This window comes from Panthera pardus, unplaced genomic scaffold (assembly GCF_024362965.1).
Source record: "Panthera pardus isolate Hobbes unplaced genomic scaffold, ASM2436296v1 HiC_scaffold_12, whole genome shotgun sequence".
Taxonomy (NCBI): domain Eukaryota; kingdom Metazoa; phylum Chordata; class Mammalia; order Carnivora; family Felidae; genus Panthera; species Panthera pardus.
In genome coordinates this window covers 72,402,495-72,690,852 of record NW_026526677.1, presented here as the reverse complement: position 1 = coordinate 72,690,852, position 288,358 = coordinate 72,402,495, and the positions used below count along the sequence as shown (strand labels likewise).

The following is a 288,358-nucleotide window of genomic DNA, read 5'->3' as shown; positions in this document are numbered from 1 at the left end:
CTATCCTTATTATATCTCTACATCTTCTATGTCTCTTCCCTTTGTCGGTCTTAAATCCAATCCACCTTGTCTAATAACTGCAGCTTTAAATATCTTAAAGTCAAGAATTTTAAGTCTTCAAAATTATTCTTCATTTGCAATATTATTTTGGCAATTTACATTGCCCTTTACATTTTCATACTTAAAAAACATTATTGGGAGGCGACAGAGTGGCTCAGTCAGTTAAGCATCCAACTTCAGCTCAGGTCATTATCTTGTGGTTCATGGGCTTGAGCCCTGGGTCAGGTTCTGTGCTGACAGCACAGAGCCTGTTTGGAATTCTCCCTCTCCCTTTCTCTCTGCCCCTCCTTGAGTCATGCTTTCTCTTTCTCTCAAAATAAATAAAAGTAAAAAAATATATATTATTGGATTTTGATTGGCATTATTTTGAAACTATCAGTTTGGAGAGAATTGACATCACTACAATATTGAGTCTTCTGACCCCTAAACTTAGTATATCTCTGTATTTATTTAGGTCTTCTTTAATATCTCTTAAAAATGACTGTTTCATTCAGCCTACAGGTCATGTGTCTCTTGACAGAGGTGTACCTAAAAATCTCATATTTTTCATATTACTGTAAATGGCATTGATTATTTCTTTTTTTTTTAATTTTTTTTAATGTTTATTTATTTTTGAGACAGAGTGAGACAGAGCATGAACGAGGGAGGGTCAGAGAGAGAGGGAGACACAGAATCTGAAGCAGGCTCCAGTCTCTGAGCTGTCAGCACAGAGCCCGATGTGGGGCTCGAACTCACGGACTGTGAGATCATGACCTGAGCCGAAGTCGGCCGCTTAACCGACTGAACCACCCAGGTGCCCCTGATTGTTTATTTCTGAACTGCTGATTGTTAAGTGATGCTACTTGTAGAAAAACATTTGAATTTGTAATAATCTTGCATTTTATAATCTACGTAAATGCACTTATTTAGTTTCCATAGGATTTTCTACATAGATAATCATGGGATCTTCCTTTTTTTTCTTTTTTTTTAAAGTTTTTATGTATTTATTTTAAGAGAGAGAGAGAGAGAGAGTAGGAGTGAGCAGGGGAGAGGCAGAGAGAGAAATCCAAGTAGGCTCCATGCTGTCAGCGCAGAGCCTGAGGCAGGGCTTGATCTCCTGATGTGTGAGATCATGACCTGAAAGGAGATGGAGAGTTGGACCCTTAACCTACTAAGCCACCAATGCACCCCTGATCATGGCATCTGCTAACTAAGATAGTTTTACTTTTCCTTTCCAACCTAGGTACTTTTTTTCTCTTGCTGCCTTATTATACCAGTTAAAATCTCTAATATGAAAGCAGATATCTTTGACATCTTCTTTATCTTTGAAGGAAACATGCTGCCAGCTGTAGGTTTTTCAAGGGTTTCCTTTATCAAGTTGAGAAAGTTTCTTTACCTTTCTAGTTTGCTGTCTTTTTATCAGAATTAGATGTTAGAGTTTATCAAATGTTTTTTTTTTCCTACATATATTGAGATAATCTTTTTCCTCAGTTTAATAATACATGAATTGTATTGATTAGTTTTCATATTAATCAAATCTTGCATTCTTATGAAAAATCTCACTAGGTTATTTATTGTTTATATACGGAATTGAATTTACTGAATATGTTAAGAATTTTGCATCTATGTTCATAAAGGATATGAGTCTGTAGGTTTCTTTTTTTAATTATCTGTTTTGTAATGCTGGCTGCATAGAATCAGTGGAAAATATTCCCTTATTTTTAATTTTCTAGTAGAACTTTAAGAATTTTTAAAAATATTTGGCAGAAATGAACATAGACTCTGTCTAGAACTTTAACTTCTTTAGTAGTTATAGAGTTGTTTAGGTTATCTATTTCTTCCTGAGTGAATTCGTTAGCATCTCTCCAGTGATTTGTCTATTTTATCTAGGTTGCTAAAATTATTGGCAAAAAGCTACCATATTCTTCCCTGTGATATATGTATAGCACATATTCATCCTAACCACCTTATCATCTCTTTGATTTACTCTGTTTCACAGGTTTTTTTTCCTGGTCTGATTTCTCTTATTTCCCTTCCTTTATTTAATGTAGGTAGTGTTAGATTTTGTGAAACATTTTTTCTGCATTAACTTAAATTCTCTTAATGTGTTTCTCTCCTTTATTCTGTTGAAAGATTAAATTAATATTTGAATGTTGAATACAATTTGCAGTTCTGAGATGAATCCCACTTGTTAGACTCAAAAAGTTAATATTTTAAAATAATTTTTGTATTTATGTTCACCACATATAATGGTCTATATTTTTCTCTTCTTGTAATATTTTTGTCTGATTTTAGTATTAGGGTATTGCTGGTTTCATAAAATCAGCTTTTATACTATTATTTGAAGTATTTTTTAAGACTGATATTATTTTATTCCTTAAGTGTTTTAGTTAATTCACCAGTGAAGCAATCTGGCTTTGATTTTTTTCTTTTTTTTTTTTTTTTTGTATGAATGTAAGAAGGTCATTTATATTGAATTTAATTGCATTAATAGATATATGGCTGTTCAGCTCTACAATTTCCTCAAGTCAGTTTTGCTACCGTGTGCCTTTTAAGGAATGTGCCCATTTAATTAAATTGTCAAAAAATTTTGGTATAACTTTGTTCATAGTATTACTTTGTTGTTCAGTTAATACCTATTTGATCTGTAGTGGTGCCCCCTCTTTAATATTTGCTGATAGATGTCCCTTCATTTATTCCTGATTTGTAATTTAGAATATTCATTCCCTCTCTCTCTTTCTCTCCCCTTTATCAATGAGGGAATTTCTCACTATTGTTGATCTTTAAAAAAAAAAAAAAGTTTTTTTTTTCCCCTCTGTTGTACTTTGTTTACTCATTGTTTTTCTGTTTTACTACTTTATAGTCCTATGACTTTCATTTTAAGATTCACCTTTACTGCCTCCTTCATTTTAGGTGCTTTGGGTTAATAAGTTCATTTCTACTTTTTACAGATGGTAGAGTAGATGCTGATTTTCAGACTTCCCTCTGTTCTATTATAAACATTTAAAGCTTTGGACTTACCTATAAGCACTATTTAAGCTGTATTTTAATATTATGGTATGTTGTATTTAAATTATCATTCTATTAAAAATATATTCTAATTACATCTGTGATTCCTTCATTGGCTCATGGGTTATGCAGAAATGTGCTGCTTAATTTCAAAATATGTGGTGATTTTTTCCCATTATGTTTTTGTCATTGTCTACTGATTTTGCTATGGTCATATATGAATTCAATCCTTTGAAATATATAGATTTATTTTATGTCCCAGTGTGTGGTCTGTTTTGGTGGGTTTCCATGTATACTTGAAAATAATGTGTATTTTTCAGTTTTTACTTTATAATTTTCCATAAATGTTGATTATACTAAGTGTGCTTTGTTTAAATCTTCTCTATTATTACTAATTTTTTATTTACTTGTTTTGTTTCTTTATTTATTGAGGGAGGACTATTAAAATTTGTAACTAAGGATCCAATAATGTCTCTCTTTAGTTTTGTTTTATTTTTATACATATAGATATTCTTTTATTAACCAGATACTTTTAAAGGATTGTTATGTATTCTTTTTTAAAGTATGTTTAATTATTTTAAGAGAGAGAGAGTGTGTGTAATCACATGTACATAAGCAGGGAAGAGGCAAAGAGAGAGGGAGGGAGAGAATCCTAAGCAGGCTCTATGCTCAGCATGGAGACCGATGAGGGGCTCAATCTCATGATGTGAAATCATGACCTGAGTGGAAATCAAGAGTCAGACACTTAACTGCCTGGAGCCACCCAGGTGCCTCTGGATTGTTACGTATTCTCAATTTATTGACCCTTCATCCTAATGCCCTCCTTATCTCTGGAAATAATTTGTGCCTTAAAATCTCTTTTTTGAAAATAATGTAGCCATTCCAGGTTTCTCAGAATGAGAACTTTCATAGAGTATTATTTTTTATCATTTTGCTTTTTAGCCATCTATATCTTCATAATTAAAATTTTTCTGCTTTAAGAAGTAGTTACATCTTCTTATTAATCAGTATGAAAATCTGTCTTTTAATGTATGTGTTTAACTTATTTAATGCTTTCAACTGTATTACTTTAGTATTATTGAGTGTAAATTCATTTTATTGTTTTTATTTATTCTTTGTGCCAACTCTTCTTAATTCTTTCATTTGTTTCTGCCTTCTTTTGGATTACTCATTTTTAAGACTGTGTTTTTAGGTCAATTTTTAGGCTCACAGCAAAGTGGAGGGGAAGGTACAAAGATTTCCCTTATATTCACTGTCCCCACACATGTATAGCTTCCTACATTATCAGCATCTCCCCTCAGAGAAGTACATCAGTTACAACTGATAAACCTATTGACATATCATGATCACCTAAAGTCCATAGTTTACAACAGGGTTCATTCTTGGAGTTGTGTACTCCATAGGTTTCAACAAATGTATAATGACATGTATCCATCATTAACATATCATACAGAGCATTTTCAATAGCCCTTTTATTTTTTAGCATTCTATTTTATCTCATCTATTTGCTTTTCAGTTTTACTTTATTTTTTAATGTTTTCTGGAATTGCTATATCGTCCTTAACTTATTAAAGTCTATATTGAATGAACATTGTGTCATCATATATAATTAAAACATTGAAAACAGAGGTCTTCCATTTACTCTGTCCATTCTTTATGCTATATTTTCAGACACTACTATACACGTTATAAATCTCACAGCATATTGTCATTTATTTTTTCTTTATTCGATTGCCTTTTGTTTTTAGTGTTTATTTATTTTTGAGAGCGAGAGAGTGCATACTCTTAGGACCAGGGGAAGGGTGGGGGGCAGGCACCAAGGTTCTGAAGAGCACTCTATGCTGACTGCAGAGAGCCCAATGTGGGGCTCGAACTCATGAACCATGAGATCATGACTTGAGCCGAAGTCGGGCACTTAACCCACTGAGCAACCCAGGTGCCCCTAGTTAATTGTGTTTTATCAAAATAAGACAGGAAAAATGATTTTACATTTTCACACATTCTATTCTATTACGAGTTATTCATGCTTGTAGATCTGCATTTCTTCCTGATTGCAGTTAGTTTGATATTTGTTCTGGCAGTGAATTTGGTGATCGGTTTGATCCTCCAAGGATTGTTTTCAGACTTCGTTAAAGTATATATGCAATAGTACTATAGCTAAGCCATGGCCTTTTTGAGCTATCAGCTTGCTTTACTGAAATCCCTACATTCTGCTTCTGAGAAGTCTCTAAGGAGTGAGTAACCTCCAGAATATATGCTTATCTCAAAGATTCCCAGTAGCTATTCTTTGCTGAGCCTCAAATATTTTCACTTAAGTATATGCAGTTTAGTATTCTGACAAAATCTCCATGCGGACTTTATCCTACTTCTCTGAGCCTCTTGTTCTTTTCTAAAACCCTGACCCACAAATACCACCTACCTCAGTAGCCCTGAGCTTCAATTGACTGTTGATACCTGTTTTGGTTCACAATTTTGTGCCATAACTTAGAAAGTGTCCTCGGGCACGTCAGGTTGAAATTGAAACTCACTTCATGTTTCCTTTCGATCAAAAATTACAGCTTTCTGTTTTTTAAACCATTTTAATTTTTTTCCAGTTTATTTTTTTTAATGTTTATTTAAGGTTTCCAGGACCTTGAGGGGACTAGCTATTATTGTTAGGAAAAGGTCATTTGTTACTCCCTAGTAAAACCTCAATCATGAGACCCTTCAGATGTGTATCAGGGAGCCATATGCTTGGAGTATGATTGCTAACATATATCTTGGGGGGTAGAGATAAAGCAAGTTTCCAAAGGAATTTTTATACGTTAAAGGAGAATTACAGGATCCTAGGGTGTCAGGATAATGTTAAGCTAAGATTTCCTTTTGCCCTTAGCAAAGTGTCATCATCGAGGCAGCTGAGCTCCTGGACTATGCCTGTCTCAAAGACTTGTCAATGGGCTGTAGGCAGTAAGGAAACTTATTATATTTTTCTTCTGCCTTTGTTTCCCACATCAAAATTCATAATGGGTTTTCTATCTTCACTTTGCCTTGTGACCCACTAATCCTTGTTTTCACAATTTATTTCATTCTATACACACTTCCTGTGTGTCCATGCTTTATCTTTCTGTGTAATGCAGGACCGCTATTCACCTTGTGTAAGTAAAACATAAAATATTTCCACAAAAACCAGTCTTCAGGAGCGCCTGGGTGGCTCAGTCCGTTAAGTGTCCGACTTCAGCTCAGGTCTTGATCTCGCAGTTCCGAGTTCCAGCCCTACCTCAGGCACTGTGCTGACTGCTCAGAGCCTGGAACCTGCTTCAGCTTCTGTGTCTCCCTCTCTCTCTGCCCCTCCCTCACTAGTTCTCTTTCTCTCTCTCTCAAAAGTAACTAAAAACATTAAAAAAAAATTTTTTAAAGCCAGCCTTCATCTCTAAGAATGATGTAACTAATAATTTATGCACATGTTTGAATAATCTAGGCCAAACAGTCTTGCTAAATTTTAAAAGCTTGTAAAGCAAGGAGAGAGACATAATGTTTTAATTCTACTTTAATTTAATTTTATTTATTTACTTTTAGAGCCTGGTGGCCTTTATTACATTCAAATTAACTTTTAATATAGAGCATTGTAATGGATGGAACTCATTATAATTTGCCTTTATTTAAAAAAAAAAAGGATACTTTTCTTGCAGATATACTGAAACAGGTATCCTGTTATTCATATGCTAAATTCTGCAATTTGATCTATTTAAACATGAAAGATCCAATGGGACTTGAATGACCTGTAATTCTCCTTTAATTTTAAGTGGAAGCATGCGTCAGTAGTACAGTGAGTGGCCCAATCCTTAAAGATCTAGAATCTAAAATGTATTAGCGTATTTAGAAGTTATCAATTACTCTTTGGCGTGCTTATAATACTTGAATTCACATAAGATTGATCTATCAGTCAGGATACAACTCATTAACTTATTATGTAAGATAGTAGGTAGAGGATTGCCTTTATCCTATATTTCTCTATCCTAGATCCTGATACACATACATCAAAAGAAATTGCCTTCTCTGTAACATGTTTTCCTAGGCTAGCTATAGTCCTTCACTGATAAATGTGTCCTTTAACTTGGTTAATATCATCGATGAAACTATAATTCAAGAAAATATTCCAAGCAATCTAGTATAAATTTTGTCTCCAATTAATGCTAGGTATTTATTTAAATTATTTAACGCCAAGAAGAATTTTTTTAAGTTTGTTTTTATTTATTTTGAGAGAGAGAGGGATACAGAAACTCAAGGAGGTGCTGTGCTCTCAGTGCAGAGCCCAATGCAGGGCATGAACTCCAGAACCAGGACCCGAGCCGAAATCGAGAGTTGGATGCTTAACTGACTGAGCCACCCCGGTGCCCCTCCAAGAAGAATTTTTTAAATCTTCACTCCAAGTTCTTGGATTTAACCATCTTCCTTGATAATCCCAATATGCTACCAACTGCCCAAGTTAAAAAATCATCAGTGTAAGAACTTTGCCATGATGACTAAAATTGGGGTCTTTTACATGAAAAGATATATTAGTGTTCAATATTGTGGCATTACAGGAAGGGAACTTGACTAAAAACTGAAAGTAAGGTATAAATCAATTACTTCAAACATTTTTGCAAACATTCAAGGCTCATAGCTACAAATGCCAAAGAAAGAGCATCCTTTTCACTTGTACATTATGGAAATCAGTGTTGCTTGTGAACTGGATTTTCTTAGTCAAATTCTAAGATCCCAACAAGACTTGAATCACAGCTAAAAAATGATCATATTTTACTATTACAAATATTTCTCAGGGCACCTGGGTGACTCAGTTAAATGTTGGACTCTTGATTTTCGGACTCGTGATCTCATGGTTCTGTATGTGGGATCCAGCCCTGCATTGGAATCTGTGCTGATAGCACAGAGCCTGCTTAGGATTCTCTCTTTCCCTCTGTCTCTGCCCCCCAGCCCTGGGTGCCCACTTATGCTCACTCTCTCTCTATCTCAATAAATTAAAAAAAACTAAAAAAACAAATAAACAAACAAACAAAAAAAACTATTTCTCAGCCACATACACATGAATACATATGCCCTTCAAAATAAATTATAAAAAGAAAAAAAAGTATTTTAAAGGTAAACATAAAGCACTAAAACCCCAAAGGTAAAGATATTAGGACAATTTCTATGCATTACAAGGGGAATATAGTTTTAAAAACGTGAAATATTATGTGTACGCATATTTTCTATTTAAAGGAACATCATAGAAATCCTGACAGAACTGTAGCAGAATAATAGTGTCCTAAAACAAAAAGAGTGCTTGTGTATTTTCACTATTACAGGCTGGTAGACCTGTATGAGATGAAATAGACTGAAACATGACAAATGCAAACACTAGCCCTAAAAACAGGATGTAAGAGCTTTTGGTCTAATTTACGGGTCCAGAGTAAATCTTGCTGTTTTTATGGCTTTAATGTAAATCCAAAGCACAGAGCAAAAATATTTATTTTCCAACCTGAATAGAGTTTGATATAACTTACTGGATTTTAAGGCATAAGGAAATAATGGCTATGTCACTGTTGAGCTCTTAGCTTAAAAGAAATGAAGAAAGGGAAAGCTTACACAATCCCTTTAAAGAGCTCTCCGTATGAAAGCTTTGGATAGTCGAAATTATTTGCTAATGAATTTATTTATAAATGAATCAATTTCAAGGGTAAGATACTTTGCAATTCACAATAGTCATCAGAAAGTTCTCTAAATTACCTGTATGACATTTGATCTAATTGCCAAATATACTGAATATCCCCTTCTAAATTTAATTTTTAACTTTAGTATTGTGAGCTACTTAAGTCTTCTCAGTATATTCATTCATTCATTCAATAGATAATTGTTGAACCTCTTTTCTGTGTCAGGCAGAATCCTTGTCCCCCCGGGGAACTTTCAGTCAACCATGAAACAACTTGGGTGGTTTTCTTGTCTTCATAAAGCTTTCATACTACCTGGAGAGACTGATACTATCCAAAGGATTTTACACAAAATTTAAATTTCAGCTTAATATTTTCCGATAAAGGAAAGTCCGTAGTTCTATGAGAGTGCCTAATAGGAAATCTGGAATTACACTTTTCTATCTCAGTAAATGTACAACTCTTTCAAATTCAGAGAAGTGATCTGAAAATTATGCTTATTTTATAAGGAACTTCTGATGATTTGTACCACTGTCCTTGTTTATTTGCAAGTTCATGTTAATTAGCAGAGTGAACAGCACAGAGAAATCAAACAATCTAAAGTTCAGTAGGACAATACTTATGAAGTGTTTCCTGTTTGCCCACTATGTGCTAGGCATCATTGGATGCTCTAAAAAATGTATAAATACATAAGGTAGTAACAGAACAGGTGACAGCCAGAGTGATTCAGGAAATGGGAGAGGTATAAATAAGAGATGGAATGGGTGCCTGGTTTCATTTAATTGTTCCAGAATGACAATGTCTTGATTATGTTTATAGGTTGAATGGAAAGAACCAATAAAGAGAAACATATTGAAGATTTCGGAGAAAGATTATATACTTCATGGAGTATTTGTGATTTCATATAGCAAAATGCAATGCAAAAGCAGAGGGATTCTTCCTAAATTCCTATTTCTTCCATAAGTTCCTACAAGAAACAAACCATCTAATATATTACAAAAATTAGCCCAGGGACCACCCAGAGTGATGACGGTTCCAAACAAGAATACATTTTTTCTTTTGTTGTTTATCTCACTTTAAATATTTTTATTTCAAAGTTATGGTAATAATTGCTTCAAAATATGCAACAAATACTGATATGCATAATGTAAAATGTGGAACCCCTCTCAAGCATACTCTTAGAGTTAACCCAAGCTAATGTTTGTTTCCAAACCCTCCTCCTAAACATAAACTTTGAGGTATAAAATAACAGTATAAGTCAACAAGTTTTGTTATTTGCACAGTGAGTTTCAAGAAAACTCTGAGGCTACAGAAGACACTGATTATGGCTGAGTTTTGAGTACCAACCAAATCAATGGGTTTTCCCATGCAAACAGAAGTAGAAAAAAAAAGACAGCATAAGTTAATGAGAGAGTATTGCATGAATCACTGGGACCCTGAATTCCAGTCCCAGCTCTGCCATTGATTTTCTGTATGACCTTTGGTGAGTCACATATTCTTCTTGGTCTCTATTTCCTCTTTTTCAAAATGAGTGGGATTTGCTGGGTGCTCAGTATGGTCATTCTCACATTCATGATTGATAGATTTTTAGAAGTTTTATTACTTCAAGTTGAAATGTTGGGTTAAAGCTTTCAAAGGTTTGGGCATTATTGGAAATAGTACTTTCAAAGGTCGTGATCTTAGATGATGAATATCTTAATGACATTTACCCTAGATGGTGAGTCAAAGGAACTAAACATAACAATGGTGTATATTTTAAATTCAATTTCACTAGCATTTTACTGTAAATGATATCTCTATATAAAACAAAACTCTGTCATTGGCTATAAAACATTTAAATATAAGACATTTATAAAACATTTGATGTAATGTATCCTCAAAAGATTTCTAATATCATAAAATAGTTTGTATAATCTATTTTCATTACTGTTAATAAATTATGCCATAAGAATTCCTCTCCCCCTTAAAAATTACCAAAAATATGTTGGAGTGTTATTATAAGGCATTCTAAATCACATTTTTGTAAAACACTAATATCACAAAAAGTTACATTAAAAATGTTTAAAGCATAAAACACTTAACTGATCTTTTCTCTTTGTAACTACCTGATTTATCAATTTAGACATAGTTCCAGAATGGTAATTTATTCAATCATTCATTTAATAAACATTTATAAAGGGCCAATTAAAACATTTAACACTTAGACTTACCTTTCTAATTTGATTGATTTTTATGGAAATACATTTCATAGAGGACTTATGATATAAATAGATGTTCTTGCTCTCTTGGCTGATTTATACAAGGAATTAAAGTAATCAATTAGAGAAATAAAGGTATTCTTTGGAAAATTAGATGCAAAAATTACCAAACTATTATTTTTAAAATATGCTTACTATTATAATGAAGTTACATTTGTTTGATACTCACAAACTTCCTGCTAATTATCATAGACTCATAATTAGCACTTATAATGTCAACTATGTTGTAAAATATGTGAATGTACTAGATTGTAAAACATCTGTAATGAAATTCAACAAATATTTATTGAGCATTTATCATGTGCCCATTAGTATTCAAAACGACAGTGATATAAAGATGAAACGTGTGTGAATATGTATGTATATGTGCTTCAACAAGTTCATAATCTTTGTTTGTTTTTAGTTTTTTAATGTTTATTTTTGAGAGAAAATGACAGAGACAGCATGAGTGGGGAGGAGCAGAGATGGGGACACAGAATCCAAAGCAAGCTCCAGGCTCTGAGCTGCCATCACAGAGCCTAACACGGGGCTCAAACCCACAGACCAGGAGATCATGACCTGAACCAAAGTCGGATGTTTCACTGACTGAGCCACTCAGATGCCTGTGGCAAGTTCACAATCTTTAAATGGGAGAGGTCAACAAAAACATCATGATATCATGAGATGGATGCTATAAGAAGTATAAACTCTTTGGGAGCATAATGAAGGAAGTAATTAATTCTAATTAAAAGAAATGGCTTTATAGCATGGGTATCCTTTAGAACCAGCTCCTGAGCTGGTTCCTTTTCAGTACAACTTCACTGAATACAGGTGATGAGATACAAGAGTATCCTGGGAAAGGAGAATTATATATAATTACTGGGAAGAATGAAGATTATTTCATGTTTAGGAAATTGCAAGTAGCCTAATCAGACTTGTGCATAGAGTTTAATGTCTTAGGAAAAAGAAACCGGGGCAATAATTGGGGTCCAATTTTGAAGTGTCCTGAGTGCCATATCAAGATATTTTGACTGTCTTATTTTAATTGAAGTGAATGTTTTCAAAACTGACTGTGATTAAGAATTACTTCTAGAGCTGCTCTGCTGTCCCCAACCAAGATCAAATGGAGGGGAATCACTGAGGGTAAACTCATAACCTAATATAATTTTCAGCTCCCTAAGATATTTTGATGGATATTAAAGTTTGAAAACTGTAAGAGAAAGGGGGCTTTAGGCTTGCAGGAAGGAAATTATATGATCAGCTTTTAATTTAGAAAGATAATTATTGCCCCTGATGGAAATCAAGAGAGACAAATTAGGAAGTGACTGTGTTATCCATGTGTGAACATTGAGTTTTAGAGGAAAAGAAAACCAAGACATTTCCTGCTTTCATGAAGCTTACATCTTAATGGAAGAGTCAATAATAAACTATTTTGTACACTATGTGCAACTGAAGATCAAAGTGCATTATTTAAATAAATAAATGAACTTATCTTGTATACTTTTTAAAATATATTTAGAGAGCATGAGTGAGGGAGACGGGCAGAGAGGGAGAGAGAATCTTAAGTAGCTTCCACACTCAGTGTGAAACTGGACATGGGGCTCAATCCCATGACCTTGAAATCATGACCTGAGCCAAAATCAAAAGTTGGATGCTCAACCAACTGAACCACCTAGGCACCCCTATCTTGTATAATTTTTAAAAATTATTTTATTTTGAGGCGCCTGGGTGCCTCAGTTGGTTGGGCGACTGACATCGGCTCAGGTCACGATCTCACAGTTCATGGGTTCGAGCCCACGTCGGGCTCTGTGCTGACAGCTCAGAGCCTGGAGCCTGTTTCAGATTCTGTGTCTCCCCCTCTCTCTACCCCTCCCCTGCTCATGCTCTGTGCCTCTCTGTCTCTCAATAATAAATAAACGTTAAATTTAAAAAAAAAATTATTTTGCTTTACCTAAAACCAGTGTTTGACAAATCTGGATGTGTATCAGTAGCAACAGGGGATCTTATTGAAAACACAGGCATCAGAAGGTACAATGGAGTTTGAGGTCCATGAGTATGGATTGCTAAAAAGGTTGCCAGGCAGCTTTTGAAGTGGTTTCAGCACGAATTTACAGGGTGGCTTTGGGCATATGAGAACATAGAACTTGAACACCCAAATTTGCTAAATAACCTCCATTCTGCACTTTCTGCTTTGTAAAAAGGACCTGAGAGTTATCTGGAAATTGATTTAATTCAATGTAAAGTTAGCAAAAACCACACACCCACCGTGTGCCCGGTACTTAAGGTTCGTGGGTGAGTGGACTTAGGTAAAAAGATGCTTTCAAGGATTACAGTTTAGCACAGAAAACAGACCTACAATTGACTATCATACAGAGCACAAGTAAATAGTGCTAAATTGAAGGACTAGTTACACACTGGGAGAAGGAAAAAGAAGTTGTAATTAATTCTGTCTAGGGGAAGTAGACTGGGGGTGGGGACGGCATGGAAATTAGGGAAGCTTCACACTGGGGGTTGTAGCGAAGTACCTGGTTTTTGCAAGATAAGGTGAATTTCAAAAGGGGATGCAGATGGCCTTTCAGTAAAAAGGAAAAACTTAGATTCAGAAAAAGTTTTGTTTTAATATTAATAATTTTGCTTGGCATTCTCAAGGGGTAATGCTTTCCAGAATTCTTGTCACATTGAAAGACAAGTGTCTAGTTCCTTTGTATTCATGCAATTTGCAAGATAAGAAGTGCATATTTCAAAAGCTGAAGGACTAATCTTACAAGAATAGAATAACCCTGAGCATTTGACTGTGATTTTTTTCAGTCACAATTTGCTCAGTTCATAGAGTTGTCACAGTCCCTGATGCCTCCCCACATTCTTCTCTTGGTGTTCTTGTTCTCCTTTTGAAGATCACAGAGATCTGCATCATAGACTGCCTGTCCTAAGAAGAGGGAAAGTGATAGCAAAACCGACTGTCGCAACTCTTGTTGAAACAGAGTCATAATAAAAGAAAAATGAAAGAAAAAAATCAAATTTAAAGAGCGGGGAATAGTATCAGTTAAATCTCACAAGAGGCAAATTTCACCATCAAGATGACATTTAGAAATGTTTTCATTTGTGAATTTATGCTCAATGTTGCTTTTGGGCACATAATACCAGGACTGAATTGTGAGGGGTTTTTTTGTTTGTTTGTTTGTTTGTTTCTTAAATTTTCTTTTATCCGTATGTCCTTTCTTTCTTAGGGCTGACAAGCAGACTGGTACATAATACAAAAGCTGTTAAAATATATGCCAAGATCCATATAATGAAACATAAATCATGCCCATGCAATACCAATTATTTCACAATTTTGAGTTAATGTATAAACATCATTGATTTGTGCCAAATGTTTTAGTTCTTGAGATATTGGAAACAAAGTTAGCTATAGCTTTACATGGCTCCAACTAGGAGAGCTGGGCTTCCTAGCATTATATGCACCATTCAAATAAGGTCAGAGTATTTATTATAAAGTATGGTAAATTTTACTCAGAAATGCAAAGCATTTATCAAAAGTGTACTTATGCAGTGCATCAGGCAGAAGATTTGTACAGGGAAGATTTTGAAAGGAAAAACAAGCAGCTAGCCCAGTTAATAAGTAATCTCCTCCTCTTTGTAGCACTAAAATAATATGGCATAATAAAAAGACTTCAGGTTTTGGCATCAGACACATTTAGGTAAGGATCCCATTGCCACTAGTAACTCTGATCTTGGACGAATTATTTCATCATTCTGAGTATCAGGTAACTTCTTCATAGACGATGGAAAATATAGGTGAATCTCAGGATTATTCTAAGGAATTGGAATGACATAAATTAGCTTATAGCAATCACAGAGTAGCCTAGGTATTCAAGTATCTTACAATGGATAGTAAAAGGAGCACAGACTTCCATCACTTCAACGTTCGTGATTACAAATATCCAAAGAGTAATTCTGTGAGTTCAGAGTGTTAAGTTTTCCTTTTGATTCACTCCCTGGAATGTTAGAGTTTATCATTTCGTTATCTCCACTAAACCACAGGTCCCTCCCGTGACACCAGCAATACTTCGCATTCTACTGGTAGCTCTTCTGCCCACATGATAGAACACAGCCATTTGCCCAGCATTTCTTGCTATAGGACTACACACAGATTAACTGTGAACTCATGGTTTGAGACAAAATAGCAAGGAAAATTCTCTTGAAAAGAAGTGTGGCACTGCCTAAGTATGCAGTGTGCACATAGTTTAATGACTAATTTCCCACGTCATGAATCCTGTCACAGGAGAAGAGCTCTTCCCTCTGGACTTTCTCCATTGTGGCACCCCGCCCCTGCTCACTTCCACTCACCCTGCCAAGTACTCTGTTTGTGAGCCAGTCACAGGGAGTTACCAAATTACTGCTATTCTGAGCTCAAGTCTGCAAAAGCAGACAATGTCAGAGACACTAAGGTCTGGTTAGCATTATAATTTACTGGCTTTGTTGGAGGTAGAAAGATCCTGAATCCAAACACATGCAGTGTGAAAAGACTATGGCCAAAAGAAAGGATTAAATTGCCAACATCGTCTTGGAGCAAGAGAGGGACATGTCTTAAATATAACAATGCTCTGTGCATTTATACACATATGTAACAAAGTTCAGATTATTTCATTATGGATTTTTACTCAGAAATGCAAAGCATTCCAGGGCGCCTGGGTGACTCAGTCTGTTAGGCATCTGACTCTTGGTTCCTGCTCAGGTCATGATCTCATGGTTCATGGGTTCGAGCCCTGCATTGGGCTCTGCACTGACAGTGTGGAGCCTGCTTCAGATTCTGTCTCCTTCTCTCTCTGCCCCACCCCTGCTTGCTCTCTCTCTCTCTCAAAATTAAGAAATAAAAGAATAAATTAAGAAAAAGGAATGCAAAGCATTCTAGATATCACTAAAAAGAGAATTCTATATACTACCCCTATGGTTCACCAATATTCACCCTGTATAGTAACACATAACAATAGGTGTGTCATCCAAGGGCATGTTAACTATATATAAAATATAGACCCTTTATACAAACCTGTAGAAAACCCTTTACACAAGCCTGTATGTAATCTCTATATAAGCATATAGAACCAAAATGCCATAAAAGAAAATGACAAGATATTTTGATAGAATGAACATTGGGTTTGTTACCATTTTGAAATACTGCACTTTGTCAAATGGCTGTCTGATATTTCTTTATAATTATCCTCACTCTCCATATGAGATCTTTGTTTCTATTACCTCTATAATTCTCACTCATGGAAAACATTTCTGCCTCCTATTACTGACGTTTAGTCATTCTTCCCTTTATCAAATCCATTAAGTTGGGGGCCTTTTTTTTATATGACTTCCTTGCTCATCTTCCTCACCCCCAATAGCTGCATTTTTTCCCAAAATTTCATTAAGAATGTTTTCAAACTGAAAAGCTTTTAGATGAATACTTATTTATGCATTATCCAGATCCTACATTTAACATTTTACTAAACTTGCTTTGTCCCAGCTTTCCATCAAACCATCCCTCTATCCACCCACCGATCAATCTCATTTTATTTGATGCATTTAAAAAATTGTTATCGAAATATAGTTGACATACAATGAGATGTTAATTTGAGGTGTGCAATGTAGTGATTTGACAATTCCATACGTGGAATTAGAGGTTCTTCTCAATACTTGGAGCTTCTTAGGGCTGCCCTCTGTAGTGATAACTCAATGTAGCTTAGGTCTTACTGAAACAGCAAAATCCTCAGTGCAGAGAATTCCTCTATGACAAATTACAAAAATTATGTTTAAGGAGACATGTAAAATATCTTGGCCAAAATCTAATAGGACAGGGTATTATGCAACGTATTAGAATGCAGGCATTGGGAGGAGATGGTCCAAGTTCCCATGCTGGCCCTGCCAGTTACTGCCTGCCTGAACCCATGCAAATTACTAACCATTCTAGGTCTGTTTCATCATCAGGAGTGAGGAATATAATAATATCTGCCCCATAGGATGGATTTGACAACGAAATGACATGATGCATTTAAAACACTTTACACCCATGGGGTGCCTGGGTGGCTCAGTCGGTTGAGCGTCTGCCTTCGGCTCAGGTCATGATCTCACAGCTATGTGAGTTCGAGCCCTGCATCGGGCTCTGTGCTGATGGCTCGGAGCCTGGAGCCTGCTTCAGATTCTGTGTGTCTCTCTCTCTCTGCCCCTAACCCACCCCCATTTTGTCTCTGTCTCTCTCAAAATAAACAAACAAACAAACAAACAAACATTAAAACACTTTACACCATGCTTGACACAAAGTAAGTTCTCAATAAACATCAGCTGTTCTTGTTGCTAATTTTTAAATTAATATATGCAAAACCAGATAACTCTAATGCAATTCTGTCTAAGGATGTCCCTCTTGCATATGAAGATTTAATGACCTCCAAGAAAGTGATTTTACCCCAGCCTGTCCACAGATAAACCTTACTAGGTGTAATTCCCCCACATGAGTGATAGCAGTATGTGTGATAAGATGTGACAGACAACACAGATGTTCTTTTTTGAGCAATTAAAGGCATGAGCACCATATAAGTGGATTCCCTACAGATAAGCTGACACAAAATAAGAAAAATAATCCACATCCTCCTTTTTTTCCAGAGTAAAATGTCAATGTCTTTTAGATTTCTCAGACATCAGCAGAACATTTGTGTTGTTTAGAGTTACTACAGTTACTACTACTGTCAGCAGAAGCAGGATGATGCTGTGCTTGCTTTGCTCTTAGTACAAACCTTAAGCACTCATAAAGAGGGCATCTTAAAAACATGTGCATATGCACAAAATAACATTTTGTAGCCTTATTCACTTAAAAATTATGTTTCCTGGCTTCCCTGTGCTGTTCCTAACTAGTTGACTTAAATAATTTGTTTTCAGGAATAATAATGTTATTTTGGAGGGAGGAAGGATAGAAGGAAAGGGAAAGAAAGAAAAGGTTATATATTCTTTACACGTGTTTTGTAGGATGTCTCAGTGTGTGAGTGTGTGTGTGTGTGTGTGTGTGTGTGTGTGTGTTTGTAAAATGAGGGACCTTTGTCTGCACCTTGATAAACTGTCGAATACTTGTTTGAACACTCTTCTCTTCCCTCCTCTTACTCCCCCTTCTCCATTTCACATTGCTCATTGAAGCGTGTTTATGTCAAATGAATGGATGTGGATGAAAACTTTATTTGAGCAGAACAAATAGCACTACGATGAAAAGATACCTAATTTGCCTTGCATGGTGGGGAAGTATGGTCTCAAAAACAGCACTGTTTGTATTTCATTTTAGATTCTAAATGTACAATATACACACTACAGAATTTTTTAAAATCTAATTTTGTACATACACAATATAAACATCTTTGTCCATTTAATATGCTTGCTTGATAAATTTGTTTCCTCTAGTCTTCTGTATGCCTTAATACTTTGCAATATCACCATAATTAGCAACACCTGGAGTTCTTTCCCCCCCCACTTTGGATAATGTGAGGGTATTGGTATTTGTTTATTTTCATCAAGCTCACTTAAACCACTTGACCATAATTATGGCACAGAGACATGAAAATCCCACCATCTGGCAGAATTGGGCATGTTTTTGTTGAATTTGTCCTGTTTTTCTTTTAATTAATTAATTAATTAATTAATTTTAATGCATCAACTCCCCCAACCCCATTCAGTCTTTGTTTTAAAGGTCAATGCTGTTGTTTCAAGGGCTAAAGGAGAGGAGATGTGTCAGTGGCTGACTCTGTTGGCAGGGCTGTTTGAAAAAGCTGCTGCAGCTGACTGAATCTATTTTATGCTTGTCCAGGACCATTAATCCTTTGGAACTAGGAATGGTCAATTAACTCATCTAAAAAAAATAGTTAATCTCATTTGAATTTTTCATGGGAACAATGATTTTGTTCTTAAGCAGCAATGTGTATGTACTAAGGGGAGGGACACATGCAAGAAAATGTCTCCTGAATATTGCAAAGCTCTTTCTTTGTAATATGTCAAACTAACTTCTGTGTAATTATTTGCTATAGTAAAAGTAAGTGATAATGGGTGTGTGTGTGTGTGTGTGTGTGTGTGTGTGTGTGTGTGTGTGTGTGTATACACTGCTACTTATGTAACATTTGGTAATTTTCAGTGAACCTGGAAATGCATGTCATCTTTGCCTTTGATTCCTAAAGTAAGAACACGATGCAGGTTGACAAGGAGACATTACTCAGATACCAGTGACTCACTAGTAAGATTCAGATGTAACAATATTTGCTGACCACATACATGGAAGGGAAATGCAAAGGTCACTTTGCTGGTGGTCCCTCTCACACCACCCTCTACATCTTCATGATCTTCAGCTTAATTGTTTATTTATGTTAGTACCAAAGATTTATTTTATCTTATATGAAATCATGGATCCTCTCTTGAAGGGTTGATACCTCAGGGTTTTCTTTCTTTCTCCTAGTACCTTCCTGTATGAACTTTCCACAATGATAATATCTTCTCTAGAGAATGAAATGAATTACAGATAACATCTGATTTTGTCAACCACGTATCTTTTCAGTTAAGTTCCAAGACTTTTTCAGATACTATTTTCATAATTATAAGTTGCTTTTTGAGGGCATCATAATTTCTCACACTATATTTCAATGAGTACAGAAAGATAAGTCTTAAAATCACATACTTCTATGTTGAAAAGGCAATTACAAAGAAGAAATAAATACATTTACGTGGGGAGTTTTACTGTAAACTGGAAAAAAATTAGTCCTACAATGATCAAAATGTTATTTTTATCCTTAAGAAGCAATGTTCCTTTTTGTTTGTTTGTTTGTTTTACCTAAATGTACATCTTTGCAGGAATTCTGGTTAAAGATGGCACGCTACACCTATGTTTTTATTTTTTCCTCTTCCTAACTATGAAATTGTAGTTAAGGATGCATAGATGTAAATAATCATAAGCAATCCTGAAAACAAAAATATCTCTCATTAGCACAGAGAAGTTGATTCTTTAGAACAATCTTTAATTGGATGGGATTATATTGACTGAGAAACCAAAGCAGGAGGAGTTGAAGCCGAGAATATGATCAGCCAAAGCAGGAGCTGTTCACCCTAGGGGGCTTGAAAGAGGCTCAAGCCCAGAACCGCAGCTACAGAAAAAAAATAAAATATTTGCCCATAATGAAGATAATTAGTGACTGTCTATAGAATAGCTTGATCAAGTGGCATCTCCTCTCCTCCTAAGGGCACCCGCAGAGGAGGAGGTGTCTGGCTTTTGTACCGGATAATAAACCCGTAACACTGCTTTCTGTAGAAACTACATTGTTTGTCTGGGGGAAAACTGCTGTTAGTCTTTTTGCCTAAGAGACAAGCAAAAACGATCAAAGTAACTTAAAGTAAACTTAACATAGGTGGAGGCAATGAAGGATAAAAGGTAAGACGTTGCTGCTGACTGTTCTGTTCCTGATACAGTCCTTCTTGTTTCATATTTGATAGAGCCCCCAGCTCATCTGACTACTCTTGGCATTCCATGCCTCCTAAAAACATTGTCAGTACATTCCTGAATTCTTTTGTGTAAATTACGTTAGTTCATTTCAGGGGCACCTGGGTGGCTCAGTCAGTTAAGCATCCAAATTCAGCTCAGGTCATGATCTCACAGCTCATGAGTTTGAGCCCTGCATCAGGCTCTGTGCTGACACCTGGAGCCTGTTTCGGATTCTGTGTCTCCCTCTCTCTCTGCCCCTCCCCCGCTCACACTTGCATGCATGCGCTCACTCTCTCTCTCTCAAAAATAAACATTTTAAAAAAATAAATAAGTAAACAAATTAGTTCATTTCATTCTTATAACAGCCCTGTGGGGTGGGTACCATTATTATCATCATCTAAGATGTAAGGAAACAGGGACACAAAAAAGTTACGGAATTTCCTAAGTTCACACAGCTAGAAAGTATTAGAGCTGAGATGTGAGCAGAGTATGGTTCAGGAGTCCCATGTACTTAACCATTATTGCAGGTCACCCTGGTGCAATGCCTGCCATCCGATGTGCCACACGAACTCTCTAGGCAGCTTTCCCACATAGAGGAAAGGACTTGAGAGAAACAGAGGAACAAACCTACAGGGAAAATCCATGTGGTCTCTATTTAGCTGAGTCCCTTGTTCATACCTATGAATTTGTCTAACCAAGAATCATCAAACATCATCAAACATTTGAGGAGATGCAACAGCTAGCGAGAGAAAAGATGAATAAATGGAACAACTGATGGGGCACCTGGGTGGCTCAGTTGGCTAAGTGACCAGCTGTAGCTCAGGTCATGGTCTTGCAGTTCGTGGGTTCAAGCCCCGCATCAGTCTCTGTGCTGACGGCTCACAGCCTGGAACCTGCCTCAGATTCTGTGTCTCCCTCTCTCTCTGCTCCTCCCCCGCTTGTGCTGTCTCTCTCAAAAAAATAAATACACATTAAAAATTAAACAAAAAACAAAAAACAACGGAACAACTGATAACAAAAAAATAAAAACAAAACAAAGAACCAGAGACATTTTAAGGAACAAAAGAGAACTTTAAAAATTATACTGATTACACTTAGGGAAATAATAGAGAATGTGCTATCAATAAAAGGTAAATACTGCAATGGAAGAAAAATAATTACATAAAACTAAAGTTTTTTGGAAATTTCAAACATGATTCCTAATATTTATAAAAGTCCATAGAGTGGCTGAATAATACAACAGATTTTGTTTAAATCAAATTATTCATCTTAAATGACAGAACGATGAACTTTCTCAGAATATGGAAAAAATGATTGAAATTAAGGAATACAAAAGATCAAGGCAAGCATTCCTACATCTATTAAATAGAAATTCTGGAATAAAAGAACACAGAAATTTTAAGAGAAAAATGATAAAATTACAAAATTATAAATTCCAATAATCTTAAGCCATTTTTTATATTAAGGATTTGCTAACCATCAAATAGAATGGGATAAAAATATTTAAACATAGAAATATTTTGGCAAAATTTCTGAATGTGAAAGGAAATTATGTAAGCTTTCAGAATGGAAAAAAATAAGCAATTGCTTCCAAAGGAATAAGAACTCATATTGGTATCACATTTGGCTATCACCCATGACAAGGTTGATGATAATGGGGCATTGCCTTCAAAATTCAGAGTTAAATGATCTTTTTTTTAAGTGTCCCTATTTTAAGAGAGAGAGAGCACGCATGCAGGAGTGGGGGAGCAGCAGAGAGAGAGGGAGAGAGAGAACTCAAAGCAGAGTCCGTGCCATCAGTGCAGAGCCTGATGTGGGGCTCAATCCCACAAATTGTGAGATCATGACCTGAGCCAAAACCAAGAATCAGGCACTTAACCAACTGAACCACCCAGGAGCCTCCAGAGTTAAATGATCTTCAACTCGTAATTCCAAATCCATACAGTTGTCAGTTAAAAAAATAATAATAATAAAATTTAAACAGACTCAGGTATTTTATATCTCATAGGTACTTATTTCAAAAAATTTTCTTGAATATATATTTGAACAAAATGGTAAATGCATCCATGATATAAAAAGATATTTAATACAAGGTCAGTAGGAACTAAAGTAGAAGACTAAATATTGAAAACCGGAGATGACAATGTGCAGGCAGGCCTAGAAAGCAATAGATCCAAACTAGACCAAAAAGTGAATTCGTAAAGTTTGTCTACAAGAAGAGAGGGTTTTTTTTTTTTAATTTTCCACAATTCATTTAATGGCAATTGATAATCATTAAATTAGCAGTGGTTATCTGAAAAAAATGTATTGCATTAACTGTGCTGTCATTTCTCAAGAATGATCAGATACCTAGAGTCACAGATATTTCCCACATAAGATGCATCATAAAAATAGACTTGGTTTATCACCAGCATTAAAAAATCAGACTAGGGAAAGAAGTAGGTCTGGGGACACATTCATGGTCTTTTTTTTTTTTTTAATGTTTATTTATTTTTGAGAGAGAGACAGAGCGTGAGTGGGGGAGGGGCAGAGAGAGAGGGAGACATAGAATCTGAAACAGGCTCCAGGCTCTGTCAGCACAAAGCCCAATGTGGGGCACATGTGAGACTCATGGACCGTGAAATCATGACTTGAGCTGAAGTCGGATGCACAACTGACTGAGCCACCCAAGCGCCCCCACATTCATGGTCTTAATATAGTGAATATTTAGCCTGCCCTGATTATTACAAAATCAGAACAGCAAAAATATTTGCAGGAATAAAGTAGGTTTACTCAATAGATTAGGTGATTAGAAAAATAAAGATCTTCATTTGTCTCCTTTATCAACAAGAAACAAAGAGAACCCTGGAAACATTAAAATTCAAAAAAAAAAACTAAAAAATAATAAAATTTTGTATCTAATATGAAATAAGCTGAAAGGTGGCATAATTTTGAGCAAATACTTAAGTATAAGAGAAGAGAATTCTCTTTAGCTAGGCATGTAGTAAACTCTTACCTGAATGCCAAGATTTCATGAAATGGAATTGAATTTCTTTTGTGAAATCACAGTATTGTTTATTTAGAGATATATTTTACCTTTTCATAATATTGTTTTCATTAGTTACTTATCTTTAGAATGGATTGTAGGCTAAATATTCAAGACAGTTAACGTTAGTTACAGAACATGAATGTTGTAAATCATGGAAGCTTGAAAATGGCTACTTTGTGTCATAACTGATAAAAGTCAGACACAGGAGAAGCAGAAGGGAGAACCTATGTGTTAGTTGACTTCCTCTTCTTACATAGCAAGGAATTAGTAGACACTGTTTGAAAATTATGGGCTAAAAGGAGAGCTGTATATGGTTTTACAGTTAAGAAAATAACTCCAAGAAGGGCAAAAAATTGTAAAAGCAATAGGCCCCTGGGTGGCTCAGTCGGTTAAGTGTTCTACTTCAGCTTAGGTCATGATCTCATGGTTTGTGAGTTCTGACCCCGCATAGGGCTCTGTGCTGACAGCTCAGAGCCTGGAGCCTGCTTCGGATTCTAGGTATCCCTAGGTTTCTGCCCCTCCCCCATTCACACTCTGTCTCTTTCTTTCTCTCACTCAAAAACAAATAAACTTTAAAAAATTATACAAAAATGAGGCATGGAAAAGAGAGGAAAATAGAGGTCGTAGGTAATGTAACTGTGCTAAATTTCAGCTACAATGGAAAGATGCCTAGTGATAGCACCCAACTGACAAAATAATAGCGACACAAAAAGATAAAAGGTGTAATAATGTTTAAGTTTGTGGTTGTAAACATAACATTAATTTTTAAAAACTTATATCAGAAGTAGGGTAGTGTGCCCTGCTAGAAAGTGGGGTGGAGGGAAGAACAGAAAGCATTTTAATCTTACTTATACCCCTTTCTACTATTTGAAGTTGTAAATCAGGAACACATATTATTACTATAACAGCAAAATTAAAAGAGAAAAAATTATAAAATGTATGTGTACATATACACACATCTGTCTATGCATGTATGTACACATGTTCATAGATACATATACGTGAATGTATGTGCATATGTATATACACATTCATACTTCCAGATTTTTCTCCTTTGAGAGTGTTTGTAAAACTCCTATAGGTACCTATTGTCAGACATCTAATGCTGTCTTTAATTAAGATATGTATGCTTTCTGCTTATGCAATCCTGCATCATCAGTGCCCGTACTTCTCCCTAAGGGTGAAGCAAATTCTAGGGATAATAAATATATATGGTACAATAATTTATAATCTCTATTAGAGACACAAAGTTAATCTCATTACTCTAAGGATGGATCATATATTCAGTTTCAAGAACTTTATTATTTTCTCATTGATCATTAGGGCTTAAAATACACAATTTCTCATGGAAAAAGCTGAACTGTCACCCATCCAGAGGATTTCTTGCGCACTGGTTGCTGTTCTAAAGAGTATTTAAATCACTCTGTAGAACACATTTTGAGGGTAATTACTTTAAGATGCTAAAATCCCACAGCACAGAAATTTGGCCAGATCATGATACAAACTTACAAAAACTGTGCGGCTTAGAGGAGGCCAAACTATTTGATCAGAATATTCCCTTGCCTCATCCAAACTATTCCAGGAGGTAACTTGGATAAAGCATGTGTGTGTGTGTGTGTGTGTGTGTGTGTGTATCTTTTAATATGTAAATATATGCATACGTACATATAACATTTTCTTTATCCAGTCATCCACTGAAGGGCATTTAGGTTGTTTCCATATCTTAGCTATTTTGAGTAATGCTACATCAAACATGGGAATGCATATATCTCTTGAAGATGGTGATTTCAGCTCCTTTGGATATATACCCAGGAGTGGAGTGGGATTACTAGATCATAGGTAGTTCAATTTTTAATATTTTTGAGGAACTTTCATACTGTTTTCCGTAATGGCTGTACCAATTTATATCCCCCCCTTCCAATGGTATGTAAAATTTCCCTTTTCTCTTCATCCGCACCATCAGTTGTTTTCTTGTCTTTTTGATAGTAGCCCTCTTTATAGGTGTGAGGCAATGTCTCATTGTGGTTTTCATTTGCATTTCCCTGATGATTAGTAATGTTGAATACCTTTTCATATACTTATTAGCCATCCATATATCTTCTTTGAAAAAATCTCTATTCAGGTCCTTTGCCCAGTTTTTTCAATTGGATTGTTTGTTTTTTGTTTTGTTTTATTTTGTTGCTGTTGAGTTGTATGAGTTCTCTATATATTTTGGATATTAACTCTTATCAGATATATGGTTTGTGAATATTTTTCCCCATTCTGTAATTTGCCTTTTCAATTTATTGTTTCCTTTGCTGTACAGAGTTCTTTAGTTTAATGTGGTCCCACTTGTTTATTTTCATTTTTGTAGCCTGTGCTTTTAGTGTGTTATCAAAGAAATAATACCTAGGACCAATGTCTAGGATATTTTTTCCTTCTAGAAGTTTTATAGTTTCAGGCCTTATGTTTAAGTCTTTGATCCATTTTGAGGGTTTTTTTTTTTTTCTGAGTGGTATAAGACAGTGTTCAAGTTTCATTCTTTCACGTGTGTACATTCAGTTTTCCCAGCATGCTTTGGGAGATATTACGGTACCTTATTTCAAGATATAGTACAAAATTGTAGCAATCAGGAAAGTATGGCAGTGACATAAAAACAAGTACATAGACCCATGGAACAGACAGAAAGCCCAGAGATAAACCCAAGAAGATACAATCAACTAATTTTTGACAAGGGCTAAAGAACACACACTGGGGAAAGGACTGCTTCTTTAATAAATGGTAGTGGGGAATCTGGTAACACCTTCTTCATGAAACCTTTCTATATCATCACAATTCACATGTATTTATGCAATCAGTCATGAGTGCCATGAAAGAACATTGTTTACTCAGCACTAATTATTTGTCAGGGAGTAAGATACACATATAAATAAAAGCTACAGACCTTGTCCCATAGTCTAGTGACCAAAACAGACATGCAGGGCAGTCTACACATAACACAGTAGAGAAAATAAAGTGCTCTTGATGGAGGGAAGTATAGAATGCTTTAGGAACACAGATATTCAACCCAGTCTAGTGAGAAAGGAGAAATGTACTAGTCAGGATTCTAGGAGGAATATCTGAATTCAGTTGTAAAAGACGAGTGAGAGTCAGTCAGGCAAAGAAGAGTGCAGTTTTCTAGGCAAAGGACACCAATAAAACGTATTCACTGTACTACTGAATTGCATGGTTTTTTAATTTGTGTTTCTTAAGATTCCTTGGCCACTTGTAGAGAATGGGTGAGCAAGTCAAAGCTGAAAGCAGAGAACCACATGGAGGCTTTTTGCAGTAATCTGTGTGAGAAGATTATGGCTTGGACCATGGTTGCAGAAGAAATAAAAAGACTAGGAGGGATTTGTGATATATTTTGGAAGAAGAAATAGCATAAATAGGTGATGGTTGTTTGCTGGGAAGTGAAGGAAAAATAGGAACAAAAAATCATTCCCATCAACCAGATTAACAGTGTTTTTTGTTTTTGTTTTTGTTTTAACTGAGAAAGGGCAGTTTACTGAACAACGTGTTTGGCAGGAGAGAGATAATTAATAATGTGGTATTTTCATATATTTCGTATCTCTAATAAGTAAAACAGAACCCTTAAGAGTCCTAAATATGGCATGTTGTTAAAACAGTAACTCTTTTAGGGTTTAGGGAATAGTACTAAAGAAATTAACTTCATTTAGGTTATGTAACTTAGTATCCGTTATATAGTTAAGTATAGAGGGAATTCATGGTCATAAATAAATCAGGAGTACAGGGACAATTTCAACCAGGGTACATGGTTTTGCCTGAAACAGCCTTTGTTCTGCTGGAATGGTGGAGGCAGAAGTTGAGAGAGGGCAATGAGGGTATCCATGCCTCTGCTTCCTGGAAGTGCCATAAGCCTGCTTGAAACTCCTTGAATGGCTTTCTTTGCTCTTAGTAGAAGCTGCAAACTTCTCTCAGACCTCACACAACACCCCAGCCATATTGATCCTTTTTCTGTTTCTTGAATAAGCCCCTCTTCATGACTCTGCAATTGCTATTTCCCCTGCTGTGAGCGCTCCTCATCCAGCTCTTTGCTGGTTTGGCTCAGTCCCATCTTGTAGGTTTCAACACAAATGCTCACTCTTCAGATCAGGTTTCCTTTAGCATTCTAGCCAACCTCGACAAGTTGTTTCTGTGTATCGTGGTGCTATCACAGTCTACGTGTTCATTTTTCATTGTTCCCAGAATGTAAGCTCCATGAAGGCAAGCTTTGGCTATCTTCTTCACTGTAGTTCGAGACCAGGCAGAAAAGGTGATGAATAAGCTTTTATTATGTGTCTGAAAGATAAAGATTAAATATTACAAAGCAAATCAGAGGTACACTTAATATATCCTTTGATGATTTCTTCTGCTTAGAAAGCTCTTTCCATTCTTCTTTGCACGATTAACCCACATTGTTCCTCACAAATGAATTCAGATATTACTTCTAAAAATCTCTAGTTACTTTTTCTCCCCTCTTGTTAGACCAGGTTACATGCCCCTTTGTGTTCCTGGAGCATTCCATGTTCTATCAAAACCCCTTGATTTATTTTATTGTGTTATACACTCTGGATTTGTCAGGATTAAATAATTTCCATAGGTATATAAACACGCTGTGATATATATCATCTTAAAATCATTTTAATTCCCTCCTTTACTACCACATTCATTTCCAGTGGTTACCCTATTGTATGCTTTCCTTTATAATAGAGTTTATTTTTTTTAACGTTTTTACTTATTTTTGAGAGAGAGAGAGAGAGCACAATCAGGGGAGGGGCAGAGAGAGAGGGAGACCGTTTCAGAAGCAGGCTCCAGGCTCTGAGCAGTCAGCACAGAGCCCAACATGGGTCTCAAACTCTCGAACTCATGATTGCAAGATCATCACCTGAGCCAAAGTCAGACGCTTAACTGACTAAGCCACCCCGGTGCCCCTATTTTTTTAAATTTTTTAATGTTTATTTATTTTTGAGAGAGAGAGAAAGTGTGAGCAGGGAAGGGGCAAAGAGAAAGGGAGACAGAGGATCTGAAGTAGGCTCTGCACAGACAGGAGAGAGCCTGATGTGAGGCTGGAATTCACAAGCCGTGAGACCATGACCTGAACTGAAGTCAGATGCTCAACCAACTGTGTAACCTAAGAGGTTTTTATAAAGTTTATTTTATTTATTTTGTGATGGGGTGGGGGGTGTGAGCAGGGGAGGGGCAGAGAGAGATGGAGAGAGAATCCCAAGCAGACTCCACACTGTCGGTACAGAGCCCAATGTGGGACTCCATCTCAGGAGCCATGAGATTATGACCTGAGCCAAAATCAGTAGTCAGTTGTTTAACCAACTGAGCCACCCAGGCACCCCTACAATAGAGGTTTTTTTTTTTATTTTTTTTAACGTTTATTTATTTTTGAGACAGAGAGAGACAGAGCATGAATGGGGGAGGGTCAGAGAGAGAGGGAGACACAGAATCTGAAGCAGGCTCCAGGCTCTGAACTGTCAGCACAGAGCCCGACGTGGGGCTCGAACTCACGGACTGGAAGATCATGACCTGAGCCGAAGTTGGCCGCTTAACCGACTGAGCCACCCAGGCTCCCCTAGAGTTTTTTTTAAAGGGTTGCCTGTACTTCCGGTCTGCTTTCTCTCTTCCTATTTACTCTTACCTCTATATCAATCCAGGTTTTTCTAAAAAAAAAAAAAAAAATTAAACAAACATAACTCCCCAGACACTGCTCTTGTCAAGGTCACTAATGACCCCCACATTTCTAATCCTGGAATCAATTTTCAGACTTCACCTCTGTCAATATATCGGTAGTATTTTCAACCAGGGATTACCTCATTCCTAAAACACTTGGTTCATGGCCTTCAAACCACACTACTCATTGATTCTCCTACTTCATAAATGCCAGTTTCTTCTTGTGCTTCTAAAGTCTAAATGCTGAAGACCCTTATTCACTCCTTAATGAGTGAATTATTCCCAAATTCATACCTTTAATCCTAGTCTCTAATGCCATTAATTTTCTAATTAATGTTACTAGTCCTTAATTTTCACTTAACTTGCCCCAAAGTAAAGTTTGTTTTTTTTTTTGCTCCTACAAACCTGCTTCATCTCCCATCTTCTTTATCTTAATAAATAGAATCCCCATTCTTCTAGTTGTTCAGTCCAAAGTCATTGGAGTTATATTAAATTGCTCTCTTTTTCTCACCACAGCATTCAATCCATCAACCAACCCCTTAGATTATATCTATAATGAGACTACTTTTATCCACTCCATCAGTGCCATCCGAGATGATGCAAACTTCATCAATAGCCTGGAGCACTGCACTGCAATAACCCCCTAAATTACACTGTCAGCTTCTTTGCCTGTTTGGAGTCCACTTTCGACTCAGCAAGCACAATGAAATAATCCTCATAAAGAGAATCCTCCACTCAAAAGCCTGTAAAACATTTGATATCTCTCATAAAACATCCCCTGATTAAAAAATATATATATATGTTCTAGAGCCAGACGTGTAGGTCTAAATCATGGCTGTACCATTGTCTTCCCCTACAATTTTGGTTATTTAATTCTTCGTTGTCTCAAATTCCCATGTATAAAATGTTAATGCATCAAATTTGTAACATTACTGAGAGGGTTAATTGACTTAAAACCAGCAAACCTCTTAGGATGGTGTCTGGCACGAAGTGCTATATAATGTTAATTGTTTCTCATTGTTGTCTGCTGACCCTACCTGGTGTAGTCCCCAGTCACCATCTGATCTTCTCTCATTCTCTCTCTTGTTCATTTGCTCCAGTCTTGATGATCACTTGCCATTTAACTGGCATGCCAGGAAAATCCACTTGCAAATCTCTCTACCTATAAGATCTTTTACTCATACATTTACATGGCCAACTATTGTAAATTCCTTGGCTTTCAGCTCAAATATTTTATGAAAGGCTCCTTTGTTAATCCTCTTACACAAAACAGCGTACCTGGTCACATTCCATCTTCATGTGCCATTTTTTATATTGTATATTTTCAAAAGCATGTTTTCCACTGTTTGTCTGGACATTATCTATCTGTGTTAGAGTTAACCTCCATGAAGACAGAAACTTTGTTCAGTGCTCTATGCCACGAGCCTTGAGATATGTGTGGCACATAGGAAGGGAACAACAAATATTTGTTAAACTTGTCCTTCAATAATCATAAGCATTTATAATTCACAGTGAGGTGTCCAGGTGACAATTAACATGTAAAAAGTCACCTTATTAGCAGGTTATAATAACAAAGCCTAAACACAATTAATCAACATTTATTGATTCTTTTTTAGATTTCACAAAATAACTAATTTGGCCATAAATTGATGAATTAGGTACTTTTCTTTCAAGAACTTAATTTCCTGGATCCTTATTGTGATTAACATTTATTCAGGTCTGAGTCCTACAATAAGTATAATTATAGCAATTTTGAGAAAATCACAACTGTAATGGCCATATGTCCATAAGTAAGTTATTATTTAAAATATAAATTACATTTAGCAGACTCCACATAAGAAGGTAGAAGTGTGGTTCTAAAGTACACCTTCCCTGCCACCTAGAAAAAGTCATTAACTAGAATATCGCTGTTACCAGGCCACATCATTCTCCTTTTTAGTTGTGTTTTTTTTGTTTTTTGTTTTTGTAGAGAAGACCTAGAATATGTTGAGTATTGTAGCTCTTTAGAAAGAACACTTACCACTAAGAATCTTAGGAGACTTTTTTAAATCACAAACCTACTATCCCATTGCAATCGGGAAGTGTCCCAATACAAACTTCATGCAGAAACGAAAAGAACATTTTTGACAAGGCAGTTTTAATTCCGTAATGCCCCAGCACCTCTTCCATACTTGTCTTGCAAGTATGTCTTGCCCTCTTCCTCCCATCATGTGGACAGAATGGGAGAAGTGGACAGAATTTTTTTTTAAGTTTTTAAGTTTTATTTATTTATTTTGAGACAGGTGTGTACATGAGCAGGTGAGGAGCAGAGAGAAAGGGAGAGAATTCCAAGCAGGCTCCACACTGTCAGCGCTGAGCCTGACATGGGGCTCGAACTCACAAGCTAGGAGATTGGGACTTGAGCTGAGATCAAAAGTTGGATGCTTAATCGAATGAGCCACCCAGGTGCCCCAGAAGTGGACAGAACTCCAAAGAAATCTTGTTAAGAAACTTGTTATCTCAGGATAAACTGAACAATCAATACAATTAACATTGTGCTTGAAGCTTCCAAGTTATGCAAATTTTTCTTTTCAGCACTCCTCATTCAGCACTCCTCATTCCTATCAGATCCTGTGTGACATGTCACTACAGGACTCTAAAGGCAACAGGAAAAACAAAGCGAAAGCTAAGGAAGCATTATTAGTGGAGGCTCAGTTCAGAAAATATGCACCGTTTAAGCAGCATGGACTTTAACACAAAAGAATAGTGCTTATACATGCTTTGGAAGGACTAGCAGAGAAACTTCAAAGCTAAAGACTCTGGCAAGTACACAGAACACTATAGAACTTGTGGTCCAGTGAAGGTACTACTTCTGACACAATCAGTACCATGGACGATCAGGACGCCACCACTGCACATATTAAGGTTAAGAATAAACCATAGTAGATGAGATCGGGCTCATTAGTAGACAGAATCCAAACTAATGTGCTGTTAAATATGTGACAACCAGCTGGGGTTGTTCCCGGTCTCCTCCTGGTTTAAAGTATTTGCCAGTAACTGTGGTAGATCGTCCCACCATGGCCTATTATAAGCACTGAGGTGCAATTACTAAATGTGAAGTTGTGAAGAGATGAGCAATAGTAACACACCATTATTTAGTCTTTCCACAATAGACACAAGAATGGTTAATAAGTTCAAGAGCATAGAATAGAGTAAGATGCAATAATTAGGAAGTGATGAGTTTTAAGTATGTATTACCCTGATTTTTAATATAATGTATTTAATTGTAAATTTATATATATATATATATATATATATATATATATATATATATATATATATATTTATTTTGTTAAGTTTATTTATCTATTTTTGAGAGAGAGAGAAAGAGAGAGAGAGAATCCCAAGCTGGCTCCATGCTGTCAGCACAGAGACTGATGCGAGGCTTGAACCCACAATCCATGAGATCATGACCTGAGCTGAAACCAAAAGTCAGACACTTAACTGACTGAACCACCCAGGTGCCCCGTAAATGCATATAATTTAAATTTTAATAATTATAGTGTTTAAAAACCAGCTTGTACAGAACAGGGTAGTTTGGGTATGTGTTTGGGGCAAAAATGGGTAAGAGAAAAAAATACCTTCCCTGATAGAGATTACAGTGTAGTAGAGGCACTAAAACACAATTGTGGAAAGGAAGGAAGGAAGGAAACAAGGAAGGAAGGAAGGAAAACAGATATCTGTAAGAACAAAGCATAATTTGAAATTGTAAAACAAGCACAGCTGAATCAAGGAGAAATCAGACCACAGATCATCCACGTTTCAGTTTGCAAATGAAGAAAGCCCTCAAGGAAGATATGGTTTTCGATGTGGACCTTAAAGGATTAGTAAGAATTTGAGAGTTGGAAGAGTATGAGCCATGATTCATGATTTAAAACCACATAAACTGACCATGTAGCTTTAAGCAAAAAAGTAAATATATTACAAAGTTATTGGGAACTGAGGTAATCAATAGTTGGCTGACCCAGCTCAGAAAACAGGGAAGAAAAAAGGCAGTTTAGAAAACTGGCAAGACCCTTGCTAGGCAGCAAGAAAAATCTAGCCAGAAACCATCTGCTGTATCATTAATCCATCACCATATAAAAAACCACAACAACAAAAATATGACTTATAAATGCTTTTTAATACTTATATCACTCACCAGAGTCAATATCCTAGGCAGGAATAATCTAGAAGCATCCATTCAGTTAGTCTATGTCATGGACTAGCAGCCTGAACTCAGAAATTCAGAAGTGAAGGCGAAAAAGCAGAAACCTGCTTTGTAATATCATAAGTAAGAGAGTGAATATTGCCTCTAGTGCTTTTGGATACCAAATTTTAGTGATTTGTATTATGGAATATTGTGCTATGTACATGCACTAAATTTTTTTTTTTCAGTTTAAGCTGACTTTTCAGTATTTTTTAAAACGTAAACCTTGAATAATTTACATTTTGGATCCTAACCAGAGAGCTATACATGGCATTGATATCTTGAATAAAAAAATACTCATTTTAAAGGCATCCTTCATTGCCTCCATAATGCTCAGCAGAAACAGAAAATTTCTATTGACAGTGTATAGTTTCTCTAGAAGAATGATGCTTAATCCAAGTTCAAAGATTTTCTGAACAAGTAGAATATAAAAGTAAAATACTGAAAATTATACCCATACCTCTGTACTGTAGTCTCCAGGTTTCCATGATTAAACTGAAGGACAAAGGTGAACTGGAAATATTATCTCTGAAGTGAACTATAGCTCACTATCCATAAGAAAATGGTTTTTCAAAAATGATGCCCTTAAAGTTCTCCAACAACAGTTTATTTTCTTGTTAAATAAAGTCTAGAGTTAGCTAACAACTATCTCTTCACCATTTTCTTGACTAGAGTAGAATCAGAAAGCCTGTTGACCAACTGAAAATTAGTATGCAGAGACATTATACAGATGCAACAATGATCGAACACTGATACACTTTGCTGTTTGTACCTTTTTAAAATGCTCAAATCATGTAATTTCAAATAATATTCTTTATTCAGAGGTTAAACTCTTCAGTTGATTTATGTTTTCCATGTATACAGTTTTATTATAAAGATATTGGTCAGAATATATAACTTTTGTTAACTTAATTTTGATTGTTTTATAAAATGTTACTATTTTCATTTTTGTATTTATGAAATTTTTAGTTTATTGATTTAAAATTCTGAGCCCTTTTAAAATAATGATTCTTAGGGCACCTGGGTGGCTCAGTCGATTAACTGTCAGACTCTTACTTTTGTCTCAAGGTCATGAGATCAAGCCCCATGTCTGGCACCACACTGAGCATGGAGCCTGCTTACAATTCTCTCTCTCTCCCTCTACCGCTTATTCTCTCATTCATTCATTCTCTCTCTCTTTCTCTCTCTCTCTCTCCCTTTCTCTCTCAAAATAATAAAATAAATAAAATAATAAAATAAAATAAAATTTATTGCACATAAATACCCAAATACTACTAATTTCATTTCACTGTAGTATTGTCAACAACCATGTTATAATGGCACTTCCCACAATGGAAGAATTTCCCCAAATAAAAATGGCTGTGTGAAGTAGAGTAGGAGAAAAATTACCTGAGAAATAACAAATGTAGGATCAGAGGTAGAGAAACATACTGGGGAATGGTGAATTATTTAGCAGGAAGTTCAGTTGTAGAAGGCTTACTGCCTTATATTCTTTGCACATCTATATTTTAGTCATGCAAAGCCATATTCTGGAAAAATCTGAAGTGCATTATAGACAATTTTTTTTTACTGGAATTCAGATGACTTATTGATTTTTAAAAAAGCTTAGGAATGGGGCAGATGTCATTTCTGAATACTGTAGCTGACTAGATCATATGTTTTCATCTTTATAGAAAGTAAGTGTACAGACACAACATGGACCATCCAACCAACCATATGTACAGACTAATTGCATCAGAGTCCAGCTGAGTCAGCAGTTTATGATCTTTATCATGAAATGTTTAATTATGCTGAAACCTTTCCAGGAAAGTGAAAGTTATCAGAGGATCCTACAAGGTAAAAGAGTATGCTTCAAATACAAAACAAAACAAGTGATTAAATGTATTAATTCTTCAGGCAAGTGGTAGGAAATGATTTTAATGACCACTCAGGAATGAATAAGAAAATATTTTTTAACATGATCTCATACCAAACCGTTGGTTTTCCATAAGAAGGCTAACTAGTAATCCAAAATAATAAAATCTTAATAACAATAATAACACTCAAAACTTTGCTATTCGCTGAATAGTAGTTCTATTATTGTCTCGATTTAGCATTACAATATGCAGTCTGCTAGCAACACATAAAAGCCATTGTCAGTAGATGAAATATACAATCACTTTGTGGAGGAAAACTCCTGTCAGGTAAAGATTCTACTCAGTTTTACAGATCTTAATGTGCATATAGTAATTCCTTCATGGAGGCTGTTTAACAGTCAATTGCAACAGCGTAAAGTCATTTTTCTCAAGCAATCAAGCAGATTCAGCTAAATGAGACAGAGGATGTTTTTCAATTCTGAATTTGAGCTGGAGAAGAATTAGTAATCTTACTTCACATAAAATTACCAACTTTTAAGACCATTTATAGCTAAAACCTTGGTTTTAAATCCAAATGAAGAGCCATGGATCCTTGATACCATACTTTCTATACCTTGATGCAATACTTGAAGTTTCCTGAATGAGAGAAGAGAAAATGGTCCAGTGATATTTGAAACTACTTAGAGGATTCCTATTCAGTAGGGAAGTGGCAACAGCTGAAGACTGACAGTGCTAGAGCAGCATCATCTGATTTGAGACAGAATTATTCCATTTGAAGAGCAAAACTAGGAATAAGTGATACTTGACTGACACATTAGAACCTTATATCTTTTTAAAAAAACCACTTCAGTAACTTTGCAACATCTAACCATACTTGCTGCCAACATTCTCCATCAGCAAAATAGCACCTCATTTACATAATAAGAATGCCATCAAGAAATGTATGAAACATTACCTTAAAAGACAGGTGACTTGGAATCAGGTTCCCCTTTTAGTACCTACAGTTATGTGACCAAATCTCACCAAATATTTGCAAGCCTTAGGGGCTACATATACAGACTAGAAGCAATAATACTCCTGTCCCTGAATATAGATTGGACTGGAAATAATAATAACTTCTGGTACCTAAATATAAATGGAACTGGATGGTCTCTTGGGGTTCTTTCACTGATGAGATTCTTGATTCTGTGATTCAGTATGTTCATGCTCCCATAGAAATGAAAGAAAATTAAATTATTTTTCACCCTCTTACCTGCGACACCAATGAATTAAATACTATCATTTTAATTATAATAAAACGACCATTTTGAGCATTCACAATATGCCAAGCGCTGTGTTAAGCAGCATCAATTAATTTGATCCTCGGTACATTGCTGAGAGATTGCTGTTAATTTCCCCATTTCACAGATGACGAACTAAACATTAAAAGGATTCAGAAATGTGTCGGAGGATACATATGTTCTGAGTAATAAACTGATTTAAACCTGGGTGTCTCAGGTGCCAAAGTGCTACCTTTCCTCTTTGTGGTGGTTTCTCGTGCTTATTACCACAGAAAGACTTGAGCTGCTGCAACAGGCAATATACATTTTTGCTTCAATGGGTTAGGAGGATTCCACTTTTGCCCTCATCTTACAAACGATTTTCTGCTTAGAAAAATTGCAACAGCCTGGTGTGGTACTTTTACCTTTTCCAAAACAATGTCACATGTATATTATTATCCTGGAAACTATTTTTTTTGCCAGATATCACGACTGTCCCATTTGTCGTAAAAAAATTACAAGTACAATAAAGAAAAGATAAATGACTTTTCCAGAGTCAGGGAGTATTGATGGTGTGGTAGAATGAGATTTGCACAGTGCCAGTTACCTTCCAGGTCTCTTCCCAGTGCTTGCTTCATAAATTTTTACTCCCTGGTCTTCTGCAGATTTTGACCTTTGTCGAGTTCCGCACTCAGCAGTAACAGCAACAGCAAGCCCTGAAGTGGTAATGTGTGGCACATAGGCTCCGCAAAAACCATTTTCCAGTGAGTCATACTAGCCAGTGAAGATCCATCCAGATTTGTGACAGACATCCAGAAGAAAAGTAGGTGGAGTTGAATATCATGTAGAAGCTGGGAGTGAAAAAGCATCTGGGAAACATTTTTATATGTATTTGGTAACTATTTCTAAGCAAGAATCGAAGACATTTTGTCAAGTTGAAGATTAATAGTATCTAAAATGAAAACAAAAATAAAAAGATGGGCAAGCAACCTGTTCAAAGAGATGTTGCAGACAAGAAGACAGTGCCTGGGTAATGACAACAGCTGAGTCTCCACGAGGCTGCTGCTGATGTTACATGTCGTGAGGGTACCGATGTCTAGTGGCCACCTATGCAGAGGCAGCATAGCCTGGAGAGAGGAAATCCATTGCACTCACTACCTACGTAACTTGCTCAGCATTCAATCTTCTTCTTACCTCTTCAAATAATTCATCTAACCTGTAATTTTCTCTGGTTTCAAAAATTGATTTAAAATATGGTGCGATGGCCAAGATGATCACTACTGTCATGTTTAAGAACATTAAGGCCTCATAAAATCTAATGAATTATGATCATTAAGAAATCTAAGAGTTAATGATAATGCCAACTAACATCTATGGAGACCTACTATTTGCCAGGGATCATACTTAATGTCTTAGGCGACTAGTGCATGAAAACAGTATTTTGTAGGGAAGGAAAATGAGTTATACAGACCTTAAGTCTTTGCCTACAGTCACACAGATGATAATGAGAAGAACCAGCATATGAACTATAAGCTGGGCTCTAGACTCTGAACTCCACTACTGCACTAAAAGCAGCTTCTTCTCACAGAGCATTTCCTATGTGTCAAGAACTAGGCCAACCACATTATTGTATCTCATCCTTGTATTTATTATTATTCCCATTTTCCCAATGAGGAAACAGAGACTTAGAGAAATGATCTGAATTATTCATTTAACACAGTTGGTTCATAGTGAAACCCAGATAAAATCTATTTTTGTTTTGCTTTTGTTTGCTTGTCCATTGCCATATCCATCTAAGCACGTATGCACTTTGCCATGTTGCCTCTTGTTGGAGAGCAGCACTACAAAGTAACAGAGAAGAAAAGATCTATTCTTGCCCCTTCTTTGTTCACCTAGAAACTGAGGCTCAAAATGAATAGGGACTAACTCAAGATCATACAACTATTCACTGCAAAGCAGTGACAAAATCTTTCAATTTATCCAGACATCAACCAAGTAGATGATCCTTCCTTTCTTATTCTTTCTGACCTTTTCTCATTAGGTTGTATCTATTATGAGGCATTCAACTTAGAATTCTATGGTATTACTTATGGTTATTGTCATTATTTTGTGTTTAAAGAGAAAATTTCTCTCTGAGGAGCAAGTTTCACCTATATTATTTTTTAATCACCTGAAAAAAAAATCCATGAAGGGAAGGCAGTGTTCATTTTCTTCTCATATCTGGGTTCTGAGTCTACATCGAATTTTAAAAGATAGACTCTGTCAACTTAATTACTCATCTAATCAAACCAATAGCTTGTTGAAAAATGTTTGGACAGATTTATGTATAATGAGGTTCATCCCAAAGATTGAATGCCCCAGCAAGGTTTGTTTCATATGAGAATTTCTAATATTTGTAGGGCATATTTGGGCATATTCATAGCATCTTCAGTTGAAAGCACTGGAAAGTAAAAATCTATCCCTCAAGTATACTCTTACTTTCATAGAGTAGTTTTGTTTGCAAACCACAGGACAATTTTGTGGCAGAGTCAAATTATTTGTTTTTAATATTCGTCTTTTGTCAGTAAGGACTCAAACCTGCACAAGGTTGGATAGCAGGTAGGAGTTTTTGACCCAAAGGATGTTGTGGAGATGGTTAATAGCAAATAGCAATAATAACAAAGTGTTTCTAGAATAAGGAAGAAAGATAGCCAAAAAATATACTGCCTAATTTATACAATAAAAAGAGATCAAAGATGGATAATATGGAGACTAAGGATAGCTACCTCAATAACCATGTCTTGCAGTTTCCTGATGTGAGTCAGTTCATAGACTTGGAACACACTGACTAAACAAGAGGCTAGCTATCCAGAAGGAATCACCACCATGCAATTATATCCAGTAATGTTTCCCCCATATCTCCCCAAAAAGGATATTTAGCCATTTAGTCAGATATTCATACTATGTGAAAAGATGAACCCTCCAACAGTCCCATGACTATTAGACATAGGGAATCAGAAACCATAAGCACCATCACAGCTTGAGGTAGAGATCAAATCAAGATGTGGATAGATAATGAAAAATTTACATGATTGTATCTACTGCTTTGTCCCCCCTTTATTTAAATTAGAAAGTACATAGAAAGTTTAGCTCTCCTGTGTCAAGTTTATCATAATTTTCAGTTCTAGAAACCATATAAACCATAAAGAGGTGTCTAGGGGGCAAATATAATTACTTAGGTTAGAATTTTTTAATAAATGTTTTCTGCAATACTACCATGAACTATTCTTTTTAATATAGAAATACAATTTTATTTTTGAATTTTGATATTATATATAGTGATCTTATTAAATTCACTTATTCTAAAACTGCTTATTAGTTATTTTGGATTTTCTAGGTAAATGATCACATCATCTGTAAATAGACTTTTATTTATTTTTTTTAAATTATTTTTAGTGTTTATTCTTTGAGAGACAGAGACACAGAGTGTGAGCAGTGTGGGAGACTGGAGAGAGGGAGACACAGAATCCGAACCAGGTTCCAGGCTTTGAGTTGTCAGCACAGAGCCCTACACAGGGCTTGAACTCACAAACCACAAGATCATGACCTAAGCCAAAATCAGACACTTAATCAACTGAGCCACCCAGGCACCCCAAGACTTTTATTTCTGATCTCAGAGTAAAAGCCTTTGGTATTTTACTATTAAATAAGATATATGCTGTAGGCTTTTTGTTGTTGTTTAATTGTTTTTAATGTTTATTTATATTTGGAAGAGAGAGAGAGAGACACATAGTCTGAGTGGGAGAGGGACAGAGAGAGAGGGAGACACAGAATCCAAAGCAGGCTGCAGGCTCTGAGCTATCAGCACAGAACCCGATGCGAGACCCGAACCCACAAACCGTAAGATCATGACCTGAGCTGAAGTCAAACACTTAACTGACTGAGCCACCCAGGTGTCCCGATGCTGTAGGCTTTTTATAGACTTTTTTTTTTTTTTTTTTGCCATGAACTATTAATAATAAGTATTGGGAAATTGGAAGTGGTGGACCTCAGGTCAAATGTTTGAATAAACTTTTAATTCAACAACATTAAATACATTTATTTTTGTAACTATCTCACATAATAAATATGCAGTTGTGCATTAAATTTTTCCATGAGACCATAGAGCATGTTATATCTGCTAGAATCCCATAGATATATATTTGGAGAAATCTTAGCCCAAGAAATGACGTAATTAGTAAAACAGCTACATCACAGGAAACCAAAAATGAGAGAATTGAAGTTATTTGGACATGCTGGTGAGGGTCTTTGATTGTCAGAATGAGATATTAGAATTATTCTCCAGAATGATAAAATTTTACCACAGGATTTGGGAAAGCAGAAGGAATGATAAGACCAATATGAGGGAGGGAGAGGGTAGCTTTGTCATGTCATGACAAATTCGTTGAGTGGCTGAGGTGTAAGGAATTAGCATAGAAAAGGTAGAACTCAAAGAAAATTTTATGAGTTAAAGGCAGTATTTCACTTTAAGTAAAAGTAAAGAGAGACATTTATTGATTAATCCTTATTTTATGTGGTCTCAATTGAGGAGTCCATCAGAATGTCCATGAAAATTAAAATATACTGTGGAGTATAATTGGAAATATATGGATAAGATTCCCTCTCCCATTCTCTTTGTCTCCATTGACAGTGGTCAAGAGGAAACTCAGTGTCCCCAACATGTTCCAAAAAAAAGATTTGCTTCCCTGGCTTTCACACCACCATTGGCAGCATGGAAGGGAAGCCCCAGAACTTTATGTTTTTCTGTCAAGACTTCCACCTTTTCCTCCTTCATAAAATGTATCTTCTTGCCACCATTAATTCTGCCTGGAAATTTTCATTATGACATCAATCCCTGTAACAGTCAGTAGTCACCAAAGGAAGCCTAGAGTATCCCTCTTCCCCAGACTATAATCATAAGGTGTCATGGGCAGTAAAACAACTCACCTTAGGGTGAGCACTGCCTTTCATCCTTCCCTGATTTATTTTCTGTTCAGCACTTAATCCCATCTGATATAATTTATAATTTACCTATTTAGTGATTTCTCTCTCCCTCTTTCTCTGTCTCCTCTACAATAAAATCTCCTTGAGGGAAAGAATTTTTTTTTTCTAATTTTTTCTGTCTAATTTTTTTAAGTCTAAACAGTTTCTAACACATAAGAACCACACATATTTAATGAATAAACAAATAACTGAATGCTCTACTATCCTCCATATTATCAACTAACATGAAGCCTGACTAAAGAGGATTCATGGATTCTTCTAAGTAGTATTGTTCTATATTTCCTCTGTATTCCAAGAATACTATATGTAAATTCTGTATGTCTTATTCTTATTTGTTTCTTTACAAATAATGTCTTTAGGAAAAAAAAAAAAAAAACTCCTTGTGGAGAAAGATCATGTTTATCTCTATATTTCCAGGCTCTTTGGCAGAGTCTGTCATATATTTATTAAACTGGTGAATGAATATATAAAAATAAATGAGGAAAATGACGTATGAGTTATTAGAAAAAGAACTTTCCTTCCATTTTTAATAGTAATGTAAAGATACACAATGATCTGGAAAAGAAAAACAACATTACTCGCAGTTAAAGAAATCTAGTATTTTTAAAGTCTCTACTCCTTTGTCAGTATTCCCAGATCTTTATAATCAGATATTCTCCAAAGTCATGCAGGCTACTTCCACTTTTGTGGTCTAGTGGTATCAGAAAGGGGAGGGCATGGGGGATGGGCAAAATGAGTGAAGGGGGTGGGAGGTACAGCCTCCAGTTATGGAATGAATAAGTTATTGGTAGAACAAGTATAGCATATTGTAATTATGTACAGCTATTGTAATAGTGTTATATGCTGACAGATGGTAGTTACACTTGTGTTGAGTCTGGTATGAAATAGAAACTTTTTGAATCACAATGTTGTATATCTGAAAATAATTTAAAATTGTGTATCAACTCTACTTAAAAAATAATTAAAAAGGAGAATATGCCAAACAGGCTATAAAAATTTTAGAAATTTACACTCAATGCATTAATATATTTAAAACAAAATACAATGGAATATATTGAACGTATAAAACAATATGAAGACATAAAAATATATACACATGGACAAGGGAAAGAAGATAACTTGAAAAACACATTCATTTTCAGGATGGTCTCATCAAAAATTTTTCTTCTTGGAGAATTGCATAGTAAGTTTAACAAACACAGATGAAATTTTAAATAAAAAAAATAATAAGTTAAAAAGTATGTTACAGATACCATGGTAAATTTTACATAGAATAAATTCTTTAACATGTACGATATAAATTAACTAGGCTATGCACAAGAAAATTAGAGAATTTGTGAAAAATGTGAATTCACAGTAAATATAAAGTGTTGTTCCAAACTAGCACATACATATGAGTATATACAATGAAGACATTATGTTATTTGGTAAGTATATATCTCTGGCTCAATATGTAATTCCCTTGGAGAAAGCATTAATAATCCACATTTTAGGCCTGTTATTGTCATTGTCATGGTTTAATGTCCTGACCGTAATGCAAGAGTAAGCCACAAGACATGCAGAATCAAGGCAGAAGTAATATTAATCTTCCTAAGATTTATGACCCTGCCATATGGGAATTGTATGGGAATAATTCAGGATGAAATAAGGAGTTAAAAAAAAAAAGAGAGAGGGAGAGAGAAAGAAACTTGAATCCATTCTGTAAGTGAAGTAATCTAGGATAGTTTGAGACTCAAGAAGGATTTGTGAGGTATCTATTAGCTAACATAAATCCAGGAATATTTGGAGAGTATGGAGCTGGACATGATGCATAGGAATTATAAATGAAGTCTCTATGTATTTCTTACTGTCTTGAGCAGAACCATCCAGATGTCAGACCTCCTCCCAAATATCTGGTTGATGTGTAACCCCAGCTAAATTGGGTATATAATCCAAAATTTCTTGGGAGAATAACCTTAAATTGCTTGAAGTGATAATAATGTTTCCTTGATGGGAAAATATGTTTCCTTAGTGGGCAAATCCATTTAATTTTAACTAAATTATAAAAATTTAGAAGTAATAGAGCTATAATTTTAAAGTTTTTATGTTAAGCTTAAGAACAATTTGTGAGTCTGTGTGTACACATATATAAATTTGTATATACTACTGTTTAATAGAAAATTATACATTATAACACCTAATAATATATGATGATAATTAAAATATTTAAGTAAATGATGAAACTTTTTATTTTAATGTGAAAGGTTACAAAATTGCTAAATTTGATAACAGTATTGAGTAAAAAATTAGTATACTTATAACTTTTTTTTTTTTTTTTTTTGCTTGAGAGAGAGAGAGAGAGAGAGTATGTGCAGGGAAGGGGCAGAAGGAGAGAACCTTCAGGAGGATCCACGCATGGCACAGAGCCCATTTTGGGGCTTCATTTCATGACTGTGAGATCATGACCTGAGCCAAAATCAAGAATCAAACACTTAACTGACAGAGCCACCCAGGTGCCCCAACACACTTATGCCTTTAATCTATTGGATTTACAAGACTCATTTAAGTACTTAGAGAGATACTATTTGTTAAGTAGTTAAAGTACTAAAGGAGAAAAGTTGATTAAAGCCAATCGTTAAAATTTGATAGGTTTATTAAATAGAATGATAACATTTGTAAGTGAAAACTAAAAGTTTAAGGGTTAAAAGGTTCTAAAATTTGAATATAAAGCAAGAATTAACCTCAAATGCTAGACTAGCTACAAATTTTACTTTCTGTGCACAAAAGCCACCCTCAAGGACACCCAAAATATTTCCCAATGATAATAATAAATGTGAAATTTGGCAAACTTTGTAATATGTTCTTACAGCCCTAAGATGCTTACAAATTTTTCTCATTCTGAGTACCAGATTCCTGACTGGTAATTAATCAAATTCCACAAAGTAAAATTACCTACATTTTGCTGCTTGTAACTTGAGGAACATTTGACTCTATAATCCAAAACTGGTGATCTACTTTTTAATACATAACTTTTATACCAGAAGGAAGAAAATAACTATAAAAATATAATTATTACCTAGCTGCATTCTCAAAGAGGAGCAGAGTTACCAGGGTAAGTAGTTGTTCCTTAAGGAGATACCTAGGTATGTAGTGACATCAGCAAGATGACCAAATAAAACCTCCTTTGTTTGTGTCCCATTCTCAACACTGTTTGACATTACTAATCATCTTGAAAATGCAAATCCAAATCACAATGACCTGACACATCACACTCACTTAATAAGACAAAAGAGCTGTTGGTGAGGATGCCTAGGAAACCTGTGCATCTTTGGTTGGAAATGTAACCAACCAAATGGTTGTTACAACCTCCTGGAAATAGTATGAAGGGTTCTCAAAAAATTAAAAATAGAACTACCATGTGATCCAGCAATCAGTCACACTTTTGGGTGTGTTTCAAAGGAAATGAAATCACTATCTCAAAGAGATATCTGCATTCAATGTTCACTGCAGCTTAATTCACAATAGCCAAGACATGGGAACAATCTAAGTTTCCATCAGTGAATAAATGGATAAATAAGATGTGGCATATATAAACAATGGAATATTATTTTGCCAAAATAAAGAAATACATCCATTTGCAACAGTATGGATATATCTTGAGTGTATTATTCTAAGTGAAATAAGTCAGACAAGGACAGATACTGTGTGATGTCACTTATATTTGGAATCTTAACAACAACAACAACAACAACAAAAAGCTGCACTCATAGAAACAGTAGAATGGTGATTTTCAACAGCAAGAGGGTAGGGGAAATGGGGAGATATTGGTTAAAGGGTAGAGATCTCCAGTGATAAGGTGATTAAGTTCTGGAGACCTAATGTACACCATGTTGTTTAAAGTTAATAATACAAGGGGACTGGGTGGCTCAATTGGTTAAGTGCCACCTTCAGGTCAGGTCATGATCTCATGGTTTGTTAGTTTGAGCCCCTCATCAGGCTCTGTGCTGACAGCATAAAGCCTAGAGCCTGCTTCAGATTCGGTGTCTCCCTCTCTCTCTCTGCCCGTCCCCCACTTACACTCTGTGTCTCTCTTGTTCTCTATCAAAAGTAAACATTAAAAAAATTTCCTTCTAAAGTTAATATTATATTATATATGTAAAAGTTGCTAAGAGACTTGATCTTAAATGTTTTCACTACAAAAAAGGAGTAGTTGCTACACCAGGGTGGCTCAGTCATTTAAGTATTCCATTCTTGATTTCAGCTCAGGTCATGATCTCATGGTTTGTGGGTTTGAGCCCTACATCAGGCTCTGCACCTACAGCTCAGAGCCTGCTTGGGATTCATTCTCTCCCTGTGTCTGCCCTGCCCCAACCTGTGCTTTCTCTGTGTCCCAAATAAAAACTTTATTTAAAAAAAAAATAATTTATATAAAAAAAACAAAATAAGGGTAGTTATGTGAAGTGATAGATGGGTTAACTAATCTTTGGTGGTAATCATTTTACAGTATACACATGATCAATTCATCACCTGTACAAATTAAATTAATGCAATATTATATGTTGATTATATATCAATACAACTGTGTGAGTGGGTAGAAAACACCTAGATGGATTGCTACTTAGTTATACAAGGTGATTATTATCCTGTGTTGTCTCCTACAAAATGTGAAAGGGGCTAGTAGCAACAGAAATCAATAAAATCTCATGAATGACAAATAGCAGACATTTGGAGTTTTAGAGAGAAAAATAGGAAAAAAATAGAGGGAGAGTGGGTCAAATAAACATGGTATCAGGCAGGGCTATAAGGAATGTAGCTGTGAAAAAAATTGGTGAAAGGGGTGGACAGAAAACTGTGGCAGGTATGGCCAAGGGGCCAAAGCATTGAGTTGCGTAATTATTCAGTTTTAAGTTATGACCTGTTCTGTGCTGTGCTAAAATTTACCTTGATTATTTTTTTAATATTTAGTGAAACACTTTTATCTAAATTAGTATTACAGTGGCTCTGGGGTCTGAAGAAAGGGAGATTTTTTCATGCTTGGAGATATTAAAAAAAACAAAGAGAAAAAGTACAATACTAGAATATAAAATTGAGAATTCAGCAGAAGCCAGAAATTTGATCAAGGTGTGCTTCCCAAACCCACACAAGACGCTGGAGAGGTGCCTGGACTTTCCATATGAAGTACAGTGGGAACTCAAGGCAGTTTGTATTTAAAAACCAGATGGAGAACAGATAATTGGAAGACTTAATGACATTCTGGTGACAAACATATGGATTACTTTTCCATGTAATGAAATGTAAAAGATATACAGTAGACTCTTTGTCCTCAATGAGGAATTGGTGAGACCACTTACTTAGTGAATCAGAGAGAGTACTTGTACTGGCCCATACTGTAATCTTCTCTTAGCCTGGTCCTGGCTCTTTATAAACTCTCTGCTGATAGCCCATGAAATTGAGCTGGGGTCAGATACCTGTCTTGAAAATTGCCCAGAAAATACTTCTCATTTTCTCAAAAAATGTTCCCATGTTTGTATCCATGGCTCTATCTTTGGTTTGGAAATTGGCTTATACTCTGTTCTTTACGTAATCCTTAGCTGTACATGTTTTCTCAATTTCACTGTTATCTTTTGCTTCAATACAGATATTCCTCTGTTAGCAGAGCCTGTCTCAAAGCCCTGCCCCTTTCCTTCTGTCCACTGAAGGATAGGGATAAAGACATCATTTCCATGTTTCAGGAGACTCTTTTTCTGAGTTTTTCTCTTCACCTTCTCCTCCTCAGATATCTACCCTTTAAGACATAGCGCTCTCTCTCTCTCTCTCTCTCTCTCTCTCTCTCTCTATATATATATATATATATATATATATATATATATATATTACACACATTTGTAACTATAACTATGAGCTCAAGGCAGAACTTTTTAAGCTGAAGGATTAAATTCTCTAAATTACATGAAATTATTTGTCATTAATCATCAATGTTTATGAAAACATTTTTTCCTAAAGTTGATTTATTTAAGAGAGAGAGAGAGAGAAAGAGAGAGAGGGAATCTCAAGCAGGCTCCACACTGTCAGGGCAGAGCCCAGTGCAGGGCTTGAACCCTTGAACCATGAGATCATGATCTGAGCCAAAATCAAGAGTCAGATGCTTAATGACTGGGCTACCCAGGCGCCCCCAGAAAACATTTTCAAATGCCCTCCATCCATTGGCCTCTAGCTAGAAAGTGACAGGTTAGAGGAGTCAGTCATTCTGAGACCATGGCCAAGTTTTCCAATCTCAGCTTGTCTCCCCCCAGCTCACTATAATTAGTATTCATCTTCCAACAGAGATACTTGGAGAAAAAGGTGAGACAAATCAGCAGGATTTCTTACTAATAATTAAAACAAAAATAGAAAATGTCATTAAATAAAAACTCTTACAGAATTGTATGGGCTAGAAGCTAACCCTTTAGTTAAAAAAAAACTGAAGCATGAATAAAAGTAATGATTAGTTGGTATCATTGCTTGTTTTGCATAAGGAGCATCTAGCTGTGGAAAGAGGTGGAGATGACCCAGTAGGTTGAGTTGTTACTGAGAAAGAATCACAGATGGAGAGAGAGCCCCTCCCACTTCCTTCTCTATGAACATAAAAGCAACAGTGTTTCTCTGGTGGAATGAAACCTCTTGTTTAATTACAATAACAGCCCTGTTTCCAGTATAGCCTCTACTCCCCTTTCAGGAAGCACTTGCTTGAGCTATTTCGAATAATTTAACAAATTATTTGGTGGTTTAAATCAATTCAAGAGAGTGTATTTTTCTGTAGAATGAGATTAAACCAGCTGCATGAGAAACATGGTCAGGCACAATGAATCAAAGAGAATAGGACTCTCAGTTACTAGCTTTAATCAAAGCAAATTCCTAGGTCTAAGCCTCATAGTTATATAATGATTAAATACCTGTTAATATTGCCTTCATTATTTATCACAGTGTTGTGCCCTTTCATGTCCTTGTGAAAGAGTCCCAAAGTCCTTTTCTCCCAACTACAAGAAATTATGAGGGCAAATAGAATAATATTTATGTCTTGGCCTTTTCATCTACCTTGCCCTATTTCCAGTTCCCATAAGTAAGAGATTTTAGAGGTATTATATAATCTTCACTTGGTCCTAGGAGAAGCAAATAAACATACATGTATATCTATTATATGTCAGACAAAATCCTAAGCACTTCTGCACGTATTGTCTTTTTGAAATGTTTCAACTTTGCTACAAGATGTCATTATACCATTTTGCAGGTTATAAAACTGAGACTTCACAAAAGATAAAAATTACTTGCCCAAAGGTCAAATGGCTAATATGGCGCAGAATTAAGATTTAGAACTTGGTATTTCCTTGGATAGCTTGATAGGTAACTGAATTGGAATTTTCTTGGGGAGAGAAAAAGATAATGTTTTTATTATACATTGACATACACAGAATGCAATCAGTAAATGGTTGTATAGTAAATCTCAAGTCATTACTCCTTTCATTCCCTTAGCCACCTCTTCTTGTCCCTAATCTGTCTTCTGTCACCCAGTGGCAGTTCAGTGTAGAGTAAGTCACAGCATTGAGCATAAAAGTTTGTAAATGTACTGAGTGGCATATTTCAAGAAATACTCATTTATACTTCAAGCAGTTATATTAGACAGGGGCAAGTCAGATACAATATAATAGAGTTTTTTTGTTTTTGTTTTTTAGTTTTTTAAAGTGTTTTACTTATTTTGAGAGAGAGAGAGAGAAAGAGAGAAAGCATGAGCAGGGGAGGGGCAGGAAGAGAGGGAGACAGAGAATCCCAAACAGGCTCCAAGCTATCAGTGCAGAGCCTGACATGGGGCTCAATTCCACAAACGGGGACATCATGACCTGAGCAGAAATCAAGAGTCAGACACCATACTGACTGAGCCACCCAGGTGCCCCACTAGTAATATCATTTTAAAAATAGTTGTCTAGCCTGATAAGATCTTTATCCACTGTCTTCATTTATAGTGGCCTCTTGTAAGTTTCTACTGTTTAGTAGTAGAGTTGAATACCTCCAGAGGTCCCTCACTGGGATTAGGTACTACTAACATCAATGACATTGTATAAACTCTTGAAAAAATGGATTGCTAGAGCTGAAGTAACATAATCATTGGTAGATATTATTTTCTCTTTGCCTCTCTGTACAAGAAGGAACTAATCAAATTATCCCATGGAATAAAACAGAGACAAATCTAATCGGAGCTAAGCAGGCAGTGCACAAAAATGTAGATGTTGTTCCATCCTTGTACTGCCCTCTCTTATAGATGTGTGTGGTTTCTTTTACTTAATTGAAAACACAGAGCCAGCTTGCATGATGCCAAATTACAGAAAAGTATAATCGCCTTTCCACAATAGCTTTTGGTAACAATTTCCAATTAATAATTCACCCCAGCTATGTGTAAGTGTTACATGATTTTTTCTCTCATGGTATTATTTTGGGTTTGACAGTGAGGGGAGATATTGGAGAGGAATTCAGAATGTATATTTTGTTGAGGATATTTTGCATGTTTCCTCATGCAAATTTCGTCTTAATTGCATGAAGAGTTTAAAAACTCAGTAGCCTTGTTATGAATATATAAGTAATCCATAGATGTTACTGGCACAGAAAGCGAATAACTTTTCACTGAAAGGAGATAAGTGAACTTTTTGGAATACTTTCATTTTCTTAAGAATGTGCATTTCACAAAGCCCTCGGGCCACACTGATTATACCTAGACAATAAGGCTCCCCCACCTCTGAGGTGACACCAATAGTGTTTCTGCTAAGTACAAAAGAGAAAATTGACTGTGTCTTTTCCAAGGCAATTGGCAATAGGGATGTAGTTATCTTTTATTTTTTTTTCCTTTTTTAAAATAGCCAAAACCAGAGGAACAGCCTGACCAGCTAACCTGCCTGCACAATTGCAGGGCAATGATGATCACATGTCTTTGGGGCTGGCTCTGCCTCCCCCCAACTCCATTCAGCAAAGGTACCATCTTCTAAGTGAAATGACACTTACACAACTGCAGTCATTATAAGACAAATGCAGTTCTCAGGAATTGGAAACACTTTGCTGTCAGCTTCCTGGCTCAGGATGTTCCCAGGCTTATGATTATCTCCCAGCTGCAAACCTTGGAGGAGGATGCTCTGTAGTTAATGCTCAGCTAGGATTTCTTCTCTGGGGCACCCAGGCGAGCTGCTGGGTGCATTTCAACTCTTCTGCCACATCAATCTAACTAAATGAACAAAGGAAAGAGGAAATGTCTGTGACTTAGACCATTTTCTCCTCTCAGGTTTTTGAAAGTTCTTCTGTAGTTAGACTTGGTATCTTGAATGACTTATCTCCACACCTAAAAGGATTGTGGGACTGGTTCAGCCTTTCATGTGGACATTTGTGACAAAATGGGTGTCTCTCTCCTGGCTTTGTACTGTGATTATAAAGCGCACTACACTCGGAATCAGGAGACTTGGGCTGTATTCCAACTCCATCACAAATTATTTAATTTCTCTGGATTTCACTTGCTGTGTCTCTAAAATGAGATGTTTGGGTTTGATGGTCTCTAAGGTGCCCTCAATTTCAAGTTTCCTTAATTTTTTATAGACTTATTAATTCACTTCAAGCTAATGATAGTTTGAGGTGCAAACCACCATCACATTAGTTGACATCATATTGTAAACTATCCTTCACCCCATACAGACACACCATATTTAAGGACGAGCACTAACATGATTGAAAATCTGCTAAAATGTCAAAGCACTATTATTTTTTTTATCTCATTTAATCCTTGTTTTAATTATTTTATTTTTTAATTTATGTACAAGTTAGTTAGCGTATAGTGCAATAATGTTTTCAGGAGTAGATTCCAGTGATTCATCTTCTATGTATAACACCTAGCGCTCATCCCAACAAATGCCTTCCTTAATGCCCTTGCCCATTTAACCCATCCCCTCACCCACAAACTCTCCAACTACCCTCAGTTTGTTCTCTGTATTTAAGAATCTCTCATGTTTTGTCCTCCTCCATATTTTTATGTTCTTTTTTCTTCCCTTCCCTTCCCTTATGTTCATCTGTTTTGTATCTTAAATCCTTCATATGAGTGAAGCCATTGGGTATTTGTCTTTCTCTGTGTTGCTAATTTCACTTAGCATAATGCCCTGTAGTTCATTCCACATAATTGCAAATGGCAAGATTTTATTCTCTTTTATTGCCGAGCAATACTCCATTGTATGTATGTGTGTATACACACACACACACACACACACACACACACACACACATACACACACACCACATCTTCTTTATTCATTCATCTGTCAATGGACATTTGGGTTCTTTCCATACTTCAGCTATTGTCAATAACACTGCTATAAATATTGGGATGCATGTGCCCCTTTGAAACAGCATACCTGTATCCCTTGGATAAATACCTAGTAGTGCAATTGCTGGATCATAGAGTAGTTCTATTTTTAACTTTTTGAGGAAATTCCATACTATTTTCCAGAGTGCCTGCACCAGTTTGCATTCCCACACGGGGTGCAAAAGAGATCTTCTTTCTCTGCATCCTTGCCAGTATGTGTTGTTGCCTGAGTTGGTAATGTTAGCCATTCTGACAGATGTGAGGTGGTATCTCATTGTGGTTTTGATTTATATTTCCCTGATGATGAGTGATGAGCATTTTTTCATGTGTCTGTTGGCCATCTGGATGTCTTCTTTGGAAAAGTGTCTATTCATGTCTTTTGCCTATTTCTTCCCTGGATTGTTTTTTGGGTGTTCGTTACACCCAAAATCTGGGTTCATTACAGATTTTGATAGTAACCCTTTATCTGATATGTCATTTGCAAATATCTCCTCCCATTCTGTTAGTTGCCTTTTACTTTTGCTGATATTTCCTTAGTGATACAGAAGGTTTTTATTTTGATGAGGTCCCAATAGTTCATTTATGCTTTTGTTTCCCTTGCCTCTGGAGATATGTTGAGTAAGAAGTTGCTGCAGCCAAGGTCAAAGAAATTTTTGCTTGCTTTCTCCTCTAGGATTTTGATGGCTTCCTGTCTTACATTTAGGTCTTTCATCCATTTTGAGTTTATTTTTGTGTATGCAGTAAGAAAGTGGTCCAGGTTCATTTTTCTGCATGTTGCTGTCAAGTTTTCCCAACACCATTTGCTGAAAGACTGTCTTTATTCCATTGGATATTCTTTCCTGCTTTGTCAAAGATTAGTTGGCCATATGTTTGTGGGTCCATTTCTGGGTTCCCTATTCTGTTTCATTGATCTAAGTGTCTGTTTTTGTGCCAGTACCATACTGTCTTAATAATTATAGCTTTGTAATACACCTTGAAGTCAGGGATTGTGATGCCTCCAGCTTTGGTTTCTTTTTTCAGGATTGCTTTGACTATTCGGGGTCTTTTCTGATTCCATACAAATTTTAGGATTCTTTGTTCTAACTCTGTGAAGATTGCTGATGTTATTTTTATAGGGATTGCATTGAATATGTAGATTGTTTTGGGTAGTATTGACATTTTAACAGCATTTGTTCTTCCAATCCATTAGCACAGAATGTTTTTCCATTTTTTTGTGTCTTCAATTTCTTTTATAAGCTTTCTACAGTTTTCCATGTATAGATTTTTCACCTCTTTGGTTAGATTTATTCCTAGGTATTTTGTGGTTTTGGTGCTATTGTACATGGGATTGATTCCTTGATTTACCTTTCTGCCGCTTAATTATTGGTGTATAGAAATGCAACTTATTTCTGTGCATTGATTTTATATCTTACAACTTTGCTGAACTCATGGATCAGTTCTAGCAGTTTTTGGTGGAATCTTTTGGGTTTTCCATATAGAGTATCATGTCATCTGTGAGGAGTGAAAGTTTGACTTCCTCCTTACTGCTCTGGATACCTTTTATTTCTTTGTGTTGTTTGATTGCTGAGGCCAGGACTTCCAATACTATGTTTGAATAACAGTGGTGAGAGTAGACATCCCTGTCATGTCCCTGACCTTAGGGGAAAATTTCTCAGTTTTTCCCCATTGAAGATGATATTAGCGGGGCATCTTTCATATATATGGCTTTTATGATCTTGAGGTATGATTCTTCTGTCTCTACTTTCTTGAGAGTTTTCATCAAGAAAGATACTGTATTTTGTCAAATGATTTCTCTGCCTCTGTTGAAAGGATCATGTGTTTATTGCCCCTTCTTTTATTGATGTGATGAATCACATTGATTGTTTTGCAGATATTGCTCTGCATCCCTGGTATAAATCCCACTTGGTCGTGGTGAATAATTCTTTTAATGTATTGTTGGATCCGGTTGGCTAGTATCTTGTTGAGGATTTTTGCATCCATGTTCATCAGGGAAATTGTTCTGCAGTTCTTTTTAGTGGCATTTTTGTCTGGTTTTAGAATCAAGGTAATGCTGTCCTCATAGAATGAATTTGGAAGTTTTCCTTACATTTCTGTTTTTTGGAACAGCTTCAAGAGAATAGGTGTTAACTCTTCTTTAATGTTAGGTAGAATTCCTCTGGAAAGCTGTCTGGCCCCGGAGTCTTGTGTTTTTGGAGATTTTGTATTACTACTTCTATCTCTTTACTGGTTATGGGTCTGTTCTAATTTTCTATTTCTTCTTGTTTCAGTTTTGGTAGTTTATATGTTTCTAGGAATTTGTTCCTTTCTTCCAGGTTGCCCAATTTATTGGCATATAATTGCTTATAATATTCTCTTGTTGTTTGTATTACTGTAGTGTTGGTTGTGATCTCTCTTCTTTCATCCTTGATTTTATTTATTTGGTTCCTTTCATTTTTCATTTTGATCAGACTGGTAAGAGGTTTATCAAGTTTGTTAATTCTTTCCAAGAACCAGCTCCTGGTTTCATTGATCTACTCTACTCTGTTGTGTGTTTTTTTTCTTGTTTGTTTGTTTTTGTTTTTCCCTGATAGCATTGATTTCTGTTCTAATCTTTATTATTTTCCATCTTCTGCTGGTTTAGAGTTTTATTTGCTGTTCTTTTTCCAGATCTTTAAGGTGTAAGGTTAGGTTGTGTATCTGAGATGTTTCTTCCTTCTATAAGAAAGCCTGGATTGCTATATACTTGCCTCTTATAACTGCATTTGCTGCATCCTAGAGGTTTTGGACTGTGGTGTTATCATTTTCATTGGCTTCCATGTACTTTTTAATTTCCACTTTAACTTCTTGGATAGCCCATTCATTCTTTAGTAGGATGTTCTTCAGTCTCCAAGTATTTGTTGTCTTTCCAAATGTTTTCTTGTGGTTGATTTCAAGTTTCACAGCATTGTGTTCTGAAAATATGCATGGTATGATCTCGATCTTTTTGTACTTGTTGAGGGCTGGTTTGTGTCCCACTGTGTGATCTATTCTGGAGAATGTTCCATGTACACTCAGGAAGAATGTGTCTTCTGCTGCTTTAGGATGGAATGTTCTGAATATATCTGTTAAGTCTATCTGGTCCAGTGCGTCATTCAAAGTCATTGTTTCCTTGTTGATTTTCTGTTTAGATGATCTGTCCATTGTTGTAAGTGGGATGTTGAAGTCCCCTACTATTATGGTATTATTATCAATGAGTTTATGTTTGTGATTAATTCACTTATACATTTGGGTTCTTTGACATTGGGGGCATAGATGTGTACAATTGTTAGGTCTTCTTTGTGGATAGACCCCTTAATTATGATATAATTCCCTTCTTCATCTATTGTTACAGTCTTTATTTTAAAATCTAGACTGATATAAGTATGGCTACTCTAGCTTTCTTTTGGTGACCATTAGCATGATAGATGGTTCTCCATCCCCTTTCTTTCAATCTGAAGATGTCTTTAAGTTTAAAATGGGTCTCTTGTTAATAACATATAGATTATGGATCTTGTTTTCTTATCCATTCTGTTTCCCTATGTCTTCTGATTGGAGCATTTAGTCCATTGACATTTAGAGTGAGTACTGAAAGATATGAATTTATTGCCATTGTGTTGGCTATAGATTTGTAGTTTCTGATCATGTTCTCTGGTCCTTTCTAGTATTTGTTGCTTTTGGTCTTTTTTATTTTGTTTAGTCTTTTCTCCCCTCAGACAGTCCCCCTTAAAATTTCTTGCAGGGCTGGTTTAGTGGTCATGAACTCCTTTAGTTTCCATTTGTCTGAGAAACTTTTTATTTCTTCTTCTATTTTGAATGACAGCCTTGCTGGATAAAGAATTCTTGGCTGCATATTTTTCTGATTCAGTGCACTGAATATATCCTGCCCCTCCTTTCTGGCCTGCCAAGTTTCTGGGGATAGATCTCTGTGAACCTGATCTGTCTTCCATTGTAGGTTAAGGACATTTTTTTTCCCTTTGCTGCTTTCATGATTTTTTCCTTGCCTATATATTTTGTGAATTTGACTATGATATGCCTTGATGATGGTCAGGTTTTTTGTTTGTTTGTTTCTTTATTTGTTTGTTTGTTTTTGAATCTAATGGGAGTCCTCTGTGCTTCCTGGATTTTGATGTCTGTATTTTTCTCCAGGTTAGGAAAATTTTCCACTGATTTGCTCACATAAACCTTCTACCCCTTTTCTCTCTCTTCATCATTTGGGACCCCTATGATTCAGCTGTTATTCCCTTTTTTTTTTTAATTTTTTTTAACATTTACTTATTTATTTTGAGAGACAGAGAGAGACAGAGTGTGAGTGGGGGAAGGGAAGAGAGAGAGGGAGACACAGAATCCGAAGCAGGCTCCAGGCTCTGAGCTGTCCGCATAGAGTCCAATGTGGAGCTTGATCTCATGGACCCTGAGATCATGACCTGAGCTGAAGTTGGATGCTTACCCAACTGAATCACCCAGGTGCCCTGTTATTCCTTTTTAATGAGTCACTGGCTTCTCTAATTCTTATTTTGTGCTCTTTTGCCTTAATTTCCCTCTTTTTTTCTGCTTAATTATTCTCCATAAGTTTGTCCTCTGTATCTCTGATTCACTGCTCTGTTTCATCCATTCTTGCTGCCATGGCATTCATTTGAGATCGTAGCTCAGTTATAGCAGTTTTAATTTCATCTTGACTAGATTTTACTTCTTTTATATCTGCAGAAAGGGCTTCTATGTTTTTTTTCAACCCCAGCTGGTATACTTACTATCATGATTCTAAATTCTGGTTCAGACATCTTGCTTGTACCTGTGTTGATTAGATCCCTGACATTCATTTCTTCCTGTTCTTTTAGGGTGAATTCCTTCATTTCATCATTTTGGAGGAAGAAAAAAAAATTAATAAAATAAAAATTAAAAAATAAAAAGACAAAAAATTCAAATAAAGGATGTTAGCTCCTAAGTGTGTTTTGGTCTAGTTGTTGAAAGAAGCTTGATAGAATAGAGGAAAAGGGGAAAGAAAAGAAAAGAAAGAAAAGGAAGCAAAAGAAAAAGAAAAAAAAGAGAAAAGGAAAGCATTTGAAAATTTTAAAAATGAGTACAATAAAATAGAATAAAATGAGATGATGAAAAAACAATAAATTTTGTTTTCAAAAAAAGTAAAAAATTTAGTGGAAAAAATTTAAAGAAAAATCTTTTTTATAAAAAGGGAAAATAAAAATAAATTTTTTCTCTTTCTGTATTCAAGAATAAGAAAAGAAAAGAAAAAGAAAAAAAAAATTGAATAGATGGATCAGTGAACAGAACGGAATACAATTGAAATTACATCCAGTTTCCCCTAGAAGTCATACTATGAAATCTTTATAGTCCACAAACTGAACAGGAGGGGAGACTTGTGGTGTTCCTCTAGAGCCCCTTCTGCGCAGTTGGATGGGGCTTGGTGTAGCAGCTTGTTCTCCACCAGATGGTGCTGCTTAGCTTACTGAGGTGGATCATTGTGGCACACATATGTGTGTATGTGCATGCCAAGGAGAGGTGAAAATGGTGTCACACAGCTACCCAGTCTCTGGTATCAGAACTCTGTGCTCCCTCTACCAACAGTCAAGCACCCTCCTTTGTCTCTGGCCTCCATCCACTCCCTGCTTCTACCCTGTCCACGACCAAGTTGTCAGCCTGCCAGGCGGCATTTCCTTCTTGAGTTTTATCTCAGATGGGGCTTTGTTTCCAAACCTCTCACTTCTGAGGGCCCTGTGGCTTTGACACATTCAGACCCCCTGGGGAAGGATCTTGCAGAGCAATGACTGGGTGCTGGCCCATCCTCAGGAATATTTGTGAGACTGTGCTGCTGCCAATGCCTAGAGACTGCAGCTGGGTGTTCGTGCGATCATGTAGCAGCAGTGTTTCAAGGATTATGGTAAATCACAACACACATCTAGTGTCAGGATTCACTGCCTCTTAACGTCCTTGTTCCCACACCAGCAAATGTGGCTGCTCTCGAGTGTCCACTGGGACCTGTGCCTTTGGGGAGACCACATAGCCTCTACCAAATCTCCTCCCAACAGGGAAACCTCCTCTGCCCCTGTGGCCTATGGACCCTTAGACCTCACTGTCTGCTCCTAAGGATTCACCCTTCCCACCAGAGCTCTGCCAGGTATTGAGCTGTAGAATTTTAGACTCTGTGTTCCCCTGTTCATAGAGACTTCATGGTATCAAAACCCTCTTCTCTCTCCCTTTCTTGTTAATTCCCTTATATGTTTCCACTCTTTCTCTTTCCTTCCAGCTGCTTTCAAGGGAGTGCTTTTCCTGTATTCTCCCCCATTTCTTTCCTCTCTCCGCAAGCAAAACAGCTCCCTACCCTCCATGGCTTCTCACTCCTCCAGTTCACCTCACTGCACCATGTACCTGCCAAGTTCTGTGGTTCAAGTTATGCAGATTGTTGATGTTTCATTTAATCCTTATGCAAGGATTAAATGTAAAGGGAAAATAAAATGTAAGGAAAAATAAAAATAATTTTTTCTCTTTCTGTATTTATAGAAATTTATATCATTTATGATATAAATTTGGATCATGTAAATCTTGCAAGTAAAGAAACTGATTATTTAATAGATTAAAAATCTTGAGAAACTGGCTTTGCTTGCAAATAGTAGTTTGGGAACTATGAAGCCATCTTTATTCCACATTTTTTATGGTGCCTTCTGCTTTGTATCTATTTAGTTCATTCACTGATAAAAAGTCTTCTTTACTTTTTTTAAAGATTATTCCTCAGCAATTTATAGAATGACCTCTTGTGTGCCAGGCTATATTCTAGGTATATAGAGAGAATATAGAACTGCCATTACAGAATTTATGTTCTAGTGAAGAGGGACAATACATACAATAAAAATAATGACTAAACATCTAGCTACCATGCATTAGACAATGATAAACACAAAAAGAAGAATAAATGATGGTAGAAGGACTAAGATATTAAAGTGGTGATGAAGGTGAGGAGGATGTGCTGTTTGAATGGAGTGGAAGGACAATTGTCATTATGAATGTGACATCTGAGGAAAGGACTCACAGAGGAGAGGGAATACGCTGTGCAGATAACTTGAGGAGCAGCATGATAAGCAGAGGAAACAGTGAATGTACAGTTCCTGAGGAATAAGTGTCCCTGTAGTGTATTAGGAGCAACCAAGGAGGAATGGGTGATAGGAATGTGGGAAAGGGAGACACAAAATAGAAGTTAACATCAGAGAGTTAATGAGGTAATGGGTGATGGTAGAAAACAGACTATATGGAGTCTTACATGCCATTAGAAATTCTTTGCCTTTAGGGGTGCCTCGTGGCTCAGTTAAGTGTCTGACTTTGGCTCATGTCATGATCTTGCAGTTAATGAGTTTGGACCCTGCATAAGGCTCTGTGCTGACAGCTCAGAGCCTGGAGTCTGCTTTGGATTCTGTGTCTCCATCTCTCTCTGCCTCTCCCCTACTCATGCTCTCTGTATGTCTGTCTCTTTCTCTCTCTCTAAAATAAATAAACCTTAAAAATTTTTTAAAAAGAAGAAATTATTTGCCTTTAATTTAAAGTGAGGCATAAAGCTATTGGATGGTTCTGAGGAGAAGAATATCCTATTTAACTCACATTGTGAAGTATCATTCCGGGTGCTATGTTAAGTTTAGAATATATGAGAATAATGGAGGAATCAGGGAGAGCACTTAGGGTCTAATGGTGATAATGATCTAGGTAAGAGATGATATTGGCTTAGACCAGGCCCACAATGGTGGCATGGGGATAGTAAGAAGTGGTAAGAGTCTAGATATTTGAAGGTAGGGCCCACAGGACTTCCTGATGAATTGGATGAATAGTAGAATAAAGAGAAGACTTAGGAAGGGGCCCATGTTTTTTGACCTGAGAAACTGCAAGTTTGTAGTCACCATTTACTGAGATACAGAAGACTTTTGGGGAAGCAAATATCGGGAGGAACATTAGGGATTTTGGACAATGAATTATTTGAATATTTAAAATTAGATTGTAAGTTTGGCTTGTTTATGAAACACTCATGGAAACATTAAGTGGTTCAATATATGAGTTCACACTTTAGAGGTCTGAAATAGAGATATAAAATCTTAAATAATCAGCATATATATGGTACTTCAGTTTTTTGAGAACATATGATATTTCTATGGATATAAAAGTAAATACAAAAAAAACTCCAAGAATTCCAAGAACTAGCCCTGATGTATTCTAGTATTTAGGTAATGGGGACTAAGGGAGAACCGTCAAAAGATTATGAAAAGTACAAGCTGAAAGGTACGTAGAAAACCACGATCTGTAGTTTCCTAGAAGCCAAGCAGGAATGAGAAATGATTCTGCCACACGTCAGTGATATGTTAAATAATCTGCCATCTGGAAATTTACTATTCAATTTAGCAATGTAAGGATCATGGTAAACAGGATCTTGGTAAAGTTCCCCACCCCACCACCCACCCCCCACCCCCAAAAACTGACCAGATTGAATTTAGAACATGCAAGGAAAGAAATTGAGACTGCAAGGCTAGACAATTCTCCTGAGGAATTTTTCTCTAAAGAAACAACAGGATCAAGGTTGATAAGCACTATCAATTCACTCAATTAATAAGTATTTATGAATGCCTTCTTTGTGTCGGGTACTGCTATAAGGTACCGGATATATAGCAGTGAACCTTAAGATCAGGTCTTTGTTTACCAAGGAAAAAGTTCTGTGCAGAGAATTGAAACAGACTTTGTATAAAAGGAAGAGTGACCAATGGCTATTTAGAGATTATATGTTCAATAATGCAGTTTGAGAGATCCCCAAGACTGCCTTTAGGTTAAATAATTCTCTAGAAGGACCTACAGAATTCCGGAAAGCCTTTATATCTTGACTGCAGTTTATTATAACAAAAGGATATAGATTAAAATGGGCCAAGGGATGATTCACATAGGGCAAAGTCAGGAGATAACATGTGTAAGTTTACTGTTGTCCTCCCCCAGTGGAGCCATTCAGACAGCAGTGTCTACCAGCAACATCTACCTACAACAATGTGTGGCAATATTTATGGAATATTCCCAGTCAGGGAAGATCACTCAAGCCTTGGTGTCTAGGATTTTTTTTTTTTTAGGTTGGTCATGTAGGCATGACTGGCTGCCTGGCTACATGGCTGAGCTTAGTTACTCAGTCTCCAGTCCTTCCAAAGGTCAAGCTGATACCACTGACCTAAGTCCCCCTCAAAAATAACATTGTTCAAATAAACTATCTGCTGTAGCCCAGGAACCCAGGTAAAGACACTCTTATGAGAATATTCCAAGAGATTAGAGGTTGCCTTCCAGAAGCAGGTCAAGGGTCAAACCTTTCCTTAGAAGACGTTCTATCATCCTGGAATGTACAATTTTAATGTTTTCATATAAATATCTGTGTCTCAAATACCTATTGTAATATTTAAAAGGATCTGGTATTGTCCTACTTAAACAACTCTCTTAGCTTCCAGAAGCTCAGACAAAATTTCTGAATATTTCTAGCCATTTAATCTGATTTTTCTTTCTATTCCTTTGACTAAAAAACTATTTGGTGGTTGACATTATTTGATTTCAGGAAGACTCTGGGCTGAATCAACTGTGTCCAAATTGGTAAACAAATTATTTTTAATTACTGAGCAGCTTGAAATAATTTAACAGTTTTCATTCAGAAGATGAAAAGATGGAATAGATTTTGTGACAGCTGAAAACTAGTGCCATATCAGATGATCTGAGAAAAAAAAATAATCTTTCATAGACATGAGAATATTTAATTTCAACCCCATTGTTTCTCATAGTATAAGTAAATATTTCAAGTTGTAACAAATGAGAGATTTTAAGCATAAACATCTATTTATGGCCCCAAAAGAGATAACTAAAATGCACAAAATAAACAACATTCAAGATATAAACTATTTTGTCACAATGTTTCAGGGAACTCTTAAAAATACCTCACCATAGCAATCCATATATATTTTCCTGAATATATTCTGAAGATTTAAAATTTGCCGTATTACTTTCATCAATAACCAAGAAACAAAAATGTGATGGTTGCATAATTTTCACACATGCAGTTTCAGCTCTGACATGGAACACTTATTTTATTTACAAGCACATGCTCAGAAATCAAATATGAAGGGAAGAAATACTGATTATTTAATCTGAAAAAAACATGTTCTGTTTGAAGAGGAAACATAAGCTCAGTAGTTTTATCACTTTTGTCAGTTTGGGAGAAGAAAGAATTGGGGGGAGAGATTGGGGTTGAAGTGCTTGATATGGTACCTGCACCTGTGCTATATTTTCAAGAGTTCTTCATTAGAGCAGCTTGCTCTTTATTTCTAAAGGCTATCCTTCATCAGATCACTAAATCAGTAAAAGAAGGATAGTCATTAATTTATTGTTTACTATCTACTAGGTAGTGGGAAATATATATTTTAATATCGTCTAATTGTTAAAAAAAAACCTTTAACAATGGTATTATCATGCCTATCTTATAGAGAAAGAAACGAGCACTAGAGGCACTAAATAACTCCCCTAAAGACAGAGGGTTAGTAAGAAGCAGGAATGAAACCTGAATCTTGATCCATCCAGAATACTATTTGAAACTGTGAATATATTTTATAGAGATTCAAAGGGTAGAGATTCAAAGAGATTAGTAAAGGTCATGGATGAGTCCACAGAATAAACACTTAATGCTTTTTCTCATCAAAAAATAATCATTTAGCCCCCAAAAATGCTTACTGAGCACTAGAACTCCTTGGTGCTGGCCTAGAAAAAAGAGAATAATGCTCAGGGTGCCTGGGTGCCTCAGTCGGTTAAGTGTCCAACTTTGGCTCAGGTCACGATCTCCCAGTTCATGGGTTCCAGCCCTGTGCCAGGCTTCAGCTCAGAGCCTGGAGCCTGCTTCGGATTCTATGTCTCCCTCTCTCTCTGTCCCTTCCCCATTCATGCTCGTGCTCTCTCTTTCTAAAAAATAAATAAAAATTTTAAAAAATGCTTTTAATTATTTAAAAACAATCATCAAGGGAACACAGTCTAGCCAGGAAGAAAAGATTCTCCAATCCATGATTATAATCCACTCTGATGAGTGGTGTGAACGAGGTGGGGTTGTGGAACATAAGAGACAGAATGCTGTTCTATTTGGGACCTAAAGAGGACCATATGAGAGTTGTGTTTAAAGCATGAATTATTCAAGGACATGAACCGTGGGAGGATATTCCAGGTGAAAGTGGCAAGTATAGAGAGAGGCACAAAAGCATGAAGATTCCAGGCTGGCTAAGGAAGGAGGAATTTACGGATTTGACCATAGCATGACACGTTCAGAGGGATTTAAGAGCCGATAAAACTGAGAACAGATTAGGATCATATTGTCTATTTTAAGAAATCTGGAGCTTATTGAATAGTCAAAGGATAATCACTGAGTGGAAATGTATGAATAGATATCTGTGTATCAGAATATTTAAAATGCTTGCTTCTATGCCTTAAGGATTGGAACAGTTTCTGGAGTAGATGGCTTTTATTTAGAAAAATACCTTGATGAGTTACTTTGAATGTGAAAGATGTTGGATGTTCTCTTTTTTTCCTGCTTCCCTTCACCGCGATATAGTTTAGAAAGAGGAAGTAAAGCAAAATGATATAAGCTGCACTGCATAATAAATTTATAGGAATATCATGTACAGAAAAGAAGACAAGGAAGAAAAAGGCTAGGCAGCATCACAAGGACACAGAGAAAGAAATCACCGTAAAGATTTTTAACTTTGAGAATCGTCGAAATATTCTTCATAACACCAGAATCTAACATTCAGTCTTATGGTACTCCATTGTAATTTTTGCCTCAGGCTCTGGTAAAAATTTACATATATGCTTTGTGTAGATGTACTTGAGAAAAAGTATTGAAAAGGGACTATATTCCGTATCACAGTGGCGTATGTCAAAGCAAACAATGGAGAGGGAAAATTTGAATTCTAAATGAGTTAGAGTCCATTGGTGTTTATTTTTAAGAGACAGAGAGAGACAGAGAGACAGAGTGAGAGCAGGGGAGGGGCAGAGGAAGGGAGATACAGATTTCGAAGCAGGAGCCCAAAGCAGAGCTCGAGCTCACCACAAGATCATGACCTGAGCCGAAGTCAGACACTTAACCGACTAAGCCACCCAGGTGCCCCAAGTTAGAGTCCATTAGGTATATGAGAGAGGAGTTAAAATGGCAGAGAAGGGGCGGGGCGGGGGAGACTCTGGGCTTTTCTTTTCCCTCAAACACAGCTGTATTGAGGTCAGATTACTTGAAACACCCAGGAAATTGATCTGTGGAGTGACAGAAGGATCTCCAGAGTTGGAGACAGTGTGGCAGGTGTGGCTTACTTCAACAAACAAATCAAAGCACACCTCTTAAAGGTCCAAACAGTCCCCGCTAAGAGCAAAGAGGAGCTCTGTAGAGGACTGACCAGTGGGAAAGAGCAGCCAAAACGCAAGAGCAGAGTGTACACGGCATACACCAGAAATACTACCTGAAGCACCAGGCCCTGGACAGTGTGTGGCCCTTCTTAATATAGCAGTACTCTCAGGTACAGGACACATAACAAGTTATTAAAACACACAAAAGACAGAAACTTAGCCAAAATGACAAGATGAATGGAACTCTCCCCAAAAGAAAGGTCAAGAAGAAATCACAACCAGGGACTTGTGCAAAACAGATATAAGCAATATATCTGAATTGAGTCTACTAGGTATACAAGGTAAGGGACAGAAGAAACTATGAGAATGAATTTCCACACAGTTTTGCAGATACTGTGTGGAAAGATGTTGATGGTAATGCCTTTACTGAGACAGAGAAGAGTAGAGAGAAATAAGGATTCAAATGAGAGATCTGTTGGGGCACCTGGGTAGTTCAGTCAGTTGAGTATCCAACTTTGGATCAGGTCATAATCTCATGGTTTGTGGGTTTGAGCCCTACATCGGGCTCTGCGCTGACAGCTCAGAGCCTGGAACCTGCTTCAGATTGTCTCTCTCTCTCTCTCTCTCAAAAATAAATAAATCAACATTAAAAAAAAAAACCCGAGAGATCTGTTTTCTGTGTAATGTATTTTAAAGAACTAAATGGAGATGTTGCTACCACTCTCTTGATAATCACCTAAGAAAATAGTATGTCTGAAGAGTAGTGGTGGATGTTGGATAGAGCCCTCATGCGCTACAACACTTAGAGGCCTAACAGAAAAGGAGAAGCAAGGAAAAGAGACTAAAATGGAATAGCTAGTAAGGTGGGAGAAAGAGTAAATTAAGCATGATGTGACGAAAACAAAACAATAGTATTTCAAGAACATGGGAGTCTGTGTCAAACACTGTTGAGAATTTGGCTAAGATGAGAGCAGATAAGAAATCTTTGAATTGGATGTTTAGAAGTGAATGATAATATTCACAATAGTATTTTTAGTGGAAGCTAAGTATGCTGAGTAAATGCTGAGATTTTGCTGTGAAATTCCAGGGGGGAAGAAAAGGTAATAGTTTCAGAAGGAATACTATATTATGAAAGTACGTTTATTGTTTAATATGAGATATATTAGAAAGTGTTTGTATGTTCCTAGAACTGTTCTAGAATGGAGAGATAAAGTATAGAGAGTATGTAATTATCCGAACTGTGCCTTAAAAAAAAATAAAAAATAGTATCCTCCAATTGTCTTGCAAAGATCTACTTATCATCATAATATCTATTCTTCCCCAGACATTGAGGTTCCCAGGTATTAAAGGTTTGCAGTTGGCTCAATAATACTTTGGTTCACATTCCTTGGAAACAAAGCAGTCCTTTTATTTTTGTTTTTGTTTTCTTTTTTAAACAAACTTATTTCAGAATAGTTTTAAATTTCCAGAAAACTTGAAAAGATACTGCTGTTTCCTCATACCTATCCTATATTTCCCCTTTTATTAACATTCAGTATCGTATAGTACATTTGTCCCAGTTAATGAATAAATACTGACATATTAACTAAACTCTATACTTTTATTCAGATTTACTTGGTTTTTACCAAATGTTACTTTTATGTTCCAGAAACATCACACCTATTTAGGTCATTCTTGGCTATTGCAATATCTCAGAATAACCTTGTTTTTTATAACCTTGAGGTACAGTAGTCAGATATTTTGTAGAATAAGCCTCAATCAGGACTTTTCTGATGGTTTTCTCATTACTAGACTGAGGTTAAGCTTTTTTGGAATGACCACAGAGATAAAGTGCCAGTCGTATTACATCATATCAAAAGAACATTCCATTAATATGATCTATTACTGTTGATGTGGATCTTAATCACATGCCTGAGGTAGGGTTTGGCTAGATTCTCTACTATAATGTTCCTCTTTTTCCACCTTTGTATGCTGTAATCTTTGGAAAGAAATTTGTACACATAGCACACACTTACAGAGTGAGGAGCAGTGTCTCACCTCCTCAAATCATAGTAGCTACATAAATTAGAATTCTTCTGCAAGTGGAGCACCTGGGTGGCTCAGTCAGTACAGCTTCCAGCTTTGGCGCAGGTCATGATGTCTGAGTTCCAGCCGGCCTCAGGCTCTCTGCTGACAGCTCAGAGCCTGGACCCCGCTTGGGATTCTTGTGTCTCCCTAGCTCTTACCCCTTCCCCGCTCACGCCCTGTCTCTCACTGTCCTTCAAAACTAAATAAATGTTAAAAAAATTAAAAATAGAATTCTTCTGCAAGAGATTATTCCCCGCCCTTTATTTTATATTTATTTATTCAATTATTTATTTACCTTGATATAGACTTACTGATATTTGTATTATACATGGAGTTATAATTCAGTACAAAACCATTTATTTTGTTGTTCAGCTTTTAGCCATTAGGAACTCTTTCAGTTGGCTCCTGTGTCTCTTTGACATATCCCCATCATGGGGTGTTTGTTTATGAGGACTTATTTTTTGGCACTGTAAAATGATCTAGGCACATCTTGTAAATTTCCTGTTCCAGTCCTATAGTCAGTCAACTCCAAGATTGTAGCCCTGGTTCCTTGCATATGAAAATAGTATAATAAACCAAGATCAGGGCACTAGGTATGCTCATTGTTAATGGGGTGTTTTCTTCTAGACACTGTCAGCTGCCAGAACAGGAAAATATATGTGTGTATAAATAGACATGCATATATGCGTGTATAAATAGACATGCATATATGCATGTCTATGTATATTTTTAAATTTCAAATTCCATCTCTTCATTTTGGGTATATAATGAAGTCATTGATTCTTATATACTATTTGTGTTTCCTGTGACTATCCTATACAAGATTTTGTTGCTGTTGTTGTAGATTCTTTGATGTTTTCTACATAGACAATTATCTGTGAATACGGTTTTGCATTTAATTTCTTTCTAATATGTATACCTTTTATTTGCTTATCTTGTTATACTGTATCAGCTAGAACTTTCAGTATGATGTTGAATAGGAATGAGGAGAGAAAACATTCTTGCCTTGGTTCACCTGACCAGAAATTTACCAATTTTATTGGTCTTTGCTTTTGGCTTTGATCTTCTTCTTTCCTGTTTTCAGTTTCATCAATTTCTGCTGTATTTTTTATTATTCTGCTTGTTTCAAATATAAATTGTTCTTTTTCCCCCTCTGGTTTCCTAGATGGGTAAGCTGGAGTTACTGATTTTATATATTTCCTTGTTCTGCAATCCGAAATTAATATAGCCTACTGGTTGACTTTTCTCCATTTCTTTATTTTTAACTTATTACCGTCTTCCTTTCAAAGAAGGATTTTGTATACTACATAGAGGTGGGTTTTGTACTTTTATCTACTGTAAGAATTTCTGACTATTGATGCATTTAGACCATTTACTTTGAAATGGATAATGATATAATTAGGTTCAATATCAACTATGTTTGTAACTATTTTCTATTTGTTGACAGACGTTTGTTTCTCTGGTATTAACTGAGCATTTTATAGGATTCTATTTTATCTTCTTTCTTAGCATGTCAATTATACTATAAAAGTTACTGATTGCCCTAGAGTTTATATTTTTTTTTATTAATTTATCTCTGTCTTCCATTAACATTATTCTGTCTCACATATAATTCAGGGACATTATAACAAGCATTATTCTCAATTGCTTCCTCATGTTTCTTGTTATGTTGCTATTATTTATTACATGATCTGTCTGCTGTGATCATCTAATATATTTTAACACTTATTCTGTTAAACAAAGTTATCTTTTAGATCAATTAAGAATAAGAGAAATAAAATATGTTACCTTCACTAATACCTTTTCTGATGCTCCTCTCTGTTTTTGTAAATCCAAGTTTTAGTACCATTTTCCTTTTGCCTATAGAAAATATTTTAACATTTCTTGCAGAGCAGATCTACTGGCCACAAATTACCTCAGTTTTTATTTGTCCAAGAAAGTTATTTCTCCTTCACTTTTGAAGAATAATTTTGCTCTTGCTAGAATTCTATGTTGTTAGGTGTTTTTGTTCAACCATTTAAATCCCTCACTCTTTTTGCATTAATGTATTCTGACAAAAAGTCCTGTGTGATTCTTATTTTGTAGGTGAGGTACCTTTTTTTCCTCCAGAATTCTTTCAACAGTTTTTGGTTTTTGGAAGGTTGAATATGATATGCCTAGGTGTAACTTTTCTTGTATATAAGTTTTACTTGGTGTTCTCTGAGCTTCCAGCATCTGTGGTTTGGTGTTTGGCATTAAGTTTGAAAAATTATCAGGCATTATTACTTAAAATATCTCTTCTGCTCTGATCTTTTATTCTTCTCTTTCTCATATCCCAATTACTTTTGAAATTATCCCATAGATCTTATATACATTGCTGTGTATGTGTGTATATGTGTGTGTGAATATATATATATATATATATATATATATCCATCCCCTTCCTTTTCTGTGTCCTCTCCAGTCTACTGATGAGCTCATCAAACACATTCCTTATTTCTTTTTTTTTTTTTTTAACGTTTATTTATTTTTGAGACAGAGAGAGACAGAGCATGAACGGGGGAGGGTCAGAGAGAGAGGGAGGCACAGAATCTGAAACAGGCTCCAGGCTCTGAGCTGTCAGCACAGAGCCCGACGTGGGGCTCGAACTCACGGACCGTGAGATCGTGACCTGAGCCGAAGTCAGACGCTTAACCAACCGAGCCACCCAGGCGCCCCACACATTCCTTATTTCTGTTGCAATGTTTTTGATTTCTAGCATTTCCTTTAAATTTTTAGAATTTCCACCTCCCTACTTACATTACCTGCCTTGTCCTTAGATGCTGTTTACTTGTTCTGCTAAAGCTCTTAACATATTAATCATATTTAATTCTCTTATTTAATTTCAAACCTGTTTCATGTCTCAGTCTGGTTCCGATGCTTGCTTTGTCTCTTCAGGCTGTATTTCTCTTGCTTTTTGGCATGTCTTCACTTTTTTTGTTGAAAGATACTGTATTAGGTAATAAGAACTAGGGAAAATAGGCCTCTAGTGTGAGGATTTATGTCAACCTAGCTAGCATTTGGACTCTGTTTAATGCTTGTCATGGCTACAGGTGTCAGAGGCTTTGGATCCTTGTCTCCTTGTTTTTGTCTCCCCTCTTGACTTGGGGTTCTCAGTGAACTCCTCCTCAGAGAGTACCTGTACCTTGCAGCCCTTGTAGCAGTGATCCACTGTTACGACACTGCAGCTCTGTGGGAATGGTAGTAACGTGTGGAGGAGGGGATCATTCTACTATCTTATGATTAAATCGGTCTTTCAGCAGACCTGTGTCTCTGACCCAGGAGCTTCACAAGTGTTTCTTTTTGTATAGTTATATAGTTTCCCATCCTCTTCCCTTCCTTTACCATAGCCTTCCCTGTGCTGGAAGGCTAGCACAGGCTACAATGCGACGTATGTACTTCATCCACTGTATTAGGACTCCAGTAAAATCTTTCCCACTGGAGAGTATGCCTTTGTTATAGAGAAGATTCTAGACACATTTCATAAGAATTTTTTTCTTTTCTTCCCCCGCCAGAGCCACAGAGTGATCTTTCTCAGATCTTTACCATGAGAACCTGGTGTGGATTCTGGAAGCATAGCCCATTAAGGTGCAAGGACCCCCCTTTAACTGCTGCAGTGACCAACACACTGGTTGACACTCAACCAAAAAATTACCATTGAAGCATTCCTATCATTTTATGGCTCTAGGAGCTTCTGCCTTAGGTAATAAGATCTTGCCTGGGACTCTGAGTTCACCTGTCTCTCAGAATTTCAGGATGGCAGTTTGTCTTGCAAATTTAGTTCTCTGCTGCATCCAAGAAAAATTATTGATTTTTAGTTTGTCCAGTTCTTTCTTATTGTAAGGACAAGAATAATGATTTCCAAGCTCCTTAAGTATCAGAGCTGAAACCAGAAGTCAGTTGCTTTGTGTTTAATTTATCAACTCATGCCTGTCCTGTTTTCTATGTCATCCAGGTCTTTTCAGGTGAATAACCTGAGATTTATCTAAGACTTCAGTGCTTGAGTGATAATGTTGTTAAGTGTCACCATTCTGTGGAGTTATTTAAATTTTAATGTGGCATACAAGCATATGTAATAAGAAAAGCAACAAATTTGATACCAGAAGACCCAGGTTAAAACCTGGCTGGAGCCCTTGATGGCCATGTGACTTTGGCTATGTGTTAGGGTTATTAAATGGATCAAATAAGGTGTATGCTCAATCAATTCTAGATTTTATTAGTGTTATTCAGATGTATTTCTTTAATTCTTTATTTTTATTTTTTTTAACATTTATTCATTTTTGAGAGACAGAGTACAAGCAGGGGTGGGGCAGGGAGACAGGGAGACACAGAATCCGAAGCAGGCCCCAGGCTCCGAACTGTTAGCACACAACCCGTCGCGGGGCTCAAACTCATGAACTGTGAGATCATGACCTGAACCGAAGTCAGACACCTAACCGACTGAGCCACCCAGGCGCCCCCGGATGTATTTCTTAAACTTTTAAATTGTGTATTAGTTGTTAGTAATAATAAAATTATTGTTTAAAATTAAGTACTTGACTTCTATAGGAGAGACTTCTAGACTCTTTAGCAGGCAGATCAAAGAAATATTTTCCAGCTGATAATCATACAAAGAGGCTTTTAAATTTTTACCAAGTAAGTTACTCCTATTCACAATGTATTTAAGAGTAGTTAAGAGTTGTCCAACATTGAAGGCTCAGGGCCTATATGTGTCTGAATCATTTGGTTGTTATGTTTTGTTTCGTTTTTCTTGTAATAGATGAGATCCTAAGAGACCAGGCCTTATTTTTCATCCATTCACTCTAATTTGTGTGTCCGTTCGCTCATTACATGTGTTTATTGAGCTTGAACATGTTTCAGGCATATTATGGGTATTGGAGATAAGGAATATATAACCCAAAGCTTCTCTACACAAGGTGTTTAAAGTGTGTTTGGGAAAACAGCTATATAAAGCAATAATTATAATCGATTGAGGAAAAATTTTGTTGAAAATAAGGGTGGGGCACAAAATAAGCCAGATCATGAGAAAATTCTCTAAAGTTTAGACTTGATCATGTATATAGTAATAAACAAACAGATGATTTTTTAAAAAGAGAAGTACATGATGAGATTTATTTACTGTTTTTCTGTAGCTGAGTGAAGGATTCCAAATAGAGACTGTAAAAATTTACATATGAGATTTAAAAAGACTGAACTAATATAATAAAGATGATGTAAATAAGATGAATTTGGGAGTTCTTCAGGAAATTGAATTGATAAATGACTTCTGAGAGATAAGTGATAGAAAGGATTATGCTAGATCTCTCCCTCCTTTACTTGACTGAATGGTTAAAATTGAAAGCAGTAGATAGGAATTAAGCATACTCTCTATGAGGGCATAAAGTATAAAAAACTTTTTTGGTCACTAAATGCAGTGTAGTGAAAAGAAAATTGATCTGTATAAACAAAATTGTATGTGTAAACAGAAGACCAAAAAGGAAGCATAATTTAATGGAGAATTTTTAAATTATTATTATTTTGTCCAATCCCTCAATGCATTCACAAAAAATTCTAACTGATTCTAATTCTGAATGGGAATTTGTGGCTTTTGAAGGCCAGAAGAATAAAAGGAGAAATTTTTTGAATATCAAAGACATCTTATGGAAGCACAGTATTCACATGAAATGTCATTAGCAAAAGAAAATCTGGCAAAATTTTAAGAGGTAACAACTAAAGAAAAGAAAAATCGAATAATGCTTAACATGAACAAGGCACTATTTAGAGGGCTTTACAAATACTACATAATTTAATTTTTGCAACAATCCTATTAGGTAGATAGTGTTATTTTTCCTATATGCCAGAGAATGGGACACAGAGAACTTAAGGAACCTGCCCAACTTCACACAGCTGATAGATAAGTAGCAGAACTGAGATTTAAGTTCAGGCCATTTATTTCAATTGTACTATATTACCTCACAGTAATACTATAAATATAGTATGACACTATAAATATATTTTTAAATATTTATTTATTTTTGGGAGAGCGCAAGCAGGGGAGAGGAGTGAGGTGGGGTACAGAGGATCCTAAGCGGTGTCTGAGCTGACAGGCTGACAGCAATGAGCTCAATGTGTGGATGAACTGTGAGATCATGACCTGAGCCAAAGTTGGACACTCAACCAACTGAGCCACCCAGGCGCCACAAAGTTTTTTTCAATGATCTGAACATCAGAGCACTAACATCAGCTTTTGAGAGAATTAAAACCTTTAAATATTTTTTTCAAGTTGACAGTTTTTATGGGCATGATGAGAAAGTCCATGTGAAGATACAGATGATATTTTCTATCATTTTTAGAATTACACAAGAATACAAATATTACTTAATTCATTTTTGCTCTAATTATGATAGTGTCTGAGTGTTTACTGTGGATCATAAAATATTCTAAGTGCTTAACGTATTAGCTCTTGTCACTTTGATGACAGCCTTGAAAGACAATGCAATTGTTATCCTTGTTTTACAGAGACACAGAGAGGTTGTCTCTGAGGTAGTGTAAGGAGCTGAGATTTGAATCCAAGCTGACTGATTCCATTTCCCTCTACTTCTTGTTTGGCTTTCACCGTAAGTTTATAAAAATTCTACCCTTCTTTCTGATATTTATTATTCTATATCATGAAGACTCTTTATAACATAAACTCACCACAGTTTCAGATGATAAAGTTTTCTCCATCTCTCTGTTTGAGACTTGTCAATATTATAATACAATAAAGGTAAAGCGTTAAAAAAATTCTCTTTAATTTGCCATGTAGACAGTGATCTGAATAAGCGATCTTTCTTTTTTCCTTCAGTGTACATGTATAATTCTTCATAATATTTTTAGCTACTTATGATTTGTTTATTTATGGTCTTGTGATACTCTTGCTTTGGGAATTGGAACTTTGGGCTGGAACTAGCAAAATCATAGTCCACAATAGAATTAAATGTATTATTAGGTAATAATTCTTTAGAAACAAAATGGATTGTTCTTACTACTTAGCCATGATTTGAGCCTAGTTAATTCAAATAGAGATGCTTTGAAGATTAGTAAGCATTATCTAAAGTTGATTAAAAGCTGAGGTCTTACTTTCTCACACCATTCACAAAAATAAACTCAAAATGGATGAAGAACCTGAATGTGAGACAGGAAACCATCAAAACCCTAGAGGAGAAAGAAGGAAAAGACCTCTCTGACCTCAGCTGTAGCAATCTCTTACTTGACACATCCCCAAAGGCAAGGGAATTAAAAGCAAAAATGAACTATTGGGACCTCTTGAAGATAAAAAGCTTCTGCACAGCAAAGGAAACAACCAACAAAACTAAAAGGCAACCAACAGAATGGGAAAAGATATTTGCAAATGACTTATCAGACAAAGGGCTAGTATCCAAAATCTATAAAGAGCTCACCAAACTCCACACCTGAAAAACAAATAACCCAATGAAGAAATGGGCAGAAAACATGAATAGACACTTCTCTAAAGAAGACATCCGGATGGCCAACAGGCACATGAAAAGATGCTCAACATCGCTCCTCATCAGGGAAATACAAATCAAAACCACACTCAGATATCACCTCACGCCTGTCAGAGTGGCCAAAATGAAGAAATCAGGAGACTATAGATGCTGGAGAGGATGTGGAGAAACGGGAACCCTCTTGCACTGTTGGTGGGAATGCAAATTGGTGCAGCCACTCTGGAAAACAGTGTGGAGGTTCCTCAGAAAATTAAAAATAGACCTACCCTATGACCCAGCAATAGCACTGCTAGGAATTTACCCAAGGGATACAGGAATACTGATGCATAGGGGCACTTGTACCCCAATGTTTATAGCAGCACTCTCAACAATAGCCCAATTATGGAAAGAGCGTAAATGTCCATCAACTGATGAATGGATAAAGAAATTGTGGTTTATATACACAATGGAGTACTATGTGGCAATGAGAAAGAATGACATATGGCCCTTTGTAGCAACGTGGATGGAACTGGAGAGTGTTATGCTAAGTGAAATAAGCCATACAGAGAAAGACAGATACCATATGGTTTCACTCTTATGTGGATCCTGAGAAACTTAACAGAAACCCATGGGGGAGGGGAAGGAAAAAAAAAAAAGAGGTTAGAGTAGGAGAGAGCCAAAGCATAAGAGACTCTTAAAAACTGAGAACAAACTGAGGGTTGATGACGGGTGGGAGGGAGGGGAGGGTGGGTGATGGGTACCTTTTGGGATGAGCACTGGGTGTTGTATGGAAACCAGTTTGACAATAAATTTCATATATTGGAGGAAAAAAAAAGCTGAGGTCTTTATTTTTTTTAAGTTTACTTATTTATTTTGGTAATCTCTACACCCAATGTGAGGCTCGAACTCAAAACCCTGAGATCAAGGGTGGCATGCTCTAACAACTGAGCCAGCCAGGTGCCCCAGGTGCCCCAAAGGTTTCAAATATATATATTTCTATTTTTACTCATGCATAGATATTACCTGTATATGACACATTCATAAATATGCACATTATGTATGTATATATATATATATATATATATATATATATATATGTGTGTGTGTGTGTGTATTTAATATCATATGATATGCTACAGTGTTATATATATATATATATTTCAAAGTTTTAATTTCACTCCTCAAAGTTCTGTAACGGAAATGTGTATATAAATGATGTTAGAAGACTCTTACCTTTTTCTATGTATACCTGATATCTAAATGTTTGATTTATTTTGGCAGGTATCTTGATCTTCCTAAAACAAAAAAATCCTGGGAGATTACATTGGAATATAATAAAGGCTTAAAGAAAATGAGAAGTTTTTGAATAAGAAATATTTATCTTCCTGGGGCACGTGGGTGGCTCAGTCAGTTAAGCATCTGACATTAGCTCAAGTCATGATCTCACAGTTTGTGGTTTCAAGCCCTGTATTGAGCTGTGTGCTGACAGCTCAGAGCCTGGTGCCTGCTTCAGATTCTTTGTCTCCCTCTCTCTCTGTCCCTACCCTGTTCGTGCTCTGTCCCTCCCTACCTGTCAAAAATAAATAAATGTTAAAAAAAAAAAAAACTTAAAAAAAAGAGAAATATTTATCTTCCTGAACATTCTTTTCAGAAATCAAAACTGTGGGGCACCTGGGTGACTCAGTCGATTGAGCATCAGACTCCTGATTTTGGCTCAGGTCATGATCCCAGGGTGGTGGGATTAAGCCTGGCATTGGGCTCTGTGCTGAGTGTGGAGCCTGTTTAAGATTCTCTCTCTCCCTCTCTCTCTTTGCCTCTCCCCAGCACTCTCTCTCTCTCTCAAAATAAATAAATAATTTTTTTAAAGAGTCCGTTGTATTCAAAATAAAATATGGAGGGAAAGTCTGAAAAATAAAATAAACAGAGCATCAGTGAACTTTGGGTCAACTTAAAACAATATAAAATAAGTGTCATTTGAATCCAGAAATAGGGCAATGAATAGAAAAGATATTTTAAGAAATGTGTCTTTAATTTTTTAAAATTTTGATGAAACTATAAAAGCCATAGTTCAATGAGCCCCAATAATAAGGAAAAAAATAAAGAAAATCAAGGCAGTTAATTGAGTTGATTAAACAAACTTAATTAAATCAAATTGATTTAACCTAAAAACCAATCTGACAAGAAAGACAAATTACACAGGATAAGAAGATAATGATAGTAGACTTTTTTATGGAGGCATCAAAAGCCAGAAAAGGAGTGTCATCTTTGAAGCTCTGAAAGAAAAAAAAAAAAAACTCAATCTAATATTTTATATTCATCAAACATATCTTTTCAAAAAAGAAGATGGAGAAAACTTCTCTTTTCATTAAAGTGCCACTGAAAACTGCTATTTCAGCTTTTCTCCTTGCTTTTTAAAAAATATCTTTATTGCAATGTAATTCACATAGCATAAAACCCACCCATTTAAAGCGTACAATTAAGTGGTTTTATCATATTGACAGAGTTGCACAAACATCACAGTCTAAGTTGAGAACATTTTCTTACCACAAAAAGAAAACTCCAGTTCCATCACTCCCCAGCTCCCCTTACCCCAGCCCCAGGCAGCCCCATGGCTGATTTCTTTCTCTATACATTTGCCCACTGTAGACACTTCATATAAAGGGAATCATAAAACACATGGTCTTTTGTGACTGTCTTCTTTCACTTAGCATAATGGTTTCAAGGTTAATACATGCCGTAGCATGTATTATTACTTCATTCCTTTTTATCACAAAATAGTGTATCATTGCATGGGTGTAACACATTGTATTTATTCATTTATCAGTTGATGGACATTTGGCTTGTTTCCACTCTTTGGCTGTTATGAATAATGCTCTATGAATATCTCCATGTGAGATTTTTTGTAGCTATGTGTTGTCATTTCTGTTAAGTATATGTCTAAGAGTGGAATTACTGTGTCATATTACAACACAATTTTTAACATTTGAGGAAATGCCAAAATATTTCCAAAGTGGCTATACCATTTTACATTCCCATGAATAACATATAAAGGTTCCAATTTTTCTATGTCCTTGGCAACATTTGTTGTTCTTTTATCGTTTTTATTATAGGTGTCCCAGTGGTTACAAATTGGTAGCTTACTGTGGTTTAGATTTGCATTTAGCTATGGCTAATAACGTTGACCATTTTTTATATACCCTTTGGCCATTTATATGTTCTTTGGAGAAATATATATACAATCCTACCCCATTTTATAATTGTGAATTTACCTCCATTATTATGTATTCTGAAACTGGTTCTTTATCAGGTATACAATTTGCAAATACTTTCTTCTGTGAGTTGTGTTGCTATTTTCTTTTGATTGTATGTTTTTAGCACAAAAGTTTTCATTTGAATACAATCTGATTTATCTATTTTTTATTTATGCTTTTGGTGCCATGTCTGATGCAAGATATGGAGATCTACTCCTATGTTTTCTTCTAGTGTTGTAGAGTTTCCACTCTTAAATTTAGGTATTTTACCCATTTTTTTTAAACTTTTATATATAGGGTGAGGTCATGAAAGGTCCACTTCATCCTTTTCCCTTTGGATATCTAGTTGTCCCTGAACCATTTGTTGAAAAGACTATTCTTTCTCCATTTAAATGACATCCCTGTAAAAAAAAATCAATTTACTATAAATGTAAGGGTTCATTTATGCACTGTCAATTCTCTTCCATTGATTGATCTATATGTCTATCTTTATACCAATACATCTTGATTACTGTAGCTTTGTGGTGGCTTGTGAAATCAGAAAATATAAGTCCTCCTTTTTAAAATATATGTATATATATTAATATATTACATATATATCATATATATAATGTATATGTTATATCTTTATAATCAGGTTGTCAAGGTCATGATCTTGTGGTTCATGAGTTCGAGCCCACATTGGGCTCTGTGCTGACCCCTCAGAGCCTGGAGCCTGCTTAGGATTCTGTGTCTCCCTATCTCTCTGCCCCACCCCTTCTTGCACTCTGTCTCTCTCTGTCTCTCCAAAATGAATAAATGTTTAAAAAATAAAAAATAAAACTATTTATGCAAAAAAAAACTCACTATAGCTTTGATGTTGATAGAGATTGAATCTATAAGTCAATTTGGGGAAATATACATCTTAATAATATTAAGTCTTCCACCCATGAATATACGATGTCGTTCCATTTATTTATGTCTTCATCAAGTATTTTTTTAGCAATGTTTTATTGTTTTTGGTGTACAAATATTGTACTTCTTTCATTAAATTTATACCTAAATATGTTTGCTCTTTGAAGATTTTGCAAATGCAATTGTTTTCTAAATTTTGTTTTGGAAAGATCATTGCCAGTGTAGACAAATACAGTTGATATTTGTATATTGATCCTGTATGATGCGACCTTTTTTATTTTAATAGTTTTAGTGATTTCTTTATGATTATGATTTCCTATATATAATATCGTGTCATGTGTGAATAGAAATATTTTACATTTTGCTTTTCAATTGGGTGATGTCTTTTTCTTTTTCTTGACTAACTGCCCTTACACTCTTCAATACAATATTCAGTAGAAGTGGTTAGAGGACATCCTAGTCTTATTCTTGGTCTTACAGTGAAGTCATTCACCATAGAGAATATTGTTTGCTGTAGGATTTTCACACATACTCTATGTCACTTTGGGGAAGTTCCCCTCTACTCATAGTTTGTGAACTGTTTTTATCATGAAAGGAAGTTGTATTTTGTTCTTTACAGTTTTGGTCATATCCAAGAAATCATGGTCCAATCCATTATCATAAAGCTTTCCCCCCATGGTTCCTTAATTTCTTTTATTTACAATATTGTTTGAGTCCTTTCTTTTTTTCTTGGTTAATCTACTTAAAGTTTTGTCAGTTCTGCTTATCCTTTTCCAAAACCATTTCTTAGTTTCATTATTTATTTTGCTTTTCTAGTTTCAATGTTACTATTTCTACTCTGATTTTTATTATTTCTTTCCTTCTGCTAACTTTGAGCCTGTTTTTTCTTCTTTTTCTAGTTTTGAGGTATAAAGTTAGGTTGTTTGAAGTCTTTATTCTTTCATAATGTAGGTATTTTTCACTATAAACTTCTTAGAAATGCTTTTGATGCATTCCGTAAGTTTTAATATGTTGTATTTCTATGTTCATTTGTCTCAAAATAATTTTTGATTTCCATTTTGATTTTTTCTTTGACCCACTTGTTGGTCAAGAGTGTGTTTTCTTTTTAATTGGAGTACAGTTGACATATAATATTAAATTAGTTTCAGGTGGGTAACATAGTGATTTAACAATTATGTACATTACAAAATGATTATGATAAATATATTACAATATTATTTACTATATTCCTTATACTGTACTTCCCATCCCCATGACTTATTTTATCCCTAGAAGTTTGCTCCTCTTAATCGCCTTCACTCATTTTGCCCATCTCCCCACCACCTTCTCTTTGGTAAGAAAGAGAACACCAGTTTGTTCTCTATATTAAGGATCCGTTTCTCTTTTTCTCTTGTTGTTTATTTGTTCATCAGTTTTGTTTTTTAGATTTTAATTTAGATTTGTTTTTTAGATTTACATTTTTTTTAGATTTGTTCATTTGTTTGTGATAAATGAGGAATTGAGGAATTGACTCATTTATCACTATGTACTGACCTTCTTTGTCTCTTGTGCCCGATTTTGACTGAAAGTCTATATTCTATGTGTAAGTGAAATTCTATGGTATTTGTCTTTGTCTGGCTTATTTCATTTAGCATAATACCCTCTAGGTCTGTCCATGTGGTCATAAATGGCAAGATCTTTCTTTTTTGTGGCTGAGTAATATTCCACAATGTATATATATCACATCTTCTTTATTGACTCATCAATCCGTAGACACTACCCATTTCCATATCTTAGCCTTTGTAAATAATGGTGCAATAAACATAGGGGTGCATATATCATTTTTAATTACTATTTTATTTTCTTCAGGTAAATACTGAGAAGTAGAACTACTAGGTCATATAGTACTTCTATTTTTAGTTTTTTAAAGAACCTCCATACTGTTTTCCACAGTGGTTGACCAATTTATATTTTTACCAAAAGTGCATCTGGGTTCCCTTTTCTCCACATCTTTGTCAACACTTGTTTTTGTTTGCTTGTTTGTTTGTTTATCTTTTTGATACCAATCATTCTGACAGGTGTGAGATAATATCTCATTTCCCTAATGATTGGTTATGCTGAGAATCTATTCACATATCTGTTGGCCATCTGTATGTCTTCTTTGGAAAAATGTCTATCCAGGTTCTCTTTCCATTTTTTAATTGGATTACTTTTTTGGCATCAAGTATGAGTTTTTAATATATTTTGGATATTACCCTTTTTTTGGATATATCATTTAAAAAAATTTTCCCCATTTAGTACATTGCTTTTTCATCTTATTGATGTTTGTCTTTGCTGTGCAAAAGCTTTTTAGTTTGGTGTAGTCCCAATAGTTTATTTTTGCTTTTGTTTCCCTTACCAGAGGAAACAGATCCAGAAAAATATTCCTAAGATTGATGTCCAAGAGATTACCACCTATGTTTTCTTTTAGGAGTTTTATGCTTTCAGATTTTACATGTAGGTTTTTTTCCATTTGGAGCTTATTTTTGTGTATGGTTAAAGTAGTACATTTTAATTCTTTTGCATGTAGCTATCCAGTTTTCCCAACACAATTTATTAAAGACTGTCTCTTCTTAATTATATATTTTTGCCTCCTTTGTCAGAGATTAATTGACCATAAATGCCTGTTTTTTTCCTAGGCTCTTAATTATATTCCATTGATCATTGTGTCTTTATTTTTGTGTGTGCTGTGTGTTGTTTAATTTCCATATATTTGTGAATTTTTCCATTTTCATCCTTTCATTGATTTGCACTTTTATACCATGGTCAGAAAAGATACTTGTTATGATTTTAATCTTCTTAAATTTATTAATACTAGCTTGTGGCCCAATATGTGATCAATCCCGGAGAATTTTCTATTTATACTTGAGAAGAATGTGTACTCTGGTGCTGTTGAAATGAATGACTGTATATGTGTTTCCTCATTAATTTTATGTCTGAATGACGTATCTAATGTTGAAAGTGGAGTATTCAATTCTAGTGCTATTATTGTATTGCTGTCTATTTCTCCCCCCAGTTCTATTAATATTTGCTTTAATATTTAGTTACACCAATGTTGGATTGCATATATATTTTTAATTCTAATATCCTCTTGAGGAATTGACTCATTTATCTCTATGTACTGGCCTTCTTTGTCTCTTGTGCCCGATTTTGACTGAAAGTCTATTTTATCTGATATATGGATAGCTATTCCTACTCTCTTTTGGTTACCATTTACATGGGACATCTATTTTCCATACTTCACTTTTAGTGTATGTCCTTATGGCTAAAGTGACTCTCTTGTAGCCAGCATATTGCTGAATTTTGTTTTTTATCCATTAACCACTCTGTGTCTTGACTGGAAAATTTAATCCATTTGCATTTGAATTAAGTATTAATAGATAAGAGTTTACTATTTACATTTTGTTAATTGTTTTCTATTTGTGATTCCTTTTTCCCTTGCGTCCTTACTTACTATCTTCCTTTATGATTTATTTTTTAAAATTTTTTACATGTTTATTTTTGAGAGAGAGGGCATGAGTAGGGGAGGGGCAGAGAGAGAAGGAGACAGAGGATCAGAAGCAGGCTCTGTGCTGACAGCAGAGAGCCTGATGTGGGGCTCAAACTCCCAAATTGTGAGATCATGACTTCAGCCGAAGTTGGACACTTAACCAACTGAGCCACCCAGGTGCCTTTTAATTTATTTTTGGTAGTGGTACATTTTAATTCTTCTTTCTTTATCTTTTGTGTATCCCCTATAGATTGTGTGTTGTGTGTGTGTGCCTGTGTGTATGCGTGTGGTTACCATGAGTCTTACATATAACCTGTTATATTAGATATAACAGTCTGTTGTAAGCTGATAACAACTTACCTTCAATTGCACATGAAACCTATATACTTTTACTACACCTTGCCTACACTTTATGCTATCAGTATAATAATTTACATATTTTATATTGTACATCCATTAATAAGTTATTGTATCTATAGTTCTATTTAATACTATTCTCTTTTATCTTTTATGCCAGAGCTAAAAATGTTTTACAAGCCACCAGTAGAGCATTAGAGTATTCTGAATTTGACTATACATTTACCTTTACAGTGAGTTTTATATTTTTATAATAGTCAAATGGGGCTGTAGCATCACCCACATGGGATGACATCATTTGCAGGTCTGTAGCTGGGATTCTTGGACATGGACTTGCCTTCTCAAAATAGCCCTCCTTCATCTTAGACTCCCCTGGAATTTCAGTTTCCTATCTGGATCCCAGAGTTCCCACAAAGGCATATTATTCCATAACTGGCTGCCAAAAGATTGTTGCTGGAGGAATACAAATGGTGGACCTCTTATTCTGTCATCTTGCTGACATCACTCCTCCATAATCACTTAAACTATAGCAGTCAGAGTACCCAGTTAAGAAGAGAGCACCAGCTGTTGGATTTTTTTTAAAGTAGAAAACTGCGCTATATATCCCTTCAAGAAGCCCAATTTAATTGCAAACACCTTCAATATATCAAAATTAGAAGAACAGAAAAAAATATACCAGAAAAATACTAATCAAAATGAAGGTCGATTTCAGATCAAAGAATATTACCAGAGACATAGAGGATCAGTTCACAATGATAAAGTGGTTAATTCAGTAAGTGGACATACCAACCTTAAACATTTACATACCAAATAGAAGAACTATAAAATAAATTAATCCAAAATGATGGGATTACGTGAAGAAGTAGACAAATCCACAGTTACACAATAGAGCTTCGATATACAGTAAAAAATTAATATAAATATAAAGAGAAATAAAACTACCCGGAAATCCACATTGGAAATTTCAATAGCCTTCTTACAGTAATTTGTGGAAGTAGGATGTCAACTAAGGATATAGAATAGTTGAGCAACGTTATCAATCAAATTGACATACTTGATATGTGTAGAATTTCCCCCCCAACAAATACAAAATGGCCATTTTTTTTCAGGTGCCCCAGAGCATTAACCAAAATAAATTATATTCTGAGCCATAAAATAAGTGTCAACTAACTTAAAAGATTTAGCGTCATACAAATTATATCATTGATCAAAAAGGAAATTATTTCTTTGACCTAAGTTAGGTAAAGTTGAGTTTCTGTCACTTGCATCCAAACAGTTCTGGAATAACAAAGTGCCACATAAGGTGTCTGTATCAGAGCTGAAATTGGAATATAGGCCTATCATTTCCCAGAAGTTTCATCTCACTGTGATTACAAATGTTTGATAGTGTTAATTTAGTTTTCTTACATTTTATCTTCCCATCACAACCTGATTTTTTCCCTTTTTTCCCAATTTTCTGAATATTTATAGCTTTTAACAATATTTTGTTCAAAGTTCAATGTGGAGAGAATTAGGAGAATGCTTTTCTCAATGTTGTTCTGGAAGTCATACTACTGTCATTTTTAACTAATCGCATAATGTTCCCTCTGTCTCACATCTTGAGAAAAGAAAGCAGGTGATGTGTAACTTAATTGTTCCCAGTTTGTAGAATAGTGAACTTCATACTCTACAGAATTGAATTAAAGCTATGGATCCTCCCTGGAAATAGTCAGCACATACACAGAGCAACATACCGTTCTGCAGAATTTCATGGATCCCAAGGTAAGAATCTCTCTTATAAAGAGAAAAGCCACATTCTAATGCAAAATGACTTTATCCTACGTTATTGTATTTTATATTTCATTTATTTTGACAAAATAGACTACCCAAATTACTAAGAATTGAGAAATACTTTTATATTTTTACTGTTTACACAGCACCTACATAAATTTTCCAAAGTCTAAAAGTGTAAGTCCACAATGTTTTTATTTATTCACCTATTGATCTTACAAGGTACGTAAATAGATTCTCTGCTGTAACTCAATGGGTCTACCAGAGGTCACTGTACTATAGTGAACCACTGAATCACTGGTATAAACCTGTTTCAAATTCCCCTTGTGTTTCTAAAATACTGAGTTACAAACTCTAGCGGCCTTGTTAACTACCATGCTTATTGTTATAAAATGCAACCAAACACCTTCCATGGGCACCATGAAGAAGAAAAGCCAGATAGGATTAAGCTGAACATTGTGAACAACCACACATGCAAGTAATGATCGCCACTGTGTAGACCACGCTTCAATATAAAAGAGAAGAATGACAAAAACAGCAGTGTTTTCCCATTTTCATACATTTTCATTAAGATTTGCTCATTTGACTCCCACAACAGCCCTATGAAGAATAGAGGGTTAATATTATTACTCTTGTTTTATTAAGAAAATAACAATGTTCCAAGAGACCCAATTAACTTCCACTGTAGTTATGCAGCTATGGTTTACTTATATAAGTCCTAGTCATAAACAGTAAACTTTGAAATGAAAAACATTTATAAATCTGAATTTTATTTCCTGGTACATAGATGACATAAAGAATGGTTCAAAAAGAGCCCAAACAGGATTTAGAGCATAGAGATCCTCAGGTTATTCTTAAAACAATAAATAAAGCAGAGTGCTCTAGGTAGAAAAGCATATAGTCACAATTTTTTTTTTATCAAATAAACTGTCTCCTCAAAGTTATCCATCTTTTTACTATCACTTGCAGCAAGGGAGTCTTGGCACATCTGAGAAATCATAAAATAAACCCACAAGTATAAAATTTAATGAGAAATCAAACAACATAAACCAATCTCATAAAAAAGAAATGAGGAAATGAAATAAAAAAACAGACAAGGAAAAAAAATCTGACTTTAGTACTCTCGATGGTTTGCCAGTTCACAGCCTGCTATAAAAAATCACTATTATTAATGGACAGAGGAGCAAAATATTTGGAGGATGGGAGGAGAGATTGCCATAGTTATTATTCTTGCTGAGTTGATTATATAGTTTATGACAAGGGGTACGTGGAAATACCAGCATGGTAATGTAAAGATTGACCAGATTTTCAATTATTTTTGTATAACACATTTCATTACTGAAAGTAAAATGCAATGTAGTAATGATGCACATTCTGACTAAAAGGAGGTTTCATGTGATATGCCAGAAAAACCTCCGGGATAGCAGTCAGATGACTTGGGCTTGTCATCTCAGCTTTTCAGTGTGATCTCAAAAAGGTGGTTTCACCTTTCTGGCCCTACCTTTCCTTATCTAAATGAAGAAGCTCGCACTAACAAACAGGCCGGTAGTACAAAAATTAGTAGGCAAAATATGAAAAGTTCCTTAAGGAAAGTACTTCAAAGAAGTGCAGTGCAAGTTTTAATTGTCTGTGAGAAGAATGAGATAATGACGAGATCATGATAGTGATGAATATTCAAGTAATATTTCTTGAGAAATTATCATACTATCTGTTAGGTGCTGGATAATATCATCAGATATTCTGGAAAAGGAAGATTTCAAATTATATGTATGTGGAATTTAGACAATATTCATTGAATTTCCAGCACAGAAACAAATATCGTTATGTCATTTTAAAGTATGGTAATGACTATATGAGCATTAGAAATTTTTAGACTTTGTCCTTATTAAAAAGTAATAATTAGCCCTTTTCAAAACTTGAAAAAAAATAAAAATATTCTAAAAAGAAAAAGTATATGAAATACTGATAGTCCTTATTAACATATTTCCAAAAAGGTATTAATTTGATTATGAACACATCCATTTAAAAGCCAAATAATATTAAAAACCTTCCAATGAATAGCAATCATCAGCCCCAAATAAAACATCCTATCACTCCAGTTTTGATCTTCTGAGACAATCACCTTTAATGCATTTAGCTATTTTGGGGGGGTGACTGGGTGGCTCGGTTAAGCGTCCCACTTTGGTTCAGGTCATGATCTCAGGGTCCATGAGTTTAAGCACCACATCGGGCTCTGTGCTGACAGCTTAGAGATTGGAGCCTGCTTGGGATTCTGTGTCTCCCTCTCTCTCTGTCCCTCCCCCACTCCATACTGTCTCTCTCTTTCAAAAATAAATAAATGTTAAAAAAATTAATACATTTAGCTATTTTTTTCTGAAATTTATTTCCATATGTTTCAACAATAAGATTTGTGGTATTTATTAATTTAACAGTATATTATATAGATTGATTTTATTTTATATCAAGATTTAAGTTTTTTATATTTACCTTCCCCTTCCTTTTCTTAACTAGACACTGGTGTTTCAGTTTTCTTTTGCCATAAAAAGTTATCACAAACTTAGTGTCTTAGAAAGCACAAATTTATTATTTAACCTCTCTGTAGGTCAAAAGTCTGGTAAATGAGCTAGTTTCTTTGCTCTGGGTCCCAAGAGGTCAGATCAAGAATTTGGTCAGCCTGGACTGCTATCTGGAGGCTTTTGAGGGGAAACCATTTCCAGGCTCTTTAAGGTGGTTTATAAACTGAGCTCATTCATCTGTTATCTGAGGCCATCATTTCTTTCTTGGATATCAGCTGGGGCTGTTCTTAACTTCCAAATGCTTCTCCTCAGTCCTTGCACATGGCCCCCAACATCTCAGAACCAGAAAAACAAAGGTGTGAACATATGGAGGTGGGAGCGATTATGGGTTACCATGGAAGCTGTCTGCCTCAGGCTACCATCCAGCCCCTGGTGATCCAAAGTCCTTCCACATGCAAAAGATTTGCACTTTCCCAAAGTTCTTTACAGACTGACTCTCTTACAACATTTGCTTGAAGTCCATGATTTTGTCATAAACATCAGGACCACGTTCAGATGAGACTTCCGGCTGTAATCCATTAAGTACAGCTCTTAGAATATAGTTCCTCTCCACCTGTGGATCTGAGAAACTAAAGGAAAAAATTATCTTTCTAACACACCCAGTATATTTAGTAAGACAAGCAGAGGATAACAGCTATAGTTTTTTTCAGGTTCAAAAATAGAGAAAAAATAAGGTTGAAAAAGAGTCACTGGTCCATAGCGGTTCTGGCACCCAGCCAGGCAAACTCCAGCCATAGTTCCTTGATTAGGTTTCAGAGTCTGGGAATAATCCTTCCTGGCTTTCAGCTCTGTTTGGGCTCTTGGTTGTGCCCTCTGAGTCCTACTTCCTTTTTTAACGAAAGATGGTATGTGTTTGCAGAAGAATTTTATCAGCCTAATTGCTTCCAGTACAAGTTGAGGGCTTCAATAGTCTTTCCTCATTTTGCATCCTTCCTCTCACTTTCAGTCCAAGCTGACAGATTTGCCGAAGTAAATTTCTCAAAAATTTTGTAGATATCCCATGGATTTCACTGAGGTTTACTCCATTAGACAAAAGCCACACCTACAGTTTTTTTCAGGTAGCGTCTCTATTTTTTACTTCTGCTGGGATGGCTGAAGGACCATGCCCTTAAGCTTGCTAGAGGTGCTGTAGTTTGAAAAGATTTATGAGATAAACCCTCAATCTTATGAAAGAGCCCTTTATGTGACTATTCTGACCTTTTTATTTTTTTTTATTTTTATTTTTTTTATATCTTCTGAGGCTTTAGCAAAATGCTGTGCAGTTAACATCTTGGCCTTTCTTCTAGAGCATGCTTTCCTAGCCAGATCTCTTCATGTTGACATCTTTTCCATCTGGAGAGAGTGAGAATTTTCAAAACTATTGACTCCTGTTTTCTTTTTTTTGTTGAATAGTCTTCCCTATATCTATTTCTCTCCTTTCCTATTTTACTATAAGCCTTAAGGAGAAGTGAGGTTTCCCCTTCACCAATGTTCTTGGAAGTCTCCTTAACTGTGTAACCAAATTTATCACTTAAATGTCCTGATTTTCATACAATTGCAGGAGAGAATTGTGCTAAGCTCTCTACCACCATATAACAAGGATTTCCCCCAGTCCTTAAATTTCTGATCATTTATCCCTCAGTTCCTGCTGAGCACCCCCCCACCAACCACTGCAATTTCCTCTAAGTCTAGATTTCTACTAGAAATCTGTTCAAAGTAATTTAGGCTTTCTATCATGCTCCCCCAAATTCTTGCAGCCTCACTTTTTTGCTCAGTTCCAAAATCATGCACATTTCTAAGTCTTTGTACCATAGCACCTCATTTCTGAGACCAAAACCTATTATAAGTTTTATACTGGTCCATAGCAAATTGTCACAAACTTATAAACTTAAAGCAACACACATTTATTATTTCACAATTTTCATGGGTTCCAGGCATGTCTCAGCTGGGTTGTCTGCTTGAAATTTTGTTAAGACTACAATCAACATATCAGTCTAAGGTGCCTTTAACTTTTGGTCACTGATTGCTCAGAATATTTTTTAAAATTTTGTTAACGTTTATTTATTTCTGAGAGAGAACACATGTGGGGAAAGGGCAGAGAGGCAGAGGGAGACACAAAATCCAAAACAGGCTCCAAACTCCGAGCTGTCAGCACAGAGCCCGACACAGAGCTTGAACTCTGATCATGACCTGAACCAAAGTCAGACACTCAACCAACTGAGCCACCCAGGCACCCCCAGAATTTTTAATTGCTGGAGGACTAAGGTGTCTATATTTGAAATACATGAATCCATGTGGAGTCACTATTTTAGGATGTTATGTTATTAAGTCTCTTGATCTGAATTATTGGGGTTAAAGCAAATTGTTTTTTAAAATTGACCTTAGAGAGTTTGCATTTAATAACATGGTTGTTAAAGTTTATCTTTTCACGAGTCATAGTTCATTTTGGAAGTTGTGGTTTCTGTCTCATTTTCTGTGATATTCTCTGAGATAACAAGGTAGGATAAGAACATGATGGAAACCAGGATGATAGTTCTGACTAAAAAGGCTAAAGCTAAATGCTTCACTTTTCTATATGAATTTAACTTACTTTTTTATTTCTCTTTGAGATGGGAATCAAAAAGATAAATGTATATTCTAAGTCAATATTAATATACAGTGTATCAGGGACAAAATTGGTTTTCTCCAATGAAGGTATACCATATCCAGAACCACAGATAGAATTGAGCTAGCACATGCATATGGGTTTTTTTTGTTGTTGTTTTTTTGCTATTATTTTCCATACCCTTTTTGTTTTTTCACTGGCCAAACAGGCAAGTTAAATGTGTGTATGATAAGAATCACCACATCTCTCAGCTTACTGGCCATAGCCTCAGCGATTTTTCCAAGGGATGTAGTATTGCTTTTAGTTTACTATCTTGGCAGGACACTCATCTAGAACGCTTTCATACCCTTCTCACTATAATAATAATTTCACTCTCTTCCCATCCTTACCATAATGTTCAGTGACAAGTGGAGAGATTTTGCCAGTAACCCAGTTCGTTTATTCACCTGGGAATAAACTTCCTGGGACTGCCTAAATAACCACAGCATGCATCCATGGTCCAACTAAACTTCAGTTAGACTGACTTAGGTCAACTCTTCAGTTGTCACTTGACTATACCCACTCGTGGCTTGTGGCATTTGGGGTCCTTGATGGTAAGCACAAAAGCAGTGTCAATATTAAGTAATTCCAGGAATGTCTGGAGGGTTTTCTTTCACCAGTGTACAACCAATGTCCCCTCGGATAAGTCTTGGTGAAAATTAATGGCTTAATCCTGTGGCTATATTGTAGTGTTCTCAAATAAAGGAACTCTGCCTTCTTCTCTAAGCAGCACCAGAACTGTGAACTGGCATAAGCCTAAACACAAGATGAGGTATTCCTACAATATTGGCTATATTCAATTTCTGAACAGAAGATTTAGAATTCTCACCTGTATGTATTAGACAGGACCATATATAGCTGCCCATTTTATTTTATTTTAAGGATTCTGGATCCATTAGTAATTGTCATAAATCTCTATGTCAAAACAGTCTGGTACCTGTGGAATCCTTGTAGCTTATTTTATAACTTGCTTCTACCTTGTCTATGGCATATAAACAATTCCATTAAGCTCTATCATTCTATATCATTAAGCTCTATTATTTTCTATCTTTCCCATTGAAATCATGGAATTCAATTCCATCAGAGGACCATTTTTACTTTCTTTCTCATTTTATTTATGACCTTCATATGAAAACCACCAGAGACCTCTTTTAGTGATATTGACACTCCCTGACCAATATATTTCTGAATTCTTTAATGAAGAGCATGGCCTCTCTTACTGATGGAAAGTGTGGTTTAGGAGTAGTTGAGCAGATTTATTATAATAGATCCATTTCAGTGTGCTTATTTCTCAGAGTTCTCAGATACCTTTCTCTTCAGCATGACAAGAAATGTCTGGCATTATGGCCTCATTATCTAAAAGCCCCCATTGCACCCAGGCTTCAATTACCCAACCAAGGCTTGCTTCTACATGTGGTGTACCCTCTAAAGTGTTTATTTGAATTTTTTAAATTACATTTATTTATTTTTGAGAGACAGAGTGAGACAAAGTGAGAGTGGGGGAGGGGCAAAGTGAGAGGGAGACACAGAATACAAAGCAGGCTTCAGGCTCTGACCTGTCAGCACAGAGCCCAACACTGGGCTCGAACCCACAAACCATGAAATCATGACCTGAGACGAAGTAGGACGCCTAACTAACTGAGCCACCCAGGTGCCCCAAAGTGCTTTTAAATACATAAGACCATTCCTTCACAGGGGCGAAATGTTGTCTGCAATGATGAAAGACATTCAAGGAAACACTAAGGTTTAAAGCCATTCATGAATATACAACATGTAATAATACCATGTCTCAAGTTCTGCTGCTTGTTCAACATTGCTTATCTATTAGTGGAAGAGACCTGGTGGAATTAAGCATTTAATTGGTATTTCAAAGTCTATAGTCCTTCCAGTCAGCTCCTGGACTTGGTCTTCATGAGAGAGAATATATTCCTTGAAAGTTGCCATTGAGGCATTCTTTCTAATTTTTAATTTTTTTTTTAACTTTATTTAAGAGCGGGGAGAGGCACAGAAAGAAAGCAGAGAGAGAGAGAATCCCAAGCAGGCTCTGCACTGCCATTGCAGAGCTCAGTGTAGGACTGGAACTCACAAACCATGAGACCATGACCTGGATCGAAATCAAGAGTCAGATACTTAACTGACTGAACCAGCCAGGCACTGCTGATTTTTAACACATATTCTGAGTTACATGTTAATAGTTTTTAATTTCTATTTGTAGTTCTGTGTGATCTATAGGCCTAACCCAATAAGTGATGTGATTGCACAATTTTTGTAATTACTAATTTTGCTACAATGATTGGTTGCCATTGTCATGTGGTCTCCCAAAGCTGGCCCCTTTACTTGTACATTATAACTTTACTTATACCTCAAGTCATGCTGCCACCAGAAATAAAGAGTAAACATGACTCATTTTCTCTAGGCGAGAAAATTATTCTGTTACTTGAAAGTATGGACCAACATCGTCTCCAAATATGTATTAAGTTGACTTTTTTTTTTTTTTTGGCCACTTGTAGGACCAATTACTTAACAATTAGTATCGCCTTAAGAAACAGCACACTTAAAATCATTTAAGGAAGGTTTTCTTGTAAAGTTACAAAAGTAGCAATGTAAGGAAATCAGAAGGAATAGTAGGTTAATCAGAAGTATAGCTGTTACCACTCTTGGGCCCAAAGAGATATTGAAGAAAGAACTAACTTGAATTCTGAGAGAGAAAGAGGTCATATTAGTTTCATAAGGTTGACAAAAGAAAAGTAGCAGAAACTAGATGACATAAAACAACAGAAATATACATTTCACAATGTGGGAGGCAAGAAATCTGAAATCAAGGTGTCAACAGGGTCATGCCTGTCGGACAGCTTAGGAGGATGACCCATCCTTGTCTCTTTCTAGGTTCTGGAGGTTACTGGTGATCGTTGATGCTCCTTGGCTTATAGATACATCCCTCTAATCTTTGTCTCCATATTCACATGCCCATCTTCTCTGTCTTTCTGTCCCTGTGTCTCTTTTCTTCTTAAGGGACACTAGTCACATTGGATTTAGAGTGCGCTCTATTCTAGTATGATTTCATCTTAGCTAATTACATCTCAAAGACCCTACATCCAAATTAGGTCACTCCAAATCTGGAGTCATGGAGATGACGTCAATTTGGGGGGAACACTATTGAGTGCAGTACAATTTGTAAAGAGTTATCTTGAGAAAGTCTTTATCTACCAATGTAAGTGAAATAACTAGCTTGAGTTGACCTAGAAATGATGGAGCTAAGAAAATAAATATATTGATTCCACTGTTTTCCCTCCATCCAAATCTCCTGCTAGGTTCTCCACTGACCAGCACCAACTGGAATCTAAAAAACATGAAACATTGCTCAATCTCTTATCCAGAGAGCTAAATGGAGAGAGGTGGAAAGCGAATGTCGATGTCATAGAGTAAAAAACTATTTGGCACACCCCTAAGGGGGCTTACAGAAATCTAAATAAGCTTAGAAGGTATCCAAACAGAATATTGTGGAAAGCGGACCAAAAATGAAGACATTGGTAGAATGAATGATGAAAGCAGGTGGTTATAACCTAACCTTCATAAACAAGGTAATAAAAAGTCAATGTTGATAAAATTTGTCAATTTTTAGTCTGGAGTTTCATTTGTTCTTTTATTTCTCAAGAACCAGAAACTCTTAGGTACTTGAGAGACCTTAAAAATATTTGAAAGAAAACTGTTAAATTCAAATATTTTGAAAATCTAATCCTGTGGGAAGCCAGTAAGTTTACACACTAAACCAGAAAAAGGCAATTAGTTTTCTAAAGATGTTTAGAAGTAGAGAAGTAACTATTACCTCTCTTTAGGAATGGTAGAGACCAGGTATTCAAACACTGGTAATGAGAATATCTTCATGAGTTTTGATCTTGCAGTCAATTAAAACAATCATAATTATGATTGCATATGACTTAGAAGAAAAAAAAAAAAACTTTCATTATCCAGAATGAATAAGCATTTTTCATCGAAAAAAGCCATTAAACTAACTCTTCTTTAAAAGGAAAAACAATAGTACATCTAGGTTAAGATAACATAAATGCAGCATTCTCAAATGTACCATCTCTGTAAGCCACACCAAAACATTATGAATACTAAACAATAAAATACATTAACACTGAAAACTTAGTCTAGCAGTTGTCAATTCATCGGTGTCAGTAAAGAGAGTCCATCAGGGGCAAGATTTAGTGGCATCTTTTTGTTTAATTCAACTTCTGACCTAGAGCACAAATCAAGAAAGAGGTAAGCTTTGGTTTCAATCACCTTAACTCACTTACCCTAACTGAAAGACATTTCTATGTCAACCAAGTGTCTGTATAGGAATACTGCTTTCTTAGATAGCCATCACCCCATGTTCCACCTTATGACCCCTTCCTTTTTACATATGTTCAGACATTACCCATCTCATGACTGGGCATAAAAGAAAACATATACTGAAACTTGGCATTCTCATGTAGAATCCTCAAACCTAAAGCACTGCAGCTGGGAGACACGCAAGAAAAAAGGTAATTTATGTAGGGGTGGGTGTGTATGTGTGTGTGCATGCATGTGTGTGTATGTTTATTTTAATGCTCTGCAGATGATCGAAGAAAAGCTATGTGATGAAGAACATAAATTATTTCCCTCTTTTTCAGAAACTGTAAATATCCTTACTTTAAACATAAACGTTTATAAGGAAATATACCAAAACAATAACAATGGTCAATGAAATGCATAATTACAGGTTATTTTTAATTTCTCTGTTACAAATTTCTGGATTTGCTAAATAATTTCCTATACTATGTCTACAAAACTTTTGTAATTAGTGGAATAAAACACACTTTTCAATTAAATGGATAACTGGGACTCCTGGGTAGCTCAGTCAGTTAAGCATCTGACTTCAGCTTGGGTCATGATCTCACAGTTAGTGATTTGAGCCCCACGTCAGGTCCTGTGCTGACAGCTCAGAGCCTGGAGCCTGCTTTGGATTCTGTCTCCCTCTCTCTCTTCCCCTCCCCCTCTCTCTTCCCCTCCCCACTCACTCACACAAGCACTCTCTCTCTCTCTAAAAAATAAACAAACATTAAAAAATTAAAAAGAAATAAATAGATAGGAAAGAGAAGAGAAAAGCAAAAGGAAAGGTAAGAAGAAATTTTTCCCATCTAAATGGTATTATCAATTTTCAAAGCAGTGGTTGAAAAAAACCAATGAATGCAGAATAACATTCATCACATAGATGAAGATTCTTGCCTTTGTGCCTTAAAGCCACATTTATTTAAAGTTGTGACACTCTTTGTATTTTAATTCTGTGATGTTTTGAGCACAACATACTAACTGGAAGTTCTCTAATACAGAGTGTAGTTTCCCAGCAATACCCTGTAGTTATTTTAGCTTGTAGCTGGATTGGGTTTTTTGTTTGTTTGTTTTGGGGGTTTGGGGGCCAACCTATTATAAAGTACTTCTTTGCAATTCACTTGTTTCTCCCATGCTGCAAAATCTAGTTCAAACATTTTGAGAAATCTTTCTGAAATTTATATTCTGTGGTGATCTCTCTTTTCTCTTATGATTAAACTTATCTACCTTTTAAAGAAATATATTCTTTTTTAGTACACTATTTTTATGTTAAACTTTATCTTCTCAATAGGCTGTGATAAAAATTAAATTTGGCATTATATTTGCATCCAGATCTGCCATAGCTGATATATTTTTATTTCTTCAACTGTGGGGAAGAGCCAATAAATATGTAATCTCCCTAACAAATAAAAATTGTACCAGATAGATACAGAGCTATATTTAAGTTAAAAAATGACAAGCTTATTTGCAAACTAATTATCTTAAAAGTGATCTATTTATAGCATAGCTTATGTGTCAAAACTCAATTTTCCATTATGAAGATATTTTTATGGTTTCAGCAAAAACAGGCACATTTTAGATTTTTGGTCACCATTAGTATTAAGGTAAACTTTGCATCCTTGGGAAATTAAACATAAAAATGAACAGTTTTCCTTTTTCTCTATCCATCTAACTATCTAGAACTAAATTGCCAATAATGAACACTGAATCTATGATCATGATCATAAAGAATAAATATATAGATTTAAATTTAAAAAAATATTAATGTTTATTTATTTTGAGAGAGAGAGACAGAGCATGAGCAGGGGAAAGGCAGAGAGAGAGGGAGACACAGAGAGTCTGACGTGAGCCTAAGTCAGACACTTAACTGGCTGAGCCACCCAGGCGCCCCTACAAATTTAAATTTAATTATAACCTTTACCTATTTGGCTAGACTTTTTGTTTATTACATGTGTAGTCACTCAGTCATAAATATTCTCTAAATTTCTCTTATGTAACTTAAGAAACATTAACCAGTAATTGAGTACTTTTATATGTTTTAAGAGATTTTGAGTATATACTGTTAAAGTATTATTTTAAAAACAATTTTGATTTCAAAGTTCCACAGTGCTTCTAAATAATCAGGTCAACAGATAATACACTGTACTGGAAGTGCTTTCTAAATGTTTATTGATTGAACATTTTTTCTACTTGAACTACTTAACAGGAATTTCTCTCAGAGATGAGATATATATGAATATAAATAAGTCAAGAGTTCCTACTCTTTTTTTAATGTTTATTTATTTATTTTGAGGTGGGGAGGGAAAGAGAGAGAGAGAAAGAGGGACAGGGTGGGAGAAGGGCAGAGAGAGAGGGAAAGAATCCCAAACAGTAAAACTAATACAGGAGACAGAAATGATTTAAATTATTTCCTTAATGGAGGGATACCTGGGTGGCTCAGTCATGATCTCATGGTTTGTGGGGTTCTGCACTGACAGCATGGAGCCTGCTTTGGATTCTATCTCCCTTTCTGTCTACCCCTCCCTGCTCACTTACATGCTCTATATATCTCTCTCTCCAAATAAACACTAAAAAAATTTAATTCCCTTAATGCATATATAATTGCAAACTGAAGTGTATTATATGAAGACAAAGAATGAGGGTCTGAAAAAACATGTAAGACCCACTAAAATTTACTCTAAGGAAATGCAGCTTAAGCTTAGTGGAATTAATTAGGCAAAGTAAAGAAGGAGATCAAGAAAGATCATTGCACATACAAAGATCTTCTGGTAAAAGATAGTAGAACACATTCAAAGTGATTTTTAAAAACCACAACCACCAAAAACCCTATAGTAAAGCAGAGTATTGAGGAAGGGTAACATAAGATAATCTGAAACCTAGTCAAGACCACAGAGGCAAGACTTCTAGGCCATGTTCAAGACCATGTTCTAGGCCATGTTACGGTATAGTAACACTTTAAGAGCAATGAAAACTTTCGAATAGGATTCTACCTTTCAAAGAAAAGGATTTGATACAATGCTGACATCAAAATAAGAGAGCATGTGGCATACTCAGAAAATGGTAGCTAGTTGTGTTTAATTAATGCAAAGTGGAGATTGAGAGGCCTTGAAGGCACGCTTAATAGCCTCTGAACTCCCTTTTCTTAGAGCATTTACTTTTTTTTTTTTTTAAAGTTGAGAGATTAGATGTCCTTTAAAGTTTATTACAAGATTTGGACTGTGGGATGCCTGGGTGGCTCAGTTGATTAAGCATCCAACTTTGGCTCAGGTCACGATATCACTGTTCATGGGTTTGAGCCCCACAACAGGCTCCTTGCTGACAATGAGGAGCCTGCATGGAATTCTTTCTCTTCCCCTCTTTCTACCCCTTCCCTGACCGAGCTCTCTCACTCTTTCATAATAAATAAATAAACTTAAAAAAAAGATTTGGACTCAATTATAATTGGCAACTTGCTATTTTTGTTTGTTTTTTATTATTTAAGTTTTTATTTAAATTCCAGTTAATTGACATACAGTGTAATAATAGTTTCAGATGTACAATATAGTGATTTAACACTTCCATACATTACCCTGTGATGTTCGCCAAAACAAGTGAACTCCTTAATTCCCATCACCTATATAACCCATCCCCCCTCCCACTCCTCTCTGGTAACCATCAGTCTGTTCTCTCTAGTTAAGAGTCTGTTTCTTAGTTTGCCAGTCTCTCTTTTTTTGCCTGTGCTCATTTGTTTTGTTTCATAAATTCCACACATGAGTGAAATCATATAGTATTTGTCTTTTTCTGACTGACTTCTTTCACTTAGCATAATACTCTCTAACTCCATCCATGTCACTGCAAATGGCATGATTTTATTCCTTTTTGTGGCTGAGTAATACTCCATTGTGTATATACACCACATCATCTTATCCATTCATCAGTCAATAGACAGTTGGGCTGTTTCCATAATTTGGGTATTGTAGGTAATGCTTCTGTATACATTTGGGTTCATATATCACTTTAAATCAGTATTTTTATATTCTTTGGTTAAATACCTTACTAGTACAATTGCTGGATCTTAGGGTGGTTCTATTTTTACTTTTTGGAGGAACTTCTATACTGTTTTTCAAAGTAGCTGCACCAGTTTACATTCCCACCAACAGTGTAAGATGGTTCCCCTTTCTCCACATACTCACCAACACTTGTTTCTTGTGTTGTTGGTTTTAACTGTTCTGACAGATGTGGGGTGATACCTTACTGTAGTTTTGATTTGTATTTCCCTGATGATTAGTGATGTTGAGCATCTTTTCATGTGTCTGTTGGCTATCTGGATGTCCGCTTTGGAACAATGTCTTTTCATGTCTTCTGGGCATTTTTAATTGGATTATTCATTTTTGGGGTGCTGAATTTTATAAGTTCTTTACAAATTTTGCATACTAGCCCTTTATTGGATATGCCATTTGCAAATATCTTCTCCTATTCTGTACGTTGCCTTTTAGTTTTGTTGATTGTTTCCTTCACTGGTCAAAAACTTTTTATCTTGATGAAATCCCAATAGTCTATTTTTGCTTTTGTTTCCCTTGCCTCCAGAGACATATCTAGAAAGAAGTTGCTATGACTGATGTCAAAGAGGTTACTGCCTGCATTCTCCTCTAGGATTTTGATGGTTTCAGGTCTCACATTTAGGTCTTTAATCCATTTTGAATTTATTTTTGTGTTTGATGTAAGAAAGTGGTTCAGTTTCATTCTTTAGCATATTGCTGACCAGTTTTCCCGATACTGTTTTTTTGAAGAGACCGTCTTTTTCCATTGGATATTCTTTCCTGCTTTGTTGAAGATTAATTGACCATATAGTTGTGGGTTCATTTCTGGATTTTCTATTCTGTTCTACTGATATATGTGTCTATTTTTTGCCAGTACCATACTGTCCTGATCACTAGAGCTTTCTAATTTAATTTGAAGTCCAGAATTGTGACTTTGCTTTGCTTTGCTTTCCAGCTTTGCTTTTCCTTTTCAAGGTTGCTTTGGTGATTTTGGGTCTTTTGTGGTTCCATACAAATTTTAGGATTGTTTGTTCTAGCTCTATGAAAAATGTTGTTGGTATTTTGATAAGGATTGCATTAAATATGTAGAAGGCTTTGGGTAATAAAACATTTTAACAGTGTTTGTTCTTCCAGCCCATCAGCATGGAGTCTCCTTCAATTTCTCTGTGTCATCTTCCAATTTCTTTCACCAGTGTAGAGCATTTACTTTATAAGCCTATAATTGTAAATTCTTTCTCTGTCCCTTTGAGATGTAAATCTTTTTAAAAGCTTCTTGCAAGTTTTTCAACCAAGAAATGTCTTCTTCAAGGACCTGGAAGCTGTCTTTTTCAAATGTAATCATCAGGGAGGATAGCGCCCCTATTTCCCACTTTCTGTAGGAGGGCAGATAGGAGTTGAATTTGGGCAGATGTCTTACTCCAACTTGTAAAAATATCTCCTGTCATGAAGATACAAGAAACTTTACCTTTCCTTTGTGTAATGCCAAGTAGTAAACATAGATTGCCCTTGTCTCCTTACCCCAACCCCAGCTCTTAAAAAACACAGCCCTTTGCTTCAGTGGAATTGAGTTAAGACTGATCTTTCTCCCCTATTGAAATGATCTCAAATAAAGTCTTCCTTACTTGTTTCACTTTGGTAAAATTGTTGCTTCAGCAGAGATGAAGCCAAAAAACATCAAACAATATGCTGAGGAGTTTGCATTCCATTATTAGACAATGTGGACCACCCAAGGATTTTGAGAAGAAAAATCAGATAATTTAGAAAGATGTCTTTTGGGGTAATGTAGATGAAAGTTTAAAGTTTAGGTAAGAGATATTTTAAGAAAGCAGCAAAAGGATCTCATAGTAGATTTTATGTGAAAGATAAGTTAGAGGAATTTTCACAGCTGCCATCAAGATTTACAATTTACCTGAATGGATAGGTATTGATCCTATTAATTAATTGTCTTAGTTCATGTTTTTATTGCCTGAAATATTCCATTCATAACTCTCTCTATTTGGCAAATTCCTTCAAGAACTTCTTTATGTGTCATGCTATCTTTGTGTTTTCCTCCAAGGCTCCCAGGTGGCAATGAATTGTTTCTTCCTTCGGATTCTAGAGTACATTTGATGTCGTTCTACATTGTGGTGTCTATAAACTTGTTATTTATTTACTTATGTGCCACATTTTACAGAGAAGTAAATGTGCCTTATTCATAGTGAATGTCTGCCATTGTACCTGTTACATAAAAGTTAAGGGACATAGAAATAGGGAAGTAAAAATGATGAGAAAACCCCACGTGTATATGAGTGAAGATAAAAGGAAGTAGGTTGTCATGGTATGTTGTGAGAGAAGGACCACTGTTGATCATATAAAGGAGACCTAAGATTTCTGTTTTAATATACTGAATAATATGTTTAAAATTATAGAAGTGGCAGAATTTCAGCAAAATCAAACAGAAGCAAGGAAGAGGAAAAATTAACATAAGTGACCAAGAGTTCAATTGTAACTAAATACAGACACAAAAAATGCCTCCAGAGAACTTCAGAGATGAATGAACACACAGATTCCCTGGAGTACATGGAAACAACCCAATTTTTGGAGAAGTTACTATTACAGCCTGGCTTCAGAGTTGTACTAAGAAGTGAAGGTATTAGAGGACCTTTAAGAGAATGTTGCCTTAAGATAGGGACATCTATCTTTTGTTTGGAGTCAGAAACTGGAGGCAGAAAGAAGGAATACATGAATGGAAACTCCAAAGATGAGGTTGAGGTCATTGCTGAGCTTTGCAAAAGAGATGACTTCAACTGCCTATTAAAATAATAAAATTGGTTTTTCCTGAAAATCTAAGGTTCTTAAATAATCATAAGATTTGTATGAAGATCCTTCCTTACCATACCCTGGAATCCCAAATTATCACTATGTGGGATTCAACTTATTAGAAGGTACTCAGTATGGTTTGATGATTGGAATTGCATTGATACATAGTCTGTATGCTAATGTTTTATATACAGAACTTCAGTCTTGGTAGTAGTGTCTAATTTAATTTAATCAGCCATCAAGTAAAATATTTCCTATGGAAAATACTAATTAACAATTAAAGAATATGAATATTTACATGCATTAGAAGTAAATTAACTATCACAGCATTTGGCACTTAATAGGTACTCAAAAATGCTAGTTCCTGTTTCCTGTGTCTTTTTTTTTCCCTATCAAAAGCACATGAGAAAACATCCAACATGCTATAATATTTCAGTAAATACTGAAATGGATTATAGGGCTTCTGTTGATTATTATAACTATATATCAACTATGAATGGTACCTAATTTGGAGACAAATAATCCTTAAGAAGGTTGAAGTTTTATAAACTTAATTATATATATATATGTATATATGTATATGTATATATATATATAAATTATGTTCAATATAATATATTTAATAAAATTTTCAGAATATAGGATTTTTTTAAATTTTTTTTAACATTTATTTATTTTTGAGACAGAGAGAGACAGAGCATGAACAGGGGAGGGTCAGAGAGAGAGGGAGACACAGAATCTGAAACAGGCTCCAGGCTCTGAGTGGTCAGCACAGAGCCCGACGCGGGTCTCGAACTCATGGACCACGAGATCGTGACCTGAGCGGACGTCGGACGCTTAACCGACTGAGCCACCCAGGCGCCCCCAGAATATAGGTTTTAAATAATAGATTATTGCAACATTTTCTACATTTGCAACCAAAAATTATTAGAAATTCTGGGTGGTCAGTACCATAACTGATGTGTCAGAAGAATTGATGCCTACTCTTCCATGAGTTAGCAGAATCATTTGATCATTCATAAAAAATGAGATGATTTTCTTTAATGACTTGAGACCATGTCCTTATTATTTTGGTGACTTTGCTTTAGTAAAAGGAGTTCCATAAAATTTGTTAACCCATTTAAAGCTGTTTATTTGCCTCTTTGATTTTCCTTTATAAAAAAATAGTCATGGTATAAAATCAACATCTCAAGTACTTTAGTTGAGAAAGATAATATTAAACAAAATTTTTTCATTACTCTATAGGTGTAGTGAAATAGATAATTAAGATTAATGGTATATTTAATGATTTTATACTTACGAACATGTCCACTATTATAATTCAGCCACAGTAGAGGGAGATAACTTATATATGTATAGTAAAAACTAAAATATGGGAATGTTAAAATTGAAATGGTACCTAAAAGTGACTTAATTAAATTCTTCTTGTCACAGATCAGTGCATTGTAACTTTTAGAGATTAAAGTGATGTGTGCATATTTTCAAAGTTAGTGAGCGACACAGCCAGCCTATACCACAGGATACCACACTCTGTATCCACCTGTTACCATCACTAAGCCCTAATTTTTTCAACTTTAAAAATAGTGTAAAAACACCTTAACGTCTTATTTAAAAGGATGAAATGAGATAATGCCATAAGTACTCAATAAATTGTTGTTGCTGATGCTATTATGCCGCCTATCCCAAATTAATATTATTGCTTCCCAACCTCAACTAGGAAATATTAGCAATAATAGGCCATAATAATCTGAACTTAAGAGCAATCTATCTTCATAATATTTATGGTTAATTGATTAATTGAAAGTAATCAAGGCATTTCTCATGAATGTATTTTCTCTAAAAACTGCAATAAAGGATGATTGTAATTATCTTTGGTAATATGATAAAATTGAGACAGAAAGTTGCAGTTCCTTACCTACATAACAGATTAGTATGCAAGATTAAACCAGAGTTATTGTTTACAGCAGAATTTCCTAAATTTTCAACACAATAGGTAGTTCTGTTTATCTCAAGGAGGGGAGTAGGTGAAAATGCTAAAATATTTCTTTAGTATTAAAAATGATGATTTCCTTTTGCTATTTTTTACTTATATTTTAGTATAATAAACACTTTCCAGGAAGGAAGAAGAAAAGGGGACCACAAAATCAAATTTATTCTGCCATAATAATGGATTAAAACTGAAAAATCCCACAAAGGATGAGACTCATGCTTAAAAATACTCATTTTAGTTGATCAGTCCTGTATGCAACATTTAAGTTTAATAATTTCCTCTCTATCCTCTGAAAATTATAAAATTAAAGAAATTGTACTTTAACATCCCTAATCTTGAAAGAAGACAGTGATTTAAGTGAAACGCCAATTATCTTCTGTTTCTCCTTTGTGGTCAGACTGACCAAGCATCTCTTCTGTCTAGATTAGGAATCAGGCCCCCCAAAACTCAAAATGCTACAACAGAGTTAGCAGAAATCAATTACTGGGTACAAAAGGTTGATGTTATCAGCAAATGTAGGAAAAGTCAATGGATTGAGGATAGGTGGGAGGAATAAAATGATTTTTAAGATGAAGAGTAGAATAACTAGGATAGAAAAAAAGAAAAGAGAGAATAAAACAGATGAGCTAGTATGCTGAGCAAACCACTCAGCATTTGAAACATGGAAAAAGACTGAAAAATTGCACCATAATTAAGAGGTTATTCTAATTTCTTACCATTCTATTGTCAAATTTTCATTTGAGCTCAAAGGTTTGAAAAAGTGTTAGAGCTGTGTAAACAAAATCACTTTGAAGAAACTTCAACCTTCCATAATTGCTTGCTAATTTCACTTTATAAATATTGATAAATGAATCAGTTAGCGTCCTAGGATAATGGAATTGGCACACCTAAACAAACTAAGGTGTGAAGTGTATGACATGGAAACCATGTCATTTATCTCTACAGGTAGAGTTAGAAAATTGAATAAGGTATGGTGAAGTACCCCCTGCAGATAGCAACAGCTGGGAGCCATTAGCACCAATAGGCTTTAATGGGCAAGGGTGGTTGTTACCCGACAAGTGGTCAAGGACACTATTGTGTGTGATATCATGACAATGGATAAGGCATTTTGTAAGTCCACAAATGGTGGTGCTGGCAGAACCACAGAGGAAAGTAAGGAAATTCCATATAGAGAGAATATATGCCTAGTCTTGAGAACATTGATTGCTGTCTCTCCTCCTATCCCCTACCTATGAAAAAATGGGATCAAATAATCTGCCTATTGGCCACTAGTTCTTCCAGGGAATGATGGGGCTTTAGCATAGGCTTCTACTATTGATAAGTTGGGCACTCAACAGTGTTGAAAATCAGATCACCCTTAATAAGGGGAATTCCATACTGTCAGTCTAATCTTTGCTATCACAGCACTTATTAACTGGGCCTTTAGAATAAGCACTGGAGTGGCTAGAAGAGAAGTACTCTGACATCCACAAAGGTAGGTCATCTTGTCCACATAATTACTGAGACCCTTCTGTGTGGTAGATGGGTCCATTTATACTGAATGTGAATTATCTTGATACTCTGTGACTATTTCAAGTCAATCATCAACATATCTCTCATAAAATCATTGTTATCAGTATTTGTGGTGGTTAATTTTATGTATCAACTTGACTGGGCTAAGCAATGATGTCCAGATGGCTAGTAAAATATTATTTCTGGGTATGTCTGTGAGGGTGTTTCTGGAAGAGACTAGCATTTGATTCAGTCTATTCAGTCTGAATAAAGATAATAGCCCTCACCAGTGTGGGTGTGGATCACCTAATCTGTTGAAGGCCTGAATAGAACAAAAGGCAAGAGGAGAAATTCTCTTTTTTCCTTCTTGAGCTGAGACATTAATATTTTCCTGTCCTAGAACATTAGAACTCCTGGACCTTTGGACTCCAGAATTTGCAACAGCAGACTCCCCTGGTTCTCATGCCTTCAGACTTGGACTGAATTATACCACTGCCTTTCCTGTTCTCCAACCTGCAGACACCAGATTGTGGGACTTCTCAGCCTCCATAACCATGTAGCCGTTCCTATAATAAATCTTCTCTTATGCATACCTATAGCTCTGTATCTGTAGATCCGTATCCATATCTATATCTATCTATATTTTATTTGTTATGTTTTTCAGGGCAACCCTGACTAACACAATATTCCAATCCTGTTCTAAGTTGCCAACCTCTCAAACTTTTGATGAATTGGTATAGATTAGTCTTGGGCCATCTCTCCTTCATACAAGTAAATACAGGCATATGACTTACAGGATTGCTTTGAACCCCTAAGTAGGTAGGGAGTACAGGGGTCATCCACATCCAATGGGTGCTGGCATAGCAGAAGTTGTAGGAAAATTACCTTGAAGCAATAGATATGCATTGAGATAGAAGCTGCAAAGCTATATAGCATGAGAGTCTGAGCCCCCTACTTAAGCAGTTTATTTGTTCTTTCTGCACTTGCTAGGGCCTAAACTATTTTCTAATTTACAAAGGAGTGCCACTGCATACATCCAATTTTATTATTCAGTAGATAGGATAATGCCTAGCATATGATGGATGACTCCGGTAATATAGTCTCTTGTGTCCTCTGAACAGGCTTTCAGTATCTGTGAGTGCTCAGTATCAAGCCACAAAATGATTTTCAAAAGGAATATAGTTATTAGCCAAAGAAAGTATAGCCTTAGATGGAAATCCTGGAGATCTGCACCATGATTCTCCCATTCTGGCTTGCTGAATGCTGCATACACCATTTCTCTTTGCTGTAGGGCCTTCAGATTTCATTAGGTGTGCTGAGTCATAAAGTCCAAGTGGTTGTGCAACTTGCATCAGGTCTTGACCTGATTGAAAGCTCTTTCCTGTCCCTCCCCCCACTCAAAACTAGCAATCTTTCAGGTTACCAGGATAATGAGGCACAACAAAACACCAGAATGGTGTATATTATTTCCAAAATCCAAAAAAGTATACCAAAAGAAATTTTCCTCCTCCACCATGCTTTGAGGTAGCAGGTTCATCAGTGTGACACGTTTTAAGATAAGTAAGCAAATGTGTACCAGGCTGCCAGACCCCTATAAATTATAGCAATGTGGCAGGCTCCTAAACTTCTGTAGGTTACATCTATCCTCAGACATCCATTTTTCTTATTAATGCAACTAGGTGGTTACTATTTTCTACTCATCAGGTTCAATTACTGTCATCAATAAAATGGATTAGCATAATGTTCTGTGAAATATCAAGGTGATCATGATCCCTCTGGAATTTGTTATGACAGAGAAAATGAATGTTGACATGGTCTTGAAACAATGTGAAATATTTTTGTTTTTGCTATGTGAAGGGAAACTGGTTCTGATTATCTTTGTTGATATATGGGCGAGGGGGTGGCATTTACTAGATCAATACGTGTATTCCAGGTGCCAGGAGATTTATTGGTTTATTTCAGTAACAAAATCACATCTAATAGCATAGCTGCAATTAGTATCACTATATGATTAATTTTGTGAAAATCTGTTTATTCTTCAGGTGAGTGGAATGTGAATGTTGAAGGACTCTCCAGACTACATCTTTCAAATCTTTGAAGGTAGCATAACATAAAATATAGCCTGTCACAGTTATGCTATTTCTTTACTACTTTGTAAGGAGGGGAATGATTCCAGGTGCTTCCACTTGGCCTTTTCTATCATAATAGCCCTCACTACATGGGCTAGGAAACCAGTGTGGGGGTCCTGACAATTACCCCATGTGTATATTTGTTATAAGAATTCTAGGAATGAAAAAATAACCACGAAATGTATTCACAGTCCCACTGAACCAAGCGTAGGACAGATGTGGACTCATCACTTGACCTTTTTAAGCATTTACTATGACTGGTTGATCACAGTAGCATTGAGAATTTTCATCAATTAAAAACTAGTATCTATTAAGCCCTGAAAAATCTAGAAATTTCACTTAATTCTAGAATTTTGTAAGTGCGTAGCCATTTGGTAAATGGCTATAGACTCTTCTGGGGAAAGGTTATGTGAAGAATCATTGCTTACAGTGATTTCCTTCAAAAGGACATATCTTCCATCTCAACTGATGCCTTCCTATATGTGAAACATCTTAATTTCAAGATGTGGGAAGGAGACTGAATCCCATTTATGGCAAAGTGAATCAGGATTCTTCCCACAAGACCTAAAAGAACGTGTGTGTGCATGCACTCATACACAGTCAAGTCTCATTATTCACAGATTCCATACTTTTGAATCCATCTACTTGCTAAAATGTATTTGTAACCTCAAAGTCAGTACTCACTGACTTTACCAGCAATTTATAAACATGCGCAGAGTGGGGAAAATCTTGAATCACCCGAAGTCCATGTTCCTAGCTGAGTTTGAACAAGGTGATTCCCTGCCTTCATGTTTCAGCTCACAAGTAAACAAGCATCCTTTCACAGTTATTTCATGCCACATTTTCTCCATTTTTATGCTTTTTGTTCATGATTTTACTGTTTAAAATGTGTTCCAAATATAGGGCTAAGTAGAGTTCTTAAGCACAATAAGGCTGATGAAGAGAATGCATGTGTTAGAGAAGTTTCATACATACACAAATTACAGTGATGCTGACCATGAATTCAGTGTTATAAGGAATCAATACATATTAAAGTGTATTTAAACAAAACCACACATAAAACAAGTTTATATATTGATTGATTAATGAAAATGTTGTGAACAGAGGCTTGCAGGAACCTGACCTTGTATTTCCCCTTGGAGCAGTAGTTCAGTGTCTCCTAATTGAGTGTTTTGGGAACTTTATGGGATATAACACCACACAAATAATGACTACAGTCAGAATTAGCTGTCTGTATACATATATATCAAGAAGCACCTTAGTTATCTGCTTATTAATTCATTCCTAAAGACAGTATGATCAATTAGTCAATGTGACAGTTCTTTATGGGTGAAACATTCTAGTTAAATGTCCATTGTAGATTATTGTGGTAACTATGCCCACCTATCCCTTAGAGTTAGGTAATACATCTTCCCACTCCAATCTCAAATCCTGTTATTCCTAGTGAAATTAGGAAGCCCAATTCCACTGTATCAGTCCCCAAAAACATCTCTTCACTACAGAGGACAGCCTCTATAGAAGTTTTAAGGATGCTAATGCCCCTGGGGGTGTGCACCAGTTTCAATTACTTCAGCCTGGTCACGCCTTTTATGTCCTATTCTTTGGTCTAATAACCTTAAAAATCCATTCAAATATATGATTCCTGGACTCCTAGTGATATAAATTGGTAAGGTCCTAAAAGTCTTTCAGTATATAGTGTATCTCTTTGCATACCAGGCCTTGTGTGTCACTATCAAAACTATGTTGGCTCTAACTCTCATGTGTGGAAATCCAGACGTCCTGAGAAGTATGTGTATGCTATTGTGAAGTAACTGGCTTATATAAAATCATTGAAAGGCTATTTTGAAATTTAAAAAACTAGTTCACTCAAACCATCTTTTTATCTTCTTTCTTTTTCCTTTTTTTCTTTAAGCAGGTTAAGGAGGGAAGTGTTGCTTTTCCTAACAAGGAATATTCATTGCATTCTGTGATTTAAAATTTGTCAGTCTCATCTGTGGTTGCCAAACTATGCATTTACCATTTCTCAGGGTCTCACTGGTTCCATATCAGCTCTTTAACCTTAACATAAGAGACATTACTGGGAGATAATTTCATTAAAGTTTCAACTCTGTCAGGCCCTAGGCTTTATCTTCTTTCATATCTATCTTGTGACTGCAGGAGATCAGAGACTCCTTCAAAGCTGCAATAACAGATTTTATTTACTATTTATTTATTTATTTATTTATTTATTTATTTTAATGTTTATCTATTTTGAGAGAGAGAGAGAAAGAGAGAGAGAGAATCCCAGCAGACTCCACACTGTCGGCACAGAGCCTGATATGGACTAGAACCCACGAACCCTGAGATAATGACCTGAGCTGCTATTGAGAGTTGGGCGCTTAACCAAATGAGCCACCCAGGCACCCTGACAAGTTTGTTTGTTTTTTTTAATTTCCCATTTGCTTTTTCTGAGTTGGGCAATGGAAATCTTCAACTTTTCTTTCTTCCCTGTGTGGTCTCATGTTTTCAGCATTAGCTTTGGTACAGCAGTCTTTGTAATCACTGTGGTTGCCAAGGTTAGTAAGTGCCATAGCCAGTTTATATCCCAACACCTTGCTCTGTATCTGCACTGCACCCCATGCTATCACTGGTGATAGCTCCATAATTGTGACACCTTCATGAGGCACAGACTTCTAGGACCCCATTGTTCTTCAGCAAGATGATGTTACAAACCCATTTTAAAGGTCTGTTTCTTGGGACAACTTCCTGTATCAATTACTGTATGAGTCAAGATCTAAACAAGAAAGTGAGGGCACACTTAAAATGGGGTAATTATCTATAATAAAGAGACTATTCGCAAATGCATGAGCATTAAGCAAAGGTGTACTGTTCTCAGCTAGCCACAGCAGGATGGATATTTTGCCACTGAACATGATGAAGCAGACAGAAGGTGTAGGTACTGGAGACAAAAAAGCCTGTAGCAGAAGGCTATGCGACATGAGCCATGGCCTTCAGTAGCAGGACACAGCTCACCTACAGTGACACCTGCAGGGAAGAAGATAGACAATAAAAATAGAGACCTAAAACTCCTCCCACTACTCATTCATTAATCAGAGAAACAGTGTAGATGTCAGAAAGCAATGGAACAAATTGATGAAACCAAAAAAGTTCAAGCTCCTGAGACACAGAACACAGTGAAGGGTGCTAACACAATGCATCCATTTATTCAGTGTAAATTAAATAAGTAATATATGTCAAAGAAAGATTTCGTTGTGATGGAGACCAACAAGAGCTACACATATCTTTTGCTCTATATTGCAATGAGGGAAACATAGAACCGATATGTGCATAAAAGAGAAGCATATAAAAGATGATATGAATACATAAAAGAAAAAGGTGAATTATTTTTGAGTAAAAGGCAGGAAGGCTTCATAGAGTTGGCTCTTAATGGATGTATAGGCCTTCTCCACGTGGAGGATTGAAGAAAAGGGCATTCTACACCAAGGAAACAGTGTAGATAAAAGTAGAGAGGCATGAAAATGTATTACAGGGAATGGTAGGTCGTTTGATGTGCTGGAACTCAAAAATACGTACATGGGAATAATTGGGAATGTGACTGTAACAGGCCACATCTTCTGAATCTTACAAATACATTAAGGATTTAAATTTTTATAGGCAATGAGGAAACAATGAAGGTTTCTAAGCAGTATTTGTGGTTTGGAATTTTATTTAGACTTTCTCTGAAATGTTACTTTTATTAAATTATAGTGCCCTCCTTTGGAATTCCTAAACTCAGCAGGTGGAATCTATAAAAAAAATTATATAAACTACTTCCTTAAAGACAATATTCTGGCAGTGGATTTATAGATCATAATTTAGCCCAGGTTTTTCACATTTTCTGATAACTCATCACCTGAGAGATTGATCCTTGAGAAACTAAGAATCATTAAAATCAGTCCAGTCTGTTCATATAGTCTAGAAACATTTCGTTAATGCCAAAGTAAATTCAGAATCTGTCTCTCATTTGATGCATTGAAAAGAAAGCCAACTTGCATAGTACCACATTGTTATTGCTTCTTGGTTAGTGATAAGAAAAGAGGCATTATGTCAATATATTGGCAATGGAAACTCCATGTCATATTATTGCCTTGCAAACTGTTCTCACTTTTTTTTTTAGAAAAAATAGCTTACAGTAAACTGACATTAATAATAAATATGAACGTCAAGAGATTCTACTCAGATTACATCTCTCGTAAAATAATTTTTATGCCAAATGTACTTCATAATATAATGTCATGAGAAAATTCTTTCATCTTGCCTTGCAGAGTCTATAGTCACTGTTTCAATTTTAGAATAAAAAGATCCAGTACACAATGGCTTCCATATTTTACTTAAAATTACAAAGATGAATGCCTCAAAAAAAAAAAAACTGTAAACCTCACATTGTTCTTAAGGAGAGGGAAACAAAAAGTGAAGCAATGACAATGAATTTACAGATTCAAAACAAAGCAATAGCAAGGAAATATTAAAACAGAAAACAAATTGGATGCTAGTATTAGGCAAAATAAATTTATTGTACTAGTAAATGTAGATGGTAACAACTCACATAATAATAGAAAAAGACACTATTGCATTGAAAAATCAACTCTAGGCACATGAGACATCCAAAAATAGGGACATGGAAATGTCAATAATAAAAGGGTGGATAAAGACATATCTAAAAAAAATAGACAATAAAGTCAACAGGAATAAAAACTGAGGTTTAAATATTAACAAAATGACTGTGAATTTATGTAACATGTTATTGTATGAAACAAATGACAGCAGCCCCTGGAAAAGAGGTGATAGCCGTGTGGTACCATAAATGATTTAATTGTCAAATCAGATTCACACAAAACATAGATCTTTCTAATACCCAATTTTACTAATAAATAAAAAGATACAGCTAGTACAAGGCACTGGCAAGCCTTCTTCCCTAGGGGAAGTCTGATACTGTTAGACTCAGTACCCAATTAAATTCCTTCTCCCTCATTATCCCACATTCTGATTTCAGAGTTAGTTTGTGAAGGTTTTTTTGAGAAATATATGTGGAGATGTTATTTTGTTTATGGAACTTCTCAATTTTTATATTCCATTCTCTACCTAGCCATGGTCCCACAATTCTGTATGTGTTTAAAATTAAGCAACATAGGCAAACCAGGCATGTACTTTTCTATTGCTGCCAGGACAGATTACCACACAGATACCAGTTTCAAACAATACAAATGTATTATGTTGCAGTTTCTCGAGGTCAGACGTCAGTGTCTTACAGGGCTAAAATCAATGTGTCCTATAGATACATTCTTTATTTAAGGCTCTGAGAAAGAATCCCCCCCCCAAGCACACTACGATTGTTGATCAAGTTTAATTCCTTGTAGTTATAGGACAAAGGTTCCCATTTCTTTGCTAGCTGTCACACAGGGGTGTCCCTCAGCTACCAGAAGCAACTCTCCAGTTCCCACACATACCTTCCATCTTTCAGAACTCTAGCAACGATGCATCATATTTTTCTCACTCTTTTGGAATCTCCCTAACTTTCCCTCAATAGCATCATTTCTACCTCTTTCTGTTGCATCTGATTCCAGCCATTTCAGTTCTGCTTTTAAGGGGAATTATGATTAGATTGGGCCCACCTAAATAATCCAGGATAATTGCCCAGTCTTAAGGTCTATAACCTTAATTACATGTGCTAAGTCTCTTTTATCATGTACCAATTACCTATGACAGATTCCAGATATTAAGGCATAGACATCATCAGAGAGCCATTATTTGGTGTACCACAATAATTATAACCACAAAAAATTGTTTCATAGATAACTTTGTTACATTTTCACTAGTATTAGCATTATTGTGTGAATCAGATCTGATTACCAACATGCATAAAGAAGACTTCACAGGATGATACTTTCATCGTGAACATCTCTGAGAGAAGAAAGAAGGAGATATTGGTGTGCTGTTAACCTTTTCTTATTTTCCCAAACCGACATGGTACTTCAGGTACAAAACTATATGGAATCAAAATATATAAAGCAAAAGTACCAAAATTCATAGCACTAATATCTTTAAAAATATAATTAATAAGGGTGAGTTAGTTGATTCTTATTTAAAGCATCATTGGTAAAAGAATACACACTTTTCTTTGAAAAGTCCATCAAACATTTTACACATTAACAGGAAGGAGGAGGAGGAGGAAGAAAAGAAAGAAAAGGAGAAAAAGAAAAAAATTACATGTATTAATCATTTTCTATGTGCTAGGAACAGTTTTAAGTACGAATTTATCCTCTAAAACCCAAGGAGATAAGCACTGTTCTTATTTTTTTATTGACGTAAGATTAACATACGGTGTTATATTAGTTTCAGGTGTACAATGCAGTGATTCAACAATTCTGTACACACTGCTCATCATGATAGGCGTTCTTTTGATCCCCTTTATGTCACCCTTCCCCTTACTAACCCTGTACCCCATTATGTTGCAGTTAAGGAAACTGGAACCCAGGGGTATGAAGTGAAATGCTCAAGTGAACTTCACAAGTGGAAGTGGTGGGTCAAAGTAAGGTGACTCCAGAATTTGTCTTTTTGACCACCACACTGTTTAGCCTGGACATAAAAATCTAAAAATTAATAACAACATAAACAAAAAAACACTACGTTTGGTTTCGATGTTTATGCCCCCACCAATTCATATGCTGAAGCCCTAATCCCTTAATGTGGCTATATTTGGAGATGTGGCCTTTAAGGAAAGAATAAATGAAGTCATAGGGCAGGGCCCTGATCTAATAGAATTAGTGTCTAATAGAATTAGAGCTCCGTTGCTCTCTCGTTCTCTTCACATGTAGCACATACACCCAAGGAAAAACCATGGGAGCACAAGAGATAAGGTGGCCAGTTGCCACCCAAGGCAAGAACCTTCCAGATACTAATCCCGTTAGCACCTTGACCTTCTATTTCCAATCTCCAGAATGGTAAGAAAATTAATTTCTGTTGTTTAAAGCCACTCAGTCTGTGGTATTTTGTTATGGCAGTCTAAGCAGACTATTACACATCACCACTTGGGTATTTTAAAATTCTTTATAAATAGTCTTTGCATTATGACAAACCAAAACCAAAAGTACAGAACATATTGAAAGTAATATAATTAAAATATGGCTTATAAAAATGTATAAGATACAGCCTGCATGAATATATATGTTGTTTTGGCAATTGAACATATTTTTCTTTTGGCAATTGCCACCACTCACATATTTTCAGCCAAGGACTTCTAAAGAAATTGACCTCAACTATAACCCCCGAACTGGGTCCTAGTTGATCTGAACCCATCCGTGCTTTGTGTTCTTTTGGCCACAGCAATTGTTTCAAGGATGTGCATATGACTCAGTCAAAAAACCAAAGACCAAGAAGACTTTTGCTGAAACTCATGAGATAAAAAGCACACATTATTTCCTACAGGACGTGAGTGAAGTGGATGTATACTAGAGTTGGTGTGAACATCTGCGACCACTGACAGTGTAAGGGAGTTCACATAAAGAAGTGACCAGAAGAGTAACAAAGAACAGACTAGGTTCTCTCAGAAGACTTTGAGCTCAGTCAGGATCCCCTGAATGCAGCACCACCCTGGGAACTTACCAATTACATAAGCCAAAATTGGACTTTTTGCTTAAAACATCTTGGGTTGAGTTTTCTGTCACATTAAACCTAAAGAGCCCTAAATAATATAAAACTGAAGTTATACTCAGGGAAAAGTCTATGACTTTTTGACAGACTATTATGTCATCACATCTTTCATTCAGGCTTGATTAAAAGTAAAGTAAAAAGGGGTGCCTGGGTGGCTCAGTCAATTAGGCGTCCAACTTCGGCTCAGGTCATGATCTCATGGTTCCTGAGTTTGAGCCCCTTGTCAGGCTCTGTGCTGACAGCTCAAAGCCTGGAGCCTACTTTGGATTCTGTGTCTCCCTCTCGCTCTGTACCCCCCCTCAAAAATAAATAAACATTAAAAATTTTTTCAATAAATAAAAAGTAAAGTAAAAAGCAGAGGGAAGGGTTTTTACTGAGAGCATGAGAAATGGTCCAATGTATGCTAGAAAATGCAATTCTCAGAACAAGGATCACCCTTTGGTAAAATGGATGAAAAACCTGAGTGATATTGATATTGTCCCTTTGGTCTTAAAAAATGAATACATAATTTTATTCAGAAGTCTAAACATTATGCCAATTATTATTGCTGAGTAATCATGGGCAATATATACATTCTAAAGATAAAACTGAGTATTATTTATGTAATTCTTCACCCACAGATAAAAGGTAATGTGACCTCAAAGCAATAGCTATATTTGTATCAAATATATGACCCCAAATCAAACAAGTGGTTTAAAAAAATTTTTTTTAACCTGAATGAGACCCAAAGCCTTGGTTTCATTACCTAGGGGAATGTTTCATAGCAAGACATGCAAAGAGGTTTAAGAACTTTAACTCAGAAATATAAAACTCTGACATAGGAAATGCTATTTCAGAGCAAGATTTTAGGTGAATATTTTAAGTGTCGATTTTGTAGAAATAACAGTAAGAGATGAGGAAATACATTTCTACTCATCATTCCCTATTTTAACTTTTGATAGGCTACCAAATAGAATAGGCCTTCACTGAGAAATGCTAAATGTTCTTGGAATATTTTTAATGTCTACAGCTCTGTTCATCATATATTCTCTGCATTAGGCATTTGCTAATTTCAGGCTTAAAGACACATGCTTAAAATTATAACAAGATAAACAAGTACCCAAAATAAGTTCATTTGGCATTATTCTTAAATTTATTTTTTAATTTGAAAACCATTTTCAAGATTTCTATCTTCATGTTGCTCTCTCTCTCTCTCTTTTTTTTTTTCCTTGCCTCAGGTAATCTCCATGTTAAGCAACTCTGAGCATATAAATTTAACTGAAAAAAGTTTCTTACATTCCCCAAAATTGCTGAAAATTGAAACTGCAGATTTCGATATACATTTGCAAAGAAACTCATTTTTTATTATGAGCTGAAAAAGCTTGTCTCCTGAATGCTTGAGGCCACTCAGTCAACCAGCTTGCATAATTCAAATACTTGGAAACCCACAAATAATCTAAGGCCAAACTCCAACTGCAAAAAATAGCACAGGAAAATCCTTTCTTGCATATTTCCAATACCATATGGTGAATTGCATTTTCTACCGGTAGAGAACATTTTAATTCTGATGAATTTGTAATTTTATCCAACTAATTAGTGGTATATATATATATATATATATATATATATATATACATATTTTTAGCAATGCTGCCCTTTATATCCTGAGGAAAAAAAATTGTATATCTTCCTACAGTGATTATCACTTTTACTATATGTGTAATTGTTAAAGGAGAGGAATTTGAAGCAGGCATCTAATCAATATTCATGAAATAGGATTTGACAAGGGTGGTGCCAAATCTACTTCAGCCCCTCTTAGAATCAGAATCCACAAGTTGGCGAAATATTTTCTGATTGACATCTTGGTTGCGTGTGGACTCAAATCTGTTTCAAAGTTAGTCCAACTCTGAGAGTTTAAATCTGGGGACAAATCTGGGTGGGAGATGTTTTTCTTTTTTACTTCTGGTCTAATCTGTCAGTTAGTCTGCAAGTTTTAACACATCCTTGGAAAACTAATTTCCAGGATTTCTGCTGATGCCTTTCTGTTCTCTCAGCAAAGTCAAGGAAGAGTGCCTACATCATGGAAAGGGCACAATAGACAAGGTGCATCTGGTTAGTTCCTGGTTCAGTCTGCTGAAACAGCAACTAAAATAATCCCAGTCAGTTAATCAGTTAATGGTTCTTCACCAATCTCTGAAAATGCATTGACGTCACTACTGACTAGACAACAAGCTTCCCTTAATAGCCTTTCCTTCCCTGCCTTCTTCTCTGGGGAGAATGGTGGGCAGGGAGAAGGGGCTGCCACTCCCTTAAGGGCAGAGTATCCCCAATCTTTGTACCCTCTCCTTCCTCATCAAAATTTGCTCTCAGGGAAAGATCCATACATATCCCTGTGTTACCTCTTAGCTTTTGAATGGGAATGCCTAGTCTCATGTGAAAGGAATATCAGAAAGTGATGGAGAAATTTCTTCAGGAAAAAGTTGTCCAAGCTCTTCTTGATGTCCTTGTAATCACTTATGGATACAAAATCTACCAAACTGGATTAAGGCTGGCAGCAGCATGTATGTTGTGATATTTACAGTAACATCTATTGAGGACTGAAGTAGTATGCACATAGGGTACACTATATAAGTGCCATTTTAACGATGTTAATCCTCACAGTAATCCTCATTTTATAAATGAGGAAATTTGTAGGTGAAGTCTTATCCATAAATTCTATATCTAATATTTGGTCCTTAAAAAATGGGAATGGAGTCTGAGGAACATTTAATACAAATTGAAATGTCTATTGGACTGACACTCAAATACCAGTCATCTATAGTTTTGATGCTACCTTTGCTGTTGTGAAATGGTCCCATTCCCTTGCAAGAAATAGAGGTGATTTGGGACTTGGCTTATTCCCCAGACTTCCAGTTTTTTCCCCTCATTGACCTGCAGTAGCTTTCATGTTTGGGTAAGGAAATGAGGGCTCAAAGAATCTAAATTGTGCTGCTGGTAAATGTAGCAATAGGAGTTTATCTGTCCAATTCCAAAGCCTAGTCTGTAACTACTACCCCCAAGTAGCCTTGCATCCCTTCGGGATAATTTATGAGCCATTTCGGATTGAAATAATAGATATTGCCAGACTCTACTGACTTTTTAAGGTTTGTTTTCTTTCTGTTTTATTTTGTTTACTTGTTTCTTCCCAAATGCACTAGTTTGTGGTTTGTTTTTTGTTGTTGTTGTTGTTGTTGTTTTTTACAAAGGTTAATACATGGAGCAAACCTAACCTCCAGTGGAAATATCTGCATAATTGTCCATGCAGCCATCTTTTGCCATCTTTGGTCGGTATGTTGCTGTCTTTTCCCACAGCCTTTTAACAATGTCTGGTACAGCTTTAACAACTGCATCCTTGGCAAGGGACTCATCCAAAGTTTCATTAAAAAAAATTGAAACTGGATGTTTGTTGGCACAGGATAGATTAAAAAAAAAAAAAAAAAAGAGCACCCCCACCACTGGTAGACACATCAAATAAAATGAGCTGTAAAAAAGTATAGAGTGGTAGAACCTGTTCCGTGAGGTGAGACACTTTATGAATAAGACAAACGTAATACCTATAAAGAGCCTCAACACTGATTACTTTCTGTTTCCTCCTGGGATACTCCCAGTGACTCCACAGCCCAGTGCCCACAGCAAATGCCCCACTCCTCTCAAGCTCCCTCTTGCACTCCCAGGCAACCTCCCGCCCATCTACAGACAACCACCATTTCCACACTGGGCAGATCAATGAACCACTCTCGCAACTGCCTCAAACTTTAGGTGTGTTCATTCACTTCTTATGTGTCTCAGAAAAAAGAATTGTTCTCATATTTACTTAAATTTAGTCTCTCTCTTTGTACTGTTTTATTTTACTCTGTAATGAATGTTTATTGAGTATCTTTTATATGTTCATGATGACCTGGGTCTCAAGCTACGTAGATATCCTGTGCCTGGCAGAGAAGTGGTTAGGAAAGAAGCTGAGAGCTAAGTCATCTCCTTGGCCTGAAACATTGAATGTGAAAATGTTCTGTAATCTATGAAGTGCAGTATTTTTGTAGCATCAGCAGGAGCATTTTTATTCTTTTTTCCATCTTTTCCTGTTCTTTTCCTGTATTTCTTTTCTTTTTCTTTCTTCTCTTTGCTTTTTTATATTTCATTACAAAAATTGTAAAACATACACAAAAGGAGACAGAATAATATAAAGGAAATTTTAGAACCATCATCACTCAGCTTCAACACTTATCAGCTCACAGCCAATCTTATTTTTTTCTGTATCGTAGACCTAGTTCTCCATTTCCAAATTGTTTTGAAGCATATCCAGAACATCAATCATATAATTTCCTTTATGGCTAACCCAATGTCTATCTCCAAATGAAAAAAAAAAAAACAAACTTAAAATGCTATTACATCACTATCATTTTTTTAAAAATGACCATCTTGTCATGAAATATTTAGACAGTGATCAAATTTCCCATTGTCTCTTAAATATCTTTTTTTTTTCACTTGTATGTCTGAATCAGGATCCAAACAAGTTTCACACATTGAAATGTATCCTTTATGTCTCTTTTAAGTTATAGTTTCTGTCCATCCTTTTTCTTCCCCTTTTCTTTATAGTTTACTTTGGAAAAACTTTAGTTTCCATAGTCTGGCTTTTCCTGATTGTATATACAAGGTATATTTTAATGTGTTCTTCTCTTCTCCACATTTCCCATAAACTGGATAGTTGTATAAAAAGACTTGATTAGATTTCAGGGGTTTTTTTGTTGTTTTGTTTTGTTTTGTTTGCTTTTTGGCAAGACCACTACCTAGAGGATATATATGTTCAGGAAGCAATTATATTTGGTGTCTCTCTTTATATGATGTTGTAAGCATTGATGATCAATGACTATATCTACCAAAGGTTACAAAATAGTTTATTATTCCTTTTTATATTTATTAACTGGAGTAGGTCCATGAATAGAAACTTTCCTATCAACAATTATTTGGTATTTATTTGGTTTCCAAGTGTAATGGTTCACTAATTATCAAAATAATTAGTTCTATCCCTAGATAAACCAATGATAACCCAGTAGGGTTGTTTTTGAAGGGATGGGAGTCAGGTTTATTGAAGAATAATTTACATGTAGTAAAGTTCACACCTTTAAACATACAGTTCTATGGGTTTTGACAAATGCATATAGTTATGTAATCACCTCTGCAATGAAAATACAGAACATTTCCATCATCCAAAAAATTGCTTTATGCCCTGTTGTCATCAATACCTTCCCATCTTCAGCATCTGGCAACTACTAATTTATTTTTTTACCATTTATATATTTTTGCCTTTTCTAGAATGTCATATAAATGGAATCATATACTTATGTGTCTGATTTCTTTCATTTAATGGAACTCATTTGAAATCCATCCATGTTGTTGAGTATCAATCTATTTTTTTTTTCTGAGTAGTATTCCATTCTATGGATGTACCATAGTTTATCCACTCATCAGGGAAGGAACTTGAGTTGTTTCCAGTTTTCCATAAACATTCATATACAGGTTTTTGGATGATTACATATTCTCCTTTCTCTTTGTTAAATACCTAGCTTTGGGATTGCTGGGGTTTGTGGTAAATACATGCTTGACTTTATAGGAAACTGCCAAACTATTTTCTAATGTGGCTGTGCCGTTTATTATTCATATCAATAGTTTGCAAGAATTCTGCTTACTCAGCATCTTCACCAGCACTGTGAATTGTCAGATGTTTTTATTTTATTTTTTCCAGTTGTTATACTGGGATATGTTGGGTTTTTAACTTTTATTTCTCTAATGACTAAGTGTATTGAGCATTATTGTTAATGTGCTTATTAACCATATGTGTATTTTTTTTGGTAAAATAACTGTTCAGAGACTTGTCCATTTTTTTTATTGTGTTTTGTGGTTGGTGGTGGTTCATTTTCAATAAGAAATGAGTTGTGCAAATATTGTCTCCTAACCTGGGATTTGCCTTTTTACTCTCTTAGCAATATCTTTTGATGAATAGATTTTTCACCTTTGATGAAGGCTAATTTTTTTTTTCTTTTATGGATCATGCTTTTGTTTAGTATCTAATAAATCTTTATTTTAGGTACACAGAGATTTTCTCCTGTTTTCCTTCTATGAAGTTTATAGTTTTAAAGTTCTACATCTAGGTCTGTGCTACCTGGTCTTTTATGGTAATTTTTAATATGGTATACGATAAAGGTCAAGGTTCATTTTTTGAATATGGTTGTCTAATTTTTCCAGCACCATTTGTTGAGAGTTTAATGGTACATTTGTTTCATTCTCTTCAATTGTGATTATGATCTTATTCCATAGATTAACTTATATTTATTTTATATTTACTACTTTGTAATTATTATTCAATAGCTTTAGAGAGTTACAACAAAACTCAAGAGATTTATCTATATTTCCTGTCGCCATCTCCTCTTTTATTATTGTTTCCTAAACATACAATAGTCAACTAATATAGATGGTTATTGAAAATAGCCTCCACCTCTCTGATGATGTTGCATTCCTTAAACGTACATCACATATAGTGTACATTCAATATGTGTATAGCCCCATAGAGTGTTTTACACAATATTCAGAAAAACACTGGCACATAAAATAGTGAAATAATACATGAAAAATTACAGCTTAACAAAGTTATTATCATGAAAATATAATAAAATATAAGTGTTGGGATTTCAGTTGATGGAGTCCAAAAGTATGGGGACTTTTTTTTTTTACATTTAAGATGCAAAGTTCCTTTTAAGTCAGAATTTTACTAGGAGAAAAATAACTTTCTATGTAAGTATATTCAAAGTAAAAATATTGCAAACAATTATAAGTAAATGATCTATCTGGTTAGGCATCGCATTTCACTTCTGTCACTTGATAATAGATATTCTCATTTCTCAAAGAAAAGCTGTCAAAATATTTTTTTTAATTTCTCAAAAGCATTTCTTGCCCAGCTTTATTTCAAAACTAAGTTCCTACAATAAAGTCTCTGGCCCAGCATGAACTCAATGACTAATCAATTCTTGTTATTTTTTGGATTAAATGTGAACACCTGAGAGCACCTATTCTGAGAACCTCCAATATAACAAGGTAAAATTGGATATCTTACACTCATTTTTACTTATTATAAGCAAATTTGTAAATGTGTAGTATTATCAATTTCAAAGACTTCTTACTCTTCAATACAATCATTACCTACTATCTGCCATGAAACTTAGAAAGTTTTTATCAGAGTTTTGTGGGAAAATAATACAAAAGCAGAAGGGGTTCGCATAGTATAACTTTTAAATAATGGTCTCTGGGGGTGCCTGGGTGGTTTGGTCAGTTGAGGGTCAGACTTTTGATTTCAGCTCAGGTCATGATCCCAGGATTGTAAGATCAAACCCTGGGTTGGGCTCTGCACTGAGCATGGAGCCTGCTTAAGATTGTCTCTCTCTCTCTTCCTCTGCCCCTCTCTCCTATACATGACTTCTGTCTCTCAAAATTAAAAATAAGATAGATAGATAGATAGAGATAGATAGATAGATAGATAGATAGATAGATAGATATCTCTGGATATGACTGGATAGGATTTGTTACTCTACAGCAAGTACTATACATTTCTCTGCAGTTTGTTTAACTCAAATAACTGTTGTATTTTCCTAGTCAAATATCCACATATAGTTCATGTCATAGGTCCTTAGATATATTGTTAATAGTTTTATGAGTGTACATCACTTAAATGTGATAAAGGCTATCTAATAAACCATCTGAAAAAAACAAAAAAAGAAAGAAAATTTTATACAAGCAAGTATATATTTTAGTGTCTTTGAGTATTTTTCAATCATATTTGAAGAGTACTGCCCCTAAATGCCTTTCTACAATAGATGGTTATTTCTAAAATAGATCTTCATGTATGTAATTCATTTCAAAATGACGCAAATATAATTTCCATAAATTAAACTCTCAACTGTACCATTTAGCACTGTTTAAATTAAAACACTTAATTTCATTGCTATAATTTCTTTGTCACCAAACAAAATCAGAACATTGTAGAGATCAATGTACCAGACATAAAAGTAACATTAGAGGTGATTGCAATCTCATTAGGCTTAGAAAATGGACCCCAAGCATAGAAAAACATATGGGAAGAAAAGGTAATAATATATGGTAGACCTTAAGATAGCCATCATTTCTAAAGAGGAATCTTGAGGAAATAACTCTCTTGTTAACAAATATTCACATTTTTAAGTTGAATTTCCCTAAGCTCTGAATCCATACTATAGAAATCCCTGGAGAACTCAATTGCATCTTGACTACCCAGACAAGGGCATTATTTGTCTATGGAGAATTCAACTAACCAGAGAGGAGGGTGGGGAAGAACAAAAGAAAATTCAAAAGCAGCAGTCTCACAATGAAAATTCTCTAGAGGCTATAAATCCCTCAATAAATACATAATAAATAAATTTATTTGGATATATAAGACAGCTGCCAAGTAAGATTTGTCCTTTGTGTATCTTATAATATCTAAACACTCCTGCAATGGAAATAACAGAAATACATTTGTATATCAATGTAGAGTTCACAGAATACCTTTCTTTTGCTTCACTTAATTTAATCTTCACATTGTCCTTGAAACATGGGCACTATCTATTATTACAGAGTATTCCAACTTTGGAGATGAGAAAAGTGGATGATAGAGTTTAAGTGTAAGGGGATGAGCTGGAGAAAGACACAGAGACAGAGAGAGATAAAGATAGAGTGGGTGGGGGATAGACCCAGGTGAAGTTAATTTAAAGCTGTTTTTTGGAGAGTGATAATGTGAAGAGAATGCTAATTTTTTTCTCTCCTAGGCTATATGCTGATTATATAGGCATATCTTCCAAGAAATGGAAATTTTCCTTCAGTTGATAAGTATAATAGCCTCAACTATGTTCCCAACTCATCAAGTTTATTCTGTTCATTATACTGCTCTTATTACCAATTCTATTTTAATTTTACGTTGGGTGGTATTCTTTCAAGTGGGTGGGGTTGATAGAAAAACAAGCTGAGCTATAAGGAAAACACTGAGCTATAAGTTCTTGGCCTCAAAAATATTACAGGCTACACACAGAAATTTGGCTTTAATGGTTAAATTTGAAAATGATATTTGGTTTGAGTTAGAAATCAATATCTTGTATTGAGTAGCTTTATACTGTAATTTTTTAAAAGCAGTACTAGGTTACTTTGCTTTTGAAATTTAGCCTCTAAATATTTAATCCTCAGGTTTTGGGGGTAACTCAGACCCCAAATACCTGGCTAATATCAAAAATGGTCACCCCCACAATCAACAAGACACATTAGATGGAGGATTTGACAGCTATTGAAACAGGCAACTATTGTCTCAGGCAACTGGACACTATGCAATCAGTGTCACTGCTGTGGGAAACAGATCAGATGACACAAGTTGTTATCCTTCTTAAGGACCAGTAGATCTTTGGAACAATTCTACTCACTTCTCCTTGACACTAATATACATCAAATCTTGCCTAGAAGCTTAAACACATGTTTGCTTGGTCTCTGCTGTATGAATATTTGTCTCTGTGTAAAGACACACTCATTTGTATGTGAAAATTCTTTGAACCTTTACTTCCAGATGAGAAAATAAGTTGCTAGCCAGTTTAATACAGCTAGTGTCAGGAAACCAGGTATTATGGAAATTTCAATGGAGACAAGAGTAATCAGGAAATTACTGCATATTTATAAATGGAGGGAGGAAGGGAATACTGATATGATAACTGGATTATAGAGTTATTCTTATGTGATAACTGCATATGGTAGTGTATTATGTGGCAATCCTGCTCACGGAAATTTAAGTATAAACTCTCTATGCTGCGAAAGAAAACAGGATCACACCTGAATAGTGAGGTCATACCCTGAGCCAGCATCCTGAAAATGAGGCATTTCTCTCAGGAGGAACCCAGACTTGAAAGGGAAGACCCAGTTAAAGAGAATAGCCTTGTTTTTTCTCTTAGCTTTGACTGAGAAGCTGCCAAGACATTTTGAAAGGAGTTCCTGAGTAATAAATATGATGGTGTCCTCCAAAAGTTGGAATTAGTAAGTCCAACCTTTGATCAAAACAGAGTCCCCTAGTCATGACTAAAGAGATGCTTTCCTAGTCACTCAATATTCCTAGAGCATCTACTGAAAGGAGTTAGCACAGCTGTCAATGAGAGAATTTGAGAGCATGGATGGTAAAACAATTTTTTTTTTTGATGTGGAAAGAGAAAAGATAAAACCTAGTTGCTCTTTTCTGCCATACTCCAAAGTGTCTTTAATTTATCTCTAGTGTTTTCATAGAAGATATTTCATTCATGCATTCAATTTGCATGCATGTCTCTTTCCCTTATCAGACCATAAGCTTCTGGAGGGCAGCTATGCACATTTCCTGACACAGGACCTGGCATTTGGAAGACGCTCAGTAGCTGTTAGTGAATGAATAAACAGTACCTGAAATTAAACCATCTTTCCCTCTATTGGGGATGAAATCAAATCACATATTTTCAAACTACTGGTTATTTGCATTACTGCCACTGTGTTAAGATAGAAAATAAATGCTGTTGGGGTATAAGATTAATAATTAGGGATATGATATTATAAAGAGAACTAATAACTCCCCTGTTTGTTGAAACTCCCTTAGGAGTTGGGTATCCCATTTAGGCCTTAAAATATTCCTTCAGATACCACTATCTATCTTATTTTTCACTATTATGGGCCAACTTGAAACCACATATGCATGAGTAGTCACTACTCTCCAAACACCAAACATCTTCCAAAACAAGATGTGGATCTGTTGTAGACAGAAAGAACTGAAATGGTTAGAGATGTTGGAATCTCCACCATTGTCCTGTGGGTAATTAATTATGTAATATTACGGGCAACAACAGCAATTGAGAGGAGACTTGGAATGTTATTAAATTTTGGAGCTCATAAAACATTTGGGAAAACTTTTCTACAATTCTCTCTTTGTATGAAGAAAGAAAGGGATCAGAAGTTCACAGAGAGCTTCTAGTCACATTCCTAAATAAGGATGAGAAGAGAATGTGAAAGACACTAGGGTAAGGTAAACATTGTGTTAGGCCCTCCCAGGCTAGCAGAAAATGAATAGATGTTTTATATCTGAATAGCACTTTACAGCTTAATGAGTTCTATGACATTTAAGTTCATGTATAATCTGAAAAGGCATAAACCCCAATTGATAAATGAGAAAACAGGTTAAAAGAAGGTAACTGAAGCTAAGTGATTGCCCAAGTGGCAGACTGGGACCAGAACCCAGCTTTTTTAATTCTAAAGTCTAAGTATATGTGAAACACACACACACAGAGCCTTTATCTTTCATGGAAAATTTTAATGACTAGTGCAGCCTGTCTAGAGTTTTGTGTTAAAAAGGACCTGAAGCCAAGCCCTGACTCATTGGGAAAGACGCTATGGTTGATTATTAATGTCTGCCCTGGACAAAAAAATAAAGAGTGGTGGAATGTCAACTATTCCGGCACTATTTTCCCATGTTGAGGTCCCAAATAAGCATGTCGTCCACAGTAGTGACACTGATTATAGGATCATTGATCGATGGAAGACAAGGATTGCTTCCACTTGCAAGGAATTAGAGCAAATTGCAGGTGCTCCCTCCTACCCTAATAGACCAGATAAGACTTCATTGACTAGATTTTTCTCAAAGCCATATTCCTAGATGACCAGAGAAAGAGTTATTTCCAGGAAGTAGATTACACCCTGGAAGACTTTGCGTCTTCCTTAGACAAAGCATGCTATCTGTATCTAACTGAAATTAAAAGAAATCTTGCATCCAATTTACAGTTTAAAATATTTGCATAATTCCAATGAGTTTAAGGACAGTGAAATTTAAAGAGTATTATTATAGCCTTTTATATACATCACTTCCACCTAAATAAAGTACCTTTATTTTTGCCCTTCATAACAATGGAAAGATTTGCCGTTAGAATGATGAGGATTCTTCCCAACATGAGACGAATAGTAGCCTTCAGGAATAAGATATTTGTTTCTTTTAGGAGGCCAGTTAAGTGGGCTTGATCAACATATTAAAAAGACTGTAATTTTCATATTACTATACTTATTTACTGTACTATATAAAGAAGGCATTGTAGCGATGTAATAAGGCAATTGTTATCTAAATGTGTAGAAAAAATTTATGCTTTAAGATGTTACATGAACTGCTAATGGTCTTAGGGCCACTTGTTTCATATTAAACTCTTTTCATGTGCTTTTGTCCCTGTCGCTAAATGATCTTGCTACCCATTACCTTTCTTCTGGCCGAAGAGGCAGAGGCACAGAGAGCTTTCAGTGCCCAGTGCATTTCAAATCTGTTTTCATTTTCAATGGCCAATTCTGTGTGGAAAGGTGTAATTTAAATTCAATTTTAGGGTGATTTTAATAGAAGATTTGCATAATACAATTCTTGTTTCTCGTAATTCAAATCTGCTTATTCCAAATAGGCTTCTCCTTGGGCACACTTCTGCCATGCTTCAAATGCTAATATATTTGGCTTACCTCAAATGAGTGTAAGGAAGCAAAAAGGAGCAAAGCCTGTGGGAAGAAGGCTGAGATGGGATTTCATGAAGCTATTAATTAACAATACTGGAATACCTTGAATTTTCACAGAATGACACATTGCTAAAACAAGCACACCTGTTATCTAATCCTTCCCTTCTAGTCTCCATTGGGCAACATCAGAGTCAGACAAGCTCCCTCAGGCAATATATCTACATTTGAAGGGGCTGATGTCATCGACAAATTTTATCTTAAAATGTAAAAGCAAAACTGAAGTTAAAAGAGCCTTTTCTCATTCTCAGCTATCAGACCTACAATTACAACTGCTTGTTCTTAAGTCTTCTTATCTCATTTCTAATGGTTGAGTGTTTGGATTTTTTTTTCAAAATGTATTCTGCCTATATTTAAAAATATCTCTTCTCTTCCATAAATCCTTTGTGTAAATTATTCCAGGAAGTAAAGCAGGATAAATGCTCACATGCTCAAAAATATTTACTCCCCATTTACTGCAAAGAAAAAAAAATTAAGAAATATAATCACATACTGCGGTTGTTACCATAGCAAGAAATGTAGCTTCATACATTGACTTTTATATCATTACTATTTATATTTGATATAAAGCTTTTCTTTTTTTTTTTCTCATTCTGTGGGTGTATAAGGTGTGTATCATTTATAGCTCTTAGTCATCCATTAAGATATATTTAGCTAATGAATTTGTACCTTTAGTTCATATTTCTTTTCTGTTTCCAGATATTCTGCCTACATAAATTTAAATGGATGATTTTTAAAGAGACTTACACCTTCAAAGTGGCAGCTAGTACAGAAAAGGGATTCTGTCACAATAACTTTTTCCTATAATAGTCTTCTAACTTGATGCCTTAACCGGGGTTTCTCACCTCTCCAAAACCTTTTTCATGCTGCTGCCAAAGTTAACTTTCTAAAATAAATGTTCTGATCCTCCAGTACTCACATCAAACCTTCAATGTATCACCACTGCTTTCAAGATTTCATATGGCGCTGACTCTCCAAGATGTAACAATGGACTCATTACCCATTTTCAAAAGCAAACTTCAACCTCCATTTACTTACTCATAGTGGCCCTTTAAGTTAGTACCTCCCTACCACCATTTATTCGTTACTTACTGGAATACAATGTTACCTTAATAACCTAACTTCTACATGGTCTCCTCCTTGGAAGCCTTCCACAATGAAATAATCACAAATATTTCTACCTTTATGTTTGTAGAGCATGTTGTTCTCTCCATTTATTTAGCATGTATATCCTTCTGCCTTGAATCAAAAGTAACTGCCTCTTTTTTAACTTATCTCATTAGATTATATGTTCCTTCAGAGACAGACTTAAGGTTTATCCTCATCTCCTCCCCACCACCAACATCCAACATAAATAAATGCTTTATAAATCTACATCGAGTTGAATTTAATTTCTAAAACTCATGAACATAAACAAGTAGTTTTAGTACTATTTAGCTTTCGTTCTCTGTAGCAGCTTTTATAATTATCTTTCCCTAGTTCAGTGACACTTCATTCAATTTTTTCCCGACCTTTTGGCCTATGGTCTAGGAATCTGGTCTCCAGTGTGTTATACTTTCACCTGATCAATTTGGTGCCTATAATAATTTAATTAAATTATTGATTATTCACTGGTCTCTTGTTTTTATGCAGGTAATAGCTGGTTCTGTTTATATGTGTTTCAGTACTGCTTCTACAGCAAACGTACCAAAATCATTAAGAAAGAAAAAGAAGAAAAATGTAATCTAAAGCAAAATGGCTTTCTTGCCTTTATGAAACTATATTTTATTCCATTGGTAATTTACTTTCAAAATGAGGCTGATCAGTGCACATTACTCTTAGTATCCTTTAAACATGGCCACTCAATATGTCTCTCAATTTTATACTCACAGCCCATGTCCAAGTAGTCTTTGCCTGCTAAAGGATAAAAAAAGGAGAAGAAAGAAAAGGAAAAGGAAAATCCAGGACGTATATTGATTTTAAAAGGCTTATGGGGTGCCTGGGTGGCTCAGTTGGTTGAGCATCCGACTTCGGCTCAGGTCATGATCTCACAGTTTGTGGGTTTGAGCGCCGCATCAGGCTCTGTGCTGACAGCTTGCTCAGAGCCTGCAGCCTGCTTCAGATTCTGTGTCTCCTTCTTCTCTCCACCCCTCCCCCACTTATGCTCTGTCTCTCTCTCTCAAAAATAAATAAATGTTAAAAAAATTTTAATAAAAATTTTTAAAAAAGGCTTATATATGCAATGTGCCAATATACAAACAAAAGAGAAGACTGTACAAAGAGACAGCACTTGTAACATTAGGCAACTTGCCCACTGAAAACCACTCCTAATTAGCATTATTACCCCCGAAGAAAATGGCACACTACCTTGTATGTAGGCGCTCTGCCATCTAACAGATGGATCTGCACATGCGATGCCAAGAAACCACATATGAACATCAAACATGGCTCCTAACCATGTTATTTTCAGCTTATAGTATTTAAATGACTGTTGTCCTGCAATGCTCTGCTTGTAGTCAAGAAGAGCAAATACAGCAATTGCATCCACAGCAACTGTCCAGGGTCAAACAAAAGAGGGTTCTCATTTCAACATATCGTTGGTCTGTTTCTCTGATTTTTAGGACATGAAAGGGCATAAAGTTTTGTTGCTCTGCTAACAAGTACAGAGACTCCAGGAAGCATATAAATAGAGAGAGAGATACATATTAGCAAATAGACTGAAGTTATCATTTTAAAGGATGATGAGAAATTTTGTTTCCGAAAAAAGTTTCTCCTTAAATCATGGCTACCTAAGAAGTTTTCTTCAGTAGCAGTCTGTATCACTCAAATTCAAAAAGATTGATTTCCATAGCACGTAAAAGTTTAAATTAAATTTTGGCGATCAGAATATATTTCAATTTTTCAAGAAAAATATGTCGTATGTTAGCTACATAGCCAACTATGTTTCTCACATCGTAAATTTATAACCCAATATGTAGAGCATAAAATTAAAGTCAATTAACATTAATGAAGCACCTATTGTGTTCGCAGCATTATGCTGAGCTCTGAGAGGAATGCAGGGAAAGGACAACAGGTCTACTATCTTAGGATTTTTCATGCAATTGTGAAGGACATAGAAGGTAAGTTATATTTAAAATTTTATGATTGTTTACTGAAAAAAGTTATACCCAGTTCAAGGTATCAGTAGAGATCTTTGAAGGAGATAAAATTAAAAGAGCTAAGAAAAATGAGTAATAGTTTGAATTTGCAATCAGTTGAATATGGTATGCAGTGTTATCTAACTTTTGTGGGGCAGATTGACTGTCAGAAGCTCTGATAATCAGTAGGTAATTTGGATGGCTTCTCCACAGCTTCTGTATTTTGTATCCCTTTGAAATATTCCAACAATTGCTTAAGTAATTAATAATCTTCTTTAGTGGATTCCTGGCAAAGATACCATTGGTCAAGCCTACCATCCCTGCCTCTAACTGCAGGGATGCCCAGGAAATCCTGTCTGCCAAAGGGAACCTGACCAAAGAGAAGGCTAACCCATGAGACCACCTACCCTGGTTTCCTAAGCAAAGATATGTGAGGGATTTCCAGGGCCACTTCCAACAGAACCACCTTACTCATCTTGCCTTCTTAATTTTCCAGAATCATTTACTTCTCACCATTCCCAAAGAAAATGAACTTCCATTTTCCCTTTAGCTCAACAGACTCCAGCCTTGGAAGTTAAAATGTTAAATGTATTAATTTCTCCACACTATCTAATTTTCTGCTGCTGGGCTTTTTCCCTACTTCAGTTCCATTCACAGTCAGAGCCATTCTTGACCACATGTCTCAGAACCATCAATCATTCCACCAGTTCTTCCCAGTCCTAACTTTTCCTGATTTCTTGATTTCATGAACTTCTGCCCTAGAAAGGAACTGGTTGACCCTTATCAGTGGATATATAAGCTTTAATGATCAAATTTGCTTTGATAATCAGAATGTCTTTAAATGCAAACATCCCTTGTGTAGGAAGGAGAGAATGGAATGGATTAAAATACAGTCTCTTCCCCAAATGCCAAGGCTGCTGAATTAACCTGCCAGCTCTCTAGGAAAATTTAAAAATAACTGCACCTGGGTGGCTCAGTCAATTGAGTGTCTGACTCTTGATTCAAGCTCAGATCATGATCCTAGAGTCATGGGATTCAGGCCCGTATCAGGCTGCATGCTGAGCCTACTTCGGATTCTCTTTCTCCCTCTGCCCCTCTCCTCTGCTCTCCTTCTCTCTCTCTCTCTTTCCCTCTGCCTCTCTCCCCCACTCATGCTCTCTCTCTCTATTAAAATAACAATAATAAAATAAATAAAATTAAACGATAAAAACAACTGCTCAGCAGACTAACATATCTTATGTTTGACTAATAGGAAATGTTAAACAAAATGTATGACTCACAATAGAAACTCAGTAAACATTTAGACAATTATTAAATGAATTCCTTTCGTTTCACATTCTTATTGTAGCCCTATATAAACAGGTTGCCTAGTAACCACTCGATGAAGCTATCCCTAATCCCAAGGTAGAATTATTATTTATAAATACCAATTTATAAATTATATTTTATAAATATAGTATTTATATATTATTTGCATAGTACTCAACTTTTAACCTTCTGTCAGAAATAACAAGTCATGTGCAAATATTAGACACTGAAAGCAGGTTCATTCTTTGAAACTAGACCACTTTCTTACATCATACACAAAAAGAAACTCAAAATGGATGAAAGACCTAAATGTGAGACAGGAAACCATCAAAACCCCAGAGGACAAAGCAAACAACAACCTCTTTGACCTCAGCTGCAGCAATTTCCTGCTCAAGAGAATTAAAAGCAAAAATAAACTATTGGGACTTCAAGATAAAAAGCTTCTGCACTGCAAAGGAAACAATCAAAAACTAAAAGGTAACTGACGGAATGGGAAAAGATATTTGCAAATGATATATTGGGTTAAGGGTTAGTATCCAAAATCTATAAAGAGCTTACCAAACTCAATACCCGGAAAATAATCCAGTGAAGAAATACGCAGAAGACATGAATAGACACTTTTCCAAAGAAGACACCAGATGGCCAACAGACACATGAAAACATGCTCAATGTCACTCATCGTGAGGGAAATACAAGTCAAAACCACCCTGAGATATCACCTCACAAGGGGCAGAGTGGATAAAATTGACAACTAAGGAACCATCAGATGCTGGTGAGGATGTAGAGAAATGGGAACCCTCTTGCACTGTTGGTGGGAATACAAACTGGTGCAGCCGCTCTGCAAAAGTGTGGAGGTTCCTCAAAAACTTAAAAATAGAACTACCCTATGACCCAGCAATAGCACTACTAAGAATTTATCCAAAGGACACAGGAGTGCTGATTCATAGTGGCACATGTACCCCAATGTTTATAGCAGCACTTTCAACAATAGCCAAATTATGGAAAGAGCCTAAATGTCCATCAACTGATGAATGGATAAAGAAGATGTGGTTTATATATACAATGGAATACTACTTGACAATGAGAAAGAATGAAATCATGCCATTTACAGCAACATGGATGGAACTGGAAGGTATTATGCTGAGTGAAATAAGTCAGTCAGAGAAAGACAGATATCATGTTTTCATTCATATGTGGAAGTTGAGAAACTTAACAGAAGACCATGGGGGAAGGGAAGGGGAAAAAATAGTTACAAACACAGAGGGAGGGAGGAAAACCATAAGAGATTAAATACAGAGAACAAACTGAGGATTGATGGGGGAGGGGGATGTGGGAGAGAAGAAAGTGGGTGATGGGCATTGAGGAGGGCACTTGTTGGGATGAGCATTGGGTGTTGTATGTAAGTGATGAACCACAGGCATCTACCCCCAAAACCAAGAGCACACTGTATACATTGTATATTAGCCCTTTGATATTAAATTATAAAAAATAAAATAAATAAGATAAAATAAGATAAAATAAAATAAAATAAAAAAACTTATAAGGTAAAAAAAAAGGAAAAAATAAATAAATGAAAGCAGGTTCATTCCTTATCTATTTATTCAACAAACATTAGACACTCCATCAGTTAAGATTGGTAAGGTTATGCTACAATAATAAAAAGCTTGAAATTTAATGGCTTAAAACAATAAAATATATCTTTTTACTTACACTGTATGTCTTTTGCAGGTTTATAAGAAGGCTCTGCTCACAGTGGCCACTCACTGATTCAGTATGGTGGAAATTTAATCTCATTTTATTCTTCCATGATCACAAATTCAAGGTAAAGAGAATTTTGGGCTAAATACTGGTTCTAAAGTCTGTTTCGTGGAATAACACATGTCATCTGCCAAAATGTTATTGAATAAAGTCAATCACGTATCTACTCTTGGTTTAAATAGGCAAAAATATATAATCCTCCCACATTTTGAGGCATCATGAGAGACAAATCAGGATATATAGTGAATGGCAATACAGTATTTCACAAGCATTGAGTAAATGTCAGGTTTGTTGCACTAAGATACAAGGTGAGAAAGATGAGCTTGAGCCCTGGTTAAATCTATTATCTATTAACCTCCTTAGGGTTGGCAACTATCACTTTTCTTTTTGTGTCCTCCCTACATTAAAAAATATGTGTTCAATCTATGATTGTGGATAATGATGATGATAACTATGTTTACTCCTTAGAAGTAAGGACAAAATAAATAATGATCTTTGACAATAAAGTTGAATAAACACTTTGGATAACTGAGGCCTGAATGTAGAGCCTATACAGATTTTCCCCTATTTAATTTATTCCATCAAGACCCACTGTGAGCAGTTATGCAGGAGACAAATTGCCCTTTTAATTGACTATGCCGTACCTCTAAGCCCCCTGTTGTCTTCATCCTTTCTGCCATTCTTGCTAAAACTCTTAACATGTCTGGAAGCCTATAAGAAAAAAATCTCAGTTACCTGCCATCTTGCCTCTGAAGATTGCTACTAGAGCTCAAAGAACTGGCAAATAGATATAAATATGTCTCATAAAGTGCTACATTAATTTAAGAATGGCTGCTATTATAAATCCAAAGAAATGTGCCTCTAGTGAGGTCCGTGGGGTAGAAGAGGAGATAAAGGAGACAAAACTTAGGGGAGCTCTGGTCTGATAGCTGTAGAAGTAAATATCTAGTCCGTTTTTTCTTAGGCATTAGGTCTAATTAAAAAAAAAATTTACTCGTTTTTTTTGTTTGTTTGTTTTAAAGTGTATGCTCCAATCTTCTTTTGGCTATGTTCTTTTAATAAGAGTTTCTGCTTTGTTCTAGCCGAAAAGGGTCTATAAATTTATGTTGGGACTACAACCAGGTGGAGCAGCAAATTTGGGCTTAGGCAGAACTGTTCATTAGGAAGCCGACCTTGGCTGAAGACATGATATAGTGGGACCGCCAACGGATTTGAGTCAAACTGACACAATTTTGAATACAGACTCTATTGCTCATTTCCAGATTTCTCACTGAACGACAGATCTTTTTCTAAAACGGACATAATATCACTCACCTCATAATATTATCATAGGATTAAAGGGAAAAAAAAGATATTGCAATACCATAGGAAAATGCCTAACAGAGATTCTCCCTCTGTCCTCTGGTGATCCATATGTATCCTTCTTTCTGCTAGGTTTTCCTCCTTAGAATATGTGGTATATTCCATCTTTATCTACAGTTTCTAATTTTATATGAAATATAAAAGTTATGACTGTCTCAGGAAATGTTTTAGTGAGTCTATAAACAGTAACACTAAATTATAACTAAGTAGACTTAAGATATTATCTCTCTCTAAGGTAATTTGAATTTTTAAAGGGGATAAAGTCTTAAGGAAAAGAATATTAATCTTATATAAGCACTGTACTCTTAGTCTTTTGACTTTCAACTTCTATGACCCTAAACTAATCACCATCCCAATGGATTTTACTGCCCGTGTTAAGCCTTAAGTTTTTGTTTTATTTGGTTTGGCTACTGTTGTTTTTAACTTTAACATAGTAAACTAAACCTAGGTTATCTCTAAGGATAAGCTCCTACGAGCCCTTAACATTCTATAGTTTTTATTGTGGAATTGCAAGTATTAATAAACTAAAATATAAAAATAATATTTACTAGATGCAAAAAAGTTGGACTATGTGCTCTAAACAATCTTTAATTCTCAAAGAATTTCTAGGAGTCATTATTCTCTCGTTTTACAAATGAGAACTTTGAGACTCAGTGAGAGTTAAGAGCCTTGCATCAGGTTAGTGGCTGGTAAATGGATGAGCCAAACTTCAAACTCCTGCTTGCCTGACTCCAAAGCATTTGTTATTTTCATCAGGAAACACTACTGCAACAGGAAAGCCATTTTTGCCATCCATGAAATTATACCATAAAAGAGGCCACTGTTACTAAGGTGGTTTTTCTATTGCGCTTATTTTTACAGCACCACTTATAAGCTCCTAGAGAGACGAGTGTGCATAATTTGTTCTTTTTAAGTTCTGGCACCTAAGAAAATTAAGACATCAAGTATGCTTTCAATAATAGTTTGCAAAGAACAGAAGGCAGAAAAAGGAAGAGGAAAAAAGGGAGGAAAGGAGGAAAATAAAGAAAACATTTTATTTCTTACCCATTCTGAACTTGTAGATCTTGCTTAGATAGGCTGGAATAACATCTCTCTGTGATACATTTATAGATAGACATTTTGTACTGTAAATAAGCTACTGTGAAATTAAACTTTATTTTAAAAGCTGTTCAATTTTTTTCTTATTTTAGTGCCATTCTCCATTCAAGTTTGTGATATCACACATAAAAAAGTTTTGTTAAACTGGTATTAATTAGGAAGAATGTGAGACAAAGGCCAATGGGTACAAGCAGATGATCAATAAAGGTCAGGTCTTAGGAGTCCAGTTGGTGACACTAGAAATTATGAAAAAAAATTATCAATTTTGAATATAATAAACCTTTGAATATTTGAAAATGATTGGATATAAAAGATTTAGGTATGTTCTCAATATCAATAAGGACTTGAAATATTGCCATAATTTTATAAACACAACTCTGAAAAATAAATCGATTTTATAGTACATGTCCATAGAGAGTGAGCAGAATGTCTGAACAAGGGGCTATTGGGAAAGGAGAATTTCCTTTGCCCTTCAAAGTCCTTCCAGCTTGAATAAGAATGAGACAAATTAACTGGAGAAAATCAAATAACAGTGTAAGTAGGAGAAAGCTACAGACAGGGAAATTCCTAACAGTGAGGCAACATGAGGCTTACATGAGCTAAGGAGAGGGGTAGGGGTCTCATGATACAAAGGAGAGAAAGACTGTTCATAGGAACATGAGAGGAAATGTTTGGAAAACAAAAATTGACCTGTCATTTAGAGAAGTTTCTTAGGTAAAGAGAAACCTCTATTAATAGCTTTCTTCCTGGTACAAACAGACAAGAGAGGAAGATAAAAAGCTTTTGCTAAATTTTCTCAGTTTTGTTTGCTTTCAACTCAAAATAATGTTCCTGCCAAAGTGGGCCATCTTGGGGTGGCCTGCCCTTGGTCCCTACAGGGGAAAAAATCTTGAACGTCAACTCCATCCTTTCCAAGCAAATATGGAATACCAAATAAAATCACATCACATGAGACAATCAAATGATTACTTTTTTTTTTTAATTTTACTCTAGAGAGAGAGAGAGCATGCATGAGCAAGGGATGGGGGGGGGGGGGCGGGGGAGAGAAAATCTTAAGCAGGCTCCACACTCAGCCCAATGAGGGGCTAGATCCCACAACCCTGGGATCATGACCTGAACCAAAATCAAGAGTTGGACATGCAGCTGAGTCATGCAGGTTAATATGATTAAATGAAAGTCTAATATAGTGTTTTCCAAGACTTTCTTCAATGGAGAATATGATTTTTATCTTGTGATGCACTTTGAAAAAGTTGATCTCACTGTAATGATAATTGTTTGAAAAATTAACTACTCATTGGGATTGTGTGTAGAAAATCTGAAAATAATAACAATAGCACTAAATAATTACACAAAATTTTATTTATAAGAGGAGAATTATTTGATTGTTTTGATAAAATTTTGTCTATAAACCTGCCTACTGGATGTTTTTGTTAAAAAAAAAATTCAACTGAGTTAATTTGAAGATCTAATGGGCTTACTTATGTGATTTATGAATTGGGTAGCAAATTCACCCTATCTAGCAAATAGAGAAATGTTCTAAAGAGTTGTACTCAATGGAAGGTTTTCCTATGAAAAAGGATGTGGCAAAAAGCTATCAGCAAAGAAGACAAAAGATTGTTTTGGGCCAGAACATCTTTTATTTTTTTTGGGGTGGGGGGGGAATGGCAGGGTCTTTATCATGCAGATTACCTCACTAGGGCTGATAAGAAAATTTCGGATTTTCTTGATTTTTAAAAGGTCACATTCTGGGGATAGATTGAAACTACAAGTCTTGGTTTGCTGTTGTTGGGGGAAAATGACTCCAATTTGGGCTTGTCTTTTTCTCTTTTTATATTTTAATCTTCTCCATGATATCTGTTCTGCAACTCAGGAGTGGTACTATTGCTTCTCCTGTGGTTTTGTATGGAAATTCAAGGTAAAGACCCAGAAGCAAATCAACCAGACCTCAAACGTTCAATCAGGGTCAATTTTACTTATTTTAAGAAAAATTAAATATTTATAAGAATATTAGCGTAAGTATCAATACCATACTTAAAGTCCAGAAAATTAAGAGCTAAAATGGACCATATAGAGTGTCAAAATTTTGTGATAAATGAGATGTCAATACAAAGTGTAAATCTTGGAAAAGAAATAACTTCTTTGCGATTTTAAAATGTCCCTGTTATCATCCACATATCTTCTTAAGTCATTTTTCTTAGAGTAATTCCTGTCTTTATTCTTTCATGTCATCACTTCCAGGATTTCTCTTCTTAGAGTGTTATCTGTAACCTATACTCTCTCTGTTTTGAGATTTGCATTGGTCACAGTACTGTCTGAGCCAATATTTGCATGTATTGGCTATTCATATCAAGCAGTTGCTCATGGAGTGATTCTGGTTTTCTCTGTTTCCTTCCTTAATCAATGTGAAATGAAAACAATATGGGACTAATTGGTTTCCATTATTGTATTTTCCCCATTCAGAAACAATACATTATTTTGCAGACATGTAGAGCTCCTTCACTCTCATGTCTTATGCCTCTGTTGGGGAGAAAAAAAATTTCTCTAATATTTAAGGTTCTTCTGGCCGGTCTAAGAATTAAATTGACATGAGACATATTAACAGGGGAAAAACAAAAGTTTAATAACAGGTACACCTTGTATATACATGGAAGAGATGCAAGGAAACTAAGTAACCCCCTGAAACGGCCAAAATCATCACCTAAAATACAATCTCTAGCTTAAGACAAAAGAAAATATTGGCTGGAGACAGTCAATGTGGAAGATTACCAGGAAAAGCACAGTGAAAGAGTTAAGATGTTGTGCAAATTTAAGCCTGTGGCTTCTCCATTGATAATAGTTTTTAGAGGTTTAGAGTTATCCCTCTCTTCCTGGTGTTGCAAGGTACCCTTACAAATGGAAATGTTGCTTATACATGTAAATGTCTCTTACAAAAGGGTAACTTCTACTCATTTTTCAGAACTTCTCTTGTGCATATACCTTCTTAATGTGTTGTCTTGGGGTGGCGAAATCTATTCTCCTACAACTGTATCTTAAACTTCCTTGAGCACAACTCATTTCAACTCTGAGCTATATATTGACTTAAAATGTCGTTATTTATTAACCTCATTTATTTTTGTGGAAGGTTTTACACAACTGAACTGATATTTAGCCCTCCCTCCCCCCAAAAAACCATGTTATTTTTAAGAGGACACAAATCTTCTGGGCAATTTCAAATTGATTCAAAGTACTTTATATTTTAATAATTAAACAGTACTTTCTTAAAATGAGTTTAAAATTTTGTCCTCATCTCTGAAGGAAAATCATCAGAGGAACTTGACTAAAGACAACCTATTTTCTTTTTATCACATATCATCTAATTAGAAAATCAATCTCTGTTTTTGGCTCAAAGGGAATGAGTTAAAAAATTTAAAAACACATATCTAAAAAAAATTACTGTAAAAGTTGATGCTTATATAATTAGCAGAATTATTGTTGTCAATTTAGAGATGAAGAAATTAAAATCAAATGAGATCTAGAAGTTGTCCAAAGTCACAAGTGGCACAGCTAGAGTTTCTAATAGGAAGTGAGTGATCTTTCCATCATGTGAATATTACTGATGAACGTCTACCCCAGAGATTCACCCATGATAAGAACTTAGTGTGAAATATTTGTCTGGTTGAGACTTCACAAAATATGATCCAAACAACAATATATAGATGGTAATGTTATGCCCAGAATTCATGATCCCCAAAGACCACCAGGGGGGCGAGTCCATTGCAAAAGCAAAGAGACTTTATTCGAGCTAGCTCGAGCTCAATCCCCTACCTGCAGGGACGCAGTGGTGAGATGCCAGGGAGAGAGAGCGAGTTTCAAAAGCACAAAGGTTTTATTGGGGTCTAGGGGCGGTTGGTGAGGTAATGGCTGTGGCCTCAGCTGATTGGCTGGGGAAGGGTCGGAGTCCTGTTACGCAGGTCGCCGGGCGTGTTTTGATTGGGAAGTTTGAACGGGTGAGCGGGAGGTTACTCAAGGGGAGGAGGCGAGGTCAAGGTGGAGGACACAGAACAAGATGGAGTCGGCCAGCGTAGGCCTGCCCTTACAGTAACTTATTGTCACTGTTTTTGAGATAGAAATTCATTCACAGGATCCTTTGGTCTGTTCCCAACACGACTATGTTGAGCTACTTATTTACATGATTTCTATATTCCTCCTCCATTTTGCATCTATAGAATCTCTAAAGCTTCAAATATTTTCACAATCCTGTCTCTCAGTATAACCACCTTCCTAATACCTTTGTAGGATAAAACTTCAAATGCCATATCTCTTTCAACTTAGCTTTCATCTCCATGCAATTGTTTCTTTCCACATATTACTTTCATAGAATCCTGTAGATTTTCATGCATTCTTAACCTGGCAGTGAACTTGAGCAAGAGTAGAGATGGTACTTACTTTTAAAAAATACATACAAATAGTGTGTGTGTGTGTGTGTGTGTGTGTGTGTGTGTGTGTGTGTAGATTTAAAAATAGATTCAGGTTTTAAAAATTCCCTGAAGGAAAGTGATCTTTTTTTTTTTATTCCACAAAACACTTAATTTCATCTAAATTTCAAGCCTGGGTTCACCATGTAGGAATTTTGGGGAGCTGGAGAGAAAGAGTTATTCAACAAATATGTGAAAGAGGGATGGAAAAAGAAATATAATAAGTAAAAGAAGGAAGGAGAGAGAACTAATATTTTTCACTTATTCAAAAACATTTCTTGCTCACCCACTGTATGAGATACCATGTATTACCTGATAGAACACTTAAAACCATGCAAACTCTTTTCAAAAACATCTAATTCAATAGTAATTAATATTTTAAGGTTGAATATTTAATAATTAATACAGTCTTTTAATATTACTGATTAGTTTAAAATTGGTATGGGAAAAAATAAATCTTAAGAAGCAATGACTAAAGTTTGCACAAACTGATAGTTAAAAATGAGCTCCTTGAAACTGGATTCTGGCAAACAATTCTCAGAGGTATAAGGTGCAGCTGTGCATTCATGCCTGAAATCACTACATCAGCTAATTTTAGACTGTACTTATCAGTAATGATGGTATCTTATTGTTCTTGTTTTTTTTATTCTATATTATCCATGATTCCTGCTGTGACAGTTAAATTATTCTCAAATTTACCATAGTCAAAAAAGTTTAAAATTACACATGTGTATAATTTTGTTTCTAGAACTTTGGAAAATTGATGATGGTGATGATGGAAAGCTTAGTCCTGACTTTTGACAAGTTTAGATTGGACCACAGCCAAAAAAGATTTTCAAAGTACATAATACCAGTATTTTTTATATATTCAAGGAAACAACTTTTATCACATTCCATGTAGTTCTCAATATACAGAGAATAAATTGTTAATTATTATTGTATTTTTTAATGATGCTATTACTTTTCTTACTATTTAGAGACTGTATTTTAATGAACATAGCAGAATCGTAACCTAAAAGACTCAAATTTCCCATCTTACCGTGTTTTATCCAGCAAGATTAGCTAATAGTAGGACTAGTTTCACTCAACTTTATAAATGTTTAATTGTTTGTTCTGCCCACCAGGCTGCACACTACATGAGGGTAATATATGTGTTTTTAGGTCTCACATTCTTAGCATTCCTGTTCAGTGTCTATTATGTATTAGGTACCAAAACAACTACTGAGTAAGCTAGTGCTTCACTATCTTTGTTCTATAGATAAATCTATGGTTAAGGTCATCTTTAAAATCTCTAGAAAAGTGTCAAAGATATGTGTATATAGTCCTAATTTTACAAAAAGAAAATGTGCCATAAAAAAACAGTTTCTATTATGTGGTTAAATTCAGTTAATATGATATATGCTCCCCTGACTAGAATTTTGAATGCATGAGAGCATGCATTTTTGTCTTTTATTTAATACTCTATCCTTAATACCTAGGCATGCTTAGCATATAGTAGAAGCTTAATAAATACTTTTGAATATACTAATGGGTGAATGTCAAGAGAATCATTATCTGGCTCTCTTAGGCATGGCATCATAAGCAGATATTACTTGTAAAATCCATTATTTCAATATTTATTAAGGACATGCCAGATAGTCCAATAAATTGTGGCAGTAGATTTTTCTGTCCAAAATTTAATTTCTATTTTTGAGGATCAAGAGATTCAGTTGTATTTTCAGAGTTGGCCAAGTTCAGTGGTAGACACAATTCATGAGAAGAGATTGGATTGTTAAAGCAGATGGTCAATCTTAATTTATAATAATGATATAAATGTTAAGAAGCATTAAAGATTCATGTCAACTTCCCAGCAAGTATTATCTTTTGAAAATTCTTTAACTTGAATTCATTACCATAAGAAGATTGTTTTTAAGTCAGTGGAATCAGGGTGATCTGGTTGGCTATAATCAAGCTATGGTAGATGGATATCCCTACCTCTTCTATAGAGAGAAAGAAACAGGAGAAATGAGTTAGAATGTATGTATTCTAAAGTGCCACATCTCATATCTTTTAAGGCTTATAACAACCCTGCAAAATAGGAATGTTATCTCCATTTTTATAAAGACAATGAGATTTGGGTTTGATATGAAAGCTACTTATTTCCGTAGATCCCACTCTTTCCGTGATGCTTTGCTGCTTCTATCCCATAGGAAGTGGAACACTTATGTTGGCCCTTTGAAGTAACTTTATTCCTAAACAATGTTTGATTCCCACTTTAGAATTCTCATGCTCTGGTTACCTTTTTGAAGCTGTTCCCGGGTTGCACTTGAAATTTTCTAAATCAGAAGATGTACATGAAATCTCAGGAAAGATATAATAAAATGAGAAACAGAAAAGATCTATTTGACATAGTCTGGTTGCTTGGGCATTTAGTTTTTTTAACTTCTTGAAATCATATAGAAGTTTTTCATTTGAAAATCTTTATTAGAATTTAGAATAATCCCTGGCATAGATGTTCACAAAGTACTTACTTAGTGTATGCTATGTGCCAGGCATAAACATTTTCTTACTCTTAATTAAATTCTCACAATACCTGAATTTTACAGATGAATAAACTTAATCTCAAAAAGATTAAGTAACGTGCCCAATTCACACAGCAAGTAGAAAATAAAGACAGGACAGTAGATTAGGCCCAACTGGTCATGTTCTTTCCTCCATCCCATGGTACCTCTCAGTAAATAACTACTTTATTTGGTCTTATTTAATTGTTAAGAAATAAAACATAATTAATAATCTCCAAGGATTTATTGTGATTAGAGATATGTATTTAGTTAATCTTCCCAATAATCCTTACAAATAGGAAGTTATTCTGTTTGTTTTTCACAAAAAGAAGAAAACTTAAAGAAATTACGCTTTTGAAAAAGGGATAGAAGACTAGGCTTCAATATTGGGTCCATTTGACTTAAAATTCATCCTCTTTCCACAGTATTAGTCTAGTTTTCACACAGTGGGATCAACCAGGAAGATAGCACAATAATTTAGATGTGAAAGAAAAAGTGGCAAGACTACCAGTGGGTTTGGAAAGAAAGAAAATGAGGGAAGGATGATGCTTATCATGTGAGTTTTCTAGAAAGGAATGTTTCAACATGACTTAAAGTAGGGTAAGGCCCAATATACCACAATGACTTTCTAAAAGTCTATGATGCAATTTTATTTTAAAAGCATACTTGCTATTTATTGTTCTAATCCCATTTGCTTATCCTAATCACAGCCTAAAATGAACTCCAAAGCTTGTTGTATACAATGTGCCTATTTAAGTTTCTTACTCAATATTATTGCCTTTTTGATTCTCAAAACACAATGCTTTATGTAAGCCTGTAAAGACAGTATACACATTATATCTTAGGCTTGTAAAAAGCAGGAAAGTCTAATATCTTATGATATATTCCAGATATGCTTTGGGGATGTTTCCTGAAGTAAAAATCCTTGCCCTTATTTTGATCTCTTTCTTACTTATTCCAAATTTACTTTCAACTTCACAAGAATTATGCCTGAATGTTCTGTTAAGACAACAATTTTTTAACACAAAAACAATTTATGGTGTAGTAACATACACCATGTACCTGGTACTGTTTTAGCCTCTGGGGAAACAAAATTGAGTAAGCCATGGTTGGTGCCCATGGGAAACATAGTCTCAGAGATTCAAGTAAATAGACTCAATACAAGGAAGCGGAGTTTTTGTGGAAGTACTTAGGGGTCATAATAAAGGAGAAAGGAGGGAGGAGCCAGTTTCTTTTTATTCTTGAAATCTTTGTTCTTAGAACTAGGATTGGCTTTTGACTCATCATTTATTACATGTTCTAAGCAAAATTGATTTTGCACATAGATTTGATCATATCTTCCCCAGTTTAAATTATATTAAAGGTTTCTGCATCATATGTTTGGAAATCTAGCCAGGAAAGAAAGTTCTATATAATCTCTAGCCCCTGACTAGCTCTCATTTCTCATTACACTAAAACATATATTAAAATTTTAGCCATGTTACAAAAATATACAGTTGAACAGTGTTACATTCTTGCCTTTGTGACTTCACACTGGGTTTTCCTTCTATCTGAAATGTTATTCCTCTTTCCTCTAGACAACTCCAAGTTAAATTTTCTTGTACTTCTTCTGGCTAAAATCCATTTCATTTTACTCCAAGGGTGACATTCTCCAGAAATTCTTCCCGGTCCTATAATATGATTTAATGCACATAACCTATGCTCAAACAGTGTAATTATGAGACTAACACTGAATCATTGAATTAGTTTTCAATGTTGCATGATAAATTACCACGAACTTAGCAGCTTGAAACAACATGCATTTATCCTACAGTTTCTGTGGGTCTGGATTCTGGGCACAGCTAAGCTGGATGCCTCTGCAAGGATTCAATCAAGGTGTCAATAAAGGTTGGGTTCTTATCAGGAGGCTCCATGAGGAAAGATCAGCTTCCAAGATCACTCAGTTAGTTGTGTAATTTATTTGCTTGTAGCTGTACAGTTCATGACTGCTTGCCTCTTCAAAGGCAGCAAGGAGAGGAAGGTTCTAGAGCAAGTCTACTAGCAAGGAGTCCTATATAACATAATGTAATCACAAGTGTCATATCCTATAACTTTTGCCATATTTTATTAGTTAGAAACAATTCACAGGTCCTGCCCACACCAAAAGAGAGTGAATTATACAAGGCTATGAACACCAAGATGTGGGTATCATTGAGACTCATCTTAAAGTTTGTCTACCACACTTGTCATCACTGATTTATAAGCCTCTTTTCTCAACTAGGCCACAACAATTTAATGGCAAGGAGTATGTCTTGCCTGACTTTGTGTGGCCAGTAACTAGCACTCTATGTTTGGTATATAACACACTTTAAATTTGATTCACTAAATGCTGCCAAAAACAAAATTATTGAGGCTATATGAAGTAAAAGGCAATTCCTTTTCCACAGAAACACTCAAAAACTGCGGCGTATAAAAACCAGTGAATATAAAATTATAATAATAAGTAGTAAAATATCGTAGATAATACTAAACTTTTACTCTCATCCCTTGGTTATCACTATGATGGCGTTGTTATGTCTGGAATTTTTAGAAATGGAATATCAATATGATACATGAGCTAGATGGCAGCAACTTTATGCATTCTTATTGACAATTTAAAAAGGAAAAGAGATGCTACAGATTTATTGCTAAAGATTAGCTACCCATTAAATATTTTGTCACCATAGCAATTTAGTTAAGTGACAGGCTAGGTTGTATTACACAACTGCTAAAGCATATTCATGTTTCTGGGAATACAGAAATGTAAATTGTGCTCTGAGGCTGTTTTGTATGCTCCAGAGAAAGAAACATTATTTTGCAGAATCCCTCCCTGATAATTTAGCTAATTAAAAGTTGTGTTGTGGGTTTCGAACGTTTACATCTACACTGCAGGCAAAAATGATACCTTTTAAGAGAACAGAGAATCTACATCCTGAACTTTCATTTACAGTATAATAAAGAGGTTCAAGTTTGAAGTGTAGTTACAATGAAATGCTACTGTAGATGCAGTCAACACAAGAAATTAGTTTCCTTGATTTGTCATGAAAATTTGCACAATGATCTCTGTGAGGTCTACTGACTTAACTACTTCTAGGCTGCAGAGCTGAATGCACTCTCCGAGGATTTCATTCACAGCTCACGAGAACACCTGAAAAATATTTTCACAGCGCCGAAAGCATCAAATAATTGACTATAGTTCACACTAGTTTTGTTATATAGAAAGATTCACTTTTTAAAAAGCAATAGAAGTCGTTATATTTTTAGTGTTTCATTCACTTTTATTAATGAATATTTATTCATATCCTGTGTTAGGCAGTAGATACTTAGTATTTACTATATATCAGGTACAGAGTGTTTTAATGTTACATTAATTTCACAATAACCCATAAGGTAGGTTGCTGTTATCATGCCCATTTAGCAGGTAATAAAACCTAGGTTTATGGGGTGCCTGGGGGACTCAGTCAGTTATGTGTTCAGCCCTTGATTTTGGGTCAGGTCATCATCTCACAATTCATAGGTTTGAGCCCCACGTTGGACTCTGTGCTGATATTGCAGAGCCTGCTTGGGATTCTCTCTCTGGCCTCCCTCCCTCCCCTACTCCCATGCTGTGTGTCTCAAAAATAAGTAAACATTAAAAAACAAGAGTTACTCTGTTCTCTGTCTATAACACAGTAACCAAAACAAGAAAAAACACACATTTTTCATAAGCAATGGTAATAATAGTATCCACTTACTGAACACACTATTTACTGGAAATACTGGCAACTGACCATAATTATCTACTTTAGTTCTTACCTCCACACTATGATATATTTCTTTGTTCCAAGTTCACAGATTAAACTTAGGGAATGCTGTAACATTTTTGCTTATCTGCCTACCATTCTCCATCCCCCAGGTCAGCAGCAGCTGCTTGGACAGCAGCCTACATTCCTCATGTGACCTGATGGGTCAATATAAACCTGGTCCTCAAATAATTGTGGATCGCTGTGCTTGTGTATTTTGACCTGATTGGTGGTTTGCTGAGGGATTGACTCAGAGGCTTGTCTTTATTTCTCCTCCCTTGAAACTCTCTCAGGTATGGAATAGCCTTTTTGCAGAATTTTCCAAAGTATTTAAAAGCATATACTATCAAAACCACCTTGGGTCAAAGGACAGCAAATGTAATAGACCTAAAAACCTAGGAAGCAGACAAGTAACAAACAGACTTAACAGCCTAGGAAGAATGATGCTGAGGAGAGAGATGGAAAAATGAGGGCTTCCAAGGACTTCTGCATCTACTAAGAAACTACAGGGCCAAATGCATGCCTAGTGATGAACATATGCTCCGAAAAAACCTGAGAGGACCCTATGGTTGCACTTCTGGCTGACCTTTAGATGCTGGATAGGCAGAAGGAAAAACCTAAAGTAGATTTGTAGGCATCCTGGCTAAACACTGAAAGAATTCCCATAGCTCAAAAACCATCTACAATAAACAAGAGGACATTTTTTGCTTTGTTTTGTTTTTCTTTTGGGCTCCAGGAGTTTAAGAAAATCTCTGTCATGCCCTAGGCTGAGTGTTAAGCTAATGGAATGGAGATTTCAGTGAAAATACATGACAAAAAATATAGTCTTTGCAAAAATAGTTTGGAAAAACCACTGAATAAATGGATGTATTCAGGCAACAAATATGCAACAATGAAAAACTGGGGTGGATGGCAGAAAGAAGATCTGATTTTAGGGTTATCCCATTTTAAGATTCGAATTTTCCATTCTAACAACAACAACAAAAATCTGAGATTGGGAAAGTAGAGCCCATCCACAGAAAAAAATAAATTACTGAAACAATCCTTGAGGAAGCCCAGAAACTGGACTTACTAGACAAAGATTTTAATCAACTGTCTTAAATACGCTCAAAGAGCTGAAAAATATCATTGACAAAGAATCAAAGGAGATAGGAGAATCATTACAGAATAATCTATAAACTAATGTAGAATATTAATAAATAAATAGAGATTTTTTAAAAGAACTAAATAGATATTCTGGAGCTGAGAAGTACAATGCTGAAGTAAAAGTTCACTACAGGGGTTCAATAGCAGTTTTGAACAGTCAAAAGAAAAAGAAGCAAACTCAAAGATAGGTTAATTAGGATCATCCAATCTGAAAAGCAGAAAGATAAAAGAATGGGAAAAAATGAACAGAGACAAAGGGACCTGTGAGATACCACCATGATTAATAGCATTTGCATTTTGAAAATCCCAGGAGAAAGAGAGAGAAAGAAGCAAAAAATATTTGAACAAACAATGGTCAAAGATTTTCCAAATTTGATGAAATAATTAATCTACATATCAAAGAAGCTTAAAAATCTCGAAATAGGATAAATATAAAAGGATCCACACTGAGACACGTTGTAATCACACTTTCAAGAGCCAACGACAAAAAGAGAATCTTCAGAGCCTCAAGAGAGATGCAGCTCACCAAGTACAAGGGATATTTAATAAGAGTAACAGTCAGTTTCTCAGGAGAGACCATTGAGGCCATAGGCAGTGTATGACATACTTAAAGACCTAAAGACAAACTATCAATCAAGAATTATATCTCCAACAAAACTCTTCTCCAAAATGAAGGATAAGTTAATAAATTTCCAGATACACAAAAGCTCACACACAGAGTTTGTTGCTATTATACGTGTTCTACAAGAAATTATAAAGGTAATCCTTCAAGATAAAATGAAAGAACACTAGGCAGTAACTTGAAGACATATGAAAGAATAAATAACAGTAAAGGTGATTATATAGTTAAATATAAAAACCAGTATTATTGTATGTTTTGGTTTGTAAATCCTCTTTTTTTTCCGTATAATTTAAAAGACAAATGAATAGGGTGCCCAAGTGGCTGAGTTGGTTAAGCATCTGACGATTTCAGCTCAGGTCACAATATTCTGGTTCTTGAGTCCAAGTCCACATCGGGCTCTGCACTGTCAGTTTGGGATTCTCTCTCTATCCCTCTTTCTCCTACTCATGCTGTCTCTCTCTCTCTCTCAAAATAAATAAACTTAAAGACAAATGCATAAAACAATAATTATACACCCATGTTAGTGAGAGCATAATGTACAAATACGTAATTTGTGATAATAACAAGGGGAAGAGACAGAATTGCATACGAGCAGAAATTTGTTTGCTATTAAAGCAAAGTAGTTTTCAGTTCAAACTAGATTTTTATTTACAAAGGGTGTTAATTGTAATACTCATCATAGCCCCTAAGACAATAAATACACAGATATAGATAGAAGATGAAATGAGGAGGAAATCAAACCAGTACACTAGAAAAGTCAGTTAAATACACAAATACCATTAATGGAAGAATTGATAAAATAAAATATGTAAGACATAATGAAAACAGGGTGGGCGTATGGGTGTCTCAGTCGGTTAAGGTTAAGTGTCTGACTTTGGCGCAGGTCATGATCTCATGGTTCATGAGTTTGAGCCCTGTGTCAGGCTCTGTGCCAACAGATCAGAGCCTGGAGCCTGCTTCAGATTCTGTGTCTCCCTCTCTCTGTGCCCCTCCCTCTCTCTCTCTCTCTCTCTCTGCGCCTCTCTCTCAAAAATAAATAAACATTAAAAAATGTTTTTTAAAAATAAAACAAATACCAAATGGCAGAAGTAAGTCCTTATCAGTAACCATTATAAATATAAATGGATTAAAGTTCACCATTAAATGGATAAAAAGGCAGAGATAGGCAGAATGGATTTAAAGAAATGACCTGACTATATACTGTCTCCAAGAGATTCACATAAGTTCCAAAGATTCTAGTAGATTAAAAATGAAAGAATGGAAAGACATATTTCATGCACAAAGGCACCAAAAGACTGTTGGGTCACTATAAAAACATTAGAATAAACTTTAAAACTTATTTTTTAAAATAAGTTTAACTTATTTTAAAACTTTAAAACTTTAAAAATTATTACAAAAGAGAGAAGAATTTTACCTATAGATAAAAATGTTAATCCATTAAGAATTTATAATAATTATAATCATGCACCCCCAAGTAGATTAATTGGACTACCTTAAAATAAAACATTTTTGTGTATCAAAGGGCATTATCAAGGAAGTTTAAAGTGTCCACATACTAGGAGAAAATATTTACAAACCATGTACCTGTTAACAATCTAATATCCAGAATATATGAAAACTCCAACAACTCAACAACAAAGACCCAACAACCCAATTCAAATATGAATTTAATGTCTTAACCATATTTTTTCCAAAGAAGATATATAAATGGACAAGCAGGTGAAAAGATGCTCAACATTGTTATCCATTAGGCAAATCAAATCAAAATCCCAATGAGGTATCATTTCACACACAGTAGGATAACTACAAAAAAAAAAAAAAAGTAGCAAATGTCAGTGAGGATGTAGAAAAATTGGAATCTTCCCATATGGCTGGTGGAAATGAAAAATAATGTGGTCACTGTGGAAAACAGTTTGGCCATTTCTCCATAAATTAAACTCACAATTACCATGTGTTTCAGCAATTCCACTCTGAGTATATACCCAAAAGAATTGAAAACAGATGTTCAAACAAAAACTTGCACATGAATCTTCATGGCAGCACTGTAGCCAAATCAAGGAAATCAGGTAAGTGAACAAAATGTCCAACAACTGATGAATAAATAAACAAAACATGGTATATTCATATAATGGAGTATCATTCAGCCATAAAAAGTAATTAAGTAGTTCTGCATACTACAACATGAATGAACCTTGAAAACATTAGACTAAGTGAAAGAAACCAGACACAAAAGGCCACATGTTGTATGATTCCATTTATATGAATATCCAGAATAGGCAAATCCACAGAGAGAAAAAGCAGATTAGTGGTTGCCAGCGGCTTGGTTCAGGGGGTAATGGGGAAGACTGCTTCATAAATACAATGTTTCCTTTTGGGGTGATGAAAGTGTTATGAAACTAGATAGTGACAATGGTTGTGAAAAAATGAAAATGTGCTAAATGTCAATAAAGGTAAAAAAAATTGCAAGCAAGTTAGAAGAAAGAACAATATAAACCATCTGATAGCTTCTTAGAGAAAGACCATGTAGATATCATTGATTCAGAAAAGGAACAAAAAACCAAGCCTTATTACTTATTTGCTGTCACCATATACTTACAGAATATACTTACAAAATATTTTATGGGGATTAAGTCAGAAAAATATGTGAAGTGACCAGTGTAGAACTTGACCTGTAACATGTTCTTCATACTATTGATTGAATCTAAACTTCTCCTTTGTTTAAAGTAACATATTTTGGTGTAATTGCTTTTTCTGGCATTTTTGTATAATTATCCAATTATTTAATAGAGCATGTTAATTATAGGTGCTGGCCCTGGAGTCATTGACATTGCCCATGTTCAAATTTGTGCTCTTTTTCTTATTATGTAACCTTCAGAGATGTGCTTTACCTCTTTTTGCCTTGGTTTCCTCATATAGAAAATGGACATAATCATAGTATTTACCTCCTGAGGAATGATAATTATGGTAGGAAATGTGTGAAAAATTTAAATATAATTCTAGGCTCTTAAATCAGTACTCAATAAATGTTTATCAGTAGTAGTAGTATTTCTATTATTATTATTGTTAGCATTTTTCGTATTGTCACATCTCATTCCTGCTTCATAAGCAGAGAGGAAGAAAATAATTCAAACTTGAAGAGGAGGATATATTATTTATTTCAATTAAACTACTTACTTTTTTTCTGTCTCATTCCAAACAGAAAACCATCCTTCCTATCTGCCTCCCACACTTTCTGTTTTGCTTCCTGACTATATATTCCCCTTCTGCTCTTGTTTAGATTTATAATCTAGTGGCATAATTTGTCCAGATTTTTATTTCTCTTGTTCTGCAGGGCAACATCTGTAATTGTTCCCTCTTGTGTATCAATGACTGTGCATTAACTTTATCTTGCCTGGCACAAGTTCATAAATTGCCACTTACTTAAGAAAAAGATAAGACATGCTGAATTAGTAAACCTTTCAGTACATGGAAATTAATTCCATGGTTTTATTAAAATATAATGAATAAAACGATCTCAGTGAAGTTCAAAATTTTCTAAGTGGGAAAAGAAAAAGAGGTCCATCTTACCTGTTTCCCAGAATAGTCTGCTTATACCATCTCTACTATCTTGGTGTCATGTAGAACTAGACAATGAGTCAGAACAATTTATTCCAAAAGGTATGAGTACAAAGCCTCAGGTTGTTGAAAAGCAATCTCTCAATAGGCCAACGGGGAAAATAATTCAGTAATGCTCAGAAACTTGTTGAAATCTGGCTCCTCACTAGACTCCTTGCTGAGAATTATATTTAGAAAGTCTTAAGAAAACAAAAGGCTTGTCAGTACATACCCAGAGAAGGACTGTAACAGAAATATAAAATTTGAGCATGCCCCAGGCACACAACGTTCTATATTCAGTGGTTGCTAGACAGATTCTTGAATTTTACTCTAAATAATGATGAAAAAAAGCTAAACTGTTTACAGTTGTTCTAAAAATTAGGAACATGTGAATAAAATACAAATGAGAAAAATGTTATGTCACAAATCTGCTATGTATCTCCTCAGGCTCAGTAAAAGTGGTAGATAAGAAAAATATATACCCTCAGTAATATTCAAAGGAAAATAAATTAAAGCAACAACAAAATACTATTTTCAATAATAACTGGCTATGATTTGGAAAATTTCCAAATATACAAAAATTGGCAAAATATCACGAACACCCAAGCAGCCATAACCCAGCTTGAGCAATTATCAACTTATGCACATTATTGTTTCATCTTTACTCTCATCATCCTTTACCTTTCATATTTTATTGAAGCAAATTCCAGCCTTCAAATAATTTCATTCAAAGTATTTTATTATCTATCTCTAAAAGATACAGTAATATTTTTCTAAGCATAAGTGCAATGTATAAATGCATTATATATTCTAAAATTACCCATAATTATGTAATAGCATCAAATAACCAGTCATGTTCAAATTTCCAATTATCTCAGGAATACTTTTTTTTTAAAATGTATTTATTTGAATCAATATCTCAATAAGGCCGACATATTAAATTGACTGATTTGTCTTTCAAGTGTTAGAATCTAGGCTTCTTTTTCATTTATTTATTGAATTTATTTTTTGATGCAAGGATATAAAGTACCATGTGGTTTAAGCTGTAAGAGTACAGGGATTTTAGGGTATTTTGTTCACTCTGGTATCCCAATTTACAGGATCCCTGGAACATAGTGAGCACTCAATAAATATTTGTTGAAAAGAATTGAGATTGCAATCCTGAATAGTATTGGTCAGGTATAACCTGGTATAACACATATTAACATCTAGTGTTAAAGCAAAAGCAAATAAATCACATTTCAAAATTCTACTGAACTAGGATGGCTGTACAATCTAAAGTGTCAAGAAAGTTACAATGTTGACTTGGTATAGAGTCAGTTTAGTATGTGTAACTATGAAGGTATCCCAGTTAATGGAAAACTTACAAAAATGTGCAGATTAAAAAACATGCTCCTTACCAACCAATGAATCAAAGAAATCAAGAGACAAATTTAAAAAGTATATATCTTGAGACAAATGAAAATAAAAATATTCCAAAATTCATGGGATATAGCAAAAGAAGTTCTAAGAGAGGTTTATAGAGATAAATGTTTAATAAAAAGGACAAATCTCAAATAAACAACATAACTTTATATATTAAGGAATTAGGAAAAGCCAATCTAAGCCAAAAGTTAACAGAAGGAAGGAAATAACAAACAGCAAAGTGAAAATAAATAGAGACTAAAATGACAATGGAAAAGATCACTGGAATCAAGAGCTGTGTGTTGTCTTTTTTTGAAAATGTAAACAAAATAGACAAACCCTTAGCTAAATTTACTAAAGAGAGAGAGAGAGAGAGAGAGAGAGAGAACTCAAATACCTAAAATTAAAAACAAAAGAGGCATTGTAACTGATACCACCAAAATACAAAGGATCACAAGAGACTACTATGAACGTTTCTATGCTAGAAATTGGACAACCTAAAAGAAATGTATAAATTCCTAGAAACATACAACTTACCAAGACTGAGTCATGAAAGAAACAGAAAATCTGAATAGACCAATTACTAATACAGAGATTAAATCAGCATCAAAAACCTCCCAACAAGGGAAAGTCAGCTTTACTAGTGAATTCTACCAAACATCAATCTTTCACAAACTCTTCCAAAAAATAGAAGAGAGGGGAATACTTCCAAACTCATTTTACAAGACCAGTATTACCCTGATATCTAAGCCAGAGAAGGATAGTACAAGAAGAGAATATTATAGATCAATATGCCTGATGAACATAGACGTAAAAATCCTCAACAAAATATTAGTGATCTGAATTCAACAGTACACTGAAAGGATCATACATCATGATCAAGTGGGATTTATTCCAGGGACTAAAGGATGGTTTAACATCTACAAATGAAAATATGATGCATCACATTATCAAAATGAAGATTAAAAATCATATGATCATCTCAATAGATGCAAAAAAACATTTGACGAAATTCAACACTCGTTCATGATAGAAACTCACAACAAACTTGGTGTAGAGAAAGCATACACCTCAACGTAATGAAGCCCATATATGGCAAGCCTACAGCTAACATCACTCTCAAAGATGAAACAATGAAAACTTTACCTCTAATGTCAGGAACAAAACAAGGATGCTCAGTCTCTTCACTTTTATTCAAGATAGTATTGGAAGTTCTAGACAGAGCAATTGGACAAGAAAAAGAAATAAAAGCCATGCAAATAAGAAAGAAAAAAGTAAAACTGTCTCTATTTGCAGATGAAATGGCACTATATATTAAAGAAACTCTAAAAACTACTAAAAAAAAATCTGTTAGAAATAATAAATGATTTCAGTAAAGTTTCAGGTCACAAAATCAATATACAAAAATAAGTTGTGTTTCTATATACCAACAGCAAACTATCAGAAAGAGGAATTAAGAAAATAATCCTGCAATCCTATTTTGACACAATAGTATCAAGAAGAATAAAATACTTAGGAATAAATTTAACCAGGGAATTACATGATCTCTTCACTATAAACTATAATACACAGATGAAAGAAATTTAAGATGACCCCCCCAAAATAGGATGACATTCTGTGTTATGGACTAGAAAATGTATCATTGCTAAGAGGTCTTTACTATCCAAACAATCTACAGATTCATTGTAATCCTTATCAAAATTCAAATGGCAGTTTTCACAGGAAAAGCAATCTTAAAATGTGTATGGTACCTCAAAAGACCCCAAATAGCCAAAGCAATCTTGAGAAAAAAGAACAAAGCTGAAAACATCACCCTTCCTGATTTCAAACGATATTACAAAGCTATCCTAATCAAAACAATATGGTATTGACATAAAAATAGACACATAGATCAATAGAACAGAATAGAGAGCCAAAAAATAAACCCATGCATACATGGTCAATTAATTTACCAAAAAAAAAAAAAAAAAGAATGTGTCAAGAATATACAATGGGGAAAGAATAGTTTCTTCAACAAATGGTGCTTATAAAACTGGGTGGTCACATGCAAAAGAATGAAACTGATCCTCTGTCTTATACCACACACACAAATCAACCTATAACTATGTAACTCGTAGAAGAAACACAGGAGGTAAATTCCCTGGCATTGGTGTTGGAAACATGTTTTAGGATTTGACACCAAAAACAAAGGCAACTAAGGCAGAAACAAGTGGGACTACATCAAACTAGAAAGCATCTTCACAGCAAAGAAAACTATCAACAAAATTTATAAGGCAACCTATGGAATGGGAGAAAATATTTGCTGATCTTATATCCAATAAGGGGTTGATATCCAAAATGTACAAGGAACTCCTACAACTCAAAAGCAAAAAAAAAAAAAAAAAAGAGGAAAAAAAAGGCAAAGAACATAAATAGACATGGAGATAGCCCACAAGTACATGAATAGGGTCTCAACATCACTAGGCATCAGGAAAATGTAAATCAAAACCACAATGAGATATCCCCTCACATCTGTTATGAGGTCTATTAGCAAAAAGATAAGAGATAACAAATGCTGGTGTGAATGTGTAGAATAGAAAATCCTTGCACACTGTTAGAGAAAATGCAAACTGTATTTGGCCACTATGGAACACGGTATGAAAGTTCCTTAAGAAATTAAAAATAGGGGGCACCTGGGTGGTGCAGTTGGTTAAGTGTCCAATTCTCGATATCAGTTCAGGTTACCATCTCAGAATTCGTGACTTCAAACTCCGCAGCAGGCTCTGTGCTGATGGTGTGGAACTTGCTTGAGATTCTGTCTCTCCTTCACTCTGCCCACCCCACCCTAAACCCCTCCCGCCACTTGTTCTAAATGAATGAATGAATGAATGAACTTTAAGAAAAAAATAAATTAAAAATAGAACTACCATATGACCCAGCAATCTCATTTTTGGGTATATATATCCCAAAAAAGGAAATCATTATCTTAAAAGATATCTGCACTCCCATATTCATTGCAGAGTTATTCACTATAGCCAAAGTATAGAAACAACATGTCTATCAATGGATGAATGGATAAAGAAAAAGTACACATACACACATGACTGAAATATTAACTGGCTATTTTTTTTAAAGTTTATTTACTTTGAGAGAGAGAGCAGGTGTGCATTTGCACGTGTGCGCTTGAAAGTGAAGAAGCAAAGATTATAACCTGAGCTGAATTTGGACTTTTAGCCGTCTAAGCCACGCTGGCACCCCTCTACTGGCTATTTTTTTATTTTTTATTTCTTTATGCCTGTTGATTGTGTAAGCTTGTACATAAGCAGTTTTTTCTTAAAATTACTAAGATATGTGTCAAGAAGTTTTTCTTTCTGAATCACCATTAGCAGTAATTTAAGCTGAAAGGAATTGAAAACCATTATAACTGTATCAGCTATGTATGACTCATTTAAAAAGAAGAAAAAAACTATAACACAAATTTGGAAATGCTGTTTTATATCTGTCTCAATATAGTGAGATAAAAAAGACATTGAGGTAAGAGAAAAACTGGGTTCAGAAATAGACTCTTGTGTCCCTTATTTCTCTGTTGGCTCGAAGAATAGAAGTCATGAGGAACAGTTTGTCTGAAGACTTTCTGTTCCATTCAGAAGAGACCAACTGAAGTGCGCACTCAATAGTGGGCTCTTAGAAGATGAATAGAGGTCGATTTACTTGTGTATTGTGGACAAAAAATAATAGTAATAAGGCATAGCACTTTTGTATGCCTTCCTAAACATTCGCTATATGTCATGTATACAGTTTTAATATATGTTGTGAGGCAAAGGCCAGTTGAAAAATACTATTCTATTACCTTTGTAGTGCCACTTTAATCTATTTTGGTTCTATATTTCAACCAATATCCTTATTGACCCCTACATCCATCTCACCATAAGAATACAATCATCTTTTAACCATTGCCATAGAACCCTGTGTGTCAAGATCCATCCTTTTTGAAAAGTATACTAATTATGTTTACTTTGCCTTCTGCAATTTAGTGCTGCTATTTTAAAAACCCATCACTATTGGCTCCATGATAGCATTTCCTACCAATAACACTTATCTACATTATATAGCCATCATAAAACTTTCCAACAAAGTCTACTTTCTCACTGGGGATTTGTTATCATTGTAGTGAGAAGAATATCCTCTGAGCATACAGTCACCTGGTAAGTTCTCTGGTCATACACAATAAATCAGGTAACGACTTTGCATGTCCTGTAGTCAATACAAACTTGCCTTTCTCTACCAAGGGGCTGCTATCATCTTCTAAGGGGAAGTAGGTGATTTATAATCCCAAAGTGTTTAATGGAATCTAGGGACAGAAAGCTGTCAAGAACATCCACCCAAATATCTCAGCCTATCTCAGAGTCCCCTTTATAGCCTTGCCAAGACTGTGAGTTCTGTCTTTTATGTACTTCATTACTCTCAGAATCAGACATTATTTTTGATATAGTTGGCTTTCCACTTGCAGGACATGAGGGTCTCTAAATGTTGCCATAAAGACCTTCTGATGTTTACCCTGTATTCTGAGTTGATTGTCCTAAGCCTATCATTTTATTCCTTCAGTGCTTCAATGTTGATTAATAATAACCAACTAACTCCACAATCCTTATAATTATTATTGCTCTGTATCTGCCAAATGCTAGATATACTGCATGGGCCAATATGTTCTCTGTCACCCAGTTACCATCCCAATTCACTAAAGGTAAGGATCTTAGTAATCATGATGTTACAGTATACCAGAAATTATTCCTACTCTAGTCACCACCAGCAGTAGACATATATGGTCATAGGGCCAATATATGATCTAAATTCTAGTATTCAATACAGAGGATCTATTTATAATCATGTCCTTTAGTTAATGTCTTACTTTGGTTTACCCAGAAACAGACTCCCAAACAAATATTCAAGTGCATGAATGTATTTGAGAGAAAATCCCAGCAATCTGGCTTAAGGATAGAGAAGTGAGACAGGAAAGAAAGCCACTAGGGGATACATTATTAAGCAAGTTAGCAGTATGGGCTACTAGAACTTAATTCCTTAAGTGAACTCAGGGAGACAAAATGTACCTCAAGACCTAACAAAGAGTCAAAGAGTGTTGGGTATTTATCCACTGTATATTCTAATCCATCATTGGGTGAGAGCTTTTTCCAGTGCCATTAACTTTCTGGCACTTCTGGCTTTCCTTCCAGATGGACCATAATGCTCCTGCAGGCAGACAAAGGTCCTTATCAAGGAACTGCATGTTACCAGTAAGCAGCCTTCAGAGAATAGAAGTAGGTGCACCAGTATAGATTGCCAACAGAGTGTTCTATAATAGATATAAAATATTTTTTTAACTTTTTATTTTGAAACAATCTTAGACTTAAATAATGTTCAAATAGTAAGAACAAGTTTCACATGTATTTCACTCACATTCTCCATGTTACTATTCTACCACATTAGCTTTGAGTACAGGTTGCAGACATCATGCCCCCTACCCCCTAAGTATTTCAGCTCTAAAATAAGTACATGCTCTTATACAACACTGTATGATTAATACAGTACCTTTATCTACCCTACAGATCATTTTCAAATTTTGACAATTGACCTACTAATTTCTTTTACAGCAAAACTAAACATCTAATTAAAATTGCATTTAATTATTATAACTCTCTAGAGTTAAGCTAGAAACATATTTTAGTTTTTCTTTGCCTTCATGCCCTTGATATTTTTGAAGAGCATACACATTTAATTCATAGAATGTCCTCCAATTTTTGTCTCTCAGTAGTTTCCTCATGACTTGATTCATTTTATGCATTTTTAGTGGGAATGTCAACCACAGAAGTGATGTTGTGTCCTGACCACAACATAGCAAGAGCACATGTTATCTATTTGTCCCATGACATGCTAATCTTAAACACTTTGTAAAGGTGGTATCTTCCAGGTTTTCACATTATAGCAATACTGTTTTCCTTTTCAAAATTATATGTATGTTGTTGGGAGATGCTTTTGAAATTGTATGAATATCTTGTTCCTCATCAGACTTCCCTCTTCTACTTTTAGCAAGCATTTGCTATTATTACAATAGTGGTTGCAAAATGCTGACTTTTTTAATCCCATCAGCCATTCTGCAATTAATAGTTGGCATTCTACATGAAAAAAGAAAGAAAAAAGGCCTTTCTCTAAATTTAATTTCATCAATATAATTATTTATTTTGATACTCAGAATTAATCCAGATTTGATAAGTGGTAGGTAGCCCTTCCCTTCAAATGAGCTTCTGTGCCTTTTGACATGCCCTATGTATACACACACACACACACACACACACACACACATTTGTAATGCTTTTTTACTTTCTGTTGGAACAAGATGTTCCAGGTTCATCATGGACTCTCTCATGTCCAGCCCAGGAATTAGCCATGTTCCAGTAGAAAACAGAACTTAGAATTAAAAATCTGGGTTCTATGTGGGGCGCCTGGGTGGCTCAGTCAGTTGAGCATTAGACTCTGATTTCCACTCAGGTCATGATCCCAGGGTTGTGGGACTGAGCCCCACATCAGGCTCCACAAGGAGCATGGAGCGTGCTTAAGATTCTCTCTCTGTCTCTCACCCTGTTTGCTCGTGCTGTCTCTCTCTCTCTCTCAAATAAAATAAAAAGCTTTAAATTTAGGTTCTATTCTATCAATCTAATTATTCTATCTGTCCATCAATCTAAGGATAAGTTAATTCATGCTGATGGAACAAATTTCAATTAAATGTCACAAAAACATTCCCATTTTATGATTCCCTTTTCTGATAGAAATCTGGCTCCTACTACCAAAGTATTTTCTCAATCTTAGGATACATATTTAATCTGAGAATTGCTAACCCATACCTCAATGAAAAAGAAACCTATTAATAAGTGCATTATTTTTGCATTTTGAGTCATCTTTAGCTTAATGGTAAATAGTCACAATATTGGTTCTAGAGTTCCTTGAGGCAATTTTTTCCTTTATTCTTTACAGGTGTGGTTAATTTATATATTTGAAATTTTAAAAAATGTTTATTTTTGAGGGAGAGGGAGAGAGAGAGAGAGAAAGAGGGAGGCAGAGTGTAAGTGGGGGAGGGGCAGAAAGAGAGGGAGACACAGAATCCGATGCAGGCTCCAGGCTCTGAGTTGTCAGCACAGAGCCCAATGTGGTGCTAAACTCATGAACCCTGAGATCATGACCTGAGCCAAAATCAAGAGTCGGTAGTTTAACTGACTGAGCCATCCTGGAACCCCTGAAATATAACCTGATTCATTTATTTCTGTTTGCAATCCCCTGTTGATCTAATTTGTTAAAACACACACACAACTTGGCTCTAATAGTCAAAACTGTACAAAGTTTCACTCAGAAAAGTGTGCCCCCCCCACCCCACTCCATGCCACCCCTTTTCTGTTCCTCTAGCCTTACACCCCTTCTCTGGAGAACCAATCATGTTAGTTTAATTTCTGTTTCTTTTTGCACAAATGAGCATATGTACATATTTCATTCTTCACTTTCTTTTCATTTCACAATTTACTCTGAAAATTACTGTTTATCAGTCCACAGTTTTCCTTTTGTCTAATTTCCACTGTGATTTATTAAACCTTGTTTGTTTGTTTGTTTGTTTGTTTGTTTGTTTTAGCAGTTTATCTGCCAATTTCACAACATTAGAGATTTGGGATTTATTCTCTAGTTATCTTTTTGGTAATTGATTTATAGCTTAATTACATAATAGAAAATACATATTCTGCAGGATTTTAATGCTCTGAAATATGCTAAGACTTTCTTATAAACATATGTGGTAATTTTAGAAATGTTCTGTGTGGAATCATAAATAATGTGAACACTACAGTCGTTAGGTACAATATTTCATAAATGTAAATTAAACCTAATTTATTTATCATGTTGTTCATATCTTTTATATATTTACTGTTTGCCTGATTGTTGTATCAATTTAAAAGGAAGTGTGTTAAAACCTTCCACTAATCGTGATTTCTTAAGATGGAGTGATAGAGACTGCTTTATACATTTTTAGGAGTGATACATCATCCCAGCAAATTGAAGGCTTCCTTATTATGAAATGCCTTTTGCAATGCCTATTAATACTTTTCAATTGACGTCTTGTTTTAATATAGATAAATGAGCTTTTGGGTGGGGGCGAGTGTATTTGCATATTATATATTTTATCACTGTTTTACTTTTTAACCTTTGAGCCTTATGTTTAAAATGTATTGCTGTTAAATATTATATAATTAGGTTTTTATATTTATCTAATATAAACTAATAGCCTCTTTTTAAAATTACAGCATTTATTTCATTTATCTTTGATATAATTACCAATGTATTTAAATCTCTCTCCCATTTTACTCAGTGCTCTCTCTTTGTTCTGTGTTCTCTGTTTGTCTTCCTTTGGGAGATTCTTTTTCATTATCATTTCATTTTCTTTCTACTAGCTTGAAAACATTCTTCTTTTAGTTTTTGCTCTAGGAAAGAGGTCAGTAAACTTTTCCTATAAAAAGCTAGATAGTATATTTTAGACTTTGCCAACCACATAAAGTCTCTGTCATACTCTTCTTAGTTTTTAATATTTTTAATAATGATTTAAAGTGTGAAAATCAAGAGCACAGGGCTGGCTCAGTCAGTAGAGCATGCTACTCTTGATCTCAGGGTTGTAGGTTCCAGCCCTGTATTGGGTGTAGAGGTTACTTAAAAATAAAATCTTTAAAAAGAATAATAAAATTTTAAAAACTGTAAAAATCATTTGAAGACCATACATAAAAAAGCCCTGTGCTAGATTTAGTTTCTTGATTCCTGCTTTCTAAACTGAAACATCCTTTATTTGTCAAAGCTGAACATTAATTGGTAATTTTACCTGACTCAGACAATTCCATTTATCCTGCTCTAAATTATAAACCATCCTTGTCCTTTGTTTTGATTCTACATATATTTTAAACTTGCTCCAAACATTTATTCAGTAAATAATCACTTAGATTTCATGACATACTTAACCATTTTTATTGCTCCTCATTCCTTCCTGCTTTTCTGATCATCAACTTGGGATTTTTTTTCTCCTTGCTAAAGAAAATCCTTTATTGCGGTGACGCCCATGATAAATTCTCTCCAATTCTGTTTATCTGATACTGTCTCTATTCATTCTTCAGGAATAAGGATTCTGGGTATAGAATTATGAATCAGTACTGATTTTTCTTTGGCAATTTAAAGAGATCATTCTAATCTCCTGTGGCTTCCCTTGTTTTATGGGGAAGCTGCCAATGTAATTGATGCTCTTTTGAAAATAATCATTCTTTCTCCTAAGACTTCTTTTAAAATTTTATCTTGTACATTTGTTCAGTTATATTATAATATGCCTATGCTATTTCACTTTTTTTTTATATGTTTAACTCTTTATTTTGAAATAACTGAGATTCACAAGTAGTTATGGGAAATAATACCAAGAGATGCCATATACCTTTCTCCCACTTTCCCCAAATGGTAACGTCTTACATAGCTATGGAACAATTTCACAACCAAGAAATTCACATTGATACAATCCATTCTTCTTATTTAGATTTTACCAATTTTATATGGACTAATTTGCACATGTGGATATGTGTATTTAGTTTTTTTTCATTTTGTTTGCATATGTGACCATCGCTACAGTCAAAATACAGAACAGTTCCATGACCACAAGAATCTCCAGTATTACCCTTTCATAATTGGACTCACTTCTTCCCACCCCTACTGCTCCACCTCTAGTCTTTACATGTAATAATAGTTACTCTGCCACCCATTTCTGTAATTTTAACATTTGAAGAATGTTACATACATGGAATCATATAGTCTGTAACTTTTGTGGTTGGGTTTTTTCATTCAGGACAATACCCTGAGTGTTCAGCCAAGTTGTTGTGTTTATCACTGTTTTCTGTTTCTTTGTTTTTGTTTTTGTTTTTGTTTGTTTTTATTGTTGAGTGGTATTCTATAGTTTATATGTACCCATTCCCTTGCTGAGGGACATTTGGATAGTTTCCAATTTGGACTTTACAAATAAAGCTGCTATGAACATTCTTATATGGGTTTTATGTGAACATAAGTTTCCATTTCTCTGGGATAAATACTCTAGGATATTAATTGCTGTGTTGTATGATAACTATATGTATATTTTTTAAACTACTAAATCGTTTTCCAGGGAGACTATACCATTTTATATTTTTACCAGCATTGTGTGAGTGATCCCGTTTCTCTACATCCTCATCAGCATTTGGTGTTGTCACTATTTTTTTTTTTATTTTAGCCATACTGCTAAGTGTGTAGTGATATCTTCCTGTGGTTTTAATTTGCATTTCCTTAATGGTTAATAATGTTGAGTATCTTTTCATGCACCTGTTAGTCACTTCATTCCTCTTCAGTAATGTGTGTTCATATCTCCTACTCATTTCTTAATTGGGTTATTTGATTTTTTTTTTTTCTGTTCAGTTTCAGGAATTTTTTAGTATATTTTAGATGCTAGTCTTTTTTCATATATATTGTTTGCACATATTTTCTCCCTGTTTCTAACTTGTCTTTTAAGCCTCTGAGCAGGGTATTTTACAAATGAAATTTCTTAATTTTGATGAGATCCAATTTACCAGTTTTCTTTCATCATTTGTAGTTTTACTGTCAAGTATAAAAATTCTTTGTCTACTCCTAATTCCCAAAGGTTATCTCCTTTTTTTTTTCTAAGATGTTTTGCAGTCTTAAGTTTTTACACTTAAGTCTGTGATCCATTTTCAGTTAATATTTGTATACAATTGTAAGGTTTAGATTGATGTTCAGTTTTTGACCTACAGATGTCCAGTTGAGCCAGTGCCATTTGTTAAAAAGGCTATTCTACCTCCAGTTAATTGTTTTCCTATCTTGTCAAATGCAGTTGGGCATATTTGCATAACGTAGTTTTATTTTCATTTCTTTTCTTTGGTTATCTTTGAATACTTTTAATCTGTGGGTTGATGTTATTTTATCAGTTTGGGAGAAGTTTCAAGCCATTATCCCGTTTGTCTTTTTCTCATCTTTAGTGACTCCAATTACCAGACTGATACATGTTCTCTTACATTTTCTATGCCTCTTACAATTTCTTTTGTTTTTACCATACTTCTGCCTTACCGTACTTTATTTTGACTTTCTCCTGACCTATTTTCCAGCCAGCTCTTCAATTGTTTTTAGTTTGCTACTAAGTCACCCATTGAATTACTGCTTTTAATTATTATATTTTAAGTTCTAGAATTTGTTTTGTAATTAATTTCCTATTCTCTGCTAAAAATCTCAATCTTCTCATTTATTTTCCTGAACATTTAGTATCATTGTTCTAACTTATATAACTATTTTCTAAAACATCTACAGGTCCTGTATGTCCTATTGCTATGTATGATGTTTTTCTGATTCTTTTTATTCAAGTTGTCTTATTAATACTCCTCATCTTATTAGCACGTCAGCTTTCAAACAGATTAAAAAGAAAAATAAAGATTTTTTCTCCCACTTTTAGTTGTCCTTAGTGGAAGGGGTGATCCAAGTTGTCCAGTCTGCCAAGAATATTTGTGGCAGATTTTTTTTCCCCAAAGATGTTTACAATAATATCTCCCACTCTATGTACTCTTTTAGAAATGTGATACTTCCCCATCTAAGAATGTTGTCGAATTTCTTTCTTGAATCTGCATGGGTTTGTGACTTGCTTTTAACTAGCAAAATGCAAAACTGACACTATGCGGCCAGGTCACAAAAGTCCTTTCGAATTCTGCCTTCTCAGTTTGGATGTTCACCTTCAGAGCCCTACAAACTGCTATGTAAGAAGTTCTACTCCCTTGAGGCCCACACGTTCAAGGAATCCCTGATGACATTCAGATAGTCAAGACACTAGCCCTGGGGCGAGGTCGAAACCAACTGCTGGCATCAACTACCAGACTTGTGAGTGAACAAGTGAACTTATTCCAGCTCCCAAACACTGGACCCATTCAGATAGGGTCTAAGACATGATGGAAGGAAAACAAACCATTATTACACTGCCCATTCCAAGTTCGTGACCTACAGAAATCATGAGCATAATAATACCCCAAAGTTTATGGTGGTTTGTTGCACAGCAATAACTAGCAAAGTTACCATCCACAACAAGGGCCCTATTATGGTGTTTTTCTCCTAATTCTGTCTTTTGAAACAGGGAGGGACCTGCTCCTCTATCCCCAGTAAGTTTGTAACTTCAGAAGGGATAGGGATAGTGTATCTATTGATTTATTTAAGTGCTAACATTGATTCAGAATGACTACCTTATCATTCACTCGCATGGCAAGAACAACAAAAGAATCTAAAAATTATTTAGTATTCAGCAGGTACTGATGACTACAAAGCAATTGTTTTTGCTTTCTTATCATCCACATTGGTGGTCATCTCTCAGCACCAGCAATTAATAATAGAACTTTAACAAAACCCTTTCTTTTTCACTGTATTCATTAATAATTGTTTGCCCAGAGTGGTTAAGAAATTTGTACTCTTTTAGTATCAATTTTGCATATGTGAAAGACAAAGAAGAATGTTTACCTCTTAATACATTGGGGGACTTAATTAAGGACATGTAAGCAAAAGAGCCTACGTTATCCATTATGTTGAAAGTACTCAAAGTATTAGTATGCTAATTGAATCTTAATATAAAAATAATTAAGGCAGTGTCTGTAAGATAAGAAAATCACTTCCTAATTTTATTTAAAGTTATCAGTTATATCAGTTATTTTTCTTTCCAATAACAAAACTATGTATTAATTATTTGAATATTCTTCTAAAGCAGTGACAGATGATTTTTGGATCACACAACAATGAGAAAAGTAGTCACTATGTGAGGAATATTATAAAGAAAAGTAATTAAAGATGTCAACATTAAAATTTACTGTGCTTTCTATTTATAGGCAAGTAAGACTGATCATGCTTTGTGATTTAGTACAAAATTCTTACTCACTGTGAAATCTGTATTAGTGCATAGTGACTCTAAAAATAGTAAGAAATACTTTATGTGGTACAATCATAAGAAAATATTTTAGTTAAGTCTAGTTTTTATATTGTCATTATATTCTGTGGGAGATAGGGATAAGCATCTTAAAAATTCTATTTAGTTGATGATTTGGCTGGTAATGTTTGAGGATTAAACAGATCTAAATTAGGGTTGAAAAAAAAGGCTTATGGGGGATGAAAGGCCAGGAGAGGAAACAACAATGAAGGCAGAGATTGCTTAGGAAAAGAATGGCAAATTAAAACTATCTTAAAGCATATGAAGATTTATTATATAGAAAATAGTGGCCAGCTGTTCTCCATCTCTAATGAGATGTACCTCAGGAAATTGGCTTAAATTGCATTAAGAGGATTTAGGTTCCATATAAGAAGTGTGAGACTTGAGAGTGGAAATAGATGAATGGTTCCTTAGGGGAATGTGGTCACCCCACTCTTAGAGAAAGGTTCTGTATCTCAAAAAAACCATGATCCCTCCGAATTTACAAAAATCCTCTTTGGGGGCTTCTCAGAACATACACATGGAGGGTGGTCTACTAAGCAAAAACTTTCTTGATAAAGGGTATGCCAAAACCACCTCCAGGCAAAAGAATTTCCTGACAGGATGATTAAGCACTAGTTTGGGTGATTTAAGGAAGTTCTGGTATCCCTTTTACAGTAGGCTTTTAAGAACAGAATATTCTTTCTGTCTGAAATGATTTGCTCAACCCTCCTTAGAGAAACATCAATCACTGTGATGAGGACAGTCTTCTCAATAAATTTTTATGTAAAACTTTTTACCATCATTGTACATTAGAAAAACTGAGTTCAATGACTTGACAATATCCAACTTCTATGCTGTGGAGCCAATACTCAAACTCCAAGAACTGAGGTAGCCAGTGCAAAATCACACTGTAAATCAAACTTCAGGCCTAGTCTTGGAAACAGAGGGTCAGTTATAAATCAACACAGAGTAAATAATCAGTTGGGATGCCTCAAAGAAACTGACTTCACAAAAAATCCAGTCAAGTCTGTCAGAAGTCAGTAGATAGTAATGCTGATCTCTGAGATATTAAACAACATTCATTATTTTTTTCATTTATTCAACAAATAGTTGTGGGAAATGTGTCGGTTCTGCCTCTAGGTGTTGGGAACACAGCAGAGACTAACCTAGATAATGTTCTTGCCTTCACAGAGTTTATACTCCAGAGAGTATAAATAGGTAGTAAAAAGTAATAATAACTGCGGTCAACAGTTACTAAGTGCTTATATGTACAGACAGACTAACCTAGATAATGTTCTTGCCTTCACAGAGTTTATACTCCAGAGAGTATAAATAGATAGTAAAAAGTAATAATAACTGCGGTCAACAGTTACTAAGTGCTTATATGTACAGACATATCCTTGTTATCTTCGTAACAACCCAATAAGTGACTTACTATTACTAAAACATAGTAGAAAAGGAAAACAAACCATGGGGCAGTTAAATAGCTTTGTCTAGGTAACACAACTAAAACTAGTAAAAAATAGGCTGCCTGAGTCTGGGATCCTTATTTTTAATTATCTCATTCCAAACATTTCAGTTAATCTATAGTGGTAAATTTTTCTCAAGATTCAACTGCCACTGTCTCTCCATGGAAGGAAGGAAGGAAGGAAGGAAGGAAGGAAGGAAGGAAGGAAGGAAGGAAGGAAGGAAAGAAGGAAAGAAGGAAGGAAGGGAGAAAGATTAAACAAGACAAAAAGAAAAGAAGAAAACCAATACTTTGAAAGGGTAGAAGATGAAGTTAGTGTATATAGTGGAAGAAAACATTATTGAACATTTTTGAAGGATAATCTAGTAATATTAATCTGAGATATTAAACAACATTCATTAATTTTTTTCATTTATTCAACAAATATTTGTGGGACATCTATAAAATATTCTTTATTGTAGAGCTAACAATTAAATTTTGAGAATTTGTTCTATGATAATAAGTTATATGTAAAAATGTTCAATATGTATTTTTGTTACAATAACTCAACAGAAGTTACTTTAACATCTAACAAAATGGCATCAGTTAAATATATCTTGGTACAAACTCAAGGAAATAATGAGCAGCCACTAAAAATAATAATTGCAAAACTATGTAGCACATAAAGCTAAGTTAAAATTAAGATATGAATATTTATGCTTAAATATATATATATAGATATATATATATCTCCAAAAGTTTTGTAAAAATATTATAGATGTATTTTTTTCAATTCAAAGACAGAGTTATGACAGTTGCTTCCTTTATACATTACTTTATATTCTTAGGATTAATAAGAGTTTATGAGTTAGTAGTTAGAAAGGAGTCTTTCTAAAGAATGCTTTCTGTTGGAAACAACTAAAAGGCTGGATTTGGCAAGTCATAGATGGTTATACAGAGAATAGTTTTCCTTCTCAAAGATAAAGAAGGAAAAAAAGGAATGAAGGAAATAAAAGAAGGAAAGAAAGAAAGAAAGAAAGAAAGAAAGAAAGAAAGAAAAAGAAAAAGAACGAGAAAAGGGAGGAGGGAGAGGAAGAAGGGAGGGAAGCAGGGAGGGAAAGAAGGAAAGAAAAAAGGAAGCTCAATATCCATTCAAATTTTGTGTTTTCTAAGAAGTGATTATGACCCAGGAATAATTCTTTTGAGTCAACTTCTTTATAATCTCTGCAGAATTCTTATAAATTTTGAAAAAATTATATACCAATAAAAATCAATTAAAATGTGCTCTCTGCAGCACACAAAGGAATACCATTCTGTATCTTTCCTCTTTCTAAGTGGGTGCCAATTATTAGATTCTTATCATATGGTAGAAAATGTAATGATAAAAAAGAACCTAACCACCTACTATGTGCCTGACTTTATAGATAATCAAGTCTTCGAATATGAACACAATTCAGTTAGGCAGGTTTAACCATGCCCATGTCATTAATGATGAAATTGAAGCCCTGAAAATTGATTTTCCTGAAGTCACATACTGGCAAGTAACAGAATCAGTACTCCAGTGTTAATTTGGAACCTGATAGGAAATGATCAAAATAGAATGGGTGTAATTTTCAACAGTAACTGCAAACCTGCTACACACCATTCATGTTACTCAGGAACTGAAAATAGTATTTTTCCTTTATGTTGTATCAAAAAGTTCGCAAATTACATAGTACCAGAGCACTTTTAAAGGACTAATGCTATATGAAAGAAAATGAATTTATTGTGGCATTTATAGACCCAATGAAATGGTTCCTGTGCCAAGAAAAGGAGATGAAAAATTTAATCAGAACTTTAAAAGGAAAAAGTCTACAAGTTTACGCCCATGGAGTAATCAACATTAACTAAAAATTAATGCTTTTAATAGGAGGAAATGTCTTTGGGCATGCATGTGTTAACTTTGGCTAAAACTCAGTCATAAATAACATTATGGAAAACAACTATTTGTGAACTATTGTTCAAAATTTAATTGACAAATAAATGTTAAATAACTAATATATGCTATGTTCTTCCATTTTATAGAACATAGAGCATCTTGTAAATATTTATTTAAGTATTTGTAATTATTTGCTTAACTTCTGTTTTTGTCACTAGCCAAGAAAATTATAAAGGGCAAAAGTTCTATTTATTTTGTTCACTGATGTCCCCATTCCAGGAATGGATACATTGCAAATGTAATAGATTTGTGCTGATCAGGTACCATAGCAGAAAAAAGAAGAAAGAAAGAAAGAAAGAAAGAAAGAAAGAAAGAAAGAAAGAAAGAAAGAAAGAAAGAAAGAAAGAAAGAAAGAAAGAAAGAAAGAAAGAAAGAAAAACAGAAAAACAGAAAGAAAGAAAGAACATTTATTCACACTGAATTTTGATTAGCTGTTTATTCATTTATCTCCCTCATTATACTATAATTTTCTCAAGGGCATTGATCAATTTTTATTCATACTTGTCACAGAATATATAACTATGAGTTATATATGGGCACTCAATAAATATCTACAGAAAAAAAATTGTCCTGGGTGGGAAAAAAATGGTGTAGTTACACAGGAAAGGACAGACGTAGAAAGAGCTATGTAATCTAGTTTTGCGAGTAGATAGTGGGAATGAGAGAGAGAGAGAGAGAGAGAAGAGCCAAAGATGATACAGGTTTCTGAAGATACATCTTACCTCCACGTGCTAACACTTTTGAGATCCTGTATAGCATAAGATAGAGTATTTCAGCTGGAAAAAAAGCACTAAATAGTTATTATAGGAAATACACATTATGTAATATGATAGGAAGACATTCATGAAGAAGAAAAGATTTAGGGATTTATAAATTTAGGTATAGTAAGTATTTGAGAGGTTTACAGCTATGGTAGACTTTTAGTTAGGGTAATTGTCTCTCCAGATTTTCTGAAATACTATTTCATAGAATGTTCATACAGTTTGTCCATTAAACCACTACTCTTAAGATATCTAATAAATTTTAACATTGAAGTAAAAAAAATACATTTGCTGCCTACCATTGACATTGGGGGGTGGGGGGGAAGAATGAAAAAACAGCAAGCCTTGAGAACATATATACCATTTGAAGGATTTTGGAATATGGTAAACACAAGTCTACAAACCTGGGCTACCTAGCTGAGAGTTAATCAGGTTAATTCAGTGACAATATCTGTAATTTTCTTCATTGTATAAAAGTCTGCATTTAGACTTTTGATTCTATACATCTCCAACATTTTAGGCTACTAATAGGAGATCTTAAGGTTCTTATCACAGGAAAAAATGATAACTGTGAGATGATGGATGTTAACTACATTTACTGTGGGAATTATTTTGCAATATATACAATATATACATATATCAAATCACACTGTTCACCCTAAACTAATACAATGTTGTATGTCAGCTATATCTCAATAAAACTGGGAGAAAAGTAACTAGAGCTTTAACAAAAGAAAACCCTTATAAACCCAAATAAAGGTAAATATTATATTAAAAATAAAATTAAGGTATAGTAGACATTTTTTTCTAATAATGTTGCCTTTCATTCTCAGGAAAACCTTAGGGAAATAGATATTATTTCCATTTTATAGGTCATGAGCATGAGATACAGCATCATCACAAGGGAAATAACAAGTTGCACTAGGATTTGTGCCAGGTCTGACCAAATCCAAGGTCAGAGCTCTTTACACTACCACACAAATTTTCTCTTTAGCCATTTCATAATCTGTTATCAAATGGTATCTATCCCCATTGTTGGAAGGCTCCTGCAAAATAGACAGTTGTGAAAAATAAAAGGATTGGACAGCTGGAACAAAGTTGAGCTGTATTTTTAGCATCTTGGTGATGAGCTCATGCCTTGGGAAGGGATTGATTATACTTACTCCCAAATGTTAAGTTATGGGTACTTAACATTTGGGAGTAAGTATAATCAATCCCTTCCCAAGGCTTGCTATTTTAGATCTTCACACCTGACCACAATTGAAATTCATAATTCAGAAAAATTTGCAAACAGGAGCTTTCTTGGAGATTGTTGTCAGGAGCAATTAACAAGCTATTAACAATATGCACATGAAGAATCTCAGCTGCCTTGATTCCCTGCATGGCATTGCATATTACCCATGCAGAAATACTGAACTGAGAACTCTCAGGGACTGGGGCTAAGAGGAATGAAAAGGTTTTCTCAAACTATGATAATTGAATGTTATAAGACTATGTCACAAACCAATAGTAAGAGAGACAATTTATGTTAAATGTTTAAGCTTCCCCTTTAATATTATCTCCAACTTCCCAAATGCAGTTTTATTCAGATTGGTTTGAATCATGGGGTGTGGAATAACGGGAAATCCCTATGATATTGAACCTAGAACTCTGTTTCCCTACCTGAGTTGTTGAAAACACTTCCAGGATTGAATACAGGAATTAATTATAGCCATTTTTCTATTGCATCTTCTCTTGGACCAGAAGATCCTTGAAAAATGGAAATTGCAGTCAGAGGAAGTCTGAGATGGCTCCTCCAAAGGTTTGTGAGAGGCAATATATGTAGTGGACAAAACACAGAATCCAGAGGAGGACTATGTTCAATTCTCAGCTTTATCGTGTCCTGTTATGTGACAGAGGTAAGTTGTTTAATTTCTCTGTAACTCAGTTTCCTTCTCTACAAAGTGGGGCAATAATTCTTATTTTATTAGATTGCTGTGAGAAATGGTTGCATTAATACAAGTAGAGCATGAAGTAGATCTGCACACAAGTACTTTAAAATCATTAGCTATTATTACCTAGAGAAAAAGACTTCTCAGCTTTTGTGTTCTCTCCAATTCTTTCCAGTTGGAATCTTAGGAAAGGTCGAGGATGGTAATATCTGTGTGGTGCTGCTAATTCAAAATTTCATGAATGACTATATCCAAAAGATAAATTGAAAAGGTTAAGTGGAGGCCAAGATGATCTGACAATAGGAGATTTGGGTTTTAGCCCTGACACTAAAGACTTGTTTGACATTGCAAAATCTCTTGGGCTGTCTCTTCTCATTAGTTAATTAAGAGTTTGGACTAGGTCAGCATACCCCAAAGCTTGTACTACAAAAAATTTATACTGATGATGATATTCTTTAGAAATATTTTCATATGTGCTTTAATAACCTATAAATCTGCACTGTGTACCCTCCAACCCACTGAGTCAATGGCATTGGTCCCCTCAGAGAGAAATTACTCTACCTACAACTAAGTGGTCCTTCTTTAGGTTTAAATCACGGTTGACTTCACTATTTTTTCTAAATCTGTCTCTAGACAACAGTGTAGAGAATAAAGATTCGTCACAAGAGAAAAGGGATTCCTAAAATTCTGAGCTAATTTTACATACAAAAACACCAATAAGAAAGTCCCTTATGGCTGGCAGAGGGAGCAAAGGGGGAGGGATTCAAATAGGGGAAGCAGACAAGGGATGCATGTCAAGGCATCCACATAGTTGGGGAGTGGGGATAGATCTCAGGCTTTGTTAGATAGCTTGAAGGAAAGTCCAAAGCTTCCCTGATGTGCCAACATGGGGACGAAGCTTCAGGATAAACAATAGCAATAAGTGTAGCTGGGCACAAACAAGTCTAAGTTTATACTCCTCAACTACCTTCAACTCTGAGCTAGTGTGAAAAGGCTCCAGAATTTCCCATATGCCCCAAGGTGGGTAGGGTAGGGGATATATGGGAAAGTAGCTACATAAAGAACCAGTGATCTTTCATAGAATGACATGACAAAAACGACATAGCGAGGAGAATACTCCATTATGGAAAAGACAGCTGTGGCCAGGAGCTGAAAACAAAACATTTCAATAAAAATGAGTACGTAGCACTAGCAAGAGCTTATGTGGAGTCAAGTAACAAATGAAGGCCCAAAAGCCCAACTTTGCCCAAATAATAAATTCTAAGCTAACCAGCCATGTTTTAGCAAACCCCAGGGCAAGGAACCAATGGGTCAGACCAGTCATCCTATAGCAGAGGCTGGCAAGAGTCCAGAGGAAAGAACACAGACCCTGTTGCCAACAGGTAACATAAGCAAGCCCATTTTTACCCTTATAGCCAACTGTCCAATTTGAGAAGATGAGGGAGATAATACAACTTCTTCAACCTTTCACCCAGAGAGACAAACTTACCAAAGAGACTGTTTAAACTTGAAAACTCTTGAGATATTTTTGATTGGCAGTTAAAGTTACCCACACTCCTATACTCACTCTATAGCATGACACTTGATAGTCAAACCATCCATTCAGCAGGGTAAGAGCTCATGAAGACCATTCGATTGATAACAGAAACTGAAGAAGCTAATTATTGTGTGACTAAATCTCCAACTATATAACACATTCATCTAACATGATGCCCTATTAAAAAGAAACTTCCATATTCACATATATTCAGAAAACATTATGTCAAATACCTTCCTTGTCCACAGATTCATCATTCATATTGCATATTAAAGATTCTGAGATAGCCTACAGGTCAGAAATCTGTTTAGATGTTTTTGACTCCTGTTACAGTTTTGTCTAACACTATTTCCCCAGACTTTACTTCTGGTAACAGATCTCTCCCCCCAAACATTCTATGGCGTAAGGACCGGTTTAGGAATGGACCTATAACTCAAGCTGGGTCATTCAAATCCTTCAGTGGCATCTTCTGTCTCAAGCTGGTGAGGAACAGCCTTTTATGTTTGCAAACACCAAGAAGAGCAATTTAGAGCTTTCTGTAGTCGTGTCACAGAAAGAAGCAAAGACCAGAGAGTCAGAAAAAACAAGTGAACAGGGTTTTAAACCTGGCTGGTCTCTTCTCCTCCTGGTTACAACACTTTGAATTAGAGTTTTTGCTCTTGCAAGTAAAGAATCCAAACCAACAATAAGCCACTTAGGTTTTTGTGGTTTGGGTTTTTTGTTTTGTTTTTTTGTGGGGTTTTTTTGGATAAATAAATAAATAAACAAATCAAGGAATATACTTTTGGAAATGCTGATTTTAAACATGTGATGTCTATTTTTTTTTTCAACTTCTATTATAGGACCAAAACCTGTAAAGCACAGAAAGGTGACCTCATATCCAAGGTAAGAAATCCTCCCTTGCCAAAGACAGGCATAGTGCTATTTGTCTTTAAAATGCTTTATTAATGAGAAATTTGAATCCAGACATTTTTAAGCCTCCATCAGTGTCCTCCATTACTTCATCATTAATGGAAATGGCAAAATACTCACTAAAAATTACTTCCAGAACACGAAATGGATATTATACTGTTTAAATGGATGTCATATAAAAATAATTTGCTTTAATCATAGCACAACCCATTGCTATGATGCCATATTCTTTGGGAACCTTAGGGATTTCTTCATTTAGAGTAGAATGAATTTTGACTAGGCATAAGTGCTTTTTGCAAAAGAGTAAATTCACAGAACCCAATATGTTGAAAATACAACCAGGTGTGAGTGGCTTTAAAAAAATAAATTATGCCAAGATACATTGCCCAGCTGTGTTTCAGAGTTTCAAGGGATCTTAAGATATATTCAGGCATTGGGGGCTCAATAATACTCAAATTATATTTTCCTGTGTCTTTTGTGCCTAATTTAAAACCTATTTACAAGAGAAATGAAGACATAGCATTTTCTGGCTCTGTATATTTAATTTACTGAAGAATGTTGCTTAGCAAAATTTTTACATGATAGTCATGTAGCTTTTGATAGGAGATGGATTTTTTCAAAATTATCTTATTTTAACCATTAAAAAATGTAAAAACTGAACAACAGAAATTTAAATTCCATTCTTATGGATACATAGTTTAGTGGAAAAGGCCTAAACTAAGCTGGGGCGTCTGGTAAAATTGGGTTCAAATTTCAGTCATACCAATTGAGAGGTTGGGTATCTTAAGAAGTTAGCAAACTTCTTCTAATCTCATTAGCTGATTTGTAAAATGGGTATGACAAGGCTGTCAAGAATAATAAGTGATATTATAACTGAAACTGCCTAGTGCAAATCAAGCACTCTTTCCTCAACCTTCTAGTATAGAAATAGAAATAATGGTAGCAAATGGTCCTAGGTGTACTGAGGACAGTTTTACTTCTCAATTGCTAACCGATTATTTTGAAGTAGTATTTAAATTAACCTCACCATAATTATGGATTCCAAAAACATGTCAGTAACTCTGTAAAACCACAGATGTACAGCTACCAAATTCTGCAGACATTCAATGAGAATTTATTGGGTTCCCATGCAAGAATGTATACAAAAGAATTCACATAAATGAGAAAATCTATGTACTGAAGTTTCATCATGTTCCAGGGAGAAACAAAGAAATAACCAGAATATGAGGCAACCTTGCTTAAGTGACTCTGGATGGATGTGAATCCTCCTTCTTTTTGGTAAAATCCCCAAGGGGGTTGTTATTATCTCCCCTAAACCTGAAGACTCCAAAGCAGGATTGTCTGCTAGAAATAGAAGTCCAGCCACAAACATGGGCCACATATGTAATTTTAAATTTTTCATAAGCTACATTTTATTTTATTTTAACTTTTAATGTTTATTTTTGAGAGAGAGAGAGAGAGAGAGAGAGAGAGAGACCAAGACCAACCATGAGCAGGGGAGGGGCAGAGATAGAGGGAGACACAGAATCTGAAGCAGGCTTCAGGCTCTCAGCTGTCAGCACAGAGCTGGATATGGGGCTCAAACTCACAGACCGTGAGGTTATGACCTGAGCTAAAGTTGGATGCCCAATGAACAGAGCCACCCAGGTGCCCCTAAGCCACATTTTAAAAAGGGAAAGGTAAAAGTAATCTTAAAATGATTTTCTAATAATAATATTTATATTTATTATGCAATCCACATAAAAATTACTAATGAGATATTTGATTTGGGGGAAGGGGTTAAGTTTTCAAAATCTGATATGTATTTTGCAGTTATAGCCCATTTTAATTTAGACTAATCACATTTCAAGTGCTTGATAGCCACATACCTTTAGCAGCTGGACATCACAGCTTAGAGAGTGGGTATGTCACCTAATCACAGCCAAGTGGATGCTCCCACCCAGGATTTGAATCTTGGGGAAGTGGCACAAAATCTTAGTCAATTAGAATTTCTTATAGTAGTTGCAGTAGAGTTGAGTCCAATTGCATGGAGTAAAATATAATTTGACAGTATTTGTTCACTGATAACAGAGCCAGTCACTGTGTTCTAGGTAAATCACTCTTATAGCACGATTCAGCAATTCTTGGTTATTGCTTAAATTTGTGTGATCTCCATAATGCCATACTAATGAATTTATTTTCTTCTTATATGAAGCAGAATTGGTAATTTTGCTTGCAGTTGGGAACCCAAACTAATACGAAGATATTTTGGAGGAACAAAGTAAAATTAGAGAATTGAAAAGGAATATAAAACTTCTACGGAGTTTTACATTTTATCATAGGTAAAAAGTCAGACAAGTATAAACTGAAAGGATAGACAGGACGTAAAAAGGTGGATATGAAGTAAAATTGCCTACTTCAGCCCTTTGCTCATGTGTTTCTCTTTTTGGAGAGGGAGGAATCAGGGAGGCTGTTATTGCATGGCGATTTGGAGGGTGGGAAGAGGAATTACTCAAGAAGGCAGGCAAAGAGGAAGATGAAGCTGAGTAATGTCAATGGGGCTGAGTTCTACTCTCTGGTTGATAAAAGTTTAGAAAAGTATCAGGCCGTATAAACTACCCAACAACCCAGTGTCACAGAATAAATATCTATCTAACCTTGTCAAAGTAAATGAGAATAGACATATAGTATCTTTAAAATTTAACACATCTCTAGTGTTTTCATTCATTAAATGGACTCATTCAGGAATATCAGGTTTTGGGACTGGTTGATGTAATTTAGTAAGGGCTTAACTAAGGAAAATTCACGAAGATCAAACATGTCCCTCGTTTTGTCATTTTCTAGTACCCACTGATTTTGATGGCCCCAAATTTTTTGGCAATTTCAAGACTAAAGACTTAAAACATGGTCAACCATTATGCTTCAACACTAATATATCTCACTATTGGATAATAATAGAAATCAATTAGCCCAACTTTCATTTTTGTGGAATTGAAGACCTTTAGCTACTAATCTTCTGAGGTTTCATTTTGTTATGGGCTGAATTGTCTTACCCTAAAATACAAATTTTGAAGTCCAATGTTTAAGCTGGATAAAGGAAGATTCTAGTATTGCCAGTAAGGAGAATACAAAGGGAGAATAAGTAGAACCAGAAATGGTTAACTAGTAAGACTGGCTGTACTCTGAGTGTCAGTGTCAAGTTTAGCGATTTTGTGAGGCAGAGCAGGATGGGGCTAGAGGAGAGGTGGCAGTGAGAAGAATTGTTTCCACATACTTTAGAGTTACCCTAAGAGAGGAGATAGTATTGCATTCAACTTCAACTGTAAACACATGAGCATGATTGTTGTGACTTGTAAGGGCAGGAATTGGAGCTTTATCTGGCCTGGTAAAGTTAATTTATGATACAGTATAAATATGTGCTCTGTGAGAATTGTTTAGTGAGAGTGTATGATCTCTATGTTCTAGTCAAATCAAGATTAGAAATTAAGTATAATTACTGTTGCTATAATTGTTTCCTAATATCATTGTTTTAGAATATACAAAGGCAGTGCAAATGAGAAAGGTTATAAGAGGACAGTAATGGGGAATACATCTGGGCTATTTAATTCTCAACAATGGTCTTTTTTTATTTTCCAATATTCAATAACAATATAATATCTTTAGTATGATAAACATTTTACACAATGCAATGAAATGGGATGTTATGTGCTTTAAGCAAAGCAGATGGAATAGAAAAATAAAGATGAGAACTGGTGGGGTGACAGAAAAAAAGAGAGAAAAAAGAGGAGAGTACCCTTTTTTAAAAAGAACATGAGATCATAATGTCATTACATTTCTTTGATACTAACCCAGAGTGAAAAGAAGCAATGAAGTATCACCATCAATATGCTACCAATCTTACACAATGTTTATCTTTTTTTAATGATTCTCAGCAATTCAAGAAAGTACACATATTTATTTCTATCTGGGAAGATACTGTATAAAACTAAATGGTGTACAGGACAAGCTACATAATTTGGAGGAGGCAGTGAAAAATAAAAAATCCTGGACCCCTTATTAAAAATTATTAAGAATTTCAGGATGGAAGATAGCTGAGCATTAAATCAAACATGCAGCCCTTCACCAATAGGCCCTGTACAACTGCACATGTCATGCCCCCAGGAAGCCAGTCCTGATGATAAGTTTAGGAGTATGACTCATTAGAGATCAGCCATCCATGAACTGAGTTTGAATCATTATGTGTATCTTAGGGTAACTTCTCCTAAGTTATTTTTAGAAGGTGATAAGGATAGCTGTTAAATTCCAGGCCACAGTGTTTCAAGGGACATAATGAAAATCCTGTCACTATTTGTGAGCAGAGCCTTCTGGAGAAATGTATTCCATGAGGTCCCTTTCTCTGGCACTAAAGGGAATTAGCTGATGAACCCAATCCACTTTGCCTAGTTATTGAAGTACAACGCCATCATCAGGCACAGTGGCTTGATAGGTGATGTCTTCTCCTTCATTACAGAATTTTCTTTCTTCCAACATTCAACAAGTATTTTATCAAATTTTATGGAACTTACTGCCAATCATTTAATTAAAGACCTAGGTTCATTCTCTGTTGTGCTCCCTAACATTCCTAACTGCTGCAAATTACCCTTCTTTATTATCATTTTCTAAAAGAGCCTAAATAAGGACTAACCATCAAAATTTCTACCATGAGTATTAGGAAAAACTTTCTGAACTTTCTAATACATGAGATATTATATGGAAGCGAGATTTCTTTTCAAAATCATAATCAGATAAATCTGATTCACCAAGTCACTTTCTCTATTCTTATACTATAGAGACATCCTTGAGGTTAAAGAAGCCCTAAGGAAACCAGTTTTGCTCAAATGCTTATGGGAACAATATAGAAATAAGCTACCAGGGAGTTATTTCAGTGCTAATTGAAACAAATATTGGAGGGAAACACACCTAAATGTTATCTCTGCTTGTATCTGGGAGGAAGGAAAATGACTATTCTGTTTTCCCTTCTTTTTCTAATTTTCCTGTTTCTTAGAGATTATTTCTAATGATTCATTTTACAATATAAGCATTGAGAGCATAAAAATAAAAATTTCAACTTCATTAAATGAAATTAAATTGATTATAAGACTATTATTGAAGAAGCCAAGTAGCAGTTTTATTCTTTGAGGAGATCTTATAACTTGTGTTTGTAGGTACATGTATGTGTAAGAATAAATGTACCCAAATTAATCCCAGCTACATTATACTAATAGCCTAACAAAAGAAGGATAAAATTGCACTTTTCTCTTGTTTTGCTTTATGACACAACACTATCATTCTTTGTGTTCTTCATAAAATGCAGCACTCAAGTACAATGGAAATAGTGTCAAACTGACTGGTATGTGGAGTAAATAATGAAAGTTATCAGTATTCCTGATTTGCTTTCTTTCATTCTAGGGATAAAAGCATCAAGAGGTTGACAAAGATGGTGACATATCAAGCTTCTGAATTCCACTCCTCCCACAGACACACCCAATGGATAGTTACCCATGGAGCAGTTACATCTGAAAGAAATCCAGAAACCAGCTGAACAACTCCTACATTTCGGGTGAGTGAGAAAATGCCCATATAAAAACAGGTAGGAAAGGCTGAAACACTCTCACCATAAGTCTCACCCCCAGAACAGCAACCTACAATCTGGAGGGAACTCCCAACTCCGAACTTCCCCTTTGGAAATAAAGGATTTATTTCAACTTTTAAGACCCCACCTGAGAAATGGGCCCCTAAAATATCTGGCTTTAAAAGCCAGGGCGGGGTTGCTTCCTGGAGATTCAGAAGACTATAGCAAACAAAGAAGCAGTTGTTAGCAGTAATTAACAGTTGTTAATAGAGTCACTGGTGGCTATACCCCAGGACCAAGTACAGATACGGCAGGCATAATCCCAATTTTCCCAGTCTTTCCTTGAAAGAGGTCCATCTGCATACTTTGAAAACTGCTGCCTGAGGGTCACGCTTCTACATTAGTACATACTTAGCATCAGGCCATGATACTCCCTGGGGACAATGAAACCATGTACACCTGCCATGCTGTCTCCCTGCAGCCTGCTGCATGTTGCCAGTATCTCCCTGGAAGGAGCTTGTGCACACGTCTGAGCCCTAGTTTTTGCAGGTGCTGCCCAAGAGTTAGGTCTCTGGAACACTTGACTCTCACTCACAAGTCCCACAGGACCACAGCAATCAAAGAAGCATTTCTTAACAGGCACAGCAGCAGCCATGGCTATACACCAGGGCCCAGTGCAGAAAGGCAAGCAAAAGTGCCTATTCCCTTGTTTCTCACTGGAAGAGGAGTGAGTACATTCGTCCCCAGCTGCTGCCTGAGGATCCGGCTTCCAGTCAGCCTTCATCCAGGCACCGAATGGGATCCTCGCTTGGGATACTGTCTGGTCTTGGCACACCCTCAACCACTGAGAACCACTAAGAACAAAGAAGATGACCTGGACCATCACAAAGCTTTGAGATACAACCAGGAGCTCAGGCCAGGCTGATTGACAAGTTTCATCTCCTATGCGAGTTGGACAGATACATGCAAAAGAATGAAACTGTTGAAAAAAATTAAAAAACAATGAAAAGGGACCCCTATCTTATATTATACCCCAAAATCAACTCAAAATGGATTACAGACTTGAACTTAATCTAAAACCAAAAAACTCCTAGAGAAAAACATAAGTGGTAACCTCTTTGACATTGGTCTTAGCAAAAAAAAAACAAAAACAAAAAAAAAAAAAATGGGAGGTTTGACCCCAAAAGCAAAGGTAACAGAATTAAAAATAAACAGGTGGGACCGCATCAAATTAAAAAGCTTCCACTCATCAAAGTTAACCATCAACAAAATGAAAAGGCAACCTATGGGATAGGAGAACACATTTGCAAGTCACAGAGCCAATTAGGGGTTAAACTATAAACTATACAAGGCATTCCTACAACTCAATAGCAAAATATTAAATAATTAAAAAGCACCCAAAGGACCTAAATAGACTTTTTTTCCAAAGACACGCCCACAGTTACATGAAAAGGTGCTCAACATCACTAATCATCAGGGAAATGCTAATCAAAACCACAAAGAGATATCACCTCACACCTGTTAAAATGTCTATTATCAAAAAAAAAAAAAAAAAAAAGATAACAAATGTTGGTGAGGATATGAACAAAAGGAAACTCTTGTAACCTAGTAGAAGGAATGTAAACTGGTGTGGCCACTATAGAAAACAGTATGGAGTTTCCTTTAGAAATTAAAAATAGAATGACCTTAAATCCAGAAATCTCACTTCTTGGTATATATCAAAAAAAGGGTGAAAAATTTTTTTAATGTTTATTTTTTGAGAGAAAGAGACAACGTGAGCAGGAGAGGGGAAGAGAGAGACACACACAGAATCTGAAGCAGGCTCTGGGCTCTGAGATGTCAACAAACCCACAAACTATGAGATCATGCCTTGAGCCGAAGTCGGATGCTTAACTGACTGAGCCACCCAGGCACCCCAAAAAAGGGAAATTATTATCTCAAAGAGATATCTGCACTGGCATGTTCATTGTAAAGTTATTCACAGTAGCCAAGCTACAAAAACAGCTGAAGTGCCCATCAATGAGTGAATGTATCTAGAAACTGTAGTATGTAGATTCGATGGAATATTATTTAGTCCTTAAAAAAGAAAATACTGTCATTTACAACAACATGGGAGAGCTTGGAGAGCATTATGTTAAGTGAAACGAGCCAAAGAAAGGCAAACACCAGTGTTACTTACATGTGAACTCTTAAAAAAAATGTGGAATTCATAAAAATAGGTTTAAAACGTGGTTGCCATCAGATCTAATATATAATGGGACTGTGGTTAACAATATGTTACTGTATAATCTGTATAATTGAAAACTGTTAAGAGGGTAGAACATAAATTTTCTCACCAATAAAAATAAAATTAAATATATGAGGTGATGGATGTGTTAATTAACTAGATGGGAGGAATCCCTTCACAATACATACTTACATTAAATCATCACTTTGTATTCTTTAAATATCTCATAATTTTATTTGTCAGTTATACCTCAGTAAAGCTAAAAAAATATGCTTGTTGAATGAGGCTATGCATAAATAAGTACTCATATACTGTACCCCAGCCCACACACACATTAATTTATTATTTAACCTTCAGGAAGCCAAGGTTAATGTGTCTTATTCATTGTTTTATGCTCAGAGCTTTCCATAGTCCTTAGTATATGGAAAATGCCCATTAAATATTTTTTTGAAATATTATGGTCTTGGGTTATGGTATATTATAAGCTCAAATAAAAATAGGATTTTTATGAAGCATGCAAAAAGTAAAATTGTGTTTGTGTGTCTTTTAAAAATTCACTAACTATCCATCTAAAGTACATGAGAAAAGAGAAACAATTCAAAGCATGTTCTGCCATGTAGTATATTTAAGGGTTTTGGTAACTCCAGGCACCAATTTCCTTGGACAAATGCTGAGGTGTGAGCTGTATACAAAAGGCATGAAGATGAAATAGATGTTGATAGATGAATGATTGATTAGATAGATTGATAAAATGTTGTTTTTTTACATACTTAATTCTAAGTAGTAGTGTGTACATTGAATCTATTGCTCCTAACTTCTGCATAATAGCCCATGTTTTGCGGTTAACCGTATTTTACCTACCCACCCCACTTATGAGAATCCACATTGCCTCTGTTTCTCCACCAATACAAGTTGTCCTTCCACAGGCATGCTTATTGGTGCTCTTTTACCAATATGTTAGATGCTGCTATTAAGGACTATCATTTTTGGAGCAAATAGTATTGTGTGCTTATCTTGACTGCTTCTGGAATGGCTACACCAGTCTAAACCACCACTACCACAGTGTAACAGTTTCTGTATCCCCACAACCCTAGCAGTATTTGGCAGTATTCAGCTTTTTAATTTTACTAGACTAATATCATAGCTGTAAGTGATACCATAGTGCAGTTTAAAAATCTAGTTTCCCTGATTACTAATAATTTTGAACATCTCTTTAAGCTACTTCTTAGATCTTTAGTGTTCATATTAAATTATCTGTTCCATATCATTTGCCCATTCTCCTAATGAGATTACTGATTTTTGTTGTGAAGTGCATGATTTCTTAGATAGCTGATTTTCTGATTTCATCTTAAACATTGCAAATCTCTTATCCATATATATCCTCTCTTAACTTTGTGGTTTTTTTTCAGTGAACAAAAATCTCTTATTTTGTGTTATCAAATTCAATGTATTTTTTTTTAACGTTTATTTATTTTTGAGACAGAGAAAGAGACAGAGTATGAATGGGGGAGGGGCAGAGAGAGAGGGAGACACAGAATCGGAAGCAGGCTCCAGGCTCTGGGCCATCAGCCCAGAGCCCGAAGCGGGGCTCGAACTCACGGACCGTGAGATCGTGACCTGAGCTGAAGTCTGACGCTTAACCGACTGAGCCACCCAGGCGCCCCTCAATGTATTTATCTAAAAGTTTATGCTGTTGAAATTTCAGGTTGCTCCCAACTCATAGATCCCAAAAGCATGCTCCTCTTTTTCATTTATTAATTTTATATTTTTACCTTTCTCATTTAGATCTTCCATTAGATTCTTTCTTGATCTATTAATATCAATCCAGTTCTACTTTTCTTGATGGATAGATCTAGTTTTCTAAATATCATCCTAAACAAAGTCACTTTATTATTTTGGTGCTCACTTTATTATGTTGTGCTGCAATGAAGAAATCCAGAGTAAAAAATCCTAAAAAGCTTCTAAAGTCTTGGAGAAGAAATTTGATACAAAGGAATGAGATTAAAAATAATACTTGTACTCCTATATAGCAGTATATATGCTAAAAGACATAGGATAAATACTCTCAAATCTTTGGAGAAAAATAACTTACCATGAAAAAAATCAAAATATCAAAAGAGTTGAATACAGAATAAAGACAATTTCAGATTTATAAGTACTCCGAATATGTACATCACATACATACTTTCTGGGGTGGAATTGGAGAATATGCTCTCCAAAACAAGGAAATTAACCAAAAAGGATAAAAGGCAGAAAATGGAAGAATATCCAATCCAGAAGACTGGCAACTGGAAGTTCCGAGGTGAATCACATCTAGAAAACAACAATTTCAGCTTAAAGCCTGAGACAAGAGGACTCAAACAAATGACAGAGAGAAAGGAAGAAGACAGACTAATCTGTTAAAATTTTATTCTGAAAGTGAAAAGAAGGAATGTATTTTATCTTAAAGCTTAATAGTTAAAAAAAACATCTTATGAGTCCACAGGTTGCTTGAAAGATTCTGCTGATATAAATTGAGTTTGCTCTAATATCTTCAGTCAGCCATTGGGCAGCTGAGGACTGCAAGGTCAAGAATGGTTGGAGGTGGGACCACTTGATTTTGATGTACAAAGTCTTTCGCCCTGAAACAAAACAGGGCTCATCTCATGGCATTGTCAGGGATCCAAGAATGGAGGTACACATGTCCCAGTGTGTTTTCAAGCCTTTCTTTGTATCACTGTTGTTAAAGTACCCGAGTAAAAGCTTGTATAGCAAGCTCACAGTAGGTATGAAAAGAAACTTCCAAGGAGTGGGAACAGGGCAAGGTGTAAAAATTGGGTCCAGCAAAACAATAAATCTACCACAAAATGTGCAAGTGGTGCAGAATAGTTTAATCTTCAACAATTGTAGGTGGAAGTCAGAAGATAATCAAAATTGATAAGTCAGGAAAGAGCAAGATAAGCGTTTTATTTAAAGATAAAAAGGAAGTTGCTGGAAAAACACAATAAAAGAGTTAATAGAATTTCCTTCAGAGACAGGTTTTGAGAAATAGAAAGTTTGAGCATGTGACAATTTTTCATTATTAGATTTTCAGAACTTTGATTTAAAAAAAAAAAACTTCTAAAGAATTAGTTGCTTAAGTTAAAATATTAATATTATGACTAAATAATATATGTTTAAGATTAGAAATTATGAATAACAAAAGCTATCTCTTTTAAGAAAATACTCATTTGTCTCGAAAGAGCTAGCAAGACAATATTTAAAAAAAAGGACTATGGCATGGTCTTCAAGACAAGTCAGAAAAGCAGCATCTTAAAGAGTGTAATCAATATATCTGAATTATTTAAAAAGAATGTCTATGAAAAATGTCTTTGGAAAAAAAATAGAATTTTTGTCTGAAAAAGATAAAACCAACTAGCATTTTCTATTCTGCTAAAGCCAAAGGGCCAAAAAGTTGGAGTCCATACAATGTAGAGTAGCAAATGACTTGGAGCTCCAGAAAAGAAACAACAATAGAACAAATTATTTAAGCCCCATGATAGTCCTCTACAACATGGAGTGTTCAGTTTAGGACACAGAGATTTCTGTGGATTTCTTTTACTCACCATTATTGATGCTGCCAACATTTTAGTTAGAAGTAACTAAAAGAGTACTATTATTTTTGCCCAAAAACATATTTAAGTAATCTGAATATTTCACATTATGATATTAACAAAGTGTAAGTTAAGTGGAATAAGTAAACTTCCTAAAAATATCTAATACTTTGGAAAACAGTGTTATTTTTATTTTTCTGTTCCTAACATTACTCTATCTATCCACATTGCTATTATGTTAAAGCCATACCTAACTACTTAAAATGTATTACAATTATTTGTGTAGATGTGCCTACCCAATAGGCTCTGTTTTCTTTAAAGGTGGGAACTCTTGTTGTGCTCATTTTAGAGTCTCCAGCATTTAGCATAGTGCCTGTCCCACAGTAGACACTAGTGACTGAATACATTTTTAAAAATTAACTATAATCCATTTAGTAGTGAATGAACTGTAACTTTTTGGAAACCCCTATTAAGCATCTACTCTATATAGGCACTAGTTTTGAGAAGCAGAGAAAAAATCATAACACTTTCCATCAAGCAATTTACACTGTAGGGGAAAGCAACATACATTTATTGAGTAGTTATTACATGGCAAGAAAATGGTGGGCATTTACATATATTATCTCATTAAATCTGCACAACAACTTTTGAAGTCATTATTAATCCTGAGAAGACATACTATTAAAATCAAAGTGTAGTATGACAGTCTTTACCTATGCACCCCTCTTTGTGTTTTTCTAAATTTTCAGGAAAAACCTTTTTCTTGTTTTGGCTACAAATCTGGAAGTTTTTCTTCATCCAGAAATACCAGTGTATCAATTACATAGTGGGCCATCATTCCAAAATATCTGACCAATTTTATAGCTCCTTTTTTGTATACAAGTTAGAAGTACTTAACATTTTAATAAATTATGTAATCCTTAATTATGAAAAAATAAGATTAACATGTTATAAACTTGTATAAAATGTTACTCTTCATAAAGGTATACATTATTAACATGAGTAGTAACAACTACCACTTATTAAGTTGATATTTTATAGTGAGGCAGTTGGCCAGGCACCCTACAAACATCATATTTAATCCTCCCAATGATAATATGGAACAGTTTATATTAACTGCATTTTCTTAGATAAGGTAATTGAGTCTCAAATGGATTAATTTTAAGTTCACACATCTAGAAAGAATGATGACTTTTTTATGTGTTCAACTGAAAAAAAATCTATGCTTGACCACTATATTATGCTGCCAACTCTACCTGTGTGGGCAACATTAATATTTCTGTCCCCATTTTACACATGAGAACACTGATACCTTGCAAGATGAAATGCCCCACAGGTAGTAAGTAGAATCTTTGTTTTTCCTTCTAACTCCAACTTCAGTCTGGTGGGATTAAAGAGTCCACCAGTAAGTAGAAAAGACAAATACACAATTGCTTTCTACATTTTACCTTTCAGAGAACATAAAAAGTGAGAAAACAAGAAAACCGTCATTACTGATCATCACTTTTCTGAACACCTTTTTGGTACTACCCAAGATTTGCTTTGGAGCCCTCTGCAAGCAAGTGTCCTTAACAAAGAGTAGAGAGTAATTACATATAAAGTTAGTATAATGTTTGGAGAAATTTTAGTGGAATTATATATTGTACTCACATACATACTTTTTGAGTCTCCAAGGAGCTTCTTACAACTCTGCAAACCATTTGTTACCAATCACTTTTCTCCATCTGATGAGGGCCTTTCCAGAATCATGAGGTATGAGAATACTTTGAAATCTAACTTGGCATTAGGGGCCACTTGGAAGCTACTACTAAAATGTTCCTGTTACCTCTGTGGTTCTATTTTTTATTAATTACCACAAGTATTTGTGATATTTCAGATTATCAAAAACCAAAATAAATGCACAAAAAAAATTTTGTCTTTCTTATAACGTCTTTGGGAATAAAAAGTTTTGAGGGGCACCTGGGTGGCTCAGTCGGTTAAGTGTCTGACGCCTGTTTTCCACTCAGGTCATGATCTCACTGTTTGTGAGTTTGAATCCCACATTGGGCTCTGAGCTGACTTTGGAGCCTGCTTGGGACTCTTCCTCTCCCTTGCTCTCTGCCCCTCCCCCACTCACACGTGCTCGCTCACTCTCTCAAAAATGAATAAACTTTAAAAAAAAGCTTTGATAAATGCAATATTCTGCATATTTAAACTGCCTTGCCTCATTATATGTATCAATCAATCTGTCTCTCCCTCTCTCCCTTCCTCCTATTGCTGGTGTTAGCCACCACATAATTAAAACCCAAACTAATTATAGTTTACTATATTTATATAGTATATAATTATACTATAAGGAGTATCATGGAGCTGCTTGTGGCCCACAGATCTGGCCTGGCACAAGGAGAAAGGCAGTGGGCATGTTAGAAATCTAAGCAAGCCAAAATGATCATTAGCAAATCCCTAGTGGGAGTAATTCCCCTGAAGAAATAACAGTTCCTGTTATAGAAGAAAACCTACCCCAGATGGAGGATGACCAGCCAGTCTTCATTCTGCTTCAGAGATGCTCCTAAAATGGGTCCAGCTTTCAGAGATATTCAACTTAAGGCTTAGAAGAAATAGCCACAATCACCAGCTGGAGCAAAAGTGGAACACAGTAGTTGTTAAGAGACTCCCAACTCTTAAGCAACAAACAAACATGGGTTCTGGTTCCATCACTTAGTAGTTAGGGGGTCTGGGGAACATCCTTATTGTTTATGAGCCTCAGTTTCTTTATATGCAAAGTAATATATATGCAGCAATAATTATTTTTGTATTTGTAAGGATTATTACAGTTAATTTGTAGGAATTAAAGACAATGTATTCAAAGTGCCTAGGACAATGTCTGGCACAAACTAGCCTCTCAAATTACATACTTTTTTAGAATTACAAGGTGTAATTCTACAAGTTCTTAAGGTGGCAGATGGAAGAATGTAAATCACAGTAATGAAGGCACACTAATGTTTAAATGTGAATGGGATTCAGTAATAATCCTTTATAACAGCTGAAAAATGTAGACTGGCCCATGTTCTTCTGTCTACAGTGTACCCTTACAATCCTCTAAAGATAATTTACAAAAGCTCAGTGGAAAAAATAATAATGACTTGAAAGCAAGTAACATCTATAATTGAAAAAAATTAGATATATTAGGCAATGAGTATGTAATGTATGTAGGGAATAAAGTCTGGAATTAGATCATACTTAACTTGGATAGAACAATAAATCAACTTGTTAATTTAGGGTCTAGGTTACTGAATATTCAGATATATGCTTTTAATATTCATTTTTCCAAATTTGTTAGTAATATCTTTATAATAATTCTTTGATGTTCAACTCAGCTATATCTTTAATCCATAAGTGTTTTAAAGACCATTGAATATGCCCAACTTTGGGCCTAATGGTGAGAAGGGTAGCCAAGTTTCCTATTCACGTTGGGCCTAAATTCCAACCAATAACTTAAGATGGTTTTTCAGCTTATCTCATAAATATTTTCCTACCTTTTTAATTTTTCTTTTATCACAAAAAACATTGTATTCCTATTACTTAAAATGTACAGTGGCCACAAACAACTCTCATTTTTGCTCAGCAATTAACTATAACCTATCAATACATAGTTGCATGTACCAAATATAGTTGACAGTATGGTTGGTTTTTAAAGGAGTTAGACAATATGATTGATCTTTAAAAGGGTCCGAAGTATTAGTACATGATAGCTGGAGAATTTTTAAGAACATCTCATTTTAATAGTCATAGAGGATTTTTTTAAAGACAGATTTGTTGAAACCCTACGTTATCGGTGCATTCTGCAATGAAAATCTTTCATATAAACATGCACAATATATTACCAACTCATAATATGATTATTGCCTTGAATTGATATTGGCATCCTCTAGAGCCATAAGGAAAATCACATAATATTCTGAATTATTTTTTTCTGAATTGGATATCTATTGAAATTCAGTGAAATAAGAATGGTTAGGTGTCTTGCATTATGCATAATGAAAATTTTCACTCTTGAGTCTGTGGTTTGATGGGCTGATGAAACACTTTGTGACAGCTTTGTTTCTTAACTTTGCCTCATAACTAAAGAAAAATGACCAGCCATCTGGTTCACTGACACCAGCAAAATTTCAACTCTTGTTATATCTAGCAATATATGTACACATTATATGTGATTCAGAATTAAGTATTCCCTGAGTTACTACATAGGTCAGAATATTTTACCTCTGTTTTAACAGTATTCTAATATTCTTTATTTTAATGTAAATTGATGTCATGATATGTAATTCCATACAGTATTATTCAAATCAGTTCAAAGTAGGATCTTTAAGTTAAAAAAACTAAAATACATTCAAGCCAAATATAAAAAGTTTTGCAATCACAGACCTTACAAATGATATTCAAGGGCTTGAAGTTTATTATTAGCCAGGCAGATCAATACTTTAATATATTCATTTTTATTTCAAATAAGTGCAGCTAAAATATAGTTTTCATTTTTTTTAAAAAAGTAAAAATTAACCAGAATTATAAAATGATCTCTCAATTATCAAACAGTGCCAACTGGAATCTAATTTTTAAAAAGTAAATTTTCATTTTGCTCTATGATTTCCCTACAATCAAAATATGTGAAATGGAAGGGCATTCCAAAGGAATGTATAAATCGGAAGGGAGATATATTGATTTTCAACTAAAATATAAAAACTATTTTAAAAAGTGTTTTGTAGCTCATTATTTTCCTTTTTTCCTCATCTGTCTTTCTGTGCCACTCATCTAGCAGAAACCCAAATCTTAATGAATTTATCTGTTTTCTCACTGAATGCATCTGCACAGCTAAATACTACTCAGCCAGGAAAAGTGTGACTACAAATTATTTAACCTGGGTCCTGGCAATCTTACTATAATTTTCAAATGAATTGACTTCCTTTCTTTGTAAAATGGGGCTATTTCTGGAACCTACCAGTAATAAGTTGAATGGTAGCACAAGATACACTCCCACCATCCACTATCTATAACACGTAAGTATTCAAGTCCAGTAGGCATGTCAGTAGTTTCAGAATTATTAACTTGTAACTCCATGGGAAAGAATCTTATTAACCAAAGGCATGGTGCTTATGTTCAGCTCTTTTTCCTGTAGTTTTATAGCCTCTACTCATTTCCAAAGCTACTTAGATCAGCACGTTTTGCCTCTACCTGCTCAACGAGGTTATTTCATACATTTGTAATGTAATTAGATTCCTTTGTTACAGCCTATGTGATAGTTATTTTTATGTGTCAACTTGTCTGGACCACAGAATGCCCAGACAGTTAGCCAGCTATTACTCTGAATGTGTCTGTGAAAATCTTTCCGTATGAGATTAACATTTGCATTGATCTACTGAGTAAAGCAGATTGCCCTTCCTAATGCAGGTGATCCTCATCCAATCAACGGAAGACATGAATAGAACAAAAAGACTAAAATATAATTCCTCCTGCCTCCATGCCTGAGCTGAAATATTGGTATTTTCCAGCCTTGTGGACTCAGACCAAAACATGGCTCTTCTTGGATTGCAAACCTACCAGAACTACAATTCAGCTCTCTTGGGTCTCCAAGTCTCCAGCTTATGACCTGTGTATCTTGAAACTTCTCAGCCTCTATAATCACGTGAGCCAATCCCTTATAAGTCTCTTTATATTATATAGATATATCACTATATGATTATTTGCTTACATTAGGATTTACTCTTTGATCTATAAAAGTCTATGGGCTTTGAGAAATGTGTAGTGTCATGTAAGTCATGTATTCACAATTACAGAATCATACAGGCTATTTAAAGAATTCTTTTAAAAATGTTCCCTGTGCTTTACCTATTCAACCTTCTTTCCTCCCAAACAGCTGGCAACTACTGATCTGTATATCACCTCTATAGTTTTGCCACTTCCCAAATGGCATACCAGTATGTAACTTTTGTTGATTGACTTCTTTCACTTATAAATATACCTTGAAGATTCATCCATGTTTTTGCACAGCTTGATAGCTAATTTCTTTATATTGCTGAATAGAACCACATTGTTTGGCTATATCACATTTATTTATCCACTCAGTTATTGAAGACTTCTTGGTTGCATTCATGTTTTGGTGATTATGAATATAGGTTTTACAAACCTTTTTGTGCAAGTTGTTTCTGTAGAAATAAGTTTTCAAATCAGTTGACTAAATAGATACCAGCATGACTATTGCATTGTATGGTAAGATTATGTTTAGCTTTTTAAGAAACTGTCAAACTGTTTTCCAAAGTAGCTGTACTGGTTTCTATTACCAACAGCACTGAATGAGAGTTTTCATTAAGTTTCGGGAAAAGAATATTCCTGTAGATTAAACCATTGAAATACTTTTCATAAGAAACAAAAATATAAATGTTATTATAGATCTCAACCTTAAAAACACAATAGTGCCCTCAGATTAAAATTAGGATTTCACTGAAAGCAACATGTACAGTCAAATCAGCTTATTGAAATACATATATGTATTAGTAATGACTTTTTTCATATTGGATCATAGCAGAAGATAGGATTGGTTTGGAAAATAAAGTTTTCTAGAGTTAGGGTATAATTTTGCCTTTGTATAGATTCATTTTCTTTTAAACATCCAAATTTGCCTCTGTTTAGTTGTTACCTCATTTGAGATACTGAATCTTGTTCCCTCTTTTAATGGGCTTACATTTCTGGTGCTGTAGTATGTCCTTTTTATAACAGATCAAGGAGGAAGAAATGCTCAGCCTGCAATACATTTTCAAATCAGTTTTCTATTTCTGGACAAGATAAAATAGTCACTGTTTAATTTGGGTATCATTATCTTTTTTTTTTAATTTTTTAAATCTTTATTTTGAGAGAGAGACACAGTGTGAGCAGAGGAGGAGCTGAGGGGAGGAAGACACAGAATCAGAAGCAGGCTCTAGGCCCTGAGCTGTCAGCACAGAGCCCGATGCAGGGCTCAAACCCATGAACCGTGAGATCATGACCTGAGCTGAAGTCAGACACTTAACCAACTGAACCACCCAGGCACCCCTGGGTATCATTATCTTAATCCTTTACTGTCAAGATTTAAACGTGATCCATTATTAATATTAACGTGACAGAAATTACTAAAATTAATTCAATATATTTTTAATATTTAGCATAGTATTGGCATACTGATTTATAGAAATCCGTATATGTGCTGATAATAACCAGAATATATAGCCAATACACCATCCATATTTCTCCCATGTAAAAACTGGACATTTTCATGATTATACATAATGTTTATGATTTCAATCCTAGTTTGAACTCCTGAATGTAGGTCATCTAACTGAATTATTCCTCATTAATATAGGTATTTATTTGTTTGTTTGTTTGTTTATAGTGTTGAAGTTTGAATCTAAGTAATGCTAACTGGAGATAATGTAAAGGAACCATAGTATATAATTTTCTAAGAAAAAAATAGCAAAAGAATTTGTTTCAAATGTACCGATTTATTATTCTGCTTCCATTAAAGTATGATTAAAAGTATAGATCTTGGGGCACCCGGGTGGCTCAGTGGGTTAAGCGTTCAACTCTTGATCTCGGCTCAGGTCATGATCTCACGGTTCATGAGTTTGAGCCCCACATTGGGCTCTGTGCTGATAATTTGGAGCCTGCTTGGGATTCTGTCTCTCCCTCTATCTCTGTCCCTCCCTAGATCATTCTCTCTCTCTCTCTCTCTCTCTCTCTCTCTCCCTCCCTCCCTCCCTCCCTTCCCCTCTCTCTCTCTCTCTTAAATAAGTTTTAAAAAGTATAAATCTTCCTCAACTTATGATGGACCTACACTCCAATAAACCCATCACCTGTTGAAAATATTGTAGGTGCAAAATGCATTTAAGACACCTAACCTATTGAACATTGTAGCTTAGCCTAACCTATCTTAAATGTGTTCAAAACTCTTACATTAGCCTACAGTTGGGCACAACCGTCAAAGCCTATTTTACAATGAAGCATTGAATTTCTCATGTAATTTATTGAATACTTACGGAAAGTAAAGAACAAAATGGTTTTAACTATACAGATTGTTTACCTTCATGATGGCCTGACTGGCTGGGGGCTGTAGCTCACTGCCACTGCCCAGCATCAGGAAAGAGTATTAGATCATATCTAATACATCGCTAGTTCAGGAAAATATCAAAATTCAATGTACAATTTCTACCCAATGTGTATCACTTTCACACCATGGAAAGTCAAAAAAAGTGTAAATTGAACCATCATAAGTCAGAGACTATCTGTAACTCATTCTACTCTTCTGACTTGTTTGATGAATAAATACTGGAAAGCATCCAAAACATTGGGTGCTGCAGCAAAAGAATGATATAAGATATAGAAAAAAAAAATTTGCTCATTTTGTTTAATGGTACTCAAATGGATATGAACTATTACTACAATAAAAAATTAGGGAAGAGTAAATGAGGTATAAGTTTAATTATACATAATTATACATGAAATATAAATTATTACTTTACTGTATATATTTTAACATATATTAAAAACTTATAATGTCCCATACATTATTATAGATACTATTTTATATAGTATCTGGAACATACATTATTATCACATATAATTGCATTTTCTCTTCATAGCATTCTGTGCAATGGATGCCATGGTGCATTGCCTGGATCTCTTGATATATAGTATGGAAAGTTTGCTTCGTTGAGTCTGTATTTTTTTAATGTTTGTTTATTATTTTGAGAGAGAGAGAGAGACTGAGTGCGAGTGGGGGCAGAGGCAGAGAGAGAGGGAGACACAGAATCTGAAGCAGGCTCCGGGCTCTGAGCTGTCAGTATAGAGCCCAACACGGTGCTTGAACCCACAGACCACAAGATCATGACCTGAGCCAAAGTTGGCTACTTAACCAACTGAGCCACCCAGGTGCCCCTTGAGTCTGTCTTTATATGAGAAATCAGAAATTGTAATGAAAATATGATTTCTAAAGGTTAGAATTTTTTTTTCAGGTTTGAGGCATGATGTTATTCATTTGTATGACGAGTATTTATTGAGTACCTACTATGTACTAGCCCTCTTTTATGGGCCAACACGTAAAAATCTGCATTCAAGCAGCTTTACATTCTAGTTATGTAGCGGGTTTGGTGTTTAAGGGCTTTGGGAAGTAAAAAAGTAACAAATGTCAGGTTCCTTTATTATTAATACACAAATATTTCTTCTTCCTTTTGTCAAAAGGAAGTGGATACTATCTTCCCTCAAGCTTAGAACATGTAAGCTTTTAAAAATGGGTGTGTATTTAGCTTAACTCACAAGAAAAAAGAGCAAATTGCTTGTAAAATTTTAAGTTATTACCAATGACTAAAGCTAGAATAGTGTGGAAATTTCCCAAGGAAGAAATTATGAAATTAAGAGCTAATACTTCATTTGAAAGTAAGTTTATTTCAAAGAGGACAAGATTAGGAAAACATGCCTTTTCAAATTGATAAGCTTTCACCCATTGATATAAAAGTATTCAAGTTGTACAGTAGAGACCATCAAACCCTAACATATATTTTATTGTTAAACAGAGAAATATCAATTAACAATTTGACTACCTGAACCAATGGGCAAAGTACCAATAGTACATAAAATGCTTTTGTATGAATTAGGAAAAGTTGCCATCTCTGGGTAGATAAATTACCAAAGAGCACCCCTTTCTCATATTGATCCAATATCAAGTCAGGATTCATGGAGAGAATTCAACCCCCATGTGCTCCTGCTTCAGGGACCTTTGTTCAAGGAACCACCTGACAAAAACCTGTGCCACAGCCCTGATTACTGTCACTGCCAGAGAAGAAAACAAAGAGTTCAATAGAGCATCATCTGAAACATACCAAATTAAAGTTATCCATAGTGAAACAGACATGTAGTTGTAAAAATCCAATCATTCTACAAAGATGAAATAATTTCATAGTTTTTTAGATAAAGAATGTGGTGGCAGGGTGCTTCTGGATGAAGAAATACAAGAGGTCCACTATGCTTACAGCCCAAATGTTCTTTCATAGAATAAGTGACAGATGTCAGAATCCTTTATGATTAACAGATATATGCCCTTTTGGTCCCCACCAAAAGCCTCTAGATGTTTAGTTTTTCTTTGGCACCTTGACCACAGAGAGCACCTTGTGTTAGCATATCTTTTTTCCTTAACATTATAAAGAAAATATATTCAGGTGATAATGTGATTGATATACACGCAGGTAAGTCTAAGAAAAAATGTTGAAAGAAAGTAGGATGCACTCAGTATTCTAGAAATTGTTTAGGATTCATGTTTTTCTCACAGGTTAGTATTGATACATCATGCATGCCGCATCTCATAAATAATCATGCCCAGAAGCTAGGGATGGTCATGAATACTTAGCTTGTAATAGAAAGTCTGTTGGTTTGCCTATCGTCTGCCTGTATGTCTGTCTGTGTATGTGTTTGAGAGCGAATTGTTTCTAAAATTAACAGCAAAATGAAATGATGGCCAGGAGAAAGATTGAGAGACATACTTACTTTTATTTTTTCTTTTCTTTTTTTTTTTTTTTTTAATTCTGGACTATACCTGCCTTGATTTTCCCTTTGAAATGAGAATAGAAATGACCATATTCTGCAATCCCTCCCTGTTGCACTTTGGCTTCCCTTCAAGCAGATGCCGAAGTGGAGTTTGAAGCCATCTTTGTCTGCTCTAGCAGATTCCATATGTGGCATAGCCACTGAAATATGTGGCTATTACTTAGTTGAGTTTGTGGTAGTCTACACTTACTTTCCAGGGTCTATTCTGTTTCTGCAGGGGACATTCTGGTGAATTAAACATGGATATGATGGGGACAATCATCATTAAATTCTTTAGCTCCTCAAAAGTAGCCCCCCCCGCCAGGGGCTAATCCCACCTACCACTCCCACTCCCTATACTTCCCACCCCTGGGTGCAGTATTATTTTTTATTTGTTATCTGTGTTTGTGTGAATTTTGGAGGCTTCCACTTAGGCTCCCTCATTATAATGATTATTACCTTAGAGGCTTAGGAACCAATAGAGGGGGTGTGCTATCTACTGCAAAGTATGTATCCTAATTGTGCTTTTGAGGACAGAGGGGATGACAATTAGACAGGAGATTATACACTTGGAGACTGAAGAGGTTATAATCTGGTGTGTGAATAGACCTATTGGATCCACTGTAAGCCAGAACTTTCTAAAGTTCATTCATCACCTGCACCTTATATGCCCTCACTCTAACAGGAATGTCATGATGTTGCTTCAGCTCTCCAAATATCAAATATTAAGGCAGACTCTATTTACTACAATCCTTAAAATGTTTAGCTCTTCTCTTTCCCCCAGAGAACTATTAGCTGATAAAATGCCATAGGTTCCTTTGAGGAACACTGGGAAAGACATCACTATGTATGGTTGCCATGGCATTGCAGAGTCCTTTCCCCCAGGGACAGGACATCTTTGTCAATGAGAGCTAACCCGGGGTTGGATACTGACTTAGGGAGTTTGATCTTCTATTTGGGAGACAATCCTTAGCCTCCCAACAATCTATCCTGGATTTCTTCTGCTAATACAAGCTAAGTAAGACCCTTACAGCTGCCCATCTAGTCTGTTGTAGGGAAGTTACATTCTGTTAACCATTTTCAGAACTTTTTGAATATCAGCCCCTTAGCTGCCACTTTACCCCCCCCCAATACTCATTACAATTCCTATGGACCCCTGGCTTTTGGCAATTAAGTCCCAATTCTTGGTTTCCACTGTTACAGAGGCCTGTCCTTTCCATTCTCTCAGTGATCCAAGTTCGGGTCAGAGCCTGTCCTGCCACCAGCCCACATCTAAAAAAGAGAGCCACTACTGCCCAAGTGTAGTGAGGCTTGTGTCTGTTGCATCAGCAAATTCTTTAACACAGTCTTGGTAAATTCTGTGTCCTCTTTGTCTTCTCATGAAATATAATAATCTGGAAGTTCTTATGGCCACACACAGTGTGTCTCTACCAACACATTCACTTCCCCAAAGCCTTTAATTCCTACCTCTACTTTCCTCTATGCCAATCCCTTTCTCTACTTTCCTCCATGACATTGCAACTTTCCAAGTGTTGGCATTTGCTTATTGCATGCTCTAGCCACTGTGCTAGTAGCAATGTACATGATCTTGGGTTCTTGCCAGAGTGTTACATTATGTATGTCAGGAGAATGCTTTCAAGGCAATAAACTATTTTCTATCCAAATTTATCTTTCAACCACTTTGATCTAGCAACTTCAAATCCAGCCCCACATGTATTCTTCCAGCTCCTGCTGGTACATGCTGGCTATTTCTCACAGATACTCTGGTATATACAATCCCTCTGCCCCCTCATCAGGATCATCACCTCCCCAGCTGGGTGATGCTGCAACTTAACCCCAGCTGTAGGACATAGTCAGGAGGGGAGATGGGGTGTATCTTGAAGACAGCATATATTGCCTTGGGAAGGAAGGAAGCATTGTCTTCCTAAAGGGAGGGTAGAGGAAGTTATGTGATCAGTTGTTGAGGTATTCAATTATGACAATTATCCAAACTGAAAATGTCAATCAAACCATTATTCATTTACCACAACAGTGCAAACAGGAGGCAAAAAGGAGTGCCAGCTCTCCGGTGTTCTCTTTTCCCCCTATAAATCAGCACTAGATGAAGTCAGATAGATACAAGCAGCCTGGGGTAATCATCTAACTGCCAAGGAGTCCTGAATGAAAGGTTCCAGTCTTTTTATGGACCCATGGACTGGCTAGAAAGGGAAAGTTACTCATCAAAGTGAGAAAAGTACTTCAGCCAAGACCCCCAATAAGGAAGTCTCAGTAGGGGCACCTCTACTAGGAATACAGATATGCATATGAACGTGGCTACCCCAGAAGTGCATGAATTCTCAGCTGCAGCTCCCTCCAGAAAATTGCAATGTGCTAGTTGTGCACCAGATCTGATGTGGGGAGAGCAGCTTCTCCCCACGAGACCTGCCAAGAAAAGCCTTATAATTGCCTGGAGTTAGGCCTAAAAAATCTTACCTAGAATTTTGGCCTTGAGATGAACTCCTCAACTTTATCTCTTGATCCTTTATGCTACTTGAGAGAGTAGCATAGGCTACCCTGTCAAGGACTCAAATGATTTGAACACCGAGGGGCTATGACCGTAACATGTTAATCTATCCGAGGCAACAGCAGACCAGAGCCACAGTCAAAATCACCCCAAGCAGGATGATCGAGCCTACCAGGAGTAATGAACACAGTCATGGGCCTTAACCATTTCCAAACCAGAAAAAGATGCCTCATAGCCCATTAGGGTCTACTCTAGAGATCCAGGAAGCCTCCCACTAAGCCTCGTAATGTACTATTCTACTTTGTCAGTTTCCTTGATTCAGGTGCAACACAAGACTTTGGCAGTGGCACACTCCTTCCTCGCTGGCCAACAAGAGTTAGAGGCTTGTGCGATTGTCCAGCACTACCAAGGCCAACGCACATAGGCTCCTCCAAATCTGAGGTGGTATCACTAATGACCTCAGCCACGGTCATGGATAGGCTTCACATAACTTTTCCAATTGGATGACCTAGACAACGAAAGAATAACTACATCTATGCATAGCAGGAAGCACCATTGTAAACAAAATGGCCCCAATAATGGATCCCATGCCCCCTCCTCCAGATGTTTCGTTTGCCACAATCTTTGACAGGAGTGAGTTGACAGAAGTGGCAAGCATTTTGTTCTGCAGTATCAGAGTTCAAATGCAGCAATACATCAAATCCAGATAATAAGGTTGCTATACCCAGGGTACCAGAAAGGTACATGATTAAAGAAATGTCCATTTGTGATATTCAGGAGTACAGCAATCAGATGTTTTTATCTGTAGGATTAGGCAGGGGGTGACATATCTGATAGCTCATCAAATTCATGGTGCTGGCAGCTACCTATATGGATACACCAATGAATTCGGTGATGCAGGAGCCAACACAAGCTACTCTGTGGAACAAAAAGAGTGGAAGTTAAATACCTAATTCTCCTTTCCCCATATCCGAGCTCCTAGATTGAAGATGTTCATATACTATCAATTGGGAGAATTGTTCCCCATCAACAGCAACTTGGGCAGTTTTTTCCTATTGTGGGCAAGGAAACCTTCCAGTAAACCTTCTGGCTTAGATCCTTTTGTGGTTTAGTATAATTTTTATTTTATATACAGTAAAACCATGTTCCAGAAACATGCTTGTAATCCAAAGCACTTATATATCAAAGTGAATTTCCCCATAAGAAATAATGGAAATTCAGATGATTCATTCCACAACCCAAAAGTATTCATAAAAGTGATTATAATACTGTAATATAATACAAAATAATACAATACAAAATATAAAGAAAAATAAATTAACCTGCACTTACCTTTGAAAACCTTCATGGCTGGTGTGAGGGAGACAAGAGAGAGGAGGGTTATTGTGTAGGACAACTTTCACTATCACTAATGGAATCAATCTATTGGCTCAATTGAATCTATTTCTGCATTGGGGCCATTATATACACTCACGTGGATGTTGACTGTAGTACAGTATTAATAAACTCTTGTCATGTACTGTATTTAATGTAACTGGCAATAAGGCAGCAGAGGCAAGAGGCTATATCTGCAGGCAGCCTGACCTAGAATGAAGCAAAGCATTCCTAAGCTTACTCTTATATGAAAAATCAAAGGACTATGCACAGGTGCTTTGAAGTGACCAAAAATACACTAGTTCCAGTTGTGGGCACCTTCCAACATTCTGAAAAATCACTGATTTCTGCCAAACACCATGGTCTAAGACCAAGCGTCTGAGCATAGGAGATGATCACCCACAATCCTGTAGTGAGAGAGAGAGAGAAGAACCATTGGCTCAGTTGTGATCATGTGACATTTGGCATCACATACTACTCATATTGTAAGACATCACTTTTTTATCAGGTTAAAATTTATTAGAAATGTTTGCTCGTCTTGCAGAACACTCGGAGAACAAATTACTTGTCATCCAAGGTTTTACTGTACTTATATCCATTCTGCAGGGCTACTCAGGGCCAAGTGGCAAGATCGTCTTAAGGAAAATGTTGAACTAGAGAACTTAAATTAATGGTCAATATCTTCAAGATCCTTGTAGGCAAAAACCCATGCTCTGTCTCCAGGGGGTAAATAGAGAAAGAGATAACTGTCTCCCACCCCTTGCTGTTTAATTGCCATCCTAATCTTCCACCAATTTGGGTCTTCAGTAAAGGGTCAGTGGCATGGAAGTCCCCCATGGAGTCCAAGGTACCTATAATCCCGAAGGAAGAGTATACAGTTGAAGGAATAGCTGTGCAGCTTGGTCAAAGAAGGATACTAAAAGTACCCTTTTGAGGAATTGTTGCATTGAGAGTCCAGACTACTCACCTGAAATTCGTAGTCTATGCTGGGCTTACCCCATCCTCTCCTATGTACCTCTTAAGTCTGTCCTTCAATTGTCGATTTAAATGCTAAGCAATCCCTGGATCCTGGAAGTTTTATGGAGCAGGGAGAGTTCATCGTTATGCTCCATAATTGGGCCCATTGTTTGCACCTTGAGCTAGAAATCCATTATCATCATCAGGTCCATTATCAGAGGCAATGTGCTCAGGGAAACCAAGAAAAAAAAAATGGCTTTCTAGGACCTAGATAATGGGCCTGAGTCAGAAGAATACAGAGATGGTGAAGCCAAACCCGAAGAAAAAGTAAACACAGTTAAGATTCAGTAGAAACTTCTGCATGGGATGAGAGGCCCACAGTGATCTATCTATAAAGAAGACCCTGGCCTGTTGGTTCAAGAGAACGGTCCTTGGGCAGTATTTTTAGCCTTACTTAGAATATAGCTGGCAGGCCAGCTTTTCCACACTATTTCAGTATCTTCTGATTAATAGTGGTAGTTCGTATCTGCCTAGATCCTATCTAGGATGATGACTGAATTTCCATTTTCCATTTCTCATGGACTCAGGAAGCAACTGCTTGCACATCTGCTGGCTCTGGGGCAGAAAACAATTCATTTTTCATATTTAGTTCACAAAAGGGGTCTGCTCATTGATTATGTTTCCCTTTATCAATACAGTGGTCTTTTTAGTGACATGAATAACAAAAAAGCTTATTCGGAACAAAACACATTTTGATCCAAATGTCTTATCCCCCAAAAGGAGCTTATTTTATATTCCAGTCCAGGACTTTCCAGTGGCCTAAACCAACAGCCAGGACATTAATCACAGCCTATGAGTCAATGAAAATATAGCATGGCTCATTTGCTGAGGTGGTCTGGATAGCCATCCATACTGCATGAAGCTCTGCCAATTATCCTTTTTTTAAAAAATTTTTTATTTATTTTTGAGAGAGAGAGAGAGAGAGAGAGAGAGATTGAGCACAAGCTGGGGAGGGGCAGAGAGAAAGGGAGACCCAGAATCTGAAGCAGGTTCTAGCTCTGAGCTATCAGCATAGAGCCTTATGCAGGGCTCAAATCCATGAACCATGAGATAATGACCTGACCTAAAGTCGGACACTTAACCAGCTGAGCCACCCATGTGTACTAGCTCTGCCAATTATCCTAAGCATCAATCACCATGCTCCATAAGAGACAGGTCTCTGTCAAGTTGGATGGCAGCTGCATCTCATTCAATCCTAGTAAAAGTTAATCAGGAGGAGCAATCAGTGAACCAAGCCCATGTATGGTCCTGAAAGTCTCTATATTTGGGTCTCTACTGAGCCACTAGACACAGAGCTCCTTGAACTATATTCCTATGGGGTGGAGGAGCATTCCTGAGACCTTTCCATGGTGTCTGAGGTCTTTCATCGTTGCAAGACCCCAGGTGGGCCAGGTTTTTCCCCCTCCTGTGTGTACCATTTTCTGAGAATCCCAAAGCCACCATTTCACAATTTGAGGCCCCTGCTCAGACCCATGGAATGACTGGGATTTCTGATTGTGAGTCTACTTCATGGCCATGGGTCATGTGTTCAGTACCCACCAAGGTGTAATAAGAAGCCAATGATTGCTTCTCAAAAGGGGTGTATAGCTTTTAGCTTATTCCAAGAGCTTAAGGGTCCAAAATCCCAATAGCATTGCTGGTCCATAGTGATATCCCTTTGCTATAACTCCCAATTGGTGAACTGAGAGGTTGCTAAGACCAATAACTCAAATGGTAAATGTGGATCAATGGGAATCAAAGAAAGGGCAGCCTAGGTAGCCCATTGGAGGGCCTCCAGAGCATACTGTTGGTCAGGTGTCCACACAAAGTTAGCAACCTTTCTGCTAATCTGGTAGATAGATGTCATCAAGTTCTACATGCAGGGTTTATGTGAGTGCCAATAGCTAAATAGACATACTAATTGCTGGGCCTCTTTTTTATCTGTCAGTGCAAAGATAACTAATGCTCTAGCAGTCATCTCCTCTGGAATGGAAAGCATGCCCCTAATATCCAGGAACTTGACTTGGGTACTAGGACCTTGTATCTCATCGGTGTTAATGCCCCAGCTGTGTGGCTGCATGTGGATCCATGTGGATCCTTATCCATGTGGATAAGGGCTTCCAGTCCTTATTGGGCAGTGCTTTTGTCTGAGCCCACCAGGAGGATGTCATCAATAAGTCTAGAACTCCCTCTGGAAAAGGAACGTTTTTCTAGATCACAGTCTACCCAGTGATGGCAGGTAGCCAAAAAAGTTATGTAGACTTGTGAAAAGACATTAAAGTTGTATTGCAACTAATTTCCCATAAGGTTAAATTGACCAAGGTTGTGATAGAGGGATATGTTGGGGAAAAAAAAGCATTTATGATTATCAGTTGCCATACATCAAATTCCCTTGGCTTGGGCAATAGTCACATTGTCTGGTACTGCATGTGCCAAAGGTGTGGCACTATGGCACTAGTTACCAATATTCAAAGATGAGTTTCAGGTACTAGAGGTCATATGTACAGGATAGATGGAACTCTCAAATGCAGAAATAGTCTTACAGAGGACTTTGATTTCCTTAAACTCGGCAATGAGGGCAGTTATTTGTTTTTGGCCCATAAGCAACTGATAATTGTTTTTGAGAAAGACTAACACTAGGGACAGTAGTCAGGCAGGGTCACAGTTTTCCACACACCCAACTAAAATGATCTCAATCATTCTATTAGGATTATTAGCAGCTAATTCCATCAAGGTATGGGAGCTGAGATGAGCAATAATGCACATAGACAATACAACTATACCATTCAGTAGTGGGATACATAACAATGGAGGTTTATAGGGACCCAAATGGACTTATCCCTAGCCAGGCTTAGGCAAGGGTTCCAGTGATGGTGGTCTCAGGCCCAAAACCAGAATTCATTACATGTTCTTTCCTGGTGTCAAGGATTGCAGAGACCATAGCCACCTATGCACTGTATCCAAAGGCTCAAGAAGTACAATTCTCCCCCACCTTCTCATAGAACCCTAATTTTTACATAGGACCCCTAATCATCCCAGGAGGCATAAGACCTTAACCTAACCCTTTGTCTTATTTTTAAAAGCTGAGAAGTTCAGGTAAATCTTGATGGGTCTCTCCAATTCATCTCTAGATTCACCAGAAGAGGTATCATTAGAAGATAGTATCTGCATCAGTCACATGGTCATTACCATGAAGAACTGAGCAAGGCACCTGTTAGTCACCTCTGTGGCTGGGTACCCAGCTGCAAATTTGTTTATAGGGAGCCCATCAATCTCCTTCTTTAAGACCCCTTTCACAAGAAACCGAATGCAAATATATTTTTGGGAAAACCCTGGCCTGCATCATCTAGTAAACCATGTCTGTTTATTACTCTTATGCTACTCTTTCTGGTGGCCAAGATTTGCTATTTTTGCATTACCACTTTTTCCATGCTGGGAAATTTGCCAATCAACACTCATATTGTGTCATGAACTGATTGACTTGACCTCATGAGGATGTTTAACTAGGCTGGCTAACTAGCAGGAGCAGCATGGACAAACCTAGCAATCTGAGTCTGGTAAATGGTCTCATCAGAGACCAGAGTTGTTTTCAATAACTCACTGCAGACCCAAGAAACCATCAACCATAATAGCCTCTGTGAGGATAATCCAAACATGTTTTTCAGTGGCAGGGAACTTGTCACAGTGAACCAAACTTTTTGATCTCAAAATAATACCATCTGAGGAAAGAGGATCTTGGGTATTTCACTCTTCCTTTCTCCCTGCTCCCTCTTCCCCCTTAGGCAATGTGGCCTCTGATGGGACACTCTGAAGGGGAGACTATAGTAACACACCCTAGAAGGTGCCCTATCCTTCACTGAGTTTAACAAATGACCTCCTTCATTGTAGAGACAAACTAATCACATCTCTAAGGTTTCTTTGGGCTGCTAGGCAAAGTAATTCCAAAGGGCTTTACATGAGTTTTCACAGGACACACAATTATCAGCAACCTGCTGTGTCACAGGACATGCATTAACACCAGGGATCTGCACAAAGATAGCAATAGTCATTAGACATAACTCAGCAAGAGAGTTATCTGATACTTTTTGGTCCCATTGTAGGAAGACCATAAGCAATAGCTAAGGAAATGCTTCCATAATTTTCTTTGAGACCCTTGGTTGGGTTTCTAGTTTGAGCCACTGGGCAAGCTCAGCTAGGGAGTCAGGGGCTAAAGAGAAAGATGAGTGATCTTCCTTAGAAGTGAAAAATTTCTGTAAACAATCTTCTAGCACTCCTCAAGAAAGGTACATTAGCATGGCCAATGGTGCCCAGTGGACCCTCAGGCTTTTTACTCTTGCTATTCCAGAATGACATTTCGTGCAATTGACATTTCTGCTGTCTGTGCCAATTTTGTCATGCAATCAGGTTTAGTGGTGGTCAGTTAGGACACTGAGAGAAACTGAAAGTAAAAATTAAGCCTTTATTTACTTACTGCAACAGTAAACACAAGAGGCAAAAAAGAGGTGTTAGCTCCCCAGTGTTGAATTTTTTCCCCACAAAATGGCATTGGGATGGTGTTAGGTGAATGCAGTGCAGACAGGGGGAATTGTCTTACTGTCCAGGGATTACTAACAGAAGACTACTACCTCTTTATGGATCTATGGACAAGGGGTAGTCAGAGGAGGAAGGATTAGCAGTAAAGAGGTACTCAGTCAAAGTGGAAAAAAGTGCCTCAGCCAAAGCCCCCTAATAACTAGGTCGTGGTGGAGGCTCTTTGGCTCAAATATAGATATACATATGAACATGGCTGGACCAGAGTGCTTGAGTCCTTGACTACAATGACTTCCAGAAAACTGCAATGTACTGGCTGTGTACCAAGTCTGAAATGGGGTGGGCAGCTTTCCCCCATAAGCCCTGCCAGGCAAGCTTAAAGATTTATAATTGCCTTGAATCAGGCCTAAAAAACATCACATATAGGATTTTCTCATCTACAAAATGCATATTTAATATCTACTATATGGGGTAGTAATGATGTAATAAAAGTTAAAGGTAAAACAAGATGTCTATGCTCTTTCTAGGTGCTAGAACTGGACTCCTCAGGGTATGTTGGCTCTTAATCAGGAAGGTGGACTTTGTCTACAGGTTCAGAGGATTCAGAATATAAAAACATTTGAAAGCATCCTCATAAAAATTCCATACCATGTATCAGGGTCCTGGATTTTCCGAACCATGTCCCTCATCTCAGTATAAGAAACCTGCCTTTGTTAGACAGTTAACTGACTTTTAGTTCCATCCTTTTTTTTTTTTTTAAGTCCTAGGCTTGATTCTTGGCTTTCTCCACTCCATTGCTAAAGAATATGAAAACTTCACTGTATATAACCAAAGGGACCTTTTGGTTGTCAATAGCTGTAGTAAGCTTGGCTTTTATTATCGTTTTGTATCACAACAACACAATAGCCATCAATACCATTATCCTTATAGCTATGATTTCCTCTACCTTAGGAATCAGACAAATCTGGGTTTATATCTTAGAAGTGACTTTTGAAAAGTTATGTGACTTTCAGCAAGTCATTCAACATCCTTATGATTCCATTTCCTCATCTGCAAAATACAGATTTACTAGCCACCATAAAAAAAGTAATGGTGTAATAAAAGTTCATGCAGCACAATGTTTGTTTTCCTACTTTCCTTCATTTATTCACTTTTCTCAAGCATTCTTTTTTCTATTATTTCTTCAAATGAGTTTTCTGCTTCTCTCTCTCTCTCTCTCTCTCTCTCCTCTCCTTCTGGGATCCGTATTATGTGGACTTTTTTTCTTGGTGTTATCCAAGAGGTCCTTTGAACTAGCCTAATTTTTTTTTTTTAATTATATTTTCTTTTTTCTTTTCACAGTTCGGCTTGGGTGCTTTGCACTAACTTGTCTTCCAGGACACTGATCCATTCTTCTACATCCACAAATGTACTATTGATTCCCTCTGGTGTATTTTGCATTTCTGTTATTGTTTTCTTCAACCCTGGTTGGTTCATTTTTACATTTTCTATCTATTTATTGAAATTCTCACTGAGTTCATCTATTCTCTCCAGCCCAGTGAGGATCTTTATGATCATTGCTTTAAACTCATTATCAGGCATATTGTCAAGCATCCTTTTTGTTTGTGTGCTTGTTTGGGGGTATGGATTGTTTGTTTTCAGTTATATTAATGCCACTTCATTAAGATTATTCCATGAAAACACTTTATAAACTCTAAGCTTTATAAAAAATACAGGGTTATTTTTGTTTAGTTTTGTCCAGAAGACACATGACAAAATAGAGCACAACATTTCTGGCTTTACACCCTAGTTGTCAAACATAGTAACTCAGAGGTCAAGGCATGTTGTTTAATTTACTTAGAACAATTGTCCGTATTTCCAAATGTAAGGTAAAACTCTCTAATCTGCCTCACTTACAGTGAAGTTTGAGAAATAAATAAGTTAATATAAATGATAGTGCTCAATAAATTCTAAAGCAGTGTACAAATAGAAAACATAATTGTTAACATAATTTGGATAGCCCCCTAAATGAGTTCCTCAATATCCTAGCCTGTTCAACACATAGGAGCTAAATAAGTTTTCTAAAAGCAGAACTCAAATTATATCATTTCTCTGCTCAAAATTCATCAGGAGCACCCCTTTGCCTCTCAAATAAAGGTCATACTTCCTACCTGGCATTTAGAACCCTCCTCTTTATAAAGGTTTATCATCATTATTCATGAATACAAATGGTAAATGCTTCTGGCAAAGTGCACAACTTTTTAAAAATAATAATCTAAAGAAGGGATATACGCTTTTTGTAATAAGAAAACTAACAAACACAATATGAAAATGTCTCAACTACATGCAATGACCAGCATTAATGACTTTGTGGGAATTCTATCACACTGATCTTCCTCAGAGAAAGATGTATAAGCACATATACAAACACAGAGGGGTTTTGTTTCTCTGAAATGGTTGCCCTTTTTATTCTAAGATAAATGTTTTATATAAAATTACCTGGAACTTGCATTTTTTACTTTCTGAAATATCCGTGAAAGTTTTGATATACAAAGAGCCAGGAAGTCAAGAATTCAGTATTTACAGTTACAGCAAAATGTATAGTTAATGGTTGTTCTTGAACTCATCAGAGAACTGAGGTTTTAGGGCAAATTGCCATTCCAAAATCTGAAGAGACAGGCACGTCTGCAGAGATACAACAACTATGACCTGCTTTATCTGGAACAAAAGTTGCTGGAGCCATTAAATGATAAAATTTTTAAATGGTAATTTTGATTAAATGCCAGAGGCTGAGTGGACTAGCTTGAGAGCGAGAAGCTAACTTCTGGGGCCTCAGTCTTAAAGGTGCTCATAACAGTTGCATGGGCCTTCTCTCAGGAAACTTACCAGGTTCTCAGGGTGAGGTCTGAGGAAAATCCTCTCAGAAGCTTGCATTTACACTGAAAAGAGAGGAACATCAGAGAAAGAATAAATTAAGATAAAATAAATGTGTTATTTTTTCTATTTGTCAGTGATCTAAAAGATAACTATTTAAAGCAACAGATGTTAAACTATATTGAGTGATTATAGCAGATGGGTAAGTGAAATGAATGACAACAATATCACAAACATGGGAGGGAGGAATTTGGAATACTTTAAGTTACCTGCAATTCAGAAAAGCCAAATAGTGTTATTTAAAGAGGGATTAGGTGAGTTTAAAATGTATACTGTAAACTTTGAGATGACCACTAAATTTTTTTAAAAGGATAAGTGATATGCTACAGAAGGAGGTAAAAAATGTAATTATATAAAATGTTCAATTAAAAACAGAGAAAACCAGACCAAGACTCCCTGATGAACACGGATGTAAAAATTCTCAACAACATACTAGCAAATCAAATCCAACAGTACATTAAAAGAATCATTCACCATGATCAAGTGGGATTTATTCTTGGGTTGCAAGGATGATTCAACACAGTAAAACCTTGGTCCATGAGCATAATTTGTTCCAGAAACATGCTTGTAATCCAAAGCACTTGTATATCAAAGTGAATTTCCCCGTAAGAACTAATGGAAACTCAGATGATTCATTCTACAACCCAAAAATATTCATATAAAATGATTACAATACTGTAATATAAAATGATAAAGAAAATATAAAATATAAAGAAAAATGATTACAATACTGTGATATAATACAAAATAATAAAATACAGAATATAAAGAAAAATAAATTAACTTGCATTTACCTTTGAACACCTTCGTGGCTGGTGTGAGGGAGACAACAGAGAGGAGGGTTATTGCACAGGATAACTTTCACTATCACTAACAGAATCACTGCTATATACTGGCTCAATAGAATCTTTTCCTTTTCATGCAACTTTAACAAGGAACCTATCCAATGACACTTTTGCCTCCTTTTGAAGATTTCACAGAAATGTGACATTGCATTGTCGTTAAACAGATTCATCATTCGCACTGCTACAGTCTTATTCAGGTGGTGTTTTTCTATAAAATTTTACACTGTTTCCCACATTTTACACATCTTCCTAATTTCATTTGAAGTGAAGGATTCCTCTGCCTTTTTCTCCCCCTCCTCTGCAAACAAGATGCAAATGTAGACTTCTCGTAAAATCTTGGACTTTTGGCCACTCTCATACCTCATTAATACCTCTCAATGATTTCCTTCTTAATTTCCACCACAATAATCTTCTTCTTCTTACTACCTTTCTTTTCAATGTTTTTCTGCATAGGGGCCATTGTATACACTCACAGATGTTGACTACAGCACAGTATTAATAAACTCTTGTCATATACTGTATTTAATGTAACTGGCAATAAGGCAGCAGTGGATGGTGTCTATATCTGCAGACAGTCTGACTTAGAATAAAGAAAAGCATTCCTAAGTTTTGGAAAAGCAAAGGACTGTCCACAGGTGCTTTGAAGTGACTAAAAATACACTGCCAGTTGCAGGCACCTTCCAATGTTCTGAAAAATCACTGATTTCTTCCAAACACCATGGTCTGAGACCGAGCATCTGAGTATGGGAGATGATCACCCACAATCCCACAGTGAGAGAGAAAGAAAGAGAGAGAGAAAAACCATTGGCTCAGTTGTGATCATGTAACGTTTGGCATCACATACTACTCATATTGCAAGACATTCGTTTATCAAGTTAAAATTTATTAGAAATGTTTGCTTATCTTGAAGAACACTCACAGAACAAGTTACTCACAATCCAAGGTTTTACCATACTCACCAATCAATGTGATACACCATATTAATTAATAAAAGAAAAGATAGGGGCGCCTGGGTGGCTCAGTCGGTTGAGTGTCCAACTTCGGCTCAGGTCATGACCTCGCAGTTCGTGAGTTTGAGCCCGTGTCGGACTCTGTGCTGACAGCTCAGAGTCTAGAACCTGCTTCCGATTCTGTGTCTCCCTTCTCTCACTGCCCCTCCTCCACTCTCTCTTTCTCTTTCAAAAATAAATAAACATTAAACTATTTTTTAAATTTTTTTAAAAATTTAAAAAAAGGAAAGAACCATATGATCTCATATGCATCTCAATAGATGCAGAAAAGCATTTGACAAAGTACAGCATCCATTCTTGATAAAAACCATCAGCAAAGTAGGGGCAAAGAAAACATACCTCAGCATCATAAAGGCCATATATGAAAAACCTACAGCTAATATCATCCTCAATGGGAAAGAACTGAGAGTATTTCCTCTATGGTAAGGAACAAGACAGTGATGTCCACTCTTACCATTGTTATTTAACATATTCTGGAAGTGCTACCTGCAGCAATCAGACAACAAAAAGAAATAAAATGCATCCAAATTGGCAAGGAACAATTCATACTTTGACTATTTGCAGAAGACATGATACTCTGTGCAGGAAACTCAAAAGACTCCACCAAAAACTTGCTAGAACTAATATTCAGAATTCAGAAAAGTTGCAGGATACAAAATTAACATATAGAAATCTGACGCAATTATGTACATCAATAATGAAGGAGCAGAAAGAGAAATCAAGAAATAAATCCATTTATAATTGCACCAAAAACAATAAGATACCTAGGAATAAACTTAACCAAAGAGGCGAAGATCTATACTCTGAAAAATGTAGAACACTTATGAAAGAAATTGAAGAGGACACAAAGAAATGGAAAAATATTCCATGCTCATGGATTGGAAGAACACATTATTAAAACGTTTATACTACCTAAAACAATCTACACATTCAATGCAATCTCTGTGAAAATACTACCAGCGTTTTTCACAGAGCTAGAACAAACAATCCTAAAATTTGCATGGAACCACATAATACCCCCCCAAAAACCAAAGCAATCTTGAAAAAGAAAAGCAGGGCTGGAGGCATCACAATTCTGGACTTCAAGTTATTAAAAAGCTGTAGTGATCAAGACAGTATGGTACTGGCACAAAAACACATAGATCAGTGGAGCAGAGTAGAAAACCCAAAAATAGACCCATAACTATATGGTCAACTGATATTTGATGAAACAGGAAGGAATATCCAATGGAAACAAGACAGTCTCTTTAACAAGTGGTGTTGGAAAAGCTGGACAGCAACATGCAAAAGAATGAAACTGAATCACTTTCTTAACACCATACACAAAAATAAATTCAAAATGGATGGAAGCCTAAATGTGAAACAGGAAACCATTAAAATCTAGAGGAGAACACAGGCAGTAATCTCTTTCACATCAGCTGTAGCAACTTCTTACTAGATATGTCTCTTGAGGCAAGAGAAAGAAAAGCAAAAATGAACTATTGGGACCTCATCAAAATAACAAGCCTCTGCACAGCAAAGGAAATAATCAATAAAACTAAAAGACAACCAATGGAATAAGAGAAGATATTTGCAAATGATATCTAATAAAGAGTTAGTATCCAAAATCTACAAAGAACTTATCAAACTCAACACCCAAAAAACAATCCTGTGAAGAAATGGACAGAAGATATGAACAGACATACAGCTGGCTAACAGACACATGAAAAGATGTTCAACATCACTCATCATCAGGGAAATACAAATCAAAACTATGATGAGATATTACCTCACACCTGTCAGAATGGCTAAAATTAACAACTCAGGAAACAACAGATGTCAGCAAGGATGTGGAAAAAGAGGAACCCTCTTACACTGTTGGTGAGAATGCATATATATGTGTATGTATATGTATATATATGTGTATATATGTATATATATGTAGATACATATATACACATATATATACACATACATATACATACATACATATATATACATATATGTGTGTATGTATATATGTATACATATACATACATATATACACATGTATATACACATATATACACATACATATACATACATACATGTATATACGTATATACACATACATATACATACATACATGTATATATACACATACATATACATACATGCATATACATACACACACACAGGAATATTACTCAGCCATAAAAAGAATGAACTCTTGCCATTTGCAATGATGTGCATGGAACTAGAGCATATTATCCAAGGCAAAACAAGTCAGTCAGAGAAAGACAAATATATGATTTCACTCATATGTGGAATTTATGAAACAAAATGGATAAACATGGGGGGGGGAAGAGAGAGGCAAACCATCAAACAGATTCTTCACTAAAGAAAACAAACTGAGAATTGATGGAGGGATGTGGGTGGGGGTGGGCTAAATAGGTGATGGATATTAAGGAGGATACTTGTGATGAGCATTGGGTGTTGTATGTAAGTGAAGACTCACTAAATCCTATGTCTGAATTTCATATTACATTGTATGTTAACTTACTGGTATTTAAATAAAAACTTGAAAGAAATAAAAACACCAAAAAAAAATAGGAAAAGGGGAAGATTATTATATAAATAATCACTTCATATGTTAATGGCTGAAATAAATTAATTACAAGGCAAAGACTATTAGAATGGAAAAAAGTAAGACTCACTGAATTTTATCTACAAGAAACCCATTTTAAATGTAAAGACTCAGGTTAAAAGTAAAAAGATGGAAAAAGATATACCATGCTACCACTAACCAGAACAAAGCTAGAGTAGCTATATTAATTTCAGTTAAAAAAGAATTCAGAACAAGGACCACTCTCACAGATAAAGAGCTCATTCTCTAAGAAGATATAATCTCAAACATGCATCCACTGACAGCAGAGCATAAAAATATATGAGGCAAAAACAGATTGAACTAAAATGAGAAACAGAGAAATCTAGTATTAGAGTTGGAGACTTTAATACACATCTCTCTTTCAGTAACTGATGAATTAAGCAGGCAGAAAATCATTAAAGATGTAAATGACATAACAGAACTACCATTATCAACTTGATTTAATTGACATTTATAAAATACTCCATTCAACAACAGCAGAACATAAATTTGTTTCAAGCTTTCATGGAACATTCAACCAACATAGGTCACATTCTTGGCCATACTTTAATACACCTTAACAAACTAAAAAATATATTTTTTTGGTGTTTATTTATTTTTGAGAGACAGAGACAGATAATGAGCAGGGGAGGAGCAGAGAGAGGGAGACACAGAATCTGAAGATTCACATTTATTTCTCTGAGCTGTCAGCAAAGAGCCTGAAGTGGGCCTTAAATTCACAAACCGTGAGATCATGACCTGAGCTGAAATCAGACGTTTAACTGACTGAGCCATCCAGGTGCCCCACACCTTAACAAATTTTTAAAATTGAAATTGTATAAATTACGTTCTTAGGCCACAATGGAATTAAACTAGAAATCAGTAATAGTAGCTGAATAACCCCGAAATATTTGAAAATTAAACAGGAATCTTCTAAATAATCAAATGGCCTCAAGTTGGCCTGGCAGCACTCATCTCCCCAACTCTTGATATGGGGATATAAATCTGAATACTTTCTGTCAGCTGAGGGCAACAGAGGCCATCACCCTTCCTCTAGAATGACATTTTCCCATCTTTCAGGACCAGTGGACCCATGTTCAACTGCTGTTCAGAGGGAAGCTTCTTCACGTTAGCCCCCAGAGTGCTAGTTTGAATATTTGCCACTAGCACTTAGATCTGCAAGTGTGGGGCTCAACCCAGGTCCATGCCATAGGCTTCAAGGTTCATCCTAGAAGCATTCTTGCTTGTGGGGAATAGTGTTCAGGGCTTGAGATTTAGGAAAGACTCTTCCCACACCCATCCCTCCTGCTTGTCATCAACCACCAGCAAAGGCCAAATGCTGCAATGCCATCTATATTCAGGGCTAGCTGATTTGGCAGATGAGACGTTAAACACTCTTCAGTGGATTCTGGCTTTCACGGCCACCATCCTGCTGATGTCATTGTTTTCTTTGTAAAAAAATTCATCACGTTACAGTCTTTTCAGGATTTTTCATATCTCTCTCCATAGATTTTGAGAAAATTCCACCAAATAAATATAGGGAAATTCTGTCTGTGTAATTTATTCAACCATTCCTTTATTGATGTTGATTAATTTTGTTTCCAGTCTTTTGTCCCCAAGAACAATGATTCTAGAAAAATCCACGGAAACACTCTTATACGTTATGTTTTTATTTTTAGTAGATAGATTCCTAGGAAGGGGGTTGCTTTGTAGAAAAATGTAATTTAAAAAAATATATATATGGTACCAGATTGTTTCTCAGTAAGGCAATAAAATGAGAAAAGTCTTTCACCAGTGATAAATGATAGAATTGCTCCACATGCTTTTGCTAGCCATTGGTTTTAGAGTACATTTTAATTCTGGCAGCTTGGTAGAATAAAGTACTATTTCATTTTTGACCTGACATTTATTTCTCTGATATTGAACTTGAGAATCTTTTCCAGTTCTTGCTAGCCAAATAAAATTACTCATTTGTTAGCTGGCCATTTCATTCTTTGCCCATATTTTTCTATTAAAAAATTGTTTCTTTATAATAGAATTTATTTCAGGATTCTCTGGATTATTCTCCTTTTGTCTGATCTATTTTCTCTTTCCATGGCAATATCATATGCACTTATTACTGTAGCTTTATAACTAATTCTGACCATTCTTTTTTAGTTTCATACTTTCCTTAAATTCTCTGATATTTGGTATTACATATAAACTTCAAGTTAAGTTACCAGTTTTTTTTCAAAACTCACATCAGGATTCAAATTGTTGTTGCATTAAATTTCTAATAACTTGGAGAATTGTCATTTTTTTGTGATGTTAAATTTTTTCATTCAAGAATATCCTATTTTTCACATAATTTGTTTGCTGTTGTTTTTGTAATTTTCTTAATTTCCTTCCCCATATTCTTTATTAAATACTTTATAGATTTCTGTTTATATTATGACTGGGATTTTTCCTAACTCCTCAGGTTATTTATAGCAAGAATGGTTACTATTTGTCTGTTTACTTTGTTATACAATAACTTTCCCAATTTTCTTTTTCTGTTGAATAATATTTTTTCTACAATATTTTAGGTTTGCCAGCTATGCAATCAACTCACCAACAAAAACCAAATAATTTTTGTTCTTCCAAAATTTATAAATATTATTTGATTTTTTTCTCTCAGTATGTATTTTACATCCTTCAGTATAATAGTGAGTAATCACAGTGCTAGCAGGTATCCCTTTCTAATTACAATTCTAATTGTAATTAAAGTATTTATTAACATTTCACAAATTATATTTATATTTATATTTATATTTGCTTTGGATTATGATAATATTTATCATATTTATGTAATTTCCTTATATTCCTGTTTATTGGGGTTCTAATTAGGCAAGTCTTCTGAATTTCTTTTTAAAGTATATTTTCAGTATTTTAATGATGTAAATGTATACATTTTTCTCTAGTTTTTTGAGGAAATGAGTTATGCTAGTATAATCCTTGGGAACAATGATAGCTTTATTTGGCAATGTGTTTGAGTATTTTTTTTAGAAAATTTGTTCTGTAGCAATACAGGAGATTTTACCCTCTTTATAGGTTTTAATATTAAAGTTATGATGGCTTCATAAAATTGGGAAGTTGTACATTCCCTCTGAACTTCAGTAACCTAGAACTCATCATTTATTTATTAGTTACATAGCTTCCCTTTTTAATGATATTTCCTTAATCACCATTTCAATGCTTTTCTTTTTATTTTCCTTTTTTGACAGTTGGCCTATTAAATTTTCTTCTCTTGAATTGATTTTATTAATTTATATTTTGCTAGAACACAACCCATTTCCTCTAGGTTTTCAAATTTATCCATAGTTTCATATAATATTCTCTAATGACTCTTTTCATTACTTCTGTATTTATTGATATTTATATTCTGAGAATATATTGAAACATTATAATTAATAAATATCAATATAAGCCTCTCTGAACTGCTTGCAGACTGGAAAGCACAAATTTGTTCAAGTGTTACTATTTCAGAATTTTTAGGGAAAGTAATATTTGGCCTTGGTTGCTAATTTTGGGTGGAAAAATATATTTGGAATCCTTGAATTAGAAAATATACAACCACAGAAAGCCATTAAGCCATTAATGATTTAACAGGAATTTTTGGGGTATGATTTTGCTTTTATTTAATAATCACACTGGCAGGGCAACAATATCCTTATCACAGAAATGGAGAAACATTGCCAGGAAAAGAGCAGATGGCAAAGAAGATCAAGGTCATAAAATACATAGAAAATACAAGATATTGCAAAAAGCTTTTTTCATGTTTCAGTAACATAGGAAGCATCACTAGCAACATCATTATGACAAAGGACAGAAAGACACACTGAAAAATTAATAATAGTGTGCTAATGAAACAATTAAACTCTAAAATTTGACTGGTCATATAGTTACAGTATGATTTTTTGACAGATAACTGAGTCACTTTCTTATTTTATATCTTAACTAAGTTTATTACAAAGAAAAGCAAAAATACCTTATGTTATTTTATAAGACCCGGCCCACTCATATAACATCAATATTTATATTTATCTTGATAAGATTAATAAAGTCAAATTCCAAATGACCATTCTGACCAAGTCATGAAAACTGAATTTGTTTTAGATTATTAATTACTACCACGGTTGAATGTAACTAATGGGTCATTAAAAAAACTGGAAAGTGCTTAGACAGGGAGAGTTAGACTGTCTTTCCAAACTCAGGTTCATTTTCTGGATCAATAACAACAACAAACACATGTAGTACATACTATGTGCCATATTCTACTATATGTGATTTACATATATAATGTTAGACCAATGTAATAAGACAGACTCTAAGATCATGCTGTTTTATACTTAAGGAAGTTGAAATGCACAGAAAACAATTATTTCTAAGGTCACATGGCTTATAAGCAGTAGAGCAGAGGTTTGAACACATGGCTCTTTCCAGATTCAATGTTCAAAACTACCATTGTTTATTTTTTTTTAAGATTTTCATTTTAATTCCAGTATAGTTAACAGAGAGTGTTATATTACTTTCAGGTGTACAATATAGGAATTCAATAACTCTATACACCATTAGTCAGTGCTCATCATAAGTGTACTCTTAATCTCTATCATCGATTGCACCCATCCCCCACCCACCTCTGATATGCTCTCTTTATTTTAAATGAGTCTCCTCAACTAAGATTATTTTTTCCCAACAAGAATGTTTTTTACCTGGAGTATACTTCAGAATACATGGGTCCAAAAGATATATGTATGAAACATACCATCCAAGAAAAATAGAATACACATTTTCTTCAAGCACACACGGAAGAACCCCTGATTAAATCACATACAAAGAGACATAGCAAATATTACAAATTTACGAAGACTGAAATCACACCAGGTATATTTTCCAACCACAATGGTAAAAAACTAAATATCAACAATAAAGCTGGAAACTCTACAATGTAAATATTAAATATTTAATATGCAAATATTAACACACTACTGCACCAGCAATGGGCCAAATAAGAAATCAACTGGCGGCTGCCTGGGTGGCTCAGTGGGTTAAGTGTCTGACTTCAGCTTAGGTCATGATCTCACAATTTGTGGGTTTGAGTCCCCCATCAGGCTCTCTGCTTTCATCACAGAGTCCACTTCAGATCCTCTGTCCCCCTCTCTCTCTCTCTGCCCATCCTCTGTTCTCTCTTTCTCTCTCTCTCAAATCAATAAAAACTTTTAAAAAAAGAAATCAAAAGGCAAATAAAAATATGTCTCAAAATGAAAAAGGAAACACAATATCCAGAAACCTCTGGGATGCAGCAAAAGCAGATGTTAGAGTGAAATATCTGCCATGATGCTTTGTATTAAGAAAAAAACTTCAAATAAATGACCTAACATTATAGCACAAGGAACTAGAAAAATAAGAAACTTCACTGAAATTTAGTAGATAAAGGAAATAATAAAGAAAAAATCAGAAATAGAGACCAGAATAAACAAAAACATAACCTAAGGAATCTTAAGCATTTATAAAAAAGATATACAACTGCATGAAATGAAAAGTAAATATGTTTCATATTAAGATGTGAGCAAATTTTCTTTCTAAATTTAGCAGGAAAATGTTTTCCTATGGCTTGAGTGAGAAGAACTCATCATTGCATTGGAAAAAAGCCTAATAAATAACCCTCTTATCTTCTACCTGATCTCTGAACCAATACAAATATAAGACAAAAGAGCCAGAAAATGGAGTTCAAATTACCACTTTTATGACTGAGACTGGAAAGTCTGACTAATATATGCTGGCAAGCAGGCTTTCTAATAACAAATCCCAAAGGTAGACAAACTTTGCTACCAAGACATGGAAGCGTTGGAACAAGGAAAGTCACTCCCACCACCCCTTCTCCCCAGAGCAAAGAGCCTGCCCAAGAAATAGGACAGAAAACATACTTTCTAGTGCTTTCTAGCGCTAACTGAATCCAGGAGCTATAGCAAAGACTGGTTGAGCAATACATACCTAGTTACTTCTCCAAAACTCACCAGTAATGATAAGTCACTCCTCTTCACAAAGAGTGGAAAAGTTGAAAAAAGAAGCTAGGAGGATCAGGCTCATGGCGTTTCCTCCAACGGTAGAGAAACATTTAGAAAAGGGAAGAGATATTTCCACCTTATACCTTAGAATTACCACCTCTCATTCATTTATTGATCCACTCATGCAACCATTAAACATTTATTACACTCTACTAATATCTAGGTTGTTAAAAATATCAGTCTAATAAGCCCCTGTAGGGGTGCCTGGGTGGCTCATTCGGTTGAGCGCTGACTCATGATCTCACAGTCCATAAGTTTGAGCCCCGCGTCGGGCTCTATGATGACAGTTCAGAGCCTAGAGCCTGCTTTGGATCCTGTGTCTCCCTCTCTCTCTGCCCCTCCCCCACTCGTGCTGTCTCTCTGTTTCTCTCTCTCTCTCTCTCAAAAATAAAACAAACATTAAAAAAAAAAACTTTTAAAAGCCCTTGTAGGTCACTCCCCAAAACACTATTAAATACAATTTTCAAAATGACTAAAATCTGAAGATAATTTGTTGTACTTCCTAGATGCCAGCTCCCTTTCTCCCTAGAATGATTAATAGAATGGGAAGAAAAGGCCTGTGTTGCTTATAGCTATTTCTCTGGTATTGAAGTAAACATTGATATTTCTAGCATGCCCTGGAAAGAGTTCTGTGAGTATTGGGGATAGCAAATGGGCCTTACTTATAACACCAGTTTTGGCACAGATATCACAGGTAGTAGATACCTATACAATACTGATATCTAGACTTTTCTGTAGTATTTGCCCTGGCATTCCTAACTCCACCAAACACAGTAGTGCCATCTTCAGAAATATATAAATAACATCCTTCTATATTCAGCATAAACTACGTAGCCTGACTTGTAAAGCACTTTATAACCTGGATCTTGCCCATATCGCAGAGTTTTCTCCCACTACTTCTCTCTTAGTACTCACCAGTAGTGATCTACTAAACTACTTTCCATTTATTAAACTTCCCAGCCTCTCTCTTTCACCAGTGGACCTGTCTACACATTGATGTCCCTCTGGAACACTTTTTCACCCACACTCACCCTTTTTGTATATTTCATGTTTCAGTTCTTCAAGAGGCAGTGAATGAACCAAGGGTGATATTCAAAACATTTAACAAGTGTGGCTTGGGCACTGGTGAGCATTCAGAATGGACATAGGCTGTAATGCTGGAAAAGAATCATGGAAGGCTGACAGTGTTCAGAGATTAACCCTTACTGGCAGGTTCATGAAAAAGTGTAGAGGGGAGATCTTTTAGAGAGAAGCCTGAATGGCCACAGTGTCAGGAAAAACAATTGGGAGCACAGGGAGAGGCTATTTACTAAACTGTTCAGAAGTTATCTCACTCTTTTATTAAGTGGTCGGGCCCTTCTGTTGTAAACTAGCTTAACATCTGCCTTTTATAATTCCATGAGGTTAGGTATCCCTTATGTTCTCCCATGGTGTTTATCACCTCACACCTCTTGTCACACCATATTATAATTTCCAATTCACTTGTCTGCCTCTCTCACTAAATTAAAAGCCCTTTAAAGTCAAGGACCTTGTCTTGTTTATCATGGTGCCATCATCACCCAACATAGGGACCAAAACATGGCAGACAAGTGTCATAAATATTTGTGAAAGGGAAGGGAGAATAAAAGGAAGATAGAAGGAAGGAAGACAAGATTTTTAGTAGATCAGATACACAAGTCCTATTATTATTGTCTAATGTATAGAATTACAAACAAGTGTTAAGCTTTTGACTTCAGCTCAGGTCGTGATCTCACAGTCCATGAGTTTGAGCCCCATGTTGGGTTCTGGGCTGACAGCGTGGATCCTGGAGTCTGCTTTGGATTCTCTCTCTCTCTCTCTCTCTCTCTCTCTCTCCCCCTCTCTCTCTGCCCCTCCCTGGCTCCTTCTGTCTGTCTTTCTCTCTCCTTCTCTCTGTCTCTCTCAAAAATAAATAAACATTTAAAAAAAAGAATAGAAAGACATAAAGATCATTTGATCCAACCTCCTCCTTTTATAAAGACAGAGAACTAAAAAGGAGTTAGTATCTGCTCAGCATCAGGTAGCTAGGGAAAGTATTCACATGCCCATGTCCACGTTTAGTGCTCTTATCTTTTTACTTCTCTGAACCTTCTGAAAACTAAGATTGAACCATACTGACAAAATATTCCCCATTACTGTTCTTTGGAATTGAAATTTATTTAAGATATTCCATAGCTACTGCAAAGACCTTCAGTGTATTTCAGGAAGGCTATTATCTTTCTGTGGTGCTGTTTGATATTCATATAAAACAAAAATGCCCATATGCGTGTTAATGTATTTGTCAGAATTAGACTCTGAAATTCTATGAATTCAGGTTTGAAGGTGAAAATTCATGCCTTTATTTTATTCAGCATGTTCCATGATCACAACACATGCCTCACACTCCAGAAATAATGCTCATACCTCACAAACTACCTAGCCTCAGGTGAAACACCTGTGTTCTTGAAACCAAAGTTCTCATGATATTCAATTAAAAAGAGAACATACAAACTCTTATGTGGCTCCATGCTGCACACTCCCACATTCCTGGGAGAGAAGGTAAGTAAACCTTCCTTGAAATACTTACTGAATGTAAGTGAGCAATAAATTAGGTTCTTAAGCTCCCAACCCACCTAAATAGTTTATTTGTACTAGCAAAGTATAAAGTGAGACACATGGTCCACTGTCAGGGAGTTGTAGTAGACAGTAAAGTAGCATATGTTTTGAATCAGTTCCTCTTGCTGGTTTCAATAAAGCAGAAACAAGGCTTTTTACCTATTCAATCATACAAGCCACAGTTGTTTTACAACAACATTTCTCAGAATGTGTCCACTGCCATACCAGCAAACACTAGTAAAAAAAGAATTCTCAGAGCACAGAGGATTATTAGGGCAGCAAAACCATTCTATATGATGCTATAATGGTGAATACATGTTGTTATACATTTGCTAAAATCCATGTACAATACCATCTGTGAACACTAATGTAAACTATGGACTATGGGTGATGATAATGTGTCAATATAGATTCCTGATTGTAACAAATGTACCACTCTGGTGGGGATGTTGATAGTGGAGAAGCTATATGCATATGGGGACAGGCAGTCTGTGAGGGCTCTCTATACTTTTCTGCTCAACTGTGCTGTAAACCTAAAACTACTTTGAAAAACAGTCTATTGAAAAGAAGAGAGAATACTCTCTTGTCTCGTGTCTCTCTGACTCTGTCTCATGTGCAAACCATACACATACAGAGAAGGACATGGTTCAAGAAAGTTGGAAATTGCTGTATGTTGCGTCTGTCTCTTAAAGATGGTTGAGTATAGGAGGAGGTGTTAAGATGGCAGAGAAGCATGGAGACCCTGAGCTTGTTTCATCCCTGAGATGCAGCCAGATCAGCCCCAAACTGTTTTGAATATGTAGGAAATTGATTTGAGGATTAGCACAACAATCTGCATAACTTGACCCACAGAACTCAGGAGGAACATAGTGTGGAGAAGTGAACTGGGAGAGAAAACCCACAGAGGATAGGGAGCTGTTTTTGCAAAGAGAGGGCAGGAAAAGGGAAAGGGGCAGAGTGTGGTGCCCCAGGATGGTGCAAGAAAAACACTCCCCCAGAAGTAGCTGGAGAGAAATAGAGAGAAAGAGTGAAAACACTCTCAGGGGACTGAACAAGAAATCTGTTCTCCAAAACCATTGATGGGAAGAAAGGAGAGGGTTTCAATACCACCAGGATTCTATAAACAGGGGAGCACAAAGTCTAAAGTCTCAGAGATCAGTGCCTGGCAGTTCTCTGGTGAGGAAGTAGGGGGAATCCCAAGGAGCAGGCAGCAGGGTCTGAGGAGTCCAACTGCCACATGGAGAGAAGTGGTTCCCCTGCTTGGAGTGCATTTGGTAGAGGCCATATGGCCTTCTGGCAGACAAAGGTCCCAGCAGACCACAGAGAGCAGCTACATTTGCTGATATTGAGACAAAGACACCAGAGTGTGGCAAAACCTTCTGCAGGTTGTGTGCTGTGGTTTGCCATAATCTCTGAACCTCTGCCATTGTGTGATCAAACATTTTCTGAGGTAAGCCGGCACCTGGCCATTGCTCAATGAGACCCTCCCCCAGAGAGTTGGCACAGGTCCAAGCTGCAGGGTCTCTGAAGTATGGGGTTTTGAAACACAACCACATCTGAAATAAAACTATAGGGGGAGGTGAGGCCTGGCAGGCAGACAGATTAGACATGGACAGGGTAGAGGTGGAGAGTGGACAGAGGCCAGAGACAAAGAAGGGGTACTTGATCATGGGTCAGTGACAGCACAAAGTTCCTGTGTCAGAGACTAGGAAGCTGGATGAAGCCATTTTCACCTCTCCTGCACACAGGCATGTGCAGATATGCGTGTGCGCTACGCTGATCCACCCCAGTAAGCAAAGCAGTGCCACCTAGTGGAGAACGGAGCTGTTACACCAAGCACACCCAACTGTGCCCTCCAAGCACATCCCTTAGAAGACCAAAACAAGTCACTCAACCTGTGTACTGACTATAGAGGGCTTCATAGTATCAGTTCTAGGGGAAACTGGATGTAACTTCATTCAGGTTTCATTTTCTTTGCTTCTGTTTCTTACTTAAATTATTATTTTTTCTTTCTTTCCTTTCTTCCTCATTCTCAGATACAGAGAGAGAAAGTTTATTTTTCTTCTCTTTTTTATGTTATTTTTATTTTAATTTCTTATTCAATTTCATTTTATATGATTTTATTGTATTTTTTTTAATTTTTAATTTTTTTCATACTTTATTTGTTTTTTTTTCCTTTTTTCTCTATTCTATCAAGCTCCTTTCAACAAGCAGACCAAAATACACCTAGAACATAGCTTGCTGTATTGGATTTTATGTTTTGGTTTCCATTTTTGAATTTTTATTTTTTATTTTATCTCCAAAATGACAAAATGAAGGAATTCACCCCAAAAGAAAGAACAGGAAGAAATGACAGCCAGGGGCCTAATCAACACATATATAAGTAAGATGTCTGAACTAGAATTTAGAAACACAATAATAAGAATACTGGCTGGGGTTGAAAAAAGCATAGATCCCTTCCTGCGGAGATAGAAGAAGTAAAATCTAGTCAGGATAAAATTAAAAATGCTATAACTGAGATGCAGTCTCGAATAGCTGCCAGGATGGCAAGGATGGATGAATGAAATATGTGAATCAGCAATATAGAAGATAAAATTATGGAGAATAACGAAGCAGAGAAAAAGAGGGAAACAAAGGCAAAAGAGCATGATACAAGACTCAGAGAACTCAGTGATTTATTAAAAAGGAATAACATCTAAATCATAGGAGTCCCCAAAGATGAAGAGAGAGAAAAAGTGGCAGAAAGTTTATGTGAACAAATTATAGTGGAAAACTCTCCTAATCTGGGGAAAGACACAAACATCAAAATCCAGAAACACAGAGAACTCCCATAAGAATCAACGAAAACTGACCATCACCAAAGCATATCATAGTCAAATTCACAAGATACAAAGACAAAGAAATAATGATGAAAGCAGCAAGGGGAAAAAAGTCCTTAAACTATGAGGGAAGACAATCAGGTCGTCAGCATACCTATCCACAGAAACTCGGCAAACCAGAAAGGAGTGGCAGGATATATTCAATGTGTTGAATCAGAAAAAATATGCAGGAAAGAATTCTTTATCTAGCAAGGCTGTCATTCACAATACAAGACAAAGAGTTTCCTAGACAAAAACTAAAGGAGTTTGCAACCACTAAAACAGCCCTGCAAGAAATTTTAAGGGGGAACGTTGAATGGAGAAAAGACAAAACAAAACAAAAAAGACAAAAAGCAAAAAAGAGTAGAAAGGACCAGAGAACATCACCAGAAACACTGACTCTACAGGCAACACAATGTCACTAACTTCATATCTTTCAGTACTCACTCTAAATGTCAGTGGACTAAATGCTCCAATAAAAAGAACATGAGACATCAGAATGGATAAGAAAACAAGACCCATATATATGCTGCTTACAAAAGACTCATTTTAGACCTAAAGACACCTTCACGTTGAAAGTAAGGGGAAGGAAAACCATGCTAATGGTCATCAAAAGAAAGCTGGAGTAGCCATACTTATATCAGACAATCTACATTTTAAAATAAAGTCTGTAACAAGAGATGAAGAAAGGCATTATTATAATTATGGGGCCTATCCACCAAGAAGTTCTAACAATTGTAAACATTTATGCCCCAAGTGTGAAGCACCCAAATATATAAAGCAATTAATTCACAAACATACAGAAGCTCACTGCTAATAATACCATAATAGTAGGAGGCTTCAACACCCCAACACCCCACTTACAGCAATGGGCAGATCGTCTAAACAGAAAATCAACAAGGAAACAATGGCTTTGAATGACCAGATGGACTTAACAAATATTTTCAGAACATTTCATCCTAAAACAGCACAATACACACTTTTCTCGAGTGCACATGGAACATTTTCCAGAAATGACCACAAACTGGGTCACAAAGCAGCCCTCAACAAATACAGAAAGATCAAGTTCACACCTTGCATATTTTCAGAACACAACACTATGAAACTAGAAATCAACCACAAGAAAATTTGGAAAGACCATGAATACTTGGATTTTAAAGAACATCCTAGTAAAGAATGAGTTAACCAAGAAATTAAAGAGGAATTTTAAAAGCATATGGGAGCCAATGAAAATACAAACATAACAGTCCAAAACCTCTGGGATTTAGCAAAGGCTGTCATAAGAGGGAAGTATATAGCAATCCAGGCCTTCATAAAAAATGAAGAAAAGTCTCAAATACACAACCTAACCTTAGACCTAAAACAACTGGAAAAATAACAGCAAATAAAGCCCAAACCCAGCATGAGAAGGGAAATAATAAAGGTTAGAGCAGAAATCAATGATATCGAAAAAAAAAAAAAACAGTACAAAGTTCAATGAAACTAGGAGCTGGTTTTTTGAAAGAACTAACAAAATTGATAACCCCCTAGCCAGACTGACCTAAAAGAAAAAGCAAAGGACCTAAATAAATAAAATCATGAATGAAAGAGGCGAGATCACAAACGACACTGCAGAAATACAAACAATAATAAAAGATTATTATGAGCAATTACATGCCAACAAACTGGACAATCTGGAAGAAATGGACAAATTCCTAGAAACATATGGACTATGGAAACTGAAACAAGAAGAAATAGAAAATTTGAACAGACCCATAACCAGTATTAAAGAAATTGAATCAGTAATCAGAATCCTCCTAACAAGAAAGAGTCCAGGGCCAGAAGGTTTTCCAAGGGAATTCTAGCAAGCATTTAAAGAAGAGTTAACACCTATTCTTTTGAAGGTGTTCCAAAAAATAGAAATGGAAGGAAAACTTACAAACTCATTCTACGAGGCCAGCATTACCTTGATTCCAGAACCAAAGACCCCACTAAAAAGGAGAACTACAAACCAATTTCCCTGATGAACATGGATGCAAAAATTCTCAACAAGATACTAGCAAACTGGATCCAACAATACATTAAAAGAATTATTCACCATGATCAAGTGGGATTTATACCTGGCATGCAGGGATAGTTTAATATCTGCAAAACAATCAGTGTGATATATCAGATCAATAAAAGAAACGATAACAACCACATGATCCTCTCAATAGATGCTGAAAAAGCATTTGACAAAATACAGCATCCTTTCTTGTTAAAAACCGTCAAAGAGTAGGGATAGAAGGACCATACCTCAAGATCATAAAAGCTATATATGAAAGACCTACCTCTAATAGCATCCTCAATGGGGAAAAACTGAGAACTTTATCCATAAGGTCAGGAACATGACAGGGATGTTCACTCTCACTACTGTTATTCAACATAGTATTGGAAGTCCTAGCGTCAGCAGTCAGACAACACAAAGAAAGAAAAGGCATCCAAATTGGGAAGGAGGCAAACTTTCACTGTTTTCAGATGACATGATACTGTATGTGGAAAACCCAAAAGAGTCCACCAAAAAACTGTTAGAACCGATCCATGAATTCAGCAAAGTCGCAGGATATAATAAAATCAATGCACAGAAAAAGAGAGATCACGGAATCGATCCCATTTATAATTACAACAAAAACCATAAAATACCTAGGACTAAACCTAACCAAAGAGGTGAAAATCTACACACTGAAAACTATAGAAAACTTATGGAAGAAATTGAAGAAGACACACAAAAAAATGGAAAAATATTCCATGCTCCCGGATTGGAAGAACAAATATTGTTAAAATGTTGATACTACCTAAAGCAATCTACATATTCAATGCAATCCCTATCAAAATAACACCAGCATTCTTCACAGAACTAGAAAAAACAATCCTGAAATTTGTGTGGAACCAGAAAAGACCCCAAATAGCCAAAGCAATCCTGAAAAAGAAAACCAAAGCCAGAGGCATCAGAATCCCATACTTCAAGCTGTATTACAAAGCTGTAATCATCAAGACAGTATGGTACTGGCACAAAAACAGAGAGATCAATGGAACAGAATAGAGAACCCAGAAATGGACCCACAAATGTATGACCAACTTATCTTTTACAAGCAGGAAAGAATATCCAATGGAATGAAGACAGTCTCTTCAGCAAATGGTGTTGGAAAAACTGGACAGTGGCATGCAGATAAATGAACATGGACCACTTTCTTACACCGTACACAAAAATAAACTCAAAATGGATGGAAGACCTAAATGTAAGACAGGAAGCCATCAAAATCCTTGAGGAGAAAGCAGGCAAAAACCTCTTTGACCTGGCCATGGCAACTTCTTGTTGTTTTTTTTTTTTAATGTTTATTTATTTTTGAGAGAGAGAAAGACAGTGTGAGCAGGGGAGGGGCAGAGAGAGAGGTAGACACGGAACCTGAAGCATGCTCCAGGATATGAGCTGTCAGCACAAAGCCCAACGTGGGGCTAGAGCCCACGAACCACAAGATCATGACCTGAGCCAAAATGGATCACTCAACTGACTGAGCCATCCAGGCACCCATCAGCTGCAGCAACTTCTTACTCAACACATTTCTGGAAGCAAAGGAAACAAAATAAAAAATCAACTATTGGGACCTCATCAACATAAAAAGCTTATGCACGCTAAGGAAACAATCAATAAAAATAAAAGGCAACTGATGGAATAGGAGAAGATATTTGCAAATGACATATGAGGTAAAGGGGTACTATCCAAAATCTGTAAAGAACTTATCAAACTCAACACCCCAAAAACAAGTAATCCAGGCAAGAAATGGACAAAATACATGATAGACACTTTTCCATAGATAATATCCAGATGGCTAACAGACACATGAAAAAATGCCTAACATCCCTCATCATCAGGGAAATACAGATTAAAACCACAGTAAAAATACCACCTCACACCAGTCAGACTGACTAAAATTAACAACTCAGGCCATAAGAGATGTTGGCAGGGATGCGAAGAAAGAGTATCTCTTTTCCATGGCTGGTGGGAATGCAGACTGGTGCAGCCACTCTGGAAAACAGTGTAGAGGTTCCTCAAAAAGTTAAAAATAGAACTACCCTACAACCCAGCAATTTCCCTACTAGGTATATATCCAAGGGACACAGGTGCTGTTTCAAAAGGACACATGCACCCCAATGTTTATAGCAGTGCTATCAACAATAGCCAAAGTATGGAAAGAGGCCAAATATCCAATGATAGATGAATGGATAAAGAAGCTGCGGTATATATATACAATGGAGTTTTCTCAGCAATCAAAAAGAGTGAAATCTTGCCATTTGCAACTACGTGGATGGATCTAGAGGGTATTATGCTAAGCTAAATTAGGCAGTCAGAGAAAGACAAATATCATATGACTTCACTCATATATGGAATTTAAGATACAAAACAGATGAGCATAAGGGAAGTGAAGCAAAAATAAGATAAAAACAGAGAGGGAGACAAACCATAAGAGACTCAAATATAGAGAACAAACAGAGGGTTGCTGGTGGGGTGTTGGGTGGGGAGATGGGCTAAAGGAGTGATGGGCATTAAGGAGGACACTTGTTGGGATGAGCACTGGGTATTATATGTAAGTGATGAATCACTAAATTCTCTATTCCTGAAATTATTATCATTTAAAAAAAAAAAGATGTTTGAGTATGGCTCTCCATGAACTCACTGAGAAGGAGCTGGGCCTTCCTTTTTTAAGCCTAGTTCTCATTGACTAGCCCCAGAACCAACTGTGAGTAAATGAGTTAATTCTTAAACACTATGTTTTCGAAATTTCAAATGACCTAGGGGCAGAATGTGGTAGGAACCAGCATGATTAACGTTCTCAGGCTTGAATTGTTTCAGAACTGGTTTGCCTGAGTCCAGAACACACACACACACACACACACACACACTGCTTTCAAATCCTGTGAGTGAGCAAGTGACCAGAAAAGATAAAGTGGGAGCCCTTGCAGCCCCATGAGCCTTCTCTATATTCTTCCAGGCTGTCCTATGACATAAAGAGAAGTCTTATACTGTTTATAAAATCAGGAGAATTAAGGCAGCTAGAGTATTTTATTCTCTCCTCTTTCCTCATCTCTTGTTCACTTGCTTGAACTTTCATCTGAAATATTTTTTAAGTGCACTTATAATGACTACTTCCCAAATTGTTTCAAATGTTATCAGAAAAGGATTCTTTTATAAAAGAGTAAAAACAAGGCTGCAGATAATAAGCTTAACTAGTCCAATAAAACAACTTTGATTTTATTCTTTATAAATGTTATACAAATTGGAAGATATTAATGTTCCATTAGGAAAAAAGGATAATGCACCTGTACTGGGGTTTTGTAGCTTCCACAAAATGCCTTGGCTTATCTAAAACTTTAACAAAGTCCTCCCATCAAACTAATTTTGTAAACTTTCTGAATTTTTATGACCTTAATACTTTTTGAGAAATATCTGTTAGTATCTTATCAGACACCACTGGTCCTAAAAAGAGTTTGGGAAGAGCTTTGTAGAGGCTATGCTTGGTCTAATTGACTATAAATAAGCTGACTCATGATGTCAATTGACTTATGGCTAGATGGTCTATTTTCATATTTTAAGGAATTTCCCCCAAATAGAGAATTTTAGTTAGGAAAACCTTGGAGATTTTCTAGTTCAACTCCATATATGTGTAGGACTGGAATGGGTGTCAAAGTGCACACAAGGCCACACAGAAAGGGACTGACTCAGTCAGAACTAGATCCCAGGTCACTAAAGCTGTCTCTATGGAACCTTCCCCTCAACTTGGCATGCAAATCTCCTATGGACTGACTTGTGGCCCTCCAAAATGCATATGTTGAATCCCTAGCCCCTCATATCTCAGAATGGGAGTCTATTTGGAGACAGGGCCTTTAAAGAGGTGATTCAGTTAAAACAAGGCTGTTAGAGTGAGCACTAGTGCAACCTGATGCGTGTCCTCATAAGGAGAGGAACCTTGAACAATCAAGAAGAGGAACCAGGGAAGGATGCACAAAGAGGAAGGATCATATGAAGACGTGACCATCTGCAAATCAAGGAAAAGGGCTTCCGAAGAAACCAGGTCTGTTAACACCTTGTTCTTGGGCTTCTAGCCTTCAGAAAAGTGAGAGAATCAATTTCTGTTGTGTAAGTCACCCCGTCTGTGGAACTTTGTTACTGTAGCCCTCACAAACGAATGCAGGACTTTCACTATCTGATCCTCTTATTTTCTCAACCCTATTTCCCACTTCACTCCCAGCATAAAATGAACCTTTCATCTACAGTGCAGTCCTTGAACATCCCTGCCTCCGTCCTTCCCCACAGAGTTATTTCACTGTCTAGAATGTCATTTATTTCTTCCCTTGTTCACTAACCCTACACAGTGAAGCCCCACTTCTTTAATGCCATTCTTGACCAGCCCTGCTCATGGTGTTCATTCATTTTGCTAACTCCTTAAAAACTATAACATGAGTTATATCATTCTTTTTGTACAATTACTTATTACTAGCCCTCTTTGCACGATTATGTGTCTTGCCTTTCAAATCTTTTTTTCAAACACTATTTCTTTGATATCTCCACTGTCGCTAGTCTTTGCACATAATCTGTCGATTTTTCTCAACCTCTAAAAAAGTTGGCCAGAAGACTTTTTTTCCCTAAGATATGTATAGCAACGTCAGTTTAATCCAAATGAAATTTAACAAAACTACTGATCATAAGAATGTGTCATGGTGACACCACAAAAGTAATATCGTAAGAACAAGCATACTTGGGCTGCTTTCCTGATATAATGACAAATTACTAGCATTACTATGTGGGTGTGCATGAAATCGCTGAACATTATATCTAAGGCCGAATTGTTAGAACAAATTGCCAGTGTGAAATAGACATTCCCTGGCCACGTCTTGTGTTTCTTCATTGACCTGACTTCCAATTCCTTCAGTGAACTCAATCCATAATAATTCTTGCTATTTTGTGAGTCTTCTCTGTAATGATGTTTGGTATTAAAATATCAATCTAAGTGGCACTATGTGTCTGAAGGTTTAAAATAGACCCTTAACTGCTTGGCAGTATTTGTGTCAAGACCATCCTACTTGTTGAGGAGTTTTAAGGTTTGGACTCTTGATAATTATCAGCTCTGAAAAAGAAGGGAGGGGACAAAGATTGACTTCAGAGAAAATGAGCTTAGCCTATTTCATTGGACTACTCCTCGTCAACGATGATGAATCAGGGATCGTTTTGGTCAATATCTTGTCAAATCAAATACCATCAGACTTTAGGTTAGAGTGTCTAAACCAAATGTCTTTAAAAATTACATCTGAATATGCCCATAAGCTATCAATATTTATACGCCCACTATTTTATTTTCTCTTAAAGCAAAATCTAATGTTTATTTTTTAAAGAAGACCATAGCTTAAATTTTCTGATCTCTTCCGAAGAATGGCAGTGTCAGGAATGGAATCATATACTTTTCCAAGAGGTTTCTGTGGAAAGCATTACAACAAAGAGGCAGTCTTATTGGGATTCAAAACAAGCAAGCATTGTTTTCTCATCAGCGTGGTTCTTTAGTTCCCTTGAATAGCTTAGCAAAATGCCAGTGATCCTTAATTACTTCAGTTTTGTCAAATGTAACTCTCAAAAGCCAGTTGCACTGTGACAATACTCCCCTCCAAACCACCTGAGAACTTTTCAGATAAGAAGATGTGATCCTAGAACAAAATTGTCCTTAGGTGGGTGTCAAGCTCACCCTCTAGTTTGCTCCTAAGGAATATTAGATAAACTCTGATTCACTCACTATCAACTCCTCCCCTCCAAGTCTAATTGACTATTTATAAGTCCCCCAAATTATTTGCTGTGAGAATGTTCAGGATGAAAGAACCCCAAGTAATTGGGTTATCAATGTGCTATTGTTCTCCACTAATGGTTTTTAGTCAGAAGATAAAGGCCAGGAAAAGATGAGCCTTGAAGATTATGTATAGTGATCTGATGGGAGAGTGGAAGTCCTGATACTTTTTGTCACAGTGGCCTGCCTTTTATTTTAGAGCATATATTTCCTTGGAGAGTGGCCATTATAATAAAGATCATATGCCTTCAAGGTTCCAATATGGTAGCACTCCAAATAGATGCTAAGGGACAAATAAAATATAGGAATTTAAAGGTGACTTGCCGAGCAGGATTCTTAATTGTATATTCTCCATGACTGTGCTGAGTGTCAGCAATAACTGTCTGAGGAAGGAGAGGTAGGCCGTAAGCAACTAAAAACTGACCTTTTAAAAATTCCCTTTAGGTTCCCAAAGTCCTTCAACTAGGAAATGATGCTCTGGAATGCAAATCCCGTGGACACTTCCCAAGACTTCAGTGGAGGGGCAGCCCCACAGTATCTAAGGCAAGAGAATTTCCCTTTTACACTTTTGTTCCCCTCGATCTTGTGCTAGCTGTGCACCTGTCATGGTAGAAAGCATAGTCAGTGATACCAGTTTAATAACCAAACACAGGCATTAACGCCAAAGGGCTACCGTGTAGGTAGACAAAAGAAAAATGCACCTCATGAGATAATTATACATTGATTGATCTTATACTTTATTCTTTGATTTTAGTATGGAAAACTACGATTCTACCCACTCCTCTGGCAAGCATCCTAATTCTCTCTCTCCTAAACAACATTTACACTTAAATATTAGTGAAAAGTACCTCCAACCTCCTAGGAACATCCTATGATAGAAAAGTTATCAACGTACCCTCTGGAAAGATTTTTATAACCTCAAAATTCAAGCTACTGGCTTAATGTCCTGGAAAATTTGTTTCATTTGGCATCTGTTAATCTTTCTAATCTAGCACAGACACTTGAATGAGTTGTAGCTTAAAAGCTCTATGTTTCATGTGCAGTTTTAATTGTTCTCAGCACCATCCCTTTAGGAAGTACTGTCATTAGCCACCTAAACAAGACTTAAAGAGGTCAAGTAACAGCGACCACATACTACACTGAGGACTGAGGCATAGGATGTTGTGACTCTGAACATATAGAGCTACTGAGTATATGAGAGATAGTGAGGGATAGACAGAGCTGGGACAGCTGCCATTAAGAAGTGGGACAACAGAATTATGACAAAATATCACAATCTAAGATAATTTAGAGAAAAACAAAATAATGACTCTAGATCATGAAGAAAGTTTATGTTTTATGCAGTATACTCTCTGTAATAGATCAAGAGGATTCATAATATATTTTAGATGTATTTCTATGAGAAACAAAATATAGCTCACTGTTTAAATGGATGTTTTACTTATGTGGGAATGGAGCTGGTCCCAAGCAAAATGATAAAATGGGCAAACTTGTCTATCAGTGCCCCTTTTTCTTCTCCATGGTCCATAGTCCACTCTGCTACAATCTGTTTCTAGAAAAAAAGGTATTATTAACCACTTAAAACTTAATAAGACCCACAGTCACTATCAATTTCTTTTCCTTAGAATAGTCACATTCTTAATCTTTTGTGTTTGCTAGGGGTGGGGGTTGGGGGGGTGGCTTGAACTCATGACCCTGAGATCAAGACCTGAGCTGAGATCAAGAGTCAGATGTTTAACCAATAACCAACTGAGCCACCTAGGTGCCTCTCACATTCTCAATCTAGATGTCAAATATATATATATATATATATATATATATATATATATATATATATATGTATGTATATATATGTATATATATATGTTTCTCATAAAAAAAAAAAAAGAAAACAAATTCAGCCACCAGAGAATATTAAATTTGGGTGTGCAAACATGGGAAAAAGTAAGAGTCATTATCAGATTTCCCTAAAATCACAATACATAGGCATCTATTCTACTTGGGAACAAATTAAGTCTGCATAAAAATTTTACTTATGAAAAATGCCCCATTTCTCAGAGCTATCTTCTCAGTGAGATATCTCTGTGTTTATTTATAATATTTCCCAAAGTGTCTCTGGGATAGAAATTAAGACACATGAAACCAAACAACAATATGGAAGAGCCATTGAAATATTTTTCCCAGTGAACCACTTATTGTTCTGTGCAAATAATACAGCTTCAATGATTGAACATTGAGAAAAAGATTTTTTTCAGAGTGTTAAGGGCACCATTTGATTGATTCAGTCCACATAATTAGGCTATTTTGCATAGTCCTAATTAGTTATTTTATGTACTTTTTTCCTTCTCATCCCCAGAGGCTCCCATCCAAGTAGCACTCACATTTTAGGAAACTTTTCCTACAGAGCCCTTAGGTTCCCTATGTATCTGATAATGGTCGTGTTCACAATGCTGAAACTAACGTCATTGATTTTATGACATTATTTCTTAATGAACCCTTTTAGAAAGTAACTAAAAAGTATATAAGTTTCCCCAATTTGAGCTTTGAAATAGGAAGATCAAAGAAAAGGCCTTCCACCTCCTTCTTGTTTCCAGTGAACTGTAGCTCAGTAAATGGTAACAGTTCAGTTCCTAGTACAGAAGACTCTTATGATTAAAAAGAAAAGTACCATTAACAATCATACCAATTTACTTGAATGAAACATCCTATTAAGCAGAAAATGTTCTGAATGCTTCTTGAAAAATGTGTGTTAGTTGAACATTAAGGAGACTTTTATTTTCATTGTTGCAGTTCATAAGTTAAAGAAAATTTTTTTATGGAATCATGTTAGAGTGATCAAAAAACTAAAAAAATATTTGAGTTTAGAAATAAGCAATAAAATCTTTAATCTCTGTTAAGTTGTTAAAATCAGCTGAGGCTAGTTGTGGACAAAAACTATTACTACTTGCTAGATTCATGGTGACATATATGAAATTTGTTAATTAGCTCAGTACCTCCAATAACTAATGACATAATTGGTATTATCATGTGTACAACAGTACTTTCATAAAATACTAAAAATACTCTTAAGATAAAAGCACCAAAAATTCCAGCACTTAATATTTAAATATTATTTAACAATATTCAGGCGTGCCTGGGTGGCTCAATGGGTTAAGCGTCCTACTCTTGATTTCGGCTCATGTCGAGTGATCTAATGATTCATGGAGTCAAGCCCCATGCTTTGAGCTCTGGGCTGACAGTGTAGAGGCTGCTTGGGATTCTCTCTCCCTCTCTCTCTGCCCCTTTCCTGCTAGTGCACACACATGCACGCACACACACACGCACACACACACTCTCTTCTATCTCAAAAATAAATTAAAAAAAAAAAAAACAATATTCAACCATTGTGTATTATGAAACTAATATGTCCCTGACACTAAAGTTCAGAGACCAGAAGATTCCTAAAGATATTTGTTCTTGACCTCCAGAGGCTCAAACTCTAATAAAGAAATTAGACTAAACTTGAGAATCATAATTGTGTGTAAGAGCAATGACAGACATATGCATAGTTCTCTGAATACAAGAAAAATAGAGTTACTACCAGTGGAGTAAGGAAAGTCTTCACCATAGAGGTGACATCTGAGATGGTTATAGAAGTAGGTTGAAGGATGTCAGAGAGGTACAGAAAGTTATTCTGATAGAACAGTATGTACAAAGAGGTGAAGTTATGAGGGGGCATAGTGTGTTCAGGGGAAATGAGTGTCTAGCAAAACGCTGCACACATAGTTGGTGTTCACTAAATATCTCTGGAATGAGGGGTGCGTGGGTGGCTTAGTTGGTTGAGCATGCAGTTGGTGAGAATAAGCCCTGTGACTAGCTCTGCTCTGATGGTGCGGAGCCTCTTTGGAATTCTCTCTCTCCCTCTCTCTGTCCCTCCCCTGCTCACGATCTCTCTCTCTCTCTCTCTCTCTCTCTCTCCCCCCTCCAAAAATAAGTATTTAAAAAAAAAAAAAAAATATATATATATATATATATATATATATATATATATATATATATATATATCTGCAATGAGTTAGTAAAGGGTAAAAGTAAGAGATTATATTTCACTAGAATATAAACAGTATATATGAGTAACAGGAGGCAATTTTGGAGAAATAGTAGTAGATGTCAATTTCCAAGGAGCATCGTTCTTACACTATATAGTACTCTCAGAAGTATTTTACTGAAATGAATCAAAGTTTAGATATGGAGACACTTTGAGCCAGCTATCTATTTCTGCATTGAAAATTTTCAAACTTAATGGCTTAAAATACCAAAAGAATTTTACTCAAAAATGTGCGATTTGGGGTAGAGCTTGGAAAGAGAAAGCTACTGTCTGCTCCACTCAGCATCTTCAGTGTCTATATGCATCTGAAAACTTGCTTGCTCACACATCTCCTAGTTGGTACTGGCTACCTGCGGAGACCCTCAGTGGGGCTGTCAATCAAAAACTGAACACATGACCCTCTGCTTAACCAGAGCTTCTCATAACATGGTGGTTGGTCCTAAGAGAGATGCAGGCAGAAACGATGTAATTTTTACATCTAGTCTTTGAAGTTGCATGGTATCATATCTACCATACTTTTATGGTCAAAACAGATACCATCCCTTCCAAGTTGAAAGAGAAAGAAAATAGATCCCTAGTCTTGATGGTGATATAGCAAGCATTGGAAGAGTATGGAAGACTCGAAATACTTCTTTGAACATTTTTGGACAATAAAATCTACCACAAATGGCTTTTCCCCTTTCATATAATAAATGAAAAAAGTGACAGCTACAAAGTAGGTGTATAACATTTTTTTAATGGACTCAACAGTAAAGACCACAAAATTCATCTTGTTTGGTTAGCTGAAGACTTACCAATTATCTTACTATATTATATTTGCCAATTTACCAATTTGATATTTTAAGCTTCATTAGAACAGGAGATGAGTCTTTTGTTTAATCCTTGTATCTCCAACACCTGGTGGGATCCTGGCATTTTTATGGATATTTAATTGATATTTACTAAATAAATGAATGCACAAGTATATATAAACTTAATATTTTGAACCACTACCTCCTAAACTGACTTCCATAGTAAGGTCTTTTTACATTGAATATATATTAGAAGCCTGACAGCAATTTTCATAACTATGTAATTTCTAGAGGTGATTCACTCATGAATGATGATAATTAAGAGTTTTAAAGAATTATAGTCTTGCCAAAATGAGAGAGGGGGTGTTGTCAATAGCAAATATTGTTTTGTTTGTATTTATCAGTATTTTCCTTATTCCTTAGTAAAAGGGATTGGCCAACTGAAATCCGAACAAGTTTTAAAAAATAAGATAGGTTACAAAACCTTTGTATTGCTCTCTTACAAAATTTACCCACCTTCTTCCATATCTGAAATATATCTTGGAGTTAATTCAGTTACTGCAAATACAATATTTAAGTACATGTTATCTATAATTTACTTTAAATATACTTAAGATGGAAAACAAAACACCTCAATCTATTAATATGTGTACTATGTCAGGCTCCTGGGTATCTCAGTCAGTTAAGCATCCCACTGCAGCTTAGTTCATGATCTTTGGGTTAGTGAGTTGAAGCCTCTCATGGGGCTCTCTGCTGTCAGTGCAGAACCCACTTCAGATCCTCTGTCTTCCTTCCTCTCTCTCTGCCCCTCCCCCCTCTCAAAAATAAGTAAACATTTTTAAAGATATATATGGGTACTCCTATCTTACAGTTGCTGCACAAATGCCTGATTTATGTCGCATAGTCCCCCTCCCTCCCTCTCCCCTCAGCTCAATGGAAATGTATGGAAATTGGCAAGAACCTGATCTGTAGCAGGTTTTGTCATTTGTGGAGTACACCAGACTTTTATCTCCTCACATGTTAAAGCTTAGAATGTATGAATTGGAAGATTTACATTCTGTGCTACATTCGTTAGTTATAAGACTTTTGAATGATTTACTTTGAAATGCGGCATAAAGTTTGGTTTGTTAATCAATAAATGTTTAATCTAATTCCATAAACTATTACCACGGAGGCTTGTCAGTTTCAATTCCCTTTAATAATACTTAGAGCTAACAAGGATGAAATTACATTGTAAGCAAATTTGGAGGAGCATGTGATAAGGTTTGAATGCTTTTCTTTTTGATTATGGAAAGATATTGTCAGTGAATTCCATATAGCCCCTTGCCTCCTCAAAGCTAGTGAGTCTTGAGTGACACAAATGTTGACTATGCAAACATATTAATTAGTCCTAAAATGACACCAATAGTGATTTTTTGATCTATTAATTTGTTAAATTTCTGGTAAATTCTTAAGAATATAGCATTAGTAAAAGTGTAGCAGGGAGAATGGGAACAAGGAGAACTTGCCCTTGCTTTGTCATTTGGGAAGTTTTGTACTAGACAAGCAACTCGACTTCTCTGGGCCTAGAGTTTCAGTATTTTTTGTAAGTTGAGGTCGATAAGATCATCCTATATTCTCCTCGAGCTTTTGACACTTCATGCCTCTGTTGCACAAAATAGAAACTCAATAAATGTATATTCAATGATTGAAAACTAAATGAATAAGTGAACATACTTAGTCTAACATCATTTCATATTTCTCCAAACAACAAGTTGTTTAAACTGCTATGTACATGTCATAGAAGTATAAATTTGGAGATACCAGGTGATCATTTCCAGAAGAACCTTTTGATAGTGCAAATGTCTGGAGTGAGGGCAAGTTTCATGCTTTTTAAGTAAACGAAGACGACACTGTAGATGGTGCGAAGTGGAGGAAGGGTGAAGTGACAGTAAATGAAGTCAGGGAGGAAACGGAGATGGGTTGGCAGGAGTGCAGATCGTGTAGGGTTTTAAAAGTTATATTCTAAAGATTGGGCTTCAGTAGATCGATTTACACTAATTCAACCCAAAGAAACTTCTGTTAAAAAAAAATTCCAAGTGATCATTTGTTGATGTAATACTGAGTTAACTGATGAGATTATTTATGTCTGCAGATTAATATATTCACTCTCATAAGAACTGTGAAGGCTGTATATAGATAATGAACAATAAAGACACTTGTAATTATTCTTAGGTACTCACTTTTGTGCAGCAAGTTGCTAGGCATTTCCAGGAAATACTATTTTCCAAGTGTGATCTCTGCACCTATGACAGCAAAATGGTTCCTCTGGCCTGGTTGGTGGATACAGAAAATTCTGGGGCTTCATCTGAAGAAGGACTCAGCTGCAGTCCAGTCTGTAGGTGATTTGTTTGCCAATATGACTTGTGAAAAGAGATATCTCAGTATCATTTTCATTTGCATTTTTCTGTTAGTGTGTCTGAAAATCTTTTCCTATGGTTATTGGCCATTTGAATTTGTTCTTCTGTGGCTTGTGTATTTAACCAATCCCTTACCTATTTTTATTGTCGTTTGTCTTTATGCTATCAAATTTAAGAGTTGGTTATATACTGTGAATTTTAAGGCTTTATGTTTTATGTACACTGAAGTTTTCTTCTAATCAATCACATATGTGACTTCACTCATGGTATGTTTATTGAAATTCCAATTTTTCTCTATCAAATTTAAATGTGTACTTTTGCTCCTTGGTGTCTGAATATACCATCTTATTTTAAGAGACCTCAAACTTATAGATTATACAAATATTCTACAAACATTTTTCCTAAGAGTTTTGTTTTCTTTTGTTTTACTTACTGATTATTTATTTATTTGTCTCTGTGTGTTTGTGTATTTATGCATAACAGTATGAGGAACGGAGCGCCTGGGTGGCTCAGTCAGTTGAGCTACTGACTCTTGGTTTCAGCTCAGGTCATGGCGGGCTCTGTGCTAACTATGGAGCCTGCTTAAGATTCTCTCTCTCCTTCCCTCTCTCTCCCTCTCTCTCCCTCTCTCTCCCTCTCTCTCCCTCTCTCTCCCTCTCTCTCCCTCTCTCTCCCTCTCTCTCCCTCTCCCCTCTCCCCCCAGTTACATGCCCTCTCTCTCAAGAAAAAAAAAGAAGAGAAAAGAAAAGAAAGAAAAAGAATATGGAGGAGATCAAACTCTCTTGTCTTCCAGAAGGAGAGACATTTTTAATACTACTACTGGTAAAAATAAATCATCATTTTGCAGTGAACAGAAATAGTCACTTTACCTTGCATACGTTCACATACACATGCTGTAGCCTATAACTAAAACTTCTTTTCTGTTTTACTAATTTCTTCACACATCCCTAAGCCAATATTTTGTTCTTGAATATTTTTCTTTTAGGAAAAGTATAGATTACTTCAGTCTAATTCCAAAGAAAATATTTTAGAACCTCTAGGTAAAATTTCTTGTAATTCGTATATTAATTTAAGAAGAATTTTCACTTTCATGATATTAAGTGTTCCCATTAAGAACATGGTACATCTTTCCTTTAGTCTACGTTTTGATTAGTTCCCTTCAGAAATATTTTATGGATGTCTTCATATAGGTCTCAAACTGGTCTTTTTAAGATTGTTCCTAGTTATTTTATAGTGTTTGTTGCTGTTTTGAATAGGATAATTCCATTTCCATTTATAGCTAGTTGCATCACATATAAAGAATAGGTATTGGTGACTGTACACTTTTAAGGTACATAACCACTTTGAAAATTCTCCTTAAAGTGACTAGAAAATTTTAGATTTCTTAGATTTCAATTTTTAGCAAAAATTTGGATAATTTTCTTCCAATGTTAATACTAATTAATGTTCTTTTCTTATTACATTTGCTAAAATATATTTTTTAATTTGAATAATAAGAAAATGGGCTTCTCATTGTTTACAAGTAAACACTATCCTACTCAAGTAATTTCTTATTTTAGTCAGCATTAAGAATATCTGCTAAATTTCATCAAAGAACTTTCAGGATCTAGGGTGATATGAATTTGGTTTTCTCCACTATTATCTTGGCATCATGAATTGTGTTTTTCTTGATTTTGTACTCACCCTCCTATTCCTGCAATCCTGTCTATGAATGTCTCACTTCTAAATTCCAATTGATAATTTTATTTTCATCTATAATTCAAAGTACCATTAAACTATATTTTCTTTCTCTGTGTATTAATGTTTTGATATTAATGTTATTTTTATACAACAGATTTAACAGCTCTCTCATTTTCTTAATGTAATTTAAATAAATTAAAACTATCCTCTAAAATTTAGAGAAAACTCATCTTCGAAACTCTGCTTATGGTTCCTTATTTAGAGACACATTTTAAAATTTCCTTTCTAATCTATTTTACAATAACTGATTTCTCAAGTTTCTGCTTATTCATGAGTCAGTGTTGGTAATTCATCTTTTTGCTAAGAAAACATCTACATAATCTAGGTTTTCAAATTAGAGTATTTTTATAATTCTTTAAATCTCACTTGTATATGCATTATATCTCCATTTTCATCCTAATGTATATTTTTTACTTTTACCTTAACTGAGCTTACAATTTATATTATTAATCTTTTAAAGAATCTGTTTTCAGATTTATTTACAGCTTTTTTTATTTTATTTTCTCAGATAGTAGTTTTATGTATTGTCTCCACTACTTTGTTTTAGCATATTTTGTTTGTTCTGCCTGATTTATCAAGATAAATACTAAGTTCTTGTATTTTTTGTCTTTCTTCTTTAATAACAAAGCCATTTTAAAATGTACAATTTTCTATGAGAATGGATTTAACTGTGTCCCATGAGTTTTAGTGTAAAGAATTTTCCTTTGATAACTTTCTACTTTGTCATTTCACTTTTGAATTCATGTTGCAGAGACTGTTTCTTAAATTCCAAGTAGCTAATTTTTAAGAACTTCTAGATTGTTAGATTAACTATCAGAGAACATGATCTGTAAAATCTCTACTTTAAAGTGTTTACATGTCCTGACCTTAGGGGGAAAGCTCTCAGATTTCCCCATTAAGGATGATATTAGCAGTGGGTCTTTCATATATGGTTATGATCTTGATCCTTCTATCCCTAGTTTCTTGAGGATTCTTATCAAAAAAGGGTGCTATACTTTGTAAAATGCTTTCTCTGCATCTATTAAGAGGATCATGTGGTTCATGTCCTTTCTTTTATTGATGTGATGTATCACATTGATTGTTTCATGGATATCAAACCAGACCTGTATCCCAGGTGTAAATCCCACTAGGTTGTGGTGAATAATTTTTTAATGTATTGTTGAATGGGTTGGCTAGTATCTGGTTGAGGATTTTTGCATCCATGTTCATCAAGGAAATTGGTCTGCAGTTCTCCTTTTTTAGTGGGGTCTTTATCTGGTTTTGGAATCAATGTAATGCTGGCTTCATAGAATGAGTTTGGAAGTTTTCCTTCCATTTCCTTTCATTTGAACAACTTCAAAAGAATAGGTGTTAACTCTCCTTTAAATGTTTGGTAGAATTCCCATGGAAAGGCATCTGCCCCCAGACTCTTGTTTTTTGGGAGATTTTTGATTAGTAATTCAGTTTCTTTAATACTTGTTATGGGTCTGTTCAAATTTTCTATTTCTTCTTGTTTCAGTTTTGGTAGTTTATGTTTCTAGGCATTTGTCCATTTCTTCCAGATTCCCCTATTTATTGGCACATAATTTATTGGCTCATGATAGTCTCTTATTATTGTTTACATTTCTGCAGTATTGGTTGTGATACTGCCTCTTTTATTCTTGACTTTATTTGAGTCCTGTCCTTTTTTGATCAGACTGGCTAGGGATTTATGAAATTTGTTAATTCTTTCAAAGAACTAGCTTCTGGTTTCATTGATCTGTTCTACTGGTTTGTTTGTTTGTTTGTTTGTTTGTTTTTTGATAGCATTGATTTCTGCTCTAATCTTTAGTATTTCTCATATTCTGCTGATTTGGGGTTTTATATTGTGTTCTTTCTCCAGCTCTTTAAAGTGTAAGGTTAGGTTGTGTATCTGAGACCTTTCTTCCTTCTTTAGGAAGGCCTGGATTGCTATATACTTCCCTCTTAGGACTCCCTTTGCTGCATCCCAGAGGTTTGGGGCTGTGGTATTATCATTTCCATTGGATTCCACGTACTTTTTAATTTCCTCCTTAACTTCTTAGATAGCCCATTCATTCTTTAGTAGAATGTTCTTTAGTCGCCAAGTATTTCTTATCTTCCAAATATTTTCTTGTGGTTGATTTTGAGTTTCATAGCATTTTGATCTGAAAATATGCACGATATGATTGCAATCTTTTTTGTACTTATTGAGTGCTGATTTGTGTCCCAGTATGTGATCTATTCTGGAGATGTTCCACTAGAGAACATCTCCAGATATGTGCTAGAGAAAAATGTGTATTCTGCTGCTTTAGGATGAAATGTTATGAATATATCTATCTGCTATGTCCATCTGGTCTAGTGTGTCATTCAAAGCCATTGTTTCCTTGTTGATTTTCTGTTTAGATGATCTGTCCATTGCTGTAAGTGGGGTGTTGGGGTGTTGAAGTCTCCTACTATTATGGTATTATTAGCAGTGAGTTTCTGTATGTTTATGATTAACTGATTTATATATTTGGGTGTTCACACTTGGGGCATAAATGTTTACAATTGTTAAAACTTCTTGGTGGATAGACCCCATAATTTTGGTAATAATGCCTTTCTTCATCTCTTGTTACAGACTTTATTTTAAGATCTGGATTGTCTGATATAAGTATGGCTATTCTGCCTTTCTTTTGGTGACCATTAGCAAGATAGATGGTTCTCCATCCCCTTACTTTCAATCTGAAAGTGTTGTTAGGTCTAAAATGGGTCTCTTGTAAACAGCAAATAGATGGGTCTGGTTTTCTTATCCATTCTGTTACCCTATGTCTTTATATTGGAGCATTTCGTCCATTGATATTTAGAGCGAGTACTGAAAGATATGAATTTATTGCCATTGTGTAGCTGGTAGACTTGGAGTTTCTGGTGGTGTACCAGAGTTTCTGGTGGTGTCTTTGTTGCTGTTAGTCCACTCTTCCACTGTTATTCAACACAGTATTGGAAGTCTTAGCCTCAGCAATCAGCCAACACAAAGAAATAAAGACATCCAAATAAGCAAGGAAGAAGTCAAATTTTCACTCTTCACAGACGACATGATACTCTATGTGGAAAACCCAAAAGATTCCAAAAAAACTGCAAGAACTGTTCCATGAATTCAGCAAAGTCACAGGATATAAAATCAATGCACAGAAATTGGTTACATTTCTATGTACCAAAAATGAAGCAACAGAAAGAGAAATCAAGAAATCAATCCATTTATAATTGCACCAAAAACCATAAAGTACCTAGGAATAAACCTAACCAAAGAGGTGAAAAATCAATACACTGAAAACTATAGAAATCTTATGAAAGAAATTGAAGAAGATACAAAAAATTGGAAAAAATAGTCCATGCTCCTGGATTAGAAGAACAAATGTTGTTAAAATGTCAATACTACCCAAAGCAATCTACATATTCATTGCAATCCCCATCAAAATAACACCAGCATTCTTCACAGAGCTAGAACAAATAATCCTAAAAAGGCCATGAATAGCCAAAAAGAAAATCTTTTTCTTCCTGAAAAAGAAAACCAAAGCTCGAGGCATCATAATTCCTGACTTCAAGATATATTACAAAGCTGTAATCATCAAGAAAGTATGGCACTGGTGCAAAACCAGACACACAGATCACTGAAACAGAATAGAGAACCCAGAAATGGACCCACAAACATATGGCCAACTAATCTTTGACAAGCAAGAAAGGATATCCAATGGAATAAAGACAGTCCCTTCAGCAAATGGTGTTGGGGAAACTGGACAGCGACATGCAGAAAAATGAACCTGGACCACTTTCTTACACCATACACAAAAATAAACTCAAAATGAATGAAAGACCTAAATGTAAGACAGGAAGCCATCAAAATCCTTGAGGAGAAAGCAGGCAAAAACCTCTTTGACCTTGGCCGCAGCAACTTCTTATTCAATATGTCTCTGGAGGCAAGGGAAACAAAAGGAAAAATGAACTATTGGGACCTCATCAACATAAAAACTTCTGCACAGCTAAGGAAATATCAGCAAAAGTAAAAAGGCAACCAACAGAACGGGAAAAGATATTTTCAAATGACGTATCGGATAAAGGGGTAGTATCCAAAATCTGTAAAGAACTTATCGAACTCAACACCCAAAAGACAAATAATCCAGAGAAGAAATGGATAAAAGACGTGAATAGACCCTTTTCCAAAGAAGACAAAAGATGGCTAACAGACACATGAAAAAATGCTCAATATCACTCATCACCACGGAAATATAAATCAAAACCACGATGAGGTATTACCTTATACCAGACAGAATGGCTAAAATTAACAACTCAGGCAACAATAGCTGTTGGTGAGGATGTGGGGAAAGAGAATTTCTTTTGCACTGCTGGTGGGAATGCAAACTTGTACAGCCACTCTGGAAAACAGTATGGAAGTTCCTCAAAAAGTTAAAAATAGAACAACCCTACAATCCAGCAATTGCACTGCTAGGTATATATCCATGGGATACAGGTGTGCTGTTTTGAAGGGGCACATGCACCCCAATGTTTATAGCAGTGCTATCAACAATAGCCAAAGTATGGAAAGAGCCCAAATGTCCACTGAAAGATGAATGGATAAAGAAGACGTGGTATATATCTACAAAGTAGTATTACTCAGCAATCAAAAAGAGTGAAATCTTGCTATTTGCAACTACCTGGATGGAACTAGAGGGTATTATACTGAGCGAAATTAGTCAGAGAAAGACAAATATCATACGACTTCACTCATATGAAGAATTTAAGATACAAAACAGATGAATATAAGGGAAGGGAAGCAAAAAGAATACAAAAACAAGGAGAGGGACAAACCATAAGAGACTCTTAAATACAGAGAACAAACTAAGGGTTGCTGGAGGGGCTGTCAGTAGGGGGATGGGCTAAAAGGACAAGGGTCATTAAGGAAGACACTCATTTGGATGAGCACTGAGTGTTATATGTAGGGGATGAATCACTGGAATCTACTCCTGTAATCATTATTGCACTATATGTTATGTAACTTGAATGTTAGATAGATAAATAAATAAATTAATTAATTAGTTAATTAATTAAAAAATAATTTTTTAAAGTAAATAAAATGTTTGCATTTATTCTTTGTCAGCAAGCAGAAGACTGATTTTAAAAATATTCCATGGACATAAAAAAATAAATTGCTGTCTCTGTGCAGAGTTCTCTATATTCTCTATCTCTCCATGTTTTTTCCTGTGGCTACACACACACACACACTCAAGTGTGATTATTAAATTTCTTCTTATCCTAACTTCTTTTTGTTTAACTGACTTGTCCTAATGATTTTAATTGCATAAACATGTTTCCCATTCATATATGCAATTTTTACTATAGTTTGTTTTGTTTACTTATTTGATCAAATTACCGTTGATTATTCTTTTCCTATGTTACTTGACTCCCTCATCCCCCCTCTTTCTTGCATGTTTATCTACATTATCTCTTGTCAATATAAGCCCTCCCTACCTCCTACCCTGTAATTCACGTTAGAAATCTAGTATTTATTACTATACATTTTTCTTCATGCTCATATAATCATACATAAACCAATCAAATATATTCATGCATACCAACTTATAATTATCTAGATTTTCCATTGCTAGTTTTATAAAAGTGTGATCAAATTATATATAATTCTCTACATTTTGCTTCTTTTACTCATTAATACCTCACAGAAATATCTCCAGGTCAACTTATATAACTTGTATTAATTTTCTCCAATTTTGCATAAACTTCCAAAGCACAGATACAGCACAATTCATTCAATAATGCCTCTATTCATTATGCATTGTTATTTTCTTTTTTATATTTTTCTTTTATATTTTTTATATTTTTCATTTTATGTTTTTCAAACTTGATTTCACTTATTTGATCCAATTACTGTTATCATTTTCCCTTGTCAGTTTAGAAGTTCTGAAGTTTTATGTTCTAGTAATGGTTACCCATGACTTTCCATGGGCACTCTGTTTCTCCAATGCATTCCTTTCCCTTTGCTTTCAGCTCAGGTGATGCCAATGCCACAATTGGTGGGAAACCTGCAGTCTCTGGCCCTCTGAGCAGGACATGTACCAGCTTCATATTTTTGGTCACCTATTAAGTCCTCAATAGAAAACCCCTCTACTCTCATCAATTATAAAGGTTAATATCTTTCTAGTTGAAGAGATAAAGAGAACCCTCCCAAACTCCTTGGCTTCTGGGGAGCAACGTGGGGACCTGAGAGACTAGTAGGTTGTTATAAGACCACAAATGTGGATGGAAAGATGCTAGCTTTCTTCTCAGTGCTCCACAGATCTCAGTGGAACAACCCCTTTTCAGGAAGCACAGAGCTCTAATTTGTTTACGATATTTTCTCTCTAGGATGCAAGTTGTAGGCAGGCCCAGATAAGAGTAATGTCCTGCAGATGTGCCTTCTGCCAAGACCTCAGCAAAGTGAAAACCTGGTTTTCCTCTCCCAGGCTCAGTTGTCTTTGGAAGGTGCTCTACTCAGGATGAGTAATTGTAAGAGAAGGCAGAGGGCAGCAAAAGCATGCACTTAGCTTGCCTCTGTCTCTGAACTTGCTCCTGTTTCTACCTCTCAGATATTAACTATTATTTATGACTTACCTCAAATGATATCACTTCCATAAGTCTTTTCTTGCTGGAGGAAGAGACGACCTTCTAGATGTGACATCTCTTACCTGTGAATCAGAGGACATGTCCCTCTCTAATGTTCACTCTTCAGATTGTGGGTAATAATAATGGCAGTCATTTATTTAGTGTTTACTGTATGCCGAGCACTGTGCTAAGCACTTCATATGTACTTTATATATTCAGCTTTGTGCTGAATACCCATGTGCTTGATTAGGGACTGAGTCACACAATCTCTCTAGCCCCCTCACACCAGAATCTGTTTGTTGCTGCTGGAGCTTTTTTGTGAATAGGCTGATTACCTAGTCACATAATTAGAAATGGTCACTTGGGGCGCCTGGGTGGCTCAGTCGGTTGAGCGTCCGACTTCGGCTCAGGTCATGATCTCGCGGTCCGTGAGTTCAAGCCCCGTGTGGGGCTCTGTGCGGACAGCTCAGAGCCTGGAGCCTGTTTCGGATTCTGTGTCTCCCTCTCTCTGACCCTCCCCGTTCATGCTCTGTCTCTCTCTGTCTCAAAAATAAATAAACGTTAAAAAAAAAATTAAAAAAAAAAAAAAGAAATGGTCACTTAGAAAACACATTGAACATCTCAATTTTACTTAATAGTAAACCAAATCAAAGTAGGCATGAATAATCTGGCTCCTTCACTGGCTAGATGTCATTATCATAGGTAGACTTAATATTTGGTTCCAAATGCAAAGAAAGCTTCAGCTGGCTGTAATATTCTTATTTCCATCTGAAAGTCACTGACCACTTCAAGCCCTTGATTTACTTTTGTAGCAGTTTTCATTGTCCCTTATACAGATGAAGTAAAATACAATTCCTTATTTGACCATATCAGATGGAATTTGCCTATGAACAAAGTAATATATTAGATCAGAATTTTACCATCAGGATGATTGATATATAATTGGTAGTGATGTGAGACTAATTTCTTCTTGATATAAACAACATAAAGTAAAATCGCTACACACCCAGTACAAACATTTTTCACATATGCTATCATAGTGCTTTGTATAATGAACTACTCAACCGAGACCCAGAGTATCCTTTCATATCATATCTATAGCTTATATCTTACAAAACCATTGCAAGGTAGAATGTGATGATTCCCAACTCTTGGAGTTGCAGAAATGGTCATGACTCATTGTACTTGTCACATTTGTGAACCCCTGCTTGCTCTCCTAAAAGGATGTATTCCTTTAAATTTTAGAGTTGAGTTACTTTTTAAAAAATATTTTCTAAATTCTGTAACAATTTTTGTGCAATCCAAAACACCAAATGAGGTTTGAGGCTCACTAAATGCAGAATCTCAGGATATCAGTTATGAGTAAGGAAGAGTGAAATAATTCCAAGACAGCTCAGCTACATTCTTGACTGTCATGTGCAAGCAGAACTGCCTTTCCTGTCACTTTGTGGCACACATTCACTTATTCGTTGGTAATTCATTTATTTAACAGTTATTGAATGTCCAATGTGGACCGGACACTGGCGTAGGCACCGTAGTGAACAATCCACAATTCCAAGCCTGTTGTTGATTAAAGGAAATTACATTTATTTGTTCAGTCTATCCCATCCACCCCAGAATGTAAACTCTGTGAGGACAGAAATTTTGTTTTATTGCGAAAGCAGCCTAGAATCCAGGAAAGTGCTGGCAATAAAAAAAAAACAGTAAGTAAACAGCTAATGGTCATTTAGTGTGACAAGTGTTATGCTATAGTACTGGAGCAGGAAGCAGCTTTTTTTTTCTTTTCTTTCCTGAAAAGAAGCAGATAGGAAATAGGCTCATCAGCATTCACCCAGCAGCTTAAAAGAACCATAGACAGTATATAAATAAATGGATGTGATTGTATTCCAATAACTTTCTTTAATATAATTTATTGTCAAGTTGACTAACATACAGTGTATACAGTGTACTCTTGGTTTTGGGGGTAGATTCCTGTGATTCATCGCTTACATACAACACCCAGTGCTCATCCCAACAAGTGCCCTCCTCAATAACTTTTTGTTAGTTTATTTTTGAGAGAGAGAGAGAGAGGTAGAGACAGAAGAAGTAGGGGGAGGAGAAGAGAGAGGGGGCGGGCACAGAGAATCCAAAGCAAGCTCAGGCCATCAGTGCAGAGCCCTATGCGGGGCTCGAACCCGCAAACCACAAGGTCATGATCTAGGCCAAAATCGGATGCTGAACTGACAAAGCCACCCAGGCACCCCCCCAATAACTTTTATTAGAGAAAACAAACTGGAGGCTGGTTTTGGTCCGAGGGCTGTAGCTTGCTGACCGTGTGTTGGAAATACACATGGGAAGCCTATATACTTAGACTCAACTGTGGAGGGTTTAGGGAGGCTTTCCAGAAAAAGTTTAAATCAGTAGTTCTCAAAATGTTAGCATGAGCATGCTCATCAGAGTCAGCTGGAGGACTTGTTAAAATACTTCTGAGTAGCACCCCAGAGTGTCTGAGTCCATAGGTTTGGGGTGGGACCTGAAAATGTGTATTTCTAATAAGACCCAGGTGATACTGATGCTTCTGGGATAATTTTTAAATAATACAGATGTCAAAATTGAAAGGCTATATTTGACTGAATGTTTTTAAAAGTTTTTTTTGAATTTTTTTTAACGTTTATTTATTTTTGAGACAGAGAGAGAGCATGAATGGGGGAGAGTCAGAGAGAGGGAGACACAGAATCTGAAACAGGCTCAGGCTCTGAGCTGTGAACACAGAGGCCAACATGGGGCTCGAACTCACAAACCGTGAGATCATGACCTGAGCCGAAGTCGGACGCTTAACCAACTGAGCCACTCAGGCGCCCCAGTTTTTAAAAGTTTAAGTAAACTATAGTGATTTATTAAGGGGGTGAGAATGTATGTGTGTATCGTATACTTGACATCAAATGATTGGTGAGTTTGTCATACAAACTTACAATGTACTAAGTGCTGTTAAGAGCCTTGTGCTTATTTTCTTCAGACACTCATCACAATGTCTAATTTTCTGGTTTATACTTACATTTCTTTTTTCCCTTTTCTACCTCCACACTCAGACTCGAAGCTGCCAGCACATCTTCCGGGATCTAGCTCAATGCTTGCATATGACATGTGTTTAGGAAAAAATGTAGAAGGATGAATAAATGAATGAAATGATTTCAAGATGTCACTAAGTAGATTAAAAACTTGAAAAATAATTTCAGTTAGATGATATATTGTAATCATTGTTATAACAATAAAGTATTAGAAAAATTTTAACAGAGCATTTTGTAAGTATATAGTAGCTCAAACACAAAATAGTCGCCATGAATAAGAGAAAATTTTGACCTAAAAAGGGGGCTTTCTAATTTTAATTTTTATATTTTTAGAAGAGAAGGTCTGTTAGTTGTAAAACAGCTAACTCGTATTTGGATTTTCCCCCATAATTCATAACTGATTTTATGAACACTTATTCTACGTCCGTCTCAAAGAAAACAAAAGGTGTGCAAAGGGCAAAGTAAATAAGGTCAGGATGATATATGAAGAAGCAAAATAAACAGTATAAAGAAATATCAACATTCCTTTAACAACCCATCACTAATAATGTGTCAGCAAGTGTGAGATCATCTTTAACTGGCAGCTCAACAGAAATAGATCATTTCAGTAAGGAAGGAAGTCTTAGTAAATTCAACACACCTATCAACAATTGCTTAACTATGTCAGAACACTAAAAGCTGCATAAAATAAATACATAATTAAAAACTACGACATGAAAATTAAAATGCGAGTCTTTCAAACTGGCTTTGGACTGAATCTTCAATCAGATGTAGCAAACTGAATTTTTAATAAGCTATCCTATTTTATTTTTCAAAGTAAAGGATTTGTCTTTAAATGGAAGAAGTGTTCTCAGTCTCCTGAGAAGTAGGCTCTTTTTGAGGGGAGGGGAAAGTTATTTTCGTGCTGAGCACTTCAAAATACATAGTAACAAAAATTGTCTTAGGTGTGAACTATGTATGAATTTCATTTCTTTTTGCCGCATATGTCCATACACTCTATTGGCCCTTATATATCTATGAGAAAAAGAGAGGAACTGTAATTCTGTCAACCATTAAATAAATACTAGTTATAATGATATTCACACAAACAGGATGTATTCTTTTTTTTATCATAGTATAATCATAAGTCTCTGAGGAAGATCTGAAAAGATCAGGTTCCTCATTATGAAACTCTTCAGCGGGAAAACCTTCTCCAAAATTCCCAGTGATCTTCTACATGTTCTACATGAAGAAGTCACCATTTAGATGCCGGCCATTACCCGTCTCGTTGAAAGCCAAGAGGATTACAAGACCACTAATTAAGTAAAATGACTTCTGCCCATTTCCCCACCCCTGATCCTAGAAAAAGGCAAGAGACAAATGAAAAGTTGATTATGTCCTTCTTCACATGGAGACCCTCAGACTGAGGGTTAGCCATTATTTTGCAAAGGGAAGAATAGGTGCTTAAAATGTTCACATGATTTAAACTGTGCTGGACTGGACTGGATTTTCTTTTTTTTTTTTTTTTTTTTACCCAAAAGTGACCAGAAAGTTATGGGATTGCCCAAAACAAGAAAGGGAAATTCTGTAACAGCGTGTTTGATGGTAGAAGTTAGAATTTTTTTTAAATGTTGTAAATGTCATCATCTAATTGCAAATATTTAGCAAATTACTTACATGTGCAGATTTCTTATACTAGCCAGAATAATTCATTTTATCTAGTCCAATAATGCTTCTCTGATGGTAGCATCTAAAGATGTTTTGGTCAAGAAGCAGAGTAATTTCCCTTAATGCAAACTCAGAAGTTTAAGTGTTATTTCCCTACCTTGATCTTGACTTCATCCTTCATTGATTTAACTAAAATCTTTTCAACCTAATTCGTGGTTAAGCCTTTAACATCTCTTAGAATTTAGTTATGTACTCTCATTTGTCTTGAGTTTATTCTTTCAAGTTTGAGTTATTCAAGTAAATAAGTCAATTTTAACGTTATCCATTGTCTTCATGATTTTTCCAGGCTTTACGATTGTATTTGAATTAAATCTGTCAAAGCCAACACTAATTTTTGGCAGCTACAGAGGAGAGCTATTCAAAATGTTCTTTTAAACCAGAGAACCCACACATCGTGTTGAATTAATTACAGGATGGTGGAGTTCATTTATAGAGCAGTAAGTTAATTTTCCTAAGGCTAATAAATTCATTTACTGCATAAGTAACTAAATTCAATTTTCTATAAAAAGAAATATTGACTAAGTAAGCAAATACAATAACCTATACCAAACATATTTTATGAGGTTACTGATTATCACAAACTTCATATATAAATATTATGTTTCTGGGTGATTGACCAAAAAGTTCATAAATAGTTGAATATCTTGGGCTGTTTTCTCCTCAAAAAACAAAAGAGAGAAGCTCATGTAATCATGATAAGAAATGGAGTATGTATAGATTTTTACTTAAGTAACTGATTCCTACTTGGCTATATTCCAACACAACTCTTAATTGTAGAACTAATATAATCAAGGAAAGTAAATATTTTCTTGCTGTCTTTATGTTGCTTAGAAGGGCAGTTTCACATGTCACTTAAGTACCTATGAGAAGAAAATAAGTCAAAATTATTTTCTTCACTAGGTCTGCTATCCAATTCAAATATAAGATTTCTTTTATAACTAAGGTCCATCAAATTAAAGCTTATAATTTCTGATCTCTACTAATAAAAGTTGCCTGTGCTTTATCTAAATTGTCCTCAGCCATGTTATAGTATTTCTGAGGCTGAGAACCAGAAACTTCAAATGTAGCAATTCCAGCAGCTTAGAGCAATGTAGGATAAGGGTTTTTTTGTTTCATTTTCAATATCTTTCTTAGTGAGAGCAAATATTTCTTTCTTTCTTTCCTTTTTTCTTCCTTTCTTTCTTCCTTCCTTCCTTTTCTTTTTTTGAGATAAAGAGAGAGCAAGTCAGGGAAAGGGGAAGATGGGGAAAGAGAGAAAGAGAGATCATCTTAAGCAGGCTCCACACATGGAGCCTGATGAAGGACTCCATTTCAACATTGCAACATCATGACCTGAGCCAAAATCAAAGGGTGGGATGCTTAACTTGGGAGCCACCAAGACCAAAGACCCGAGACCAAATATTTCTTGATCCTGTTTGGACACAGATCATATTGAGAAAATATCATTAGCCGGTAGCCTTTTAGGAATGTAGACTCTTTCCTCTGTTGCAAAGAAAAGACTAAAGTCACAAATTCAGTGTTATTGAAAATAGTTTACTATATGCAGAGAAGCATTCTGAGGATTCAAAAGGGAACAAGCTAAGAGCCTGCGTTCAAGATGTTCCGAGCTGCACGTACAAGGTGTTTTACAAATGTACTGCATCATTAAAATAAGGAGTGTGTTACAAAGCCACTGTGCAAGTACCAGTAAAGCAGGCCTCTTTAAGAATATATTAATGATTCTTTAATTAAATTTGGGATGCTTTTAAAAAATGATGGAATACCAAACAGAGGCCTGAAGAATCCTGATCCTGTATTTTCAATTTTGAAGGCCTGCTAAGGGATCAGTAATTATTGGAGGCACTTAATAAATGTTAATTATTTGTTATGAGTTTCAAAACATTAGGATCCAGTGAAAAATATGAGCTATTTGGCAAGCCTCAGTCAACACAAACTTTCCATTAACCAAAATACCTTAGCCTAAACCACCCCAGGGGAACTGGAGATTTATCATACTGTCAGGAAACTTACATTCTAAAAATAGATGTTTGATTTTGAGGAAGCATGGGCTATATACAATAATCTTAGAATCGGATGTATTAATATATATATTTCTCAAATCTGTTCCTTGCTGAGATTAATTTTTCTAGAAAAACCAGGGATTGAGTCTTTCTCTTTACATTTGGTAAAGTATTGCTTTCTTATTTCTTCATTACATTTTCCAGGCTAAAATAAATATCTGTTTTTTAATGCCTCTTTTCAAATTCATTTTGTGAACATCTATTCCCAGTGTTCTGTTCAATTCCCAATATTTAAACCACAGCTGAAATCAAAAGCCTCAGTCTTCTCAGCCATGTTGCAGAATTAATCTACCATTTGTCACTCTTCCTGCCCTTAGCTTCTCCACACACTTCATTGTCTCACACACTCATTCACTGAGAACAAAGAGAACATTTGTAAACCAACTATACAGTTAGTACATGAGTAACAAATGAAAGGATAGGTGGGTAAAACATGGTAAGCAGGAGGATAGGAGAAGAAAAAACAAACAAAAAAATGCAGAGATAAAATGAGGGAGGGAGAGGCACTGAGGGAGTTGTTCACCAAGCTACCACAGAATATATGCTAATGATATCTAGTCTTTCCATTAACCATTTGAGGAGGAGCCTTTATTAGGTTAGCTTTAAGCCTCAAAGCACTTCATGCATTCTAATACGTTTAACAGGTACTTAATTACTATAAAAAAAACCTTGCATTTCTTTCCAAATCCAAATGTGATTGTGGATATAACTATGAAATGAATTAAGTACATACTATTATACCGTGACATGTACAATTGATCTTTAAGGAATGCTGTTACATTTACTACTTGCATAATCGCAGGCTTTGTTCTGGTTATGTGATGGCATGTGAACACAACTTAAGCAAATTGCAGTGGTTATAGGTTTTCCCAGAGTTAATCTATATTTGGTTAAATGTGTTGGAGTATAAGAGCTTTTTTTTTTTAAGTTTAAACATGTTCTCAATCTGTTTTTAATTTTCTGCCATTTAGTTTTACAAGATGCAGTATTGTAGAAAGTGGTGCCACTCATTTCTAAAATGCCATAAAACCTCTTGTACAATAATTAAGTCAGGCCTCATATAAAATTCATTTTTTTTGTTCGTTCCTTTTGTAATAGAAGTTTATGTCCACAGTTTAACCTAAGATAAACCAAACAAATATATTTGTGCCCTACCCATAATAAGACAAAAAAATCAAGGCATCCAAGTGGTTTTTTTGTTAATTTAAATCCAAGTCAGTTAACACACAGTGTAGTAATGGTTTCAGGAGTAGAAGTTAGTGATTCATCCCTTACATACAACACCTAGTGCTCATCCCAACAAGTGCCCTCCTTAATGCCCATCACCCATCTAGCCCATCCCCCCACCCAACACCCCTCCAGCAACCCTCAGTTTGTTCTCTGTATTTCAGAGTCTCCTATGATTTGTCTCCCTGTTTTTATCTTATTTTCCTTGTCCTTCCCCTATGTTCTTCTGTTTTGTTTCTTAAATTTCACATATGAGTGAAATCATATGGTATTTAAGACATCCAAGTTTAAAAGAAACTCCTATTTGTTTAAATTATTTGTATGGGAATAAATTAATGCACCTTTTAAGTGTAAATATCTCTTTTAGATCTGTATCTTTCTAGCTTTCTTTTCAAAATGCATACTCAAACATGGTATTTTTTCTATCTGCTAGAACAAAGCAAAGATCAACACAGACATAATAGGTACTAATCTCCTTTATTTGTATGCGTGCCACTAATAGAAATAGGCTTTCTATTTCATCCTATAGAAATAGGATAAAAACAAAGTATTTTATTGTGGAAAGAACTCTGAACTTAGAGTCAGGTGGAAAAAGCCCTAGACCTGCTCCACCCCCAACACTAGGCACACGTGGGCAAAGTGGTCAGGTGCTCTGAATTAAGGCTCCACCTCAAAGCCAATAAATCCATGACTTTTACATTGTGTTCCAGAGGGGCTGCAGGGATTCCATAAGTATTTTATTCTAGTTATGTGTGTATACAATTGTGGTAAAATACACATAACATAAAATTTACCATCTTTGGGGCGCCTGGGTGGCTCAGTCGGTTAAGCATCTACTTCAACTCAGGTCATGATCTCATGATTCATGAGTTCAAGCCCCACATCAGGCTCTGTGTTGACAGCTCAGAGCCTGGAGCCTGCTGGGGATTCTGCATCTCCCTCTCTCTCTTTCTGTCCTTCCCCCACTCATGCTCTGATTCTCTCTCTTTCTCTCTCTCAAAAATAAATAAACATTTTTAAAAAGTTTACCATCTTAGCTATTTTAAGTGCACGATGCAGTAGTATTAAGTACATGCACGTTGTTGTGTAATCAATCTCCAGAACATTTCATCTTGCAATGTCCGAATTCTATATCCATTAAACTAACTCCCCATATTCCCCCTCCCCCAGTCCCTGGTAACCACCAATCTGCTTTCTGTTTCTATGAGTATCACTACTCTAGCTACCTCAGATAAATGGAACTATATAGTATTTGTCCTTTGTGACTGGCTTATTTCACTTAGAATAATGACCTCAAGGCTCATAAACCATGTTGTGGCATGTGTCAGAATTTCCTTCCTTTTCAGGGTGAATAACATTCCATTGTATGTATATACTACATTTTATTTATCCACTCATCTGTTGATGGACGTTTGGGTTGATTCCACCCTTTGACTATCATGAATAACAACACTGTTATAGACATGAGTGTACAAATATCTCTTTAAATATTTAAATATTCAAATATTTCAATTTTTTAAATACTTAAACTAGAAATGAGTACGTGAACATTAAAATGAACTTTAAGCCAAAGTTTTACCTATTTCTGATCTCCAGTATATTAATGTATCTTTGTATAAACTTGGAAAATGATGTTTAGTTTGCTTCTCTGTTTACTTACATACGAATTTTTATATGTAGGTCATTAGCTATAAAGCTTAGGCTATAATATTGACCTTTTATTTCAATCCCAGCCTGTACATGTCTGCTTACATACAGAGTCCATGCTAAAGCACTCAGACAACATACACAATTAAACATCACTCAATGTTTGGACATTTGTTTGGTCCATATTTTCTTCATGGTAGAGTAACATGTACAGTAAATGCACACTATATATCATGTCATAATAATATCAGGCTCTGACTTTATTGTTAGTGTAAAAGAATTATTTGTTAACTCACTTTTGTATCTCTGACAAAATACAGTAAAACCTTGGATTGCGAGTAGCTTGTTCTGTGAGTGTTTCTCAAGATGAGCAAACATTTTTAATAAATTTTAACCTGATAAACAAGTGGTGTTTTGCAATACAAGTAGAATGTGAGGCCAATGTCAAATGATCACAACTGAGCCCACGGTTCTCTCTCTCTCGCTCATTCGCTGTGGGATTGTGGATGATCATCCCATGCTTGAATGCTTGGTCCCAGGCTACAGTGTTTGGCAGAAATCAGTGATTTTTCAGAACATTGGAAGGTGCCCACAACTGGAACTAGTGTATTTTTGGTCACTTCAAAGCACCTATGGACAGTCCTTTGCTTTTTTGTACAAGAGTAAGCTTAGGAATGCTTTGCTTTATTCGAAGTCAGGCTGCCTGCAGATATATACCCTCTCCTCTGCTGCCTTATTGCCAATTTCATTAAATACAGTATATGACAAGAGTTTATTAATACTGTGCTGTAGTCAACATCCATGCGAGAATGTACAATGGCCCCCATGCAGAAATAGATTCCATTGAGCCAATAGATTGCAGTGATTCCATTAGTGATAGTGAAAGTTGTCCTACACAATAACCCTCCTCTCTCTTGTCTCCCTCATACCAGTCATGAAGGTTTTCAAAGGTAAGTGCAGATTAATTTGTTTATTTTTCTTTATATTTTCTTTATTTTGTATTACATTACAGTATTGTAATAATTTTTATATGAACATTTTTGGGTTGTAGAATGAATCATCTGAGTTTCTGTTATTTCATATGGGGAAATTCCCTTTGATATTCAGTACTTTGGATTACAAGGATGTTTCTGGAATGAATTATGCTCACAAACCAAGGTTTTACTCTCCCAGCAATTGTTACAAAATGGTGGGAGATCTTTGCAATCATGTAGGCAAAATATCCTTTATCAGCTACTAGTTTTCTCCCTACCTTTGCAAACCTGGTGAAATCCTACCCATCCATCACAACAGTAAAAGTGTCACCTCCTCCAGGAAGCTTCATAGAACTCATTTTCATAACCTCACAGAGCTACTCTGTCATTCTTTTGTTTCTACACTGTAGTCTATACATTGCTGCATGCTTCTTTTAGTCCACCTTTGATGTTTTGATGCTTTTATTTTAATGAATCTAATTTTCCCTCTTCACTGTAAATTTCTTAAGGGCAAAGGCTGTGTCTTTATTCATCTCCATGTCTGTAGCTCATTGTACAATAATCATTCAGTAAAAGATTTATGAGAGAGTCAGCCTTTATGAAGTTAAATTTAAGCCTCAAAGGACTTCATACATTGTAATACACTGAGAAGGTGCTTCATAATAGTCTTAATTACAATCCATGCATGAATAGACAAATGTTAAGGTTCCCTGCCCTTCTAGATAGACTATTTGATGAGTGTCCTAAGGTTCCAAATGATCTGTTTTAAAAAATAGTTACCATTCATAACAATTTACTGTGTGATCCAGGATTTTCTCTGAACAGTACAATCAAAGCAAAATATAGAAATAAAATTGGATATTGTAACTAATATAATTACAACTTCCATGTTCAGATTTTTAGACATTTGTGTTCATCAAAACAGACTATTTTAAGTCTAAATTTATAAGATAAATTTATACTAATTAAATTCCAATTTTATCAGTGTTGTACATTAGAATTACACATGTGAACTTATTTGGTCAAATGAGATTCTGTTAATAAAACAAAAAGTTTTGAAAAACTTGTGATCGGATGATCTCTGAGGATTCTTCCAGCTCTCACAGTTTATGAGTTAATAGCCCTCCTCACTTCCATCCAGTCTTTACACTCTCATTCATGTTTTATTTAGATAGTCCATGGAAACCTGTTCCCAAGCTGCAGCACCAAACTATACTAGGCAAGGAAAAACCCCATCCTTGTGGTGAAATCAGAGCATTCTTCAAGGTAGAATTAAAAATTCCACTCTGTGTCCCCATAAAGGACATGAGCTTTAATCTTTGACCAAACTACACACAGGCTGTTCCACCTGTGTCTTAAAAGAATGACCTCCAATTATTGAACATGAATGTTTATGGATATCACATGGCTCACTATGTCTGCAAATAAGATTGTAGTGTTGACAAAGTATACTTGGTAAGTTCATTTCCAAAGACACACATTAACACCCACTCACTACCAGGTCCTATGAAAGATTCTGGGTGTATCTCTTTCTTCTCTTTATAGAGTTCTTTAAAAGGAAAAGCTACATATTTATCTCCTTCTCCTTACCTTCCATTCCTTCTTCAACCTTCAACCATCAGGCTTATACTCTGCTACTCCATATAAACCACCATGTAAAAGACTCTCATTACTTTCTAATTGCCAAATTCAATAGACTTCTGTCAATTTTTACCCTATTTTACCTCTGATGCATTTGTCATGTTGCCTGCTTGTTTCTACCTTCACTTCCTTAAATCCATTCTATCTGCCGTTCCTAACTTTTTATATTTTTCATCTTAGAGTTCCTTTTTGTCTATTTACACTTCAAATGTTACATTTCGCAATGTTGTATCCTTTCTTCCCTTCTTTTCTCTCTCTAGATGATTCATCCATATATATAGCTTCAGTAACTCCATATACATGGCTATCAGTTACATGGATAGACCCATGGGTAGATCCCAAATCCACAGTTCTAATCTAGAGATTAGATTTCCCTCGATTCCATGTGTGGCCATTTGTCTCTCCTTGGAAACCCAACATGCACCCCAATCTAAATGTATCTAAAACTGACCTTGTTACCTATCTTCCTGGGGTTATTTCATCCTCCACTTCTTGCCTAAACTATTGCAAAGTCTTCCAATAGATCTCCCTGTTGCCAAATTCCCATCCCTGAGTCTGTCCACTAAGCTTGCCTACTTGAACATACCCACTGACCTTTGTCTCACGTTTTCCTTATACAAACCTAGAAGTAGTTTTGCCATTTGGGAAACAGTCTTGAGGCACTAGCCTGCTATTTTCTTGGTGTTAGGCTCCCTGAAATGAATTCCTTTCTTGCTTCACCACCAAATTATATATATATATATATATATATATATATATATATATATATACACACACACACACACATATATATAGGTTTTGTCACTTCCATGCATAAAATTCATTCCTGACTCCATTTACCCACATTATAAAGTCCAAATTCCATCACATGACATTAAAAGCTTTCCTGACCATATCCTTACCTATAATTACAGCTTTATCTTTTGTACTGCCCCACACAAATTTCCAATTTGCAAATCAACAACCCTATACCTGTTTCCACACTGGTCCAACTGTATAGAATATTTTACATAGCAGTCTGTCAATCTGATGAACTATACATTTTTCCAAATAGCTCAGGAGTTCCTCTCAAATGAAATTTTCCATCACTCGACGTTACATCCAAGCAAACAGAAAAGCACTATCTTTTGTGATTCCACTGTAGTCAATACATGCTCTTATCATGGAACCTATGACTATTAACCCTATTTTTTATGTGTTTCTTTTACCTTTACATATTGTAAGCTTTTTTTTTTTACTGTAAGCTTCTTAAAGGCAGCACTTGCAGCATTTTTGTCATTTTTATCCCCAACTTGTCACATATTAAGTATGCAATAAGTGATTGACAAAAGCATGATTACATGAATAAATTAATGCAAATGTTTCTTGCCCTCAACCATTTCAAAGTCTAATGGGGAAACATACTCAAACATCAAAAACTATAAGAGTTGCATCTGTAGTGGTTGACTTGTTTGCCTTCTGACTATTATCTCCAGACAGGTCAAGGGAAAACACATACATTCATTGTGAACAGGAAGTGTTTTTCTGTGTCTTTTGCAATTTGTTTATATCATTCCTGTCATTTCCTAGTTCTACTATAGCTATGTAGTTGGTTTTATATATCTCCTAAATATAGCAGCTAAATACAGACATAGATCTGAGCACAATTTTGCAATACAAAATTTGTCAAACTATCCACATAGCAGTTTACATTTTGAGAAGAATGAATTTTATGAGAAATATATGAGACGATACACCTTTTCAAGACAAATGCATTTTTACCAAGACTTGTATTCTCTGGTTAACAAAGGTTATATGAATTAGAACTCATTTAAGGTTGTGGTGGTTTTACCTGTTGACAAATTGTAGAATGGACAAAATAGGAAGATACAAAAAAAAAAATAGAAACTGGACCCAGTAGTTGAAATTCTGAATTGTTCTCCAGGAGTTAGTCATTTTTTTCCCATTGGAAGAAGGTCAGGGTGAGAGGTCTGGAGTAGATGGAGAAATGATGAATGTAATGAGGGGAAGAGGTTGAGGAAATTATTCTAGAACCCATGATTTAGGTTTCAAATAAAGATACTTTCTAAAGGAAATGAAATTGGTGATCTCGGTTTGCTCCCTGGCAACTACTGTAGCAGAAATGCAATTTGAATGCATCAATGTGTTTCACATATTGGTAATCTCTGTGGAAATGTCTAATGAGCTCCTGTTGGGGCAGTTTTCCATATTATGTTTCAGTGCTAGGGCATGCATTTGTCCGGATGTCTGTAGCATCCTGAGCTGCTCAACAAATTTTAAACATTTTGGAGATAAAAATAGTTTGAGGCTTTCCCTAAGCACTCCCCAAAGCAGCAAGCTGATAGCAAAGGTGCAGCCCAAAAACCTTAATAATTGAAGCCTGCCTCACCTGAGTACTCAGCATGACAGAAACTGGCTGACATTTACATGGAAAACCACATATTCCACGTGGCTATTGATGAGCTTATTTTCAGAAAGAAATACAGTTGTCATTTAATCAAAATGTAACACATTGGTATGAAATTTGATGAGCTAGCACAAAGTCAACTGTGTTTGATGTCTTGTTTCCAATTAACTTAAAACATTTTTTTAATTTTCCCTACTTCCTAACAATTCACTTTTAAAAATCCATTCATAAAAATTAAACACAATGTGCTGCATTTAAATATCTATCTTTATCTGCTTCTATTTCCATCCCTTTCTTTTGCAGTCCCTTGCTTCCTTTTTTTTTTTCTCAATAAAGAAATGAGAAATAAAGAGGGACTGCCATCTACTGGTATATAGGAAACATTTCTGAAATAGTTGAACAGCACCAGGTATTGTTAATAGTTTTACCAAGGACATTGCCAGAGACAAAGAAAAGGTTGCGATGCTTTAAGCTCTTTAAATGAAACCCTGGTTGATATATTCATTTATTCGTTCATTCACTAATTTCAACAAATTAAATTTAGAACTTGCAGTATTGCTAAGCACTGAGCTGAATCCATAGAACAGAGATTTCTAAATCATGGTACTTGATAGAAAAACCATTTCATTTTCTTTCCCTCCTCTGTTCATGTGCTGTCGATAGTATACAAATCTGTTTTTGTAGCATGCACTTGAGTTAATGGATTGAGCCTCTGAGGATAATTTCTGGAAAATATTAAATATTTACAGGCTATGCTGCCAGCAAAAAATCCCAGGAGGACTCCAGAGGCATACAAATCTTATAAGTACCTTTTCTTCACTCTTTCAAAATTCAGGGTACTTATTTTAATATATTTAATAATCTTTTTAAATATTACCTTCCACAAAGGAATGAAGAAAAGGTAGAAATGTAGTTCTGTTGCGTATGTTCCTTAATAGGAGGCACAGAATAGGAATATTGGAAGTGTTACAGAAAAAAACCCACAGATATTGATTTCACAACATGAATACTGATCAATACATCAAGAACATTCAGCCTATACCTGGGAAGCTTTGGCAAGCTTTCTCTATGCTCCTGACTCCGATCAAACCAAAACTCACTCAGGCAATGAAAAAGCCTACAATGCATATGATCATAAAACACCAGTGGGAAAAAAAAAGATCATTGAACAAACATTAGAAATTAGAAGCATTTTAGTTGTATACAAGATTATAACTATTCAGTTGTAATTTTGCTATTTTTCTATGAAATCTTCGTTTTCCCATTACACATCAACTTTGAAGACAATCAGATTTTGAAGATGATTCAATGACACTTATGGATGAGCCCCAAGTCAGTTTCATCATCATTGCAAATTCAAACTTTTTCAATATCCCGGTACCCACAATACCCATTATTATAACACTCATAATTCTCTTTGGCAACTAAAATAACACATATCTTTCATCTGCTTCTATAAACCAATCATAGCATAGTGCTTGGCCTGTTGTATTACCCCAATACACTTATATCAAAGGACTGGATGAATATCATTGAGGTTTTCTTGTGTGTGGATAATCAGAGAGGTTGCAACCAGTGATGTGTCAGTGCTCTGCTCTATTGTTTCCAGAGTCTTACTTAATTTTGCTCTTTTATAAAAATTACAGTGAAATAATTCTTGACTTACAGAAGAGTTGCAAAGATGGTAGAGAGGGTAATCTCATACCCTTCATTCAGCTTCTCCTTAATGTTACTATCGCATAGAACCAAGGTATAATTATTAAAAGTGAGAATTTGACATCACTACAGTACTATTAACTGCAAATGTACTTTGGATTTCCCCAGCTTTTCCATGATTGTCCACTTTTTTTGTTGTTCCAAGGTACCAAAATGGACTTAGTTGTTACATCTCTAGACCCCTCCAGTCCGTGACAGTTCCTTGTTTTTCCTTATTTTTCATGACCTTGACACTTGGGAAGAACACTGGTCATAAGCTTTGTAGAATGCCCCTCACTTTGTGTTTGTCTGATGTTTTCTCATAATTACACTGGCATTGTAGACTTTTGGAAGTAATACCACAAAGGAGAGGTGTGATTTTCATCACATTAGATCAGTGGATCCATGATATCACTGTGTCTTATTATGACAATGTTGACTTTAATCACGTGATGAAGTATCTGCCAGTTTCTCCCCTGTAAGTCCTACCTGCTGGAAGGAGGAGGAAGTATCAAAGACTGTTACTCTTTCTCCAGGCTTGGGGCGTTTGCTCACTTCAAGTGCTGATCAGAACTCAGTAATCAGCTGAAAATGAGGGGAATCCTTTTAAGTTTCTAGAGCTTTGTCCTACTATCCACTGCTCTCTTGCCCAGCGTGTTGCACTATAAATTTCTTTCTGCATTCTCAACTCTGTTTTCTCAACTCAGGAAAACTGTGAGGCTCTGTTTGGGTTCCCTCTCCTTGTACTGAGTCCTAGAAATTCTCTTAAGGCAATAAGTTAGATCAATAGTAGGATTGACTCATCTTTTTTCCTTCTCTCAGATGCTGGTTGTTCAATGTCTGAAAACTACTTTTTTGAACATTTTTTTCTTTTTGTTTGTTTGTTTAAGGTGTACAGGTATATCCAGGTCTTTATTCCATGTGGCCAGAAGCAGATGCCTGGTCCAAAGTTTTAAATACCATCTATATGCTACTGCCACCAAAATTAAAATTTTAGTCCAGAACTCTCCCTTGAAGTGCAAACATATCCTATATCCTATTTTATATTTTTCCTTAAATGCTCATTGACATTCCAAACCCAACTTAGCCAAGGCAGAACTCGTGATTCACTGCCCTCCCATCCATTTCTCTCCCCTCTTCCCAATCTCAGTACATATCACCACCAGCCCCCTAGATGTTCAATTCAAACATCAGGAGTTATCCTTGACTCCTCTCTTCCCCTAACTTCCGTATCCAATATATTAGCAATTCCTATTTTTCTATTTTAAATGCATATCCAATCCAGCCTCTTGTCACTCTCTACACTACAACCACTCTCAGAATCACTCATCTGAGCCATTGCAGATACCTCCCCTTTCATTGATTATCCAGCAGCCAGAATATTCTTGTAAAACATACATAAGATCATGTTACCTCACTGATAATGAATTTTCAGCAGTTTCCCATTGCAATTAGAAAACATTCCACACACATGACCATGACCTTCAAGGGCCTTCTTGTTCTGGATACTGTCTCCATCTCCAACCTCATCTGATACCTCTATTTTCCTCCATTCTAGGCACATAGGCTTCCTTTCTATTCTCAGAACATATCAAGCATCTTCCCACCTCAGAGTTCTTATACTTTTTATTTCTCTTTCCTGGAATGCACTTTCCCCACCCTTGTGATATGGCTGGGGTTTTGTTGTTGTTGTTGTTTTGTTTTGTTTTGTTTTGTTTCTCCCTGTCATTCAGGTTTCAGCTTTAAAGTCACCTTCTTCAGAAAGCGTTCCTTGGCCACTATTTAAAGTTGATCTCCTACCTCCAATTAATTTCTTTCATATCATGGTATTTAGTTCCTTTATAATTCTTAAAATAAGTTTTCATTAGCTTTTTTACTTGATTCTTTGTTTATTTATCAATGTTTCTTAGATTCCTAGAGAAAAGAAAGTCATCTATCTTTTTCACAACTGTATCTGTGTTGTATGATACAGTGTCTCATATGTATTACCTGTTCTATAGAATTTCTTGAACAAATGAATAAAGATATAAATACTTTTTTCAGAGATAAGAAGGAGGCTAATGTGATGATCCAGGCAAGATCTGACTTGGTAAGTAAGAATCTAGACAAAGTGTCAGCAAACAATAGTTACTGTGCTTGTCTCCTATTTTTGTAAATAAAGTCATGTGGAAACACAACCACTCCCATTTTATCATGCATAGTCTGTGGCCATAGTGTCAGTATTTGCAACAGAGACCATATACCCTAGGAAGCCTAGAATATTTACCATCTGTCCCTTTATAGAAAATGTTTGCCAACTCCTGATCTAGACATACGTAGAAATATTGGAGATACAGCAGGAAAAGTAGAAAATCTAAAGCATTACTCTCAGACCACAACTCTGTGTGTCATGATAATCTACATGCAATTCATCTCCCACTTTGTGGTCTGTTCACTGCATTCTTCCCTACATCACCTAACCCCACAGTTCAGATAACTATTTTTAATAGCATGTATCTCATGCTTCTGAGATCTTGACTATAAATCTCAAAACCTCCTTTACTACTGTAAACATAAAGCCAGGACCTGACTTAAACATTCTATAGCTCCTCACAATATTCCAGAACTTTCCAGTTACATTTGCTGATTCAAAAACTACTATCACTCTTGCTATTTATTTTGTATGTTGACAATGTTGCCATTTCACAAATCTTATTAAAATGCATATTGTTTTGTCAGAATTCTATTAAAATGTAATTTCAACCAGAAACAGGGATCCATCTTTCTAGGACCATTAGGTCCTTTTAAATGAGCATTCGATGCATTCAACCTTCCAGACTAGAGCAATACCAGCTAGACCACTAGAAAAGCAATGTATATTTCCAGTGCTTTCCCAAGTTGTTAAAATCAATCCAAATTAAATAAATAAATAAATAAATAAATAAATAAATATAAATGTTTTTACTCAACTAGCAATGAGTGTGACAAAAAGTGAAATCATACACTTTTTCTACCTTCCGGTACTCTTATACTTGGAAGCAGGAGGCCATGGAAGACTTCATTCGTCTGCCAGGGAAGTCTCTGATTTTCCCAAGGTTACTTCGCTTTGTCACCATCCCATCTTTTAGGAAGGGACTTGTCAACTTCATATGACCACAGTTCAGATACATAGTTATTACCACCTAAACACAAATGATGTTATAATGTCACCATTTCCTGATCCAAAATGAAAAGTGAAGGCACCTGGGTGGCTCAATCAGTTAAGTGTCTGACTCTTGATTTTGACTCAGGTCATGATCTTAGGGCTCATAAATTTGAGCACCACACCGGGCTCCACAGTGTGGAGGCTGCTTGGTATTCTCTCTCTCTCTCTCTCTCTCTCTCTCTCTCTCTCCCCCCCCCTCCCTCCCCTGTGCATGCTTTCTTTCTCTCAATCGATCGATAGATAAAAAGAAAATAAGAAAAGTGATTAAGAGGTCACCAGATCACAAAGAAAAATGCTGAATTTGGGGAAGGGACTATTATGGGCCCATGTACCTTACTCCCTTGCTTTGCCCTACTTGGTTATATTCTTGAATATGACGAGGGCATGAATAATTAAGCTACGGGTACCAAATATAAGTTTGTCATCACAGGTAACATTGGTCACTACAGGGGAAGATGGGGACATATTAAGATGATGTGAACACTTCTGTGGGTAACTATCTTAGATACTTTACATCTATGGAAAAGCAACCAGCATGGTAACTTGAATGCCTTGGAACACCCCAAGCTCACACTTTAAGCAAAACCAAAACAAAATGAAAACAACCTGTTTACATACTTTCCATAACCGGTTTTTTCATTACTTAGTACATCCTGCAGCAAAGGCCTAGGACCAATAAAAACCAAAAGGAATCAAAACAATCTTAAAACATAACCATGTTATTTACAGAGTGCAAAGTTTAATATTCAAGATTAACTCAGATTAACCTGGTAACATCTAAAAAGTACATAAATATGTAAATAAAATTATATTAAGGACGAAGGAACAGAGTATATCAAATTTTCAAATGTTCCTCTGAATATCAGAACAAGATATTGGCTTATCATTAAGAAGCCAATTTATATTAGTTAGATGTGCTAAACATCGATTAACCAGAAAATAGTCTTTCATAATTATTGTATTTATAGACACTCCCTTCATCCCCAAAGTTAAGAATATAAAAGATATTTTTATAGTAAATATTGAATACCATGGATTTTAACTTTTTTACTCCTTTCTAGTTTATTATTGATCAATACCAACATCTCACCTAAAAAGAAAAAAAAATACCCAAATTATACAAGCAACAGCTTGGATTTATAAAACAACAGTATTTATAGTACAGCAATATCAAAAATTAGTTCACTTATCTGTCAGCAAATGACCCCACTATTTGACATATGGATGGAAAAATAGGAGATTGGGCTCAGGTTTTCAGTTTGTATAGTTTTTCTTACCTAGTTTGCTAAATATCTACAAATACTACAATTCTATTATTCTCTTGACCAAAATTTTCTCGGTTTCTCAAAAAGATTGGAGCCAGCTCCAGATTCTGTCTCCATTTCTCTCTTTGCTCCTCCCCCACTTGTGTTCTCCTTCTCTCTCTCTCTCTCTATGCCTCTGTCTCTCTCTCTAAAGTAAATAAATATTTAAAAAATTAAAAAAGACAGTTTGGTATAAGAAGAAAAACTCTTTTTATTCAGATTTTCAAGATATTTTTGTCACATAAACACAGCTTCATTTTTTTCCCTACAAGATAATGGTCTCCACGGAGTGAGCAATCGCTTCTTCTTATCAAATGAGTCCATCTTTCATACATATTTCCACCCCTTCCCCTCCCTGGAACCTTTGGTCATGCCATTCTTTTTACTGAAATGCTCTTGCCTCAGACTCTCTTGCATCACGGAATGATTCAACTAATGCTGATACCAACAAACTGTTAGGAATCTCAAGGCTGGTGAATTCAATTAGCTTCTCTACTAGCAATACTCTGCATGTTTGGCATTTCACAAGACATTCTATTCATCCTGCCCACCTCTCCTTCTTTAAGTAATATGCATCAGCAGCAGCAGCAATAAATATTCATTAAGCTGTATTATGTACCAAATTCTGTTCTAAATGTTAGCACTACAGTGAGTTACAAGAGACTGCAATTACATTACCAGGTACTATCCAGAATGATGAGGCTATAGTAAAGTTCTCAATGATTAACAGTTTAGTTGAGGTTATGTTAAAATAAAAATAACTGATATAAACTATGATATGGTATTACGTGATTATCCCAGAATGTAGATGAGAACAAACTTCAGGGAAAGGAGAGATTGTTGTCAACAGGAGTAGTCAGGAAATATTTTGGAGTACAAAGCAAGTAAAGTAGGAAAGAAAGGAATGAACAAAATTGTGGAGGCAAGACTATATGCAGAATATATGGAGTGTTCATATTAAGAGACAGAAAATTTGGGATTAAGGTGAAGAATGCCAGAGTAGTGCCTCTATTTATTTTATAGAATGACAGAGCAAATAGAGACTTCTGACCTGTGGGTAACATGAACAGAGAATTGTTTTGCAAAGATTAATCTGGCATCACAGTGCTATGTGGATTGAGGGTAGGAAGATATTTTAGGAGATTTTTGTAGAGGACGAAGGATAAGATAATTGTGCTCTGCAATATGGTAGTGCCAATGGGATTTTTTCAAGTGTAGTGATATTACAAAGAAAAAATCAATAGAAATTTGTGAGTGACATAGAGATTAATTTGGAGAGAGGATAAGGCTAGAAAAAAATGCTGGTTTATGAACAAACAAAGCAAAGTTAAGATCAGTGCCTGGAAGGTAAAAGGCAGAGAAAAATAGCGATGTTATAGACCTCATTTTTAAAAACTCAAGTGGACAACACTTTTACTGTGACTTATTGCCTCACATTTTCCCTTCCTCGGTGGCCACATCTTATCTTTCTTTGTTTTGAGCTATGCTTTGACAAATAGAATCATTCAACAAATCTTTTTCTTCTGTTATGCATTCTTTTGTTATGCATTCATTAAATATATATTTATTGAATTCATACTAAAGGTTAGGGACTATATTAGGTAGTAGGGATACAATGATGAACAGAAAAGACACAGTGCCTGCCATCATAGTAGTTATAATATAAAGGAGAAAACATATATTTAACAAATAATTGCACAATATTATTTAATGTGATTGTTATACATGCAATTACATAAAAGTACAGAAAGCTATTAGAGTTTATAACAGGAGGAGTTAGCCTAATCTGATAAAAGGTTCTGAGAAAGATTCTGTAACAAATAAAAAATACCATTTAATCTGAGACTTGAAAGATGAGTAGGAGTTAGCTAGGCTAGGAAGAAATTATGTGTGTGTGTGTGTGTGTGTGTGTGAGAGAGAGAGAGACAGAGAGAGAGGGAAAGAGGGAAGGAGAGAGAGGGGGAGATGGGGGAGGCAAAGGGAATGTCTCACGTATAGGAAACAGGATGTACAATGGCCATGGAGTCAAAAGAATTTTGTGTATTTCAAGAACCAAGTAGTCAGTGTGGATGGAGCAAAGTAAGAGAGAGGGATTAGTCAAAGATAAGGATTGATCAACAGGTGGGAGCTATATTGCCTAAATTTTACAGAATTTATGTTTATAGAGCAATGGAAAGCTATTAAATGCTTTTAGTGGGTTTTTTTTTAACACTCTGGTGAAAGTATGGGTACTAGAATGAAGAAAGACAAGATTAGAAACAGGAAAACGAGTTAGGAGGCTATTTTTCAAAGTTCAGGCAATTGATAATGGCGGCCTGGAGTAGTAGCAATAGAGGTTGAGAGAAGTGAATGCATTCAAGACACACATTTTGTAAATATGGGAAGTAAAACTGACAAGATTTTCTTTAAGTTTGTTTATTTTGAGAGACAGAAAAAAAGAGCACATGGGGGAGGGGCAGAGAGAGAGAGAGAGAGAGGGAGAGAGAGAATTCCAAGCTGGCCCGGCTCCAGCAGTGACACAGGGCCCAACGATGCAGGGCTAAATCTCATGAACTGTGAGATCGTGACCTGAGCCAAAATCAAGAGCTGGACACCTAACCTACTGAACCACCCAGCTGCCCCAGGATTGACAAGATTTGATAATGAATTGGATATGAGTGAATGAGGTAGAGGGAGTGTCAAAGAAGACTCCCTGGTTTCTGAAAAGAACAACTCTATGGATGAAAAAGTCACTTACCAAGACACCTAACAGAAGAGAAGCTGTTTTGATGGGGGCAGATCATGGGTTCAGTTTTTGATGGTAAGCCACCAACATGGAGTACTCATTCAGGTAGGCCATGGTGTCTGTGGGTCTTGAGATCAATTTGGATTTAATATTCAGTGTTTGAATGAAGCATTGGGATGGGGGAGATTTCTGATAAGTAAAGTTATATAAAAATAATTTTCATTAACTATAGCTTCTATATTAAATGAAACAAAATCTTCATCCAACATGAATCTGGAAGCTCAAAAACTAAAAACCTTAAAAACACTTTATTCATTTAATTAAAATTCTGATGAGAAGAAATTATCTTTTCAAAAGAAGGCCAACTAATTTGTCTAGTAATAGTGTTAAGTGATTATTATTCATTTAAATGCAAGCAAGAAATGTCCAAGGTCAAGTTTCTTCCTGTTCAGAGAAGCATAATATTTGGCAGGCTAACATGCCATCCTTCCCAATCACTTTGTACTTTCCTTTGTTTTATTCTGCACAAGTAGCATTTTTTCATGGACTATCTGTGGGTTACAAAACATATGTAGTTGAGAAGAAGACATTTAAAAGATACTCCTTCTCTCAGAAGATCAAATCTTAAATATATAAGCTGTTGAAATGGAAGTTTTCTTAGTGATAATTATATCCAGCTTTTCTCTAATGAATAAGTCCTTTCCATATCTGAATATGTTGAACCACACTTTGCTTGGAAACCTTCTAAAAGTTTTTTAACATTTATTCATTTTTGAGGAACAGAGGAGAGACAGAGCACGAGTGGAGGATGGGCAGAGAGAGAAGGAATCTGATGCAAGCTCCGTGTTCCAAGCTCCAAACTGTCAGCACAGAGCCTGACATGGAGCTCGAACCCACAAACCATGAGATCATGACCTGAGCTGAAGTCAGACACTTAAGTGACTGAGCCACCCAGGCACACCTGCTTGGAAATCTTCTAATGAAAGGAAACATATTTCAAGGTAACGATTTTACACAATCATTCAATCATGTGCTTATTTTTCATTTATGTATTCGTTTGTTCTAGATAATAATAAGTTAACAAAGCACTATGCCAGATGCTAGACAGGAGGAAGGTGGATAAAAAGATGAATCAGATATAGGCACTTTCCCCTTAAGCAGCTTAAAGCCTGGTAAATATGAAAGAAAGTTGCAATAACACAAGGGAAAAATAAGAGTAAAAGACAATACATAAACAAAGTGTCATCGTAATTCAGGAGATGAAGAGTCTACTTTTAGCTGGTAAATGACTTAAGGCTTATGGTGGACATTGTTGTCTACCTACTCAGAATACATTGTTTTTATCTCCATTATGAAGCAGCCATGAAATTAATGACCTGCCAGTTCCAGGGGTAGACCTTGACTAGCTTAACTTAAAAGTAGGCCCTGGCTGACCTAAACTAATCATCATTTCTCTGGCCACATGAGTGAGCAGATGACCTAAGTTAATTCAGTGTAAAGCCAAGGACTTTTATTGAATTGGGGGGGGGGGGGGGGAGGGAGGCAGTTCTCTCTTTCTTGCTCTACATGATGTGGAATGCAAATGTAAGGTTTAGAATCCTTGCAACATTGTGTAACCATTAAGGAAACCATCCTGAGGAGAACAATCACGTGAATGAAGAGTCAAGGGCATCACGGATAAATGACTTTGGGGCCTGATGAATGCACTTGAAGCCTTCCCTTTATCTTAATTTTTCAGTGGCACGAGCCTTTATTTCCTTTATTAATCATACCAATTTGAGTGGTTCTCTGTTATTTATAATCAAGCTGTTCTAACTACTAAAATATTTACAAAGGAATTAGCCTCTGAGCTGGAATTTGAAAAATGGTTAAGATTAGAGCCTACAGATGAAAGGACACATTCTAGGCAGAAGGAAAGTAGGGATTTTCTGTGGTAAAATCATCTCAGTTTTACTATCATAAAGACTGAATGATAATACAGTGCAAAGAGATATTTAAGGTAAAGGTTCTAGAGAAAATGAATGCCTGCTAAGTAACCTGGATATCATTCTAAACACTAGTGGTTTCCAATATTAATAACAATGTACTTTTATTAGAAAGTATCTCACCCCACACTTTTAAATGTGTTTACTCATTTATAAAGTATATATTCTTTATTACTATAATAATACAAGTAAAGTTTTAATATTGTTCCTCCCATATCATAATGCATCATCTTGTGTTTTCACTTAAATATGCTCACTCCTCTTTGCAATCTACCATGGGACAATGACAAGCCACTCCAAATTTTTGAATAAAAGCATAATATGATAAGAACTATAGCTTAGAAATATCCATATGAGAGCAACATCTAAAATGAATTCATGTACCTACACTGGACATAAGACAATTTGTTAAGGTTTTTTTTCTTCCAGTAAGCCAGTCATCCAAAAATACTTGGAATATTCAATTTAAGTAAAAGCAGTGGAAAAAATAGAAGGATGTGAATTTCATAGGTATCATGCAGGTAGAATTGGTTAAAAAGATATATTAAATATCAACTCAATGCCAGTCAATACATTTTAGTTTCCTTTTGATTTCTTTAGAACTGACCATTCTTAGCAAGGGAGATAAAACTGGACCCAGTGTTAATCAGGCCAATTTAATGGCCATATCTGTAAATGCTTGTAAGATTGGGAATAGAAATTAAAAATATACACTTTTATGATCTACCTTAGGTTGGACATTGGAAGATTAGATAAGATGTGAAGAAAAAAAATCAGGAAATTAAGGATTCTCAAAAGAGCCTAGTTAAAAATTGACCATGTGGTCAAGACTGGGGAGGGAGGACATAATCTTTTCTAAATAAAATATGCTGTCAGGTGACTAGAGACATCAATCACCCGTGTCACCAAAAATGCAGCTTTGTTCAGCGTGAGCAGGAACATTTGAGGACTGATTTTGTCTGACCCTGACAAAGTTGCAGGTTGTTGATATGCAATTTCCCCTGCATTTATCAACAAATGCTAGGCCCAGAAAAATCAGATTGATAATAAATGAAAATGTTTTAAACACATTACTAAATGTAAACTGAAATTCAAGCGCCATGTAAACATACTAGGTGGAAATAAGCCAGTATAATCATAAATCCAATGACATACTGGAAGCACTTACTTCCCAGTAAAAGATGCCCTTTAGGCACTTAAAGAAATGCCAATGATCTACCCTCAGCAACTATTCTAGTATTTGTCATTGTAGATTATGAAACTCGCAGTTACAGAGCATTCAATACTTTGCTTTTTCTTTTACTGTTCCTCTTTATATTTATGTATCACTGTGCTTTAAGAAATAAAAAATCATATTCTGGGCAATATGCACTGATGTGAAGCAGTCATTTTTCATGATTTGTCAATGAGTTTATGGTTCACTTCCTTTCCTCATGTATTTATTTCTGCATACCTAAACAAGTATTAGATTTTTGTAAATACATGTTAGATATATTTTAAATATATAAATGCCTTTCATTTAATATTTTTGTCAGATAGTACCAAAAATGTTCAGCATTGAAGAAACTGCATGGCTCACTAAATGGCTGTATTTTTACAATACTATCAAACAGTTGAACTGATTGGAAAATACAAAGATTATCTTATTAGAATGACTCAGAACCGTATCTTTTAATGTATAGCTTCCAGACAGAAAAGGATAGAAACTTTTAGCATCCTCAAAAGACAGGGAGAGGACCTAGTCTTCTCACGAACCCCATTCCTGTAGAAGTCTCCCCATCACCTGCTTCCACGTCCTACAAAAAAAGATCCATCAGAAAGCACCTGTGGCTGGCCACTCTTCAAATGTCACCAGCACTTATAAAACATTTTTTGAAAATGTAATGCTTACTTAAATCTTACTGTTTACTGTTATGTAACTATTATTTGGATGTATTTCTGCACTTGACAGCATAGAACTCCATCTACTGCTTTTCATCATGGTGTACTGAGAAGACCAGTCGGCAGGGAAAACCATGGACTCACCCAAGCTCTGTCATGAGGCGTGGTAAGAATTGGGGATGCTATTCTGCCTAAAATGATGCTAACCTACCTAAAAGTCAGTCTCTTCATCTGCCTCTAAGTCTCTCGGAACTTTGATTTTACACTGCTTCATAACTTAGTGCTGTTTGTAAAACAAAACAAAGCAAACAGAGCAAAAACCAACGTATGTTATCAAGTATTGTCGTTAAAAGTGTTAAATTAGTTTGGATCCCGTGGGGGACAAAACCTACAACTGCTTTGGTAATCATTAGCCAGAAATTTGACTCCCTCGAATATTTCTCCTATTCTCTCAAGACAAGAAATATGATGTCAAATATGCCACCTGTATGCACATTCTTAATTCTTAGCTAAGCCTTCTACAAGCTCTGTTTACTCTCTTCTGCAAAGCAATAAACTTTTCAACTCTCATTCTTAAATCCTAGACAGGATCAACTCTACAAATTTATTCCATATCTCCTTTACTCTTGGCCCTGCAATAGATCTGTTTGACCTTTCTAAACAGAGAGCTTCCCAAGCAGAGCACGCACTTGTCTTTAACACTCCAGCACAAAAGCTAGAAGAAAAACCTTCCACTCTCAGGGAGAAGAGAACCCTTCTCTCTTGACTCCCTACTAAATTCTATACTTTGGTTGTTAACTTGTTCACCTTCAGGGGCCATGCAAGAGCTTTGTGTGTATGTACACACACACACACACACACACACACACACACACATCTTTTATATGTAATTGCATTATTAAGTGTGCTGCCATAATAAATATTTTATAGCTGAATTGTGAAAACATACAAAGATAGGTAACTAACCCAAGATCGTACAGCTGAGAACTATGGAGCCCTTTGAATATAAATAGAGGGAAAGGGTAAGGGTGTATGGCACGACGACTGTCTCCACAGAGATGTGGCTATTTCTGTTTACCTACAATACCTTAGTAAAGTCAATTATGATAAAATCACAGTTAGAAATCTGTTAGGAGTTTTATATGTAGGTAAATTTTGGTATAGAAATTTGTCAAAAGCTTTCTTGACAGGCATCACAATCCCAGACTTCAAGCTATACTACAAAGCTGTAACCATCCAGACAGTATGGTACTGGCATAAGAACAGACACTCAGATCAATGGAACAGAATAGAGAACCCAGAAATGGACCCACAAATGTATGGCCAGCTAATCTTTGACAAAGCAGGAAAGAATATCCAATGGAATAAAGACAGTCTCTTCAGCAAATGGTGCTGGGAAAACTGGACAGCGACATGCAGGAAAATGAACTTGGACCACTTTCTTATACCACACACAAAAATAAACTCAAAATAGAGGAAGCCATCAAAATCCTCGAGGAGAAAGCAGGCAAAACCTCTTTCATCTTGGCCACAGCAACTTCTTACTCAACACATCTCTGGAGGCAAGGGAAACAAAAGCAAAAATGAACTACTAGGACCTCATCAAAATAAAAAGCTTCTGCACGGTGAAGGAAACAATCAGCAAAACTAAAAGGCAACCAACACAATGGGAGAAGATATTTGTACATGACATATCAGATAAAGGGTTAGTATCCAAAATCTATAAAGAACTTATCAAACTCAACACCCAAAACACAAATAACCTAGTGAAGAAATGGGCAAAAGACATGAATAGACACTTCTCCAAAGAAGACATCCAGATGGCAACTGACACATGAAAAAATGCTTAACATCACTCATCATCGGGGAAATACAAATCAAAACCACCATGAGATACCACCTTACACCTGTCAGAATGGCTCACGTTAACAACTCAGGCAACAACAGATGTTGGCGAGGATGTGGAGAAAGAGGATCTCTTTTGCATTGTTGGTGGGAATGCAAGCTGGTGCAGTCACTCTGGGAAACAGTTTGGAGGTTCCTCAAAAAGTTAAAAATAGAACTACCCTATGACCCAGCAATTGCACTACTAGGCACTTATCCATGGGATACAGGTGTGCTGTTTCAAAGGGACACATGCACCCCCATGTTTATAGCAGCACTATCAACAGTAGCCAAAGTATGGAAAGAGCCCAAATGTCCACTGATGGATGAATGGATAAAGAAGATATGGTATGTGTGTGTATACACACACACACACACACACACAGTGGAGTATTACTCAGCAATGAAAAAGAATGAAATCTTGCCATTTGCAACGACGTGGATGGAACTGGAGGGTATTATGCTAAGTGAAATTAGTCAGAGAAAGACAAAAATCATATGACTTCACTCATATGAGGACTTTAAGAGACAAAACAGATAAACATAAGGGAAACAAAAATAATATAAAAACAGGGAGGGGGACAAAACAGAAGAGACTCATAAATATGGAGAACAAACTGAGGGTTACTGGAGGCGTTGTGGGAAGGGGGATGGGCTAAATGGGTAAAGGGCACTAAGGGATCTACTCCTGAAATCATTGTTGCACTAAATGCTAATTTGGATGTAAATTTTAAAAAAATTAAAAAATTAAATTAAAAAAATTAAAAAAAAAATAAAAAGCTTTGTTGAGCACCCAAATGAATTATATCAAATAGCTCACACTTTTCATAGTTCTATTTTATCACCACACACAATCAGAAAAGGTTACTATGTATATGCATGTTTCTTATGGAAGTATAATCAGATGCTTTGGCCAATGATGTTAAACACACTTTGGGAGATATATTATCTCATTTAATTCTCAAGACTAAATATAAGTAACAATATTTCCATTTTCAAGTTTAAGAAATAGAGGATCAGGTAATGTGAACTACTTGTTCAGAGTCACCCAGTTTTCAGTAGTGATACTGAGATTTGAACAATTTCACTCCAAAGCCCAGGGTTCTCCTTTACCTTTTACTTTACTTTTCCGCCATAAATTAAGTATCCTTAAACTTTTCCTTAAATATTTCTCAAATTCCATAACATGCTATAAAAAATGACATTTGTTCATTTGTAATAAAAATAATAGCACCCACTCTTTACTATGATAGATATTGTATCAATGCTATATTTGCATAATCTAATTTAATCCCCACATCAACCTCATGAGGTGGTTATTATTATGCCTACATTACAGACAATAGAATTAAGGCTCAAAAGAGTTAACAAACTTGCTCAAGTTTCCATAGCTAACTAGCAACAGAAACAGGATTTGACCACAAATGCCACTATTTGATACTGAAGACCATACTTTTAATCATGACTCTAAAGTTTGTAGCTCTAGAGATGCTTAGAGTAAATTTTATTTATGGAAGTCATATTTGAATTCTGCCAGTTCTCTAGTATAACAATTGAAGAAACATTAAAAATAATGAAAAATAATAGAAGTTCTGCAGGGGAGAGGAGATCTATGAGAGGTCTCTAAATGTACCGCTCAGTTTTTCTGTAGTCCTAAAACTGCTCTAAAAATTAGTCTGTTTAATTTTTTTTATTTTCTCTTGAAGATCTCTTAAAAGCACCAATTGATAGCCCTGTAGTACTGTCATTGACAAGATCTGAAAAATCCTAAGCACAATTGTATGAAAGGAAGGATCCATGTAAGAATTTAGGTGTAATGACTCCAAACAGGTGATTTGCCTCCTAATAATTTTATGACTATTTTTGAAAGGAGTGGAAAGGTGCTTAAAACACAAAATGCCTGGCAAAATCTACCATATAAAAAATATTTTCAATATCAATGAAGCTGAACACCTTTTTTTTTTCTCTGCAATAACTGTCTGTCCCCTTGATTTCTGTACCTAACTCCATGCCTGTAACAATTCTTGGTACGTTGTTGAGAATACTCGTTATTGATCCTTCCACAGAACCATGGCACGCTGGACTTGATTCAACATGTCTGTTGCCAAGCCCCTGACAACAATTTGATTTCTACCTGAAGAATGTACATCATACAAATGTTAATGATAATGTTAAATTTTACACTATAGTAATAGCTTTTACATTAAATTTTAAGTCAAAAAAACTATAAATTAATCCATAATCCACTTCTAAAAAGTAATTTATACTCTGATTTATCATTAAACATTTTTAATGCCAGGCAATTTATTTAATCCTCATTTAAAAACATTTGATTAGTCAATCTTTACTATAATTGTTTCACCACATAATAAAAATTATACACTCTATATGCCAAAAGTATGTGATAAAGTCTTATGCCTGAAAAAAGGGAATGGGCACAGCCTTATATGATTATAATCTTGTAATTATACTGTTTAGTCCAGTAAAAAATATCACTAGCCTCTTCTTCCTGACATATTTGTAGATAAATATTGTCCATACATTGAATACTGCTAGTTGATGTGCTTCTTAGTTGACTTTATTCCAAGGTATAAACGGAAACATTTGTATTCTGTTCCTTCTACATTTGGTATTTTAAAACCTATGCTATCACTTTATCTTACATTTTCATGAGCTATGGTCTAGACTGTAAATGTATCCTATTCAGACCTTACAAGGTATTGGAAATGTAAAGAAACCAGAAAAATAAAGCTTACGTGACACAGTAACTGGAGGATATATTGATTTAAAAATGGATAAAATTAGATCTGTTCCTTTGCGGGGAAGGAATGTAATGTAATGTTACAGGAAGACAGATAAGACTAATATATATTTCTAAATAAAGGTATTTTTTAAAGATAGGAAAATAAGTAATTGACTAAAGAACTTTGTTAATGCTGCTATAGAATAAGCATTACAGAGGATTAGTGGCAAAAACAATTAGATATTATAGCAGCTGATGCAGCACTGCAGGTATCCAGGGACGTGTAAGTAAATATACAAAATGAACAATGGCAGAAATAGCCCTAAGGATTCAGTGATTCAGACTATATTGACCCAGAGAGATTGTGGGAAGTTTTGAGTTTGTGATGAAAAAAGGTAACATAGCTCTTCTCCTCTGGAGCTTTTATGCCATTTGGGAAGATAGACAAAAGCCACTAATGTTTAGAGCTTATGAGAAGCATATGCAAGAAAGAGATAGCCTCCACAGTAGAAAACTAAGAGTGTAGGGGTGTGTAGGCCGAGAAAGCCTCTCTGGGTAAGTGACATTTGAGTGGAGACATGAAGGATAAGAAGAACAGGATAGCAAGAATGGGCGAAAGATACTTTCAAGTAGAGGTACAGCAAGTGCAAATGCCCTGATGTGGGAAAATAATTTTGCTATAAAAATAACTTTCATGGAAGAGTGTGGTGGGTGAAGGAGAAAGTAGCATGAGATAAGACTGAACAGTGGGCCGGTTCCAGATACTGCCTGGACTTGGCAGCCATTACAAGGGGTTAGAAATGTGTTTTAAATGCAAGAATAACCATGAACAGAGTTTTAAAAGGTAGTGAAATGACAGAACCTGAGTTTTAAAAATAAGCATTTGATCTGATACACGGAGAACGTGTTGCAGGAAGGCGACAGTGAAAGTAGTATACCTACATTGTTTTTGCCTTCCCAACATCTATTTCCTCTTCTGTTGGAAATAGTGCCTTGATGTTCCTTTAGGGAATTATCTTTCCCATCTCTCTGTCCCTGTGGATTGAGTAGAGCTGACTCCACTTGAACCAGAATTCCACATAGCTGCTCTTGACAAATTAGAGCAGTGTTTTTCCACCTGGTCTAGTACCTGGTTCTGGGATGCCCGTAGGACCCAGGCCAGGCTCATGAGAGCCCTACCTTACACTTTATGAGAGCAAAAAATTGGAAAAGAGACGTGATCTTTCTCTGGGAAGGAAAGCTTTTCCGAAACTGAAGTCAATACAGTCAGGAGACACTTGAAGTAATACAGAAAGGGTTAATGGGTGACTTGATGTAGATGGGTGGAAGGAGTGGGCACATGGCAAACATATCTTTGAAGTAGATTTGACTGGCCTTCCTAATGAAATAGAAATAATGAAGAAAAATAGTAACATTTTTGCTTTATGAGACAGAGTAAGTGGATGGTGGGGCCAAATAGAGTGAGGAAAAGACAAAGAAACTCGGTTTGGTGAATAAGGAACAGTAAATCTCTTCTTGCACTTGTTTAATTTGAGAGAACGTCAGCCCTTTTGAGTGGATATGTCAGGAAGACAATTGGATATATGAATCTGGATCTTAGGAGAGTATATGAACTGTATATACAGGTTGAAATTGGAACAGGTAAAGAGTGAATAAAGATAATTTAGCAGAGCCCAGGTTAAGCCTTAAGAAATTTCAACAAAGCAAGCTGAAAAGGAGCAGAGAATAAAACAAAAGATAGAAATGTCAACATTTATTATAATCCTTTTACAAACTATGAATCATGATGAAGAATCTTAGTAGATGCTTAATTTAAAAAATGTTGAATCTGGCCTTTGCTGTCAAAAAACACCTGCCATCCCTTAGGACTATTAAAGCAAACGTCTATATGAAGTTACCACTTTATTGCTATTTAGAAAATTGTGCTTTCCGTAATGTCTATTCATTTCTGCTGAGGATAGTTTTCCAATTGACCATTTGTTCCCAGCAAAAAAAAATGCCAAAGATTCTGAATTCTTCGTGAAGCTACTGGATCTTTATAATCCTGCAACAAATTTCACTTCATCTTGAGGGCTGTGAAAGAAAGTCAGAGAGGGGTGCAGAGGCCAGTGTAGTGAGGAATGCATTGGTAAGTTGTCAAACTTCCTCTGCATCTTTTCAAGCACAGCACTTTGGATGAACCAAATGTTCTATCTTGCTGAGGACTTAAGGGAAAGAAAAAATGTGTGAAGTTTCACAGAAATAATTCTAAATTTAGACAGAATACAATTATTTACACTATTATACAACAAAACCATTAGTTGGTGCTTAGTGACTCATCATGATTCCATTTTTTGGATCATAAGAAAGAGAAATTCCAAATGGCAAATTACATCAAGTAGTAGGCACTGCACAGCAATATGATACTTTTATAAGGCAAAGTAACTCCATGTATTAGTGTATATAAGTCTCCTGAACTGAAAGAAGGCATAGCCTCCATTTGACAACATGGTGACTATCTGGGCATTGTAGATGCCATACTAAAAGAGATAGAATCACTGCTCTCATGGTCTTCAAATTCAAGTAAACAAAACAAATAAGTACAGAAGAATGTACTAGTTTAAGATTATGATAATGACTTTTGTGAAAATAGAGAAACAATGGTGATTGGGGTGAGGGGGAATTATACCAGTTGGATAAGTTTGGGAATTATGGCCAATGTGCATCTTCTATTACTTCCATGAGAGACCATGTGGCTTGTGCTCATTTACCCATTGTTGCTAGGAACAGTTGCTCTCATTGTAGCTGATGGCACTAGAAGGAAAGGAAATATTGCACCTTTTCCACACCTATAAGATCTTTCTTCCAGATCACATATGCATGAAATCTGTAAGGCCAAAATATCCTTCTTTTATCCAAAAACTCTCGGTACTAAATGCATTTTTGCCTCATATCCGTGCCTTCTATCCCAGCCTCTGTGAGAATTCAGTGTGAACTGTATGTCATTGTGGCAGTGTCACTGTGAACACAAGTTCTCTAAGCTGTCCCTAGCTCTATTCTCATGTCTGTGATTCTTAGTATGTCTGTCCCCTCATCTAGCATCCACTCATACTTTCTTTGCCTCCAAAATAATTTCACTAGGCTTTCTGGAACTCTTTCTATAAAACCAGTAAATCCTTACAACACTACCAGCTTCCTCAAACATTACTTTAACTAAAAAATTAGGTGAGGGGGCCTGGGTGGCTCAGTCAGTTGGGTGTCCGACTTTGGCTCAGGTCATGATCTCACGGTTCGTTGGTTCGAGCCCCGCGTCGGGCTCTGTGCTGACAGCTTAGAGCCTGGAGCCTGCTTCGGATTCTGTGTCTCCCTCTCTCTCTGCCCTTCCCTGGCTTGTGTTCTCTCTATCTCTCAAAAAAATAAACATCGAAAATTTTTTTTAAAAATTAGGTGACTACACCAGTCAGAGTGGCCAAAATGAAGAAATCAGGAGACTATAGATGCTGGCGAGGATGTGGAGAAACGGGAACCCTCTTGCACTGTTGGTGGGAATGCAAATTGGTGCAGCCGCTTTGGAAAGCAGTGTGGAGGTTCCTCAGAAAATTAAAAATAGACCTACCCTATGACCCAGCAATAGCACTGCTAGGAATATATCCAAGGGATACAGGAGTACTGATGCATAGGGGCACTTGTACCCCAATGTTTATAGCAGCACTCTCAACAATAGCCAAATTATGGAAAGAGCCTAAATGTCCATCAACTGATGAATGGATAAAGAAATTGTGGTTTATATACACAATGGAATACTACGTGGCAATGAGAAAAAATGAAATATGGCCTTTTGTAGCAACGTGGATGGAACTGGAGAGTGTGATGCTAAGTGAAATAAGCCATACAGAGAAAGACAGATACCATATGGTTTCACTCTTATGTGGATCCTGAGAAATGTAACAGAAACCCATGGGGGAGGGGAAGGAAAAAAAAAAAAAAAAGATGTTAGAGTGGGAGAGAGCCAAAGCATAAGAGACTGTTAAAAACTGAGAACAAACTGAGGGTTGATGGGGGGTGGGAGGGAGGGCAGGGTGGGTGATGGGTATTGAGGAGGGCACCTTTTGGGATGAGCACTGGGTGTTGTATGGAAACCAATTTGTCAGTAAATTTCATATATTAAAAAATAAATAAAAAATAAAATAAAATAAAATAAAAAAATTAGGTGACTATTGAGAAACCTTTTATAGCTCTCCCAAACAGAGGTTGTTCAAACATTCTAGAAAATAATAGCCAATAGTAACAGTAAAGTGTATTTATTGGTGTATTTATTGTGTATTTCCTGTGTACAAGCACTAACCTATACTATACATGAATTTATTTCATATATAAATTTCATAAATGTATTTCACTTAATTATTACAGCAGTCCTACAAGGTAGGTAATTTTATTCATGTTTTAGAGGTATGATACTGAGGCAGAGAGAGAGAGATTAAACAACTTTCTCAATGTCACAGAACTATATAGAGAGACAAAACCATCAAGGGAGTCCATGCAGTCTGAATCCAGAGCTGATGTTCTTGGGCAATATTATCTTCTTTGATAGTTTATGGGTTACATGTGGAGCTTGAGTTCTCATTGTTGCCTTGCTCCACAAAAGCTCTTCCATACACTTTTAAAAACTCCCGTTCCTCATTGTTTTCATCTACCAACCTCTTGGCCAATTCATCTCATTCACTCAAGATTTTGGTACCTAGCTCAGAGTATCCCTTTTCTCCTTGATTTCTGCCATGATCTCAGAAAATTCAATGTCCATGTGGACAATCTACCCAACATCTTATTTTAAAGGTTCCATGACTTCCTTATCATTAATGGTATATTTCATACTGTCTCCACTGACAAATTATCACTGAAATAATTTCCACTTCCAAAATCACAAACATTTCACACTCTGGTGAAAATTCCACATGCCTGCTCAGGAGCCTCAACTCTCGCTATTCTTCAGTGTCTTTGAGCCTCCAGCTCCACTGACCTCTTTACTTTTATTCCAAAATATCAAACTCCTTATATTTTTGATTGATCTACAATCTTTAATTTCAGTTATTTTGGTACCAATACACTAACCTCCCTTGTCCATTCATTTTCTCAAAGCCCCCGATGGGAAAAACCCCAACCCTGAACCCAACAATCTTTATTCCCTGTGTCTGTATCTACATTCAGATACCTGAACACTCCTAAATGGATTGACACGCCTACGAATTCAAAAAATACACAATCTTATTTTTTTTAATATGAAATTTATTGTCAAATTGGTTTCCATACAACACCCAGTGCTCATCCCAACAGGTGCCCTCCTCAATACCCATCATCCACCCTCCCCTCCCTCCAACCCCCCAAATACACAATCTTAGTATCATTCTCTAATCATCTTGATCTACTTTCTATAACAAATATTTCATATTTCATCCATTATTTATAAACCATGATACTTTTTCTCTACTAGTTACTCTCAGCAGATGATTCCATTGTATTAAACTACAATGATCGGAGGCATCAAAAAGTATTTCCTTCCAACATTCTGCTGCCAAGTATATCACTAACCTGCATTTATACCAATCATCTCCTCCTGCTTTCCTAATACAAAAAAAAGTACATGTTTCTCCTCTTCTTGAAGGCCAGATCCTCTACATGTAATCTGTGTCCCCTCCCTCTCCAGAATGTGTGCCAACATTTAATACTTTAGCTTTCAGAGTGTCTGCAACCCACAACAAGTTTTGTTGTGGCCCACAATAAGAAATATATATTACATTGCAGCCCAATATATACATATTATACATGTATACTATAAGTGTCATATATAATATATACAATATATTTACAATATACATAAGATGTATCATGTATAAATATACAAAATATTTCTTACTGTGGATTGCAGTAGACAATTTATACAAATAAATTTCTTTTTTTTTTTTAAATGTTTATTTATTTTTGAGAGAGAGACAGAGACAGAGCATGAGTGGGGGAGAGGCAGAGTGAGGGAGATACAAAATCCGAAGCAGGCTCCAGGCTCTGAGCTGACCACTGGAACCCACAAGCTGTGAGATTGTGACCTGTGCCAGTCGGATGCTTAACCGACTGAGCGACCCAGGTGCCCCCTAAACAAAATTTCTTAAGATAAGATTATTTTATTATGCATGATATGCTGATATTCTGTCTTCTTTTCTTTTCTTTTTTTTTTTTTTCTTCAATGCTGGTCCCCACTCACTAAATTACTGTCACAACACACTAATGAGTCATAACTTGCAGTTTGAACCACAGTGAATTATTCTGTTCCTGATAACTTTACATTTAAATTCTTCCATCTAAAAATTTTTAAAAAGGTTTCACCCTAAGGGCTCCTTCAGCTCATGTCTTCTGCACACTTAGACTTACACGAAGAGTTATTTAATTTTAGTCTCCACTATTTGTCCATTAACTTCTCAGACCAATCTAACCTGTATTCTGATCCACTATTCCATGAGAACCACTTTCCTTCAGTCTGCATTAGCTGCCTGTAACTAAATTCAGTGGACATGGTTCAGCTTTCACCCTACTTGATATCTCAGCAGCATTTAATGGTTGGTCACTCCCTCCTTCTAGAAACATAAATTTTTCCTGGCCTCCTTGATAGCACATTCCATTGGCTCCCCCATCCCCTTCTCTCTGCTTACCTTATTTCAATGTCTTTTTGCTGTCTCTTCTGGCAGACTCTCAAATATTAGAGGCCATTTATTCATTTCTCTCCTCTTAGCATCTCTTTCTTACTCCTCCTTTAGCTCTTGCTCTCCTCCTTTAGCTCATTGTTAGAATTTAGGAGACAAGTGAGACACCCTATTTATAGGCTAGAGGCCTCTGGACGTCAGCTATGTAATAAGACTTCCTGCCCCTGGAGAATATACAAATGTTCTTAATAATTCAGGATCCAAATCTTCTCCTGAATCGCTTCCAGGCATATGCAGTTACATAACAGAAAAATACTGCTTTTTATATTCTGTGCTCATGATCCTGACTGCTTTAGCACATTTAGGATTGACTTTATAATTTTTGGCGTATCAAAGAATATCAAGATTTCATCTACATTTCCTATTTAGTTAAATTGAAGGTTTCCTTTTCTCCCTAAAAGACTTATGTATCTCTGGAAGTTAACAGCTTCTCTTGGAAGTCAGCTGGAAGCCTTTGAAAGTTACATGCTCAGTATCTGAGACATAGATATTCATGATGTATGAATCATCACAGCAAACTTTCCTAGCTTTGAAAATTGTGCGATCTGTTCCAAGGGATTTGGCCATTTCTCCCGTCCTTAATTGCATTGTCTGGAGTATGACCAGCAATCCTTTTCCAGGTGTCTCAGTGAGAAAATGAAACTCATCTTTGTATCCGTGTGTATTTTTCTCTAATTAGGTACTATAAGTCACTTGGTTGATGCTTTAAAAATATGAAGATAATGCTCCAGCAACAAATATTTGCTCAGTTTATAAATTCTCATCTTGCAGATCTATGTTATGCTCTTCTGAACCTAATGCTTTTCACTTCAGTGTTGCATCCCAATGTAATATTTTTTTTGAATTTTGGGCTGCAATTATGGTTCCAAATTAAATTAAAATTCAATCTTCTGTTTGGTTATCAATTTGCAAGTAACCTAGCTGAATCGATAATTAAACATTCACCTACACATAGTTAAGTTCACAGGCAGGGAGGACCATGTGGCAAATTACTGCTTTACCAATGTTTTGGGATTCAATATGGATTATGATGGAAAACTGGGCAGAGGACCCAAGTAAACATCTTTCCAAAGAAGACATACAGATGGCCAAGAGACTCCTGAAAGATGCTCAACATCACTTGTCATCATGGAAATGCAAACCAAAACCAGGAGATACCACCTCACACCTGTTATCATGGCTAAAATCAAAAGACAAGAAACAAGCATTGGCAAGGATGTGGAGAAAAAGAAACCCTTGTGCACTGTTGGTGGGAATGTAAATTGGTACAGACACTGTGGACAACAGTATGGGAGTTCCACAAGTTCTATTTTATTTTTTAAAATAGAAATACCATAGGTTCCAATAATTTCACTAATGGGTATTTACCCAGAGAAAATTTAAAAAACACTAACTTGAGAAGATATATGCACCACTATATTTATTGCAGCATTATTTGCAGTAGCCAAACATGGAAGCAACCTAAGTGTGCATCAAAAGATGAATAAAGAAATGTCATATATATACATAATGGAATATTACCCCACTATAAGAAAGGATAAGATTGTACCATTTGAGACAGCATGGATGGAACTAGAGGGTATTATGCTAGGTATAATAAGTCAGACTGAGAAAGACAAATACCACATGATTCTGGCCATAAATGGAATCTTAAAAAAATAATAAACAAAAAGCAGAATCAGAATGATAAATACAGAGAAAAACTGATGGTTGAGAGGAGTGGGGGTTGGGCAAAATGGGTGAAGGGGAGAGGCCTCCAGTTATGAAAAGAGTACATCATGGGAATAAACAGTAGAGGATACAGAGGACAGTCAATGATATTGTAATAGCGATGTAATGGGACAGATGGTAGCAATACTTGTAGTGATCATAGCACAATATATAAACTTGTCAAATCACTAAGTTGTGCACCTGGACTAATGTAAATTGTACATCACTTACACTAAAAAACAAACAAACAAAAAAACCCAATAGTGTAATGAAAATGGCAACATCACAAACCAATAATAAGTGATGTTACCTTAAAATTTTTTCAAAATGGATTATACAATGTACCTCAATTTCAAAATGTTAAGATGTGGAGAGAATGCATCC

At 35.7% G+C, this 288,358-nt stretch overlaps 2 long non-coding RNA genes and 1 pseudogene across 3 annotated transcripts; 1 reads left to right on the top strand and 2 right to left on the bottom strand.

Moving 5' to 3' along the window:
• Nucleotides 1-23,095: 23,095 nt before the first annotated feature.
• LOC128776321 (small nucleolar RNA SNORA72) lies at nucleotides 23,096-23,193 on the bottom strand (annotated as a pseudogene).
• Nucleotides 23,194-179,090: 155,897 nt separating this feature from the next.
• Nucleotides 179,091-251,793, top strand: LOC109267340 (uncharacterized). Its single transcript, XR_002080040.2, has 3 exons — nucleotides 179,091-179,227; nucleotides 190,564-190,697; nucleotides 251,588-251,793. It is a non-coding gene; the product is annotated as an uncharacterized LOC109267340 (long non-coding RNA).
• Nucleotides 179,864-286,676, bottom strand: LOC109267339 (uncharacterized). 2 transcript variants are annotated; one of them, XR_008421246.1, is made up of 5 exons: nucleotides 286,214-286,676; nucleotides 208,730-208,747; nucleotides 207,888-207,940; nucleotides 187,538-187,652; nucleotides 179,864-180,218 (listed from the first exon to the last, which is right to left on the bottom strand). It is a non-coding gene; the product is annotated as an uncharacterized LOC109267339 (long non-coding RNA). The 2 variants fall into 2 exon arrangements; XR_008421245.1 differs by having other exon boundaries at nucleotides 179,864-180,093; nucleotides 286,214-286,670.
• Nucleotides 286,677-288,358: the final 1,682 nt, after the last annotated feature.